This window comes from Podarcis liolepis (genome assembly GCF_965112155.1).
Source record: "Podarcis liolepis genome assembly, chromosome: 11".
NCBI lineage: Eukaryota > Metazoa > Chordata > Lepidosauria > Squamata > Lacertidae > Podarcis > Podarcis liolepis.
The window spans coordinates 6970527-7256701 of record NC_139565.1 but is presented as its reverse complement, the minus strand read 5'-3'; the positions used below and the strand labels follow the sequence as shown (position 1 = coordinate 7256701).

The window sequence follows — 286175 nt, the reverse complement described above, 5'->3', positions numbered from 1 at the left end:
AACATTTCAGGAGAGCATTTTCAAGCTTTTGGCACCATTTTTGAGAGAATTGCCAAAAGTCAGATTTTTGCTGAAATTGTGACCCCGGGGGTTAGGGATTTTTCCAAAAAAATATTTTCTGCCCGTTATGTTGTTGAGTGTTGATTTCTTGTCCGGTGATAAAAAGCCTTCTGTTTTGACTGCCAAACATTTCAGGAGAGCATTTTCAAGCCTTTGGCACCATTTTTGAGAGAATTGCCAAAAGTCAGATTTTTGCTGAAATTGTGACCCCGGGGGTTAGGGTTTTTTTCAAAAAACTATTTTCCGCCGGTTAAGTTGTTGAGGGCTGATTTCTTGTCCTGTGATAAAAATCTTTCTGTTTGGACTCCCAAACCTTTCAGGAGAGCATTTTCAAGATTTTGGCACCCTTTTTGAGACAATTGCCAAAAGTCAGATTTTTGCTGAAATTCTGACATCGGGGATTAGGGATTTTTTTAAAAAAATTATTTTCCGCCAGTTAAGTTGTTGACGGTTGATTTCTTGTCCTGTGATAAAAGCCTCCTGTTTCCACCGCAAAAGCTTTCAGGGGAGCATTTTCAAGCTTTTGGCACCATTTTTGAGAGAATTGCCAAAAGTCAGATTTTTGCTGAAATTGTGACCCCGGGGGTTTGGGAATTTTCCCAAAAAAAATTTTTCGCCGGTTAAGTTGTTGAGGGCTGAATTCTTGGCCGGTGATAAAAAGCCTTCTGATTCGACTGCCAAACCTTTCAGGAGAGCATTTTCAAGCTTTTGGCACCATTTTTGAATGAATTGCCAAAAGTCAGATTTTTGCTGAAATTGTGACCCCGGGGGTTAGGGATTTTTCCAAAAAAATATTTTCTGCCCGTTATGTTGTTGAGTGTTGATTTCTTGTCCGGTGATAAAAAGCCTTCTGTTTTGACTGCCAAACATTTCAGGAGAGCATTTTCAAGCCTTTGGCACCATTTTTGAGAGAATTGCCAAAAGTCAGATTTTTGCTGAAATTGTGACCCCGGGGGTTAGGGTTTTTTTCAAAAAACTATTTTCCGCCGGTTAAGTTGTTGAGGGCTGATTTCTTGTCCTGTGATAAAAATCTTTCTGTTTGGACTCCCAAACCTTTCAGGAGAGCATTTTCAAGATTTTGGCACCCTTTTTGAGACAATTGCCAAAAGTCAGATTTTTGCTGAAATTCTGACATCGGGGATTAGGGATTTTTTTAAAAAAATTATTTTCCGCCAGTTAAGTTGTTGACGGTTGATTTCTTGTCCTGTGATAAAAGCCTCCTGTTTCCACCGCAAAAGCTTTCAGGGGAGCATTTTCAAGCTTTTGGCACCATTTTTGAGAGAATTGCCAAAAGTCAGATTTTTGCTGAAATTGTGACCCCGGGGGTTTGGGAATTTTCCCAAAAAAAATTTTTCGCCGGTTAAGTTGTTGAGGGCTGAATTCTTGGCCGGTGATAAAAAGCCTTCTGATTCGACTGCCAAACCTTTCAGGAGAGCATTTTCAAGCTTTTGGCACCATTTTTGAATGAATTGCCAAAAGTCAGATTTTTGCTGAAATTGTGACCCCAGGGGTTAGGGATTTTTCCAAAAAAATATTTTTCGCCGGTTAAGTTGTTGAGGCCTGATTTCTTGTCCTGTGATAAAAAAGCCTTCTGTTTCGATTGCCAAACTTTTCAGGAGGGCATTTTCAAGCTTTTGGCACCATTTTGGAGTGAATTGCCAAAAGTCAGATTTTTGCTGAAATTGTGACCCCGGTGGTTAGGGATTTTTCCAAAAAAATATTTTCCGCCGGTTATGTTGTTGAGTGCTGATTTCTTGTCCGGTGATAAAAAGCCTTCTGTTTTGACTGCCAAACATTTCAGGAGAGCATTTTCAAGCTTTTGGCACCATTTTTGAGAGAATTGCCAAAAGTCAGATTTAGGTTAGGGATTTTTCCAAGAAAATATTTTTCGCCGGTTAAGTTGTTGAGGGCTGATTTCTTGTCGGGTGATAAAAAACCTTCTGTTTTGACTGCCAAACCTTTCAGGAGAGCATTTTCAAGATTTTGGCACCCTTTTTGAGACAATTACCAAAAGTCAGATTTTTACTGAAATTGTGACCCCGGCGGTTAGGGATTTTTTCAAAAAAATATTTTCCGCCGCTTAAGTTGTTGAGGGCTGATTTCTTGTCCTGTGATAAAAAAGCCTTCTGTTTCGACTGCCAAACTTTTCAGGAGAGCATTTTCAAGCTTTTGGCACCATTTTTGAGTGAATTGTCAAAAGTCAGATTTTTGCTGAAATTGTGACCCCGGGGTTAGGGTTTTTTTCAAAAAAATATTTTCCGCCGGTTAAGTTTTCGAGGGCTGATTTCTTGTCCTGTGATAAAAAAGCCTTCTGTTTCGACTGCCAAACCTTTCAGGGGAGCCTTTGCAACCGGTTGGCACGATTTTTGAGTCAATTGCCAAAAGTCAGATTTTTGCTGAAATTGTGACCTCGGGGATTAGGGATTTTTTAAAAAAAATTATTTTCCGCCAGTTAAGTTGTTGACGGTTGATTTCTTGTCCTGTGATAAAAAGCCTCCTGTTTCCACCGCCAAAGCTTTCAGGGGAGCATTTGCAACTGGTTGGCACCATTTTTGAGTGAATTGCCAAAAGTCAATTTTTTGCTGAAATTGTGACCCCGGGGCTTAGGGATTTTTTCAAAAAAAAAATTTCCGCCGGTTAAGATGTTGAGGGCTGATTTCTTGTCCTGTGATAAAAAGCCTTCTGCTTCGACTGCCAAACCTTTCAGGAGAGCATTTTCAAGATTTTGGCACCCTTTTTGAGAGAATTGCCAAAAGTCAGATTTTTGCTGAAATTGTGACCCCGGGGGTTAGAGATTTTTTCAAAAAAATATTTTCCGCTGGTTAAGTTGTTGAGGGCTGATTTCTTGTCCTCTGATAAAAAGCCTTCTGTTTCGACTGCCAAACCTTTCAGGAGAGCATTTTCAAGCTTTTGGCACCATTTTGGAGTGAATTGCCAAAAGTCAGATTTTTGCTGAAATTGTGACCCCGGGGGTTAGGGATTTTTCCAAAAAAATATTTTCCACAGGTTAAGTTGTTGAGGGCTGATTTCTTGTCCTGTGATAAAAAGCCTTCTGATTCGACTGCCAAACCTTTCAGGAGAGCTTTTTCAACCTTTTGGCACCATTTTTGAATCAATTGCCAAAAGTCAGATTTTTCCTGAAATTGTGACCCCGGGGGTTAGGGTTTTTTTCAAAAAAATATTTTTCGCCGGTTAAGTTGTTGAGGCCTGATTTCTTGTCCTCTGATAAAAAAGCCTTCTGTTTCGATTGCCAAACTTTTCAGGAGAGCATTTTCAAGCTTTTGGCACCATTTTGGAGTGAATTGCCAAAAGTCAGATTTTTGCTGAAATTGTGACCCCGGGGGTTAGGGATTTTTCCAAAAAAATATTTTCCGCCGGTTATGTTTTTGAGGGCTGATTTCTTGTCCGGTGATAAAAAGCCTTCTGTTTTGACTGCCAAACCTTTCAGGAGAGCATTTTCAAGATTTTGGCGCCATTTTTGAGACAATTGCCAAAAGTCAGATTTTTGCTGAAATTCTGACCTCGGGGATTAGGGATTTTTTAAAAAAAATTATTTTCCGCCAGTTAAGTTGTTGACGGTTGATTTCTTGTCCTGTGATAAAAAGCCTCCTGTTTCCACCGCAAAAGCTTTCAGGGGAGCATTTGCAACCGGTTCGCACCATTTTTGAGTGAATTGCCAAAAGTCAATTTTTTGCTGAAATTGTGACCCCGGGGCTCAGGGATTTTTTCAAAAAAATATTTTCCGCCGCTTAAGTTGTTGAGGGCTGATTTCTTGTCCTGTGATAAAAAAGCCTTCTGTTTCGACTGCCAAACCTTTCAGGAGAGCATTTTCAAGCTTTTGGCACCATTTTGGAGTGAATTGCCAAAAGTCAGATTTTTGCTGAAATTGTGACCCCGGGGGTTAGGGATTTTTTCAAAAAAATATTTTCCACCGGTTAAGTTATTGAGGGCTGATTTCTTGTCCGGTGATAAAAAGCCTTCTGTTTTGACTGCCAAACATTTCAGGAGAGCATTTTCAAGCTTTTGGCACCATTTTTGAGAGAATTGCCAAAAGTCAGATTTTTGCTGAAATTGTGACCCCGGGGGTTTGGGATTTTTTCAAAAAAATATTTTCTGCAGGTTAGGTTTTGGAGGGCTGATTTCTTGTCCTGTGATAAAAAGCCTTCTGATTCGACTGCCAAACCTTTCAGGAGAGCTTTTTCAAGCTTTTGGCACCATTTTTGAATGAATTGCCAAAAGTCAGATTTTTGCTGAAATTGTGACCCCGGGGGTTAGGGTTTTTTTCAAAAAAGTATTTTCCGCCGGTTAAGTTGTTGGGGGCTGATTTCTTGTCCTGTGATAAAAATCCTTCTGTTTCGACTGGCAATCATTTCAGGGGAGCATTTGCAACCGGTTGGCACCATTTTTGAGTCAATTGTCAAAAGTCAGATTTTTGCTCAAATTGTGACCTCGGGGATTAGGGATTTTTTCAAAAAAATATTTTCCGCCGGTTAAGTTGTTGAGGGCTGATTTCTTGTCCTCTGACAAAAAGCCTTCTGTTTTGACTGCCTAATATTTCAGGAGAGCATTTTCAAGCTTTTGGCACCATTTTTGAGAGAATTGCCAAAAGTCAGATTTTTGCTGAAATTGTGGCACCGGGGGTTTGGGATTTTTCCCAAAAAAAAATTTTCTCCGGTTAAGTTGTTGAGGGCTGATTTCTTGGCCGGTGATAAAAAGCCTTCTGATTCGACTGCCAAACCTTTCAGGAGAGCATTTTCAAGCTTTTGGCACCATTTTTGAATGAATTGCCAAAAGTCAGATTTTTGCTGAAATTGTGACCCCGGGGGTTAGGGTTTTTTTCAAAAAAGTATTTTCCGCCGGTTAAGTTGTTGAGGGCTGATTTCTTGTCCTGTGATAAAAATCCTTCTGTTTGGACTCCCAACCCTTTCAGGGGAGCCGTTGCAACCGGTTGGCACCATTTTTGAGTCAATTGCCAAAAGTCAGATTTTTGCTGAAATTGTGACCTCGGGGATTAGGGATTTTTTTAAAAAAATTATTTTCCGCCAGTTAAGTTGTTGACGGTTGATTTCTTGTCCTGTGATAAAAAGCCTCCTGTTTCCACCGCCAAAGCTTTCAGGGGAGCATTTTCCAGATTTTGGCACCCTTTTTGAGACAATTACCAAAAGTCAGATTTTTGCTGAAATTGTGACCCCGGGGGTTAGGGATTTTTTCCAAAAAAATATTTTCCGCTGGTTAAGTTGTTGAGGGCTGATTTCTTGTCCTGTAATAAAAAGGCTTCTGTTTCCATCGTCAAAGCTTTCAGGGGAGCATTTTCAAGCTTTTGGCGCCATTTTTGAGTGAATTGCCAAAAGTCAATTTTTTGCTGAAATTGTGACCCCGGGGGTTAGGGATTTTTCCAAAAAAATATTTTTCGCCGGTTAAGTTGTTGAGGCCTGATTTCTTGTCCTGTGATAAAAAAGCCTTCTGTTTCGACTGCCAAACTTTTCAGGAGAGCATTTTCAAGCTTTTGGCACCATTTTTGAGTGAATTGCCAAAAGTCAGATTTTTGCGGAAATTGTGACCCCGGGGCTTAGGGATTTTTTTAAAAAAATATTTTCCGCCGGTTAAGATGTTGAGGGCTGATTTCTTGTCCTGTGATAAAAAGCCTTCAGCTTCGACTGCCAAACCTTTCAGGAGAGCATTTTCAAGATTTTGGCACCCTTTTTGAGAGAATTACCAAAAGTCAGATTTTTGCTGAAATTGTGACCCCGGGGGTTAGAGATTTTTTCAAAAAAATATTTTCCGCTGGTTAAGTTGTTGAGGGCTGATTTCTTGTCCTGTGATAAAAAGCCTTCTGTTTCCATCGCCAAAGCTTTCAGGGGATCATTTGCAACCGGTTGGCACCATTTTTGAGTGAATTGTCAAAAGTCAGATTTTTGCTGAAATTGTGACCCCGGGGGTTAGGGTTTTTTTCAAAAAGATATTTTCCGCCGGTTAAGTTGTTGAGGGCTGATTTCTTGTCCTGTGATAAAAAAGCCTTCTGTTTCGACTGCCAAACCTTTCAGGAGAGCATTTTCAAGCTTTTGGCACCATTTTGGAGTGAATTGCCAAAAGTCAGATTTTTGCTGAAATTGTGACCCCGGGGGTTAGGGATTTTTTCAAAAAAATATTTTCCGCCGGTTAAGTTGTTGAGGGCTGATTTCTTGTCCGGTGATAAAAAGCCTTCTGTTTTGACTGCCAAACATTTCAGGAGAGCATTTTCAAGCTTTTGGCACCATTTTTGAGAGAATTGCCAAAAGTCAGATTTTTCCTGTAATTGTGACCCCGGGGGTTTGGGATTTTTCCCAAAAAAACTTTTTCGCCGGTTAAGTTGTTGAGGGCTTATTTCTTGGCCGGTGATAAAAAGCCTTCTGATTCGACTGCCAAACCTTTCAGGAGAGCTTTTTCAACCTTTTGGCACCATTTTTGAATGAATTGCCAAAAGTCAGATTTTTCCTGAAATTGTGACCCCGGGGGTTAGGGTTTTTTTCAAAAAAATATTTTTCGCCGGTTAAGTTGTTGAGGCCTGATTTCTTGTCCTGTGATAAAAAAGCCTTCTGTTTCGATTGCCAAACTTTTCAGGAGAGCATTTTCAAGCTTTTGGCACCATTTTGGAGTGAATTGCCAAAAGTCAGATTTTTGCTGAAATTGTGACCCCGGGGGTTAGGGATTTTTCCAAAAAAATATTTTCCGCCGGTTATGTTGTTGAGGGCTGATTTCTTGTCCGGTGATAAAAAGCCTTCTGTTTTGACTGCCAAACCTTTCAGGAGAGCATTTTCAAGCTTTTGGCACCATTTTTGAATGAATTGCCAAAAGTCAGATTTTTGCTGAAATTGTGACCCCGGGGGTTAGGGTTTTTTTCAAAAAAGTATTTTTCGCCGGTTAAGTTGTTGAGGCCTGATTTCTTGTCCTGTGATAAAAAACCCTTCTGTTTTGATTGCCAAACTTTTCAGGAGGGCATTTTCAAGCTTTTGGCACCATTTTGGAGTGAATTGCCAAAAGTCAGATTTTTGCTGGAATTGTGACCCCGGGGGTTAGGGATTTTTCCAAAAAAATATTTTCCGCCGGTTATGTTGTTGAGGGCTGATTTCTTGTCCGGTGATAAAAAGCCTTCTGTTTTGACTGCCAAACCTTTCAGGAGAGCATTTTCAAGCTTTTGGCACCATTTTTGAATGAATTGCCAAAAGTCAGATTTTTGCTGAAATTGTGACCCCGGGGGTTAGGGTTTTTTTCAAAAAAGTATTTTTCGCCGGTTAAGTTGTTGAGGCCTGATTTCTTGTCCTGTGATAAAAAAGCCTTCTGTTTCGATTGCCAAACTTTTCAGGAGGGCATTTTCAAGATTTTGGCACCATTTTGGAGTGAATTGCCAAAAGTCAGATTTTTGCTGAAATTGTGACCCCGGGGGTTAGGGATTTTTCCAAAAAAATATTTTCTGCCCGTTATGTTGTTGAGTGTTGATTTCTTGTCCGGTGATAAAAAGCCTTCTGTTTTGACTGCCAAACATTTCAGGAGAGCATTTTCAAGCTTTTGGCACCATTTTTGAGAGAATTGCCAAAAGTCAGATTTTTGCTGAAATTGTTACCCCGGGGGTTAGGGTTTTTTTCAAAAAACTATTTTCCGCCGGTTAAGTTGTTGAGGGCTGATTTCTTGTCCTGTGATAAAAATCTTTCTGTTTGGACTCCCAAACCTTTCAGGAGAGCATTTTCAAGATTTTGGCACCCTTTTTGAGACAATTGCCAAAAGTCAGATTTTTGCTGAAATTCTGACATCGGGGATTAGGGATTTTTTTAAAAAAATTATTTTCCGCCAGTTAAGTTGTTGACGGTTGATTTCTTGTCCTGTGATAAAAGCCTCCTGTTTCCACCGCAAAAGCTTTCAGGGGAGCATTTTCAAGCTTTTGGCACCATTTTTGAGAGAATTGCCAAAAGTCAGATTTTTGCTGAAATTGTGACCCCGGGGGTTTGGGAATTTTCCCAAAAAAAATTTTTCGCCGGTTAAGTTGTTGAGGGCTGATTTCTTGGCCGGTGATAAAAAGCCTTCTGATTCGACTGCCAAACCTTTCAGGAGAGCATTTTCAAGCTTTTGGCACCATTTTTGAATGAATTGCCAAAAGTCAGATTTTTGCTGAAATTGTGACCCCAGGGGTTAGGGATTTTTTCAAAAAAATATTTTTCGCCGGTTAAGTTGTTGAGGCCTGATTTCTTGTCCTCTGATAAAAAAGCCTTCTGTTTCGATTGCCAAACTTTTCAGGAGAGCATTTTCAAGCTTTTGGCACCATTTTGGAGTGAATTGCCAAAAGTCAGATTTTTGCTGAAATTGTGACCCCGGGGGTTAGGGATTTTTCCAAAAAAATATTTTCCGCCGGTTATGTTTTTGAGGGCTGATTTCTTGTCCGGTGATAAAAAGCCTTCTGTTTTGACTGCCAAACCTTTCAGGAGAGCATTTTCAAGATTTTGGCGCCATTTTGGAGTGAATTGCCAAAAGTCAGATTTTTGCTGAAATTGTGACCCCGAGGGTTAGGGATTTTTTCAAAAAAATATTTTCCACCGGTTAAGTTATTGAGGGCTGATTTCTTGTCCGGTGATAAAAAGCCTTCTGTTTTGACTGCCAAACATTTCAGGAGAGCATTTTCAAGCTTTTGGCACCATTTTTGAGAGAATTGCCAAAAGTCAGATTTTTGCTGAAATTGTGACCCCGGGGGTTTGGGATTTTTTCAAAAAAATATTTTCTGCAGGTTAGGTTTTGGAGGGCTGATTTCTTGTCCTGTGATAAAAAGCCTTCTGATTCGACTGCCAAACCTTTCAGGAGAGCTTTTTCAAGCTTTTGGCACCATTTTTGAATGAATTGCCAAAAGTCAGATTTTTGCTGAAATTGTGACCCCGGGGGTTAGGGTTTTTTTCAAAAAAGTATTTTCCGCCGGTTAAGTTGTTGGGGGCTGATTTCTTGTCCTGTGATAAAAATCCTTCTGTTTCGACTGGCAATCATTTCAGGGGAGCATTTGCAACCGGTTGGCACCATTTTTGAGTCAATTGTAAAAAGTCAGATTTTTGCTCAAATTGTGACCTCGGGGATTAGGGATTTTTTCAAAAAAATATTTTCCGCCGGTTAAGTTGTTGAGGGCTGATTTCTTGTCCTCTGACAAAAAGCCTTCTGTTTTGACTGCCTAATATTTCAGGAGAGCATTTTCAAGCTTTTGGCACCATTTTTGAGAGAATTGCCAAAAGTCAGATTTTTGCTGAAATTGTGGCCCCGGGGGTTTGGGATTTTTCCCAAAAAAAAATTTTCTCCGGTTAAGTTGTTGAGGGCTGATTTCTTGGCCGGTGATAAAAAGCCTTCTGATTCGACTGCCAAACTTTTCAGGAGAGCATTTTCAAGCTTTTGGCACCATTTTTGAATGAATTGCCAAAAGTCAGATTTTTGCTGAAATTGTGACCCCGGGGGTTAGGGTTTTTTTCAAAAAAGTATTTTCCGCCGGTTAAGTTGTTGAGGGCTGATTTCTTGTCCTGTGATAAAAATCCTTCTGTTTGGACTCCCAACCCTTTCAGGGGAGCCTTTGCAACCGGTTGGCACCATTTTTGAGTCAATTGCCAAAAGTCAGATTTTTGCTGAAATTGTGACCTCGGGGATTAGGGATTTTTTTAAAAAAATTATTTTCCGCCAGTTAAGTTGTTGACGGTTGATTTCTTGTCCTGTGATAAAAAGCCTCCTGTTTCCACCGCCAAAGCTTTCAGGGGAGCATTTTCCAGATTTTGGCACCCTTTTTGAGACAATTACCAAAAGTCAGATTTTTGCTGAAATTGTGACCCCGGGGGTTAGGGATTTTTTCCAAAAAAATATTTTCCGCTGGTTAAGTTGTTGAGGGCTGATTTCTTGTCCTGTAATAAAAAGGCTTCTGTTTCCATCGTCAAAGCTTTCAGGGGAGCATTTTCAAGCTTTTGGCGCCATTTTTGAGTGAATTGCCAAAAGTCAGATTTTTGCTGAAATTGTGACCTCGGGGATTAGGGATTTTTTCAAAAAAAAAATTTCCGCCGGTTAAGTTGTTGAGGCCTGATTTCTTGTCCTCTGACAAAAAGCCTTCTGTTTCAACTGCCAAACCTTTCAGGAGAGCATTTTCAAGCTTTTGGCACCATTTTTGAGTGAATTGCCAAAAGTCATATTTTTGCGGAAATTGTGACCCCGGGCGTTAGGGATTTTTTAAAAAAAAAATATTTTCTGCCTGTTAAGTTGTTGAGGGCTGATTTCTTGTCCTGTGATAAAAAGCCTTCTGTTTCCATCGCCAAAGCTTTCAGGGGAGCATTTGCAACCGGTTGGCACCATTTTTGAGTGAATTGTCAAAAGTCAGATTTTTGCTGAAATTGTGACCCTGGGGGTTAGGGATTTTTCCAAAAAAATATTTTCCGCCGGTTAAGTTGTTGAGGGCTGATTTCTTGTCCTGTCATAAAAAGCCTTCTGCTTCGACTGCCAAACCTTTCAGGAGAAAATTTTCAAGATTTTGGCACCCTTTTTGAGAGAATTACCAAAAGTCAGATTTTTGCTGAAATTGTGACCCCGGGGGTTAGAGATTTTTTCAAAAAAATATTTTCCACTGGTTAAGTTGTTGAGGGCTGATTTCTTGTCCTGTGATAAAAAGCCTTCTGTTTCCATCGCCAAAGCTTTCAGGGGAGCATTTGCAACCGGTTGGCACCCTTTTTGAGAGAATTACCAAAAGTCAGATTTTTGCTGAAATTGTGACCCTGGGGGTTAGGGATTTTTTAAAAAAAATATTTTCCTCCGGTAAAGTTGTTGAGGTCTGATTTCTTGTCCTGTGATAAAAAGCCTTCTGTTTCGACTCCCAAACCTTTCAGGAGAGCATTTTCAAGATTTTGGGAACATTTTTGAATGAATTGCCAAAAGTCAGATTTTTGCTGAAATTGTGACCCCGGGGGTTAGGGATTTTTTCAAAAAAATATTTTCCGCCGGTAAAGTTGTTGAGGGCTGATTTCTTGTCCTGTGATAAAAAGCCTTCTGTTTCGACTCCCAAACCTTTCAGGAGAGCATTTTCAAGCCTTTGGCACCATTTTTCAATGAATTGCCAAAAGTCAGATTTTTGCTGAAATTGTAACCCTGGGGGTTAGGGATTTTTTCCAAAATATATTTTCCGCCGGTTAAGTTTTTGAGGGCTGATTTCTTGTCCGGTGATAAAAAGCCTTCTGTTTCGACTCCCAAACCTTTCAGGAGAGCATTTTCAAGCTTTTGGCACCATTTTTGAATGAATTGCCAAAAGTCAGATTTTTGCTGAAATTGTGACCCCGGGGGTTAGTGTTTTTTTTCAAAAAAGTTTTTTCCGCCTGTTAAGTTGTTGAGGGCTGATTTCTTGTCCTGTGATGAAAAAACCTTCTGCTTCGACTGCCAAACCTTTCAGGAGAGCATTTTCAATCTTTTGACACCATTTTTGAGAGAATTGCCGAAAGTCAGATTTTTGCTGAAATTGTGACCCCGGGGGTTAGGGTTTTTTTCAAAAAAATATTTTCCGCCGGTAAAGTTTTCGAGGGCTGATTTCTTGTCCTGTGATAAAAAGCCTTCTGTTTCGACTCCCAAACCTTTCAGGAGAGCATTTTCAATCTTTTGACACCATTTTTGAGTGAATTGTCAAAAGTCAGATTTTTGCTGAAATTGTGACCTCGGGGATTAGGGATTTTTTCAAAAAAATATTTTCCGCCGCTTAAGTTGTTGAGGGCTTATTTCTTGTCCTGTGATAAAAAGCCTTCTGTTTCCATCGCCAAAGCTTTCAGGGGAGCATTTACAAGCTTTTGGCACCATTTTTGACTGTATTGCCAAAAGTCAGATTTTTGCGGAAATTGTGACCCCGGGGGTTAGGGATTTTTTTAAAAAAAATATTTTCCGCCAGTTAAGTTGTTGATGGTTGATTTCTTGTCCTGTGATAAAAAGCCTTCTGTTTCGACTGCCAAACCTTTCAGGAGAGCATTTTCAAGCTTTTGGCACCATTTTTGACTGAATTGCCAAAAGTCAGATTTTTGCGGAAATTGTGACCCCGGGGGTTAGGGATTTTTTTAAAAAAAATATTTTCCGCCAGTTAAGTTGTTGATGGTTGATTTCTTGTCCTGTGATAAAAAGCCTTCTGTTTCGACTGCCAAACCTTTCAGGAGAGCATTTTCAAGCTTTTGGCACCATTTTTGACTGAATTGCCAAAAGTCAGATTTTTGCTGAAATTGTGAACCCGGGGGTTAGGGATTTTTTTTAAAAAAATATTTTCCGCCAGTTAAGTTGTTGATGGTTGATTTCTTGTCCTGTGATAAAAAGCCTTCTGTTTCGACTGCCAAACCTTTCAGGAGAGCATTTTCAAGCTTTTGGCACCATTTTTGACTGAATTGCCAAAAGTCAGATTTTTGCTGAAATTGTGACCCCGGGGGTTTGGGATTTTTTCAAAAAAATATTTTCTGCAGGTTAGGTTTTGGAGGGCTGATTTCTTGTCCTGTGATAAAAAGCCTTCTGATTCGACTGCCAAACCTTTCAGGGGAGCTTTTTCAAGCTTTTGGCACCATTTTTGAATGAATTGCCAAAAGTCAGATTTTTGCTGAAATTGTGACCCCGGGGGTTAGGGTTTTTTTCAAAAAATATTTTCCGCCGGTTAAGTTGTTGGGGGCTGATTTCTTGTCCTGTGATAAAAATCCTTCTGTTTCGACTGGCAATCATTTCAGGGGAGCATTTGCAACCGGTTGGCACCATTTTTGAGTCAATTGTAAAAAGTCAGATTTTTGCTCAAATTGTGACCTCGGGGATTAGGGATTTTTTCAAAAAAATATTTTCCGCCGGTTAAGTTGTTGAGGGCTGATTTCTTGTCCTCTGACAAAAAGCCTTCTGTTTTGACTGCCTAATATTTCAGGAGAGCATTTTCAAGCTTTTGGCACCATTTTTGAGAGAATTGCCAAAAGTCAGATTTTTGCTGAAATTGTGGCCCCGGGGGTTTGGGATTTTTCCCAAAAAAAAATTTTCTCCGGTTAAGTTGTTGAGGGCTGATTTCTTGGCCGGTGATAAAAAGCCTTCTGATTCGACTGCCAAACTTTTCAGGAGAGCATTTTCAAGCTTTTGGCACCATTTTTGAATGAATTGCCAAAAGTCAGATTTTTGCTGAAATTGTGACCCCGGGGGTTAGGGTTTTTTTCAAAAAAGTATTTTCCGCCGGTTAAGTTGTTGAGGGCTGATTTCTTGTCCTGTGATAAAAATCCTTCTGTTTGGACTCCCAACCCTTTCAGGGAAGCCTTTGCAACCGGTTGGCACCATTTTTGAGTCAATTGCCAAAAGTCAGATTTTTGCTGAAATTGTGACCTCGGGGATTAGGGATTTTTTTAAAAAAATTATTTTCCGCCAGTTAAGTTGTTGACGGTTGATTTCTTGTCCTGTGATAAAAAGCCTCCTGTTTCCACCGCCAAAGCTTTCAGGGGAGCATTTTCCAGATTTTGGCACCCTTTTTGAGACAATTACCAAAAGTCAGATTTTTGCTGAAATTGTGACCCCGGGGGTTAGGGATTTTTTCCAAAAAAATATTTTCCGCTGGTTAAGTTGTTGAGGGCTGATTTCTTGTCCTGTAATAAAAAGGCTTCTGTTTCCATCGTCAAAGCTTTCAGGGGAGCATTTTCAAGCTTTTGGCGCCATTTTTGAGTGAATTGCCAAAAGTCAGATTTTTGCTGAAATTGTGACCTCGGGGATTAGGGATTTTTTCAAAAAAAAAATTTCCGCCGGTTAAGTTGTTGAGGCCTGATTTCTTGTCCTCTGACAAAAAGCCTTCTGTTTCAACTGCCAAACCTTTCAGGAGAGCATTTTCAAGCTTTTGGCACCATTTTTGAGTGAATTGCCAAAAGTCATATTTTTGCGGAAATTGTGACCCCGGGCGTTAGGGATTTTTTTTAAAAAAAATATTTTCTGCCTGTTAAGTTGTTGAGGGCTGATTTCTTGTCCTGTGATAAAAAGCCTTCTGTTTCCATCGCCAAAGCTTTCAGGGGAGCATTTGCAACCGGTTGGCACCATTTTTGAGTGAATTGTCAAAAGTCAGATTTTTGCTGAAATTGTGACCCTGGGGGTTAGGGATTTTTCCAAAAAAATATTTTCCGCCGGTTAAGTTGTTGAGGGCTGATTTCTTGTCCTGTCATAAAAAGCCTTCTGCTTCGACTGCCAAACCTTTCAGGAGAAAATTTTCAAGATTTTGGCACCCTTTTTGAGAGAATTACCAAAAGTCAGATTTTTGCTGAAATTGTGACCCCGGGGGTTAGAGATTTTTTCAAAAAAATATTTTCCACTGGTTAAGTTGTTGAGGGCTGATTTCTTGTCCTGTGATAAAAAGCCTTCTGTTTCCATCGCCAAAGCTTTCAGGGGAGCATTTGCAACCGGTTGGCACCCTTTTTGAGAGAATTACCAAAAGTCAGATTTTTGCTGAAATTGTGACCCTGGGGGTTAGGGATTTTTTAAAAAAAATATTTTCCTCCGGTAAAGTTGTTGAGGTCTGATTTCTTGTCCTGTGATAAAAAGCCTTCTGTTTCGACTCCCAAACCTTTCAGGAGAGCATTTTCAAGATTTTGGGAACATTTTTGAATGAATTGCCAAAAGTCAGATTTTTGCTGAAATTGTGACCCCGGGGGTTAGGGATTTTTTCAAAAAAATATTTTCCGCCGGTAAAGTTGTTGAGGGCTGATTTCTTGTCCTGTGATAAAAAGCCTTCTGTTTCGACTCCCAAACCTTTCAGGAGAGCATTTTCAAGCCTTTGGCACCATTTTTCAATGAATTGCCAAAAGTCAGATTTTTGCTGAAATTGTAACCCTGGGGGTTAGGGATTTTTTCCAAAATATATTTTCCGCCGGTTAAGTTTTTGAGGGCTGATTTCTTGTCCGGTGATAAAAAGCCTTCTGTTTCGACTCCCAAACCTTTCAGGAGAGCATTTTCAAGCTTTTGGCACCATTTTTGAATGAATTGCCAAAAGTCAGATTTTTGCTGAAATTGTGACCCCGGGGGTTAGTGTTTTTTTTCAAAAAAGTTTTTTCCGCCTGTTAAGTTGTTGAGGGCTGATTTCTTGTCCTGTGATGAAAAAACCTTCTGCTTCGACTGCCAAACCTTTCAGGAGAGCATTTTCAATCTTTTGACACCATTTTTGAGAGAATTGCCGAAAGTCAGATTTTTCCTGAAATTGTGACCCCGGGGGTTAGGGTTTTTTTCAAAAAAATATTTTCCGCCGGTAAAGTTTTCGAGGGCTGATTTCTTGTCCTGTGATAAAAAGCCTTCTGTTTCGAATCCCAAACCTTTCAGGAGAGCATTTTCAATCTTTTGACACCATTTTTGAGTGAATTGTCAAAAGTCAGATTTTTGCTGAAATTGTGACCTCGGGGATTAGGGATTTTTTCAAAAAAATATTTTCCGCCGCTTAAGTTGTTGAGGGCTTATTTCTTGTCCTGTGATAAAAAGCCTTCTGTTTCCATCGCCAAAGCTTTCAGGGGAGCATTTACAAGCTTTTGGCACCATTTTTGACTGTATTGCCAAAAGTCAGATTTTTGCGGAAATTGTGACCCCGGGGGTTAGGGATTTTTTTTAAAAAAATATTTTCCGCCAGTTAAGTTGTTGATGGTTGATTTCTTGTCCTGTGATAAAAAGCCTTCTGTTTCGACTGCCAAACCTTTCAGGAGAGCATTTTCAAGCTTTTGGCACCATTTTTGACTGAATTGCCAAAAGTCAGATTTTTGCGGAAATTGTGACCCCGGGGGTTAGGGATTTTTTTAAAAAAAATATTTTCCGCCAGTTAAGTTGTTGATGGTTGATTTCTTGTCCTGTGATAAAAAGCCTTCTGTTTCGACTGCCAAACCTTTCAGGAGAGCATTTTCAAGCTTTTGGCACCATTTTTGACTGAATTGCCAAAAGTCAGATTTTTGCTGAAATTGTGAACCCGGGGGTTAGGGATTTTTTTTAAAAAAATATTTTCCGCCAGTTAAGTTGTTGATGGTTGATTTCTTGTCCTGTGATAAAAAGCCTTCTGTTTCGACTGCCAAACCTTTCAGGAGAGCATTTTCAAGCTTTTGGCACCATTTTTGACTGAATTGCCAAAAGTCAGATTTTTGCTGAAATTGTGACCCCGGGGGTTAGGGATTTTTTAAAAAAAATATTTTCCGCCAGTTAAGTTGTTGATGGTTGATTTCTTGTCCTGTGATAAAAAAACCTCCTGTTTCCATCGCCAAAGCTTTCAGGGGAGCATTTGCAACCTTTTGGCACCATTTTTGAGTGAATTGCCAAAAGTCAGGTTTTTGCTGAAATTGTGACCCCGGGGGTTAGGGTTTTTTTCAAAAAAATATTTTCCGCATCTTAAGTTGTTGAGGGTTGATTTCTTTTCCTGTGATAAAAAAGCCTTCTGTTTCGACTGCCAAACCTTTCAGGAGAGCATTTTCAAGCTTTTGGCACCATTTTTGAATGAATTGCCAAAAGTCAGATTTTTGCTGAAATTGTGACCCCGGGGGTTAGGGTTTTTTTCAAAAAAATATTTTCCGCCGGTTAAGTTGTTGAGGGCTGATTTCTTCTCCTGTGATAAAAAACCCTTCTGCTTCGACTGCCAAACCTTTCAGGAGAGCATTTTCAATCTTTTGACACCATTTTTGAGAGAATTGCCGAAAGTCAGATTTTTCCTGAAATTGTGACCCCGGGGGTTAGGGTTTTTTTCAAAAAAATATTTTCCGCCGGTAAAGTTTTCGAGGGCTGATTTCTTGTCCTGTGATAAAAAGCCTTCTGTTTCGACTGCCAAACCTTTCAGGAGAGCATTTCCAAGCTTTTGGCACCATTTTTGAGAGAATTGCCAAAAATCAGATTTTTGCTGAAATTGTGACCCCGGGGATTAGGGATTTTTTCAAAAAAATATTTTCCGCCGCTTAAGTTGTTGAGGACTGATTTCTTGTCCTGTGATAAAAAAGCCTTCTGTTTCAACTGCCAAACCTTTCAGGAGAGCATTTTCAAGCTTTTGGAACCATTTTTGAGTGAATTGCCAAAAGTCAGATTTTTGCTGAAATTGTGACCCCGGGGGTTAGGGTTTTTTTCAAAAAAATATTTTCCGCCGGTTAAGTTGTTGAGCGCTGATTGCTTGTCCTGTGATAAAAAGCCTCCTGTTTCGACTGCCAAACATTTCAGGAGTGCATTTAAAAGCTTTTGGCACCATTTTTGAGTGAATTGCCAAAAGTCAGATTTTTGCTGAAATTGTGACCCCGGGGGTTAGGGATTTTTTCAAAAAAATATTTTCCGCCGGTTAAGTTTTCGAGGGCTGATTTCTTGTCCTGTGATAAAAATCCTTCAGTTTGGACTCCCAAAACTTTCAGGGGAGCATTTGCAACCTTTTGGCACCATTTTTGAGTGAATTACCAAGAGTCAGGTTTTTGCTGAAATTGTGACCCCGGGGGTTACGGATTTTTTAAAAAAAATATTTTCCGCCAGTTAAATTGTTGAGGGCTGATTTCTTGTCCTGTGATAAAAAGCCTTCTGATTCGACTGCCAAACCTTTCAGGAGAGCATTTTCAAGATTTTGGCACCCTTTTTGAAAGAATTACCAAAACTCAGATTTTTGCTGAAATTGTGACCCCGGGGGATAGGGATTTTTTCAAAAAAATTTTTTCCGCCGGTTAAGTTGTTGAGGGCTGATTGCTTGTCCTGTGATAAAAAGCCTTCTGTTTCGACTGCCAAACATTTCAGGAGAGCATTTAAAAGCTTTTGGCACCATTTTTGAGTGAATTGCCAAAAGTCAGATTTTTGCTGAAATTGTGACCCCGGGGGTTAGGGATTTTTTCAAAAAAATATTTTCCGCCGGTTAAGTTGTTGAGGGTTGATTTCTTGTCCTGTGATAAAACAGCCTTCTGTTTCGACTGCCAAACCTTTCAGGAGATCATTTTCAAGCTTTTGGCACCATTTTTGAGAGAATTGCCAAAAGTCAGATTTTTGCTGAAATTGTGACCCTAGGGGTTAGGGATATTTTTAAAAAAATATTTTCCGCCAGTTAAGTTGTTGAGGGCTGATTTCTTGTCCTGTGATAAAAAGCCTTCTGATTCGACTGCCAAACCTTTCAGGAGAGCATTTTCAAGCTTTTGGCACCATTTTTGAATGAATTGCCAAAAGTCAGATTTTTGCTGAAATTGTGACCCCGGGGGTTAGGGATTTTTTCAAAAAAATATTTTCCGCCGGTTAAGTTGTTGAGGGCTGATTGCTTGTCCTGTGATAAAAAGCCTTCTGTTTCGACTGCCAAACATTTCAGGAGAGCATTTAAAAGCTTTTGGCACCATTTTTGAGTGAATTGCCAAAAGTCAGATTTTTGCTGAAATTGTGACCCCGGGGGTTAGGGATTCTTTTAAAAAAAAATTTCCGCCGGTTAAGTTGTTGAGGGCTGATTTCTTGTCCTGTGATAAAAAAAGCCTTCTGTTTCGACTGCCAAACCTTTCAGGAGAGCATTTCCAAGCGGTTGGCACCATTTTTGAGTCAATTGTCAAAAGTCAGATTTTTGCTGAAATTGTGACCCCGGGGGTTAGGGTTTTTTTCAAAAAAATATTTTCCGCCGGTTAAGTTGTTGAGCGCTGATTGCTTGTCCTGTGATAAAAAGCCTCCTGTTTCGACTGCCAAACATTTCAGGAGTGCATTTAAAAGCTTTTGGCACCATTTTTGAGTGAATTGCCAAAAGTCAGATTTTTGCTGAAATTGTGACCCCGGGGGTTAGGGATTTTTTCAAAAAAATATTTTCCGCCGGTTAAGTTTTCGAGGGCTGATTTCTTGTCCTGTGATAAAAATCCTTCAGTTTGGACTCCCAAAACTTTCAGGGGAGCATTTGCAACCTTTTGGCACCATTTTTGAGTGAATTACCAAGAGTCAGGTTTTTGCTGAAATTGTGACCCCGGGGGTTACGGATTTTTTAAAAAAAATATTTTCCGCCAGTTAAATTGTTGAGGGCTGATTTCTTGTCCTGTGATAAAAAGCCTTCTGATTCGACTGCCAAACCTTTCAGGAGAGCATTTTCAAGATTTTGGCACCCTTTTTGAAAGAATTACCAAAACTCAGATTTTTGCTGAAATTGTGACCCCGGGGGATAGGGATTTTTTCAAAAAAAAATTTTCCGCCGGTTAAGTTGTTGAGGGCTGATTGCTTGTCCTGTGATAAAAAGCCTTCTGTTTCGACTGCCAAACATTTCAGGAGAGCATTTAAAAGCTTTTGGCACCATTTTTGAGTGAATTGCCAAAAGTCAGATTTTTGCTGAAATTGTGACCCCGGGGGTTAGGGATTTTTTCAAAAAAATATTTTCCGCCGGTTAAGTTGTTGAGGGTTGATTTCTTGTCCTGTGATAAAACAGCCTTCTGTTTCGACTGCCAAACCTTTCAGGAGATCATTTTCAAGCTTTTGGCACCATTTTTGAGAGAATTGCCAAAAGTCAGATTTTTGCTGAAATTGTGACCCTAGGGGTTAGGGATATTTTTAAAAAAATATTTTCCGCCAGTTAAGTTGTTGAGGGCTGATTTCTTGTCCTGTGATAAAAAGCCTTCTGATTCGACTGCCAAACCTTTCAGGAGAGCATTTTCAAGCTTTTGGCACCATTTTTGAATGAATTGCCAAAAGTCAGATTTTTGCTGAAATTGTGACCCCGGGGGTTAGGGATTTTTTCAAAAAAATATTTTCCGCCGGTTAAGTTGTTGAGGGCTGATTGCTTGTCCTGTGATAAAAAGCCTTCTGTTTCGACTGCCAAACATTTCAGGAGAGCATTTAAAAGCTTTTGGCACCATTTTTGAGTGAATTGCCAAAAGTCAGATTTTTGCTGAAATTGTGACCCCGGGGGTTAGGGATTCTTTTAAAAAAAAATTTCCGCCGGTTAAGTTGTTGAGGGCTGATTTCTTGTCCTGTGATAAAAAAAGCCTTCTGTTTCGACTGCCAAACCTTTCAGGAGAGCATTTCCAAGCGGTTGGCACCATTTTTGAGTCAATTGTCAAAAGTCAGATTTTTGCTGAAATTGTGACCTCGGGGGTTAGGGATTTTTTCAAAAAAATATTTTCCGCCGGTTAAGTTGTTGAGGGCTGATTTCTTGTCCTGTGATAAAAAAGCCTTCTGTTTCGACTGCCAAACATTTCAGGAGAGCACTTTCAAGCTTTGTACACCATTTTTGAGTGAATTGCCAAAAGTCAGATTTTTGCTGAAATTGTGACCCCGGGGGTTAGGGATTTTTTCAAAAAAATATTTTCCGCCGGTTAAGTTGTTGAGGGCTGATTTCTTGTCCTGTGATAAAAAAGCCTTCTGTTTCGACTGCCAAACCTTTCAGGAGAGCATTTTCAAGCTTTTGGCACCATTTTTGAGAGAATTGCCAAAAGTCAGATTTTTGCTGAAATTGTGACCCTGGGGGTTAGGGATTTTTTCCAAAAAATATTTTCCGCCGGTTAAGTTGTTGAGGGCTGATTTCTTGTCCGGTGATAAAAAGCCTTCTGTTTCGACTGCCAAACCTTTCAGGAGAGCATTTTCAAGCTTTTGGCACCATTTTTGAGTGAATTGCCAAAAGTCAGATTTTTGCTGAAATTGTGACCCCGGGGGTTAGGGTTTTTTTCAAAAAGATATTTTCCGCCGGTTAAGTTGTTGAGCGCTGATTGCTTGTCCTGTGATAAAAAGCCTTCTGTTTCGACTGCCAAACATTTCAGGAGTGCATTTAAAAGCTTTTGGCACCATTTTTGAGTGAATTGCCAAAAGTCAGATTTTTGCTGAAATTGTGACCCCGGGGGTTAGGGATTTTTTCAAAAAAATATTTTCCGCCGGTTAAGTTTTCGAGGGCTGATTTCTTGTCCTGTGATAAAAATCCTTCAGTTTGGACTCCCAAAACTTTCAGGGGAGCATTTGCAACCGGTTTGCACCATTTTTGAGTCAATTGTCAAAAGTCAATTTTTTGCTGAAATTGTGACCCCGGGGGTTAGGGATTTTTTCAAAAAAATATTTTCCGCCGGTAAAGTTTTCGAGGGTTGATTTCTTGTCCTGTGATAAAAAAACCTCCTGTTTCCATCGCGAAAGCTTTCAGGGGAGCATTTGCAAGCTTTTGGCACCATTTTTGAGTGAATTACCAAGAGTCAGGTTTTTGCTGAAATTGTGACCCCGGGGGTTACGGATTTTTTTAAAAAAATATTTTCCGCCAGTTAAATTGTTGAGGGCTGATTTCTTGTCCTGTGATAAAAAGCCTTCTGATTCGACTGCCAAACCTTTCAGGAGAGCATTTTCAAGATTTTGGCACCCTTTTTGAAAGAATTACCAAAACTCAGATTTTTGCTGAAATTGTGACCCCGGGGGATAGGGATTTTTTCAAAAAAATATTTTCCGCCGGTTAAGTTGTTGAGGGCTGATTGCTTGTCCTGTGATAAAAAGCCTTCTGTTTCGACTGCCAAACATTTCAGGAGAGCATTTAAAAGCTTTTGGCACCATTTTTGAGTGAATTGCCAAAAGTCAGATTTTTGCTGAAATTGTGACCCCGGGGGTTAGGGATTTTTTCAAAAAAATATTTTCCGCCAGTTAAGTTGTTGAGGGTTGATTTCTTGTCCTGTGATAAAACAGCCTTCTGTTTCGACTGCCAAACCTTTCAGGAGATCATTTTCAAGCTTTTGGCACCATTTTTGAGAGAATTGCCAAAAGTCAGATTTTTGCTGAAATTGTGACCCTAGGGGTTAGGGATATTTTTAAAAAAATATTTTCCGCCAGTTAAGTTGTTGAGGGCTGATTTCTTGTCCTGTGATAAAAAGCCTTCTGATTCGACTGCCAAACCTTTCAGGAGAGCATTTTCAAGCTTTTGGCACCATTTTTGAATGAATTGCCAAAAGTCAGATTTTTGCTGAAATTGTGACCCCGGGGGTTAGGGATTTTTTCAAAAAAATATTTTCCGCCGGTTAAGTTGTTGAGGGCTGATTGCTTGTCCTGTGATAAAAAGCCTTCTGTTTCGACTGCCAAACATTTCAGGAGAGCATTTAAAAGCTTTTGGCACCATTTTTGAGTGAATTGCCAAAAGTCAGATTTTTGCTGAAATTGTGACCCCGGGGGTTAGGGATTCTTTTAAAAAAAAATTTCCGCCGGTTAAGTTGTTGAGGGCTGATTTCTTGTCCTGTGATAAAAAAAGCCTTCTGTTTCGACTGCCAAACCTTTCAGGAGAGCATTTCCAAGCGGTTGGCACCATTTTTGAGTCAATTGTCAAAAGTCAGATTTTTGCTGAAATTGTGACCTCGGGGGTTAGGGATTTTTTCAAAAAAATATTTTCCGCCGGTTAAGTTGTTGAGGGCTGATTTCTTGTCCTGTGATAAAAAAGCCTTCTGTTTCGACTGCCAAACATTTCAGGAGAGCACTTTCAAGCTTTGTACACCATTTTTGAGTGAATTGCCAAAAGTCAGATTTTTGCTGAAATTGTGACCCCGGGGGTTAGGGATTTTTTCAAAAAAATATTTTCCGCCGGTTAAGTTGTTGAGGGCTGATTTCTTGTCCTGTGATAAAAAAGCCTTCTGTTTCGACTGCCAAACCTTTCAGGAGAGCATTTTCAAGCTTTTGGCACCATTTTTGAGAGAATTGCCAAAAGTCAGATTTTTGCTGAAATTGTGACCCTGGGGGTTAGGGATTTTTTCCAAAAAATATTTTCCGCCGGTTAAGTTGTTGAGGGCTGATTTCTTGTCCTGTGATAAAAAAGCCTTCTGTTTCGACTGCCAAACCTTTCAGGAGAGCATTTTCAAGCTTTTGGCACCATTTTTGAGTGAATTGCCAAAAGTCAGATTTTTGCGGAAATTGTGACCCCGGGGGTTAGGGATTTTTTTAAAAAAAATATTTTCCGCCAGTTAAGTTGTTGATGGTTCATTTCTTGTCCTGTGATAAAAAAACCTCCTGTTTCCATCGCGAAAGCTTTCAGGGGAGCATTTGCAACCTTTTGGCACCATTTTTGAGTGAATTACCAAAAGTCAGGTTTTTGCTGAAATTGTGACCCCGGGGGTTACGGATTTTTTAAAAAAAATATTTTCCGCCAGTTAAATTGTTGAGGGCTGGTTTCTTGTCCTGTGATAAAAAGCCTTCTGATTCGACTGCCAAACCTTTCAGGAGAGCATTTTCAAGATTTTGGCACCCTGTTTGAGAGAATTACCAAAAGTCAGATTTTTGCTGAAATTGTGACCCTGGGGGTTAGGGATTTTTTAAAAAAAATATTTTCCTCCGGTAAAGTTGTTGAGGTCTGATTTCTTGTCCTGTGATAAAAAGCCTTCTGTTTCGACTCCCAAACCTTTCAGGAGAGCATTTTCAAGATTTTGGGAACATTTTTGAATGAATTGCCAAAAGTCAGATTTTTGCTGAAATTGTGACCCCGGGGGTTAGGGATTTTTTCAAAAAAATATTTTCCGCCGGTAAAGTTGTTGAGGGCTGATTTCTTGTCCTGTGATAAAAAGCCTTCTGTTTCGACTCCCAAACCTTTCAGGAGAGCATTTTCAAGCCTTTGGCACCATTTTTCAATGAATTGCCAAAAGTCAGATTTTTGCTGAAATTGTAACCCTGGGGGTTAGGGATTTTTTCCAAAATATATTTTCCGCCGGTTAAGTTTTTGAGGGCTGATTTCTTGTCCGGTGATAAAAAGCCTTCTGTTTCAACTCCCAAACCTTTCAGGAGAGCATTTTCAAGCTTTTGGCACCATTTTTGAATGAATTGCCAAAAGTCAGATTTTTGCTGAAATTGTGACCCCGGGGGTTAGTGTTTTTTTTCAAAAAAGTTTTTTCCGCCTGTTAAGTTGTTGAGGGCTGATTTCTTGTCCTGTGATGAAAAAACCTTCTGCTTCGACTGCCAAACCTTTCAGGAGAGCATTTTCAATCTTTTGACACCATTTTTGAGAGAATTGCCGAAAGTCAGATTTTTCCTGAAATTGTGACCCCGGGGGTTAGGGTTTTTTTCAAAAAAATATTTTCCGCCGGTAAAGTTTTCGAGGGCTGATTTCTTGTCCTGTGATAAAAAGCCTTCTGTTTCGACTCCCAAACCTTTCAGGAGAGCATTTTCAATCTTTTGACACCATTTTTGAGTGAATTGTCAAAAGTCAGATTTTTGCTGAAATTGTGACCTCGGGGATTAGGGATTTTTTCAAAAAAATATTTTCCGCCGCTTAAGTTGTTGAGGGCTTATTTCTTGTCCTGTGATAAAAAGCCTTCTGTTTCCATCGCCAAAGCTTTCAGGGGAGCATTTACAAGCTTTTGGCACCATTTTTGACTGTATTGCCAAAAGTCAGATTTTTGCGGAAATTGTGACCCCGGGGGTTAGGGATTTTTTTAAAAAAAATATTTTCCGCCAGTTAAGTTGTTGATGGTTGATTTCTTGTCCTGTGATAAAAAGCCTTCTGTTTCGACTGCCAAACCTTTCAGGAGAGCATTTTCAAGCTTTTGGCACCATTTTTGACTGAATTGCCAAAAGTCAGATTTTTGCGGAAATTGTGACCCCGGGGGTTAGGGATTTTTTTAAAAAAAATATTTTCCGCCAGTTAAGTTGTTGATGGTTGATTTCTTGTCCTGTGATAAAAAGCCTTCTGTTTCGACTGCCAAACCTTTCAGGAGAGCATTTTCAAGCTTTTGGCACCATTTTTGACTGAATTGCCAAAAGTCAGATTTTTGCTGAAATTGTGACCCCGGGGGTTAGGGATTTTTTTAAAAAAAATATTTTCCGCCAGTTAAGTTGTTGATGGTTGATTTCTTGTCCTGTGATAAAAAGCCTTCTGTTTCGACTGCCAAACCTTTCAGGAGAGCATTTTCAAGCTTTTGGCACCATTTTTGACTGAATTGCCAAAAGTCAGATTTTTGCTGAAATTGTGACCCCGGGGGTTAGGGATTTTTTTAAAAAAATATTTTCCGCCAGTTAAGTTGTTGATGGTTGATTTCTTGTCCTGTTATAAAAAAACCTCCTGTTTCCATCGCCAAAGCTTTCAGGGGAGCATTTGCAACCTTTTGGCACCATTTTTGAGTGAATTGCCAAAAGTCAGGTTTTTGCTGAAATTGTGACCCCGGGGGTTAGGGTTTTTTTCAAAAAAATATTTTCCGCATCTTAAGTTGTTGAGGGTTGATTTCTTTTCCTGTGATAAAAAAGCCTTCTGTTTCGACTGCCAAACCTTTCAGAAGAGAATTTTCAAGCTTTTGGCACCATTTTTGACTGAATTGCCAAAAGTCAGATTTTTGCTGAAATTATGACCCTGGGGGTTAGGGATTTTTTTAAAAAAATATTTTCCTCCGGTAAAGTTGTTGAGGTCTGATTTCTTGTCCTGTGATAAAAAGCCTTCTGTTTCGACTCCCAAACCTTTCAGGAGAGCATTTTCAAGCTTTTGGCACCATTTTTGAGTGAATTGTAAAAAGTCAGATTTTTGCTGAAATTATGACCCTGGGGGGTTAGGAATTTTTTCAAAAAAATATTTTCCGCATCTAAAGTTGTTGAGGGTTGATTTCTTGTCCTGTGATAAAAAAGCCTTCTGTTTCGACTGCCAAACCTTTCAGAAGAGAATTTTCAAGCTTTTGGCACCATTTTTGAGAGAATTGCCAAAAGTCAGATTTTTGCTGAAATTGTGACCCCGGGTGTTAGGGATTTTTTCCAAAAAATATTTTCCGCCGGTTAAGTTGTTGAGGGCTGATTTCTTGTCCGGTGATAAAAAGCCTTCTGTTTCGACTCCCAAACCTTTCAGGAGAGCATTTTCAAGCTTTTGGCACCATTTTTGAATGAATTGCCAAAAGTCAGATTTTTGTTGAAATTGTGACCCCGGGGGTTAGGGATTTTTTCCAAAAAATATTTTCCGCCGGTTAAGTTTTCGAGGGCTGATTTCTTGTCCTGTGATAAAAAAGCCTTCTGTTTCGACTGCCAAACCTTTCAGGAGAGCATTTACAAGATTTTGGCACCCTTTTTGAGAGAATTGCCAAAAGTCAGATTTTTGTGGAAATTGTGACCCCGGGGGTTAGGGATTTTTTCAAAAAAATATTTTCCGCCGGTTAAGTTGTTGAGGGCTGATTGCTTGTCCTGTGATAAAAAAAGCCTTCTGTTTCGACTGCCAAACCTTTCAGGAGAGCATTTCCAAGCGGTTGGCACCATTTTTGAGTCAATTGTCAAAAGTCAGATTTTTGCTGAAATTGTGACCTCGGGGGTTAGGGATTTTTTCAAAAAAATATTTTCCGCCGGTTAAGTTGTTGAGGGCTGATTTCTTGTCCTGTGATAAAAAAGCCTTCTGTTTCGACTGCCAAACATTTCAGGAGAGCACTTTCAAGCTTTGTACACCATTTTTGAGTGAATTGCCAAAAGTCAGATTTTTTGCTGAAATTGTGACCCCGGGGGTTAGGGATTTTTTCAAAAAAAAATTTTCCGCCGGTTAAGTTGTTGAGGGCTGATTTCTTGTCCTATGATAAAAAAGCCTTCTGTTTCGACTGCCAAACCTTTCAGGAGAGCATTTTCAAGCTTTTGGCACCATTTTTGAGAGAATTGCCAAAAGTCAGATTTTTGCTGAAATTGTGACCCTGGGGGTTAGGGATTTTTTCCAAAAAATATTTTCCGCCGGTTAAGTTTTCGAGGGCTGATTTCTTGTCCTGTGATAAAACAGCCTTCTGTTTCGACTGCCAAACCTTTCAGGAGATCATTTTCAAGCTTTTGGCACCATTTTTGAGAGAATTGCCAAAAGTCAGATTTTTGCTGAAATTGTGACCCTAGGGGTTAGGGATATTTTTAAAAAAATATTTTCCGCCAGTTAAGTTGTTGAGGGCTGATTTCTTGTCCTGTGATAAAAAGCCTTCTGATTCGACTGCCAAACCTTTCAGGAGAGCATTTTCAAGCTTTTGGCACCATTTTTGAATGAATTGCCAAAAGTCAGATTTTTGCTGAAATTGTGACCCCGGGGGTTAGGGATTTTTTCAAAAAAATATTTTCCGCCGGTTAAGTTGTTGAGGGCTGATTGCTTGTCCTGTGATAAAAAGCCTTCTGTTTCGACTGCCAAACATTTCAGGAGAGCATTTAAAAGCTTTTGGCACCATTTTTGAGTGAATTGCCAAAAGTCAGATTTTTGCTGAAATTGTGACCCCGGGGGTTAGGGATTCTTTTAAAAAAAAATTTCCGCCGGTTAAGTTGTTGAGGGCTGATTTCTTGTCCTGTGATAAAAAAAGCCTTCTGTTTCGACTGCCAAACCTTTCAGGAGAGCATTTCCAAGCGGTTGGCACCATTTTTGAGTCAATTGTCAAAAGTCAGATTTTTGCTGAAATTGTGACATCGGGGGTTAGGGATTTTTTCAAAAAAATATTTTCCGCCGGTTAAGTTGTTGAGGGCTGATTTCTTGTCCTGTGATAAAAAAGCCTTCTGTTTCGACTGCCAAACATTTCAGGAGAGCACTTTCAAGCTTTGTACACCATTTTTGAGTGAATTGCCAAAAGTCAGATTTTTGCTGAAATTGTGACCCCGGGGGTTAGGGATTTTTTCAAAAAAATATTTTCCGCCGGTTAAGTTGTTGAGGGCTGATTTCTTGTCCTGTGATAAAAAAGCCTTCTGTTTCGACTGCCAAACCTTTCAGGAGAGCATTTTCAAGCTTTTGGCACCATTTTTGAGAGAATTGCCAAAAGTCAGATTTTTGCTGAAATTGTGACCCTGGGGGTTAGGGATTTTTTCCAAAAAATATTTTCCGCCGGTTAAGTTGTTGAGGGCTGATTTCTTGTCCTGTGATAAAAAAGCCTTCTGTTTCGACTGCCAAACCTTTCAGGAGAGCATTTTCAAGCTTTTGGCACCATTTTTGAGTGAATTGCCAAAAGTCAGATTTTTGCGGAAATTGTGACCCCGGGGGTTAGGGATTTTTTTAAAAAAAATATTTTCCGCCAGTTAAGTTGTTGATGGTTCATTTCTTGTCCTGTGATAAAAAAACCTCCTGTTTCCATCGCGAAAGCTTTCAGGGGAGCATTTGCAACCTTTTGGCACCATTTTTGAGTGAATTACCAAAAGTCAGGTTTTTGCTGAAATTGTGACCCCGGGGGTTACGGATTTTTTTAAAAAAATATTTTCCGCCAGTTAAATTGTTGAGGGCTGGTTTCTTGTCCTGTGATAAAAAGCCTTCTGATTCGACTGCCAAACCTTTCAGGAGAGCATTTTCAAGATTTTGGCACCCTTTTTGAGAGAATTACCAAAAGTCAGATTTTTGCTGAAATTGTGACCCTGGGGGTTAGGGATTTTTTTAAAAAAATATTTTCCTCCGGTAAAGTTGTTGAGGTCTGATTTCTTGTCCTGTGATAAAAAGCCTTCTGTTTCGACTCCCAAACCTTTCAGGAGAGCATTTTCAAGATTTTGGGAACATTTTTGAATGAATTGCCAAAAGTCAGATTTTTGCTGAAATTGTGACCCCGGGGGTTAGGGATTTTTTCAAAAAAATATTTTCCGCCGGTAAAGTTGTTGAGGGCTGATTTCTTGTCCTGTGATAAAAAGCCTTCTGTTTCGACTCCCAAACCTTTCAGGAGAGCATTTTCAAGCCTTTGGCACCATTTATCAATGAATTGCCAAAAGTCAGATTTTTGCTGAAATTGTAACCCTGGGGGTTAGGGATTTTTTCCAAAATATATTTTCCGCCGGTTAAGTTTTTGAGGGCTGATTTCTTGTCCGGTGATAAAAAGCCTTCTGTTTCGACTCCCAAACCTTTCAGGAGAGCATTTTCAAGCTTTTGGCACCATTTTTGAATGAATTGCCAAAAGTCAGATTTTTGCTGAAATTGTGACCCCGGGGGTTAGTGTTTTTTTTCAAAAAAGTTTTTTCCGCCTGTTAAGTTGTTGAGGGCTGATTTCTTGTCCTGTGATGAAAAAACCTTCTGCTTCGACTGCCAAACCTTTCAGGAGAGCATTTTCAATCTTTTGACACCATTTTTGAGAGAATTGCCAAAAGTCAGATTTTTCCTGAAATTGTGACCCCGGGGGTTAGGGTTTTTTTCAAAAAAATATTTTCCGCCGGTAAAGTTTTCGAGGGCTGATTTCTTGTCCTGTGATAAAAAGCCTTCTGTTTCGACTCCCAAACCTTTCAGGAGAGCATTTTCAATCTTTTGACACCATTTTTGAGTGAATTGTCAAAAGTCAGATTTTTGCTGAAATTGTGACCTCGGGGATTAGGGATTTTTTCAAAAAAATATTTTCCGCCGCTTAAGTTGTTGAGGGCTTATTTCTTGTCCTGTGATAAAAAGCCTTCTGTTTCCATCGCCAAAGCTTTCAGGGGAGCATTTACAAGCTTTTGGCACCATTTTTGACTGTATTGCCAAAAGTCAGATTTTTGCGGAAATTGTGACCCCGGGGGTTAGGGATTTTTTAAAAAAAAATATTTTCCGCCAGTTAAGTTGTTGATGGTTGATTTCTTGTCCTGTGATAAAAAGCCTTCTGTTTCGACTGCCAAACCTTTCAGGAGAGCATTTTCAAGCTTTTGGCACCATTTTTGACTGAATTGCCAAAAGTCAGATTTTTGCTGAAATTGTGACCCCGGGGGTTAGGGATTTTTTTAAAAAAAATATTTTCCGCCAGTTAAGTTGTTGATGGTTGATTTCTTGTCCTGTGATAAAAAGCCTTCTGTTTCGACTGCCAAACCTTTCAGGAGAGCATTTTCAAGCTTTTGGCACCATTTTTGACTGAATTGCCAAAAGTCAGATTTTTGCTGAAATTGTGACCCCGGGGGTTAGGGATTTTTTTAAAAAAATATTTTCCGCCAGTTAAGTTGTTGATGGTTGATTTCTTGTCCTGTGATAAAAAAACCTCCTGTTTCCATCGCCAAAGCTTTCAGGGGAGCATTTGCAACCTTTTGGCATCATTTTTGAGTGAATTGCCAAAAGTCAGGTTTTTGCTGAAATTGTGACCCCGGGGGTTAGGGTTTTTTTCAAAAAAATATTTTCCGCATCTTAAGTTGTTGAGGGTTGATTTCTTTTCCTGTGATAAAAAAGCCTTCTGTTTCGACTGCCAAACCTTTCAGGAGAGCATTTTCAAGCTTTTGGCACCATTTTTGAATGAATTGCCAAAAGTCAGATTTTTGCTGAAATTGTGACCCCGGGGGTTAGGGTTTTTTTCAAAAAAATATTTTCCGCCGGTTAAGTTGTTGAGGGCTGATTGCTTGTCCTGTGATAAAAAGCCTTCTGTTTCGACTGCCAAACATTTCAGGAGAGCATTTAAAAGCTTTTGGCACCATTTTTGAGTGAATTGTAAAAAGTCAGATTTTTGCTGAAATTGTGACCCTGGGGGTTAGGGATTTTTTTAAAAAAAAAATTCCGCCGGTTAAGTTGTTGAGGGCTGATTTCTTGTCCTGTGATAAAAAAGCCTTCTGTTTCGACTGCCAAACCTTTCAGGAGAGCATTTTCAAGCTTTTGGCACCATTTTTGAGTGAATTGTAAAAAGTCTGATTTTTGCTGAAATTATGACCCTGGGGGTTAGGGATTTTTTTAAAAAAATATTTTCCTCCGGTAAAGTTGTTGAGGTCTGATTTCTTGTCCTGTGATAAAAAGCCTTCTGTTTCGACTCCCAAACCTTTCAGGAGAGCATTTTCAAGCTTTTGGCACCATTTTTGAGTGAATTGTAAAAAGTCAGATTTTTGCTGAAATTATGACCCTGGGGGTTAGGAATTTTTTCAAAAAAATATTTTCCGCATCTAAAGTTGTTGAGGGTTGATTTCTTGTCCTGTGATAAAAAAGCCTTCTGTTTCGACTGCCAAACCTTTCAGGAGAGCATTTTCAAGCTTTTGGCACCATTTTTGAGAGAATTGCCAAAAGTCAGATTTTTGCTGAAATTGTGACCCCGGGTGTTAGGGATTTTTTCCAAAAAATATTTTCCGCCGGTTAAGTTGTTGAGGGCTGATTTCTTGTCCGGTGATAAAAAGCCTTCTGTTTCGACTCCCAAACCTTTCAGGAGAGCATTTTCAAGCTTTTGGCACCATTTTTGAATGAATTGCCAAAAGTCAGATTTTTGTTGAAATTGTGACCCCGGGGGTTAGGGATTTTTTCCAAAAAATATTTTCCCCCGGTTAAGTTTTCGAGGGCTGATTTCTTGTCCTGTGATAAAAAAAGCCTTCTGTTTCGACTGCCAAACCTTTCAGGAGAGCATTTACAAGATTTTGGCACCCTTTTTGAGAGAATTGCCAAAAGTCAGATTTTTGTGGAAATTGTGACCCCGGGGGTTAGGGATTTTTTAAAAAAAAATATTTTTCGCCACTTAAGTTGTTGAGGGCTGATTTCTTGTCCTGTGATAAAAAAGCCTTCTGTTTCGACTGCCAAACCTTTCAGGAGATCATTTACAATATTTTGGCACCCTTTTTGAGAGAATTGCCAAAAGTCAGATTTTTGCGGAAATTGTGACCCCGGGGGTTAGGGATTTTTTTAAAAAAATATTTTCCGCCAGTTAAGTTGTTGATGGTTAATTTCTTGTCCTGTGATAAAAAAAACCTCCTGTTTCCATCGCCAAAGCTTTCAGGGGAGCATTTGCAACCTTTTGGCACCATTTTTGAGTGAATTGCCAAAAGTCAGGTTTTTGCTGAAATTGTGACCCCGGGGGTTAGGGTTTTTTTCAAAAAAATATTTTCGGCATCTTAAGTTGTTGAGGGTTGATTTCTTTTCCTGTGATAAAAAAGCCTTCTGTTTCGACTGCCAAACCTTTCAGGAGATCATTTTCAAGCTTTTGGCACCATTTTTGAGAGAATTGCAAACAGTCAGATTTTTGCTGAAATTGTGACCCTGGGCGTTAGGGATATTTTTTAAAAAATATTTTCCGCCAGTTAAGTTGTTGAGGGCTGATTTCTTGTCCTGTGATAAAAAGCCTTCTGATTCGACTGCCAAACCTTTCAGGAGAGCATTTTCAAGCTTTTGGCACCATTTTTGAATGAATTGCCAAAAGTCAGATTTTTGCTGAAATTGTGACCCCGGGGGTTAGGGTTTTTTTCAAAAAAATATTTTCCGCCGGTTAAGTTGTTGAGGGCTGATTGCTTGTCCTGTGATAAAAAGCCTTCTGTTTCGACTGCCAAAACTTTCAGGAGAGCATTTTCATGCTTTTGGCACCATTTTTGAGTGAATTGTAAAAAGTCAGATTTTTGCTGAAATTGTGACCCTGGGGGTTAGGGATTTTTTTAAAAAAAAAATTCCGCCGGTTAAGTTGTTGAGGGCTGATTTCTTGTCCTCTGATAAAAAAGCCTTCTGTTTCGACTGCCAAAGCTTTCAGGAGAGCATTTACAAGATTTTGGCACCCTTTTTGAGAGAATTGCCAAAAGTCAGATTTTTGCGGAAATTGTGACCCCGGGGGTTAGGGATTTTTTTAAAAAAATATTTTCCGCCAGTTAAGTTGTTGATGGTTAATTTCTTGTCCTGTGATAAAAAAAACCTCCTGTTTCCATCGCCAAAGCTTTCAGGGGAGCATTTGCAACCTTTTGGCACCATTTTTGAGTGAATTGCCAAAAGTCAGGTTTTTGCTGAAATTGTGACCCCGGGGGTTAGGGTTTTTTTCAAAAAAATATTTTCGGCATCTTAAGTTGTTGAGGGTTGATTTCTTTTCCTGTGATAAAAAAGCCTTCTGTTTCGACTGCCAAACCTTTCAGGAGATCATTTTCAAGCTTTTGGCACCATTTTTGAGAGAATTGCAAACAGTCAGATTTTTGCTGAAATTGTGACCCTGGGGGTTAGGGATATTTTTTAAAAAATATTTTCCGCCAGTTAAGTTGTTGAGGGCTGATTTCTTGTCCTGTGATAAAAAAGCCTTCTGTTTCGACTGCCAAACCTTTCAGGAGATCATTTACAATATTTTGGCACCCTTTTTGAGAGAATTGCCAAAAGTCAGATTTTTGCGGAAATTGTGACCCCGGGGGTTAGGGATTTTTTTAAAAAAATATTTTCCGCCAGTTAAGTTGTTGATGGTTAATTTCTTGTCCTGTGATAAAAAAAACCTCCTGTTTCCATCGCCAAAGCTTTCAGGGGAGCATTTGCAACCTTTTGGCACCATTTTTGAGTGAATTGCCAAAAGTCAGGTTTTTGCTGAAATTGTGACCCCGGGGGTTAGGGTTTTTTTCAAAAAAATATTTTCGGCATCTTAAGTTGTTGAGGGTTGATTTCATTTCCTGTGATAAAAAAGCCTTCTGTTTCGACTGCCAAACCTTTCAGGAGAGCATTTTCAAGCTTTTGGCACCATTTTTGAATGAATTGCCAAAAGTCAGATTTTTGCTGAAATTGTGACCCCGGGGGTTAGGGTTTTTTTCAAAAAAATATTTTCCGCCGGTTAAGTTGTTGAGGGCTGATTGCTTGTCCTGTGATAAAAAGCCTTCTGTTTCGACTGCCAAAACTTTCAGGAGAGCATTTTCATGCTTTTGGCACCATTTTTGAGTGAATTGTAAAAAGTCAGATTTTTGCTGAAATTGTGACCCTGGGGGTTAGGGATTTTTTTAAAAAAAAAATTCCGCCGGTTAAGTTGTTGAGGGCTGATTTCTTGTCCTCTGATAAAAAAGCCTTCTGTTTCGACTGCCAAAGCTTTCAGGAGAGCATTTACAAGATTTTGGCACCCTTTTTGAGAGAATTGCCAAAAGTCAGATTTTTGCGGAAATTGTGACCCCGGGGGTTAGGGATTTTTTTAAAAAAATATTTTCCGCCAGTTAAGTTGTTGATGGTTGATTTCTTGTCCTGTGATAAAAAAAACCTCCTGTTTCCATCGCCAAAGCTTTCAGGGGAGCATTTGCAACCTTTTAGCACCATTTTTGAGTGAATTGCCAAAAGTCAGGTTTTTGCTGAAATTGTGACCCCGGGGGTTAGGGTTTTTTTCAAAAAAATATTTTCGGCATCTTAAGTTGTTGAGGGTTGATTTCTTTTCCTGTGATAAAAAAGCCTTCTGTTTCGACTGCCAAACCTTTCAGGAGATCATTTTCAAGCTTTTGGCACCATTTTTGAGAGAATTGCAAACAGTCAGATTTTTGCTGAAATTGTGACCCTGGGGGTTAGGGATATTTTTTAAAAAATATTTTCCGCCAGTTAAGTTGTTGAGCGCTGATTGCTTGTCCTGTGATAAAAAGACTTCTGTTTCGACTGCCAAACATTTCAGGAGATCATTTACAATATTTTGGCACCATTTTTGAGTGAATTGCCAAAAGTCAGATTTTTGCGGAAATTGTGACCCCGGGGGTTAGGGATTTTTTCAAAAAAATATTTTCCGCCGGTTAAGTTTTCGAGGGTTGATTTCTTGTCCTGTGATAAAAAAACCTCCTGTTTCCATCGCGAAAGCTTTCAGGGGAGCATTTGCAAGCTTTTGGCACCATTTTTGAGTGAATTACCAAGAGTCAGGTTTTTGCTGAAATTGTGACCCCGGGGGTTACGGATTTTTTAAAAAAAATATTTTCCGCCAGTTAAATTGTTGAGGGCTGATTTCTTGTCCTGTGATAAAAAGCCTTCTGATTCGACTGCCAAACCTTTCAGGAGAGCATTTTCAAGATTTTGGCACCCTTTTTGAAAGAATTACCAAAACTCAGATTTTTGCTGAAATTGTGACCCCGGGGGTTAGGGATTTTTTCAAAAAAATATTTTCCGCCGGTTAAGTTGTTGAGGGCTGATTGCTTGTCCTGTGATAAAAAGCCTTCTGTTTCGACTGCCAAACATTTCAGGAGAGCATTTAAAAGCTTTTGGCACCATTTTTGAGTGAATTGCCAAAAGTCAGATTTTTGCTGAAATTGTGACCCCGGGGGTTAGGGATTTTTTCAAAAAAATATTTTCCGCCGGTTAAGTTGTTGAGGGTTGATTTCTTGTCCTGTGATAAAACAGCCTTCTGTTTCGACTGCCAAACCTTTCAGGAGATCATTTTCAAGCTTTTGGCACCATTTTTGAGAGAATTGCCAAAAGTCAGATTTTTGCTGAAATTGTGACCCTAGGGGTTAGGGATATTTTTAAAAAAATATTTTCCGCCAGTTAAGTTGTTGAGGGCTGATTTCTTGTCCTGTGATAAAAAGCCTTCTGATTCGACTGCCAAACCTTTCAGGAGAGCATTTTCAAGCTTTTGGCACCATTTTTGAATGAATTGCCAAAAGTCAGATTTTTGCTGAAATTGTGACCCCGGGGGTTAGGGATTTTTTCAAAAAAATATTTTCCGCCGGTTAAGTTGTTGAGGGCTGATTGCTTGTCCTGTGATAAAAAGCCTTCTGTTTCGACTGCCAAACATTTCAGGAGAGCATTTAAAAGCTTTTGGCACCATTTTTGAGTGAATTGCCAAAAGTCAGATTTTTGCTGAAATTGTGACCCCGGGGGTTAGGGATTCTTTTAAAAAAAAATTTCCGCCGGTTAAGTTGTTGAGGGCTGATTTCTTGTCCTGTGATAAAAAAAGCCTTCTGTTTCGACTGCCAAACCTTTCAGGAGAGCATTTCCAAGCGGTTGGCACCATTTTTGAGTCAATTGTCAAAAGTCAGATTTTTGCTGAAATTGTGACCTCGGGGGTTAGGGATTTTTTCAAAAAAATATTTTCCGCCGGTTAAGTTGTTGAGGGCTGATTTCTTGTCCTGTGATAAAAAAGCCTTCTGTTTCGACTGCCAAACATTTCAGGAGAGCACTTTCAAGCTTTGTACACCATTTTTGAGTGAATTGCCAAAAGTCAGATTTTTGCTGAAATTGTGACCCCGGGGATTAGGGATTTTTTCAAAAAAATATTTTCCGCCGGTTAAGTTGTTGAGGGCTGATTTCTTGTCCTGTGATAAAAAAGCCTTCTGTTTCGACTGCCAAACCTTTCAGGAGAGCATTTTCAAGCTTTTGGCACCATTTTTGAGAGAATTGCCAAAAGTCAGATTTTTGCTGAAATTGTGACCCTGGGGGTTAGGGATTTTTTCCAAAAAATATTTTCCGCCGGTTAAGTTGTTGAGGGCTGATTTCTTGTCCGGTGATAAAAAGCCTTCTGTTTCGACTGCCAAACCTTTCAGGAGAGCATTTTCAAGCTTTTGGCACCATTTTTGAGTGAATTGCCAAAAGTCAGATTTTTGATGAAATTGTGACCCCGGGGGTTAGGGTTTTTTTCAAAAAAATATTTTCCGCCGGTTAAGTTGTTGAGCGCTGATTGCTTGTCCTGTGATAAAAAGCCTTCTGTTTCGACTGCCAAACATTTCAGGAGTGCATTTAAAAGCTTTTGGCACCATTTTTGAGTGAATTGCCAAAAGTCAGATTTTTGCTGAAATTGTGACCCCGGGGGTTAGGGATTTTTTCAAAAAAATATTTTCCGCCGGTTAAGTTTTCGAGGGCTGATTTCTTGTCCTGTGATAAAAATCCTTCAGTTTGGACTCCCAAAACTTTCAGGGGAGCATTTGCAACCGGTTTGCACCATTTTTGAGTCAATTGTCAAAAGTCAATTTTTTGCTGAAATTGTGACCCCGGGGGTTAGGGATTTTTTCAAAAAAATATTTTCCGCCGGTAAAGTTTTCGAGGGTTGATTTCTTGTCCTGTGATAAAAAAACCTCCTGTTTCCATCGCGAAAGCTTTCAGGGGAGCATTTGCAAGCTTTTGGCACCATTTTTGAGTGAATTACCAAGAGTCAGGTTTTTGCTGAAATTGTGACCCCGGGGGTTACGGATTTTTTTAAAAAAATATTTTCCGCCAGTTAAATTGTTGAGGGCTGATTTCTTGTCCTGTGATAAAAAGCCTTCTGATTCGACTGCCAAACCTTTCAGGAGAGCATTTTCAAGATTTTGGCACCCTTTTTGAAAGAATTACCAAAACTCAGATTTTTGCTGAAATTGTGACCCCGGGGGATAGGGATTTTTTCAAAAAAATATTTTCCGCCGGTTAAGTTGTTGAGGGCTGATTGCTTGTCCTGTGATAAAAAGCCTTCTGTTTCGACTGCCAAACATTTCAGGAGAGCATTTAAAAGCTTTTGGCACCATTTTTGAGTGAATTGCCAAAAGTCAGATTTTTGCTGAAATTGTGACCCCGGGGGTTAGGGATTTTTTCAAAAAAATATTTTCCGCCAGTTAAGTTGTTGAGGGTTGATTTCTTGTCCTGTGATAAAACAGCCTTCTGTTTCGACTGCCAAACCTTTCAGGAGATCATTTTCAAGCTTTTGGCACCATTTTTGAGAGAATTGCCAAAAGTCAGATTTTTGCTGAAATTGTGACCCTAGGGGTTAGGGATATTTTTAAAAAAATATTTTCCGCCAGTTAAGTTGTTGAGGGCTGATTTCTTGTCCTGTGATAAAAAGCCTTCTGATTCGACTGCCAAACCTTTCAGGAGAGCATTTTCAAGCTTTTGGCACCATTTTTGAATGAATTGCCAAAAGTCAGATTTTTGCTGAAATTGTGACCCCGGGGGTTAGGGATTTTTTCAAAAAAATATTTTCCGCCGGTTAAGTTGTTGAGGGCTGATTGCTTGTCCTGTGATAAAAAGCCTTCTGTTTCGACTGCCAAACATTTCAGGAGAGCATTTAAAAGCTTTTGGCACCATTTTTGAGTGAATTGCCAAAAGTCAGATTTTTGCTGAAATTGTGACCCCGGGGGTTAGGGATTCTTTTAAAAAAAAATTTCCGCCGGTTAAGTTGTTGAGGGCTGATTTCTTGTCCTGTGATAAAAAAAGCCTTCTGTTTCGACTGCCAAACCTTTCAGGAGAGCATTTCCAAGCGGTTGGCACCATTTTTGAGTCAATTGTCAAAAGTCAGATTTTTGCTGAAATTGTGACCTCGGGGGTTAGGGATTTTTTCAAAAAAATATTTTCCGCCGGTTAAGTTGTTGAGGGCTGATTTCTTGTCCTGTGATAAAAAAGCCTTCTGTTTCGACTGCCAAACATTTCAGGAGAGCACTTTCAAGCTTTGTACACCATTTTTGAGTGAATTGCCAAAAGTCAGATTTTTGCTGAAATTGTGACCCCGGGGGTTAGGGATTTTTTCAAAAAAATATTTTCCGCCGGTTAAGTTGTTGAGGGCTGATTTCTTGTCCTGTGATAAAAAAGCCTTCTGTTTCGACTGCCAAACCTTTCAGGAGAGCATTTTCAAGCTTTTGGCACCATTTTTGAGAGAATTGCCAAAAGTCAGATTTTTGCTGAAATTGTGACCCTGGGGGTTAGGGATTTTTTCCAAAAAATATTTTCCGCCGGTTAAGTTGTTGAGGGCTGATTTCTTGTCCTGTGATAAAAAAGCCTTCTGTTTCGACTGCCAAACCTTTCAGGAGAGCATTTTCAAGCTTTTGGCACCATTTTTGAGTGAATTGCCAAAAGTCAGATTTTTGCGGAAATTGTGACCCCGGGGGTTAGGGATTTTTTTAAAAAAAATATTTTCCGCCAGTTAAGTTGTTGATGGTTCATTTCTTGTCCTGTGATAAAAAAACCTCCTGTTTCCATCGCGAAAGCTTTCAGGGGAGCATTTGCAACCTTTTGGCACCATTTTTGAGTGAATTACCAAAAGTCAGGTTTTTCCTGAAATTGTGACCCCGGGGGTTACGGATTTTTTTAAAAAAATATTTTCCGCCAGTTAAATTGTTGAGGGCTGGTTTCTTGTCCTGTGATAAAAAGCCTTCTGATTCGACTGCCAAACCTTTCAGGAGAGCATTTTCAAGATTTTGGCACCCTTTTTGAGAGAATTACCAAAAGTCAGATTTTTGCTGAAATTGTGACCCTGGGGGTTAGGGATTTTTTTAAAAAAATATTTTCCTCCGGTAAAGTTGTTGAGGTCTGATTTCTTGTCCTGTGATAAAAAGCCTTCTGTTTCGACTCCCAAACCTTTCAGGAGAGCATTTTCAAGATTTTGGGAACATTTTTGAATGAATTGCCAAAAGTCAGATTTTTGCTGAAATTGTGACCCCGGGGGTTAGGGATTTTTTCAAAAAAATATTTTCCGCCGGTAAAGTTGTTGAGGGCTGATTTCTTGTCCTGTGATAAAAAGCCTTCTGTTTCGACTCCCAAACCTTTCAGGAGAGCATTTTCAAGCCTTTGGCACCATTTATCAATGAATTGCCAAAAGTCAGATTTTTGCTGAAATTGTAACCCTGGGGGTTAGGGATTTTTTCCAAAATATATTTTCCGCCGGTTAAGTTTTTGAGGGCTGATTTCTTGTCCGGTGATAAAAAGCCTTCTGTTTCGACTCCCAAACCTTTCAGGAGAGCATTTTCAAGCTTTTGGCACCATTTTTGAATGAATTGCCAAAAGTCAGATTTTTGCTGAAATTGTGACCCCGGGGGTTAGTGTTTTTTTTCAAAAAAGTTTTTTCCGCCTGTTAAGTTGTTGAGGGCTGATTTCTTGTCCTGTGATGAAAAAACCTTCTGCTTCGACTGCCAAACCTTTCAGGAGAGCATTTTCAATCTTTTGACACCATTTTTGAGAGAATTGCCGAAAGTCAGATTTTTCCTGAAATTGTGACCCCGGGGGTTAGGGTTTTTTTCAAAAAAATATTTTCCGCCGGTAAAGTTTTCGAGGGCTGATTTCTTGTCCTGTGATAAAAAGCCTTCTGTTTCGACTCCCAAACCTTTCAGGAGAGCATTTTCAATCTTTTGACACCATTTTTGAGTGAATTGTCAAAAGTCAGATTTTTGCTGAAATTGTGACCTCGGGGATTAGGGATTTTTTCAAAAAAATATTTTCCGCCGCTTAAGTTGTTGAGGGCTTATTTCTTGTCCTGTGATAAAAAGCCTTCTGTTTCCATCGCCAAAGCTTTCAGGGGAGCATTTACAAGCTTTTGGCACCATTTTTGACTGTATTGCCAAAAGTCAGATTTTTGCGGAAATTGTGACCCCGGGGGTTAGGGATTTTTTTAAAAAAAATATTTTCCGCCAGTTAAGTTGTTGATGGTTGATTTCTTGTCCTGTGATAAAAAGCCTTCTGTTTCGACTGCCAAACCTTTCAGGAGAGCATTTTCAAGCTTTTGGCACCATTTTTGACTGAATTGCCAAATGTCAGATTTTTGCGGAAATTGTGACCCCGGGGGTTAGGGATTTTTTTTAAAAAAATATTTTCCGCCAGTTAAGTTGTTGATGGTTGATTTCTTGTCCTGTGATAAAAAGCCTTCTGTTTCGACTGCCAAACCTTTCAGGAGAGCATTTTCAAGCTTTTGGCACCATTTTTGACTGAATTGCCAAAAGTCAGATTTTTGCTGAAATTGTGACCCCGGGGGTTAGGGATTTTTTTAAAAAAAATATTTTCCGCCAGTTAAGTTGTTGATGGTTGATTTCTTGTCCTGTGATAAAAAGCCTTCTGTTTCGACTGCCAAACCTTTCAGGAGAGCATTTTCAAGCTTTTGGCACCATTTTTGACTGAATTGCCAAAAGTCAGATTTTTGCTGAAATTGTGACCCCGGGGGTTAGGGATTTTTTTAAAAAAATATTTTCCGCCAGTTAAGTTGTTGATGGTTGATTTCTTGTCCTGTGATAAAAAAACCTCCTGTTTCCATCGCCAAAGCTTTCAGGGGAGCATTTGCAACCTTTTGGCACCATTTTTGAGTGAATTGCCAAAAGTCAGGTTTTTGCTGAAATTGTGACCCCGGGGGTTAGGGTTTTTTTCAAAAAAATATTTTCCGCATCTTAAGTTGTTGAGGGTTGATTTCTTTTCCTGTGATAAAAAAGCCTTCTGTTTCGACTGCCAAACCTTTCAGGAGAGCATTTTCAAGCTTTTGGCACCATTTTTGAATGAATTGCCAAAAGTCAGATTTTTGCTGAAATTGTGACCCCGGGGGTTAGGGTTTTTTTCAAAAAAATATTTTCCGCCGGTTAAGTTGTTGAGGGCTGATTGCTTGTCCTGTGATAAAAAGCCTTCTGTTTCGACTGCCAAACATTTCAGGAGAGCATTTAAAAGCTTTTGGCACCATTTTTGAGTGAATTGTAAAAAGTCAGATTTTTGCTGAAATTGTGACCCTGGGGGTTAGGGATTTTTTTAAAAAAAAAATTCCGCCGGTTAAGTTGTTGAGGGCTGATTTCTTGTCCTGTGATAAAAAAGCCTTCTGTTTCGACTGCCAAACCTTTCAGGAGAGCATTTTCAAGCTTTTGGCACCATTTTTGAGTGAATTGTAAAAAGTCAGATTTTTGCTGAAATTATGACCCTGGGGGTTAGGGATTTTTTTAAAAAAATATTTTCCTCCGGTAAAGTTGTTGAGGTCTGATTTCTTGTCCTGTGATAAAAAGCCTTCTGTTTCGACTCCCAAACCTTTCAGGAGAGCATTTTCAAGCTTTTGGCACCATTTTTGAGTGAATTGTAAAAAGTCAGATTTTTGCTGAAATTATGACCCTGGGGGTTAGGAATTTTTTCAAAAAAATATTTTCCGCATCTAAAGTTGTTGAGGGTTGATTTCTTGTCCTGTGATAAAAAAGCCTTCTGTTTCGACTGCCAAACCTTTCAGGAGAGCATTTTCAAGCTTTTGGCACCATTTTTGAGAGAATTGCCAAAAGTCAGATTTTTGCTGAAATTGTGACCCCGGGTGTTAGGGATTTTTTCCAAAAAATATTTTCCGCCGGTTAAGTTGTTGAGGGCTGATTTCTTGTCCGGTGATAAAAAGCCTTCTGTTTCGACTCCCAAACCTTTCAGGAGAGCATTTTCAAGCTTTTGGCACCATTTTTGAATGAATTGCCAAAAGTCAGATTTTTGTTGAAATTGTGACCCCGGGGGTTAGGGATTTTTTCCAAAAAATATTTTCCCCCGGTTAAGTTTTCGAGGGCTGATTTCTTGTCCTGTGATAAAAAAAGCCTTCTGTTTCGACTGCCAAACCTTTCAGGAGAGCATTTACAAGATTTTGGCACCCTTTTTGAGAGAATTGCCAAAAGTCAGATTTTTGTGGAAATTGTGACCCCGGGGGTTAGGGATTTTTTTAAAAAAAATATTTTTCGCCACTTAAGTTGTTGAGGGCTGATTTCTTGTCCTGTGATAAAAAAGCCTTCTGTTTCGACTGCCAAACCTTTCAGGAGATCATTTACAATATTTTGGCACCCTTTTTGAGAGAATTGCCAAAAGTCAGATTTTTGCTGAAATTGTGACCCCGGGGGTTAGGGATTTTTTTAAAAAAATATTTTCCGCCAGTTAAGTTGTTGATGGTTAATTTCTTGTCCTGTGATAAAAAAAACCTCCTGTTTCCATCGCCAAAGCTTTCAGGGGAGCATTTGCAACCTTTTGGCACCATTTTTGAGTGAATTGCCAAAAGTCAGGTTTTTGCTGAAATTGTGACCCCGGGGGTTAGGGTTTTTTTCAAAAAAATATTTTCGGCATCTTAAGTTGTTGAGGGTTGATTTCTTTTCCTGTGATAAAAAAGCCTTCTGTTTCGACTGCCAAACCTTTCAGGAGATCATTTTCAAGCTTTTGGCACCATTTTTGAGAGAATTGCAAACAGTCAGATTTTTGCTGAAATTGTGACCCTGGGCGTTAGGGATATTTTTTAAAAAATATTTTCCGCCAGTTAAGTTGTTGAGGGCTGATTTCTTGTCCTGTGATAAAAAGCCTTCTGATTCGACTGCCAAACCTTTCAGGAGAGCATTTTCAAGCTTTTGGCACCATTTTTGAATGAATTGCCAAAAGTCAGATTTTTGCTGAAATTGTGACCCCGGGGGTTAGGGTTTTTTTCAAAAAAATATTTTCCGCCGGTTAAGTTGTTGAGGGCTGATTGCTTGTCCTGTGATAAAAAGCCTTCTGTTTCGACTGCCAAAACTTTCAGGAGAGCATTTTCATGCTTTTGGCACCATTTTTGAGTGAATTGTAAAAAGTCAGATTTTTGCTGAAATTGTGACCCCTGGGGGTTAGGGATTTTTTAAAAAAAAAAATTCCGCCGGTTAAGTTGTTGAGGGCTGATTTCTTGTCCTCTGATAAAAAAGCCTTCTGTTTCGACTGCCAAAGCTTTCAGGAGAGCATTTACAAGATTTTGGCACCCTTTTTGAGAGAATTGCCAAAAGTCAGATTTTTGCGGAAATTGTGACCCCGGGGGTTAGGGATTTTTTTAAAAAAATATTTTCCGCCAGTTAAGTTGTTGATGGTTAATTTCTTGTCCTGTGATAAAAAAAACCTCCTGTTTCCAACGCCAAAGCTTTCAGGGGAGCATTTGCAACCTTTTGGCACCATTTTTGAGTGAATTGCCAAAAGTCAGGTTTTTGCTGAAATTGTGACCCCGGGGGTTAGGGTTTTTTTCAAAAAAATATTTTCGGCATCTTAAGTTGTTGAGGGTTGATTTCTTTTCCTGTGATAAAAAAGCCTTCTGTTTCGACTGCCAAACCTTTCAGGAGATCATTTTCAAGCTTTTGGCACCATTTTTGAGAGAATTGCAAACAGTCAGATTTTTGCTGAAATTGTGACCCTGGGGGTTAGGGATATTTTTTAAAAAATATTTTCCGCCAGTTAAGTTGTTGAGGGCTGATTTCTTGTCCTGTGATAAAAAAGCCTTCTGTTTCGACTGCCAAACCTTTCAGGAGATCATTTACAATATTTTGGCACCCTTTTTGAGAGAATTGCCAAAAGTCAGATTTTTGCGGAAATTGTGACCCCGGGGGTTAGGGATTTTTTTAAAAAAATATTTTCCGCCAGTTAAGTTGTTGATGGTTAATTTCTTGTCCTGTGATAAAAAAAACCTCCTGTTTCCATCGCCAAAGCTTTCAGGGGAGCATTTGCAACCTTTTGGCACCATTTTTGAGTGAATTGCCAAAAGTCAGGTTTTTGCTGAAATTGTGACCCCGGGGGTTAGGGTTTTTTTCAAAAAAATATTTTCGGCATCTTAAGTTGTTGAGGGTTGATTTCTTTTCCTGTGATAAAAAAGCCTTCTGTTTCGACTGCCAAACCTTTCAGGAGAGCATTTTCAAGCTTTTGGCACCATTTTTGAATGAATTGCCAAAAGTCAGATTTTTGCTGAAATTGTGACCCCGGGGGTTAGGGTTTTTTTCAAAAAAATATTTTCCGCCGGTTAAGTTGTTGAGGGCTGATTGCTTGTCCTGTGATAAAAAGCCTTCTGTTTCGACTGCCAAAACTTTCAGGAGAGCATTTTCATGCTTTTGGCACCATTTTTGAGTGAATTGTAAAAAGTCAGATTTTTGCTGAAATTGTGACCCTGGGGGTTAGGGATTTTTTTAAAAAAAAAATTCCGCCGGTTAAGTTGTTGAGGGCTGATTTCTTGTCCTCTGATAAAAAAGCCTTCTGTTTCGACTGCCAAAGCTTTCAGGAGAGCATTTACAAGATTTTGGCACCCTTTTTGAGAGAATTGCCAAAAGTCAGATTTTTGCGGAAATTGTGACCCCGGGGGTTAGGGATTTTTTAAAAAAAATATTTTCCGCCAGTTAAGTTGTTGATGGTTGATTTCTTGTCCTGTGATAAAAAAAACCTCCTGTTTCCATCGCCAAAGCTTTCAGGGGAGCATTTGCAACCTTTTAGCACCATTTTTGAGTGAATTGCCAAAAGTCAGGTTTTTGCTGAAATTGTGACCCCGGGGGTTAGGGTTTTTTTCAAAAAAATATTTTCGGCATCTTAAGTTGTTGAGGGTTGATTTCTTTTCATGTGATAAAAAAGCCTTCTGTTTCGACTGCCAAACCTTTCAGGAGATCATTTTCAAGCTTTTGGCACCATTTTTGAGAGAATTGCAAACAGTCAGATTTTTGCTGAAATTGTGACCCTGGGGGGGGTTAGGGATATTTTTTAAAAAATATTTTCCGCCAGTTAAGTTGTTGAGGGCTGATTTCTTGTCCTGTGATAAAAAAAGCCTTCTGTTTCGACTGCCAAACCTTTCAGGAGATCATTTACAATATTTTGGCACCCTTTTTGAGAGAATTGCCAAAAGTCAGATTTTTGCGGAAATTGTGACCCCGGGGGTTAGGGATTTTTTTAAAAAAATATTTTCCGCCAGTTAAGTTGTTGATGGTTAATTTCTTGTCCTGTGATAAAAAAAACCTCCTGTTTCCATCGCCAAAGCTTTCAGGGGAGCATTTGCAACCTTTTGGCACCATTTTTGAGTGAATTGCCAAAAGTCAGGTTTTTGCTGAAATTGTGACCCCGGGGGTTAGGGTTTTTTTCAAAAAAATATTTTCGGCATCTTAAGTTGTTGAGGGTTGATTTCTTTTCCTGTGATAAAAAAGCCTTCTGTTTCGACTGCCAAACCTTTCAGGAGATCATTTTCAAGCTTTTGGCACCATTTTTGAGAGAATTGCAAACAGTCAGATTTTTGCTGAAATTGTGACCCTGGGGGTTAGGGATATTTTTTAAAAAATATTTTCCGCCAGTTAAGTTGTTGAGGGCTGATTTCTTGTCCTGTGATAAAAAAGCCTTCTGATTCGACTGCCAAACCTTTCAGGAGATCATTTACAATATTTTGGCACCCTTTTTGAGAGAATTGCCAAAAGTCAGATTTTTGCGGAAATTGTGACCCCGGGGGTTAGGGATTTTTTAAAAAAAATATTTTCCGCCAGTTAAGTTGTTGAGGGCTGATTGCTTGTCCTGTGATAAAAAGCCTTCTGTTTCGACTGCCAAAACTTTCAGGAGAGCATTTTCATGCTTTTGGCACCATTTTTGAGTGAATTGTAAAAAGTCAGATTTTTGCTGAAATTGTGACCCTGGGGGTTAGGGATTTTTTTTAAAAAAAAAATCCGCCGGTTAAGTTGTTGAGGGCTGATTTCTTGTCCTCTGATAAAAAAGCCTTCTGTTTCGACTGCCAAACCTTTCAGGAGAGCATTTTCAAGCTTTTGGCACCATTTTTGAGTGAATTGTAAAAAGTCAGATTTTTGCTGAAATTGTGACCCTGGGGGTTAGGGATTTTTTTAAAAAAATATTTTCCTCTGGGAAAGTTGTTGAGGTCTGATTTCTTGTCCTGTGATAAAAAGCCTTCTGTTTCGACTCCCAAACCTTTCAGGAGAGCATTTTCAAGCTTTTGGGACCATTTTTGAATGAATTGCCAAAAGTCAGATTTTTGCTGAAATTGTGACCCCGGGGGTTAGGGATTTTTTCAAAAAAATATTTTCCGCATCTAAAGTTGTTGAGGGTTGATTTCTTGTCCTGTGATAAAAAAGCCTTCTGTTTTGACTGCCAAACCTTTCAGGAGAGCATTTTCAAGCTTTTGGCACCATTTTTGAGAGAATTGCCAAAAGTCAGATTTTTGCTGAAATTGTGACCCCGGGTGTTAGGGATTTTTTCCAAAAAATATTTTCCGCCGGTTAAGTTTTCGAGGGCTGATTTCTTGTCCTGTGATAAAAAGCCTTCTGTTTCGACTGCCAAACCTTTCAGGAGAGCATTTACAAGATTTTGGCACCCTTTTTGAGAGAATTGCCAAAAGTCAGATTTTTGCGGAAATTGTGACCCCGGGGGTTAGGGATTTTTTCAAAAAAAATATTTTCCGCCAGTTAAGTTGTTGATGGTTGATTTCTTGTCCTGTGATAAAAAAACCTCCTGTTTCCATCGCCAAAGCTTTCAGGGGAGCATTTGCAACCTTTTGGCACCATTTTTGAGTGAATTGCCAAAAGTCAGGTTTTTGCGGAAATTGTGACCCCGGGGGTTAGGGTTTTTTTCAAAAAAATATTTTCCGCATCTTAAGTTGTTGAGGGTTGATTTCTTTTCCTGTGATAAAAAAGCCTTCTGTTTCGACTGCCAAACCTTTCAGGAGAGCATTTTCAAGCTTTTGGCACCATTTTTGAATGAATTGCCAAAAGTCAGATTTTTGCTGAAATTGTGACCCCGGGGGTTAGGGTTTTTTGCAAAAAAAATATTTTCCGCCGGTTAAGTTGTTGAGGGCTGATTGCTTGTCCTGTGATAAAAAGCCTTCTGTTTCGACTGCCAAACCTTTCAGGAGAGCATTTTCATGCTTTTGGCACCATTTTTGAGTGAATTGTAAAAAGTCAGATTTTTGCTGAAATTGTGACCCTGGGGGTTAGGGATTTTTTTAAAAAAAAATTTCCGCCGGTTAAGTTGTTGAGGGCTGATTTCTTGTCCTGTGATAAAAAAGCCTTCTGTTTCGACTGCCAAACCTTTCAGGAGAACATTTTCAAGCTTTTGGCACCATTTTTTAAGTGAATTGTAAAAAGTCAGATTTTTGCTGAAATTATGACCCTGGGGGTTAGGGATTTTTTCCAAAAAATATTTTCCGCCGGTTAAGTTGTTGAGGGCTGATTTCTTGTCCGGTGATAAAAAGCCTTCTGTTTCGACTCCCAAACCTTTCAGGAGAGCATTTTCAAGCTTTTGGCACCATTTTTGAATGAATTGCCAAAAGTCAGATTTTTGCTGAAATTGTGACCCCGGGGGTTAGGGATTTTTTCCAAAAAATATTTTCCGCCGGTTAAGTTTTCGAGGGCTGATTTCTTGTCCTGTGATAAAAAAGCCTTCTGTTTCGACTGCCAAACCTTTCAGGAGAGCATTTACAAGATTTTGGCACCCTTTTTGAGAGAATTGCCAAAAGTCAGATTTTTGCGGAAATTGTGACCCCGGGGGTTAGGGATTTTTTTTAAAAAAATATTTTTCGCCACTTAAGTTGTTGAGGGCTGATTTCTTGTCCTGTGATAAAAAAGCCTTCTGTTTCGACTGCCAAACCTTTCAGGAGAGCATTTACAAGATTTTGGCACCCTTTTTGAGAGAATTGCCAAAAGTCAGATTTTTGCGGAAATTGTGACCCCGGGGGTTAGGGATTTTTTAAAAAAAATATTTTCCGCCAGTTAAGTTGTTGATGGTTGATTTCTTGTCCTGTGATAAAAAAAACCTCCTGTTTCCATCGCCAAAGGTTTCAGGGGAGCATTTGCAACCTTTTGGCACCATTTTTGAGTGAATTGCCAAAAGTCAGGTTTTTGCTGAAATTGTGACCCCGGGGGTTAGGGTTTTTTTCAAAAAAATATTTTCCGCATCTTAAGTTGTTGAGGGTTGATTTCTTTTCCTGTGATAAAAAAGCCTTCTGTTTCGACTGCCAAACCTTTCAGGAGAGCATTTTCAAGCTTTTGGCACCATTTTTGAATGAATTGCCAAAAGTCAGATTTTTGCTGAAATTGTGACCCCGGGGGTTAGGGTTTTTTTCAAAAAAATATTTTCCGCCGGTTAAGTTGTTGAGGGCTGATTGCTTGTCCTGTGATAAAAAGCCTTCTGTTTCGACTGCCAAAACTTTCAGGAGAGCATTTTCATGCTTTTGGCACCATTTTTGAGTGAATTGTAAAAAGTCAGATTTTTGCTGAAATTGTGACCCTGGGGGTTAGGGATTTTTTTAAAAAAAAAATTCCGCCGGTTAAGTTGTTGAGGGCTGATTTCTTGTCCTCTGATAAAAAAGCCTTCTGTTTCGACTGCCAAACCTTTCAGGAGAGCATTTTCAAGCTTTTGGCACCATTTTTGAGTGAATTGTAAAAAGTCAGATTTTTGCTGAAATTGTGACCCTGGGGGTTAGGGATTTTTTAAAAAAAATATTTTCCTCTGGGAAAGTTGTTGAGGTCTGATTTCTTGTCCTGTGATAAAAAGCCTTCTGTTTCGACTCCCAAACCTTTCAGGAGAGCATTTTCAAGCTTTTGGGACCATTTTTGAATGAATTGCCAAAAGTCAAATTTTTGCTGAAATTGTGACCCCGGGGGTTAGGGATTTTTTCAAAAAAATATTTTCCGCATCTAAAGTTGTTGAGGGTTGATTTCTTGTCCTGTGATAAAAAAGCCTTCTGTTTCGACTGCCAAACCTTTCAGGAGAGCATTTTCAAGCTTTTGGCACCATTTTTGAGAGAATTGCCAAAAGTCAGATTTTTGCTGAAATTGTGACCCCGGGTGTTAGGGATTTTTTCCAAAAAATATTTTCCGCCGGTTAAGTTTTCGAGGGCTGATTTCTTGTCCTGTGATAAAAATCCTTCTGTTTCGACCCCCAAACCATTCAGGGGAGCATTTCCAAGCGGTTGGCACCATTTTTGAGTCAATTGTCAAAAGTCAGATTTTTGCTGAAATTGTGACCTCGGGGATTAGGGATTTTTTCAAAAAAAATATTTTCCGCCGCTTAAGTTGATGAGGGCTGATTTCTTGTCCTGTGATAAAAAAGCCTTCTGTTTCGACTGCCAAACCTTTCAGGAGAGCATTTACAAGATTTTGGCACCCTTTTTGAGAGAATTGCCAAAAGTCAGATTTTTGCGGAAATTGTGACCCCGGGGGTTAGGGATTTTTTCAAAAAAAATATTTTCCGCCGCTTAAGTTGTTGAGGGCTGATTTCTTTTCCTGTGATAAAAAAGCCTTCTGTTTCGACTGCCAAACCTTTCAGGAGATCATTTTCAAGCTTTTGGCACCATTTTTGAGAGAATTGCCAAAAGTCAGATTTTTGCTGAAATTGTGACCCTGGGGGTTAGGGATATTTTTTAAAAAATATTTTCCGCCAGTTAAGTTGTTGAGGGCTGATTTCTTGTCCTGTGATAAAAAGCCTGCTGATTCGACTGCCAAACCTTTCAGGAGAGCATTTTCAAGCTTTTGGCACCATTTTTGAATGAATTGCCAAAAGTCAGATTTTTCCTGAAATTGTGACCCCGGGGGTTAGGGTTTTTTTCAAAAAAATATTTTCCGCCGGTTAAGTTGTTGAGGGCTGATTGCTTGTCCTGTGATAAAAAAGCCTTCTGTTTCGACTGCCAAACCTTTCAGGAGAGCATTTAAAAGCTTTTGGCACCATTTTTGAGTGATTTGCCAAAAGCCAGATTTTTGCTGAAATTGTGACCCCGGGGGTTAGGGATTTTTTTTAAAAAAAATTTCCGCCGGTTAAGATGTTGAGGGCTGATTTATTGTCCTGTGATAAAAAGCCTTCTGATTCGACTGCCAAACCTTTCAGTAGAGCATTTACAAGCTTTTGGCACCATTTTTGAGTGAATTGCCAAAAGTCAGATTTTTGCGGAAATTGTGACCCCGGGGGTTAGGGATTTTTTTAAAAAAAATATTTTCCGCCAGTTAAGTTGTTGATGGTTGATTTCTTGTCCTGTGATAAAAAAACCTCCTGTTTCCATCGCCAAAGCTTTCAGGGGAGCATTTGCAACCTTTTGGCACCATTTTTGAGTGAATTGCCAAAAGTCAGATTTTTGCTGAAATTGTGACCCCGGGGTTAGGGATTTTTTTAAAAAATATTTTCCGCCGGTTAAGTTGTTGAGGGCTGATTTCTTGTCCGGTGATAAAAAGCCTTCTGTTTCGACTCCCAAACCTTTCAGGAGAGCATTTTCAAGCTTTTGGCACCATTTTTGAATGAATTGCCAAAAGTCATATTTTTGCTGAAATTGTGACCCCGGCGGCTACGGATTTTTTTAAAAAAATATTTTCCGCCAGTTAAGTTGTTGAGGGCTGATTTCTTGTCCTGTGATAAAAAGCCTTCTGATTTGACTGCCAAACCTTTCAGGAGAGCATTTTCAAGATTTTGGCACCCTTTTGAGAGAATTACCAAAAGTCAGATTTTTGCCGAAATTGTGACCCCGGGGGTTAGGGTTTTTTTCAAAAAAATATTTTCCACCGGTTAAATTGTTGAGGGTTGATTTCTTGTCCTGTGATAAAATAGCCTTCTGTTTCGACTGCCAAACATTTCAGGAGAGCATTTAAAAGCTTTTGGCACCATTTTTGAGAGAATTGCCAAAAGTCAGATTTTTGCTGAAATTGTGACCCCGGGGGTTAGGGATTTTTTCAAAAAAATATTTTCCGCCGGTTAAGTTGTTGAGGGCTGATTTCTTGTCCGGTGATAAAAAGCCTTCTGTTTCGACTCCCAAACCTTTCAGGAGAGCATTTTTGAACTTTTGGCACAATTTTTCAATGAATTGCCAAAAGTCAGATTTTTGCTGAAATTGTGACCCCGGGGGTTAGGGTTTTTTTCAAAAAAATATTTTCCGCCAGTTAAGTTGTTGAGGGCTGATTGCTTGTCCTGTGATAAAAAGCCTTCTGTTTCGACTGCCAAACATTTCAGGAGAGCATTTAAAAGCTTTTGGCACCATTTTTGAGTGATTTCTTGTGCTGTGATAAAAAGACATCTGTTTCCATCGCCAAAGTTTTGAGGGGAGCATTTGCAACCGGTTGGCAACATTTTTGAGTGAATTGCCAAATGTCAGATTTTTGCTGAAATTGTGACCCCAGAGGTTAGGGATGTTTCCAAAAAATATTTTCCGCTGGTAAGGTTGTTGAGGGCTGATTTCTTGTCCTGTGATAAAAAAGCCTTCTGTTTCGACTGCCAAACCTTACAGGAAAACATTTCAAGCTTTTGGCACCAATTTTGAGTGAACTGACAAAAGTCAGATTTTTGCTGAAATTATGACCCCGGGGGTTAGGGATTTTTCCAGAAAATATTTTCCACCGCTTAAGTTGTTGAGGGCTGATTTCTTGTCCTGTGATAAAAAACCTCATGTTTGGACTGTCAAACCTTTCAGGGGAGCATTTGCAACCGGTTGGCACCATTTCTGAGTGAATTGGCAAAAGTCTGATTTTTCCTGAAATTGTGACCCCGGGCCTTAGGGATGTTTTCAAAAAAATATTTTCCGCCAGTTAAGTTGTTGAGGGCTGATTTCTTGTCCTTTGATAAAAAGCCTTCTGATTCAACTGCCAAACCTTTCAGGAGAGCATTTCAAGCTTTTGGCACGAATTTTGAGTGAATTGATAAAAGTCAGATTTTTACTGAAATTGTGACCCCGGGGATTAGCGATTTTTTCAAAAAAATATTTTCCGCCGCTTAAGTTGTTGAGGGCTGATTTCTTGTCCTGTGATAAAAAGCCTTCTGTTTCGACTGCCAAACCTTTCAGGAGATCATTTTCAAGCTTTTGGCACCATTTTTGAGTCAATTGACAAAAGTCAGATTTTTGCTGAAATTGTGACCCCGGGGATTAGCGACTTTTTCAAAAAAATATTTTCCGCCGCTTAAGTTGTTGACGGTTGATTTCTTGTCCTGTGATTCAAAAAAAACCTCCTGTTTCCATCGCCAAACCTTTCAGGAGAGCATTTTCAAGCTTTTGGCACCATTCTTGAGTGAATTGCCAAACATCAGATTTTTGCTGAAATTGTGACCCCGGGGATTAGCGATTTTTTCAAAAAAATATTTTCTGCCGGTTAAGTTCTTGAGGGGTGATTTCTTGTGCTGTGATAAAAAGACATCTGTTTCCATCGCCAAAGTTTTGAGGGGAGCATTTGCAACCGGTTGGCACCATTTTTGAGTGAATTGCCAAATGTCAGATTTTTGCTGAAATTGTGACCCCAGAGGTTAGGGATTTTTCCAAAAAATATTTTCCGCTGGTAAGGTTGTTGAGGGCTGATTTCTTGTCCTGTGATAAAAAACCTCATGTTTGGACTGTCAAACCTTTCAGGGGAGCATTTGCAACCGGTTGGCACCATTTCTGAGTGAATTGGCAAAAGTCTGATTTTTCCTGAAATTGTGACCCCGGGCCTTAGGGATGTTTTCAAAAAAATATTTTCCGCCAGTTAAGTTGTTGAGGGCTGATTTCTTGTCCTTTGATAAAAAGCCTTCTGATTCAACTGCCAAACCTTTCAGGAGAGCATTTCAAGCTTTTGGCACGAATTTTGAGTGAATTGATAAAAGTCAGATTTTTACTGAAATTGTGACCCCGGGGGTTAGGGATTCTTTCAAAAAAATATTTTCCGCCGCTTAAGTTGTTGAGGGCTGATTTCTTGTCCTGTGATAAAAAGCCTTCTGTTTCGACTGCCAAACCTTTCAGGAGATCATTTTCAAGCTTTTGGCACCATTTTTGAGTCAATTGCCAAAAGTCAGATTTTTGCTGAAATTGTGACCCCGGGGATTAGCGATTTTTTCAAAAAAATATTTTCCGCCGCTTAAGTTGTTGAGGGCTGATTTCTTGTCCTGTGATAAAAAGCCTTCTGTTTCGACTGCCAAACCTTTCAGGAGATCATTTTCAAGCTTTTGGCACCATTTTTGTGTGAATTGCCAAAAGTCAGATTTTTGCTGAAATTGTGACCCCGGGGGTTAGGGATTTTTTCAAAAAAATATTTTCCACCATTTAAGTTGTTGAGGGCTGATTTCTTGTCCTGTGATAAAAAGCCTTCTGTTTCGACTGCCAAACCTTTCAGGAGATCATTTCAAGCTTTTGGCACCAATTTTGAGTCAATTGACAAAAGTCAGATTTTTGCTGAAATTGTGACCCCGGGGATTAGCGACTTTTTCAAAAAAATATTTTCCGCCGCTTAAGTTGTTGACGGTTGATTTCTTGTCCTGTGATTCAAAAAAAACCTCCTGTTTCCATCGCCAAACCTTTCAGGAGAGCATTTTCAAGCTTTTGGCACCATTCTTGAGTGAATTGCCAAACATCAGATTTTTGCTGAAATTGTGACCCCGGGGATTAGCGATTTTTTCAAAAAAATATTTTCTGCCGGTTAAGTTCTTGAGGGGTGATTTCTTGTGCTGTGATAAAAAGACATCTGTTTCCATCGCCAAAGTTTTGAGGGGAGCATTTGCAACCGGTTGGCACCATTTTTGAGTGAATTGCCAAATGTCAGATTTTTGCTGAAATTGTGACCCCAGAGGTTAGGGATTTTTCCAAAAAATATTTTCCGCTGGTAAGGTTGTTGAGGGCTGATTTCTTGTCCTGTGATAAAAAAGCCTTCTGTTTCGACTGCCAAACCTTTCAGGAGATCATTTTCAAGCTTTTGGCACCATTTTTGAGTCAATTGCCAAAAGTCAGATTTTTGCTGAAATTGTGACCCCGGGGATTAGCGATTTTTTCAAAAAAATATTTTCCGCCGCTTAAGTTGTTGAGGGCTGATTTCTTGTCCTGTGATAAAAAGCCTTCTGTTTCGACTGCCAAACCTTTCAGGAGATCATTTTCAAGCTTTTGGCACCATTTTTGTGTGAATTGCCAAAAGTCAGATTTTTGCTGAAATTGTGACCCCGGGGGTTAGGGTTTTTTTCAAAAAAATATTTTCCGCCGCTTAAGTTGTTGAGGGCTGATTTCTTGTCCTGTGATAAAATAGCCTTCTGTTTTGACTGCCAAACATTTCAGGAGAGCATTTAAAAGCTTTTGGCACCATTTTTGAGAGAATTGCCAAAAGTCAGATTTTTGCTGAAATTGTGACCCCGGGGGTTAGGGATTTTTTCAAAAAAATATTTTCCGCCGGTTAAGTTGTTGAGGGCTGATTTCTTGTCCTGTGATAAAATAGCCTTCTGTTTTGACTGCCAAACATTTCAGGAGAACATTTCAAGCTTTTGGCACCAATTTTGAGTGAACTGACAAAAGTCAGATTTTTGCTGAAATTATGACCCGGGGGTTAGGGATTTTTCCAGAAAATATTTTCCGCCGCTTAAGTTGTTGAGGGCTGATTTCTTGTCCTGTGATAAAAAGCCTTCTGTTTCGACTGCCAAACCTTTCAGGAGATCATTTTCAAGCTTTTGGCACCATTTTTGAGTCAATTGCCAAAAGTCAGATTTTTGCTGAAATTGTGACCCCGGGGATTAGCGATTTTTTCAAAAAAATATTTTCCGCCGCTTAAGTTGTTGAGGGCTGATTTCTTGTCCTGTGATAAAAAGCCTTCTGTTTCGACTGCCAAACCTTTCAGGAGATCATTTTCAAGCTTTTGGCACCATTTTTGTGTGAATTGCCAAAAGTCAGATTTTTGCTGAAATTGTGACCCCGGGGGTTAGGGTTTTTTTCAAAAAAATATTTTCCGCCGCTTAAGTTGTTGAGGGCTGATTTCTTGTCCTGTGATAAAATAGCCTTCTGTTTTGACTGCCAAACATTTCAGGAGAGCATTTTCAAGCTTTTGGCACCATTTTTGAGTCAATTGCCAAAAGTCAGATTTTTGCTGAAATTGTGACCCCGGGGATTAGCGATTTTTTCAAAAAAATATTTTCCGCCGCTTAAGTTGTTGAGGGCTGATTTCTTGTCCGGTGATAAAAAGCCTTCTTTTTCGACTCCCAAACCTTTCAGGAGAGCATTTTCAAGCTTTTGGCACCATTTTTGAATGAATTGCCAAAAGTCAGATTTTTGCTGAAATTGTGACCCCGGGGGTTAGGGGTTTTTTTCAAAAAAATATTTTCCGCCAGTTAAGTTGTTGACGGTTGATTTCTTGTCCTGTGATAAAAAAAACCTCCTGTTTCCATCGCCAAAGCTTTCAGGGGAGCATTTGCAACCTTTTGCACCATTTTTGAGTGAATTGCCAAAAGTCATATTTTTGCTGAAATTGTGACCCCGGGGGCTACGGATTTTTTAAAAAAAATATTTTCCGCCAGTTAAGTTGTTGAGGGCTGATTTCTTGTCCTGTGATAAAAAGCCTTCTGATTTGACTGCCAAACCTTTCAGGAGAGCATTTTCAAGATTTTGGCACCCTTTTGAGAGAATTACCAAAAGTCAGATTTTTGCCGAAATTGTGACCCCGGGGGTTAGGGTTTTTTTCAAAAAAATATTTTCCACCGGTTAAATTGTTGAGGGTTGATTTCTTGTCCTGTGATAAAATAGCCTTCTGTTTCGACTGCCAAACATTTCAGGAGAGCATTTAAAAGCTTTTGGCACCATTTTTGAGAGAATTGCCAAAAGTCAGATTTTTGCTGAAATTGTGACCCCGGGGGTTAGGGATTTTTTCAAAAAAATATTTTCCGCCGGTTAAGTTGTTGAGGGCTGATTTCTTGTCCGGTGATAAAAAGCCTTCTGTTTCGACTCCCAAACCTTTCAGGAGAGCATTTTTGAACTTTTGGCACAATTTTTCAATGAATTGCCAAAAGTCAGATTTTTGCTGAAATTGTGACCCCGGGGGTTAGGGTTTTTTTCAAAAAAATATTTTCCGCCAGTTAAGTTGTTGAGGGCTGATTGCTTGTCCTGTGATAAAAAGCCTTCTGTTTCGACTGCCAAACATTTCAGGAGAGCATTTAAAAGCTTTTGGCACCATTTTTGAGTGATTTCTTGTGCTGTGATAAAAAGACATCTGTTTCCATCGCCAAAGTTTTGAGGGGAGCATTTGCAACCGGTTGGCAACATTTTTGAGTGAATTGCCAAATGTCAGATTTTTGCTGAAATTGTGACCCCAGAGGTTAGGGATGTTTCCAAAAAATATTTTCCGCTGGTAAGGTTGTTGAGGGCTGATTTCTTGTCCTGTGATAAAAAAGCCTTCTGTTTCGACTGCCAAACCTTACAGGAAAACATTTCAAGCTTTTGGCACCAATTTTGAGTGAACTGACAAAAGTCAGATTTTTGCTGAAATTATGACCCCGGGGGTTAGGGATTTTTCCAGAAAATATTTTCCACCGCTTAAGTTGTTGAGGGCTGATTTCTTGTCCTGTGATAAAAAACCTCATGTTTGGACTGTCAAACCTTTCAGGGGAGCATTTGCAACCGGTTGGCACCATTTCTGAGTGAATTGGCAAAAGTCTGATTTTTCCTGAAATTGTGACCCCGGGCCTTAGGGATGTTTTCAAAAAAATATTTTCCGCCAGTTAAGTTGTTGAGGGCTGATTTCTTGTCCTTTGATAAAAAGCCTTCTGATTCAACTGCCAAACCTTTCAGGAGAGCATTTCAAGCTTTTGGCACGAATTTTGAGTGAATTGATAAAAGTCAGATTTTTACTGAAATTGTGACCCCGGGGGTTAGGGATTCTTTCAAAAAAATATTTTCCGCCGCTTAAGTTGTTGAGGGCTGATTTCTTGTCCTGTGATAAAAAGCCTTCTGTTTCGACTGCCAAACCTTTCAGGAGATCATTTTCAAGCTTTTGGCACCATTTTTGAGTCAATTGCCAAAAGTCAGATTTTTGCTGAAATTGTGACCCCGGGGATTAGCGATTTTTTCAAAAAAATATTTTCCGCCGCTTAAGTTGTTGAGGGCTGATTTCTTGTCCTGTGATAAAAAGCCTTCTGTTTCGACTGCCAAACCTTTCAGGAGATCATTTTCAAGCTTTTGGCACCATTTTTGTGTGAATTGCCAAAAGTCAGATTTTTGCTGAAATTGTGACCCCGGGGGTTAGGGATTTTTTCAAAAAAATATTTTCCACCATTTAAGTTGTTGAGGGCTGATTTCTTGTCCTGTGATAAAAAGCCTTCTGTTTCGACTGCCAAACCTTTCAGGAGATCATTTCAAGCTTTTGGCACCAATTTTGAGTCAATTGACAAAAGTCAGATTTTTGCTGAAATTGTGACCCCGGGGATTAGCGACTTTTTCAAAAAAATATTTTCCGCCGCTTAAGTTGTTGACGGTTGATTTCTTGTCCTGTGATTCAAAAAAAACCTCCTGTTTCCATCGCCAAACCTTTCAGGAGAGCATTTTCAAGCTTTTGGCACCATTCTTGAGTGAATTGCCAAACATCAGATTTTTGCTGAAATTGTGACCCCGGGGATTAGCGATTTTTTCAAAAAAATATTTTCTGCCGGTTAAGTTCTTGAGGGGTGATTTCTTGTGCTGTGATAAAAAGACATCTGTTTCCATCGCCAAAGTTTTGAGGGGAGCATTTGCAACCGGTTGGCACCATTTTTGAGTGAATTGCCAAATGTCAGATTTTTGCTGAAATTGTGACCCCAGAGGTTAGGGATTTTTCCAAAAAATATTTTCCGCTGGTAAGGTTGTTGAGGGCTGATTTCTTGTCCTGTGATAAAAAAGCCTTCTGTTTCGACTGCCAAACCTTTCAGGAGATCATTTTCAAGCTTTTGGCACCATTTTTGAGTCAATTGCCAAAAGTCAGATTTTTGCTGAAATTGTGACCCCGGGGATTAGCGATTTTTTCAAAAAAATATTTTCCGCCGCTTAAGTTGTTGAGGGCTGATTTCTTGTCCTGTGATAAAAAGCCTTCTGTTTCGACTGCCAAACCTTTCAGGAGATCATTTTCAAGCTTTTGGCACCATTTTTGTGTGAATTGCCAAAAGTCAGATTTTTGCTGAAATTGTGACCCCGGGGGTTAGGGTTTTTTTCAAAAAAATATTTTCCGCCGCTTAAGTTGTTGAGGGCTGATTTCTTGTCCTGTGATAAAATAGCCTTCTGTTTTGACTGCCAAACATTTCAGGAGAGCATTTAAAAGCTTTTGGCACCATTTTTGAGAGAATTGCCAAAAGTCAGATTTTTGCTGAAATTGTGACCCCGGGGGTTAGGGATTTTTTCAAAAAAATATTTTCCGCCGGTTAAGTTGTTGAGGGCTGATTTCTTGTCCGGTGATAAAAAGCCTTCTGTTTCGACTCCCAAACCTTTCAGGAGAGCATTTTCAAGCTTTTGGCACCATTTTTCAATGAATTGCCAAAAGTCAGATTTTTGCTGAAATTGTGACCCCGGGGGTTAGGGATTTTTTCAAAAAAATATTTTCCGCCGGTTAAATTGTTGAGGGCTGATTTCTTGTCCTGTAATAAAAAGGCTTCTGTTTCCATCGCCAAAGCTTTCAGGGGAGCATTTGCAACCGGTTGGCACCATTTTTGAGTCAATTGTCAAAAGTCAATTTTTTGCTGAAATTGTGACCCCGGGGGTTAGGGATTTTTTCAAAAAAATATTTTCCGCCGCTTAAGTTGTTGAGGGCTGATTTCTTGTCCTGTGATAAAAAGACATCTGTTTCCATCGCCAAAGTTTTGAGGGGAGCATTTGCAACCGGTTGGCAACATTTTTGAGTGAATTGCCAAATGTCAGATTTTTGCTGAAATTGTGACCCCAGAGCTTAGGGATTTTTCCAGAAATTATGTTCCGCTGGTAAGGTTGTTGAGGGCTGATTTCTTGTCCTGTGATAAAAAAGCCTTCTGTTTCGACTGCCAAACCTTACAGGAGAACATTTCAAGCTTTTGGCACCAATTTTGAGTGAATTGATAAAAGTCAGATTTTTGCTGAAATTGTGAACCCGGGGATTAGCGATTAGGGATTCTTTCAAAAAAATATTTTCCGCCGCTTAAGTTGTTGAGGGCTGATTTCTTGTCCTGTGATAAAAAGCCTTCTGTTTCGACTGCCAAACCTTTCAGGAGATCATTTTCAAGCTTTTGGCACCATTTTTGAGTCAATTGCCAAAAGTCAGATTTTTGCTGAAATTGTGAACCCGGGGATTAGCGATTTTTTCAAAAAAATATTTTCCGCCGCTTAAGTTGTTGAGGGCTGATTTCTTGTCCTGTGATAAAAAGCCTTCTGTTTCGACTGCCAAACCTCTCAGGAGATCATTTTCAAGCTTTTGGCACCATTTTTGTGTGAATTGCCAAAAGTCAGATTTTTGCTGAAATTGTGACCCCGGGGGTTAGGGATTTTTTCAAAAAAATATTTTCCGCCGGTTAAGTTGTTGAGGGCTGATTTCTTGTCCTGTGATAAAAAGCCTTCTGTTTCGACTGCCAAACCTTTCAGGAGAGCTTTTTCAAGCTTTTGGCACCATTTTTGAGTCAATTGCCAAAAGGCAGATTTTTGCTGAAATTGTGACCCCGGGGGTTAGGGATTTTTTCAAAAAAATATTTTCCACCATTTAAGTTGTTGAGGGCTGATTTCTTGTCCTGTGATAAAAAGCCTTCTGTTTTGACTGCCAAACCTTTCAGGAGAGCATTTCAAGCTTTTGGCACCAATTTTGAGTCAATTGACAAAAGTCAGATTTTTGCTGAAATTGTGACCCCGGGGATTAGCGACTTTTTCAAAAAAATATTTTCCGCCGCTTAAGTTGTTGACGGTTGATTTCTTGTCCTGTGATTCAAAAAAAACCTCCTGTTTCGACTGCCAAACCTTTCAGGAGAACATTTCAAGCTTTTGGCACCAATTTTGAGTGAACTGACAAAAGTCAGATTTTTGCTGAAATTATGACCCGGGGGTTAGGGATTTTTCCAGAAAATATTTTCCGCCGCTTAAGTTGTTGAGGGCTGATTTCTTGTCCTGTGATAAAAAGCCTTCTGTTTCGACTGCCAAACCTCTCAGGAGATCATTTTCAAGCTTTTGGCACCATTTTTGTGTGAATTGCCAAAAGTCAGATTTTTGCTGAAATTGTGACCCCGGGGGTTAGGGATTTTTTCAAAAAAAATATTTTCCACCGCTTAAGTTGTTGAGGGCTGATTTCTTGTCCTGTGATAAAAAAGCCTTCTGTTTCGACTGCCAAACCTTTCAGGAGAGCATTTACAAGATTTTGGCACCCTTTTTGAGAGAATTGCCAAAAGTCAGATTTTTGCGGAAATTGTGACCCCGGGGGTTAGGGATTTTTTCAAAAAAAATATTTTCCGCCGCTTAAGTTGTTGAGGGCTGATTTCTTGTCCTGTGATAAAAAAGCCTTCTGTTTCGACTGCCAAACCTTTCAGGAGAGCATTTACAAGATTTTGGCACCCTTTTTGAGAGAATTGCCAAAAGTCAGGTTTTTGCGGAAATTGTGACCCCGGGGGTTAGGGATTTTTTAAAAAAAATATTTTCCGCCAGTTAAGTTGTTGATGGTTGATTTCTTGTCCTGTGATAAAAAAACCTCCTGTTTCCATCGCCAAAGCTTTCAGGGGAGCATTTGCAACCTTTTGGCACCATTTTTGAGTGAATTGCCAAAAGTCAGGTTTTTGCTGAAATTGTGACCCCGGGGGTTAGGGTTTTTTTCAAAAAAATATTTTCCGCATCTTAAGTTGTTGAGGGTTGATTTCTTTTCCTGTGATAAAAAAGCCTTCTGTTTCGACTGCCAAACCTTTCAGGAGATCATTTTCAAACTTTTGGCACCATTTTTGAGAGAATTGCCAAAAGTCAGATTTTTGCTGAAATTGTGACCCTGGGGGTTAGGGATTTTTTCAAAAAAATATTTTCCGCCAGTTAAGTTGTTGAGGGCTGATTTCTTGTCCTGTGATAAAAAAGCCTTCTGCTTCGACTGCCAAACCTTTCAGGAGAGCATTTTCAATCTTTTGACACCATTTTTGAGAGAATTGCCGAAAGTCAGATTTTTCCTGAAATTGTGACCCCGGGGGTTAGTGTTTTTTTTCAAAAAAGTATTTTCCGCCTGTTAAGTTCTTGAGGGCTGATTTCTTGTCCTGTGATAAAAAAGCCTTCTGCTTCGACTGCCAAACCTTTCAGGAGAGCATTTTCAATCTTTTGACACCATTTTTGAGAGAATTGCCGAAAGTCAGATTTTTCCTGAAATTGTGACCCCGGGGGTTAGGGTTTTTTTCAAAAAAATATTTTCCGCCGGTTAAGTTGTTGAGGGCTGATTGCTTGTCCTGTGATAAAAAGCCTTCTGGTTCGACTGCCAAACATTTCAGTAGAGCATTTACAAGCTTTTGGCACCATTTTTGAGTGATTTGCCAAAAGCCAGATTTTTGCTGAAATTGTGACCCCGGGGGTTAGGGATTTTTTTAAAAAAAAATTTCCGCCGGTTAAGTTGTTGAGGGCTGATTTCTTGTCCTGTGATAAAAAAGCCTTCTGTTTTGACTCCCAAACCATTCAGGGGAGCATTTCCAAGCGGTTGGCACCATTTTTGAGTCAATTGTCAAAAGTCAGATTTTTGCTGAAATTGTGACCTCGGGGATTAGGGATTTTTTCAAAAAAATATTTTCCGCCGCTTAAGTTGTTGAGGGCTGATTTCTTGTCCTGTGATAAAAAAGCCTTCTGTTTCGACTGCCAAACCTTTCAGTAGAGCATTTACAAGCTTTTGGCACCATTTTTGAGTGAATTGCCAAAAGTCAGATTTTTGCGGAAATTGTGACCCCGGGGGTTAGGGTTTTTTTCAAAAAAATATTTTCCGCCAGTTAAGTTGTTGAGGGCTGATTTCTTGTCCTGTGATAAAAAGCCTTCTGATTCGACTGCCAAACCTTTCAGGAGAGCATTTTCAAGCTTTTGGCACCATTTTTCAATGAATTGCCAAAAGTCAGATTTTTGCTGAAATTGTGACCCCGGGGCTTAGGGATTTTTTCAAAAAAATATTTTCCGCCAGTTAAATTGTTGAGGGCTGATTTCTTGTCCTGTGATAAAAAAGCCTTCTGTTTCGACTGCTAAACCTTTCAGGAGAGCATTTTCAAGCTTTTGGCACCAATTTTGAGTGAACTGACAAAAGTCAGATTTTTGCTGAAATTATGACCCCGGGGGTTAGGGATTTTTCCAGAAAATATTTTCCACCGCTTAAGTTGTTGAGCGCTGATTTCTTGTCCTGTGATAAAAAACCTTATGTTTGGACTGTCAAACCTTTCAGGGGAGCATTTGCAACCGGTTGGCACCATTTCTGAGTGAATTGGCAAAAGTCTGATTTTTGCTGAAATTGTGACCCCGGGGCTTAGGGATGTTTTCAAAAAAATATTTTCCGCCAGTTAAGTTGTTGAGGGCTGATTTCTTGTCCTGTGATAAAAAGCCTTCTGATTCAACTGCCAAACCTTTCAGGAGAGCATATCAAGCTTTTGGCACAAATTTTGAGTGAATTGATAAAAGTCAGATTTTTGCTGAAATTGTGACCCTGGGGGTTAGGGATTCTTTCAAAAAAATATTTTCCGCCGCTTAAGTTGTTGAGGGCTGATTTCTTGTCCTGTGATAAAAAGCCTTCTGTTTCGACTGCCAAACCTTTCAGGAGATCATTTTCAAGCTTTTGGCACCATTTTTGAGTCAATTGCCAAAAGTCAGATTTTTGCTGAAATTGTGACCCCGGGGATTAGCGATTTTTTCAAAAAAATATTTTCCGCCGCTTAAGTTGTTGAGGGCTGATTTCTTGTCCTGTGATAAAAAGCCTTCTGTTTCGACTGCCAAACCTTTCAGGAGATCATTTTCAAGCTTTTGGCACCATTTTTGTGTGAATTGCCAAAAGTCAGATTTTTGCTGAAATTGTGACCCCGGGGGTTTGGGATTTTTTCAAAAAAATATTTTCCGCCGGTTAAGTTGTTGAGGGCTGATTTCTTGTCCTGTGATAAAAAGCCTTCTGTTTCGACTGCCAAACCTTTCAGGAGAGCTTCTTCAAGCTTTTGGCACCATTTTTGAGTCAATTGCCAAAAGTCAGATTTTTGCTGAAATTGTGACCCCGGGGGTTAGGGATTTTTTCAAAAAAATATTTTCCACCATTTAAGTTGTTGAGGGCTGATTTCTTGTCCTGTGATAAAAAGCCTTCTGTTTTGACTGCCAAACCTTTCAGGAGAGCATTTCAAGCTTGTGGCACAAATTTTGAGTGAATTGATAAAAGTCAGATTTTTGCTGAAATTGTGACCCTGGGGGTTAGGGATTCTTTCAAAAAAATATTTTCCGCCGCTTAAGTTGTTGAGGGCTGATTTCTTGTCCTGTGATAAAAAGCCTTCTGTTTCGACTGCCAAACCTTTCAGGAGATCATTTTCAAGCTTTTGGCACCATTTTTGAGTCAATTGCCAAAAGTCAGATTTTTGCTGAAATTGTGACCCCGGGGATTAGCGATTTTTTCAAAAAAATATTTTCCGCCGCTTAAGTTGTTGAGGGCTGATTTCTTGTCCTGTGATAAAAAGCCTTCTGTTTCGACTGCCAAACCTTTCAGGAGATCATTTTCAAGCTTTTGGCACCATTTTTGTGTGAATTGCCAAAAGTCAGATTTTTGCTGAAATTGTGACCCCGGGGGTTTGGGATTTTTTCAAAAAAATATTTTCCGCCGGTTAAGTTGTTGAGGGCTGATTTCTTGTCCTGTGATAAAAAGCCTTCTGTTTCGACTGCCAAACCTTTCAGGAGAGCTTCTTCAAGCTTGTGGCACCAATTTTGAGTCAATGGACAAAAGTCAGATTTTTGCTGAAATTGTGACCCCGGGGATTAGCGACTTTTTCAAAAAAAATTTTTCCGCCGCTTAAGTTGTTGACAGTTGATTTCTTGTCCTGTGATTCAAAAAAAACCTCCTGTTTCCATCGCCAAACCTTTCAGGAGAGCATTTTCAAGCTTTTGGCACCATTCTTGAGTGAATTGCCAAAAGTCAATTTTTTGCTGAAATTGTGACCCCGGGGGTTAGGGATTCTTTCAAAAAAATATTTTCCGCCGGTTAAGTTGTTGAGGGCTGATTTATTGTCCTGTGATAAAAAAGCCTTCTGTTTCGACTGCCAAACCTTTCAGGAGAGCATTTTAAAGCTTTTGGCACCATTTTTGAATGAATTGCCAAAAGTCAGATTTTTGCTGAAATTGTGACCCCGGGGATTAGCGATTTTTTCAAAAAAATATTTTCTGCCGGTTAAGTTCTTGAGGGGTGATTTCTTGTGTTGTGATAAAAAGACATCTGTTTCCATCGCCAAAGTTTTGAGGGGAGCATTTGCAACCGGTTGGCACCATTTTTGAGTGAATTGCCAAATGTCAGATTTTTGCTGAAATTGTGACCCCAGAGGTTAGGGATGTTTCCAAAAAATATTTTCCGCTGGTAAGGTTGTTGAGGGCTGATTTCTTGTCCTGTGATAAAAAAGCCTTCTGTTTCGACTGCCAAACCTTTCAGGAGAACATTTCAAGCTTTTGGCACCAATTTTGAGTGAACTGCCAAATGTCATATTTTTGCTGAAATTGTGACCCCGGGGATTAGGGATTTTTCCAGAAAATATTTTCCGCTGGTAAGGTTGTTGAGGGCTGATTTCTTGTCCTGTGATAAAAAGCCTTCTGATTCGACGGCCAAACCGTTCAGGAGAGCATTTGCAACCGGTTGGCACCATTTCTGAGTGAATTGGCAAAAGTCTGATTTTTCCTGAAATTGTGACCCCGGCGCTTAGGGATTTTTTCAAAAAAATATTTTCCGCCCGTTAAGTTGTTGACGGTTGATTTCCTGTCCTGTGATAAAAAGCCTTCTGTTTCGACTGCCAAACCTTTCAGGAGAACATTTTAAAGCTTTTGGCACGATTTTTGAAGGAATTGCCAAAAGTCAGATTTTTGCTGAGATTGTGACCCCGGGGATTAGGGATGTTTTCAAAAAATCTTTTCCGCCGGTTAAGTTGTCGAGGGCTGATTTCTTGTCCTGTGATAAAAAGCCTTCTGTTTCCAAAGCCAAAGCTTTCAGGGGAGCATTTGCAACCGGTTGGCACCATTTTTGAGTCAATTGTCAAAAGTCAGATTTTTGCTGAAATTGTGACCTCGGGGATTAGGGATTTTTTAAAACAAATATTTTCCGCCGCTTAAGTTGTTGAGGGCTGATTTCTTGTCCTGTGATAAAAAAGCCTTCTGTTTCGACTGCCAAACCCTTCAGGAGATCATTTTCAAGCTTTTGGCACCATTTTTGTGTGAATTGCCAAAAGTCAGATTTTTGCTGAAATTGTGACCCCGGGGGTTAGGGATTCTTTCAAAAAAATATTTTCCGCCGGTTAAGTTGTTGAGTGCTGATTTCTTGTCCTGTGATAAAAAGCCTTCTGTTTCGACTGCCAAAACTTTCAGGAGAGCATTTTAAAGCTTTTGGCACCATTTTTGAGTGAATTGCCAAAAGTCAGATTTTTGATGAAATTGTGACCCCGGGGGTTAGGGATTTTTTCAAAAAAATGTTTTCCGCCCCTTTAAGTTGTTGACGGTTGATTTCTTGTCCTGTGATAAAAAAACCTTCTGTTTCCATACCCAACCTTTCAGGGGAGCATTTCCAACCGGTTGGCACCATTTTTGAGTGAATTGCCAAAAGTCAACTTTTTCCTGAAATTGTGACCCCGGGGCTTAGGGATGTTTTCAAAAAAATATTTTCCGCCGGTTAAGTTGTTGAGGGCTGATTTATTGTCCTGTGATAAAAAGCCTTCCGTTTCGACTGCCAAACCTTTCCGGAGAGCATTTTAAAGCTTTTGGCACCTTTTTTGAATGAATTGCTAAAAGTCAGATTTTTGCTGAAATTGTGACCCCGGGGGTTAGGGATTTTTTCAAAAAAATATTTTCCGCCGGTTAAGTTGTTGAGGATTGATTTCTTGTGCTGTGATAAAAAGACATCTGTTTCCATCGCCAAAGTTTGAAGGGAGCATTTGCAACCGGTTGGCACCATTTTTGAGTGAATTGCCAAATGTCAGATTTTTTCTGAAATTGTGACTCCGGAGCTTAGGGATTTTTCCAGAAAATATTTTCCGCTGGTAAGGTTGTTGAGGGCTGATTTCTTGTCCTGTGATAAAAAGACTTCTGTTTCGACTGTCAAACCTTTCAGGGGAGCACTTGCAACAGGTTGGCACCATTTTTGAGTGAATTGCCAAATGCCAGATTTTTGCTGAAATTGTGACCCCGGAGCTTAGGGATTTTTCCAGAAAATATTTTCCGCTGGTAAGGTTGTTGAGGGCTGATTTCTTGTCCTGTGATAAAAAGACTTCTGTTTCGACTGTCAAACCTTTCAGGGGAGCACTTGCAACAGGTTGGCACCATTTTTGAGTGAATTGCCAAATGCCAGATTTTTGCTGAAATTGTGACCTCGGGGATTAGGGATTTTTTAAAACAAATATTTTCCGCCGCTTAAGTTGTTGAGGGCTGATTTCTTGTCCTGTGATAAAAAAGCCTTCTGTTTCGACTGCCAAACCCTTCAGGAGATCATTTTCAAGCTTTTGGCACCATTTTTGTGTGAATTGCCAAAAGTCAGATTTTTGCTGAAATTGTGACCCCGGGGGTTAGGGATTCTTTCAAAAAAATATTTTCCGCCGGTTAAGTTGTTGAGTGCTGATTTCTTGTCCTGTGATAAAAAGCCTTCTGTTTCGACTGCCAAAACTTTCAGGAGAGCATTTTAAAGCTTTTGGCACCATTTTTGAGTGAATTGCCAAAAGTCAGATTTTTGATGAAATTGTGACCCCGGGGGTTAGGGATTTTTTCAAAAAAATGTTTTCCGCCCCTTTAAGTTGTTGACGGTTGATTTCTTGTCCTGTGATAAAAAAACCTTCTGTTTCCATACCCAACCTTTCAGGGGAGCATTTCCAACCGGTTGGCACCATTTTTGAGTGAATTGCCAAAAGTCAACTTTTTCCTGAAATTGTGACCCCGGGGCTTAGGGATGTTTTCAAAAAAATATTTTCCGCCGGTTAAGTTGTTGAGGGCTGATTTATTGTCCTGTGATAAAAAGCCTTCCGTTTCGACTGCCAAACCTTTCAGGAGAGCATTTTAAAGCTTTTGGCACCTTTTTTGAATGAATTGCTAAAAGTCAGATTTTTGCTGAAATTGTGACCCCGGGGGTTAGGGATTTTTTCAAAAAAATATTTTCCGCCGGTTAAGTTGTTGAGGATTGATTTCTTGTGCTGTGATAAAAAGACATCTGTTTCCATCGCCAAAGTTTGAAGGGAGCATTTGCAACCGGTTGGCACCATTTTTGAGTGAATTGCCAAATGTCAGATTTTTTCTGAAATTGTGACTCCGGAGCTTAGGGATTTTTCCAGAAAATATTTTCCGCTGGTAAGGTTGTTGAGGGCTGATTTCTTGTCCTGTGATAAAAAGACTTCTGTTTCGACTGTCAAACCTTTCAGGGGAGCACTTGCAACAGGTTGGCACCATTTTTGAGTGAATTGCCAAATGCCAGATTTTTGCTGAAATTGTGACCCCGGAGCTTAGGGATTTTTCCAGAAAATATTTTCCGCCGCTTAAGTTGTTGAGGGCTGATTTCTTGTCCTGTGATAAAAAGCCTTCTGTTTCAACTGCCAAACCTTTCAGGAGAACATTTTAAAGCTTTTGGCACCATTTTTGAGGGAATTGCCAAAAGTCAGATTTTTGCTGAGATTGTGACCCCGGGGGTTAGGGATGTTTTCAAAAAAATATTTTCCGCCGCTTAAGTTGTTGAGGGCTGATTTCTTGTCCTCTGACAAAAAGCCTTCTGATTCGACTGCCAAACCTTTCAGGAGAGCATTTGCAACCGGTTGGCACCATTTCTGAGTGAATTGGCAAAAGTCTGATTTTTGCTGAAATTGTGACCCCGGGGGTTTGGGATTTTTTCAAAAAAATATTTTCCACCAGTTAAGTTGTTGAGGGCTGATTTCTTGTCCTGTGATAAAAAGCCTTCTGTTTCGACTGCCAAACCTTTCAGGAGAGGATTTTCAAGCTTTTGGCAGCATTTCTGAGTGAATTGCCAAAAGTCAGATTGTTGCTGAAATAGTGAACCCGGGGATTAGGGATTTTTTCAAAAAAATATTTTCCGCCAGTTAAGTTGTTGACGGTTGATTTCTTGTCCTGTAATACAAAAAAACCTCCTGTTTCCATCGCCAAACCTTTCAGGGGAGCATTTGCAACCGGTTGGCACCATTTTTGAGTGAATTGTCAAAAGTCAGATTTTTGCTGAAATTGTGACCCCGGAGCTTAGGAATTTTTCCAGAAAATATTTTCCGCCTGTTAAGTTGTTGAGGGCTGATTTCTTGTCCTGTGATAAAAAGCCTTCTGTTTCCATCGCCAAAGCTTTCAGGGGAGCATTTGCAACCGGTTGCCACCATTTTTGAGTGAATTGCCAAAAGTCAGATTTTTGCTGAAATTGTGACCCCGGGGGTTTGGGATTTTTTCAAAAAAATATTTTCCGACGGTTAAGTTGTTGATGGTTGATTTCTTGTCCTTTGATTAAAAAAAACCTCCTGTTCCCATCGCCAAACCTTTCAGGGGAGCATTTCCAACCGGTTGGCACCATTTTTGAGTGAATTGCCAAATGTCAATTTTTTCCTGAAAGTGTGACCCCGGGGCTTAGGGATGTTTTCAAAAAAATATTTTCCGCCGGTTAAGTTGTTGAGGGCTGATTTATTGTCCTGTGATAAAAAGCCTTCCGTTTCGACTGCCAAACCGTTCATGAGAGCATTTTAAAGCTTTTGGCACCTTTTTTGAATGAATTGCTAAAAGTCAGATTTTTGTTGAAATTGTGACCCCGGGGGTTAGGGATTTTTTCAAAAAAATATTTTCCACCGGTTAAGTTGTTGTGGGCTGATTTCTTGTCCTGTGATAAAAAGCCTTCTGTTTCGACTGCCAAACCTTTCAGGAGAACATTTTAAAGCTTTTGACACCCTTTTTGAAGGAATTGCCAAAAGTCAGATTTTTGCTGAGATTGTGACCCCGGGGATTAGGGATGTTTTCAAAAAATCTTTTCCGCCGGTTAAGTTGTCGAGGGCTGATTTCTTGTCCTGTGATAAAAAGCCTTCTGTTTCCAAAGCCAAAGCTTTCAGGGGAGCATTTGCAACCGGTTGGCACCATTTTTGAGTCAATTGTCAAAAGTCAGATTTTTGCTGAAATTGTGACCTCGGGGATTAGGGATTTTTTAAAACAAATATTTTCCGCCGCTTAAGTTGTTGAGGGCTGATTTCTTGTCCTGTGATAAAAAAGCCTTCTGTTTCGACTGCCAAACCCTTCAGGAGATCATTTTCAAGCTTTTGGCATCATTTTTGTGTGAATTGCCAAAAGTCAGATTTTTGCTGAAATTGTGACCCCGGGGGTTAGGGATTCTTTCAAAAAAATATTTTCCGCCGGTTAAGTTGTTGAGTGCTGATTTCTTGTCCTGTGATAAAAAGCCTTCTGTTTCGACTGCCAAAACTTTCAGGAGAGCATTTTAAAGCTTTTGGCACCATTTTTGAGTGAATTGCCAAAAGTCAGATTTTTGATGAAATTGTGACCCCGGGGGTTAGGGATTTTTTCAAAAAAATGTTTTCCGCCCCTTTAAGTTGTTGACGGTTGATTTCTTGTCCTGTGATAAAAAAACCTTCTGTTTCCATACCCAACCTTTCAGGGGAGCATTTCCAACCGGTTGGCACCATTTTTGAGTGAATTGCCAAAAGTCAACTTTTTCCTGAAATTGTGACCCCGGGGCTTAGGGATGTTTTCAAAAAAATATTTTCCGCCGGTTAAGTTGTTGAGGGCTGATTTATTGTCCTGTGATAAAAAGCCTTCCGTTTCGACTGCCAAACCTTTCAGGAGAGCATTTTAAAGCTTTTGGCACCTTTTTTGAATGAATTGCTAAAAGTCAGATTTTTGCTGAAATTGTGACCCCGGGGGTTAGGGATTTTTTCAAAAAAATATTTTCCGCCGGTTAAGTTGTTGAGGATTGATTTCTTGTGCTGTGATAAAAAGACATCTGTTTCCATCGCCAAAGTTTGAAGGGAGCATTTGCAACCGGTTGGCACCATTTTTGAGTGAATTGCCAAATGTCAGATTTTTTCTGAAATTGGGACTCCGGAGCTTAGGGATTTTTCCAGAAAATATTTTCCGCTGGTAAGGTTGTTGAGGGCTGATTTCTTGTCCTGTGATAAAAAGACTTCTGTTTCGACTGTCAAACCTTTCAGGGGAGCACTTGCAACAGGTTGGCACCATTTTTGAGTGAATTGCCAAATGCCAGATTTTTGCTGAAATTGTGACCCCGGAGCTTAGGGATTTTTCCAGAAAATATTTTCCGCTGGTAAGGTTGTTGAGGGCTGATTTCTTGTCCTGTGATAAAAAGACTTCTGTTTCGACTGTCAAACCTTTCAGGGGAGCACTTGCAACAGGTTGGCACCATTTTTGAGTGAATTGCCAAATGCCAGATTTTTGCTGAAATTGTGACCTCGGGGATTAGGGATTTTTTAAAACAAATATTTTCCGCCGCTTAAGTTGTTGAGGGCTGATTTCTTGTCCTGTGATAAAAAAGCCTTCTGTTTCGACTGCCAAACCCTTCAGGAGATCATTTTCAAGCTTTTGGCACCATTTTTGTGTGAATTGCCAAAAGTCAGATTTTTGCTGAAATTGTGACCCCGGGGGTTAGGGATTCTTTCAAAAAAATATTTTCCGCCGGTTAAGTTGTTGAGTGCTGATTTCTTGTCCTGTGATAAAAAGCCTTCTGTTTCGACTGCCAAAACTTTCAGGAGAGCATTTTAAAGCTTTTGGCACCATTTTTGAGTGAATTGCCAAAAGTCAGATTTTTGATGAAATTGTGACCCCGGGGGTTAGGGATTTTTTCAAAAAAATGTTTTCCGCCCCTTTAAGTTGTTGACGGTTGATTTCTTGTCCTGTGATAAAAAAACCTTCTGTTTCCATACCCAACCTTTCAGGGGAGCATTTCCAACCGGTTGGCACCATTTTTGAGTGAATTGCCAAAAGTCAACTTTTTCCTGAAATTGTGACCCCGGGGCTTAGGGATGTTTTCAAAAAAATATTTTCCGCCGGTTAAGTTGTTGAGGGCTGATTTATTGTCCTGTGATAAAAAGCCTTCCGTTTCGACTGCCAAACCTTTCAGGAGAGCATTTTAAAGCTTTTGGCACCTTTTTTGAATGAATTGCTAAAAGTCAGATTTTTGCTGAAATTGTGACCCCGGGGGTTAGGGATTTTTTCAAAAAAATATTTTCCGCCGGTTAAGTTGTTGAGGATTGATTTCTTGTGCTGTGATAAAAAGACATCTGTTTCCATCGCCAAAGTTTGAAGGGAGCATTTGCAACCGGTTGGCACCATTTTTGAGTGAATTGCCAAATGTCAGATTTTTTCTGAAATTGTGACTCCGGAGCTTAGGGATTTTTCCAGAAAATATTTTCCGCTGGTAAGGTTGTTGAGGGCTGATTTCTTGTCCTGTGATAAAAAGACTTCTGTTTCGACTGTCAAACCTTTCAGGGGAGCACTTGCAACAGGTTGGCACCATTTTTGAGTGAATTGCCAAATGCCAGATTTTTGCTGAAATTGTGACCCCGGAGCTTAGGGATTTTTCCAGAAAATATTTTCCGCCGCTTAAGTTGTTGAGGGCTGATTTCTTGTCCTGTGATAAAAAGCCTTCTGTTTCAACTGCCAAACCTTTCAGGAGAACATTTTAAAGCTTTTGGCACCATTTTTGAGGGAATTGCCAAAAGTCAGATTTTTGCTGAGATTGTGACCCCGGGGGTTAGGGATGTTTTCAAAAAAATATTTTCCGCCGCTTAAGTTGTTGAGGGCTGATTTCTTGTCCTCTGACAAAAAGCCTTCTGATTCGACTGCCAAACCTTTCAGGAGAGCATTTGCAACCGGTTGGCACCATTTCTGAGTGAATTGGCAAAAGTCTGATTTTTGCTGAAATTGTGACCCCGGGGGTTTGGGATTTTTTCAAAAAAATATTTTCCACCAGTTAAGTTGTTGAGGGCTGATTTCTTGTCCTGTGATAAAAAGCCTTCCGTTTCGACTGCCAAACCTTTCAGGAGAGCATTTTAAAGCTTTTGGCACCTTTTTTGAATGAATTGCTAAAAGTCAGATTTTTGCTGAAATTGTGACCCCGGGGGTTAGGGATTTTTTCAAAAAAATATTTTCCGCCGGTTAAGTTGTTGAGGATTGATTTCTTGTGCTGTGATAAAAAGACATCTGTTTCCATCGCCAAAGTTTGAAGGGAGCATTTGCAACCGGTTGGCACCATTTTTGAGTGAATTGCCAAATGTCAGATTTTTTCTGAAATTGTGACTCCGGAGCTTAGGGATTTTTCCAGAAAATATTTTCCGCTGGTAAGGTTGTTGAGGGCTGATTTCTTGTCCTGTGATAAAAAGACTTCTGTTTCGACTGTCAAACCTTTCAGGGGAGCACTTGCAACAGGTTGGCACCATTTTTGAGTGAATTGCCAAATGCCAGATTTTTGCTGAAATTGTGACCCCGGAGCTTAGGGATTTTTCCAGAAAATATTTTCCGCCGCTTAAGTTGTTGAGGGCTGATTTCTTGTCCTGTGATAAAAAGCCTTCTGTTTCAACTGCCAAACCTTTCAGGAGAACATTTTAAAGCTTTTGGCACCATTTTTGAGGGAATTGCCAAAAGTCAGATTTTTGCTGAGATTGTGACCCCGGGGGTTAGGGATGTTTTCAAAAAAATATTTTCCACCGCTTAAGTTGTTGAGGGCTGATTTCTTGTCCTCTGACAAAAAGCCTTCTGATTCGACTGCCAAACCTTTCAGGAGAGCATTTGCAACCGGTTGGCACCATTTCTGAGTGAATTGGCAAAAGTCTGATTTTTGCTGAAATTGTGACCCCGGGGGTTTGGGATTTTTTCAAAAAAATATTTTCCACCGGTTAAGTTGTTGAGGGCTGATTTCTTGTCCTGTGATAAAAAGCCTTCTGTTTCGACTGCCAAACCTTTCAGGAGAGGATTTTCAAGCTTTTGGCAGCATTTCTGAGTGAATTGCCAAAAGTCAGATTGTTGCTGAAATAGTGAACCCGGGGATTAGGGATTTTTTCAAAAAAATATTTTCCGCCAGTTAAGTTGTTGACGGTTGATTTCTTGTCCTGTAATACAAAAAAACCTCCTGTTTCCATCGCCAAACCTTTCAGGGGAGCATTTGCAACCGGTTGGCACCATTTTTGAGTGAATTGTCAAAAGTCAGATTTTTGCTGAAATTGTGACCCCGGAGCTTAGGGATTTTTCCAGAAAATATTTTCCGCCTGTTAAGTTGTTGAGGGCTGATTTCTTGTCCTGTGATAAAAAGCCTTCTGTTTCCATCGCCAAAGCTTTCAGGGGAGCATTTGCAACCGGTTGCCACCATTTTTGAGTGAATTGCCAAAAGTCAGATTTTTGCTGAAATTGTGACCCCGGGGGTTTGGGATTTTTTCAAAAAAATATTTTCCGACGGTTAAGTTGTTGATGGTTGATTTCTTGTCCTTTGATTAAAAAAAACCTCCTGTTCCCATCGCCAAACCTTTCAGGGGAGCATTTCCAACCGGTTGGCACCATTTTTGAGTGAATTGCCAAATGTCAATTTTTTCCTGAAAGTGTGACCCCGGGGCTTAGGGATGTTTTCAAAAAAATATTTTCCGCCGGTTAAGTTGTTGAGGGCTGATTTATTGTCCTGTGATAAAAAGCCTTCCGTTTCGACTGCCAAACCGTTCATGAGAGCATTTTAAAGCTTTTGGCACCTTTTTTGAATGAATTGCTAAAAGTCAGATTTTTGTTGAAATTGTGACCCCGGGGGTTAGGGATTTTTTCAAAAAAATATTTTCCGCCGGTAAAGTTGTTGAGGGCTGATTTCTTGTCCTGTGATAAAAAGCCTTCTGTTTCGACTGCCAAACCTTTCAGGAGAGCATTTTCAAGCTTTTGGCACCATTTTTGAGTGAATTGACAAAAGTCGATTTTTTGCTGAAATTGTGACCCCGGGGCTTAGGGATTTTTTCAAAAAAATATTTTCTGACGGTTAAGTTGTTGACGGTTGATTTCTTGTCCTTTGATTAAAAAAAAAACCTCCTGTTTCCATCGCCAAACCTTTCAGGGGAGCATTTCCAACCGGTTGGCACCATTTTTGAGTTAATTGTCAAAAGTCAATTTTTTCCTGAAATTGTGACCCCGGGGCTTAGGGATGTTTTCAAAAAAATATTTTCCGCCGGTTAAGTTGTTGAGGGCTGATTTATTGTCCTGTGATAAAAAGCCTTCCGTTTCGACTGCCAAACCGTTCAGGAGAGCATTTTAAAGCTTTGGGCACCTTTTTTGAATGAATTGCTAAAAGTCAGATTTTTGCTGAAATTGTGACCCCGGGGGTTAGGGATTTTTTCAAAAAAATATTTTCCACCGGTTAAGTTGTTGAGGGCTGATTTCTTGTCCTGTGATAAAAAGCCTTCTGTTTCGACTGCCAAACCTTTCAGGAGAGCATTTTCAAGCTTCTGGCAGCATTTTTGAGTGAATTGCCAAAAGTCAGATTGTTGCTGAAATTGTGACCCCGGGGATTAGGGATTTTTTCAAAAAAATATTTTCCGCCAGTTAAGTTGTTGACGGTTGATTTCTTGTCCTGTGATACAAAAAAACCTCCTGTTTCCATCGCCAAACCTTTCAGGGGAGCATTTGCAACCGGTTGCCACCATTTTTGAGTGAATTGCCAAAAGCCAGATTTTTCCTGAAATTGTGACCCCGGGGGTTAGGGATTTTTTCAAAAAAACATTTTCCGCCCGTTAGGTTGTTGAGGGCTGATTTCTTGTCCTGTGATAAAAAGCCTTCTGTTTCGACTGCCAAACCTTTCAGGAGAACATTTTAAAGCTTTTGGCACCATTTTTGAAGGAATTGCCAAAAGTCAGATTTTTGCTGAAATTGTGACCCCGGGGGTTAGGGATTTTTTAAAAAAAATATTTTCCGCCGGTTAAGTTGTTGAGGGCTGATTTCTTGTCCTGTGATAAAAAGCCTTCTGTTTCGACTGCCAAACCTTTCAGGAGAGCATTTTCAAGCTTTTGGCAGCATTTTTGAGTGAATTGCCAAAAGTCAGATTGTTGCAGAAATTGTGACCCCGGGGATTAGGGATTTTTTCAAAAAAATATTTTCCGCCAGTTAAGTTGTTGACGGTTGATTTCTTGTCCTGTGATAAAAAAAAACCTCCTGTTTCCATCGCCAAAACTTTCAGGGGAGCATTTGCAACCGGTTGGCACCATTTTTGAGTCAATTGTCAAAAGTCAGATATTTGCTGAAATTGTGACCTCGGGGATTAGGGATTTTTTCAAAAAAATATTTTCCGCCGATTAAGTTGTTGAGGGCTGATTTCCTGTCCTCTGACAAAAAATCTTCTGTTTCGACTGCCAAACCTTTCAGGAGAGCATTTTCAAGCTTTTGGCACCATTTTTGAGTGAATTGACAAAAGTCAATTTTTTGCTGAAATTGTGACCCCGGGGCTTAGGGATTTTTTAAAACAAATATTTTCCGCCGGTTAAGTTGTTGAGGGCTGATTTCTTGTCCTCTGACAAAAAAATCTTCTGTTTCGACTGCCAAACCTTTCAGGAGAGCATTTTCAAGCTTTTGGCACCATTTTTGAGTGAATTGACAAAAGTCAATTTTTTGCTGAAATTGTGACCCCGGGGCTTAGGGATTTTTTAAAACAAGTATTTTCCGCCGATTAAGTTGTTGAGGGCTGATTTCTTGTCCTCTGACAAAAAATCTTCTGTTTCGACTGCCAAACCTTTCAGGAGATCATTTTCAAACTTTTGGCACCATTTTTGTCTGAATTGCCAAAAGTCAGATTTTTGCTGAAATTGTGACCCCAGGGGTTTGGGATTTTTTCAAAAAAATATTTTCCGATGGTTAAGTTGTTGACGGTTGATTTCTTGTCCTTTGATTAAAAAAAACCCTCCTGTTTCCATCGCCAAACCTTTCAGGGGAGCATTTCCAACCGGTTGGCACCATTTTTGAGTGAATTGCCAAATGTCAATTTTTTCCTGAAATTGTGACCCCGGGGCTTAGGGATGTTTTCAAAAAAATATTTTCCGCCGGTTAAGTTGTTGAGGGCTGATTTCTTGTGCTGTGATAAAAAGACATCTGTTTCCATCGCCAAAGTTTGAAGGGAGCATTTGCAACCGGTTGGCACCATTTTTGAGTGAATTGCCAAATGTCAGATTTTTTCTGAAATTGTGACCCCGGAGCTTAGGGATTTTTCCAGAAAATATTTTCCGCTGGTAAGGTTGTTGAGGGCTGATTTCTTGTCCTGTAATAAAAAGCCTTCTGTTTCGACTGCCAAACCTTTCAGGAGAGCATTTGCAACCGGTTCCCACCATTTTTGAAGGAATTGCCAAAAGTCAGATTTTTGCTGAAATTGTGACCCCGGGGGTTAGGGATATTTTCAAAAAAATATTTTCCGCCCGTTAAGTTGTTGAGGGCTGATTTCTTGTCCTGTGATAAAAAGCCTTCTGTTTCGACTGCCAAACCTTTCAGGAGAGCATTTTCAAGCTTTGGGCACCATTTTTGAAGGAATTGCCAAAAGTCAGATTTTTGCTGAAATTGTGACCCCAGGGGTTAGGGATTTTTTAAAAAAAATATTTTCCGCCAGTTAAGTTGTTGAGGGCTGATTTCTTGTCCTGTGATAAAAAGCCTTCTGTTTCGACTGCCAAACCTTTCAGGAGAACATTTTAAAGCTTTTGGCACCATTTTTGAAGGAATTGCCAAAAGTCAGATTTTTGCTGAAATTGTGACCCCGGGGGTTAGGGATTTTTTCAAAAAAATATTTTCCGCCGCTTAAGTTGTTGAGGGCTGATTTCTTGTCCTGTGATAAAAAGCCTTCTGTTTTGACTGCCAAACCTTTCAGGAGAGCATTTCAAGCTTTTGGCACCAATTTTGAGTGAATTGACAAAAGTCAGATTTTTGCTGAAATTGTGACCCCGGGGATTAGGGATTTTTTCAAAAAAAAATTTTCCGCCAGTTAAGTTGTTGAGGGCTGATTTCTTGTCCTGTGATAAAAAGCCTTCTGTTTCGACTGCCAAACCTTTCAGGAGAGCATTTTCAAGCTTTTGGCAGCATTTTTGAGTGAATTGCCAAAAGTCAGATTGTTGCAGAAATTGTGACCCCGGGGATTAGGGATTTTTTCAAAAAAATATTTTCCACCAGTTAAGTTGTTGACGGTTGATTTCTTGTCCTGTGATAAAAAAAAACCTCCTGTTTCCATCGCCAAAACTTTCAGGGGAGCATTTGCAACCGGTTGGCACCATTTTTGAGTGAATTGCCAAAAGTCAATTTTTTGCTGAAATTGTGACCCCGGGGGTTAGGGATTCTTTCAAAAAAATATTTTCCGCCGGTTAAGTTGTTGAGGGCTGATTTATTGTCCTGTGATAAAAAAGCCTTCTGTTTCGACTGCCAAACCTTTCAGGAGAGCATTTTAAAGCTTTTGGCACCATTTTTGAATGAATTGCCAAAAGTCAGATTTTTGCTGAAATTGTGACCCCGGGGGTTAGGGATTTTTTCAAAAAAATGTTTTCCACCGGTTAAGTTGTGGAGGGCTGATTTCTTGTCCTCTGACAAAAAAACTTCTGTTTCGACTGCCAAACCTTTCAGGAGAACATTTCAAGCTTTTGGCACCAATTTTGAGTGAATTGACAAAAGTCAGATTTTTGCTGAAATTGTGACCCCGGGGGTTAGGGATTTTTCCAGAAAATATTTTCCGCCACTTAAGTTGTTGAGGGCTCATTTCTTGTCCTGTGATAAAAACCTTCTGTTTCGACTGCCAAACCTTTCAGGAGATCATTTTCAAGCTTTTGGCACCATTTTTGTGTGAATTGCCAAAAGTCAGATTTTTGCTGAAATTGTGACCCCGGCGCTTAGGGATTTTTTCAAAAAAATCTTTTCCGCCGGTTAAGTTGTAGAGGGCTGATTTCTTGTCCTGTGATAAAAAGCCTTCTGTTTCCATCGCCAAAGCTTTCAGGGGAGCATTTGCAACCGGTTGCCACCATTTTTGAGTGAATTGCCAAAAGTCAGATTTTTGCTGAAATGGTGACCCCCGGAGCTTAGGGATTTTTTCAAAAAAATATTTTCCGCCCGTTAAGTTGTTGAGGGCTGATTTCTTGTCCTGTGATAAAAAGCCTTCTGTTTCGACTGCCAAACCTTTCAGGAGAACATTTTAAAGCTTTTGGCACCATTTTTGAAGGAATTGCCAAAAGCCAGATTTTTGCTGAGATTGTGACCCCGGGGGTTAGGGATTTTTTCAAAAAAATGTTTTCCACCGGTTAAGTTGTGGAGGGCTGATTTCTTGTCCTGTGATAAAAAGCCTTCTGTTTCCATCGCCAAAGCTTTCAGGGGAGCATTTGCAACCGGTTGCCACCATTTTTGAGTGAATTGCCAAAAGTCAGATTTTTCCTGAAATTGTGACCCCAGAGCTTAGGGTTTTTTTCAGAAAATATTTTCTGCCGGTTAGGTTGTTGAGGGCTGATTTATTGTCCTGTGATAAACAGCCTTCTGTTTCGACTGTCAAACCTTTCATTGGAGCATTTGCAACCGGTTGGCACCATTTTTGAGTGAATTGCCAAATGTCAGATTTTTGCTGAAATTGTGACCCCAGAGCTTAGGGATTTTTTCAAAAAAATATTTTCCGCACCGTTAAGTTGTTGAGGGCTGATTTCTTGTCCTGTGATAAAAAGCCTTCTGTTTAGACTGCCAAACCTTTCAGGGGAGCATTTTCAAGCTTTTGGCACCATTTTTGAGTGAACCGCCAAAAGTCAGATTTTTGCTGAAATTGTCTCATGCTTTTACACTTTTCAGCCCAAAAGGAGGAGGAGTATTTCTATATGGTAAATGCTTCAAAGTAGGGACTTCATCTGTGGTATGTCACAAATGGGACCTGCAACCAAATGTTGCAGTGCGTTCTGCTGCTTCTGTTTAGAGTTCCAGCCAGCTCTTCCCTCCAAGTGCATTACACACACACACACACACACAGAGGGACGCTCCATTCCATAATGATAATTTTATTCTTTATACCCCACACAATGGACTGGGTTGCCCCAGCCACTCTGGGCAGCATCCAACATGTATAAAAACATAATAAAACACTAGACCTTTTAAACAAAACCATTCACTGTACTGGATTGCCTTCAGATGGCTCGGGACTCGGAGAACTCCATACCCCCCAACATTTCTCCATTGAAAATAGGGACACCCTAAGGAAAAGAGATAAACAGTAATCCTTCAAGTGGGTTGATTGGTTTGGCTAGGCGTTAGTTAATGGGTAAAGATGCAGAAGGTACATTCTTTCACCTTTGGTGGACGTGCCCAAATATTAAGGCTTTCTGGGAAATGATATATAATGAACTGAAAAGGGTATTTAAATACACCTTCCCGAAGAAACCAGAGGCCTTTCTCTTGGGCATTAAAGAAGGATAGGACTTTTTTTTCTGTATGCAACAACAGCAGCAAGAATACTCATCGCAAAGTATTGGAAGACGCAAGATTTACCCACTCTGGAAGAATGGCAGACGAAGGTGATTGACTACATGGAATTGGCAGAAATGACTGGCAGAATCCGAGACCAGGGAGAAGAGTCGGTGGATGAAGATTGGAAAAAAATTAAAGACTATCTACAGAAATACTGTAAAATTAATGAATGTTAAAAGGACGTTGGACTGAAAATAAGTGGTGTTAGTAATAAGATTAATAAGAATATGTAAATTTGGATCGATAATGACGGAAATTATATCTTTATTATAGTTTAAGATGTTGAACAAGGTTAAATGACAGAGGGCAAGAACTTGCTGAACTAAATATTTGAAATGGAATACAAAAAGGGAGGTGTGAGGAGGTCAAGAAACTAGTGAACAAAATATAATATTTGGAGGTATAATTTCTCTTTTTTCGGGGTGGGTCTATTGGTGTTTGTTATGATTTATTTTATCTTGTCAACTATCTTTTTGTTGAATATGTGTTTTGTTCTGTATTCTTCCTATTTTTGTAATTCTCTCTGTTTTATGTATTTTATGTTTAAAACTTCTTTAAATTTGTTTATGAAACTTTAATAAATATTATTTAAATATATATAGATAGATAGATGGCCTTTGAAAGGTCTGCACGACTGTTAACACATTAAACCTAACAAACCCCTCCAGCCATGTACAATGGGGCCTGCCAAGGGCTTGGCAACCTTTGTTTTTGCAGAGTGATGCAGGGAAAAAACAAAGGAGATTTGTTCAGCCCCTGGTGGGGCATGCTTGGTTTGGATGGGTAGATCTCAAGCAGTGTAGGCCTGTTCTATGGTATACATCTGGAATGGGGAAACTGTGGCCCTCCAGGGACTACAATTCCCATAATCCATGGGCAGTGACTATGCTGATGGGAGCTGGAGTACAACAAGATCTTGAGAGCCACAGATTCCTCATTGTAGGTATACAGTGGTGCATTGCAATGTGCCTTTCATGTCCAGGAGCTTCGAATGCCCTCCTTCCTTTGCAGAGCAATGGAACACTGTGATCTTCCAATGAAACATTTCCCTCCATGACAGTATTTTTTGGAATAATTCCTGTCAGGGAACTGACATCAGAGCAGAGGGGAGAGGCGAGGCTCCCAGATTCTGCAGGAGAGGGAACGAGTAAGGGAAGAGAGAGAACGTCATCTGGGGAAGGAAGTCCAGGTGACACCAGGAAGAAGGGAGAGGCAGAGAGCAGTTCGGAGGGGAGGCTCCGAGACTCTTCCAGTGAAGTCAGTGAGGAGGGTGGAGGACCACCACTCGGCACGCCCACTCTGCGCAGAAGGCTTCCGCGCAGAGAGGCGAGGCGAAGGTTGTCCGTTAAGGAATTCTTATGCTGGAGGAAATTTAGGAGACGCCCACTCACGGATTCTGCTAGCGACTGAGCAGCAGCGCCACGGGCTGCTCGGTCAGGGAAAGACACAACCCCCACTAAGCAGTTTGGAACAGCTGAAGGTTTACACACAAGCAACCCCAATTCCCTTGACAATTCCTGTGGAAAATATTGTGCATCGAGAAGTCATTCGCACTGATTTTTCCAGGAGGCACCTGTGAAGAGGAGCTAGCCAGCTCCTATGTGGTATTGCATGCTCTAATCCCCAGCCATCACTGCCAAACAACAACCAACATAGGACTGGCTGCTCTGCATTTTCAAGTGTTGTCACTTTTCAGTGACTCTGCAACCAGGTGACTAACAACCATAACAAAAACAGTAATTACTAATTTTCAAAAACCAATACTGAACAAGAAGGAATTTAAGCAAGTGCCTATTTATTTATCACTGTATATAGCAGGCATCCCCAAACTCGGCCCTCCAGATGTTTTGGGACTACAACTCCCATCATCCCTGACCACTGGTCCTGTTAGCTAGGGATGATGGGAGTTGTAGTCCCAAAACAGCTAGAGGGCCGAGTTTGGGGGTGCCTGGTATATAGGAAGCTGCCCAACTGCCTCTTCCTCAAAAACTTTGAAAGGTGTATGTGCATCTGGTTAGCCTCTGCAGATCCAGATAAATTTGGTAATAGAAAGTACCACCATACCTTCCAACATTTCTCCAGTGCAAATAGGGATGTCCCATTTCATAATGATAATTTTACTATTTATATCCTGTTATGTACTGAAGTTCTCACCCTGGGCCAGCAGGCGGATACTGTAGATAGTTCAGGTCCACATATGCAAATAAGGAATCGAAAGTGACGTTCAGTGATTGGATAGTTACAGACAGTTGTTACAGTTACGTTCTACTGGAGCTCTATATAAGCAGGCTGGCTGAACCCTTCAGTTCAGTTCTGTTCTGGCCTGTGAATAAACAAGAGCTGTTTGAAGAATCGTTGTGTCGTCTGATATGTTCACCCACAACTTATCATATCCCACACAACTTACTGGGTTGCCCCAGCCACTCTGAGCAGCTTCCAAGATAAATAAAAACATAAGTAACATTAAACAAACTTCCCTATACAGGATTGCCTTCAGATGGCTTGGAGATTGGATAACTCCAACATTTCTCCAATGAAAATGGGGACATCCTAAGGATAAGCGGGACATTTCAGTATCAATCCAGAAACTGGGATGGCTTCTCTAAATGAGGGACGTCCCTGGAAAATAGGGACACTTGGAGGGTCTGCCCCACTGAAATGAATGCTTTCAAGAAAAATGTGTTCAGAGTTGTAGTCCAACAACAACCAGAGGGCCGCACGTTACCCACCCCAGATTTGCATTTCCCATTGAAAGCAATGGGCCTTGTTAGTCAACTTCTTTCCTTTCATTCCAGTTGGGCTTCATTGGGAGTACTAACTGTAGCAGGATCAGGCCCCAAAGTTCTCCTATCAACTGGTATAACTGTGTACTTTTGTAGTAATTAATCATATACATCCATAATGATGATTCCACCACCAAAGCAAAATTGCAATAAACTATGGGCCAGATTACTGGCCAAATTAAACTAACACAGTCCATTACAGCAGAACCAATTAGCATTGGCTATGTATACATGTTAGAAATAATTATATTTGATTAGCTCTTTTCCTACTCCCATCCCAGTTGTATATACTTTGCAGGGGGGAAATGACTCAGACTGACTCCAATGTATTTTTAACACCTTGTGTTTAACTTGTCATATTTTTGGAGAAATTAGATAACATGGCACTGGGCAAAAAGAGAAACAAAGAAAATGAAAATGTGGTCTGCAAAACTACTGGCAAAATAAAACCGTAATAAAATATTGCATCTATGGAAGACACAAGATCTACCCACCTTGGAAGAATGGCAGATGAAGGTGATAGACTACATGGGACTGGCAGAAATGACCGGCAGAATCCGATACCAGGGAAGAGAGACGGCGGAAAAAGATTGGAAGAAATTTAAGGACAATCTTGGGAAATATTACAAAATTAGTGAATGTTAGATTGATGTTGGACAGAATCTAAGTGGTTATCAGCTGTAATGATTAAGATAATTGGGGGGGGGGGAGAAAGAAAGGTGTAAAATTAAGTGAAAAGGGTGAGGATTTGTGGAATGAATAATTTGAATTGGAATTGGTATGAGGAGGTCCGAGAAATAAGTTAAAAGAAAATAAGTGAATGAAATTATACGTGTTGTTAATTTTTGTATTTTTGTTTTTTGTCTTTTTTTGTATAGTTTTTGAAAAGTTAATAAATATATTTTAAAAAATAAAATAAAATATTGCATCTAGTTTACACATATGTGCTTCAGTTAGATGGCTGGAAGGAGTTATGACTTAAGGTTTTCCACTGCAGCTGCAACTTTCCATGAATACATCCGCTGCTATAAGGAAAGAGAGGCGGGATTTAAAGGGTGAGGATATATCTTGAAAAATCATTGCCACTGTCAGAACTGATGCATTTGGGAATCATTGCATGCATCCAACCCCATCAGCTCAGAAACGTTTGTCACTGTGCCTTTAAAAAAACAAACCCCAAAAACCTCCACCTTTAATCAAGCTCACAAATAGACAGTTTACAACACAACAAATCCCATTGATTTCAGTGGAACAGAAAAATAACAAGAACAGCACAATCTGTCCTTGATGTTATACATACATATATGTAATTTTAATTGACTTTCTACATTTCAAACTCAAGACAGCTGACAAACGAGAAAAATACTTTAACTGCAACATAACAAAATTAATCATAAACAATAAATAAAACATCACGAATACATAAGCAAACAGAACCATTTCCACATGTGTTATGTACTGAGTTGAATAGGATCCAAATTGCAGCAGTCTGATTGGTCCTAGAACAATAGGATTCAGAATGCAGCAGTCTGATTGGTCCAAGAACAATGCAGCAGTATGATTGGTTGGCAGGAACCACCCAATCATGCTCCAGATATAAGTGAATCCACAACCTGATTGGCTTACAGTAGAATTCCAGAATTAACCAATCATGTGCAGCCCATTGTGTAAATAATGTATATAAAGCAGATACTTTGAGGGGACTTTGAGCTGAATAAAGAGCATGAAATCACTTTGCAACTCTGAGTATATTTCAACATGGATCGAAACAAGATCTGGACTAAAGATACAAAAAAGCCAACAGCAACAAGAGCAACAACCCCACCCCACCCCAAACGGCAAACCCCCAACAATACCCCAGCCCAAGAGTTTGTTCAGCAGCCTCAGCTGCGGGGAGCCCACTGGGAGCCCAGGCCAGAGTTAAAGCCACAGTTTATTTCTTACTCAAAAAGCCCCTTCCGTTCATCTACGAAGAAAGTGCTACATGGAACCAGTGCACAGGATTTTTTGTGAATCTTATATCCAGTGCTTTCCCCCCAAAAAATAAAAGGTGGCAATACTCTTCATGAAGATGTTAGCCTCGTCTTCTCGAAATCGCTTCCTGTTTTTTGTTATCAACTGCAGGTTCCCATCATCCCTAGCTAGGTGGACCAGTGGTCAGGGATGATGGGAGTTCATTCATTCAGCCTTTATTGGTACAGTGGTACAAGGGGTTACATACGCTTCAGGTTACAGACTCCGCTAACTCAGAAATATTACCTCGGGTTAAGAACTTTGCTTCAGGATGAGAACAGAAATCGTGCTCTGGTGGCACGGCAGCAGCAGGAGGCCCCATTAGCTAAAGTGGTGCTTCAGGTTAAGAACAGTTTCAGGTTCAGAACAAACCTCCAGAACAAATTAAGTACGTGACCAGAGGTACCACTGTATAATAATAATAATAATAATAATAATAATAATAATAATAATAATAATAATAATAATAAATAATATCTTTATTGTCATTGCCCCCTTCGGGGACAACGAAATTACTTGACTGCTCCATAAAAACACTAATTAAACAATACAGTATAATACAGCAAGGGAGATTAGATGACTTTCAAAGTCTGGGCTTCCCATTCAGGGCCGAGATCGCTCTGGAGAAGAAGCTGTTCTTAAGACGGCTCGTTCTTGTCTTCATCGTCCTGTGTCTCCGTCCCGACGGCAAGAGCTCGAAGAGACAGTGACCAGGATGTGATGGATCTTTTACTATGTCCAGTGCCTTCCTATGGCACCTTGTGGCATAAATCTGCTCTAAGGTGGAGAGTGGGCAGCCAACAATGCTCTCTGCTGCCTTAACAACCCTGCCCAACCCCATCCTGTCCTGGGCAGTACAGCTTCTGTACCACACACATAAGCCATAAGTGAGCACGCTCTCAATGGCACAGTGGATGAATTATGACAAATGAATTATGGGAGTTGTAGACCAGCAGCTGTGGACCTAAGTTTGAGAAACACTGGATGATGATTCTCAGAAGTCCCTTCCAACTCTACAATTCTATGACCCTGTTGCTTGATTCTTAACATCTGGCTCTCGCCTTGAGCAAAGTTTTCAGCAGCTCCGAGACACAGCTTTAGAGCATCCCTCAGCTTAAGGGGTCTTTCTCTCTCCCTGCTGCTTTCTCAGCTCCTCACCGAACCTCGCAAAAACACCACAAGGTGGTGCTGAAGAGGATGCGAGTGTGAAATGCCCAGGCTGTTGCTCCCTAATGTGGAGGAAGGACTCTCTTTAACTCCCTCACACTTTTATCCCCTTAGCCGGGAGGGGCTGGAGAGGAGGGATGGCCATGGCCTGCACCTCTGGGCTCCATGGGGAGGGGAGGCCACATGCAGTGGTGCTAAGGGGAGGGGGACAATGTCAGAAGACTCCTTCCCCGCCCTCAGCACTCCCACCATTCACAATTCCTTGATGAGCACCATCTTCCCCTGGAGAAAGGAGGTTCGCTAGTTCCAGCCCAGTGACACCTCATTCATCCCATCTTCCTGAATTTGACCAAAGAAATGGTCCCAGTATTGCGTTCTGGTGCGTTCCACCAGAAAAAAAGCTCTACTTATATCAGGATTCTAATGAATGATAGTTTTACATGCATGTTTTAATTTTTCTAGGGACGCGGGTGGTGCTGTGGGTTAAACCACAGAGCCTAGGACTTGCCGATCAGAAGGTCGGCGGTTCGAATCCCCGTGACGGGGTGAGCTCCCATTGCTCGGTCCCTGCTCCTGCCAACCTAGCAGTTCGAAAGCAAATCAAAGTGCAAGTAGATAAATAGGTACCACTCTGGCGGGAAGGTAAACAGAGTTTTTGTGCAATGATCTGGTTCACCAGAAGCAGCTTAGTCATGCTGGCCACATGACCCGGATGCTGTCTGCGGACAAACGCCGGCTCCCTCGGCCAATAAAGCGAGATGAGCGCCGCAACCCCAGAGTCGGTCACAACTGGTCCTAATGGTCAGGGGTCCCTTTACCTTTAATTTTTCTATTATTGTTTTGTCACTTGTTGCTTGCCACCCTGAGCTGCTTTGGGATAAAGGGTGGAATATAAATAAAGTAAATAAATTAAATAAAATAAATTTAACAAACTCATCAATATGAAAATTAGTATGTGTATACATGTTGGGAATATCTGGTCAAGAGCAGCTTTCAAGTTTACATACAACTGTTTTCAGCACATATGTTAGCTATTCACACAAAAAGGCTTATATAAAGATTCCTATAGGAAAGTGACTACTGAATAGAAATTATGTTGTGTATAAAATGGGAGGGACCGTTTCACAAGGTCGTGTGAATACACATCAGAAATCTACATTTGGGCTGCAGCTACAATCCTTTCTACACATTATTATGAATCTGCTGCCATCTAGTGAGAAATGTTGATTTTAAAACTCTTGCCATTACAAATCAGATTTGTACCCAGATTGAACTGATATTGTAGGTCAGTTGCATGATTTAGTGGGAAAGCAAGCGAGCTGGCAGACACAGAAGGAAACTGACAACTCTTGAAACTTCTGTATTATCTCACAACAATGTTGTGGTACTATAATAATTACCATTAAAATGAAACTGGGAACACCATCCCCAAACAGTCCCAGCTTTGCTTCTGTCCCTCACCTATACTTTACAGTTTTGCATTATTGTATTCCATGGTCCACCATCATCTTGCAGTTGGGGTGAGGAGTAGGAAACTTCAGGTCCAAATTCCTTCAGAAATCTCCGCAAGACACACTGCTCACTGGTTCTGCTTTGCATCCCAAATATTTTTATCTGGCTAAAATGAGTCTATGAACTCTGGATGGAGAACAGAGAGGGATGTGTGAGCGTGAGCAGAAACTGACCTACTGGACATGTTATTTTAAACTTTTTAATGCTTTTTAATGCTTCTATCATATGGGTTTTGTGAAAGTTGTAAACCACTGTGGTATATTTTTATGTTTTACAATGGTACCTCGGTTTAAGAACAGTCCTGTTTACGAACAATTTGGTTTACAAACGCTGCAAAGCTGGAAGTAAAGTTTGCGAACTTTACCTTGGTCTACGAATGGAAACCGAACGGTGGAAGGGCACTGGGGGCGGGTGGCCTTATTAAGGAAAGTGCACCTCAGTTTAAGAACGGATTTGATTTAAGAACGGACTTCAGGAATGGATTAAGTTCGTAAACCGAGGTACCACTGTAGAGGTTCCGGGTCCTGAATAGCGACGGAGGGGCAGTTTCCTCCACTGCTTTATATCACAAAACATTATGTTTCAAGAGAGCCAGTATCTCTAGCTCCTATTGAAATCTGTCTTCATCCTCATACAGCCTCGTTCCATACATGTGGGGTGGCTAGATACCAAAGAGGACAGCTCTTTTGCTCTTCTACTTTTCCATTTTAAACGCAGGCCTTACTCAAAGTGTAACCTTTGAGGGTAACCTTTGATATAAAGTGTATCCTTTTGATATAAAGAGTAACCTTTGATATAAGCAAAGGAGTGCCTTTAATAGTTCTGTGCCCTTAACAGCTGTGAAGAAGAGGGAATTCGCTTATATACGCCTACTGAAATTCTCTCTCTGACAGGAGATACAGGAGACTTGTCCTCTTTCCTTCCTTCCTGTTTCCACCCAACCTACTCTTAAGCATTCCAATGGAAATCAAACACCAATAAGTGTTGTGCCTCAGGACTTTTCATTGCTCAGGGTAGTGATCTGAACACATCAGCATCAAATGTAAGTTATGTGAGCAAGAGAGCAAATATAGTGTTGGAATCTAACATTCCTTAAATATTTCCAGTATTCTGCTGCTGGTTCAGAAAACTTTCCTAGCAAAAATTGATTGATTATAACCAGGGCTTTTTTTCCAGCTGGAACTCACTGGAACTCAGTTCTGGCAGCTCTGGTGGGTACCATTGTCATTATAAGAGAGCAAGGGAAGCCTTCATGGTGAATTCCGGTACCTCTTTTCTAGGAAAAATAGCACTGATAGCCACTACAGAGGGCGAAGAAGCAGAACTTAGAAGAGTCAAAGTTAATCTAGGTCTGTATTTCTAGTATTGAAGGGAACAGCTAAAGGCAATGGTTTCTCTTTTAGTTCAGCTATAGCCTGGCTAATTTTTTAAAATATTAAGTGCATGATTTAATAAATAATCAACAATCAACTAAATCTGCATATATTTGCAAATGAATGAATGAGTTATAAGCACAGCATAGTAGATATCATTTTAGAAGGGGCATTCCCTACGGTGTGACAGAAAGAAAATCCCCTTTCTAAGTTGTCCACACACCTACAATTTTTATGTTATATTAAACAATACAGTACATTTTTAAAATCTCATGTTGGATGCATTGGAAATCATAATTTTAGTCAGTTATAAATGGCCATACTTCCACTTAGGTGTCTCCTTTCTATGTGTTTGCATGTGGTGGCAAAATCCCACCTTTTGGCATTTCAATCAAAAAGTCTAATTTGTGTACCCGCACCCCCCATGTGTGAGGCTTAAATAGCTTTAAAGTTGTAGTGCTTACAAGCATGAGGCTTAAAGCACCTCTCCCTCTCTTTCATGTTAATACTGTATAATTGTTCAGAAGAGAAGGGGGAGAATGCATATGAGCATTCAACATAGATTTTACCTTCAAGAACCCATCAAAAACTGTTTTAATCTCAGGCAGGACAATATAGCTAGCAGCACTGTGCACAGGTTTGCACCCTTGGATAATAGTGTACTAGTTAGTATCTCAAGCCTTCTCACACATGCTCTGACAGCAGACCTAAAGGAAAAGCCAGCTATAAACACACCTTGAGTAGTGATTATGTTTTGGAAGCAATTTTGACAATTATTTCCAAGGCGACATGGTCACATCTAAGTCCTTTTAATCAGTCCATAGATGAGGTTAAGAGTCATTCATATATGCTAGTCTGGCCTAGTTTCTGCTTGGGTGTGGTGCTATGTCGCAAAGACCTTTATTTTGAAGAGATTACTGTGCTATTACTACTTTAATATGTAGATGAAGAGGCTGTAAATCATTCAAAAATAATAATAATCAGAAGGCGATCAGGCAATCCTATTAAAAAACAGCAACAACTAGTAAAGCTGGAATACTGGACTTCATCTTCTCTATGGCCCTTCTAGACATGCCATGTTTGGTTGTGTTCAACAAATGGCAAAAACTACAAACAACATTACTGAAGCTCATGCCTTCCTTCCACGGGAATTACACTTTCCCCTGAACATAAATCACAACGATGAGTGATGGTTAAATACAATTTCATCCCATCCACAACCACATTATTATGTTAATTTAGAATTCTGCGACTTGCCATCCCACGACTGGCACAGCACCTACTGATTATTCTCCCCTTCCCACCCCTTTAGCCAACTGTGGCCAGTATTCAACAATATTTCAACAATATTTAAAGCACAGATACATTTCCTGCGCAAGTTGACAGTAAATGTGGAGCAAAGAGCAGAGCTATGTGCCCTGCCACCCTCATACCCACCTACCCCTGATGCCCTGGTATTTGAAGTAACAGCTGTAAAGCGAAGATATACATAGCTGTCAACTTTCAGATTTGAAAATAAGGGATCAGCAGCCTCACCTGTCCTGGGGACAGTCTATGGGATAGGAGCGGAAAGCAGCGGGAAACGGAGCTGGAATAAGGGAATTTCCCGCAAAAAAAGGGAAGGTTGACAGCTATGCACACATATTCTGCTGAAAGTATGGATACTAAGGCAGGGAATGGTTTAAATATGTGTCTGTGCCCGATAGCATGAGATGCCATTAAATAAGCAGGGCAGATGAATGTCTTCTACCCATCAAGAGAGTCATCCAGAGAAACCCACCTGGAAAGGCCGGGAAGGAAGAAATCTGTCCGCCCCCCTCGTCCTTCTGTATCTTTTTCTACTACCACCTTATTTGTGCACCAGGCGGCTTTGTGAGGGGTTGTAACCCCCTCAAAAAGCAGAAATCTATTCAATGAATAATAATATGCGATTTTTTAAATTTCCATGTTGTAAGCCACCTTGAGGGACACGGGTGGCCAAGGACTTGCCGATCAGAAGGTCGGCAGTTCGAATCCCCGCAATGACGGGGTGAGCTCAGTCCCTTCTCCTGCCAACCTAGCAGTTCGAAAGCACACCAGTGCAAGTAGATAAATAGGTACCACTCCGGCGGGAAGGTAAACGGCATTTCCGTGCGCTGCTCTGGTTCGCCAGAAGCGGCTTAGTCATGCTGGCCACATGACCCGGAAGCTGTACGCTAATGATCAGGGATCCCTTTACCTTTAAGCCGCCTTGAGCATGCTTTTGGAAAGGTGGCATACAAATAAAATTACGTAGAATAATTCACAATCATTTTTATTAATTATACCCCGCCCAAGTGGCTGGGGCTGTACGTATGTGGTGTGTAGGTGTTTGTGTTTTGTCAGCGCGCCTTCGTGCCTTCTCTGCCGTCCTCCTCTCGACCAGCCGCGAAAGCCGGGAGAGGAGCCTCCCCTACCTATCGTGTCATGGCGCCCGCAGACCGTGAGGTAAACACCGCGCGCCGGATGGCGCGAAGGCGGCGCGACGGGCGCTGCTGAGGGGCGGGGCAGAGGGAGGAGGAGGAGGAGCTGGAGGGCGGAAGGACGAGGAACGAGGAGCGGCGGCGGAGGAGGGGGGGGCAAGGATCTCGGACGGTTTTGTGCGACGGGGGCTGCTGCTGCTGCTGCTGCGGGCGGCTTCCGCCTCGGTACAATGGAGCGGCGATAAGGCGCCGGGGCAGCGAAGGCGAGGAGGCTGCGGCCCGAAGGGCGGTTAGATCGGTTACCGAGTAAGTTCATCCTCATACCCGACCGGCCGCCGCCGCCTCTTTCTCTCTCCCCCCCCCCCACCCGCAGTGAGGCACGGACTGGCTCCCGGGTGGGGACGGCGGAGCGCGTACCCGCCGCCGGTAGTTTCCCGGGGGTGCGAGGGAGACGGGCGGTCTGAGGGGAAGGGGAAGGGGGGGTCTTTGTGGGCCTGAAGGGCTCTTCCCCTCCCCCCCCCAAGTGGCCCCAGTCACCTCAGCCTGGGCAAGGGGGGAGGGGAGCCCACGGCGACACCCACCCCCATCACCCCCGCTCGGTGCCTGAGGGGTTTTTCCTGTGTGTTGTTGTGTCACGGACTTGAAATCTGGCCGCGGAGAAAAAATAAAATAAAATCGATTGGGCTGTGTAGTCAAGGCTTTAATTGGAGAATAATACTCAAATGTGATCACCGCTCGCCTTAAGGAGATGTTGGGGAGGATGAAGCTCCCGAGACCGGCCATCCATCCTTAAAGGGGCTCAGGGAGGTTTGCAGAAATCGGTTTCTTCACTGGAAAGGTAGCTCTTTTTCATAAGAGATTTTACATCTGTTTGCGATAGGGACTGAAATGTTACCTGCACACACAATTTTTATAAAGTAATGTAGGCCTCAATGTACATTTGATTAAGTAATGGGCTTTATCTTCGTTCTGTCCTGCTGTAGCAAGACAAAGCAGGTAAGTTTCAGAGGTGCTCTTTAGTCTTCTGTGTTAAAAAGCTCTGCCTATTGGCTTCTGCCTTAGTAATTACATATTTACTGAGCTACATGTATTTGATGGGTCCAGAGAACAACTCCCTTGTGAGTGGTGACTGCCGGAGTTTATTGTTGGTTGGAGACTTTCAAATATAACGTGCTGTTCTTGCTGCTTGGCAGCTGTAACCACCAGCACTTTTAAAGGAAAAAGTGGATGGACTCAAGGTGAGGATGAAGCAGAAATATGGAAATTACAGTGGTGCCCCGCAAGACGAATGCCTCGCAAGACGAAAAACCCGCTAGACAAAAGGGTTTTCCGTTTTTCGATGCGCTTCGCAAGACGAATTTCCCTATGGGCTTGCTTCGCAAGACGAAAACGTCTTGCGAGTCTTGCAATTTTTCCGCTCCCCCCCCCTTTTTTCTAAGCCGCTAATAGCCTTTTAGCCGCTAAGCCTTTAATAGCCGCTAAACCGCCAATAGCGCTAATCCGCTAAGACGCTAATAGGGTTGCTTCGCAAGACGAAAAAACCGCTAGACGAAGAGACTCGCGGAACGGATTATTTTCGTCTTGCGAGGCACCACTGTATGTTTCCCTGACACTGTGCCTTTTTGTGTGACAATTAAAATAGTGGTCAGCTCCTACCCCTGACATGATTAGAAAATAGAAGGGTTGAGGATATCCTTATGATATTCTCTCATCTTCATGGAGAATCTGTTAATGTACATAAAAAGAAGCTGAATGACCTATGGAAAAAGCTAGTGTCAGCCTTATAATGAAGTCCACAAAAGGACCTAGCCTGTAATTTTTGTTTTTCTGTTGTATTGGCCTCTAAAGATGCTAGTAACTTATATTTCCATACTGGCCGTGGAGGGGAAGCCCCCTCATCTGCAGCCAAAATGGAAACACCGACAAGTAGGGTCTTAGCAGGCTAGTTTTTCCTGTCAAACACACTTGTGGAAGAGGAACAGAGTGATCTGTCACCTCACTGCTAGCCCTCTGTGTTTCCATGCTGGATGTGGAGGGATACATTTTTGTTCCTTTGCAGCTAGCACAGCAATCATCTCAGTTGGTAGATGGGCAACAAGCAACCCAACCCTCCTTCACTAGCTTGCTCACTTGCAAGAGCCAGCAAGAAGCCCTGGCAACAAGGAAGTTTGTCACAAATACTGCTTGCCCAGGGATGAGTCAGACCCACACTGTGTATTTAAAACACTTAGACAGTCATGACTTCTCCCAGATAATCCTGGGGACTGTAGTGCTGAAAATTATTGGGAGTGCCCTCGCAGAGTTACAATTCCCAACACCCTTAACAAACTACCTTTCCCAGGATTCTTTGGTGAAGCCATGACTTATGGTGGAATAGGATTGCTTTAAAGGTATCGTGTGGCTGTGACCTATGGTCCCTTTCCGTGTAAGGTTGTGGTGTGATGGTTTTGCACAAAGATTCACTGTCGTGTTCAAAGCAGCTAACTTGATATACCAGTTTAAGATGAAAGAGAAGTCCTGCTTTTTAAGGAAAAATAACCTTAGCTTTTATGTGCACACTTATTGTAAGTTGCATGCACATTAAATTGCTTAGCAGGTGATGGTTTCCTTAAGAATGCATGAAGATAAAGTGCCCTCACTCTCAAGAATGATAGAACAGGCTGGACTTTAAATAAATCTCTTACAGTTTTGCTGCATGTATCGAGTTAATGCTTATGTCTGGTTGCTGCCTGCTTTTATTTTCACTTAATTCTCTTTCTATGTGCCATTTTATACAGTACACTTTGAATTCATGTTCCAAAGGTGCTATCTGTTGTTCTGTTAATTTTGGCTGCTTTCTGTAATCCTGTCAGACAGAGGGGTGGGGAATTTTGACAGCTATGGATGTATGTAATTCTCACAGCTACAAGCCATGCGCACTCATCATAGGATGAGTTAAGACTGATGCCACTCCTTTTCTGCAACTTCTGCCTCTGTTAATACAAGAGCAAGAGGCAAGTCCTGTAATTTGAAGTTCAAAGTGCTAGCGCTGTGTAGTTGCCTCATCAGCTTCTTATTTGCTGTGCTAGTCTTTGGAGTTCAGTGCTCTTTGTTGGGTGTAGCATATGTTTTCTAGGTCATTAGCAGAATGATAGAGGTTGAGGAATGTTGGTTGTGTACCCACCCACACCTTTCAGAGGAGCTCTTAAAGGCAATAGTCTTGCTGGAGCTGCTAATCCGCTGCAGTTTGTATAAATCTGCATATATTACAGTATTAGTTTGACTACCTTGGATGGTCACAATACTTGGCATAAACTTTATTCTGTGACCCATTTCTCTTCTCTCTCATATTTCATGCTATATTTCAAAATCTGATAATTGGTTTGTGTAGGGGTAATATATTTTTGTTCTACCTCCACAGTCAGAGGCAGTATGACTCTGAATACTGGTTTTCTGGGAATCACAGCTGGGGAGAGTGCTCTTGTGCTCAAGTTCTCCCTTACATGCTTTCTATAGACATTGGGGTGCCTACCGTGAGAACAGAGCGCTGGACTAGGTGGGCCTTTGGCCTGGGCTTCTCTTATGTGGGATAGCTCAGTTGGTAAAGCTTGAGACTCTTAATCTCAGGGTTGTGCCCCCCATTGAATAAAAGATTCCAGCATTGATCAGGGTTGGATTAGATGACTCTTATGGTCCCTTCCAACTCTACAATTCTATGAATCTATGTTTACTAATACAGTGGACACTCGGGTTGCGAATGTGATCTGTGCGGGATGCATGTTCGTAACCTGCAGCTTTCGCAACCCGCGTTTGCGCATGCGCGACCGTCGAAACCCGGAAGTAACCTGTTCCGGTACTAACGGGTTTCGGTGGTCCGCAACCAGAAAAAACGCAAACTGAAGCGGCTGTAACCCAAGGTATGACTGTAAAAGCTTGGCTGGGTGAGAGAGAGTAGTTTGCCTAAGGTACCCTAGTAAGCTCAGTGCAAATTTGACCCTAAGTCTCCCACATAGTCATAGTCACACTCACCCCTGCCCTCTTCATGGCATCCTACCTGTCCCGTTTTGAACATGTATTTCTTTCCCCATCCCACAGGGAAAGAGCGAACAGCTAATATGATGGGAGATGCCGCAAAACCGTGCTTTGCCAGACGTAATAAGGAGCGGGGGATTTTAAATGAGGAGGATTTCCAGAAGTGTGCTTTACGTCACGATTACCAAGCAATGGATGATTATGGAAATGGACACGGCAACAAGATGGACATAGGGATTGAGAAAAGAAAGGGAGCACTGGGTCACTATGGAACAAGTCCCCGAAAGGGAGCACATGGTGTTTCAAATCACCCGAATTCTTCTAAAAACACTGTTCACAATCAAGGGATGAGGATAAATGAAGCCTCAAAAGACCAAATTAAAAAGTGGGTGTCTGACAACCATCATGCTAATTTAGACAGTTGGAGAGAATACAGATCTACACCCCGGGTTCCTGTGGTTAACAGGACAAGGAAGGATTCTTCTCATGAGTGTGAGAGCCAAGGAAACAGAAATGGAAGGAAGCAGCTCCAGAGAGACTTAACAAGTGACGATTTATCAGATAGGAAAGGAAATTCTGGTAATATAAACACCTTTAGATCATTTTCTTGTATTTTAAAATGTGTTCAAATATTTTGGGGTGACTGTAGTCTTAAGAATTGTCTTTAGCTTTCTTCTAACCTTAGAAAATATAAAATCTACAATATTTCAAGATAGTGCTTTATTGCTAACTTATGGCACAGTACCTGCTAGTCTAAAAAACAACCAAAGAATGACTGGGTTGATATCAATCCTATATCTTGCTTTAGCTATTGTGGGGTTTTCTTTGTAGCAACCACAATTGTATCCTGTGTGAGGTAAGTGGCTAAAAACTGTGTAGCTATCTGCCTTCCTAGTAACCATGAAACCCTCAAGAAAAGGTTGGGGGGAAATATTTCAGATTCATAAACAGTCGTCCCAATATTTTAAGAATGGCATCTAAAATTTAAAACAGCAAAACAGTGGGTCCTTAAATTTACAGAGTATTGCACAAATGCCCGTGTGGCAGAATCGGGACTTGGGGACAAAATCTAATGGGGGGCTGTGTTGCACAATCCTTACTGAAATGGTGATGGTCATGCCCAGCTTACACAAGAGTAGTTTGGGGTGTATTCTACCCTACATGGATTGAGTAAAACATGTGTCTGAGATTTTTCCATCTTCAGCCAACTGCTCTAGCCAACTCAAATGTGCACTGGTGCCAGGGGCACTTCCAAAGGGACTTCCAAAGCCCTGAATGGGTGCGCTTAAGGGTTAAAAATGAGCTTTTAAGTAAAAGCTTGATTTTCAGCTTAAGGCATTGGTGGGAACCCTGCTGCCCTTCTGTTGCTGTTGGACCATGTCTTCCATCAACTGTGTCTAGCATGGGCATTGTAGTTCAACATCTGGAGGGCCACAGATTCCCCATCCCTATCTTAAAACTGCTTGATTTCCTCTACTGCCAGCTGCATTCATGGCTGTAAGTTAATGTAGCATGAGAACAGGATGCTTAGGATAATGCTGTTTTCTGTTTGGTGACACAAATATTAAGAGACACAAGCTTAAATTCCAAAAAATCACAGTTGGGTAATACCTTTAGTAGGATCAGCCAGAATGTTACAAAATAATAACAAGGTTTTGAGTTCTGCAGAACTCTTCAACAAGTAAGATATAAAGGAGTTGGTGGGGGAGGACAGACAACACACACACACACACACACACACACATGCAAAAAGTAGGCCAGATGCTGTAGCCGTAAGATGATTTTGTAGACTCCTTTCCAAGACGGAGGCTGAATAAATTTTTGCTAGATGCTACATAGATCAGGTTACACACCTAGGATTTTGGAATAACGAAGCATTGGCCGCCTCCCATTTTTTTAAACAAAAAGCCTAGCTTTTACCAAGATTAGTCCCACACCTTAAGCAAAACATACAGGTGCCTGGTTGGGTGGAGAATTTTAAGGTGATCTCAATTTTTTATTGCAATTCAAATGACCAGGAGCTGTTTGGGAAACTTAGGAAAGAAAAACAAACCACTTTGAGATTGTTTGAGATATAAAGCGGTATGGAAATGATTTAAGCAAAAAATAAAATCATATCAAGTTAACTCTTTTTCACCACTTTTTGACAGTGCTTATCTGCTATTGGGGTTCAGTAGACTGCTTTAAAGTTGTATCTGAAAATAAAGGTTAAGGGTAATTTGACAACTATGTTTTACTTCGAGTAGTCCCACTGAAATTGAAGGATCTAATTTAGTTATGGCCATTAATTTCAGGGGGTCTACTCTGAGTAAAATTTAGTTCAATACTACCCTGAGATTGATTTCAACACTATTCTACTTTAACAAAACAGGATGTGGTATCACATTTCAAAAGCGTAGACTAAAACAAACTGTTGGTTCCTGCCTAAATGTTAATGAAAGGGAAAGCAAAATGATGCCTGTCTGAAATACTGGACTCATAGTAAATAATGGAAGTAATCCAGACTACCTGATAGCCTAATAAGGAGGCCTGTCCTCCCTGCCTCCAAAGAATTTAGATGACAACCATTTTAGGTGCATCCAATTGATGTGCTATCACCGACATTTGGGTCCTTTTGGACCTGGAAAACAGCAGAACGAGGTGGGAGCCAGGTATGGAACCCCCATGCGAAATGATCACCACCTATATTACAAAAAAGAAATCAGTGTTGTGAGTCTGCACTATGTTAAGATAAAAGCCAATTTGGAGCAGAATTAACTTTTGTGTGTGTGTTAAAATTGGCTCCTGGGGTCCAACTTCTGGGGTCCTTTATAAGTTTTGTGTGTGTATAGGAACGTACATACATTTTGTTCTGTTTCTCTCTCTCTCTCTCTCTCTCTCTCTCTCTCTCTCTCTCTCTCTGTGTGTGTGTGTGTGTGTGTATATATAGAGAGAGAGATGATATATATGATATCCACATACAAACATAAAAATCTATTACAGTGCTCTTGAAGTAGTATAAGCACATAAAAATGGAATTTTTGATGTAGGCAAAATGCTAAGGTTTTCCTACCCTATTTTGAGAAGTTGCTTGGGGATGGGGTGGGGTTTCAATGAGCTTAAGCATTGATAGTTTCACTTTCCCATTTGTCCAGAAAGGTAAATTGGACCCATAAGTAACTTAAACTTTTTTTAAAACTGAAAAACGGGTGGAATTAAACAACACAGGGCAACTGCCCCCATAATTGTTGAGGAGTACACAGAGTGTGAAGTGGTTCACATGGCAAAAAAAGGTTTGCAAATACAGTAAGCCCAGCAGCTTGCACACATTTAACTTGTATGCATTCAGCTTTATGTGCTTGGCAAATAATTAAAAAAAAATTAAAAAGGGGTCAGGGGGAGGGGGAAACTGGCAGTCCCACCCATATGCAACTTTGGCTTTAAGTGCAAGTAACCCCTGTGGGAGGGACGCGGGTGGTGCTGTGGATTAAACCACAGATCCTAGGGCTTGCTGATCAGAAGGTCGGCGGTTTGAATCCCCACGACGGGGTGAGCTCCCGTTGCTCAGTCCCTGCTCCTGCCAGCCTAGCAGTTTGAAAGCACGTCAAAGTGCAAGTAGATAAATAGGTACTGCTCCAGCGGGAAGGTAAACGGCATTTCTGTGCGTGCTCTGGTTCGCCAGAAGCGTTTTAGTCATGCTGGCCACATGTCATGCTGTACACCGACTCCCTCGGTGAATAAAGTGAGATGAGCTCCGCAACCCCAAAGTCTGTCACGACTGGACCTAATGGTCAGGGGTCCCTTTACATTTACCTTTAACCCCTGTGGGATGTGGGTGGTGCTGTGGGTTAAACCTCAGAGCCTAGGACTTGCCGATCAGAAGGTCGGTGGTTCGAATCCCCGTGACAGGGTGAGCTCCCGTTGCTCAGTCCCTGCTCCTGCCAACCTAGCAGTTCGAAAGCATGTCAAAGTGCAAGGAGATAAATAGGTAATGGTCAGGGGTCCCTTTACCTTTACCAACCCCTGTGTACGTTGAGGGCTTACTGTATTTCAAACAGTTTCTGGGGTCCGCAGCAACCCTATAGGCATTAGAGTCCAAATAAAAAATCCGCTCCAATATATTTCATCATTTTGTTGGTTCTGTTCACCTGTCAGTTATCTTAACATGGTTTGCCTTCTTATCACGTACTTCCACTTCTTTAATAAGTACATTAAAAAGGTTCCCAAAACAGCATTTGTAGGAAGATAAAATCAGCGATACTTTAAGACTGAAACCCTATGCACAGTAACAGCAAAGTTTTATATATGGCTAGTGAGAGGGCAAAGGGATTTCCTCCCAGGTAAGTGAGCAAAGGATAGAGTTGCAAGTGAAGTCTTCCTGGGTACGATGGGGGCACTAGATTGTACTGCACATCTTTTCATATTCTAGGTGCCTTATGTTATGTTGTGCCTTCCCTTGTTGGGTTGCAAACTCGAGAGTTTTTGCATCGCAACTGTAGATTCCGTCTGAAGCTTGAATGGTTTCTCAACGATGGTTTGTTTAGGTGCGGAAATGCACTAAGGTCACAGTCGTTATTTGTGCCGTGCACTTACAGCAACTTTGTTCTAATAACTGTTCAAAAGAAACAAAGAAACATAGGAAGCCAAGAAGATCAAGACGGATAAGAAAAGAAGAAAATGATCAAGAGGAGGATATGGATGGGCCGGTTATAGATGAGTCTTTGCTGACAGCAAAAGAATTGCTAGGGCTTCAACAGGCTGAAGAACGACTTAAGCGAGACTTCATTTACAGGCTGAGGAAGGTAGCTATTTCTACAATATATATATTCTTGTTTTGGGGTGAAATGTGCAAATATTGGTACTGAAGAATACCAGTTAGGAATATGCTTGGCAAATGAGAAGAGCAACAATGGTGGGAAAGGACTTGGGAAAGCAAAGAACATGTTTAACCACAGATTACTTTATGTATTTGAAAATGCTTACAAGGGGATAGTGCTGCTTGTTCATTATGATGAGCAGCAATAATTTGGATGAACACCTGTAATTTATTACTTGGGTTTAATGAATCTTGCATTGGGCAGAGTAGACGTACTGTATTAATATTTGAAGGTTTTTTTAACATTCAGCAAAATGGTCAATAGGTAGAAAATCTAAAGAGCTGGATTGCTATATAAGTATTCTTATTCTTACCATTTCTGTGATACACTGATGATCTGATGTAATTCATATTAAACATCATGAGCCACAATACTATCCTTAGAATAAAAATATGGGAAGGCTTACCCAGATCCTTCTTAAAAGTCACATTTCTGTATGGTTGCAGACACTTTCAGGAGGGTGTGTGTTGAGAGTTAGTCCATCAAGAGGTCTAATTCTCCCCTCTCTTCTCAAGGAAAGAATTCCTTTGAAGTGGTTAACTCTCATATCCATAGTCTCTTGTAAAAATTCCAATCACACAACAAAATCATTAACATAACTTAAATGTTGAGCTGATCCAGGAATATGAAATGTCTGGGTAATTTTTATTCATAAAATTCTTACTTGTCATCACAGATATTGAAGTAATCAATGTGCAGCTCAGATTTAGGCCCAAGGAATGAATATGTAAAAATCATTGCAAATCTGAATCAAAGGCACGTTATTGGCCCTTAAGCAATTTTTAGAGTCAGGGAGCTGCCTGATTTAATAGGTAGTACATAGATGTTTCAATATGAGTATCATGCCTGTGCAGGCAAGACCATGCTGTTAAGTAAACTGGAAATAAGGTTCGTTCAGCATGAATGGAGATACATATCATAGCTTTCCTATAGGACTGAAATGCTAGTTCTCAGGGCTATTTAAATGATCCTAGATGTTTTCTGACAAATGGTTAGAGTCCAGGTGACTCGTCTTGACAGGAACATTGTGAAATGATATATTTGTAGAAGCTTTGATTTGTTTTAGTCTGTTTTATTGTGGTTTAAACTTTTTGTATACAGTTGTACCTCGGAAGTCGAACAGAATCTGTTTCGGAAGTCTGCTTGACTTCCGAAACATTTGACTTCCAAAGTGTGGCTTCTGATTGGCTGCAGGAAGCACCTGCAGCCAATCGGAAGCTGCAGAAGCCCCGTCGGACGTTTGGCTTCTGAAAGAACGTTCAAAAACTGGAACACTCACTTCCGGTTTTTGATTGTTCGGGAGCCAGAATGTTAGACTCCCAAGGCGTTCGAGGTATGACTGTATTTTAAATTTCTGTTGAAATTTTTCTGTAAACCACTTTGAAGTTGTTGTTTTCTACGATTGAGCGGTAAATAAATTTTAGGAAATAAATAAATTAAAATCAATACATTTTAATACATTGTGTTCTCCTTAGCGCCCTCGAAGTTACCCAACAGCCAAATATACTTGCAAATTATGCGATACTTTGATTGAGTCGGTGGCATTTGCTCATAAGCATATAAAAGAAAAGAGACACAAGAAGAACATAAAGGTGAGTCAACGGCCAGTCAGAGCTATAGAAGCATTACAGGGGTTGTGTGTGTGTGTGTGTGTGTGTGTGTGTGTTGTGCAGATTATTAAGAGAAAGCTCAAAATATCACATGTCAGTATGGTAGCTGATGAGCAGCAGCAGCTAAACATGGGGGCCCCTACATTGCCCCCCCCCCAGCAACCTTATTCCAACCTTTCCTGCTTCAGGGCAGGATGTTCTGTGCTTGGGACCTATAACTAGTGGGGAGGGAGCAATAGAGATGACGCAGGGAGGGGTAATAGGTGCATGTTGTGAGCTGCATGTGTCCAAGAGGAAGTGGCCTGCAGCCAAAGGGCTGAAGCAGGTGAGCCATTCTTGCTCTGAAGGTAAAGGGTAAAGGGACCCCTGACCATTAGGTCCAGTCGTGGCCGACTCTGGGGTTGCAGCGCTCATCTCGCTTTACTGGCCGAGGGAGCCGGCGTACAGCTTCTGGGTCATGTGGCCAGTGTGACTAAGCCGCTTCTGGCGAACCAGAGCAGGGGATGTGAGATATAGGGGGAAGGAAACACCAATAGACCCCAAGTTAGGTAAAGGTAAAGGACCCCTGACAGTTAAGTCCAGTTGCGAACGACTCTGGGGTTGCGACGCTCATCTTGCTTTACTGGCTAAGGGAGCCGGCGTTTGTCTGCAGAAAGTTTTTCCGGGTCATGTGGCCAGCATGACTAGCCGCTCCTGGCGAACCAGAGCAGCGCACAGAAATGCCGTTTACCTTCCCGCCGGAGCGGTACCTATTTATCTACTTGCACTTGGACGTGCTTTTGAACTGCTAGGTTGGCAGGAGCAGGGACCGAGCAACAGGAGCTCACTCCGTTGCTGGGATTTGAACCGCCAACCTTCTGATCGGCAAGTCCTAGGCTCTGTAGCTTTGACATTTGTGGGAGTCAGAGACCTTCAGGCAGCTGAGGGAGGTTGAAACGGAGGAACAAATGTTGCAGCCAGGGATGTACTTGGGTAAGAGAGCCGAGATCAGAAAGTGGCAAGTTTGTGGGAGCCTTTCAAGTTGGGGCAATTGGTTCATGCTTGATCTGGGCATGAGCAGGAAGCCATGGTATGGATTTGAAATCCCCTGCTTAAGATGGCCTGCCTTGCCCGCCTCTTTTTGGCAGTTTTTTTTTACTATCTCATGAATACCTTTCTTTTCTCTAGGCATCTGGCTTGCCAAGTTGATGCCTGTTACCCTTGCTGTCGTTTTTCTAAACAACGTTGAATTTATGTTGTAAGCTCCTTGGGTTAGCTAGGGACCTTTTTTATTCTGCAAACTGCTATGCACATTACTACCACGATACAAATAGGAGTACATAGTATGTCTTCTTACATTTGTTTTCTCTTGCACAAGAAATACCTTTCTGTGAGTAAATATTATCTGTGATGTTTTAGCTAGTAAGAGGACATACTTTTGGAAATGTTCTTTGCGGGGACATTAGAATTGGTTCTCTCCCCCCCCCCAAAAAAAACCCCCAAAATAATATGGAGAAATAAAAGTAGGTAAACTGTGTACTTTTTACATTATTAAAATGATTCTGAGAGGAAAAATTATATATTTCTTGCATATTATCTCTAAAGGAAAAGCAAGAACAACAACTGCTGACTGCCCTACCTCCACCAACGCCTTTGCAGATTGAAGCTATTGGTGTTGCCATTGAGAAAGTAGTGGAAGAGTTTGGTTTAAACAATGAAGACTTGGAACAACGGCTTGGAGTTAAAACTGCCATGGAAAGTGTATTGCATCAGAAATTGCCAGGTAACATTTTATTATAATTGTCTTTAACAAATGGTGATCCTGGTATCTTAGTTACTTGATGCAAAATATAGACCCGGCGCTGTAAAATAGATGAACTGCTGAAGGAGAAGCCAGCATAATGGCTAAAAATAAGCAGCGCTTAAAGATCGCTAAATCAGATTCATGTCCTTTAAACATCGATAGAAGATAGGTTAACCAGGAAGGGATGTGGGGAGTTTAAACCCTTGTTGTTCCTGGATCTGCTCTGGTCAAGACTTCTTTGTGGAGAAGAAAGTATTTTCCCCTGTTCTGCATTTCAAATTGAAATTTTCCGTTTTCTTTCACTATAGATTGTTCTCTAAGACTGTATGGCTCTTCTTGCAGCAGATTTGGTTTCAAAAACTCAGATGTAAATCTAGATATCCAGTTTCCAGCTAATGTAAGTACCGTATTTTTCTCTGTATAACACGCACCCGACCATAACATGCACATAGTTTTTAGAGGAGGAAAATCCGTAGGCATGCCACCCGTAGGCATTTCCTCCATAACACGCACAGACATTTCCCCTTACTTTCTAGGAGGAAAAAAGTGAGTACTATGGTGCAAAAAATTCGGTAATCATTTTCTTCAGGAAATATTGTATAAAGGGGATTCTAGCAGCTTTGCTGCCAAATTAGGTTTACATGGTTCATAGCAGCCATAATGGTACTATAAAAATCAACATGCATGCCTACAGCTCTGGGAAAGTTAGAAATGTAAGCAGTTTATAAAAGCAAAGCATAGCAAAGATGCATATACAAAACTTCAAATAACTATTGATGTGAACTAAAGTTTTAATGAGATTCTCTTTTTTAATATGGTTATTGGTTGGCATCCATCTGTCTCCAGAGACAGTGGAAGAGTCAAACCATTGGAGAGTTACAGCACATGCTGTGGCTGTGAGACTGATATGGGAAAGACATGTTTTGTTGCAGCTGGGGCAAGTGAGGGTGTCTGGTTGTGCTGAAACAGATGTACCATGGTGTTTCTTCTTTCTGCATATTTCCCAGTGGTCATTCCTCCTCTGATTACAGGTCACTGCTGTGGATACATGCCCTGAATTATTGTCTGGTTATCATAATTTATTTTATTTTATTGCATTAAAGCCACCTTTTCTTTTTAAAGTACCACCGGACAGCTAGTTTTCCCAAGTTAAATGTCATGAAGTACTGTCCTAATATTTCAAAATAAATAATAACGTCAGTAAATGTTAAAATTTTATAGTTTTTGTTTTGCTGTTCTTTATAGATGTCCCAACCAGATGTTCTCTTACTTGTACAAGAGAGCCTGAAGAATAGTGGTAAGGCCCATTCATTCATATCTCGACTTAGCCATGTCCTCACCCACATCGGGTGAGAATGTCTCTTCTGTGCAAGTAGCACCAAACCAATATCTCTTGAGGGTAGGCAGTGGACAGGACTGCCTGTATCTAATGATTGGTGCCATTGGCCCTATTTTCATACAGCAACTAAGAGGAGAGAGTATTAGCACAGTGGTGGAAGATGGTACTAGATAGATGTCTGGATTGGAATGGTTGATTTATAATTCATTCAAAGCAGTTCATCCAAAGCCCAACAAACCATAGCTTGAGAAAAAGAATGGAGGAATCATATGGATCATAACGGCTCCCCAGAAATTTTGGCTACAGGAGAAAAGTATTGCCAGATGGTTCTTAGAGCTGATGGGGCCTAGGTGTTAGCATGTATCAGGTAGCAGCAAAAGAGGCAACACCTCTATAGTATGCACTTGGCCATACACAACAGCAACCCATCAACTCTTTGTTGTTAAGGCTTCATTCAGGATATGAGGAAAAGGCTAAAAGAGATGGTTTATAAGGGAAGATTGAAGGAAAACGGAAGTGATCTGATGTTTGGGGTGGCCACTGTGAGAACAGAATTCTGGACCACATGGGCCATATGGGCCTGATACACTGGGCTCTTAGGTTCTTATGTCCTTGTACTCTGTCTTGATTTGTCTGGAATATTGACTGCTGGTTCCACAGGTTAGAATCAGGAATTGCCACTTCACTCCAAAACCTGCATTAAGATGGTGGACAAAACTCCAGTGTAACTACAGTGGTGCCCCACAAGACGAATGCCTCGCAAGACGGAAAACTCACTAGACGAAAAAGTTTTCCATTTTGGAGGTGCTTCGCAAAATGAATTTCCTATGGGCTTGCTTCGCAAGACGACAATGTCTTGCGAGTTCCTGCTGGTTTTTTCCCCTCCCCCCCCTTTTTCTAAGCTGCTAAGCTGCTTATCAGCTGATCCGATCAGCAGATAAGCCGCTAATAGCGCTAATCCGTCAATGGGCTTGCTTCACAAGACGAAAAAACCGCTAGACGAAGAGAATCACAGAACGGATTCTTTTCGTCTTGCGAGGCACCACTGTATTTTTAAGAACCCCAAATAAAGCAGATTGGCTAACGAATACCAATAATTAAAATAAGGTTTGTAACACGGGCAGTCCTGGGCAATTAATGCTAGTTGGTGCATCATTTTCTGAAACAATCGTTCCTGATTTTTTATACACCAACAGAGGTGTCAGTTATACAAACTGATCAGTAAGTACAACCTGCACACTACTAAGCCACACATTTCATTGTGAGTGTAAGCATAGCCTGTAGACTTGTCTCGCCAGCCATTTTGTTGGTTCTGTTTGCCTGTCAGTTATCTTAACATGGTTTGCCTTCTTATCACATACTTCCACATCTTTAATAAGTACATTAAAAAGGTCCTAAAGAACCTTCATTGGCTCCCAGTTTCCAAGCACAATTCAAAGTGTTGAAGCTGACCTTTAAATCCCCAAATGGCCTTGGCCCAGTATACCTGAAGGAGCGTCTCCGTCCCCATCACTCAGCCCAGACATTGAGGTCCTACTCCAAGGGTCTTCTGCTGGTTCCCTCACTGCAAGAAGTGAAGCTACAAAGAACCAGGCAGAGGGCCTTCTCGGTAGTGGTGCCCTCTCTGTGGAACACTCTCCCTTCAAATGTCAAGGAGATGAAGAATTACACAACTTTAAGAAGACACCCCTTTATCGGGAGGTTTTTAACGCTTGAAGTTTTTAGATAATGCTGTAAGCTTCCCAGAGTGCCTGGGGAAATCCAGCCAGATGGGCGGGGTATAATTAATACAATTATTATTATGATTACTGTTAGCAGTTACTCCAGAGCCTTTGCTTTACGGGTGTTTTTTTAAGCTCAGCCACCTAATCAGCATCATGTGGACCAAGCTTCATGTCTGGATAAAGATATTCATTTGCCTGTTTCCATTATGCTTATAAAAACAGGTAGCTGGTGGCCCTTTTTTAATACCTTGGTAATTAATAGAAGCTGAATGAAGACAAAAATATATGTGTGAATTGAAACTTAGATAAGTACCTTAATCTTCAAATGTATGATTTAATATGGCTGAGATACTACTGTGCCCAAAAATGTCTGTTTACTTACTCAAAAGAGAGAAAGAACAGGCAAACCATCGCTCATTTTAAGGGCCTGAACCACTGGTCAAGCTGTGAAGGATCAGGCCCATTGGTTTGTGTGGCTTAAGCGGAACAGTAGTTGTTGTTGTTACTGACTAGTTTTATTTATTAGTATCATTAGAGGGTTTCTTCTGGTCTTTAATTTTTGCAGTCTAAGAATGGATTCAGATGACCATCTGAAGCTCCATTCACGTGGGCAAATGTTTTGCCCACTGACAGCTGAACCCTGTATGTATTGAAGAGGTATTTATCAGGGGAACCAGCACATTATAGCATCAAAGGGATGGCTGTAGTTGTCACATGAAAACTGCATACATGTCAATGTAAAAGACCAGCAAGGGAGTAGATTTTCCTCTGCTGTTCTGTGTGTCAGACAGTTTTTACAACTTATTTTTCTTCAGTACCATGATTAATGTGGCTTTCTTTTTCCCCTTCTTAGAATCTTTTGTTGATGTTGATGCAGATTTCCATGCTAGAGTGCCTGTGGTGGTGTGCAAAGAAAAACAAAGGTCTCTGATAGCAAATTTGTGTGTGTGTATAGTATTGAACAATGTAAATCCACACATCTCTGTTGGCTTCTGTATTAAATCATTCCAAATATATTGATTCCCATAGTAATGTGAGCAAACAAATTAGAATCTAACAGTAAGGACTGCTTCTTCCACTCTCATCAGTGCCCAAAGAATCACTTCAGTTCTGCACCCTTGCCTTCAAAGGGCATAAGAAACAAAACAAAAAGAAGCAATTTCCACATGTGGTGCAAGCATAAAGCCTTGTCCCAGCTGTAGTTTCTTGTAAATAAGTTTAGGGTTAGGGTCTTACTAAGATAATATCAAGCTAAGTCATGCTCATAGTAGGCTCGTGACTTAAGTTACAGTGGTGCCCCGCAAGACGAATGCCTCGCAAGACGGAAAACCCGTTAGACGAAAGGGTTTTCCGTTTTTGAGCTGCTTCGCAAGACGAATTTCCCTATGGGCTTGCTTCACAAGACGAAAACGTCTTTCGAGTGTTGCGATTTTCCCCTGCTCCCCCCTTTTTCTAAGCCGCTAAGCTGCTAATAGCCTTTTAGCTGCTAAGCCTTTAATAGCTGCTAAGCCGCTAAACCACTAATAGCGCTAATCCGCTAAGCCGCTAATAGGGTTGCTTCGCAAGACGAAAAAACCGCTAGACGAAGAGACTTGCGGAACGGATTAATTTCGTCTTGCGAGGCACCACTGTACTTAGGTCTATTGACTTTGATGAGACTACTCTGAATATGACTAATGTTGGATATCTCCCCAAGGCTTCATCCTGTTCCTGCTTACCTGGTAGTAAGCCCCATTGAACTCAGAACTTCACAGTAGACATATTTGTGCTATGAGAAACATCAAGAACAGCTGGCGCAACTTTAATATTAAAAAGGGGAAAGGACTACACTCTGGTATTTTTTCTAACCATTTACATAGCACCACTTACTTAAAGCTGTTACAGTTTATTAATACGTTAATAAGAGCCATAGCATAATTAAATGGTTTACATTTACATAGTGCTTGTTTACCAACTGAAGTAAGTAAATCATCTATTTAAAAGTAGGCTAATGTAGTTTTTAAGAGTCATTAAAGTGCTATTCCAAAGCATAATTGTCTGTTAGAAGGCTAATGCAAGTAATGACTGCAATTAAGCGTAATCCACGTCACATCAAGTGAGTTTTATGCAGTCATAATGTATATATTTATTATAGCTTCAGTACAGACATTTAAGCAGAAATTCTTCTAGCTACTTCCTTGATAGGATGACAATCCATTAGCCTGTCTTTCTTCAAACCCTGCTAATGAGGATTCACCATAGTATACAAATGAGCTTTCATACAACAATAAAGCAACCATAAATTAGGATCCAATAATTCCCAAGTATGTCAACTGTGATTGTTATATATGGCCCCTGTTATTGCATGTTAATCCAACCGCCTGATTCAAGTCTAAATAGAAAAATCTCACTCTACAAGCAGGTATCTCATTTGTGAATTAAAAAACATCATGGCAGCTGTGATTTAAGTCTTTATTACACATCAGATAGAACCACCCATTCAGTGACTGCCACTGAAAATACCAGTTTCACGGCTGTTCCACTTCCTCACCTCCTGAATAACATTTAGTAGAAGAGCATGTGATGCACCAACATTGTAGTCATGATGTCATAACTTGCTTATTTCTGCCACATTTCTGGGAGAAATAAGGAAATAATGTTTTCTGCGGTATCCACTCATTTTCAATTCTACCCTTAGTTTGCTTTTCCTAGGGAGTGAAAATATGGTTTTTACATATCTGTCTTTTATCATTTTAGTGGCCTTGTTTGCAGAGTAAGTGCTGGGAATGAAAACGCTTGGCTGACAACAAATCACTTGGCTAAACTAGGAAAACTAGAACCTCCTCTCGTGTCCCTGGTAATTGCCTTTAGACACTGGGCCAAGGTAAGTCTGGCTTTGTACAAATACTTACATTGTTTGCCATGATCAGTGTTCAAAAATCCCATTGTTCTAGGCGCATTTTGCGACAGGGAATTTTATTAGCTCGGGCAGTTTCTGAGCTCTGGGCGCAATACTGCACCTAAGATTTCAGATTAAAACTGCAGAGTAGAAGGAAAGGAGGGCCTTTTTCTGCCTCCCCATTTCCAGCTACTCTCTGAAGACTGGTGAAGAGACCCTTTTAAGAATATTAGCGGGGGGGGGGGGAGAGAGAGAGCAGGGAAAGGACCTAGACCATGTGAACAATGAACATAATATTTTAGCTGCAGTTTGTTCATTTTCAGCTTTGTGTTCTTGTTATTAAAAAGCACACCTAGACATTCCGTTGTTGTGCCCATAACCTCGGTTTAAAGTGCCATGTAGCTCCTAGCTTTCATATCTCAGTTTCTAACACTGGCCATGATTAAGGTTGTGTGTACAATGTGTACTCTGTCCTTTAATTTTTAAAAAACTTTATTCTGTATATATAATTAATTTAAGCAAATGTACTTAACACTTTGGAGCTAGCTGAGCCTTTCTGCATTCATGATTGAATGTTGCATGCCAGCTACTATAATAATAATAATAATAATAATAATAATAATAATAATAATAATAATAATATCTTATTTATATCCCGCCCATCTGGCTGGGTTTCCCCAGCCACTCTGTCTGAAATAATGTGTTTCTTAAACATGGGGGGAAAGTTAGCTTTAGACAATCACAGCTAAATTTTCCAACACCTGAACTCTGTTTAGTAGCATTTGAATATTGGATTAGGAAACATACTTCTTTCTGAAGAATTTGTGTGGCCTCCAACTTGCTATAACTCTGAAACAGTAGTCATAGCAAGTGATTGGCAAAAGGTATGACATAGTTGGAACAGATAGCTTCTGTTGTAATCCTGGCTATGTGTGATCATAAATATTCATGGGCAGAGTCAAAGTCGGCACACTTATTTTTGTCCACTAAAATCCATTGCCCAAACTTTCAAAGCCATGTTTCCTACCTCCTTTAAAGAAAAATGAAAGCTCAAATCAGGGATCCGAGATCTGTACCCAGTACTGAAGTCCACTGAAGTACAGACATTATGTTTCCTGATATCATAATCACAGTTAGGTGATTGGAAGTGCTCTTTGAGCTCACACACCTTCCTCTGCCCCTCCTCTGATGCGTAAATTCTCCCATTCTGTTCATTTTCAGAGCTGATAATGGTAGCGTGTTAATAGCTACAATGATGCTTGGCTAGCCGTGGATAGAAGTGGGGTTGCTAAATTCCTAACAGCCGTCCTCTCGTATAAGAGACGGAATGGAATGTTAACTGATTATTGATAGCTATAAGAATTTTCGATACTGACATCAGATATTGATTTTAGCGTAGTGCCTAAATTTTTAACCTTAATCTTAAATTTTTCTTTTGAATTGCCAATATTTGTCCTTGTGAGCTGTGAATTGTGTTATATTACTTGTGGCTTGTACGAGACCGCTGTTTTATTTGATTTGTTTTGTGTGTTGTTCTTTATGATGGGCGTAAAGCCGAATAAACATTTTGATTTGAGAAGTGGGTTTGCAAACAGTTTTATCTGAGTGGAAGTTCCTGTTCATATGTAACACTTCTCTATCTTTGCTCTAAACGTGAAAGCCGGGTGGGGGAATTCACATATCGAAAGTGGGGGACGTAGAAGGATGTGAGCCTGCAGGGTGCTTGTGATCTCCATACTATAGCAGCATTACCTTAACAGCAGGCCACATCTAATAGGATTCTGAAGCTTGCTCGCAGTGCTCTTCAATGAATGTTTTCTTTTCCTTTTCCTTTCTTATAGCTCTGTTGTGCAGATCGTCCTGAAGAGGGTGGCTTACCACCTTATGTCTTTGCTTTAATGGTCATTTTCTTTCTGCAACAGAGGAAAGAACCCTTTCTTCCTGTATATTTAGGATCATGGGTAAGCGTGCCTTGCATAAAGGTTTCTTAAACTTCTATATAAAGTATTGAAGAGAGAGAAAGAATGCATTTTAAACAGTAGCAGCATCTAGACAATCCTCTGAGTTCCACAAGCTCAAATGTTTCCTCTTGCTTTCCTCATGTGCACAGCTTTAATACACCCCAATCTGACGAAATCATGGTTTGCCATTCACATCTGATCTGGCAGATATTATATGAGGTTTCGAAAGGTTTTGGAGAAACTTCTTTATCAAAGACTAGCATAACTAGCAGTTATGTTGTAAGATTTTTTTTAAAAAAACCCTCTTCCAAATTGTTAAGTGGAAGAGAGTGAACAGTGAGGTCCCGCAAGGACCTGCATTGATACTTAAATTAATAAATTACCTGGAGTCTGTCTGTCTGAACAGTGAGGTTAGCAGATGACATCACAGTATTCAAGTTGATGAAATCCCAAGTTCATCTGGTTCAGAATATGGTGATGGAGTTATTAACAGGGATTGTGATGATGACCATATCTTCCAAGCACAGTTCAAAGTGCTGATGTTGAACTTTAACACCCTCAGCTATTTGGGTCCAGAGTCTCTGAAGAGTCGACCCGTTCACCTGTGCAAGATTTTACCAGTGTGCAAGATTTTAGCCAGTGTGGTGTAGTGGCTAAGAGCGGTAGATTTGTAATCTGGGGAACCGGGTTCGCTTCCTCGCTCCTCCACCTTCAGCTGCTGGCTGACCTTGGGCTAGTCACGCTTCTCTGAAGTCTCTCAGCCTCACTCACCTCACAGAGTGTTCGTTGTGGGGGAGGAAGGGAAAGGAGAATGTAGGCCTCTTTGAGACTCCTTCGGGTAGCGATAAAGCGGGATATCAAATCCAAACTCTTCTTCTTCTTCTCCTGCTATATCAATAGTTTTGGTTTGGCTCCTGTTTTTATATGTTTAGATTATTTATTGTATTTATATCGATGATCTTGACAAGCTACCTCGAGTGCAATTTTAGGAAGGTGAGGGTGTGTGTGTGTGTGGTGTTTTTTTTAAAAAAACACAAGAAAGGCAGACATAAAGCAAAAAATTAAGGTAGCAGTATTGGCTCATAACAAAAAATCCAAGTCATCTATAAGCCATGTGACTAGCAAAAGTAATGTCAGAGGAGATAACATTGTATGTGCAAAGCGATGAGGAACTGGAAGAAAAAATTATAGTCTTTTTTGAAGCTTGGTGGGGTCTTAGTGGACAGTGACTGTTCAGGGGGGGATAATCCTAGACTCACGGGAAGCTTGCTGAGAGGAATTTGACTTCTAATCATTTTCTCTTCCCCTGTTGCTAGATTGGAGGGTTTTCGTTGAACAAACTAGTGAACTTCAATCTAAAAGAAGTTGAAGATGACATTGTGGTCTGGGAGCACAATCCTGCTGTCGAGGATCCTGGCTCTTCAAAGGAAACTTCTCCTAAGCGGGGAAAGGTATCAATTTTAAGACTGGAATTTAAGTTTTAAACCCTTCACACACTTTTATTTTTAAAAAGTAGCAGCAATCTAGAATTAAACAAGAAACTATTCTGCTGTTTTTTATATTGCCTCAAACGCTTTTTTTATACATATGTCTGTTGAAGGTACTGTCTGATGATTTTGAAGAATTATGTCAAAATATTTGGTAGATCCTGTCTAATGAAGCTTGTGCTCTGATAATCTGATGTTTGAAGTCAAGTGCAGTGGTACCTCTGGTTGCGAATGGGATCCGTTCCGGAGCCCTGTTCGCAACATGAGCAGAACGCAACATGCACGGGTCGCGATTCGCCACTTCTGCACATGCACGCGACGTCATTTTGCGCGTCTGCGCGAGCAGCGAAACCCGGAAGTAACCCTTTCCGGTACTTCCGGGTTGCCACAGGACACAACCTGAAAACGCACAACCTGAAGCAAACATAACAAGAGGTATGACTGTACTTCCAGCTTTAATAATGTCAGATAGAAATTCTGTTGTCTGTCTTTGGGTCCCTAAAATACTTCGGTATTATCTAATCCCATGATTTTTTTGGCACATCTTGCTGATCTGAGTACGGGGTTGCACTATACAGCTGCAGATTTATTAGCCCTTGTCTAGGGGCTGCTGCCTCCGCCCATTTTGCTTTACAGCTCAGGCAAAAGAAGCACCACCTCACAGCTTGCCTATCCCTGTGCTCTCCTGCTACCACTGGTGGTGGGTGAAGGGGAGCAAGTCTCCCCCTCATCTCCCCGTGCTGTTCTGCTGCCTCCCAGAGAAGGAAGTCTGCTGTTTTTAAATGCAAACTTCCTTTCCTTGGTGACAGTGGCGGGGAGGGAGAGACGAAGAGGAGAAAGGCTTTCTTTCCCTTCATTCCCCAGTGTGGGAAGGCCTTCCTAGGCCACCTGCTCGCTCCCCTGGTGGGCTCATTTGGGTGCAGGCTTACTTGGTCCCAGCGTGACAGTGGATGAAGGCAAATACAGTACAGGGGAATATATGGTAAATTCCGGATTACAGCTCTCTTTCTCCTACAGTGGACCCTCTGGATACAAATTTAATTCATTCCAGGGGTCCGTGCACACCCCCGAAAATCCATAACCAAAGGCACCGCTTTTGCGCATGTGCGCAACACGCTAGAGCGCTTCTGTGCATGTGTGTGGCGTGCAGAGTGCTCGCATGCGCAAGCGGCGGAACCCGGAAAAATACTTCCAGGTTTGCCGCTTTCGCAACCCGAAGATTACGTATCCAGAGCGGTACGTAACCCGAGGGTCCACTGCACTTGAACTTAAATCTTCAAATCTAGGCCAAAGTGTGATACTGCCTTTTTTTTAGCTTTGGAGCGCAGATGCCAGGCAAATCAGATAATCCAGCCTTGGTTTTCATTGGCAGGTTCCTTTAGTGTTTGATTCGGATCATCAATGTTTAGTCCCAGTTGGACAGCTCTGGGTTGAACTGCTTCGTTTCTACGCCCTGGAGTTTAATTTGGCTGACTTAGTCATTAGCATACGCCTCAAAGAAAAAGTGTCTCGTGAATCGAAGGACTGGCCTAAAAAGCGGATTGCTGTGGAAGGTATTTGAAAGTAGTTCGTTTGCAGGAAGTTCCAGTTTGTATTACCTGTTGGAGAAATGTGTATTGTTTGGCATTTAAAGCAGACTATCCTTCCCCCCTTTTGACATTCTTCTGAAGCAGGTACCACTCAAATCATTCAATCTTAGAACTGTAGAGTGTGAAGGGACCCTGGGGTCATCTAGTCCAATGCAGGAATCTCAACTAAATCATATATGATAGGTGGCCATCCAACCTCTGCTTAAAAACCTCCAGACAGGTCTTACTGTCAGTATTAGCTACAGCTGAGAAAACTCAGACTAAGTTTTGTTTTGTTGTTTTCTCTATTTGTGTTCATTACGACTATCTAAGGACTCTTGGTTTTGGCCATGGCGCATGGAACAACAGTTCCGCTGAGCATGCCTTTACATTGGTCTCCATTACTACTGGTTCTTTGTGGCAAGCCATCTCTGTGCACCTGCTGGTCACGAGTTGGAAGGGACCTCTGGAGCCATCTAGTGCAATAATAATAATAATAATAATAATAATAATAATAATTTATTTATGCCCCGCCCTCCCCAGCCAAGGCCAGGCTCAGGGCGGCTAACAAGCAATAATAAAAACAAGTTGAATGAATACAACTTAAAAACAAGATTAAAAATACAACATTAAAATAGTGAAACATTAAAATATTAAAATGCAGCCTCATCACAGGAGGAGAAAGGAAAAAGAAAGGGGGGGAGGGAATCAAACTGGCTCCAAGCCAAAGGCCAGGCGGAACAACTCTGTCTTACAGGCCCTGCAGAAAGAAATCAGATCCTGCAGGGCCCTGGTCTCATGAGACAGAGCGTTCCACCAGGCCAGAGCCAGTGTTGAAAAGGCCCTGGCTCTGGTTGAGGCTAATCTGACTTCCTTAGGGCCCGGGACCTCTAGAGTGTTGCTATTTATGGACCTTGAGGCTCTCCGTGGGGCTTACAATGCAAGAATCTCAACACACGCCTTTGTTCCACGCTCCCGGGCTGCTTGGGGGGGGGGGAGCCATGTGATAAGGCTGCGAATATAAGCCACACTTTAACTTTTCATGGCCCGAATATTCGGGTTTTATCACTGCATCACTCGGAGGTAAAGATTAGGTGGTTTATGCACACACCCCACCCCACCTCACCTCACCTCAAGCAGCTGTGTAAAGTAGCTCCTAGAGAGAATCAGTTGCTGCAAAATATTTCAGGGTGGCTTACAGTTTCAAGTATAAAACAATAAAACCAAAGCAGAATAAACTCAAGTAATAACCACATTACATGAACAGTAACAGTAAGGTAAAGGGTAAAGGGACCCCTGACCATTAGGTCCAGTCGTGGCTGACTCTGGGGTTGTGGCGCTCATCTCGCTTTACTGGCCGAGGGAGCCAGCATACAGCTCACTGTCATGTGGCCATCATGACTAAGCCGCTTCTGGCGAACCAGAGCAGCACACGGAAACGCCGGTTACCTTCCCGCCGCAGCGGTACCTTTTTATCTACTTGCACTTTGACGTGCTTTCGAACTGCTAGATTGGCAGGAGCTGGGACCGAACTGCTAGATTGGCAGGAGCTGGGACCGAGCAACGGGAGCTCACCCCGTCGCGGGGATTCAAACCGCCAACCTTCTGATCGGCAAGTCCTAGGCTCTGTGGTTTAACCCACAGCACCACCCGCGTCCCTTTGAACAGAAACAGTAGCACCCCCCAAAACCAGGGCAGTTGGACTCAACAAGCATGCTCACCTAAATGAAAATGTTTTGACCTATTGTCAATGAGGCATTGAGCGGAATTTCACAGTCCGGGCATAATGACCCATATCACCTGGTGGGCAGGTTTTATTATATTGAGACTCTCAACTCCTATCAGCCCCAGTCAGAGTAGCCAGTGGTCAGGACTGGTGGCCGCTGTATTCTCAATGGGATCTTAGAGGGCTAAAGGTTAGCCACTCCTGCTTTCTGTAGCTTGCTGTTGGCTAAAAAGCTTCATTGCTTTCTATTAAGTTCAAAGATTGAAGTAAATCCTGTGGGTTTTTAATAGCCATCTGTTTATGTAGCTTTAAGTGTGTTTTATTCATGCCTCAGATGTGATAGATAAATCTGTGAAGTGGGTGTCTGCTATGGAGAGAGGCTTCCCAGAGATGCCTCCTTTATGATCTTTTGAGTGCCAAGAGGAAATCTTATTATCCACCTAGACTTGGGGGGGGGGGGGATGATAATATTAAGACCTACTTTAACACCTTCAGTAAGATATAGTTGACTTTGACTCTTGTTTCCCCCAGATCCTTACTCTGTGAAGAGGAATGTGGCAAGAACCCTTAATAGTCAACTGGTTTATGAATATATTCTTCACTGCTTACGGGCAACTTACAAGTATTTTGCCTTGCCCCATAAACAAAGTACAAAAAACAACCAAAAGAGACCTGCTGAATCCTTGGCACTCTCAGAGCCGGAGAAGAGTGCTCTTAAACCTGGCATCCCTGACATACAAAATGCACATGACGAGGCAGAGAAATCGCCAATGGACAGCTGTGTAACTGCTAGCATGAAAAGTTCTTATTTTCCTCAGGAACCTGCGCTGGATCCTTCTCAGGTGTTTGGTGCTGAAAGCTTTGTGGAAGAGCAGTTGGCAGACGATATAGAGCATTTAGGTGTTTCCCATGAGGACTCAGACTGCATAATTGAGGAATTTATTTCGGGCGACAATGAGGAATATAAACCGAGCTGTGAGGAGACAGAGAGTGGAAATGAAGAGGAAGAAGAAGATGGGCCCGAACGGGATAGAAAATGGCAGGGACGTTTGGGTATCAATCAAGGTTTGGATGAAGACAGTGAAAGTGGAGATCTTGCCGTTCCAGCTGGTGAGCATGATGTTGAAACTGACAGCATTTCTGATATGGAGAATTTTCAGAATACAGTAGCTGCTCTTGACGGGTTTGGTTCAGAATGCGGCGGTGGGCTAGACGATAAGGTTGACATGGATGCAGAGAGCACAGAAGGAACTGATGAACTGGATGATTCCCTGATCAAACTGGAACCAGCAACTCAGGAGCAAGTATTTGAAATGGATAATTCGGAGGAGGAGGAAGTGGAAGAAGAGGAGGAAGAAGAAGAGGAAGAGGAGGAGGAAGTTCAGAGTATCATAAACCAGAGACAACTTGGGAATGTTATCAATACTGAAGATGAGCTGGATAACACGTACACTGGATCTGGCGTTGAAGAGCCTCTATCGGAAGAGGAAGAATTGTTTATTTCTGTCAAATATGAAGACAGTGAGTTCAGGAAGAATGCAGATGACCCTCCAAGGGCAGATTTGGATAAAGAAGATAATGTTGAAAAAGAAGCGTCTTTGGAAAGCAACATGCTCATAGACCAATGTGGCAAATCTGACTTCTTCTATGAGTTTAATAAATACTCTTTCACAAAAGGCAAGGTAATAACATCTAAATTGTAAAATACTATTTATGCTGCAGTTCCTTCATTCCATTGCATGTTAATCTGTAGAGGCAGGACTAATCCACATTAGAGGCTGTGTGTTTGGTCCCACAAATGTCATTTAATTCCAGAGTCATAAATCGGGACTAGAGGAACAAGTTTTCTATTTGTTTTTTTAATGAAAAAAATTACATTGATGCATTATAATTTCTACAATCCATAATCAAGCTGACTGTTATTTTGAGTTTCTGCCACATGTCAAAATATTCACAGGTTTGAGCAAATAGCATGGCAGGCTTTCAACACGGTCCGTATGACATGACAGTTGGAAGTTGCAGTCAGACATGTATAATATGATAAGCTGTTACTGATGTACAGAGAGTGTCATTGACCATAGTCTGGCCATTCCTGATAACAGATATATTCATTATCTCCCCATTTATACTTTAAGCTAGGTGATGTTTGCTGTCTCCTACCAGGCCTTGTTCCCACTTATCATTTAGCAAGCTTGAGAGTGTACTTTAGCTCAGAGAAGAAAAAAGTTTTAAGGATGTCTTCCTTTCTCTTTGATACAGTCACCTACAGTTGTGTGTAGCCTATGTAAGCGAGAAGGTCATCTAAAGAGGGACTGCCCAGAAGACTTCAAAAAAATTGAGCTAGACCCTTTGCCACCATTAACACCCAAGTTCTTAAATACTTTGGATCAAGTGTGCATCCAGTGTTATAGTAAGTTGACTGAACTTCATTTTGGTTGAAAGTTTTTGGAAATTAATACTTGTACAAAATAAACAGGGTCAAGTAATTTTTCTTAGTATTTCCCAAAATTGGGCTATTTTCCACTCAACAATCTTCTGCCAAGTTAGAGTTTGGGAGTGTGTTTGCAGATCGCTGGAGAAAATGATTTCTGGAGGTAGGGTTGTAAGATGAGAGCAGAAGAAAGTTGGAAGTAGTTGGAAGAATTAAGTGCCTCTGCCTACCTGCAATTTTCTCTGCTGCCAATCATGCCATCCCTCACTGTTTTGCAGCTATTTGGCAATTTCCAAACCAGGTCCACTGCTGAGGCTGTACACTAATGCGTATTGCTTAAAACACTTTAAAAATATACATTCATTGGGAAGTTGTATATTACCTAGCATTTAATATAAAATGTAAAGTATATGTCATTGTTCTTACATCACTGCTTACCACAATATCAGATACAGTCTAATCACAAAGTTTTTGTCCAAAAATGTAGATTTATATGTTGTAATTGGTTCTGTTACTTTAGGCTAACAGCATTGGGTATTGCATTATAGATTTCATATTGATGCCTCAAGTTAACTAGATATACCGTCAGTCAATTAACGTGTAGCATAATATTATTATTATAAAAGAAATTGTCTTTCTAGTGCATCTACTTGCTATCATAATTCTGATTCTAAATGAATATATGCTGTCTCTTCAACAGAGGACTTTGCTCCAAACATTATAGAAGACCAGGCTCGTGAATATATACGGCAAAATCTTGAAAATTTCATCAGACAAGAGTTTCCAGGTGTTCTTTGTGATTATATTTATTTTCAAAGTACTAAAGTAATTTTTATGATGTCCTTAGGTCACTAATCTCAATCCAGTTACTACAGAATGTGTTACCTAGCAGAAAATTTAAGGATATGCTTTATATTTATTACAGCTTGCTTTCTTTATTCTTGGCCTAATTGTCCAATATTTATTACTAACGAATGCTAATGTGCTCAAATAATTCTCTGAAATACATCCTCCTTTACAGGCACTAAATTAAACTTATTTGGCTCTTCAAAGAATGGATTTGGCTTCAAGCAAAGTGATCTCGATATTTGTATGACAGTTGATGGTCTGGAGACAGCTGAGGTAGCCTTTTTAACATGAGCAACACAACAAGTACAAATAAGTGTGTTTATGGGTGATACTCAGTTGCACAGTGGGCTGTTCCCCCTTCCTCTTGTTCCCCTTCCCCTCCTCCTGAGGGTTCTCCAAACCTCCAGTTTGCAGTGCAGGGGGCAGAAGAAGGGGAGATTCCATTGTGCCAGCAAAAGTTCATTCCTCTGGAAGACATAGGCTCATCTACTAAGCATCTTTCTCAGGTTTTTCCCCCCTAAGCTGATAGTGTTCCAAGTGCACACACAGACATGTCTAGTTAATCATAATCTATTCAGTGCAAGAAAACAAGAGAGGCTGGTAAATGAGCAGGTTCACTCTTTTAGATTCCAGATGGATTTCAGATAAAGCCACTTTCTTTTCCTTTACATCAAAGTGAGTATTGAGTAATCACTTACAATGTTCAATTAAAAAAATTGTCCAGGAGCACCTTAGAGACCAACACTTCTTCATGCACACAAAAGCTTATACCAAGAACAACCTTAGTTGGTCTCTAAGGTGCTAAAAGGGATGCGGGTGGCGCTGTGAGTTAAACCACAGAGCCTAGGACTTGCTGATCAGAAGGTTGGCTGAGCTCCCGTTGCTTGGTCTCAGCTCCTGCCAACCTAGCAGTTCGAAAGCACATCAAAGTGCAAGTAGATAAATAGGTACCGCTCCGGCAGGAAGGTAAACGGCGTTTCCGTGCACTGCTCTGGTTCGCCAGAAGCGGCTTAGTCATGCTGGCCACATGACCCGGAAGCTATACGCCGGCTCCCTCGGCCAATAAAGTGAGATGAGTACCGCAACCCCAGAGTCGGTCACGACTGGACCTAATGGTCAGGGGCCCCTTTACTTTTAAGGTGCTATCAGACAATTTTTTTATATGTTATATATTTATATATTTTGACTGTGTCAGACCAACACGGCTACCTACCTGAATCTATCACTTACAATGCTGTTGTTGCATTGATACCAGCATAAAACCACCGACATAGCTCCTAAAATATTAGTGACACCTTGATCATGGTGACTATTTATTTCTGGGTTTTTAAAAATTGCACAGCTTTCACTGGCAACTGCTTCAGATGTGTGAAGTGGGAAGGAGAATAAACAAAGTCACAACAATTTGCACTTGAAAACAGTCTATTCGTTATGTAAATCTGGTGTAGTTGGGTACAGGAACCTATTGCACGGGAAGGCAAAAAAAGAGACACCTGTGTCTTGCGGGCAACCTGTACACATTAGTGCTGTTGCTTGTTCACGATGGCCAGTCTTTTCCCAATAGCAGATTGGCCTTGGTCTGTCTCTTGCAGGAAACAGAAAAAAGTGCCTTTACTTTTCTCCCCCTCCCTCCTAGCCTTAACAAGAAACTGGAATTATGAAAGGTTTCATTGTGAAATTTTACCTGTATAGCCAGACGAAAAGTTGACCAGGGCTGTGAGATATTGAGTGCAACAGCAAGTTTATGTTTGCTATTTTCTAAACTGGAGGTGCTAAAAGCCGTATGGATTGATCTGTTACACAGTCAGGTTCACGATAGAAGAAAAGTGCAATATGAATGAGAGGGCCTTTAAAAAAAACCACACATTGGGTTACCTCCAGTGAAGTTGTCCTGTAAGCAAAGGAGTTCTACTCACCACATTGGGAGTGATCTTTCTCTTGCTCTCCTCTCCTGGTGCATCGCTCCCAAATCCATTATATGGGTTCTACCAGGCCTCTGAAGGGATGGGGAGCATATGTAGTAAGGAAGTCCCATTTTGCAGATGTAAATTTTTATTTTGTTTTTTAAAATTAATTTTAATTAGGTTTTGCCTCTTACAAAAATCTAAAAGAAAAAAACATTCCAACAAATAGAACAAAAACATTTTGCAGATGTAACTTCCTGTTCCAGTGGGGCAACTTCACTAGGTCTGCGGGTTGTAGCCACTGATCTGCCTATTGTAATGCTGGCAATTGTAATATTGGGGAGCAATTTTTTTCCTTAAGCTTTGTCGTATTGCTGTGTTTTTAAAGCTTTAAAAAAGGATTATGATGTATTCTTTTTTATCACAGGGACTTGACTGTATAAGAATTATTGAAGAACTTGCAAGAGTGCTCAAGAAACATTCAGGTAACTGTTGCTGAAAATGTGGTTGGTTTGTATTTTGTTGTTTTTTAAACCATGCACACAGGAACATGAATTGTGTGAGGGTGTTTGTGAATTTCAGATTCTGCCGATGCAAAACACTCATGAAAGGAGTTTAAATTTAGGATCAGGCCTTTGATGCACTTTAGCCACAAGAGCTTTCTAGTATGTCTGAAAACCATAAAGCCACTTGCATTGACTTCTCTTTGCATATCATTCATGTGATAAATGAATGGAGAAATTTAGCTTAGTTATTGGTGGACTGGCCATCTTCCCTGATTTAGCATGCATTCATTTTATTTTTGGTACAGAATCCTAACAATCAAATTTTAATTTTCCCCCCAAACCCTCCTGGATGCACAATACTTGATAGTATTGGTCTGTCTGCAATAATAGCGATACATTCTTAAAGTCTGTTAGCCCACATATCTGCGACTCTGTCTGCCCTTAGCCATTGGCCCACAATCAAAATGAAAATATGCAAGTTAGTTGCCATAAAGTGTGCAAATCTGTTCTTGCAATGACCTAAAATGGTGGTGATGGAATAAGCCTAACAAAAAAAAATTGCACAATTAGCATAGCCTTTGTCTGCATAAAATGATGAAGATATAAAATTTAGGAGGAATAACAATAATGAAGCCAGGTCTTCTTGTAGCCAGGCTGCTAGCACTTCATAGATATTTCATAGATATTTCTAAAGCTAAAACAAATACACTAGTCAGATCTGTGTGGTTTCATGTTGTTCTCTTTTGAAAGAACATTGTCATTGTCAGCTTGGTCATAGTTAATTAGGGCTGCCATACGTCCGGAATCCACCAGACATAGGCGAGATTTATCCGCCGAAAATGGCCTCTGGGTGGAATTGTCAAAACTGGACAAAGTGTATAGGAAAACCCAGTCATGTTGTAGCCCATAGCTTTAAAACTTTTGGGACACGTTATAAGGCATTTGTAGAGTGTGCTAGCCTGGGCTTTGAGGCCTTGCCATCACTTTTCCTGAACTGACTGTGCTCTGTAATATACTCAGCACTCCCCTATGGGTGTAAATTGCAGAAAAAGGATCAATAGTATTGTGCAAGTTGTCTGTCTTCTGTTACTGTTCTTCACATTGAGGAATCCCTGATAAGCTTCCATGGAACCCTAGGCTTCCTAAGTATGTCTTGGAACATGGTTGAAAACCACTGCCAAAAATGAGATGTGTTCAGTTCAGTGAGATGTATTCCTGAATTACTCTGTATAGGGTTGTGGCCTAAGTATCATTGTGTACTTCACAATGCTGAATTTCAGCCAACATCATTCCTTTGGAGTTCAACTGGTATAAATCTTCATTTTTGTACTTCCATAGGTCTAAGAAATATATTACCGATAACAACTGCTAAAGTGCCAATTGTCAAGTTCTTTCACGTACGAAGTGGTCTTGAAGTAGACATCAGCTTGTATAATACATTGGTAAGAACATCTCCTAGTTGAAATTCAAGCACTTCTAATAGCCACTGGAGATATAGCAAATGGGATATGGGGCTACTGTTATGGAGGAAAACAGCTTTCCAAATTACATTGATGAGTTCTTCCATATTCATGTTGAACAGAAATGGGGTTCATGTGGACAACTGATCAACAGAGTTTGGGAAATCAAAAAAATAAATAGGTCAAGGTAGTCACTTCACTTGTAGAAATGGCTGATATTAAAATCTGTCCAAACATGCACTGTGATTTTGAGCATATTTTTGTTGAAATTCTGTGTTTTATTCACTTGGTATTTTTAAAACAAGGTTGTTTAATTTTTAGATAGCAAGTAAAAAAGAATTGTGGTTGTGGTGTACATCCACATTCCAATTGCATGCTTCTGAAATAATGCTGTTTCTGTTGACTGAGCTATTTCAGAGAGCTTTCCAAGTCATACAGTTGCTCTCCTCCTTCACCAATCCATCTCAAAATTCTAATCTCATTTCTTTCTAGGCTCTGCATAACACAAGACTCTTGTCCTCTTATGCAGCTATTGATCCAAGAGTAAAATATCTCTGCTATACAATGAAAGTCTTCACAAAGGTACATCAATGTTCTAGTTAACTGGGGGAGAAAAAGTGACACCCGTTAAGTTTTTCCACTAATTTCTACTCCACCCCTCTTTTCAGATGTGTGATATTGGTGATGCATCTAGAGGCAGCCTGTCTTCTTATGCCTATACTCTAATGGTGCTCTACTTCCTTCAGCAGAGAAACCCTCCTGTCATTCCTGTTCTTCAAGAGGTACACACTTTAAGCCTGTGCGTGTGTGCGCACAACATTATGCATAGGGACTTCGCCTTTCCCTCCTTCTTGTGGCTGGGTAAAGGGACCCCTGACCATTAGGTCCAGTCATGGCCGACTCTGGGGTTGCGGCGCTCATCTTGCTTTATTGGCCGAGGGAGCTGGCGTACAGCTTCCGGGTCATGTGGGCAGCATGACTAAGCCGCTTCTGGTGAACCAGAGCAGTGCACGGAAACGCCGTTTACCTTCCCGCCAGAGTGGTACCTATTTATCTACTTGCACTTTGACGTGCTTTCAAACTGCTAGGTTGGCAGGAGCTGGGACCGAGCAACGGGAGCTCACCCCATTGCGGGGATTCGAACCGCCAACCTTCTGATCGGCAAGTCCTAGGCTCTGTGGTTTAACCCACAGCGCCACCCACGTCCCTTTCTTGTAGCCCCTACAGACACTCAAAAACTGCTCTGCACTGCCGGGAGACCCTCTGGAACAGATTTTGGGAATGCGGTGGGGGCTGGGGAAGAGAGGAAAGCAAAGTCCTGTTGCAGGACTGGAATTTTGCTCACACAGCATTGGATTCTACCCTGTTACGCTTGCACACTCACTTGAAAACATCTCAAAAGCACTAAGCTCCTGCCCTGATAGTCTTAATATTTATTTTCTTAGATATACCAAGAGCCAAAGAAACCCGAAATTCTAGTTGATGGCTGGAATGTCTACTTCTTTGACAAAACAGATGAACTGGTGAGTCTGGCTAATACAAAAACAACTCTGCTATGTAATCTTAAGTAAAGTTACACTGCTAACCTTTTTAATGAGGTCAAACTGACCCTGGGAAATTGGGGGGGAAATAAGTAAGTTTGCTCAGACTTAACGAAGTATGTTACCTTGTGTTTCATGATCCCAGTTGTAACTTTTTATAAACTGCAGAGGACGTTGTGACACTGTTGGTCATTTTTACCTCAATTGTATGGCATGAGAAAAGGGCAGTACAGTGGTACCTCGGGTTACATATGCTTCAGGTTCCGCTAACCCAGAAATAGTGCTTCAGGTTAAGAACTTTGCTTCAGGATGAGAACAGAAATCGTGCTCCAGCGGCACAGCAGCAGCAGGAGGCCCCATTAGCTAAAGTGGTGCTTCAGGTTAAGAACAGTTTCAGGTTAAGAACAGACCTCCAGAACGAATTAAGTACTTAACCCGAGGTACCACTGTACTGTGCTCATAAGATCCTAATGATCTAGTGGCCTCTTAAAATGATGTTTAAGTTATTCACTAATATTTATGTCAGCAGCTACTTAGATCAGAACCAGTTCTGTTCCCATTTCTTCATTCATTGCATTTATCTACTTCCTTTTTGCCAAGATAGAAAGAAAACATTACGAGAGCCTACACAGTGAAATGTAGAATGTGTTGGTGACAAGAAAAAAAAATAGATATAAAAGGAGTTTGAGACAAGTCTTATTTGGTGAGAGAACTCCAGCAGAGAGTTCAAATCAAAAATATTCAACCAAGTGTGGAAATATAGTCCGTTAGACCTTTGAAATATGCCCTTCTAAGTTCCTTCCAAAGATTCCCTCTTTCCCTCGCATAAAAAAAGAGCACATGTTTGGTAAGATAAAAATGGTTCACTTCTAAACTGTCCAGAGGTCAGATTCATGTTGCATAGGCAGTAAAACTTTGTTTAATTCCAAAATGGCGAAAGTTCCTAAATTATTGGTACAGGAACTTAAAAGAGGCTTGTTAGAGCCATGTGGCTGGAGGCAGCAGCTCAGAACACTTTGCACACTGGAGTTCACATGTAGGCTAGAGGGAAACAAAGACTTGATTATTAGTAATTCCTGAGGTGAGCTAAGCCTGGCAAGGACAGCTTACTCTATGGTCTTAACCCCTTCATTAATTAGACTTAAACGTGTTGATTATATGAGGCAGATTATCCCACAGAACGTTGTTGATTTACTTAAGTATTAGTTTATGTGTGTGCAAAAATATCACTTCAAAGGCTTTTGGGGAGTTAATAAAAGTAAGACCCTAAAAAACCCCTTACAAACCTGAATTGTGGTGTATATATTTAGCAGTTGGAACCTTCCTTACATGAACTATCAAAACAGTTTCATTCTTATCACACCTATTTGCAGAATTCATGTTGGGAATGCTTGCCAATCAAGTAGATTTTAACCCATCATTTATTTGGTAGCTCATGATTGGCAAAATATTTGCAGCCAGATCCGAGGATCTCAGCAGACGTAAGATTTGCTAGCAGTTCTCAGTTAGGAACCCTCCAGTTTACTCAAATTAGTAGAAGACTTGTATCCATCCTTTCAATCCAATGATTCTCAATGTGGCTTATGATATATTGTAATAATTTACATACACACAAATTCAATACCTTGACAGCCCAGCAGCCCACTGGATAGAGCTAGGCCATGGGTAGGCAAACTAAGGCCCGGGGGCCAAATCTGGCCCAATCGCATTCTAAATCTGGGCCGTTGGTCGGTCCAGGAATCAGCGTGTTTTTACATGAGTAGAATGTGTCCTTTTATTTAAAATGCATCTCTGGGTTATTTGTGGGGCATAGGAATTTGTTCATTTCCACCCCCATCCCCCCCCCAAAAAAAATAGCCCGGCCCCCCAAAAGGTCTGAGGGACAGTAGACTGGCCCCCTGCTGAAAAAGTTTGCTGACCCCTGGGCTAGCGTGTGCTTCTCTTTAGCCTGGCAGACCCAGGGTAACTGGCAAATTGACCCTTTCTACAAGTGGGAACAATTCACACATCTAGGCAAAGAGATCAGTAAATTGCATGCTATTGTCTACACCTGAAAAAGATATATACATATATATATTTCACTTCCAGCCTACAGTTTGGCCAGACTTTGGTAAAAACAAAGAATCCATTGGTGAATTATGGCTAGGACTTCTCCGTTTCTATACTGAAGAATTTGATTTTAAAGAGCACGTTATCTGCATCCGAAGAAAAAGTTTGCTTACAACATTCAAGAAGCAGTGGACTTCAAAATACATAGTTATTGAAGGTATTCCTCTAAATTATGAGGCCTTTATTCATCATTTAACAAATATATTTGAACAAAAGGGCCAAGTTTGGTGAAATGCTTAATTTCTGTTGGGGGAGTAATACAGTTAAAGGTCTGTCACAGTATAGGCAGCAAACTGCTCGAAGGAATTTGCATTTTAGCAACCTGATTTGAAAAGCATTGTACTGGCAAATTAGTTTTAAAAATACACCGCGAGTTGTTGTATGAACACAGCATCATGAGCTGTGATGCCACAGTTATTGGGTGCTGACTGTAGACTAGCAATGCCTTGGCACAACTGCCACTTTGCTCAACTGAATATGGGAGGGGGGACCTAGGACCTTTACCAGCAGGGGTGGGAAGAGACAGCAGACACCACAGGTCTGTTGCTTCAGCACTGAGCCCCACCTGGCATGAGCACAGATGAGATCACTGACTCGCCCAGAACATTTGCTGTCCACTTGACAGTAATGCACCTGCACAGTATGCTTCCTGATGCCTTCTGAGAAGGGTACCACGTTCGCTTTTCTTCTTTGACACTCATCTGTGGAAGCGTCTAGTCCATGAAAAAGCTGCCCCATACATTGAGATTAAGGAGGCTAGGCATTATAGGGATGCAGGTGGCGCTGTGGTCTAAACCACTGAGCCTCTTGTGCTTGCCGATCAGACGGTTGGTGGTTTGAATCCGCACAACGGGGTGAGCTCCTGTTGCTCTGTCCCAGCTCCTGCCTACCTAGCAGTTCGAAAGCACACCTGTACAAGTAGATAAATGGATACCAGTGGCGGGACAGTAAATGGTGTTTGCGTGCGCTCTGGTGTTCACGGTGTTCCATTGCACCAGAAGCGGTTTAGTCCTGCTGGCCACATGACCCAGAAAGCTGTCTGTGGACAAATGCCAGCTCCCTTGGCCTGAAAGCGAGATGAGTGCTGCACCCCATAGTTGTCTTTGAGTGGACTTAACCATCAAGGGGTCCTTTACCTTTACCTTTAGGCTAGGCATTGTGTTAAACAATGGGATGTGAGATATAGGGGGAAGGAAACACCAATAGACCCCAAGTTAGGTAAAGGTAAAGGACCCCTGAACAGTTAAGTCCAGTTGCAAACGACACTGGGGTTGCGGCGCTCATCTCGCTTTACTGGCTGAGGGAGCCGATGTTTGTCCGCAGACAGCTTCCGGGTCATGTGGCCAACATGACTAACCCACTTCTGGCAAAGCCAGAGCAGCGCACGGAAACACCATTTACTTTCCCATCGGAGTGGTACCTATTTATCTACTTGCACTTTGACGTGCTTTTGAAGTGCTAGGTTGGCAGGACTGAGAATGGGAGCTCACCCTGTCCTGGGGATTCAAACTGCTGACCTTCCGATGGGCAAGCCGAAGAGTCTCAGTGGTTTAGACCACAGCGCCACCCACATCCCTAGACCCCAAGTTAGATCGGTATATAAAGTAGACTGATAGAGGTGTTTTGGTAATCCTCCCTTCTGTGTCTTATGAGGTGTCATGGGCCATGCTAGGCACGTGATATTGGCCATCAAAGGGCAGCCTTTTATCACTCCAGCTTTCTTGCATATCTTGTTGCCTTGATTTGCATTTGCCCTAGCTTTCCCTTGAATAGACATAGAATATTATTGGCTAGCTGTCAGGGAGCTCATGCTGGTAATCCCCAAGTGACTAGTTCTGTTTGGCCGTGCAGCGTTATCTATATAATCCCTGCCTCTCTATTCTTAATAAACTAGTAAATACAAGGATCGGGCACGCTTTACTGGTGGTTCTTTTTCTGCCTACTCCCTCTGACTGTGAATTACTATACAGGTGTCTCCCCACTTGCGTGCGATCAGCATGCACGCTCCCACTGACACATGCGCTGTTTTCGGCGCCGCAAGGTGGTATGATGAGGGTGGAACGGGGGACTCTCCACTCGCTCTGCTTGGTGGCCACAAACAGAACCCCCGAGTGAGTAGGGGTCCCCTGTACTACAGTTTTTTCTCTATATACATTTTTTTGCAATAAAATGATTGGCTTAGTTTTTCAGTTTGAACAACTATTGCTTTATCTTGTTGAAGGTTTTTCATCTTCTTGTCGTCAAAATCTTAGATCACTCTTCAGTGTTTTCCCTTTCTTTGTACATGACGAAGGGGAAGAAATCTGTTTTATAAATGTGGCTCAGCGTTAAAAATGTAACCAGCGTTCCCATTAGTTTTTTTGTTCTTTGGATTCTGTTTGTTCACAAGCTATTTTAATATGGGTTTTGTTAAAACCTGCAACACTCTTCTTGCAGATCCTTTCGACCTGAATCACAATCTTGGAGCTGGTTTGTCAAGAAAAAGTAAGTGATTGCCATAAATTATGTTGTACAGAGATATACTTTTATCTGACTCTGTTTCCATTTAATTGATCATTGTTTTTGTTTTGATTACTCTAGTGACAAACTTTATAATGAAGGCTTTTATAAATGGTAGGAGGGTGTTTGGCACCCCGGTAAGAGGATTTCCTAAAGAATACTCTTCAAAAATGGTGAGTGTGTTAGAAATCTAACAACATTTTATTAAGATGTTCTATGCTGTATTGTACTGCATTACAATTTGAATTATATAGATAAGAAATAAAAGTATCTACAAAAATAAAGTTTAAAATCATTATAAATATTTAATATGGACACCCTTCAAACCACCGGAATTCAGCTTGTGAGCCACACTTTAGGAACCCTGTCTTAGATGTTTCACTAGTCCTTGCTGTAATAGTGTTTGCTTATTTTGCATTAGTCAGAAAAAAATGCCCATTTCATTTCAATGCTAACATTTTGTATTTTTGTTAGGAGTATTTTTTTGACCCAGAGGTGCTGACAGAAGGCGAACTCGCCCCAAATGATCGATGTTGCAGAATTTGTGGTAAAATTGGGCATTTCATGAAAGACTGTCCCATGCGGAGAAAGTAAGTACATTTTGTCTTCCTGAAGGATAATATGCCTCTAATTGTGCATTATTTTTTACTGACAGCAGTGCAGACATGTTCCCCATTTCCTAACCATTGTTAGCAGATTGGAAATATTATGAGTGCACTGGGGAACGCTGGGTGTGAAGCCCCTTGGTGTAGTAATACTTAGCACATATAAATGCTTTAGTGTGACATTTAGCAAGCCTTAAGGGGATTTTAGTACATTTTTTCATATTCAGGCTGCCTTAAGATAAATTTTACTGTGATTCATGCATTCTTAGACCCAGAAGACGGCATGAGAGTGAAGATCTTAAAAACCAAAGATACACAGAAAACAAAGAAAAAAGAAGTAAAGAGGAAAAAGAGACCCCTGTTAAAATTGCAGAAAGAGATGTCCTGCTAAAAGATGGGAGATTGCAGATATGTACACCTAACAAAAACAAATTGGGTAGGGGAGCAATGGAAACTGCAAAAGAGAAGACACCCAAGCAGCCAGCAGAGAAATGGAAGCGACAGGAAGACAGAGAAAAGCGTTGCTTTATTTGTGGAAGGGAAGGACACATTAAAAAAGAGTGCCCTCAGCACAAAGGCGCTGCAGGTAATAATAGTAGTGTTCATGGTACTAAAAATATGTTTTAAGGTCAACTGGGAATTTTAATGACACTTGTAGCCTTCTTTTCTTTTCTTTTCTCTTTGCAGACGAGGGCAACCAATATGATGGTTTTTTTTAAATTTTCAAGAAACAGGATATAAGCTTAAGCGTAACATTATCAAAACAATTAGTTTCCCCTCCTCCCATAACGGATGAATGCAGTAAATTGTCCCATAAAACTTTTCTAAAGTTGTGGTTCTGAAATACTTTTCAGTCGAGAGAGTAAATGTTTTCAGATGTTTTGTTTGATTCCTAGGAGTGGCTGGTTGCTTTTTAACCATTTCCCTTTATGCCATTTCCTTGTTGAAAAGCTCCCCCACCGAAGCTGTTTCTCCCCGCCCCCTTAGGAAGAGAGAGAGTAAAAGCAGCCTAAGATATGTGATATTTTCAATGGGAGCATGGGGCAAGGAAGCCCCTACTTCAAATAGCAGCCTTGGTGGTTGTCAGGGGGTGGGGGAATTTATTTTTATTTAAAAAAAATCAGAACTGCCCTGAAGGGAGAAAAAAATATTTTGAAAGTTGACCTTTGGCATGCTTTTTACTGTTCCAATTAATAGGTGGATTTTTCCAAAGCAGATTTTTCTTGTAAGATAAATTTTAATCTCATTAGATTTTAACTTTCCTAGGTCCCTTGAAGTTGGAAAGTCCATGTGGGTCCCCTTTAGCCAGTGCTGTTAAGCACTCTGGTCGATTGAATCAGGTAAACAGTTACCACGTGTGATTGATTTATTTTTTAAGTGAAAAATTAACTTTTGGCCGCATAGCACAATTCTTATTTTAAATGTTATGCTGCTATTACATCTTGCAATAACTGTCTTCAAATGGTCACTCCTGGCTTTTTTTTTTTTTAAGGGACTGCTTTTACAAGAAGAAAAAAAGAAACAGAAAGGAAGAATATTCTTGAGTCCCCAGTCAGGTTTGTGAACTAGACTTGGCCTATGCATAGCACTCTGCAAGCATGACAGTCAGCTGGTCATTTGGTGTACTGGGGCATTCTTCACAGGACTTCACAAGTCCCTTGCATAGCACTCCACCAGTCACATCTTTACCTGTGGGGCTACTTTTAAACGTGACCCGGAAAGTGTAATTAATGCAGAATGCGGCAGCTAGACTGGTGACTGGGAGTGGCCGCCAGGACCATATAACACTGGTCCTGAGAGATCTGCATTTGCTCCTAGTACGTTTCTGAGCACAATTCAAAGTGTTGGTGCTGACCTTTAAAGCCCTAAACGGCCTTGGTCCTGTATACCTGAAGGAGCGTCTCCACACCCATCATTTAGCCCAGACACTGAGGTCCAGCTCCGAAGGCTTTCTGGCGGTTCCCTCACTGCAAGTGAGGTTACAGGGAACCAGGGAGAGGGCCTTCTCGGTAGTGGCGCCTGCCCTGTGGAACGCCCTCCCATCAGATGTCAAGGAAATAAGCAGCTATCTTATCTTTAAAATACATCTGAATGCAGCCCTATTTAGGGAAGTTTTTAATATTTAATGCTGTATTGTTTTTAACACTCGATTGGGAGCTGCCCAGAGTGGCTGGGGAGACTCAGCCAGATGGGCGGGGTATAAATCATTATTATTATTATATACCTGTCCCACTCTTGGTGTCATGTTGTATCAGCTGTGGGATAGGTGGGTGTGGCTTGGCAAAAATAGCCCTGCAGGCCAAATGGGGAAGTCTGGTGGGCCAGAGGTTTCCCACCCTGGTCTAGAAGAACCAACAGAGTGGTCAAGACAGCACTAGTAAATAACAACACCAGGCCTTAAACCAGTTGAAACAGATCCAGACAAAGTCTTATCCCAGAATGCCTGCATTTGCATGGCCATCACCACTCAAGCACTTCAACAAAGAATGGGATACTTGGAGCTTTCCAATAGCTGCTGCAATATTTGACATCTACAGAGGCTTTGTATGAAGCGCTAGATTGGAAATTTCAAGAGAAACAAATTTAGTGACAGAATGTATGGGCAGAAATAACAGACCAAAGAAAGGAATACAGAAGTGGAGGCATGCTGTTGCCGCTGGATAAATATCCCTTGAGATCATGACAGACACGCTTAGAGAAAACAAAGAAGGTGCTTTAGTGTAGATGTGTAACAGGAGGTTACAGTCAAAGACATGGTTGGTAGCTTGGAATAGACTTGGAAGTGTCCAAGTGCCCCGTTTTTCTTGGCTCTGCTGAGTTTGCATCATTGTAAACTAAAAACATACGTTACTAAAAAGTTAACTAGTTTGGTTTCTACCTATTTACTCATTTTTGTGGTCTTTCTCCCCATATACAGGCAGCCTTTCCAGTAAATATATGACTCAGGGAAAAGCTTCACAGAAGAGGCCTCATCAAGATTCATGAGGGATTGAAGCAATCTTACATTGCAATACAGACCGTCCATTTCCTTAAATGTTTATTTTCTTTATAGCCTCCAGGTTCACAAAACAGCAGCACAAACAGTCTTCAACATAAGTTTAAAGAAAACACATTTTATTTTAATTAAATTGCTAAAGATAAAAAGCAATGGATTTTAATGTTTGTTCATACCATGAATCCCAGCTCTTAATAGATGAGCATTTTAATAGAAAACCATGTTTTTGTATTTACTAGGTAAAACATGTAGATCAGGGAGGTTCCTAACTCAAACCACTTCTAAGAGTTTCTACATTCAATCAGAATGTTTTGAGTGCACTTAAATGATGTGCAAGCCAAATATAGTGTCTCCTTTAAAATATTATATTTGAAGGATTAAAAGGGTATTTATTAATTATGATCATTTACTGATTCCTTGCGTAAAAGTGTTTTGAAATGTTTCTGGATTGCTACTGCTGTATTTGCAAATATTTTAATCTGTGGGGAGCTAACACATGGACGTAAGCAAACTTTTATGTAAAATCTCTGTAGAAAAGCGGTGCCATTGAATGAATTCTTCCCTTTGTTGTTTTATGGTTTGATATGCTGCTGTGCTTCTGTACGGAGAGACTGAGAGGCTGGTTCTGTTTGCTGCTGCTGTAATATTTTCCCATTGTCTGCAACACAAAAAAAACACAAAACTCCTATAAGGAAACAAGAGGTATATTTGGCAGTTAAAATGAATCCACTTCTGCTTTATTGAAAAGTGAAGAAGATCCATGAAGTAGACAAGGGTTTGGTTTTTTATTGTCATCAAGGCTTAATGTCAGGTTTTCTGGATATGGTACAACATACCCTTTCCAGGAAAAATATACAGCAAAAAATTAGGCCACTGTTATTTATGACCTTGAAATAAACCAACCAAGTGAAAACTTTAAAGTTCCTTTTTTGTATTGTATGAATCATAAAGAAGATCTAGTCTTGTTTATTAGTTACTCATCCTTTCAATGTATCCTTCCAAGGCAGGTTGCACAAAACATTAGACTTTACATTTTTTTAAAAAGAGAGAACAATGTCCTTGTATAACAAGTCATCCGGATTGTTCCTACAGAGCAGTTGGTGGTAAGAATGGCCTTGTGGTTGGGAGGGGAAAGTCCAGTAAGAGCAGCTTGCTTCCCTCTTGCACTGTTACAGGTATTCCAGTTGAAGCTAATAATTTTTCAGAGTTGGTTTGGCTTTTCAAAGGATGTAAAACGTTCAGTAATCAGCTTCACTGACAATCTCTGATCTGGAGAAGATTGGTCAATGCAAATCAGGTAGGCAGAAATCAGAAATTACTCACCCTTGGAATATCACTTTCAGTGGGGTGGACATCCCTATCAGCATGCGTCCAAGTGTCTGCTGTTTAAAGTACTACAGCACAGATAGACAATTTCTGCATTTAGTTGTACTTCAGGCTTTTTCTCACAATTCCTGACACTGTACATTTAAGTAAGTATCTGAGCAGTTGACCTGCTATGCGGAGCTTGTTATACAATTTGCATACGTTTAGTAAGTTTAGTCACTGTGCTGTGTGTCAAAATCTCTCTGGTCAACTGGTGGAAGTATAAAAATTACTGTGAAGCATTCCTAATCACATGTCCCCAATATCTTTAGATCATAGTAGAACTTGGTTCTCTTTAATAGGTTTTCACGCCACCTTTGACAGATGCCCTTAAAGTAGTACCTACAAAAGTGAAACCTTGTTCATATAAACTCCTTTATGACCCAGCAAAAACTGGCTTTCTTCTGGAATCTGTGGTTCAAGGATAGCTGTAGAATAAAGGATGTCTGTTAACAGCAGTCTGCCCCAGCCTGGTGTCTTTTAAATATTTTAGATCATGACTCCTGTTAGCCCCAGTCAGCATAGGTGGTGATCAGAAAGAATGGGAGCTTTAGCCCCAAACAAGGCACTAGGTTCAGACAGGCCAAGTTCCAGAACCCAGAAAGGATCCCGCTCCACCTATATCAGGAATAGTTTAGCAGGTATTGCAACCGGGGTCAAATAACTTTTTTGCATATCCTTGCCTTGGATGGATTATGCAAACTAATACAGGGACTGCTTTCCGGAAAGCTGCGGGAACTAAAAACAACAGCGGACCTGAGGAAATGGGAGTCAGTCTGCCAAAACTTTATGATGCTGACTTCATGATACTCTAATTGGCAGTGGGATGCGGGTGGCTCTGTGGTCCAAACCACTGAGCCGCTTGGGTTTGCTGATCGGAAGGTCGACGGTTTGAATCCCCGCGACGGAGTGAAGCTCCCGTTGCTTTGTCTCAGCTTCTGCCAACCTAGCGGTTTGAAAGCACACCAGTGCAAGTAGATAAATAGGTACCGCTGTGGCAGGAAGGTAAATGGCGTTTCTGTGCGCTCTGGCACTCGTCACGGTCCTCCGTGCGCCAGTAGCAGCTTAGTCCTGCTGGTCACATGGCCCAGAAAACTGACTGTGGACAAACACCAGCTCCCTCCGCCTGAAAGCGAGATGAGCGCCGCAACTCCTCAGTCGCCTTTGACTGGACTTGACCGTCCTTTACCATTTACTGCAATTGGTCAAAAAGCCTCTCAGTTAATTTATTCAACAATCCTATTGAACGAGACGCCAAATTACGTCTTTAAGAGTGCAGCTCATTCTACCAAGTTACAGGGAACCAGGCAGAGGGCCTTTTCGGTAGTGGCACCCACCCTGTGGAACGACCTCCCACCAGATGTCAAAGAGAAAAATAACTACCAAACTTTTAGAAGACATCTGAAGGCAGCCCTGTTTAGGGAAGCTTTTAATGTTTAATATTGTTGTTGTTTAGTCGTTTAGTCGTGTCCGACTCTTCGTGACCCCATGGACCACAGCACGCCAGGCACTTCTGTCTTCTACTGCCTCCCGCAGTTTGGTCAAACTCATGCTGGTAGCTTTGAGAACACTGTCCAACCACCTCGTCCTCTGTCGTCCCCTTCTCCTTGTGCCCTCCATCTTTCCCAGCATCAGGGTCTTTTCCAGGGAGTCTTCTCTTCTCATGAGGTGGCCAAAGTATTAGAGCCTCAGCTCCGGGATCTGTCCTTCCAGTGAGCACTCAGGGCTGATTTCCTTCAGAATGGAGAGGTTTGATCTTCTTGCAGTCCATGGGACTCTCCAGAGTCTCCTCCAGCACCATAATTCAAAAATTAATGTTTAATAGGTTATTGTATTTTAGTGTTTTGTTGGAAACCCTGTCAGATTGGTGGGCTATAAATAAATTATTATTATTATTATTATTATTATTATACCTTTGCTCAAAGGCTAGTCTCACTGCATTGATTGGGATTTACTCCCAAATAAAGTGTACCAAAGATTGAAGCACCCCAAAATGAAAGAATGCAACCCGGGTTGCTGACGGACCTCAATGCGCGTGGGGGGAGTTTTAAATAAGACAAAGCAAATATTTTGTTTTTGCTATTGTTATTGCGCCAACTACGTCCCCCTGAGTATTACACCTCCGCGCAGAGAACTAATCCCGGCGCCCCTCGGCCTCGTATCCCTCCGCTGCGGGCGAGCCGCTCTCTCTCTCTCCTCAAGGGCCGGAATCGAATTCTTCCCGCCTCTCCCGCTCCTCCTCTCTCCGCTGATTGGTCAGCCATCCTGAGAAGGACGTGGGGGGAGGAGAGAGAGCGCGCGAGAGAGACCTCCTTCACGGCGGACTTCCCACTGGCCAATAGGAGCGCGCCGTCCTTAAGCTCCCGCCCCCTCCAGTGACGCCACCCGCGCGCCGTGACGTCAAGCTGCGCGTCGCTCCGTGCGCCGTGTCCATGGACAACCTCGGAGGACGGGGCTGACAGGGCGGAGCGGGAGAGATGGCCTCTTCCATGGTCAGAGCCACCGTTCGGGCCGTGAGCAAGAGGAAGATTCAGGCCACTAGAGCCGCCCTCACACTGGTCAGTCCTTGAGGGGGAGGGGGAGGCGGGTGCGCGCGCACTTCACCTTTCGCTGGGGGGCGGGGCTTCTCGACCCTCCGCTGGCCGGTAAACAAGAGGACTGCGCAGGCGCAGTTGCGGCGTGTTCCAGGGGCTGGGGGAGGGGCACATCACGAACTGGGAGTGGCAGGCGGAAGTTCGCAGGGTGAAGCGTTTCCCCTCCTCGCCTGTGTTGGGAGATGCCATTCGCCACAGGAGGGAAGGAGATCTTGCTCTGCTCCTGCAGGTTATCTCTGTGTGTGTAAAATAGAATTTTTATTAGTTTTCAATTACAGTACAGTCCAATAATAGCCTAATAATAACAATGCCAAATTATAATACAGTTACTAATACCAATCATTCAGGTACCAAATTATATAATTTAGGCGCCTCCCCCATGCAGTCTCGTTGGTTCCCAGGCCTTTGCCTTAAAGGAATTTACTTGGGAAAGTCCTGTTTCCGCTAAGGTGGACCACATAATAATAATAATAGCAGTAGTAGTAGTAGTATCAATTTATTTATATAGTGGTACCTCGGGTTACAGACGCTTCAGGTTACAGACTGCTAACCCAGAAATAGTACCTCGGGTTAAGAACTTTGCTTCAGGATGAGAACAGAAATCACATGGAGGCAGCAGGAGGCCCCATTAGCTAAAGTGGTGCTTCAGGAACCGTTTCAGGTTAAGAAGGGACCTCCAGAATGAATTAAGTTCTTAACCTGAGGTATCACTGTACTCTGCCCATCTGGCTGGGTTTCCTCAGCCACTCTGCCAACAGAATGTTCAAAACACAATAAAACATCAAATATTAAAAGCTTCCCTAATCAAAGCACATAGGGCTCTTCAGACAAGTTCCAGCCACTGAATATGTTACATGCAACCATTGAAATTGTAGCATAGTCACCCTCTGTGTCTGATCATTGGAATCTCTCTTTCTTTTTACAAAGTGGGGGAAGAATATGAGAAAGGATTTTTTTTTTCATAGGTCAAATGCAGTATGAGTAGCATAGCATGTTTTTTCTTCCTTCCTTCATAAACCCTCTTTTCGTATTCTGGACAACTTCTTTGAGGAGTGCACGCAGGGGAGCAGGATGGCACCTGCTAGGTTCATTCCTTGGCCGCCTTGTCCCTGACCCTTCTCTCCCCCTGCCAACTTAAACAGATTGGTTGGGTAGTCAGCAACCATAGTCAGTAAGGCAAGAACAAATGTGGCTTGATTTGTCACCTGAATTGGATATAACACTATGCCCAAGATCGTGGTTTGTTCTTCCTGTTTGGTAGCAGGAAGGAGCAAAGTAGTCAAGATCAGTGTGTTCTTCATGGTAAGCTGTTAACTATGATTAGCAGATACAGGTTGAGCGGTTGATGTCATGGACTGGCTGGACATCAAGGAATGGTGAGAGGCACCAGCTAGAGAGCCCCCAAGGAATGATGGCTCAGAGCCTGGGGATTGGTGGTGGGATGACAGTGAGTGGTCAGAGTGAGAAGACTTGAGAGGAGGATGTCAGCCTGGATAAGCTCAGTTGGTTAGAGGTGTCGGAAGAGGGAACAGGGTTTAGTGAGCAGGGAGAGTCTGTGGCAGAGAGAAGCAGAAGTGGAAGCAGGAGAGGATGGAGGCCAAGAGGCAGAGATGAGTCAGGCTGGTGAAGAATCCAGGGTGTCTCCTCCTGCTGCTGTGACAGGCTGCCCTCCTCCCCTGGTCTCCCGGGACCAAAGGAGGTATGAAAAGGGAGGAACAGAGACAGGTGCAATGGCGAAGTTTCAGATTGCTTGGGAAGGACCCACGAGAGGAGGAGATTTAGGTAGTTGTGGGAAGGCTGGGATCGTTAGCCTCTGCAACTGCCTCTCCGGGGCAATACCTACCAAATAATTGCTGTGCTCATTAAGCCTAGCACTTTTGAAGTGACCTTGTTTCTTCTAATGAAGAGTTAGCTTCGCTTACTCAGGGTGATTTATTCCTGACAGTTGATTCCCTTTTTTATACTTTACTGAAGTTTATTCTTTTCTCAGAAATTTGCATTGGTTTCTGTGCTGCAGTGTTTGTGACAATTAGGGGTAATCAGAGTAGAATCTGTCCCAGAAAGTCACCTTATTTATGTACCATATTTTTCGCCCTATAGGACGCACCGTCCCATAAGGCGCACCTAGTTTTTTTGGGGGGAAATAAAGGGGGGGAAATGATTTTTTTTCCCCCAGGCGCGGGGCTGGGGCGGGGGAGGCCCGAGCTTCCCCCGACCCCAGCCCCCAAACAGGCAGCTCTCTGCAAGCTGTGGGAGCCCAGCGCTGGCTCCCGCTGCTTGCGGAGAGGTCCGTGAAGCCTGGATGCGCTGATCTCAGCACGCGCAGGCTTCGGCATGCCGGCAACTCTCCGCAAGCAGCGGGAGCGCTCCCGCTGCTTGCAGAGAGGTCCGCAAAGCCTGGAGAGCGAGAGGGGTCGGTGCGCATCGACCCCTCTCGCTCTCCAGGCTTCAGCGAAAGCCTGCATTTGCCCCATAGGACGCACACACATTTCCCCTTCATTTTTGGAGGGGGAAAAGTGCTTCCTATAGGGCAAAAAATACGGTAATTGAAGATGTTTAGAACTAGTGGCATTACTTAAGTTCATGGTTACTTGGTTTGGATTACAAATTTATCCAACTCTTAATGCTCATTCTAATTTCATACAAAGCAACATCTCTCCAGAAAGTTGTTCTTGTGCTCTGTTTATTATCTGAGCTGATGTGTCTCCCTCTGTGTACTTTGTGTGTTACAGCAGCAACATAGTAGTCTCCAGGACACCTGATATCTATCTTAAGGATTTGGGGAAACTATTTTTCTCAGGTGCCTGGGAAGTTGCCTTGCAGCATCCAGGGATTGAGGTATCCCAGTTGCCATCAAATTAGGGAAATGGAAAGGAAAGGAGACATTGGGCTGGACTCAAAGATGGGGGGTGGATTGAGACCATGTTATGCCGTTGGAAGTGTGGCAACCAAATTTTGGGATTGTGCTTGATAAAACTTAGAGTTGCTGAGGAGTTCTATTGTTTGCTGAGCCCAGTTTTGAAGTAAACCAAGTGAAGTTCACACATCTCTAGTTACAACCTGATCCTAAAATATCAAGAAATCAAATAGTTGCTGTTCGTTGCTAGTAGGGGCTGTTGATCGTGGGGATATGGGAATTTGTACTGAATCTAGGCTCTGAAAGTGGTGGGGAAAAACAGGTTTTGATTTAAGATAACAAGATGCAGCTGAGTATTCATCTAATCCAAAGCTATTCCTAAAAACCTTTCAGACCCCATCTGCTGTGCAGAAGATAAAACAACTTCTTAAAGACAAACCTGACCATGTAAGTAGAGATGGAGAGTATTCCTGACATTACTCATCTGTTTAATATTTGTTTACATGTGCTGCTGTTTGTTATACTTCTAGCAGATACCCTGTGAATTAATACATTGTAAAATAGAGTGAATGGTGGACTTTGTATTTTAAATTTGAAACTATACTAATCTTGCAACTGCATGTTCAACTGTGGAGAAAGACAATGCTGTTCCTGGTGAAAATTGTTTTAGAGTGTTGCATGTTGATAGTGATGAAACTTCACTGTTGTTTTTTACATGTATTAAAAATATAGTGAAACGTGCTGAGCTTCTTGATATCATGTGGGAATGTCTGGAATAACACGTGATTCATTCATTATTAAGTCCATTGTCCCAGTCCTTAAAAAGTTAGTGCTGTTGGGATGTATCCAGTTGTGTCCCACTGCTGCTAGAAGGCTCTTAGATCCAGCAAAAGCTTCCATTTGAAAGCAGCAAATGTGTGGATTGCTTGCTTGCTTGCTTGCTTGCTTGCAGATTCCATTGGAGAAGGGCTGAGGCTCAGTGGAAGAGAATTCATTTTATAAGCAGGTTCCATGTTCAATCCCTGGCATCTTCAGTTAAGGCTGGGAGAGAACTCTGCCTGGAGATCTGCAGTCATTCAGTATAGACAACATTGAGCCAGATGGACCATGGGCTGACTCTGTATGTTCCTATAACCCCCTGCACCATCTCTTATGCTGTTTCAAAGGGTATTTCAAACGTCTGCAGAAGATTTTGGGGTAAAGGAAAGGTAGAATTGGCAAAAAATATCACCACTTCCCTTTTACACTTAGGTTTTTTTATCCAGGAGATGCTTGTCTATCAGCAGGTGGATACAGTTGGGTGCAACTTATGAAATCTACCGGGCTTGAATCATGCACAAATTGTTGACGTCACTGAAACTCAATTACTTTTTCCTGATTGGGAGACCAGAGAATGTCAGGCTTTCGTTTCTATGTAGACATGAAATTTTAGTAGATTAATTGACTGTTGCCTTGTAGGCTTGCTATATTAACATTCTGTACCATTTAAAAAAACATTTTTTTCTATTTTATAATTCTACTTTGTGCAGCAGTGTAAATGTACTAATCATATTAGCTGAGGTCATACATGTTTGAAAACAATTTATTTCTGCTGATGCTATGAAATTCTTAGATTAAAAATGTTTTCTTACTGGTTTTTAAAACTTATGTTTCAGGTAGGCGTTAAAGTTGGTGTCCGTACAAGAGGCTGTAATGGACTTTCTTATACACTAGAATACACAAAATCAAAGGGGGACTCTGATGAGGAAGTAGTACAGGATGGTAAGTGTGTTTGGGTATCCCAGAGATAACTGCAAGTCCTTTTTTACTCCTCCTTTAAAATACTGTTATTGCCATTTAATCTCAGTTGTGCAGGTTTCTCACTAAACTTGGTGTCTGTAAATTAAAAAGTAACCCTAATTCACTTCATTGACAAATTGACTTTCTCTCAAATAAACTTGGTGCTGTCGCCAGTCAGACTTGATTTCTGTAACTAGCCATTAAAGGCCTAATATTTGAATGTGCTTCTTATGTGGTAAGTTTCACATACTGGAGCAGCACTTCTAAGTTTATGCTTTGAATCACAGCTTTGAATGGACAAAAATGGTCCATCAGAATTGAGACCGCCAAGACATTTTAAAGAGATTGAAAATAAATCACTAATAGATGGCATCAGCTCAAGCGGACTAGAATTATGCTGAATTACGAAGAAAGCACTTTTTCTGCAGTTAGAGCAGGGCTACCATGCAATGGTTGCAATCTACAGTGGTGCCCCGCAAGACGAATGCCTCGCAAGACGGAAAACTCGCTAGACGAAAGAGTTTTCCATTTTGGAGGTGCTTCGCAAAACGAATCTCCTATGGGCTTGCTTCGCAAGACGGAAATGTCTTGCGAGTTCCTGCGGGGGTTTTTTCCTCCCCCCCCCTTTTTCTAAGCCGCTTATCAGCTGATCCGATAAGCTGCTAAAAGCCGCTAATAGAGCTAATCCTCTAATCCGTCAATGGGCTTGCTTCGCAAGACGGAAAAAACCTCTAGACGAAGAGAATCACGGAACGGATTCTTTTCGTCTTGCGAGGCACCACTGTAATTTGTGGAGGGGGGTGTTAAACTGTAGTACAACAGGCCTGAGGTGTTTGTAGTTTGTCTCTGGGTGAAATAATGTGTCTTGATGCATGCTAGGACAAGGATTAGCTGTTCACAAATATTTTGCATGGGGGTGGGATCCAGAATTTGCTCTCTTTCAAATCTCATAATTGTTTCTTCTTCTTTTTGTCAAGGTGTTAGAGTGTTTATTGAAAAGAAAGCACAACTCACACTTCTTGGAACTGAAATGGACTATATAGAAGACAAACTGTCCAGTGAATTTGTTTTCAATAACCCAAACATCAAAGGAACGTGTGGTTGTGGAGAAAGCTTTAACATTTGAAACATCAGGACTGTTAACTTTTAAGACCACAAAACTGCTTTCTGAAGTAATCACTCAATGTGTGTGTTTTCACATCTTTAGGCTTTGTAATATACAGCTGCCTTTACAGGAGAATAAAAGTACTGTGTTTTGAAAGTGTAATCTGTGTGTTAAATTCTAGCCCTTGCATATTTTGGGTTTAAGAGTGTGGAGAGGAATTGGTCTGCAGAAGCTCAGAACGCTTAGGTTTACTGTAAGATACCTCTTCAAATTTCAATCTGCAAAAAGCTCCTGTCAGTTCTTTGCAAGACTGAAAAATATTGTATTAAGGCCATATGGCTACTTTTTAAATCTTGGATTGGAAGGAATTCCAGTACTGTAGGCCTAACATTAATGCATGATTTAAGGCAAAAATAATCCTACCATGTACTAGAATTTTACAAAGTATTTTTTAGTACTTTCTCTTCAAACGTTAAGTGTGAATTTTGAGGGGCATATGATCTAATAGAGTTGAGGTGAGTCAAAATGCAATCCTAACAACATCTACTTTGAAGTAAGTCCTCTTGAATTCAATGGGACTTACTCCCAAGTAAGTAGGGTTAGGATTGCAATCTAATCTGCATTTCAGACATCATACACATGCAGATATTCTGCCCCCTCTTCTCTCCCACCATCCTATTGTTATTCTAAGAGGCATTAATAATTTTTGGTTGCCACTAGGAAAGTCACTAATATTTTAAGGAACAATGTAGTCACTGTGATTTTAAAGAAGGTCATGCAGAATATTTGATGTTGCTTGTTTTAATCAGTTTAAAAATATTCTGAGGCTAATTCTAAAACCACTCCCTACATTTCCTAAGTCTAGATATTATATTTTATTTTTATGTTCCTGTCAAGCAGCAGAGGACACTATTTTTCTGGGTGATGTGATTTTGTTACCCTAACAGCTTGTGGCCTGAGTTAATTTTAAGAAGTCTTCAAATTTCAACCTAAATAAGAACAAAACTTCTTACTTGTAAAACCATCTTTGAATGTTGATAACGACTGTTCAAGTAGGGAGGGAGGAGTAATTTCTTTTTTTAAAAAAAACCTACTGTTTTTATTTTAATGAGATTTATTATGTTTCATATTAAGAATGAATTTTTTTAAAAAAAAAACAAGCCTGTTTATATCATCTTCTAGCTAACATACTGCTGCACATAAGAAGGTGGTGGCTGTTTTATTAGTTTGAGAAAACTCAGAGCCATTTTTTCACCCCAGTATTTCATAAGGCTTTGTATAACTAATGTTCTAACGCTGGCAGTTATCTTATATAGACAGGCATTCACGCTATGCTTGATGTGAGAGGGATATGCAGTGTGGGGAGGATGGTACATGTGTTTCAGTGCAAGATTACTAGTGCAATAACCTTATCAACTGCCACAGTTCTGTCCATTCAGGCCTTGCCGTTTAAGTTAAACATTGGGAGTGCGGGAATCTTAACTGTGAGGACAGTTTGGCAGTGGAGCAAACTGGTGAGCTGTGGAATCCGTGCCTTGCAGACTTCCTTGAAAAAGCTCAAGGCAGGCTTTTCCTACATAGTAAATTAAATGTGCAACTAGGTAAACTGTGCGCAAACACCGGCTCCCTTGGCCTGAAAGCAAGATGAGCGCTGCAACCCCATAGTCGCCTTTGACTGGACTTAACCGTCCATGGGTCCTTTACCTTTTTTACCAAATGTGCAACTTTAAAAAATGCTTGAACGAGGGAAAGACGGTTCTGTGCAACTTTGGCATGTTGGCGCACTAGAACTCATGTGCTTCTTATGTAGCAGTATGTTGGAAGATTCAGGACTCAAAAGAAATTTTTCCAAACTGAGGTTTGGGGTTTGTTTCCTCCCAAACAAACTCAGTGATCATGGTTGGTTTTAAGGGAACAAACATGAGGCTGGGTTTGGGTGACAAGAAGTTAGACTCTGGCTTGTTTCATTTGGTGTGTCAGTAACAGGAATGAAGAATAAGCGCTACATAGAGTGTGTACCAGTGTGAAGCTCATTTACATTAAACCATGGCTTAATGTACTGTGCAAAGCAGGCCAGTGACTAAGAGCATATCTGAGACTATTAGAACCTTTGCTTAGGACTGCTGCATTTCTACCCTGTGGAAGTTTTGGGCTAGTGCAATCAAAAATTCCATATGGAGAACAGCCCCAGTATTTGACTGCTTCTTAATGAATGAAGAGGACACTGAATGTAGACAGTACTGTGTAAAAATGGTATTGCTGTATTCTTACATCTTAATATTTTTAGAAATGTTGTATATTCTGTGTTTTATGAAAGTGTGCACTTCAGTACTATGAAAGTACATTGTATTTAAATGCCTAATGCGCAAATTGGAAGTAAATTTTTGTTAGCAGTAGCTTAAGAGATTGTAACTATTAATCATCTATCATGTGTGCAATAATGTAATGTTGACATGTAATAAATATTACCTTTTGCTAAACATGGAAAACACGTTTTGTAGTTTCTACATCAAATCCTAAATGATTTTTTTAGATTTCTGCTTTGTTTTAAGGATCTTTACCCTACACTTCAACCAAAGCAAAGCTCCTCCCAACAGGGCTTACAAATATCTGTAAGACAATCTCTGCCTTCCATTTTATAATCTAAAAGCAACACTCAAGGAAAATGGGTTGGTAGGGAGGAGGAAAAAAGGAAACCCTATCACTAGTTCTTAGTTACAAAGTTCTTGTAACCAGCTCCACCTGGTACGCAGGCTGAGACCCTACCTGCCCGCGGACTGTCTCGCCAGAGTGGTGCATGCTCTAGTTATCTCCCACTTGGACTACTGCAATGCGCTCTACATGGGGCTACCTTTGAAGGTGACTCGGAAACTACAACTAATCCAGAATGCGGCAGCTAGACTGGTGACTGGGGCTGGCCACCAAGACCACGTAACACTGGTCTTGAAAGACCTACATTGGCTCCCAGTATGTTTCCGAGCACAATTCAGAGTGTTGGTGTTGACCTTTAAAGCCCTAAATGGCCTCGGCCCAGTATACCTGAAGAAGCGTCTCCACCCCCATTGTTCTGCTTGGATGCTGAGGTCCAGCGCCGAGGGCCTTCTGGCGGTTCCCTCATTGCAAGAAGCAAAGCTACAGGGAACCAAGCAGAGGGCCTTTTCGGTGGTGGCACCCGCCCTGTGGAATGCCCTCCCATCAGATGTCAAAGAGATAAACAACTACCTGACATTCAAAAGACATCTTAAGGCAGCCCTGTTCAGGGAAGTTTTTAATGTGTGACATCTTAGTGTATTTTTGGTCTTTGTGGAAGCCGCCCAGAGTGGCTGGGGTACAAATAATAAATTACTATTATATTATTAATGAGTCAGAATGGAAGAAGTTAAAAGGAGTGGAAGAGCCAAAAGTTGCTGATCTCTCAGCTGAGCCAACGGTGAGATCCTGCACTCCCATCTCCCACTGCTTTGTTCTCATGGTTGCTGTGTGTATAGAGATTTAGGGGTTTCTAGGGATTTAATAAAGACATTGCACCAATCTCAAGGCACACGTCCCACAAGCCTGGCTTCTAATAAAGGCCCGTTACTTAATTCCAACGCAAAGCACGGAAGGCACCCTCAAAGCTAAATAAACATCAAAACTTTGGGGCCGGGTTGTATCTAAAACTTCTGACTCGGATCAGGGCCCGATTTAGGTTTGATGAGGCCCTAAGCTACTGAAGGTAATGGGACCCTTTATGTGTTCAGGTGTCCTTTGTCAACAACAAATTGTCGCTGTTTTTTGTGTTGACCATATGCTATATGGTAATTTATGGACCTAATAGGTACCGAAAGCCATTTGCACATAACAAAATATGTATTTTATCAAAGTATTTGATACAGAAATGAGCAAACCAGGGATATTTTAGGAAGCAGGCTACCAGGCAGGGCCCAAGACTTACATCATAGGAGCCTACACAACACAAACACTGTTGCTGTGTGTAGGTTTTATTTTATTTGTTTTTTATCTTATATTTTGGAAATGTACATCCAGTGGTTTTTTTCCTTTACATTTTTCGGGGGACCCCATGAGAGTGGGACCCTAAGCTATAGCTTGTTTAGCTTACACGTAAATCCGGCGCTGCTCAGGATCCCGCGCAGCAAGTAGCGAAGGTTGGCCATAATAATAATAATAATAATAATAATAATAATAATAATAATAATAAAATTTATTTATACCCCACCCTTCCCCGTTCAGAAAACCGGTCTCGGTGCAGCTAACAAATTTAAAACGCTTAATTGATGCAACAAAAAACAGCATAAAATACCATATAAAACGTGAATAACAATAAATTCAGAATTCAAAAATCAATTTAGGGGGGAAATCCATCCAATAAACATTAGATGATCACAAGGGCTAGCTGGCTAAATTAGTCCTATTTGGGCCAGCGAGGAGACCAGGGGAGAATTAGCTGTGGGATCCAGAGAGGGTAATCTTCATAAAAAGGGGAGGGGGAGGGAAGGAAGGGGAATAAAAGATCAGGCTACGTTCGAATTAAAGGCCAGGGGGAATAGCTCTGATTTACTGGCCCTTAAGGGAATCCCAAGGTCCCTCGCAGCGCAACGATTTTGCCCGTCCGGCTGCGGCTCCCCGGGTCTGCCTCCTGCCGGGCTCCGCGCCTCTCGCATTCGGCGGACGGGACTCGGCGCGCCGGGAGCACCGTTTGGAGAAGGGCAATGCTCGGATCGGTTCCCTCCAGCCCTGATCTGGGCCCCGAAAAAATGCGACGGCAGATGCCTCCTTGAAATCAGCAGCAGCCCCGGCCCGATTCCCTTCCCCGCGCCCGGGAGTCATTTCCCCGTGCCGCCCGCCCCCCCGGCAGGGAAAGTTGTGGCGTGATAATGGGGGTCACTATGAAAACCTCTCCCCGCGCCGACGGCTGCCGGCCTCGCAGCGCTTGCTGGCCCGCGGCTGCTCTTCTGGGCAGCACGATTTGCTTCCGATCGGGTTCCCTGTAAAACCCCAAGGCAGATCCAGTGGATCGGCGCCTTCTGCAGCGCCGACTCGCCCCGTCGGTTTCTTGCAGCCGCGACTCCGCCCCGTCCCCCAGTCCAAGGATTCAAGGCTTTGTTTTGGCGCTGGAGGCAGCGTCCTTTGCTCCCCCCGCCGTCTCCTAGCAACCCAAAATGCACCTGCCCTGAAATCTTCTCGTCCGAGATCAGGTGTTGCTGGAAGTTGCTTTCTGCATCCATCCCGTGAGTAACGATGCTGGCACGTGTGAAGGATAAAGAAGGCTCCTAGCGCAGGCTTCCAGACTGGGTGGGAGGGTTCACACTGTCGCCTATGTAACCAGGGTGAGGCCCCCCTCAAGTAAATAAAAATAACTGAAATTGTAGAATATTGTGACAGATTTTACTGAGCACTTGTAAAGGTAAAGGTAAAGGTACCCCTGACCATTAGGTCCAGTCGTGACCGACTCTGGGGTTGCGGCGCTCATCTCACTTTATTGGCCAAGGGAGCCGGCGTACAGCTTCTGGGTCATGTGGCCAGCAGGACTAAGCCGCTTCCGGCGAACCAGAGCAGCGCACAGAAACGGCGTTTACCTTCCCGCCAGAACGGTACCTATTTATCTACTTGCACTCTGATGTGCTTTCGTACTGCTAGGTTGGCAGGAGCAGGGACCGAGCAACGGGAGCTCACCCCATCACGGGGATTTGAACTGCTGACCTTCTGATCAGCAAGTCCTAGGCTCTGTGGTTTAACCCACAGCGCCACCCGCGTCCCCTGCTGAGCACTTGAGGTCAACAGAAATTTAAAACAACTGTGATTGAGACATTTCATTCCCAAACTGCTAGACCAGTGGTTTTCAGCCAGTGTGCCTTGAATGATGGTCAGGGGTGCCGCAGGCAACACTGGTCTCTGTCCTTCCTTCCTTCCTTCCTTCCTTCCTTCCTTCCTTCCTTCCTTCCCTCCCTCCTCCTCAGATGCCCTCTCCTGTCTCTGCCTCCCAAAGGCTTGCACAGCTGTTTGTTGCAGCAGCCCTGCTGGCTATAAGCTCCACAAGAGAATGGTGCCTCTGGGAAGCCCCTCTCTTTGGGGCAGGGTTGGGGGGCAGTTCAGAGACCAGGGGCGGCAGCAGTGACTGCCCAGAGGACTCCCAGGGAGAGGGGAGAGGAAAGGAGGCTGAGGGAACAAGCCACAAGGGAGGGGGTTTGTTCTGCAGGCAAGGGGGGACATAACTGGGCTCCTGAGCCCCACAAGCAGTGCTTTTTTTTTCTGTGGGGGACGCAGGGGTACGCATACCCTTAAACATTTTGTGAATCTTTGTACTTTTGTCCATTTACAGTGGTACCTCGGGTTACCGGTAAGTACTTAATTTGTTCCGGAGGTCCGTTCTTAACCTGAAACTGTTCTTAACTGGAGGTACCACTTTAGCTAATGGGGCCTCCCACTGCTGCCACCGAGCAATTTCTGTTCGCATCCTGAAGCAAAGTTCTTAACCCAAGGTACTATTTCTGGGTTAACAGAGTCTGTAACCTGAAGCATCTGTAACCTGAAGCGTCTGTAACCCAAGGTACCACTGTACTGTATTTATTTTCCTCAATTTGAACTATAGAATGGTGATTTTCTTGAGTCAAAATGAAACTACCCCTAAACATTTTTTTTAGGAAAAAAGAGCACTGCCCACAGGTGTGCCACAGAAAGAATGTAGTTGGCTAAGGGAGCTGTGGACTCAAAAAGGTTGAAAACCTCTGTGCTAGACAGAGCCAAACAGAGGATGATGACTGGTGGTGTCACCAATTGGGGGGGGGGGATTCAGTTGCATAGATCCTAATTCAGATTCCACAAATAAGGTTGGTAAAGATGTAAAAAGAGTTCGCTGGATCATGCCAGAGGCCCCTCTAGTCCAACCAGATGCAGAGCATAGCCTTTGTGGCTAGTAGTCATTGATAGCTTAATAATAATAATAATAATAATAATAATAATAATAATAATAATAATAATAATAATTTATTTATACCCCGCCCATCTGGCCGGGTTTCCTCAGCCACTCTGGGCGGCTTCCAACAAAACATTAAAATACAATAGTCCGTTAAACATTAAAAGCTTCCCTAAACAGGGCTGCCTTCAGGTGTCTTCTAAAAGTTTGGTGGTAGTTGTTCTCTTTGACATCTGGTGGGAGGGCGTTCCACAGGGCGGGTGCCACTACTGAGAAGGCCCCCTGCCTGGTTCCCTGTAACGTGGCTTCTCGCAGCGAGGGAACCACCAGAAGGCTCTCCATTAATTTACCTCCTGTGGGACATGTTCCATAGCTCAATTGGGCACTGCATGAAGTACAGGACTTTTTTTAACCTGTCCTGAATCTTCTGGCAGCTTCACTTGATGTCCAGGAGTTCTGGTGTTATGAGAGACGGAGGTGGGGGGGAAATATCCATCCACTTTCCCTGCAAATGCGGCATGCCTTTGTAGACGTCTATCATGCCACCTCTTATCGGTATGTAAACTAAAACATCCAAAATGCTGCAATCTTTCCTTACAGGGGAGTTACTCCACATCCATGATCATTTTTTATTGCACTTAAAAGCAAAATAAAATTGCACATTTATTTGATATTAAAGCAAATCATAACAATACATTTCACAACGCAGAGTACTAACCACTATACGAAACAAAATCAAAAGTTGCACTAAGGCTTTGTCCAATGCCATAATACCACAGAACAAACAGCCACTCCAATTCTCATTCTGCCATCACTGTCATGTTGGCTCCAATCGGCACCCAGCTACCAATGTGGTTTACTAGACATTTTCAATCATGTCCACAGAAAACTCTGTGACGATGATGGCATTAAATTACCTTGTTCTTCTTCAATAAAAGAGAAAAAGGAGACCACGTTGTGTCAAACTATCTTTTTACATGATAGTTTTGATTGCCCTTATTTGTACCTTTTCCAAGTCTGCAAAATCCTGGATTTGAAACTCTTTGCCACAAACTTGCTTACCCAAAGGCAGTAAGGAAAGTGATGGGAAAATTCAGTGGGAAGTGGGAAAACCAGTGGCGTAGCGTGGGGGGTGCAGGGGGGGCCGGCCGCACTGGCCGCAACATCTGGGGGTTAGGGGGCGCAAATCCACAGGTTAGGGGGCGCAAATTACTTGCCTTGCCCCGGGTGCTGACAACCCACGCTACGCCACTGGGGATAACACTTACTGTGAAACGGACACAAGGTCATCTTGCCTCCTCACACACAAATCAGAGGGAATGCTCAGCAAATAAGTCCTCTGGAGGCAACCAAAATTTCCTGTGCATTCATGCTGACATTTTCGCTCAAAATTTCGATAGAGGTTGTCACCTGCTTTATTGAACACCTGTCATCCTGATGTTTTTGCAGAGGTTGTGTGACATTGCCAGCTAATGATCCTAGTGCATTTTCCCCTGACTTTTCCTATCAGTTTTGTAATTTTGATGGGATACATGGTCTACTAGAACAGGTGGGATAGCAACACAATTTTGTGTGAATAAGCAGACCATCTGGAAGTGCCTTTGCGCACATATTGGAAAGAGGATTATGGGTACATTTCACAGAAGGGGCTCCTATGCTAGGACACTTCCAAACAGGTGGGATTCAGTCACATACTGACAGATTCAGGTTGTGCGATTGAAGTTGACCTGGAACTCTTGAGCAACAAATACTCTACCTTCCCCAAAAAGAATCAGACATTTAGCAATGAGGGCAGTTATGAGAAAATGCACGGGAAAGAATGGGATAACACTTGCTTGACACAATATTATATAAGCTCCCCACAAACAAGTCGGGAAGGGTGCTCAAAAAAAAGCCAATGTCTTCCAGCCTTACTGCAAGCTTTGAGCAAATGTATCAGGAGAAATGGAAGCAACTTTCCATCTCTTGCATTAAAAGAGTTTTCTGGCACCTTGAAGACTTGCAAATGTATTCTGGCATGGGTTTTCATGGGTCAACAGATGCATGAAGCATAATCCTGAATTAGTAAGCAGCCAGGGCCAGCCCCAAACCTTTTGCTGCCTGAGACAGCGAATGATGCCCTGCCCAAGTCATTCTACCCTAAGATGTATAGTACCCAAGGCATGCCAAGTTATTTTGGCATCCGCGAACCCTGTCAGTATTTATTTATATATTCAATTATATTTTTTCTATTTGCCCCTCTAGCTGTGGTTTTGTGGGGGGTTTTTTTGGCGATTCACAACATGATAAATCCATTCAAAGTGTCATGTTCAAGAAAACCCAACATTGCGTTTCAAACAATATGAAGAAGCAACAAGAAATTTCCTCTGGCCTTGCAACAACATTAAACTTCAAAAAGTCCAAGCTGCATATCCCTCTTTGTCTTTTTCTCCCCAGAACAGAGTTGTTTTGCATTGTCAGTAAAGTGCAGCCATGATGAGTCAAGCTGAGGATAGTGAGGGAATAGACGATGGGGAGAAGAATGAATTATTTCCCTTCAGCTACGAAGTGAGTGATTCATAATGAAAAAGCCAAAGAGAATTCTGCAGTCGCTTCCACTTTATCCATCTTTTTATTTATCTATAGCTTTCCTTTCTGTTTTTTTAATCTTTTATCAGAGTTGGGGGGGAAATACACAAAACACTTAACTGGGAAACAAATGAAAACCACAGCATGTATATACTAAATTCAAAAAAGAGATTGTAACTTTAATGGCTAAGAGACAGAATTATTTCTGATTTGTTGAAAGAGAGGTTTAATACACACATATGTGATAAAATTGGCAACATCTCCATTGTGGGCTTTCCTTAGGAAATCTGTTATTCATCTGTTCTATTTATCAGTCACCAAGGAAGGGTAGTTCTCTGGGTGACTTAAAATGATAAAGCAAATCTAAAAAATAACAAATTCTAGATCAAACTTAATTCTAAATGGCACCATTTTTAGAGTGAAACCTGTCATATTTCACAATTGGAGAGACTAAAATGAATGGCTTGGGAGCCAGTTACATAACGGAGCACCTGCCCCTGTACTATCCTGATTGTGACCTGCTAAGGAAGCACTTCTGATAATAACATCAACACATGAGGTCAGAGAACCCATTACTCAACAAAGGGCCTTCTTGGTGATGGCCCCTTGGTTGTTCAACACCCTCCTGCCCCCAAGGTTTGGCAGGCACCAATGCTGTCTCTCTGGGGGTGCCAGCTTCTTCCACTCGTTTTGAATATGTGCGCAGATGGCCTGGACAGCAAGATGGTGATCAGTGTGTTGCTCTGGGTTTTATTTTTCCATTATAACTGATTTCACTCTCCCCTCTCCCCTCCCCCCTCCCGGTTTTAACTGCATCTTATATTTTATTGCATTCTATATTATTACTGGAATGAGATCATCTATGGTGAAGAGAGGGATCTAAATCTCAGAAATAATAACGAAATAAATAGCTAAAATTGTAGCAAACACCCATTAATGCAAGAGCCATTCTGAGAATTTCATATTGCCGCATAGAAGCTGTCACGGTTTTAAATCTGGTTTTAGCTTATTTTGCTTTTAATTACATTTTTAATGTTTTAAATAGTTAATTTCAACTGTTGTTGTATTTTTCTGATAGTTTTATTGTTTATTCTTTGTGCAAAACACTTTGAGGTTTTATTACAATCAAGCTGTATATAAACTTTGTCAAAATAAATACTTGGGTGTAATCCAAGTTAGCTAACCTCTCTATGCCATATACTAAATTAAAAAGTGAAAGTGGGAATCCTTATCTTAGGCCTTTTCTAAGGGCGATAGTTTCTGATTTCTGCCTCCCAGAGTTCAATTGTTTTCTTTTTCAGCAAAGTGCAGCTGAAATGAGTCCAGATAATGAGCCAGCCAAGAGCAGCTGCAATGTGAGTGATTCACAATGAAAAAGCCACAGACCGTTCTGCAGTTTCTCTCTCTCATAATTTTCCTTTAAAAATAAGATTTATAAAAGCAGAAAAAGGAATTGCCAGTGGGATCAGTGGTCAGGGATGATGGGAGTTGTAGTTCAACAGCATCCATGGAGAGTTATAATTTCCTCCCCTGATCTGGTTCTGTTCAGATGATCGAACAAGCCGGTTGTCACAAGCTTTCTAACATAAAATGAAATTTCCAGAACAGGTTTCTCTGGAATAATTCCTCTCTAAAAGAGCATGCTTTTTTCCTCTCTAGAATAGTATCTGTGGCAACTGTGCTTGGCACAGGTAAAGGTAAAGGTACCCCTGACCATTAGGTCCAGTCGTGACCAACTCTGGGGTTGTGACACTCATCTCACTTTATTGGCCGAGGGAGCCGGCGTACAGCTTCCGGGTCATGTGGCCAGCATGACTAAGCCGCTTCTGGTGAACCAAAGCAGCGCATGGAAATGCCATTTACCTTCCCGCTTTGGCATGCTTTCGAACTGCTAGGTTGGCAGGAGCTGTGACCGAGCAACGGGAGCTCACCCCGTCGCGGGGATTCGAACCGCCGACCTTCTGATCGGCAAGCCCTAGGCTCAGTGGTTTAGACCACAGCACCACCCGCACAGGTACAACAGTCTTAACACTGCTGTTTCCTCCTTCATGCATTTCCAGTTCAGAGCCAGGATGGTAGGAAAGCAAATATATTAGAAACTACTTTTAAAGTTTGCTACTGATGTATGGGAAGCCAAGTTTAAAAACATAAGCTGCATTGCATGTTGTTGTTTAGTCATTTAGTTGTGTCCGACTCTTCGTGACCCCATGGACCAGAGCACGCCAGGCACTCCTGTTCCACTGCCTCCCGCAGTTTGGTCAAACTCATACTGGTAGCTTCGAGAACACTGTCCAACCATCTCGTCCTCTGTCGTCCCCTTCTCCTTGTGCCCTCCATCTTTCCCAACATCAGGTTCTTTTGCAGGGAGTCTTCTCTTCTCATGAGGTGGCCAAAGTATTGGAGCCTCAGCTTCACGATCTGTCCTTCCAGTGAGCACTCAGGGCTGATTTCCTTAAAAATGGATCGGTTTGATCTTCTTGCAGTCCATGGGACTCTCAAGAGTCTCCTCCAGCACCATAATTCCAAAGCATCAATTCTTCGGCGATCAGCCTTCTTTATGGTCCAGCTCCCACTTCCATACATCACTACTGGGAAAACCAGAGCTTTAACGCTGCATGGCATAGGATTGGGAAATACTAAAAGCCTTTGAACCCTTTCCTGCACCACACACATACACAACAAGGAGGTATCAGCCAACTCAAAACCACCCAAATTTTTACTGGGGGGGGGGGAATCTAGGATGAAGGAGGGGGGAACCCCAAAGCAGCCCAATGAAAACTCATTTCATTGTTTTGGCAGGAGGTTTCATGGTTCACACTGAGGAGGTATTTTAAAATATCTCCAGAAATGGAAGCAAAGGATACCCATAGAAATCAGTGGGGGGCCCCCAATTGTTCATCATGTCAGGAACAGACACCAGTGTACACAAACACAAAACCACACCTCCTCCCCAAAAATGGAGAGGGAAACCCAACAGGCCCATGAGGACCGAGCATGCTCAGTGGGCATGGATTGCTGTTGAGGGGTGGAAAATTGGGAAGGGGGAATAAAGGGAGCTGCTGGGACCTTGAACAAAAACACGCCACACTGTAGCAAGCCCTCGTTTGTTGTTTCCTTTTTTCCTTTCCTTACATTAAAACCATTGAAAGAAGTGATAAGCCGAACCCTAATTGCTCCCCACCTGGAATACCTTAATTCAGGGATGGATTGCTCTTCAGATGAGGCTGAACTACAACTCCCATGAGCCCCATGAGTGGGTGGGAGCCTTGCTCTATATCTCCCCCGGGTCAGATGTATGGTTAGTGACCATAGTGGGCAGAGACTTTTTAACAGTGGCACCAGGAGGGTGGAACTCTCATCCCTTCCTTTAGGTTCCAACCAAAGGTGGAGCATTCTCCCGGAGAGCTTCCGAGGCTCACTGAGAGATTACTGTTGCTGCTGTTTCTCGATTTGTTGCATTGTGTATTGCTGTGCTTTTTCAGTTTTATTGTTTTTTGTCTTCATTCAAGCACTGGCGTTAACTGGCTTGTAGAATCCATAGATCAAAAGGTAGGGTAGAAATGTCTTAATCTATGACTACATGCCTCTGGCCATTGCTTGATATAAGTGCATTGTGTCTTATTTTGTGTGCAGGTGTCGGAACTGATAATGACCTCTGAAAGCGTTAAACAAGGGCATGGAAAGCATGTCGATAGGCTGCCTTTTATGGAGTCCCATGCGTCTCTTTTCCATGCCATCCGTTCAATCACAAAATCTATTAGACAGTTGGGAGAGCATGAAGGTGGCATAACCTTGAAGGTCACGAAATGCCGTCACATGGACCATGGCGCATCTCAGGAAGAGGTTGTTATAAAGGAAGATCTTGATTTGGCTCAAGATTCACAGGATTCTGATAAAGACTCATTGAATCCTGACTTGCTGAGTCCTGTTATGGTTACAGATTCACAGGATCGCGATTTGGCTGAAGACTCAAAAGATCTTGTCTCACGGGAATCTGACTTGGCTAAAGATTCACAAGATCTTGACGTACAGGATTCTAAATCGACTAAGGTCTCACAGGATTCTGAGTCGACTAAGGACTCACAGGATCTTGATGCACGTGATTCTGAGTTGATTAAGGACTCATATGATTCTGATTTGGGTAAAGACTCACAGGGTCGTGATTTGACCAAAGACTCGCGTGGTCCTGAGTTGGCACAGGACTCCTGGGATCCTTTCACATGGGTTCTTGAGTTGGGACAGGACTCCTGGGATCCTGACTCCTGGAATCCTGGTTTGGCTAAAGGCTCATGGGATGTTGACTACTGGGATCCAGATTTGGTTAAAGCTTTTCTGGACTCTGATTCAAGTTCAGCTAAAGACTCACAGGATTCTGATTTGGCTAAAGACTCACAAGATCCAGATTCATGGGATCCTGATTCAACTAAAGACTCGCAGGATCTTGATTCGGCAAAAGATTCACAGGATCCGGATTTGGCAAAAGACTCACAGGATCCTGATTTGACTAAAGACTCACAAGATCCAGATTCATGGGATCCTGATTCAACTAAAGACTCGCAGGATCTTGATTCGGCAAAAGATTCACAGGATCCGGATTTGGCAAAAGACTCACGGGATCCTGATTTGGCTAAGGACTCCCGAGAAGTGAAAGATACTTCTGCACCTGTGCCTTCCAGTCAGTCTAAATTAAAAAGCAAAAGCGTTATTTCTAGAACGCAACAGAAACGTTACCTCATAGAACTGCCACCAGCACACCTGCTACCTTACCTGGTTTTAATCAAGAGGGTCATGTCCTTGCCAATTTCCGCCATTCAAAAGCAGTGTCTTTCAGGAGAGATATTGTGCAGAATACAGTATTTTACACTGAAGCTGCAAAAGAAGAAACTACTGTCTCGGGCTGCGTTAGCAGAACAACCCACTCATAGGCTACCAATAGTTCGAGGTTAGCAAATTTTATTCAGTTATGTACAAGTAGGAATGAAGGCTCCAGTACAATTTACAGCCTAGTCAAATGAGTGGGATTAAGTGAAAGTATAGAAAATTAAATAGTTTATGGTTTGCAATGGAAAAAAACATGACATGAAGACTCCAGGCAAGCAGAGACTGGATGTTAAAGCTTTAGTTCAGGTCATAAACATGACTATGAGGTGGACTTTCAAAACTATTTGGGCCTGATCGCTACCATGATGAAAGCACCCCTGTAGCGGATCCCACCACTAACACCAGTTAATATGTAGCAGATTCGCCCCACTAACTGCCCCCAATTAAGCATAGCAGCCCCACCTCATGGTACTTCAGTTAAAATGAATGTCTACAATTTACAATTTCATGAGCGAGGAGCACTTTTTCCCCAGTTACCCACTCTCTTAGCAATCCCATTCCTGAGGTATTCCAATTAGTATTACAGACCCAGGGGATCACCTCACCCCTTGTTACTGGCTTGGGAGTCTTCTTTTCCTAGAATAACTCTCCCCTCCTGACTGGAGTGAGACCCAAGTAGACAGTATCCTCACAGCTTCTACCTCTCCTGACTCAAATTTAGCCCTCCAGTTAACTCCTGTCCGTATACTTTCCCCACACTTAACCCAGTCTAAGCTGTGAGGCTCTTCCCTCTTGCTATAGTCTTCTCATTGTGGATGTTCCTCTCAAATCAGAACCAGTTCTCCCTCAGACAAAAACTATTTCCCATCTCCATCCCTCTCTCTCAAACAGAACCTTGTCTCCCAGGATCTCCATACACATTGCCCAAGCTTGTGCCCCAGGAAGGTCACTTCACTACTGCTAACTTAGCAGTTTGACTTCACTCCCAGAGGAGTGTTGTCTCTCTCAAGCAGACAGATGCCAACAAGATGGGGTACCTTCACAGGTTGGCAAGCCCCACTCTGCTCCTCATTTCCCTCTACAAACATTCAGTAGCTGCCTTCTTGACTGTTGGACCCACTCTTGGTCTTGTCTGCTCAATCCGCCGGAGCCTGTCTTCGCATGTAGGGGAAGTCTCCAACCCACTGAGACCCATCAGCTACCCTCATCTGGTTTAGCCGGCCAGCCGAGGCTGTTCCCAGGGTGTGGCCACTGTTGCGTGCCGACAGCTTCTAGGAGCCACAGGTGGGGACAACTACCCTAGGAAGAGCACAACGTGTCCTCCACCAGAGGTACTGCCCCATCCCCAACGTGTCATACAATCCCACTAAACATATACTGATCAATTAATCAGCTATAAAAGTGTCCCTTCTTAACTTGGCAGCAGGGAAAATTACAATATATAATTAGTAGCAGTAATTGTTGTAGAGGTAGTAGTACAAGCGGGAGCTGCAACAAATTTGTTGCAGTGTATCATCTCTCCTCAACGGGAGTGGTCCTACTCCAGAGGTTCAGCTAACTAGACATGACCTCCTCCAGGATAATGTAAGCGGTAAACGGCAGAACCAGGCCACTTCCTTCCCTTCCCTTTCTCCCATTTTCTGTTTCTGTTTTCCAACAGGTACTCAACATTCCATGCCTACTGGGCATGTTCTGTCCTCCTCACTGGGCTATGTTTGGTACTCTTGGGGTTGGCTTGGCTTGGTTTGTTCGTGGTTGCTTTTTAATCTATTTCTGCCATACCTCCCACCACCATACCTTCTCTTTTTTTCTTTTAAGAAACAGGCTATGTAACTTTTGATTGCCTGAGGGATCTACAGTGGAAGTTATACAAAGGCATCGCAAAACGGAAACCCAAAACAATTGGCGTGGAGAGGAAATCGTCTTACAGCTACGGAGTCACAGGAACCACCTTTGCCAAGTTTACAGAGTACGTCCTCCCCTTGATCCCTAAGGGCTGGATAGTTGATGACTCTCTCAAGTTTTCTGAGAATATGGTTGTCCTGTTTGCACAAAACACAGACTTACTGGAGGGCAGGGTCTGACAGTGGAGAAAATCTGTCTGAAATGGCATTAAACACCTTTCGGTCTTGGGTGAGTTGTGTGGTGCTACTTAGCCATTTGCGTCTGTGGGCATTTTGGCATCTGCCATGACCAGGAACAGGGGATCAGATGTTGTGGGACTCCAACTCTCATCATTGCCAATGGTCAATGGTCCTAGACCAAGCATAATCCTTTGCTGCTGCCTCTACCTCTATCATGCGACAACCTTGTATTTGGGTTATTAACACTTCTCTGTAGGGCCACCTGATCACTGAAAGATCTCACCTTTTTACATTCAGAAATATTTTGGATCTTGCTGCAGCTGCCTTCAGTGCAGTTGCGCATCCAAGAGGAGAGTTTGCTGTCCTCATTTCCCTTCCGGAGAATCAAATTGCCAAAAATCTGCCTAGCTGACCCCAGACAGAATCACTTGTTTCTCCCATGACTTGCCCTTTTTATCCCCAGCTAGCTTCAGCTCCACATGTGTATATATGGCATCGTGTATATGAGGAGGGCACTGAAAGGGCAAAGTGAAGAGACCCTGTGATATATCAGCATACAGTGGTACCTCGGGTTACATACGCTTCAGGTTACAAACTCCGCTAACCCAGAAAGATTACCTCGGGTTAAGAACTTTGCTTCAGGATGAGAACAGAAATTTTGCAGCAGCGGCAGCAGGAGGCCCCATTAGCTAAAGTGGTGCTTCAGGTTAAGAACAGTTTCAGGTTAAGAACAGACCTCCGGAACAAATTAAGTACGTGACCAGAGCTACCACTGTATTGCATATTTAGCTGCTGATATATCGCAATGTTGAAAACCAGATGTTGCCCAGCCTTACTCCCTACATATAGGTATTTGTTTTAAGAACTTAAGACTGCCATGTAGCGGCCACGTCACTTACAAACAGGTTGTCTAGTTTGTTATTGGGAGAAGTTCCAATGCTAGACTGTTCATGGAGTTGCAACTGCTGCAGATTAATAGTTCTACCTCCTAGGCAAGTTTCCTTTGCAATGAGTAGGGGGTTGGGCTCAATGACCTCTAAGGACCTCCTAAATATATTATTCAAAGTCCCTGAGTAATGAACATGGCAGAGGCAGTGCATAGTGAGAGGCGTCATAACTTTGTCATGTTCCTGATGGTCTGGAAAACTAGAAACATAGCAATTAATATTGCAACTTGACCATCAAGTTCCAGAGTTATCATTAATAATCTGTTAATGATCAAAAGTTATTTAATGGATGTTTCACTATGTATTTTTTTACACTTGAAGAACCAGGGAGAATCTTCCTTTAAGGTGTTGCTGCCCAATCTGACAATCTGCTTTGTGATGCAAATATATAAAGGAGCCAGTGCAAAGAGCAAAGACAATAAAAAGGGTAAATAAATCAACACCTGAATCCCAGACTAGCACAGAATAGTTAAATAAAGCCATCTGTCGTGCTGCAATGGCTAATGAGTCAAATCTCAGAACCAGTAGTATCTTGACTTGGCCACAAGATGGCAGCAGCCTCATGTCATTCCTATGCAGAACCACCTTGGCTCTCTTAAGTCAATGTTGCAATGTTGCGCTTTGTGATTGCACCCATGCTCAGCCGAATCCTATGTGGTTTGGTGTATTTATGGCCCTTAAAGTCAGTGGCCTTTGAGACACCCCAAACCACGTAAGACTGCTCTGATATCAAAACATCTGGACTGTCGTCGCAGTGGCTGATACAGCAACTCAGGTTACAACAGCTGCACCCTGTAGAGGCTTCTGCCACTCAGATGGGAGAAATGGGGGGGGGGGGTCATGGCCAAGCTAGAAGAGAAGGGTCAGTCAATTGCATTGGGTGCACCAGTGCCACCATAAAACATTAACTTGAAACTGTGAGCTCCAAATCTTTAAAAGTGCCTCTGATTAAGCTGTGTCTAGTCTTGTTTGCTTTAAGTCAGGGGTCGGCAACCTAAGGCCCATGGGCCAAAAGCAGCCAATGGGAGTCGTTTAACCGGCCCATGGAGCCCGCCACCTGCTCGGTCAGGTAGGGAAAAGGTTGCAGAAATGCAAAAGGAAAAAATAAATGGGGGGGGGGAGGAACAGCCCAATGAGAGCTTAGCATACCCAATGTGCGCAGGATGCTGACTGTCAGGTGGGGAGGGTGAGGTAGAAAACTGGAAGTGTGGGAATGGAACAAAGTTTCTAGGAAAGAGCAATTTGACTGTGCCCTCCTCTTTCACTGTATTGTTTTAATACAGTGGTGCCCCGCAAGACGAATGCCTCGCAAGATGGAAAACTCGCTAGACGAAAGAGTTTTCCGTTTTGGAGGTGCTTCGCAAAACGAATCTCCTATGGGCTTGCTTCGCAAGACGAAAATGTCTTGCGAGTTCCTGCGGGTTTTTTCCCCCTTCCCCCCCTTTTTCTAAGCTGCTAAGCCGCTTATCAGCTGATCTGATAAGCCGCTAAAAGCCTCTAATAGCGCTAATAGCGCTAATCCGCCAAAGGGATTGCTTCGCAAGACGAAAAAACCGCTAGATGAAGAGAATCAAAGAACGGATTCTTTTCATCTTGCGAGGCACCACTGTATTCGGTTGGAAGCTGCCCAGAGTGACTGGGGAAACCCAGGCAGATGGGTGGGGTATTATTAATAATAATGATGATGATGATGTGGCTGGCACTTTTCTCTTCCATCAAGCTTTCAGTGACATGGGAGTTTTGTATGTCTACACCAAATGTATCTATAGAAAAAAGAGGGAGATATAATATTTACGAAATTTATATAGTGTCAATGTTTCATTGATGATGCATTGTTCTCTTGTTTTACTTTTTTGGTAGCTTGCCCTCTGATAACTTGTTTGATGAAGGGTAGATAGGAATGAACACGCCTTTCCTTCTCATCTGGTTCCCAATACCAGTTCTCCCCCACCCAATACTACTTTGAGAGGAGCACCACTCCTTAGGCATCTATTATGTTGCCTCCAACTCCCATCAGCCCCAGCCAGCATGCCCAATGGTCAGGGATGATGAGAACTGTCCATACATACATAAAACAATGTTATTTTTATGCTGCCTCCAGCAATCACCTGCTATGCGTTTGCCCCTTGCCAGAGGGAGTTTTGCTATAGTAAATTTACCCCTCCAAAGGGAACAGTGGAGCAATACCCTTGCTTTAGGTCATGGGTAGGCAACCTAAGGCCCGGGGGCCGGATGTGGCCCAATCGCCTTCTAAATCTGGCCCGCGGACAGTCCGGGAATCAGCATGTTTTAACTTGAGTAGAATGTGTGCTTTTATTTAAAAAGCATCTCTGGGTGATTTGTGGGGCATAGGAATTCGTTCATTCCCCCCCCCCCTTCAAAATATAGTCTGGCCCCCCACGAGGTCTGAGGGACAGTGGACTGCTGAAAAAGTTTGCTGATCCCTGCTTTAGGTCATGGGTAGGCAACCTAAGGCCCGGGGGCTGAATCCAGCCCAACCACCTTCTAAATCTGGCCGGCAATCCGGGAATCAGTGTGTTTTTACATGAGTAGAATGTGTGCTTTTATTTAAAATGCATTTCTGGGTTATTTGTGGGGCATAGGAATTCGTTCATCCCCCCCCCCCAAAAAAATAGTGCGGTCCACTGTCCCTCAGTCCGGCCCCCCACAAGGTCTGAGGGACAGTGGACCAGCCCCCTGCTGAAAAAGTTTGCTGACCCCTGCTTTAGGTGCGCCCTTGAAACAACTATTCTAAAGGTGCCATGTTTAATGTTACTAAAGTTAAGTGAGCATCTGGGGGGCAGAATCATGATTTTGGGGAGAAATCACCACTGGAAGGATACTTTCTGGCACCCACTCTAGCAGTTGGTGTTGTGCATTTCTAAGGGGCAGTGCAGTTTTGCCAAGTTGGTGAAGAAACTGCAGTGCCTCTGGGACAAAGGCAACCAGCGAAGGATTGTATGTGCATGCTTGCTGGGTGCGGATGTTTAAAGTTCACCTCCCAACCTTCTGTTTGTTCTGGCTGCCTTCTGTTCCTTCGCCCTCTGCAGCTCATGGAATGAAAATGTTATTATTTCTGAGGGTGCTTCCAGGTTGTCACAATATTGTGGGAAGGATTCAAGTTAATACCAGATATTTACGTTTGTGCAATTTAAATGGATTGAAGTGCTCTGTCACCCTAGCACACCAAATCTATTAAAAAAACAACAACATTGACTTTTGTGGTTAGGAAAGGGATGGGATGAACAAATCATTGTTGGGAAGATATGCAAACAGCCTACAAGCAAATCAGGGTGAATGCTCATTGTCCTATAATTCCCCTCTAGACAAATAAGAATAAACACTGAGTAAGCTTTGCAAGGGGGATGCGGGTGGCACTGTGGGTAAAACCTCAGCGCCTAGGACTTGCCGATCGTATGGTCGGCGGTTCGAATCCCCGCGGCAGGGTGAGCTCCCGTCGTTCGGTCCCAGCTCCTGCCCACCTAGCAGTTCGAAAGCACCCTTAAGTGCAAGTAGATAAATAGGTACCGCTTTATATCAGGAAGGAAAACGGCGTTCCCGTGTGCTGCGCTGGTGCCGGCTCGCCAGAGCAGCTTCGTCACGCTGGCCACGTGACCCAGAAGTGTCTCCAGACAGCGCTGGCCCCCGGCCTCTTAAGCGAGATGGGCGCACAACCCTAGAGTCGGACACGATTGGCCTGTACGGGCAGGGGTACCTTTACCTTTAAGCTTTGCAAGGTCCGTATAGTTAAAGCCATGGTTTTCCCAGTAGTGATGTATGGAAGTGAGAGCTGGACCATAAAGAAGGCTATCGCTGAAGAATTGATGCTTTTGAATTATGGTACTGGAGGAGACTCTTGAGAGTCCCATGGACTGCAAGAAGATCAAACCTCTCCATTCTGATGGTTGGACAGTGTTCTTGAAGCTACAAACATGAGTCTGACCAAACTGCGGGAGGCAGTGGAAGACAGGAGTGCCTGGCGTGCTCTGGTCCATGGGGTCACGAAGAGTCGGACACGACTAAACAACAACAACAAGCTTTGCAAACCAGGATGAATGAACAGGCTGTGGAGGAGCCCTAAAAATTCAGATGCAAGGCCTGCTATACACCTGTTTGGTGCCCACAGATGTGCTTGAAGCAGCACATCTGTAAGCACTTAAGTTCCAGCCCTGTAATGGTTCCTTGCAGAAACATGTGTCCTTGTACAAGGCATTTGTATTATCACGTTGGCAGATTTTTAACCCCATGGTCTGATCCTCTGTCATAGGCCTTTGCACCTTAAGCAGATCTGTCTTCTGTGGAAAGTTTTCATCTAAGCCTTTAGGTGAAAATGTTTAATGCAATCTTGCTAAAAGGCATCTGACCATGTGAAGAGCCAGATACTTTTTCTGTCAGCCTTGAGATGTCATTCCTGTTTTGGTACTGACGTACCAAAGGAGCATGTATCATCTGAGTAATTGTAGAATATAATTTCAGACTCACTTGGGATACAGAGATCCAGGCTAGGTATCTCTAGAGATAAGAATCAAAATTGAAAAGTACAATACCTCAGGGATCATCTAATCCCTGACATAGTGATGCTGATGTCAAGACTTCTACTCTGCAGCTAACAAGATGAAGGGAATATTAAATGTTTCTTCTCCCTTCAGCATAAAAACTATCAAATAAAATAAATTTATAAAATAAGATCAGTGTATTCCTAGCCAATACAGTGGTACCTCAGGTTAAGAACTTAATTCGTTCTGGAGGTCCGTTCTTAACCTGAAACTGTTCTTAACCTGAGGTACCACTTTAGCTAATGGGGCCTCCCACTGCTGCCATGCCGCTGGAGTACGATTTCTGTTCTCATCCTGAAGCAAAATTTTTAACCCGAGGTACTATTTCTGGGTTAGCGGAGTCTGTAACCTGAAGTGTCTGTAACCCAAGGTACCACTGTAATTGTATACCCAGATATATTACTTTTTTTACTATATTCAATCCTGTTTTTTCTTCTAGCTCGTTTTTCTTTAGCTCCCATATTTTCATTTTTTCTTTGTTTAATGTAAACCCCAAGACTTTGACAAATTCTCCCATTTTCTCTAATACCTTTTGGATGCTTTCTTCTGGGTTTTCTACCATCAATACTAAATCATCTGCAAATGTCCGTAACTTATAAAAATTGTTTCCTAGGGTTATCCCTTTCATCTCTTGGTCTAGTCTTATTTCTTCATTTAATATTTCTAAAACTAGGATGAAGAATAAAGGTGAAAGTGGGCATCCTGCCTGGCCCCTTTTTCTATTTTAAAGTATTCTGCCATGTCATTATTAATTATCAGGTTTGCATTTTGTCCTTCATATATTGCTTTTAAGCCCCTTGTGAATTGTTTTCCCATATCCATTTGTTCATTTGTTTTCTCGAGGAATTTCCAAGATACATTATCAAATGCTCTCTCCACATCTACGAATATAAAAGCTGCTTATTTGTTTGGGTTCAAATCCAGGTATTCTATTGAATTAATTACTGCCCTTATATTATTGCTCATTTTCCTGCCTGGTAGGAAACCAGCCTGATCTTGATTAATATATTTGTTCAATACTTTTAAAAATCTTGTAGCTAAGATATCCGCTTATATTTTATAATCATTATTAAGTAGGGAGATCGGTCTATAGTAGTTTATAAGTTCTTTATTTCTGCCCTGTTTTAATATCTTTACTATGTGTGCTCGCTGCCATGTTTTAGGTATTTTTCCTTCTTCCAAAATTTTATTTATCAATAATTTCATAGGTAACACTAGGGAATCCTCTATTTTTTTTGTAATGCATTGTGGTAAGACCGTCTGGTCCTGGGGACTTTCCTGTTTTAGGTTTTACTATCGCTTGATGTACAGTGGTACCTCGGGTTACATACACTTCAGGTTACATATGCTTCAGGTTATAGACTCTGCTAACCTAGAAATATTACCTCGGGTTAAGAACTTTGCTTCAGGATGAGAACAGAAATTGTGTTCTGGCGGTGCAGCAGCAGCAGGAGGCCCCATTAGCTAAAGTGGTGCTTCAGGTTAAGAACAGTTTCAGGTTAAGTACAGACCTCCGGAACGAATTAAGTACTTAACCCGAGGTACCACTGTACTTCCATTGTAGATACAGGGGAGTTTATGTATTCAGTCTTATCCCTAACTACCGTATCTTCTGTATGTTTTTCCATTGCAGGTATTTTGTTATTTCTTCATCTGTTTCACTGCCAGCTTTATAGATGCTTTTGAAACGTCTAACAAAGCTTTCATTTATTTCTTCCTGTTTATCTAATACCTCTGGTTACGAACTTACCGTAATTCGTTCTGAAGGTCCGTTCTTAACCTGAAACTGTTCTTAACCTGAGGTACCACTTTAGCTAATGGGGCCTCCCGCTGCCTCGCGATTTCTGTTCTCATCCTGAGGTAAAGTTCTTAACTCGAGGTACTATTTCTGGGTTAGCGGAGTCTGTAACCTAAGGTCTTTGTAACCCGAGGTACCACTGTATAGGCAAATAACAGAAAAAGAAAACAAAGTTCCTTTCACTGGCTGAACAAATCTGGTATGCTAAGGTTATGTTAAACAGGTCTGCAATCCTAAACATCTAGCTTAGATTTGATCAGACTTTGTTCTTGCAAAAAAAAGACCATTAGGAGCCTTTGTGTCATTTTGGAAAAAATAGGCTTCCCATGGAAGGCATAGTTTGGAATTGTGCCAGCCATCCCATTTCATGTTTATTTTATGAATATGTGCATCACTGAGGGCTGATGTTCTCTGCTGCATCATGCAACTTTTAGTCGGCAGCAGTGTGCTAATAACGGTTGGGATCACTTATCATGCGTTTTAAACCTATATATTTCGTTTTTTTGCAAACCACTAGCGGCCCTTCCTTCTTTCCTGCTACTATTGCATTTGTGCATTTTCTCGAGGAAGCGTTTCTCCTTTTCCCCCATTTCCTTTAATAAAAATGCTCCCTCTGTGCGCCCCAATGTGTACCTTGACCCCCCCCCCCACATGCTATTAAGCGCAGCAGGGCCTCCCCCCCCCCCGAAAGGCTCGCGTTGTTTGGCTCCACCGGCTGCCGTCTCGCCCTTCTCCGGAGGAGCCTTTGTTCGCGGGCCCGTCTTCCCCTGACAGGAAGCGGGCGGCGGGCGAGAGGGAGCAGGTGCTGCGGAACGGAGCCGCTTCTTCCTCCTCCTCCTCCTCGCCGCGCGCGGCGCGGGGGGCGCAACCTGCCCGGCCATCCTCGCCAGCTCTTCCCGTCGCTTCCTCGCCGCCTGCTGCACTTCCTGCTCTGCCCGCAGTGCCTCCTTGCAGCAGCAGCGCCAGCTCCTCCGGCTCGCCTCTGGGCTTCCCCACCGCCGCCGACGCCTCCTCCTCTCCCTCAGCCAGACGCTCCGGCCGGCCGGCGGCTGCTGCTACTGAAGGAAGGCGGGCAGGTTTGCCCAGGCGCCGGGAAGGAGAACCCTTCCCCGGGGCAGCTTCCTCGCCTTCTCGCCTGCAGGGCAGGGAGCGGCGCTCGCCCTGCTGCTCCTCGGGCAGCCGGCGGGAGGAGCGGGCCTCGCCGGTGAGGACAGGCGGCGCGGAGCGCGGAAGGTGAGCCCCCGAACGCGGCGCTTGCATCCGCGCCGCGCCTCCTCCAGCGGCCCTCTCCGCCTTGCCTCTCCTCAGACGCTGCCTTCTTCTGCGCCGAGAAAAAGGCCCTCTTCTTCTTCCCCTGAGGAAGGGAAGCGGGGCAGGAGGCGTCTCCGTGCAGGCCGGCGCTTCTGGGCGCATCGCGCACGGTCGGCTCTTTCTCTCTCTCTCTCTTGCGCGCGCGGTTCCGCCAGCCAAGGGGCGCGGAGGAGCGCCGCGGGTCTTCCTCGGGGCGCACCGAGGTCCCCGCGCGAGGAGGGCGCGCTTGCTTGCCCTGCCGGCGGGGTCCCCTGGGCGCGCGGCCGCCTCTCCCTGCGCCCCCCTCGACCTTTCCATTTGGAGAGAGGGGGTGTGGGGGCGCTCCGAAGTCTCCCCGCCTTCTTCTGGTCTGCCTTTATCAGGGGCTCCGATGGCGCTTTTAAGCGAGGTCAGCCCCCACCCCCCCCGCCTCCCAAATCGAGGCGTCCCCAGCAGACCCCCCCCCCTTTTCTCCCACCAGACGAGAGAACGGTGGGGATGGGGCGCAGTAGGAATGCGCGCCCTTCCTTTCCTCGGGGAGCCTCGCTTGCGCTTTGGCAATGTCTCCAAAAGGCTTTCCTGCCCATCTAAAAGAAGCGCAGTCCAGCAGGATTGTGGCTCCTCATCCCTTAAAAAAGACTTTTGGTTTGAGAGGGTTGCAATCTGACGTTGCTAGGGAGTGAAGTAGCTCATGGTGGTTGGAAAATTAAACTTGCTCCGTCATGGTTGCTTTTAAGAAGAGACCACTGTTGACGTTGGCACCTCTGAAAGGGGCATGGAAAGAAGAAGGATGTAGGTTGTGGGATCGCATTACTTGCACTGGTTGAAAAAGTCATTCCATAAATGCAGAATAATTCCCAGTTCTGGTTTATGTTTCAGATACTTCAAGTTGCCACGAATCCAGTTACGCGGAAGTCATTAGTTGATTTTTAAGAGGGCCTACGGAATGTCTTGAGATTAAGACCCTGTGGTTTAATAATTTACTCTGTGATTCAGATAGTTTATACTGAGTGTTTCAGGTTGCGACATTTATTAATATGTCTTTGTGCTTTTGCGGGGGAGTCGAAAATGTTGTTGAATTGCTGCAAGGTATCGTTGAAGTACTTCCTCTTTGATTTCAGATTCTCATATCTACTGTAGTATCTAATTTCTGTTAAACCACTGAGCCTCTTGGGCTTGCCGATCAGAAGGTCGGCAGTTCAAATCCCCCGACGGGGTGAGCTCTCGTTGCTCGGTCCCAGCTCCTGCCAACCTAGCAGTTCCAAAGCACGTCGAAGTGCAAGTAGATAAATAGGTACCACTCCGGCGGGAAGGTAAACGGCATTTCCGTGCGCTGCTCTGGTTGGGAGCTGTACACCGGCTCCCTCGGCCAATAAAGTGAGATGAGCTCCGCAACCCCAGAGTCGTCCGCGACTGGACCTAATGGTCAGGGGTCCCTTTACCAAATCTTGTAACAAAAACGCAAACTTTGCTTTGCTCAGTTGGACTATATGTACAGCAGTTATGCAGATAGAAAAAAATCTAACTAGTTTACTCAAAATTTCCCCCATTTTTAGCTTCTAAAAGTTTGACATCACTTTGACAATACAGGTAGACTAGTTTTAACTTGATTTGCTGCTAAGTTAGCTATTCTTTGGGTATAAAATGTTTGTGTTGCAAACACTGAAAGTGTTGGTGGTTATTTTGTATGCATTGCTTAATCCCTCTCTTTTTTGTCCTGATAATGCATAGATTAGTCTTAGTACTTTTAAGGAATTGAAATGCAGTACACTAAAGATGACACTAATGTTAGCTTTAAAAATGCCACTTGAGAAGACATGCAATTTCTTAAGAATTCAGCATTATTTTGTACATGGAAAAGATAACAATTCAGAAACAAACATTTCTCATGATGAAGACGAGTTACCCTCATCATGTGGGCTGAAGTCAACCAACTTTATACGGCCCTTTAGGTGTATTCAAAAAACAATGCCAAATAAATGCATTCTCTAAGCAATTATCAGTAGTAAGTGACACCTGAGGGGGAGTTATTTATTGGGGAGTTGCATTATTCTGTAGGTGGATTACACTGCACGTGATTATGATAATGAGTGATGCTTTATTTTATTTCTGCTGTTAGATGGTGTGCAAATTATGACACAACAATCCAAAAATCACATCACTGTGCATCAGGTTTAAATTATTTACAGAGTAATTTCACTGCATATTTATGGAGGGGGGCGGGGAACCTACAAGGCAGGGCAATAACCACTTCTATTGCCCTGCCATTTTGCTGCAGGCAGTATGGGAAGGGTGCGTGAGAAGCTTTTACTTCTTCCCTTCTGTTGATGATGCACGCAAGGGAATAAGATTGCCCAACCAATGTACATAGCTCTTTCTCTGACGGTGTAAAAGCACTAACGTGGCGCCCTGAAATCACTCAGCCAACTTTATACTGAGCATAGGATTGTCCCCTTAGAATCAAACTTCATGCAGACTGCGACTTCAGTTCTTTACATGTTGACTGTGAAAAAAATAGAACCATTGTAGTGTAATTTATTATGCTTTGATGGGAAAATATAGTTCATTACAGTGAGCATTTTTTAATCAGTTGGAATACATATGAAGGCTTGGATATTAACTTCTTCTTTGGTGTCACTCGCAGCCGAGTAAGATTGTCTTCCATGAACACCGTTTTAATAGAGCCGTAAGTGACTGTGGAGGCCAGTTCTGGATCCACATGTCCTTCCACAGTGGGGACATAGGTTTCCGGGTGGGAATTGATCACTGCAATGGTTTGCCAAGCGTGCCTTCCTCTTAGCACGTTTCTCCCTTTCGTCCTGAGTTCGAGCGTCTTCAAAGCCCACGACACCTTTGGTAAAGGCTGTTCTCCAACTGGAGCGCTCGCAGGCCAGTATTTCCCAGTTGTTGGTGTTTATACTAAACTTTTTTAGATATTAACATAATGTTGGATATTAACATAATGTTACAGGCCACCCCAATGTCTGCCAAGCAAGAGTTTCCAGGGGTCTTGGTATTTAACTAGGGTTTGTGTTCCTTTGGAAGGAGGCACAACAGAGACTAGCATCTTTTTCAGAAATGTGGTTTATTTTACACATATTTACATCTAAAGCGTTCTGTGGAGAATGTGCATGCAGACCATTATGGCCAAAGAGTGTCTCTTGTTGCTCCCCTAATAGCTTCACAAGCTTGGATCCAAAGCAGCAGCCATCCACCCCTGCCCCCCATCTCTCAGTGCAGCCTCCAGCCAGTGCCTTCCAGTATCCCCCCTCAGTTTCAAAAGCCTACGGCAAGAACCCCACTTTTCCCCATGATGACATCACGCCTCCTGTTACCATGGCAACATTTCCCTGTGTGCCTTCTGCCTGGCCATCATCAGCACAATGGTGAAATATACTCGGAGTTGAGAGTGGATTTCATGCTCTTTATTCAGCTCATAGTAGTGAGGAATGGAAGTTCCCCCAAAATGTCAGCTTTATATACATTATTTACACAATGGGTCCCACGTGATTGGCTAATTCTGGTATTCTCCTGTAGGCCAATCAGGTTGCGGATTCACTTCCACCTGGCGTTGGATTGGGTGGCTCCTGCGGACCAATCAGACTGCTGCATTCTGGATCCTATTGTTCTAGGACCAATCAGACTGCTGCATTCTGAATCCTATTCTAGGACCAATCAGACTGCTGCATTCTGAATCCTATTCAACTCAATACATAACACCTGGTTTCTTCAAGGACCCACCATCACCAGGTGGCCTCATAATGAAGTTATTCCCAGCCCTTGGGGGGAAAAAAAAAACCTTTTTGGAGTTTGCTCAATTTCTGACCCTTCCCTGAATGTAGAGTTTATGGGGCTCTGAAAAGACTTCAGGGGATATTGGTGGCTGCATACTTCTGTGTGTGTGTGTGTGTGTGTGCTTGTTTTGCATTGTGCATAGATCGGCATTGGATATGTAAAATACGTGCCTCTAAAATGTACTGTACCCCAAGTTATGGGAACAAAGTAGTAAAGGTTTGACTGGGGTCTGTGGGAAAAGGGGGGACGACATCGGGGGAGAGTTTGTAGAACAGCATGCATGCTCTCTCTCGCAGGCACACTCAACCATATGCAGAGTTTGGTGAGGGTGTTTAAACTCCTCAACTACTTTTCTAAGTTCTCAAGATTAGACTCTTTTCTGATGTTTTGCTTATAAAAGCGACAAGCGAACATAATGGAATGTTATTGATAAAGCAACCATCCATTCCAAACAGGGTCTTTGATTATACAGCAAAAGACAAATGCTTTTTTAAAAAAAGTTATTTGGTAAAGAATAACCAATTTCAGTATGAATTACCACCAGATTCTTGGTTTGGTCAGAGAACTATGTAATTGTGGTTGTAAAGCAGTACTATAGTACTATAAGTGTTACTCATTAACATTCCATTTACATTTCAAAAAGGAAGCTTGACTGTTAAAGCAAATAGTGTGTAAATGCTCCTTTTAGCAACCCTTGACACACACCTGGTTTAAGGTTTTTGTATCTTTGGATCACAAATAGAAGGCTTTTGGGTTAAACAAGCAAGCAAAAAGCAGCAAAGCTTCAAAGTAGTTACTGAAAATAGGAAAGGCACACTGTATTTTTCACTCTATAAGACGCACCAGACCACAAGACGCATCTAGTTTTTGGAGGAGGAAAACAAGAAAAGAAAAAATCTGAATCTCAGAAGGCAGAACAGCTGTGCTGGCTTCTGGGATAGCTGCGCAGTCTGCATTCGCACCATAAGACGTACAAACATTTCCCCGTACTTTTTAGGAGGGAAAAAATGAGTCTTATAGAGCAAAAAATACGGTAATTAAATGGTACAGTGGCCAACACATTTTGGTAAAGACCTTCAGGTTGCACTGAAGAACAACTGTATACCGGTAAATAAACAAACCATAATACAGATTATATATATGCATTATATACATCATTCACTAATTATAATTTAACAATTTATGTTAAAAAGTATACTCCCTCCTTAGGCATCACTTTGTGGAGGCATGTCCCCAGACAGTTGCTTATAAATACCTTGAAGAAATAATTAACTGTTTTTATATTGTTTTGTTAGGTCCTTTTAACATATTTAACAAATTTGACGTAGACATATCCTGCCACCTCCTATTTGAATACAGTCAGTACTGCACCGTGTTTTGGATGAGTCCCAAACCAGAAAATATGTGTGCAAACCTTAAATTTCCCAGTGCAGTAAGGTTTTTCTTTACTGTTCCTCTAGTTGTCCTCTCCTGTCATTTGAACCCCTTTCCCTGCCTGTTGATTTGAGCAGGACTCGAGGCTAGAAATAGTAGCTTTCAAAATAGTTGGAAGACTATGCAGCAGACAGAAGTGAGCCAGACCAATGTGACCAGGGCAGAGATAGGGAGTAGAAGCCATCATTTTTGCCTCTTGCCTTGAGCAATATACTCCTGTTTTCAGGGTTGTGAACTGGCAACAACATTGCATCCTGTTCCTTACAAAACATTTCTTGTTTTGATTTGTTTTGGTTTATATACCTCCCTTCATCATAAGGTCTCAGGGTGGTTCACAGAATTGTTGGACACCATTGTCTGGGCTGTACATTTTTGTAATGCCCTTTCTGTTGTTAAGGAAGTTTCCTCTGTTTTTATTTGCTTTAATTTGTGTATATTTTAGAAATGTTTTGGTGTAAGGCTGTCCAGAGAATATTTATTGATAGGTGGCTGTATACATTCATTCATTCATTCATTCATTCAATAAATAAAACATTAGCCTGCTGTATTTGGGTTAAAACAGAAATCCCAGTGATTTCTGCCATGTGTTCCACAGATCCCACAGAGATTTATCCATTTTTGGCTTGAGTCTCTCCGTTTAGTGATTCAGCATGTACTTACCGGTCCTGCCTCTTTTCCTCCCATATGGAAACTGTGCCTCTAGACTTTCTCTTTTCCTGATAACTGAAGCAAGTCATCTGCAAGCAATGTCTACCAGCCGTATGCTGTCAGAATTATACTTTCAGATAATTCATCAGATAAATAGCATTTATTTGTGGCATCACTTCTTTCAAGTATGATTTGCAGCATGCAGTAGACTAAGATTTGCAGCGTTTTTATTGTTGTTGGGCTTAACTTCAAGTCAGACATGGTGATGTGGAATATTTGCTTTCTGCCCTACACTGTTGGTTCAGTACAAATCATAAGGGGAGAAAAGGATGTGTTCCTTATTATAAGACACTTTGTTTGGAAGACTTCCAGAACTGGCTTTGATGAAGCTCAGAAGCATTCAGTATCTCTTCATTCTTTTACCTTTTATATTTGACATAGTATTACCAAGATCCTCCTTGAGGATCTTGTTGATCCTAAAGGTAAACGTTAGGTCCAGTCGTGGAAGACTCTGGGGTTGCGCACTCATCTCACTCTATAGGCTGAGGGAGTTGGCGTTTGTCCGCAGACAGCTTCTGGGTCATGTGGCCAGCATGACTAAGCCGCTTCTGGCGAACCAGAGCAGTTCACAGAAACGCCGTTTACCTTCCCGCCGGAGCGGTACCTATTTATCTACTTGCACTTTGACGTGCTTTCAAACTGCTAGGTTGGCAGGAGCTGGGACCGAGCAATGGAAGCTCACCCCATCGTGGGGATTCGAACCGCCGACCTTCTGATCAGCAAGCCCTACGCTCTGTGGTTTAGACCACAGTGCCACCCGTGTCCCTAGTTGAACATAAAGATTGCCTTGGAACATTGGAGAGGATAGTGATGATTAGCATCCACCCTGGCATGTTGCTCAAGGACCAGCCTATCCTCAGTCACACAATATCATCACCAGGAAGGGGAGGAACATGTCATTTTGAAATTGTCTCTTCATTGTATTCCATGGCATCCCTTATTTGGCTTTGCAGTGATTGATGTCACTGCTGAAACGAGCTGTATGAGAAAGCAAAAGCAATAGGTCTCTCCTGTATGTCTTAAGTGGCTCTCTCCTGTATTTCTTAAGTGGCACCAGTAATAGGATATGATGCTAAGCAAATAATAATGCTGTGAGCCATCCTGCCATTTCCTCTGTGCAGCTACTTGTTCATTATTGCTAGGTTGCTCTGCTATTCAAGGTATGTAGGGCCTGTGGTGCTGGAGGAGACACTTGAGGGTCCCATGGACTGCAAGAAGATCAAACCTACCCATTCTTAAGGAAATCAGCCCTGAATGCTCACTGGAAGGACAGATCGTGAAGCTGAGGCTCCAATACTTTGGCCACCTCATGAGAAGAGAAGACTCCCTGGAAAAAAGACCCTGATGTTGGGAAAGATGGAGGGCACAAGGAGAAGGGGACAACAGAGGACGAGATGGTTGGACGGTGTTCTTGAAGCTACCAGCATGAGTTTGACCAAACTGCGGGAGGCAGCGGAAGACAGGAGTGCCTAGCGTGCTCAGGTCCATGGGGTCACGAAGAGTTGGACACGACTATACAACTAAACAACAACAACAAGGGCCTTGGGCAGTTTAGGGCTGGCCGACCTGTGGCCCTCCAGATGTTGTGGGACTCCCAACTCCCATCAGCCCCAGTCAGCATGGCCAGCGGTCAGTGATGATGGGAGCCTTCACCTTCAGGGCCACAAATTAGCTGTCCTTGGCTTTAGAGATTACATTTATCATCCTGGGTCTGTTCTTGGAAGGCTGACTTTGGAACCCTGGTGTAATTTGCATTCCCTAATCTTCCTGCCTTCCAGAAGCTGATCAGCTGCATTCTGTACCACTGAACAGTTTTCAAGGGCAGCCTTAATAACTGCTGATGCAAGATGTAGTCTGATTTAAAAACCAAGAGATATGTGATCTGAACCAGGGGGGAAATCTTTGCCACAGCAGTGATAGAAGGGGCACTTTACTCTTGCCTCAAAGGCACTTCTCTGTGAAGACCCACCCAATGTGGAATGGATAAAAATGGGTCTGGCTGACTGGTAAAGACAGCATATTGAATATTAATACTGCTTATTTAGTTCAAGCTTCGTTAATTTCATTGAGGCTTGTACTAATTCAGCTCTCTATATTTGCTAACTCCCATTATACATCATGTTTTAATGGTGTGTTTAACACAAAGCAATCAACTGAACACGTTATTAAATTGTTATTCTTTAGTATAATCTATTGGTTGCATTGTGCTTTAGGATATCTTATTTTAGAGAGAAGCCAGGCAATAAATGAACACAATTGTTCCTACGTTTTCTATAATGTTTGTGCTGAGGATTATAGTAATGGGTGACAGTAAGAACTTTTGTTAAACCTAAACTTTCATTCGCCACCGCTTCTTCCAGGGCATAGCAGGTTTAGTTGAAATAGAGGTTTGCTCATGTTGCCAGACGGTTGTTGAGAATGAGGCCTAATTGGCAAGGAAATATTTCTCTAAAATAGATGCAAACGCAAGCATAACACAGGCAGAAAGAGACAATTGCATTTTTAATCAATTTTAATCAATGTTGAAACAATGTGTTGTGTGAATGAAGGAGCAGAATAGTTAGTTTCCCCTTTCCTCGCCTCCAGATAATAAGTGTACAGTCAAACTTCGGTTTTTGAACATCTCGGCTGACAAACGTTTTGGAAGCTGAACGCTGAAAACCCAGAATTGAATGCTTCCATTTTCGAACGCGCCTCGGAAGTCAAACGGCTTCCAAGGCACATTTCTCTCTTTTTTTTAAAAAAAAAATAATTTTTATTAAACTTTCCATTTTAACAATCCAATCAAATCACATTAAATGTTCCAAATTATACAAATACATATCATATAGTCCAAATATTCTGCCAAATTATAATTTTTTATTGGGACTTCTCATGCTTCAAGTTCGGGGTGGGTCTGATCATCTTATATCTCTACTGCCTTGAGTTTCCAATAGTTCCTTTAAATCTTCCTGTTGTTAACTTTCCTTCTTTCATGGCCTCTGAGTTGTTTCCACAGGCGAGTTGAAGTAAGCAATGATGTGTTTCTGTGTGAATGTTGTGTGCTTGACTCTCCTATTGTTGCAGTATCGCCTCACACGCTGGTGTTTATGCCGAATCAATCCAAAAGTCATTTTGGTGCTGGCAGATGCCATCTTCTCTCAGTTCCGATGAAATCAAATCTAGGCATTTGCTCATTAATTTTCCCACACCCGTTGCATCAAACATTAGCCTTTCCAGGGGAGATATGCCAAATCGGACTTAAAGTGCAGATATAATAACAAATTAAGAGCTCACCTTCCAAGGCACATTTCTCAATTTCCCCATTGAACTTGCTGACAGCCCTTTGATCCTCAGTTTTTGAATGTTTCGGAAGTCGAAAGGACTTCTGTAACGGATTACAGTGGAACCTCGGGTTGCGAACCTGATCTGTGCGGGAGGCACGTTTGTGACCCGCAGCATTTGCAACCCACAGCACTGCGTCTGCGCACACGCGTGACACGATTCGGCGCTTCTGTGCATGCGCAAAGCGTGATTTAGTGCTTCTGCGCATGTGCGATTGCCGAAACCCGGAAGTAAGCTGTTCCGGTACTTTCAGGTTTGGCGCGTCTGTAGCCCGAAAACGCACAACCCGCAGCGATCGCAACCCGAGGTATGACTGTACGTTCAAAAACTGAAGTTCCACTGTATAAGTTAGATAATTCCTGTGTAAAATTCAGAACTGATACGACATGACTTACCCAACTTTGCTCTCTGAGTGTTCCAGCTGAGGCGGCTCTCCCCTTCCCTAGCAGCTGCCATAGGACTACTCAAGGAGATGCAACTGAAGATGATCAAATATAAGTATATCAGTTTCAGTAACTAATACCTTTTCTGCCTCATTCATTCATTCAACTACCTTTATCTTAAAATGATCTCAAGGTTTCATGTACAGTTAAAAAAATAATCATTGAGTGATGTTAATAGGAGATACTACATAAAACAAATGGTAGAAACTTTTTAAAGACTATTTCGTTTGTTTGCAGATTATATTTGTGCTTTGTTCATCCATCTTTGTAGAACAAGAGAACTGGAATTTATAAGATTTAAGTGTTGAAATCAACAGGATTTACTTCTGAGCTTGTAACTGGGCTGTTAGTGTCTCTGGTGTGACGTGGATGCCATTGCAAGTTCAGCGAAGGGAAATGTAAATATGCCTTTTCCCCCTTTCAATCAACAGGTATTAGTATCTTCACTCTGAGATGGTGGGACTAGGAAATAGCCGTCGCGGGATGAAGTCTCCACCCCTCCTAGTGGCGGCGCTTGTGGCTTGTATAATAGTTCTGGGATTCAATTACTGGATTGCAAGTTCCCGCAGTATTGATTTGCAGGTATTACTCTTCTATTGGTTTTCCACAGTGATGGAATCAGCAAAGATGTTTTCCTTTGTTCAGAATTGCAGTGAATTATTGAAGTTTAAAAAGCACTTCAGGGTTTCCAAATCGTCATACCTGACAGGAATTTGGATGCTGGCCAGGAGAGCAAATAGTGAGAGAAAAGAGAAGTGCCTGGGAAAAGGTTGTGATGATGGTAGTTAAATACTGAATCCTGCTCAACCAGGAAATTGTGGAGCTTTATGCAACCCTTGCTGCCTGCTATATCCGTGTAAAAAACTCTTTCTGTTTCTCTCATGCCTATGGATACACATATATGAACACAGACCCAGAGACAAAGTTGGGACTGGCTGTTTTGAATTAGTGTGGGGAACAATCATCCAGCTCCCCAACGCCTCTGCCCCTCAGTCCATTTTCTGCCTTACTCTCTACTTAAGAGAAAATAGCTCCTTCTGTGTCCCTTCTCTCTCTACTCAAACAGTGTTTTTGCCTCACTTCCTGTTAACTACACACAATCTTGTCTGTCCCCAACCCAAGGAACAAGAATTTTCCCTCACATCAGCACTGATTATCAATATTCCTAGTGATTTTCCCCCCTTACCATCCATCCTATCCCATGTTCTAGAAGCATTTAGCATGGGCTCACAGGTGACTGGTAATTGTGCGGTGTCCAATTTTGTTTTCTGCAAGCATAGATCGGGAAGTTAAAATTTTGATTACACACATTTACAGCAAAGATTGCCAACATTCTCTTCTGAATTTTTCTATCTGCTGCCTCTTAGAACCGCATAATGGAGCTAGAAGGAAGAGTCCGCCGGGTGGCTGTAGAACGAGGTGCTGTAGAAATAAAAAAAAATGAATTCCAAGGAGAGCTGCAGAAACAGAGGGAACAGATTGACAGAATTCAGAGCCTGCATAACTTCCAGATGGAAAACACTAACAAAATACACATGGATGAGAAGGTAAGATCTATTTATTTATCCTGTGTATCTGAAGAAGTGTGCATGCACACGAAAGCTCATACCAAGAACTAACTTAGTTGGTCTTTAAGGTGCTACTGGAAGGAATTTTTTTATTTTATTTATCCTTGTCGCTCTGATCTGGGCTTCTCTATGCAGCTCCTCCTTTGTCCTACTGCTGCTAAGTCTTTCTTTGCAAAAGAGACTGTGGATTTATCCAGTATTATTTTAGGGTCAAAAATATCCCAGTACTGCGTCTCTTCTACCATAATGGAAAGGGCCTCGCCATTGTTGGTGTCTGTGAAAGGGAAGGTGCCTCAAAACTGTATAGATACTATTTAATATAAAATGATTATTTATTGAATAAAGAATACTCTTCCAAGGGAGCCCAGGGTGGCAAACACAACATTCAAAACAATGAGGTTAAAAATAAAAAGGCATTTTAAAGAGAGTTTATTATTACTTACACACCTTGTGCTGTAAGCAGCTTCTTGAGGGGGAAAAAATGTAAGAGGAAAACTGAGGTGGGGTGTTGTGAAGATGGTATGACAACCTGTGAGACTAACAAACAGCTCCTTCCACATTGCGAGGGATGTGAAATGTCATGCTTACTGGGATCATTTCCATCTACTGGCAGATTGGATTAACAGTCTGAACGCTGATTACTAGCCATTTCTCCACGGTGGAAGAATTGTAGCACACTGTCCTTTGAGTGGTTGAGTCATGGCTGTGACTTCATCCTAGAAAAACCTCAGCATCTAGAAAGATCCTAAAAAGGTACATGCAAATGTACATATTTTAGCAGAGAGTCTGCTGTGGAAGTGCCCTTGTGAGGTGTTTGGTAGGTTTCTTGGGCTGCATACAAATGTACCTGCAAACGCAACCTGGTGTGCTTTTTCTCCACTGCAGAGGGAAGGGGGATTTGCCCAAAATTGGATGGAAGGATTGGCCAATTCCTTTGTACTGCAACTGCGTACACTCAGGAGGACCCCAAACCCTCTAGAGCAGTGGCTACCAATTAGCTAAGTACTGAAGGCCTCCCCTTTTTCAAAAGCCATGCTTTTGTTGTGTGAAAGGTTCCACTGTGCCACGGATCCCCTGGGTGGGTTACGTGGGAGCCCTGGGGTCCACAGACCACCAATTGGGAACCACTGCTCCAGAGAGGGTCCTTGGTGTCTACATTGGGGAGAAGAGGAAGGGAAAGATTGGACTGCAAGCTGCCTTCTGCCCATGCGACCAATGGGTACAACTCAATGGCCTTGATTCACAGGCAGCACTAAGCCAAACCATGCCAGGGTGTGAAGCCACAAGGCTCTCATAGTAAAAACTGCAGCCATTTTGTTCCTTGCTTGGTCATCCTGCTACTGCTGCACTGCCTGGAGCTAAACCAATCTGTATTGCTGCAGGCAAAACATGAGCTGTAGGCCAAGGTTTGTACTGCTTGTAGTTTGGGGGCGTCTAAACATGAGCCAGGGTTGGGCAAACCATGGCTTATCCATCTGATACCTATAATTCTATATTTGCACAGTAGTCCAGCACAGCCTTGATCATAATAAACTGACACATGTATACTACAGATATACAATGAAGTAGTTTGTATGCTCTGAATTGATTATTTATATGTAGCTGTTCTTTCTCCAGGAAATTACTTCCAGCAGGATTATACCATCTGCCCTCCAGCTGGAGCAAGGCATTTTTGCAAAACTAGCTACAGTTCAACTTTGTGATCAGATATCTAAGCTCTAGCTGTAATAAGTGAATCGGCTCTCTTTTTTACACAAACAAGGGCTTGCTGTATTATTTTAAGAACGAGATTTAAAGGAGAGCTAATACAAAAGGCCTTCTGTATTTGCCGATCTCTCCCTCTCCTGTTGCCTGCATTAACTTCGTGCAGAGTTAGCTACAAGGCGTTTGCCAGATCTTATGCCCACATAATTAAGCGGAGTTTCCTAGCTAGTTTGAATTTGAGCTCCATACGGCTTCACAGGATTTTGTAAAACCAGCAGCAAATGGTACCAACCACCTCAGTGGTCTCTCTCTTTGTGAGGAGAGTTTACACACACAGTTTTAACTTGTAGGCTAAATTGAGGTAGCTTGATAAGGAAAGAGCTTCAGGCTTGGGTGTGAATTAAAAGTGCGGTATACCGATTTGCGTATTGTTGCTGGATGCTTTGATGATCCTGAAAATCACAGCTGAAACAGTTATAATTATTTATGTATATCATGGGTAGGCAAACTAAGGACCGCAGGCCGGATCAAGCCCAATTGGCTTCTGGATCTGGCCCGTGGACGGTCCGGGAATCGCTGCGTGGATCGCCAGCACACACGTTCTTTCGCTCTCCCTCCCTCCCTCTCCCTCACACAGCAGCGACACCTCCTCCCTCCCTCCTCCTGGCTTCTCCCTGCCCTGCCTAGAGGAGGAAGGGGGCTGGGCTTTATTGGTGCAAGCAGCAGCAGCAGTGCTCGAGCGGCCGCCATTTTAAGCAGCCCCTCTCTGGAGCCCTTTTGTGCGCCGCTCATCGTCCCTCTGCCACCGCCAGCCCCTGCGGCTCACACAGGTAAGCATCCACCAGGGCTCATGGTGCTCTTGCATCATTTCCCCCCCAAAATTATAGTCCAGCCCCACAAGGTCTGAGGGACAGTGGACCGGCCCCCTGCTGAAAACGTTTGCTGACCCCTGATGTATATTCTACCTATCCTTGTGTTAATAATCCCCAAAAAAGATGATTCTTTATGCCACTTGGGGATAATTTTTTTGTTTTCTTAAAAGTATACCCAGCATTTAGGTAGCATTCCAGTGGAGTCTTCTTGTTGGCCCCATGGCCAATCTGCGATCTTTGCTCTTTTGATTTTCCTGCGTGCTGAACATAGGCAACAAATATATAGGGCTGGGATAATGTAGAAATGGAAACCATTGTTTTTCAAGCACTCAAACAATTCATTTTCTTTCCTTCCTTCCTTCCTTCCTTCCTTCCTTCCTTCCTTCCTTCCTTCCTTCCTTCCTTTTTTCAGGCAATGCTGATGAATAACATTACAACAAATGAAAGACTCATCCAGAATTTGAAAGGTAAATCTCAGCAAAGCACCATCTGCACAGCAATTAAGTTTGCTTTTTTTTATAACTTCGTCCATTGTATGTCTACTTATACATTTTCCCCCCAGGCTGGAATAGTAGGAAAGTATGGGGGCAGCTGTAGCTGTTTCAAAATGTAACCCCCCACCCACTTTAAACAGAGACAGTATAAAACTGTGGGACCTAGAAAATTACTACTTGAAGACAGAGCCTTGGGTCAACCTAGGAAATCCTTTTTTTCTTTTCTTAAAAGCAGCCACAAAGGGTCTCTTTTATTAGATCAAGATTGTCATTCTTGGGGAGAGTTTTGGTTTTTTAAAACCTTTCTCAATGCTGTTTTTCTTATTAATATTGCCATGGTGCCCCTGCCAGCTGCTGCTTGCTCAATTGGGGATAGTTTTGGGAAAAGGGAATAATCATCAATTAAATGCCATGGTAGAAATGTTAGCTCCCTCTCTCCTCCCCCTATCCCCAGTGTGATAGCCTCATTTCAGATTTGGCTACTTATGGCTGTGTTTTCAAAAATTTAAAGAGAGCTAGACATGGCTGACCAACATCTCATCTAGTTATGCACTTAAAGGTAAAGGGACCCCTGACCATTAGGTCCAGTCGTGACTGACTCTGGGCTTGCGGCGTTCATCTCGCTTTACTGGCCAATGGAGCCGGCGTACAGCTTCTGGGTCATGTGGCCAGCATGACTAAGCCGCTTCTGGCGAACCAGAGCAGCGCACGGAAACGCCGTTTACCTTCCCGCTGGAGCAGTACCTATTTATGTACTTGCACTTTGACGTGCTTTCAAACTGCTAGGTTGGCAGGAGCAGGGACCGAGCAACGGGAGCTCACCCCGTCACAGGGATTCGAACCGCTGACCTTCTGATCGGCAAGTCCTAGGCTCTGTGGTTTAGACCCCAGCACCACCTGTGTCCAGTTATGCACTTAATATAGTTCTAATGTAGTAGTTAATGATATGAACTGTGATGAGAGAGCTAAATAAATAAATCTTATTTAACCAGACATCAAGGGATAAATAACTGTATCCAGGGAGAACCTTCATCTTAAAAAAAACACACCAATTTGTGAGGGACTTAAAGGTTGTTGCAGGAGGTAAGGTCCACAAATCTCAAGGGAAAAGAGCCAGGTGGAATAGGAATGGAAGTCGTAGGCTACTGGATTTCAGGCTAGAATCATGCAAGACTGTAACGATTAACTCAAAGAGTTATATGGAGGAAAATACGGTTAATACTCTTCTTTTAAAAATGTGCATTCTCAATATTCAGTATTTTTTGGTGCAAAAGCAAACAAAATAACCCAAAGTGCTATTTCTTTTTTTTTTGGAGGGAGGGGGAGCTTTGAAAAAGTATGGGAGGGAAAAGTGGATCTGCACTCAGGTGAACAGAAAATTCTTCTTGCAGATGGAAGTTGGGATGATAGCTTCATGGTTTATTGATTCATGTATAAGGTGATATTCAGTTGTGCCCGTTCACCAGCAGAATACGCTGTTACACCCCCCCCCTGCTACTGCCCCCAAACCTGCTCCAGATTTTGGGGGGCAGAAAGGAAGGAGAAGTCGCTGGAAGCAAATGGAAGTCTGTTTGTGCAGTATGGATTTCACAGACACTAGGCAGTAAACTCCGCTGAATGTAGTGGAATTTACTAAACATGCATATGTTTGAGCTACACAGGTCACATAAACCGAAAAGACTGAAGCAGTGTTTTAATCTAACTACTATGAATAATTGGTGAAAGAAATAATAATGTTCTTTCCTACTCATCATTCATTATTTTCTCCTTCTGCTTGTTTTTAATAAAATTTAATTTTTACTCAGAAAACTTGAGAGGTCTGCAGAAGGAATGTGGAAGGCTCCAACTTGACATTTACAGGTTTAAGAAAAACCAGACAAACCTTCAGAAAAAAATAACATATGACATGTAAGTATGTGATGATTGGCCAACTTCTGTATAAGCAAAATGGCCACAAGCCAAGTTATTCAAGCACTAGCTTTGGTTACATATTTAGATTTTAAACAATGTGTTTCCTACATTGAAGTCAATGGGATTAAAAAAATATAAAAATCAGGTTTGCTGTTTTAAATATTTTGCTGCACTGGCTCACAGATCTAAGAATTTAATTATAATACTGTACCTGTGAACAAACCAAAACAACAAAGGTTGGGTATAATTTTGCATTTAAATATAGGATATTTCTAACTTAAAAAGAAATATTTAAGTTAGAAATATTTCTAACTTTAAAAGTATAGACATCACCTTGCCAACAAAGCTCCGTATAGTAAAAGCTATAGTTTTCCCAGTAGTGATGTATGGAAGTGAGAGCTGGACCATAAAGAAGGCTGATCGCTGAAGAATTGATGCTTTTGAATTATGGTGCTGGAGGAGACTCTTGAGAGTCCCATGGACTGCAAGAAGATCAAACCTATCCATTCTGAAGGAAATCAGCCCTGAGTGCTCACTGGAAGGACAGATCCTGAAGCTGAAGCTCCAGTACTTTGGCCACCTCATGAGAAGAGAAGACTCCCTGGGAAAGACCCTGATGTTGGGAAAGATGGAGGGCACAAGGAGAAGGGGATGACAGAGGACGAGATGGTTGGATGGTGTTCTCGAAGCTACCAGCATGAGTTTGACCAAACTGCGGGAGGTAGTGGAGGGCAGAAGTGCCTGGCGTGCTCTGGTCCATGGGGTCACGAAGAGTCGGACACGACTAAATGACTAAACAACAACATTTCTAACTTGCCTTACCTACATCCCTCTGCAGTTCTGCTGGCTCCTGGGTCTACCAGAAAAGTATATCTGCTAATGTAGCTGGACTGTCATCATGGCAACAACAATTGGCCTGCAATTGGCTGAGTGGTGCAGAGAGCTGGTTGTCTCAGGAGATTGGCAGAAATGTCAGCCAGGTTCGGACAGGAACAAGTGCGGCTTTGAGATTTTTGGGACCTTTTTCTTAATTGCTTGAACACTTTCTAATTGCTTGAACTAAGCCCTAGTTGCCTGATGGACCAGCCTGTACTAACTTTAATCAGGGAGTTGGAGAAGCAGAAGCGATTCAACCAGCTAAAATACTCAAATTCAGCAATTGGCAATACATTCTTGGTTGTCATGTTTCAAAGATATCCTCTCAGTTCACAAAATACACTAGTAGATGGGAGGTTTCTCAGAAGCATGAGGCCCTAATTCTGTACTTACTGTGCAAAGCTATAAATCTGCCACTGGGCCTGCACAATTTGTGACTGTACAAGCCTCACGAGGGGCTCAATAAACCTCCAATTCATGATCTCTCTAGGACTACAAAACAAGGAGGTTGTCAATCAGACAGAAGGCAGGAGTGTGTGTCTGACAGGCTGTGTTTGACTTTGTGGGTTTCAAGTTGTGCAGCTTTTTCGTGTTTTAAAGAACACATTTTACAAACGACATTCTTTTGCTTGGTTCTAGGTCTCAGTGTATCAGTCAGATGAAGGAACTGAAAGAACAATGTGAAGAAAGGGTAGAAGCAGCCTGCAAAAAAGGCAGTCAGATACCAGAAGACATGAAGAATAGTTCAAAAATATTAGAGAGAAATGATCAAGTAAGTTTTTAAAATTTGTTTTAGAGGGGTATTTATACACAAATTGTAGGTGAACCAGGCTGGCTGAACTGATTCAGGCCATTATCCAGACCTCTATGTGGGGCTGAACAACTACAATTGTTGATGGGCCAAAGTAGGAAGAAGGTGAACCACAATACGTCTCTTCCCATCTCCATTTTTTGAATGCATATTCCTTCCATTTGTTGCTGCCTTGACCTTTTGGAATCCCAGTGTGCTCATTTAACTTTAGAAGTGCCAAACTTTGGCATGCTTATCTAACTCCCCAGTCCGGTGACTGCAATTATGTTACAGCAGCAACTTAAAAGAATCAACATTGTTTCAGTTAAATTATTTATGTTCTTGAACTTAAACAAGGAACTTTCAGTTCAACACCTGTTGTTTGAAGATTTCTGACACCTTCTTCCTTCAAAACCTTTGACCCTCTTTTTTTTTTGTAAATAGTATAGCTCCATTCTATGCCAACAGGTAAACTTCCTCTTGCTTAACTGAGATTTATTTGTGGACATAAAATCATTTGTCCCCTTAGATGACAGGGAGTGGCACATAAAAGTTGTACTTAGTACATTTTTACAAAGTTGTGAAGGATTGAGGAAATGATTAACCGTAAAAAGTGAGTTTTTATAATGCATTTAAAATTGCTCAGAAGTATCCAAACAGCTTTCAAAGTTTGGTCACATTGCATGAAAGCCAAAATTACCTTCCCTCCATCTCTCTCTCTCATTACGCCAACTATATGAGAGAACTCTGACTGGATCCCCTGAAGTAATAATCTTTTGAAAGCTGGCGTGGGGAGGAAGAAGGCTTTATTCTCCCCCTCCCCACTGCCACAGACCTGATCCAAACATACAGGATGCTTGTTTGCTTTTCCCTCTGTGGCTAATAGCAGCTCTATGGGTCCCCCCCCCATAGGGTTATGGGGAGGTTGACTCTCCTCATACAGTGGCTTTGATTAAAATTGCCATCCCCCTGCATGAGCCTTTCTTAAGAGCAGACAATTATGTGGAGAGATCCAATCACAAATCTGGCTAGATCCTGTCACAATGTGGTAAAGCTGAAAGCTACCTAAGTCTCTTCTGATTTCAGTAGGAGAGAAAAGTGTTTAACTTGCCCCTAGAAATTAATGGGACCTGCTCCCTGGTCATAGGCATGCGGTGAAATATATGCATGTAGCTATTGTCAAATGTAACTTCTTCCATACATAGCAGGCTGCATTATCTTGTGGCTTGTGAAGCAGCCACAAGAAGGGAAAACAGCTGTCTGTTTTACTGTCGTTCAGTTTCTACCAAGGACTTTGTTTTAATTTTGCTGTGTAACCACTTAAAGTAAAAATTCTAATAGTAGATTATTCATTTGCGTTGAAAAATTGTATGAATCAAGTAGGGCTGTTTTTTTGTTTTTGTTTTAGATAAATATTCAAGAGCCAACAGAGTTTGGGCAGCGTGACCTGACGAAACAGGGAAATGAACTTCAAGGAAAACATTACATCTCTGATGATTCTTTGAAACTAGAAATCTCTAAGCCAACGCCACCCAGCATTAAAAATGTGGCAGAACTGGATTATCAAAGAGGAAAAGGTAAGAGTGTTGTATCAAAGATTACTATAAATTTCCAATCTCGTCATCAGGTGTTAGCATCTAAAACACTGAACGACTTTGCATGAATAAGATTTGTTCCCCAATACAAAGTTGTGACTTTGGCCAGAGTTGAAACAGTGATTCTATCACTTTCTGCCTCTCAGGCTTACTATCTTCACAGTAGTCATGTTGTGAGCTTAGCAGTGCTAGAAATATAGGTATGGGAGTGTTCAGTTCTTGAAGTGATGCTTTCATTGCCTGTGCAAGGGAATGTGCTTTTGGTTTTCGTTGGGCTCCTGCCCACCCCACCAATGAATGAAATATGGTCACAGCTAATGATGGGGATCCTGGGAAGGGCAATCTGGTGCTGGGTTAAAACCATTTTCCAGGCGTTTGATTAGTGGCCTCATTTTACTTCTGCTGTTTGCTGCTAGGTTTTAAAAGGGATTTCCCCGTCTGCGATCCAAACCAAAGACCCTATTGTTTGCAAGGCATTGCTGTGCTGGTATTTTTTCACAAACTCAGTCGCTGCTCACATGACATTTGGAAACACAGCAGTGTTTCTCCCTTATTTATAAAGCCATTCCATGCTATGTGTCATTGCAAAGCAGGAAAGGTCTTAAGTCACATTTGCTGTACTGTATCTTTATCATGTAGGGACGCGGGTGGCACTGTGGGTTAAACCACAGAGCCTAGGACTTGCCGATCAGAAGGTCGGCGGTTCGAATCCCTGCGAAGGGGTGAGCTCCCGTTGCTTGGTCCCAGCTCCTGCCAACCTAGCAGTTTGAAAGCACATCAAAAGTGCAAGTAGATAAATAGGTACCACTCCAGCGGGAAGGTAAATGGCGTTTCCGTGCACTGCTCTGGTTCGCCAGAAGTGGCTTAGTCATGCTGGCCACATGACCCAGAAGCTGTCTGCAGACAAACGCCGGCTCGCTCAGCCAGTAAAGCGAGATGAGCGCTGCAACCCCAGAGACGTTCACGACTGGACTTAACTGTCAGGGGTCCCTTTTACCTTTATCACGTAGTGTGGAAGTAACTATTGCTTGATAGGTCACTGTGTGGAACAAGGGTCTCCCAACATTTTTGGACCCCTGTGCACATTTTGAATTCGAAGAGACTACTGTGAGCACCAGCCACAAAATGGCTGCCGTGAGGAATGTGGCATAACATAAACCATCCCGACAACATGATTATATATCCCCCCCCCCCAGTGAGTTTCTGGCTAATCAACAGGGATCATTCCTCAATATTAGGGAAAATATACAACACTTACTGTACAGAAGTAGTTTCAGAAGATACCTGCACACCTTGCCTCTTAACTTCCTTTCTTGGAGGACAAGAGATGATTATTTAAATGAAAGCTCAGACTTTAGGACACCTGCCCTGCTGCACCAATGAAAGAAAGCCTTTGCAGTGCTAGCTTGGTCCCCCCTGGTTCAGATGGTTAATGCATAATAATTGTCTTTCTGGTAGCGTGCATAGAGGGAAAGGTGACTGTACCCCCAAAATGGCTGCATAGGAGCCAGTACCACAATCACAAACATTCTCTCCCTCATACAAAGTTAAGGCTTGGGGGAAAGGGCTTTCAAGTTAAGTGCAGCGGCACACTGAGAATTAGCATCCAGTTGAGGGCAAAATGGCAGATAAAGCTTCTTCATTCCTAAATGTACATAGTTGCATGTGTGTGTGCAGGTGTACATACAATACAATTGACCATACCTACCGCTGATATGTGGCCCTCAGTTCGAAAAAGGTTAACCACCTCTGTTGTAAACCAACTGGCCCAAGCAAGTTGCTTGTTGACTGTTGTTATGGTGAAAAATTTACTAGATCCTAAGCTGTTTTCCTGACACTGCATGGAACATTCCACTCCTCTCTCGTTGCTCAATCTGTTGCTCATGGATCTCTGCATACCGTTTGGACATTGACACATCCTGTCCCAAGTTGTCCTCTGAAGATGGAACTTTGTCCCAAACCCAAATGAGATTCTGGATCCTGGGGATTCCCCCCCCCCCCTTTTGATGCACCTCCTTGATCAATACCCCCCACCCAACTTTCTCTTGCCTTGAGGATGGTAGTAAAATCTGGTTACAGCAGGTAAATAGACTCAAGTGAGTCATACCTGTACTGCGTCATTGTGTATTTTGTGCTGCTATTTGTGGGATGAATGTTGAACATCTAGCTCGTGAGAGAAGCGTATAAAAATCTGCACTCATTTTGCTGATCTTAAGGGGAAATATCCAGCTTGCCCAGAAAACTCTGCTATATGTTCACTTGCTGCTTTGTATTTACTGATTTTCCATCTTTATTCAAAGTCCTTTTTAAGGGATTGCAGGTGTGGACAATGGGAGTGAAAAAGTCCCATCTCATTCGCCATCATGCTGATTCCTAGACCCCTGCCCAGTAAACACGAAGTAATACAAAATACACCTGGTGAAAGTTTCTCTTTCTTTATTGACTATTACTATCTAAACTCTGAAAGTGGAACAGCCCACTGGAAGCAGTAAAACCGTACACATTACCAGTTTCATATTAATCCCTCAGTATAATGTACCTTGGGACGTGGGTGGCGCTGTGGGTTAAACCAGAGCCTAGGACTTGGCGATCAGAAGGTCGGCGGTTCGAATCCCCGCGACGGAGTGAGCTCCCGTTGCTCGGTCCCGGCTCCTGCCAACCTAGCAGTTCCAAAGCACGTCGAAGTGCAAGTAGATAAATAGGTACCGCTCCGGCGGGAAGGTAAACGGTGTTTCCGTGTGCTGCTCTGGTTCGCCAGAAGCGGCTTAGTCATGCTGGCCACATGACCCAGAAGCTGTATGCCAGCTCCCTTGGCCAGCAAAGCGAGATGAGCGCCGCAACCCCAGAGTCGGCCACGACTGGACCTAAAGGTCAGGAGTCCCTTTACCTTTATCATGTGCCTTGCCAACACCTCTTCCTCCATTTTATACTTGATTTGACTGTGCTGGATAACAGGGCCCAGTGAATGAAGAATGTTTGGCATGGAGGATCTCAAGTCAGTGTAAAGGTTAGATCAGGTTGCATGCCTAGCCTTATACTTTCTCAGTCCATGAATATGTATTAAAAGAGAAGCTCCGGATGGTCTCCAGAAGTGGAACAATGTGTTCAAGTAAGTGTCTTGTATGACAAGCGCCTTTACCCAACCAAAAGACTGCATGGACTTCTGGTTTCAATAGGTGGTGTGCCCATTCTGTGAAACAAGTTAGGCAAGGAAAAGCAGCTTTAAATACTTAAATTTTGATACCAATCCCATTCTTGCACTGTGTTCTTATTGTGCTTTTACAATTGTTTACAAAAGGAACTGCTTTTGCTGTCAACGAAAAGGAACCCAAGGAAGAGGAACACTCTGTTGAACAGGACAACCTACGAATAGTTGCTAAGCTTAACGCAGATAATAATGGTCTGCCCCCAGAACCGGGAATGGAACAGAAGTCGTATGAAGAAGTTAAAAATGTACTTGAAACAGCAGCAGAAAAGCAGGCAGGCAAATTGGCAGAAGCTATGCGCCAGCAAAATGCCAATCAAGCAAAAGCAGACGATGAAGAAGTTGAACGAGAGCACCTTTTAAATGATGAGCTGCAGCAGGATGAACAGGAGACCAGAAAGACTGGTTAGTATGAAGGCTTGGCTGCTGTCCAGGAAGGACATATTTGAGGGTATAAACAAACAGCAAAGGAAAAATATAACCAGCTGTAGTTTGACATCTATCACTCCTGAAAAACTGTGTTTTGGGTGTAGCACTTGGGTGTCAAACTTCCATTCCTGTTTATAATAGTTATCGCTGAGGAAGCAGAATGCCAAATGTTTACTTGTTTTCCTCCCCACAATATTTGAAGTATTTTATTTGTCTATCTACCGCTGGAAACAAAATGGTGGAGCATCTTTAGTTCCAAAACCATGTTTAGAAGTGATCTTGTTTCACTTTGAACATACTACTTCCCCTCTTTGTGTTAGAGGTTATCATAGGGCAGGAGTGACTAACCTCCTTTGGGCTGCTGGGCTAGGGGTCAGAGGCCAAAAGTGTGTGTGTGTGTGGCCAGTTTACTAAAGACAGATTTTGGGGGGTGGAGGTCTCAAACATCTTGGACCTGTAGGAATGGTATTTTCCCCCCAGTGGAGGAAGCCTTGAGGGCCTCACAACATAGGAAGTCAAAATTATTTTTTAAATATAACATTTTGTGAGGAGGATGTCCATTTTCTTGGGAGTGCTGGATGCAGACCATTCCTGCAGTCGGGCATTATGCCACACATCCAAAACTCATTCTACTGCATTGACAAGGCATAGCAGGTTTCTAAAATAGATTATCCTAATTCCAAACCCTAAGGGAGGACATGCCACCCAGCCTCTTGCTAATTGTTAAAAGATCCTTACTTACTGGTAAGAAGAGATCATACAGCAGACCACTTGAAGGAATAAAGAGGTGTCTATGAGAATATGTTTGATCTAGCATGCCACCAATGCAAATATTGCCTGTATCTCAAAGAAATGATCAGGTTGCAAGAGTTTACCAGGGTATAAAAGTGTTGAGACAAATGAGCACTATCAGGTATTACAATATTTAAATAAAACCATTAGTAATCTCGCCTAACTACTGAAAATGTAACGTGCCTATGCTGGTTGGTTGACTGATTGATTGTAATGAGCCGAGAAAGCCCAGTGTTAATATTTGAAATATTGAATGCTCTACAGTAAAAGACAACTTTTATATTCAATAAGATTCATAAAAAGAATTATTCTGACTTGTCTTTGCAGGTGAATTTGGAATCAAAACAGTAAACCAGGATAACGTAGTGGACTACAATTTAGAAATGAACGAGGCGGAATCTGAAACAGATAAGCAAGCTGCTCTTGTTGACAAGCAAAGTAACTTTAATGGTAAGTGGTGCATTTTCCGTTCTGAAGGTCATAGTTCTCAAAGATATTCTAGAATACCTTAAAACTATTTTGCACAGTGATCAGTCAGATTTTTCATTAGTTGAGTGACATTTAAAACATTTTCAAACTGGGTATTTAGCGAACTTTGTCCTGATTTAGCAACATGGGACGTCATGCTGACAGCTGCCATTATGTTGTGAAAAACTGTCAGTTGAAAATATGTAAATTTTGCACAATGATCAATAGACAGGCATAATGTTTATGTGTAACTATTCTGTGATTAAATATTTAATTAACCGAACTCTATGTATTTAGAATTTCATAAAATTTCTTCTTTTCAGTCCAGAAACTTGAAGATCCCAACATGCAAAACCACTTATTTAAGCTTGGCGAAGAACATCAACAGAGGCTGTGAATAATGAGTTGTTGCAGGAAACAACTACAGACACTGAGACAAGGCGTGAAACCTTCAAGGCTTGAAATGTTAGACTGAAGTGGATCAATTAGGGTTTATTTAAATAATTTCTGACCTTATTAACTTGTCTCCTGATGTAATGTTCTTACTATTCCTATGAAGTGTGCCATGAAAACATTTCAGGAGGAAGTCTTTTTTTTAAAAAAAATGAATCTATACCTGTTCTTCTGGTTCTCCTTGAACTGTGACAAAAAAGCCCCCAAATACAAGTTGTCTAGCTACCAAAACTGGAATTTCTTAAACTTTAGAAATGCCATTGTTTTCTCTAGCTATCAAAGAAAGACAGTCCTTCCTAATTATTACTGGATTTTGTACTTGTTTTCCATAGCAATTTCCTCTAGAAAGAAGATATCCTAGGGTTATACTCTATAAACCAGTTTTTAAACACTGAAATATTTGCCCATAGTAGTAGCCAAGAGCATGATTTATGATCTTATTGCAACTTGAAAACATGGAGATGATGAATCTACAAGCCTCAGATAATATCGACTATTTCTTATGAAGTATCTTAATGTAAAACAAAGCTCAGTACTCTAACCTTATCACACGAATAGGAAAAAGCATGGTACTGAAGTGGAATCAGTATAGGGTCATAGAACTTTATACCTGTTGAAATTCATCCTTGAGCGTAGTGGTGACCCTTAAAAATAACAGGCACATAGTAAATGTGGTACAAGTTTGTTGCTCCATAATCTTTTTTCATGTTTACCAACTAACGGTTCTATCCAGTTGGTGCTCTTGCACAAGCACTTTTGAGGCAGGGAGTAGATACCCCCACCCAAATCCCATCCCCTCTTCCAGCTACTGAAAATCTCTGGAGAATTCCCTAACCTTCCAAAACTGTCTTGGGGATGCTTGGTGGTAATAACAAAAATGGCCTCCCTTCTTTTGCAATTGCCTTCCACTTGTGGCATAAGCACAAGGCTAACCAATTAGATATGCCATTACGTAGCTGATTTTGATTACGTCAATAAAACAGCCTAGTCTTTGTGAAATGAAAACCTATTTCGATCAATGGTGAATTAAATTAAAGAGTAAAAAAACCCAAATAGCCTGGTTGATGGTGTCTTATTCCAAGTAAAACATACTTCAAGGGGAAACAAAATGTACTATACAGTGTGTCTAGATTTTAGGTCTCCTATTTAAGCTATGAAGAAGGAAACATGTATTCTACAGAACATTCCATGAAACTAGCTGGCTCTTTATTTGCATAGACATATCCTTACCTTTAATGGTGCTGTTTACAGCTGTTTAGCTGATACTTCAAATGTGTAAACAAAAAAAAAATCCCAAACCCTCAACTGTATTATGCTTCAAAAACTAAAATATGAAAACAGTGCACAGAACATTTAGCTAACCAAATAAAAGTGGTCCAAATCATTTTAAGGCTTACAATTTACGGAAATAACTTGGTATAGGGCAGCCTTCAAAACAAGTGGAGAGGAAGGTGCAACCATGTATATATAGAGGCTTGCCAAATAATGTCAAGTCCTGAATGCAAACTCTCAGCAATTAAATCCAAAGACATCTGTCTAGAATACTCAACCAGTGGCCAGAAATTTCACCCCCTTCTTTTGAAGATTTTGCACTCTAAAAGGATATGCCTTCCAAATTATTTCTTAGCAAAACTCCAATACCCTTTTGTGTGTGTGTGCAAGTTAAGAACATTTCATATGTGGTCTAATAAAAACATGCAGCAGCACATCTGCAGAGCCTACTAGTGTTCCTTCAGAGGAGAGTTCTGCTTTTTAGTCATCAAAATATAGCCGCTCCCTTACTGCAGTGTACTTTTTGAAGTGGGCAAGTGTGTTCTGAAATGCTTACAAATATTCAAAAGCCATTCATAAAAACGATTTATGGGTAAAACGGAAGTAAAACCGAAACATACAATGCTTTAACAATGAAGTTGTTAAAATCAGGTCCAATGGTAAAACGTTACACAATCCACTTTAAAACAGCAGTTGTCAGGCTGTGTGGAAGCCAAAATAAAGCTACTCCCAATACAACGGTACTTTTGTCCAAGTGAATCATGTCCCTTTTGAGCACAGGATCAAAGACCCTACCAAAGCAGCTCTGTTGTACATATTATAGATTGATTGTTCTCCTAGTCCTTTGCCTCAAATAAGCTTCACTACTGGGAAGTATCTGTGAGGGGAGAAGTCAAATTCTGGCGGAACCTAGAAGAAAAACCATTGAAAGATACTTTAAAGCGTGTCCAAATGACTCCTTAATTAAGCATTTTGGATTCCAAGAGTGAGAAAACCCTGAAGGTGAACAGCAAAAAGGTGAGACAAAGCACTCTTTGCCATCTCTTCCAGACACAAACCATACAGAACTTATGCAAAAATTAGATACACTGCCAAGTGCACTATATTGGACCAGGTATGGATGGGCCAGTCTTTATCCATTTCATGTGCCTTTTGAATACATCCTGAGTGTGTGCAGACTTTTTCTGATTATTATTTTGGGGGGGGGTTAGGGTTTGCTTTGGGGGTCTTCCAAGTACTTGCTATACAAGGGATGACTTTATTTTTCCCCATTTCATAGGCGCAAATTGCCTGGAGTGACTAAAGCGCAGCTCCTGCCACACATTTTGAAAATGGGGTCAAAACTGGCTCTGGGAATAGCAGCTTATGATAAACCCACTGAGCTGTCCATAGCTGCCAACTTTTCCCTTTTCTTGTGAAGAATCCTATTCAGAATAAGGGAATTTCCCTTTTAAAAAAAAAGGAAACGTTGACAGCTATGGAGCCGGCGTACAGCTTCCGGGTCATGTGGCCAGCATGACTAAGCCGCTTCTGGCGAACCAGAGCAGCGCACGGAAACGGCGTTTACTTTCCCGCCGGAGCGGTACCTATTTATCTACTTGCACTTTGACATGCTTTTGAACTGCTAGGTTGGCAGGAGCTGGGACTCAGCAATGGGAGCTCACCCCGTCACGGGGATTCGAACCGCCAACCTTCTGATTGGCAAGTCCTAGGCTCTGTGGTTTAACCCACAGTGTCACCCCCAAAACTGGTGGGTTGGTGTTATGTACGAATCAGGACATGGAGTTCAATGGGGCTTATTCTCAAGTATGTTGGTAAAGGGCTGCAGCCCAACCAAGACTTTTAAGGTACAGTGGTACCTCGGGTTAAGTACTTAATTCGTTCCAGAGGTCCGTACTTAACCTGAAACTGTTCTTAACCTGAAGCACCACTTTAGCTAATGGGGCCTCCTGCTGCTGCCGCGCCGCCGGAGCAAGATTTCTCTTCTCATCCTGAAGCAAAGTTCTTAACCTGAAGCACTATTACTGGTGCGGAGTCTGTAACCTGAAGCGTATGTAACCCGAGGTACCACTTTATTACAGCATAGCACAATGTCCTTTAGAATAAATGTATTAAATATTATACTATTAAGTAGTTACAGCAACATGCCCCACCAATATAGTTTGTTATCTGCCATTTTAACTGAAACTATGCACCGATTATCGAGTATGCCATTAAAAATATACTATTTAATCATGGCCCCTCGCATGTGACATATTTGCAATACATCTACCCCTTCTGATAGTCCGATGCTATGTTTCAAAAGCAGTGATATTAATTTAGCAACAATCTGCTTACTTTAGAATCCTTTTTGTGACCTCCTGCCAGCAGCTTCATGACCACAATATTGGGCTTAGCAACTTTAAGAATTCTGTTGACCTAAACAGAAATATTCCAAGTTTGATATAGTTCACAGGCAGAAAAAAAAGAACTGAATTCACAATAAAATGGTAATTGCAGTGTTTACTGTATTCGTTTTTTGTATTTAAAAAGGAGCAAAACTTTACGCAAGCGCCAACACTCTGCTTTCAAGGTACCGTATTTTTTACTCTATAAGACGCACCAGACCATAAAGACCATAGGTTTTTGGAGGAGGAAACAAGGAAAACAAGAAAAAAAATATTCTGAACCCCAGGAGCCACTGGGATCACAGCACAGCCAAGCCAGAAGCCAGGACTGTAACTGAAGCAATGTTAAATGCTCACCGTTTAAAAAACGCCCGAATCAAGTGCCAACAATTTATACATGCAATTCTTAGTAATATGTTAGAAAGGATCTCACCTCATGGTCTGGGTTAGGGATATTTTCCAGGATCATTTTAGCTTGCTGAAAGTGTTTGCTAGCAGCCATGTAGAGATCAGAGGACTGAGGTGGAGGACTGTATTTGTTTAGGTCAGACATTTCCTAAATATCAGAAAAAGAAGCATCCTTTAAGAACAGCCAAAATCTCCCAGAAAGATCCTTCTTTTGAATGAGGCTACACTTTAGAGGCACAGAGGTGACAGCAGAATGAAGCAAAATAGTTTCTACACATTTACTCCCTAGTTCTTCCTGGTATAATTTTGTAATTGGATAAAAAGCGATCTATTAAATAATTTTATGCTTTGCAACTAATGAACACTTGGGAAATGGCTTTTTATTTCGTGTGCTTTGGTTTTAACTATGGCATTCTCCCCAACGTAGGCAGGCAAATAAAGAAGGAACCTTGGGATGTGCCCCGCTTACTGAACAGAGTGTTGCCTGCCTTGATTACAATGGAGGGAAACCCATCAAACTGGTAAAGATCCAAGAGGAAGGGAAAAGAAACCATATAATATACACACGTCCTGAAATGTTCTTGTGGCTCACCTTGAACTGCAAATAGTGTACGGGTGGTGGCGTGATGACACTGTTGAAAGGGGCAAACCGGTGCTCGTACCGAACTTGCTCGCTATCGAGCTCAAACTTCGGCTTTCTCACTTTGCCATCCATATCAAAAGCAATCATAGTCTTCAGGAGAAACAGGGAAGAGAAACACACAGAATGAGAAATCTGCTTATTGCAATGTACAGTGGTACCTCGGGTTAAGAACTTAATTTGTTCTGGAGGTCAGTTCTTGACCTGAAACTGTTCTTAACCTGAAGCACCACTTTAGCTAATGGGGCCTCCTGCTGCCGCCACGCCGCTGCTGCATGATTTCTGTTCTTATCCTGAAGCAAAGTTCTTAACCCGAGGGTAATATTTCTGGATAAGTGGAGTCTGTAACCTGAAGCATATGTAACCCGAGGTACCACTGTATCAGCAACAGAAGCACTGGTGCACATACAGAGACAAGTGACTCCAGAAAGATGCCAAAGGAAAAATAAATGTAGCTGCAACACAATGAAACATGACACATATGGTTTCCACTCATTGGTCTCTTGAAAGGGGTGTTACAACGGAAAAGTATTTACTAATCTGCCAAACTGATTCCAGTAGCCTCACACCTTAGAGACAAATTTGGCAGTATTAAGGAGAGGAACTTCTGATACAACTTGTACGGAACAAATCTGCGGGTGCTAGTTCTGCTTTGTCATAACAAAACAAAAAGAATGCCAACATTTCCTTAGGTACTATCTGGCATATAAAATACATCCCATCTTAATTGAGGACAAGCACAGTTTCTTTGGATCACAATCTTTGTTTTTAACACCACAATATGCTGACTATAGTTCTATCCACACACTAACTCATTTGGAAAAGTGTCACGGAATGTAGACATAACACTGCTCATTCTTAAACTATAGGATCACATGCTCTCTCCCTCCCAGCACCAGAAATTTCCCTGCCAAGCCCAACTCATAACTAGCTTTTGAGCTGAAAGAATGATATTAACTAGTCTGGGATCCAATTCAGCCAACAACTGAAATTGTTTCATAGTTAAGCTATGTTTCCACTGTTCCTACACACAGCATTACTTAGGAAAACATGCAGTCATTTAGGAGTGTTCAAGTACAGTTTTCTTGTCTTAATTCTGAAAAGTATCCAAATTTCATTTTTTAAAAAAAGTGTTATCTTTACAATCACAATCCACAATACATTACTCACCTTATACATTCCAGCACACATGTTTTGATAGGCTTGGCTCATGGTGATCTCTCTGCTCAGAGGACGAGCTGCAAATTTCATATACAGAAATATTTTACCATGTAATGTTGAATTCACCAGAATTAAAAAATGCAGGATGTAAACAACTACGGCAGTTTTTGCAAGTGACAGACCTACTACCCTGCAAAACCCAAAATTAACTACAAGATTCATGTAGCCGTAACAAAAATCATGCTTTGACTGCTCAGGGGCAGAAGAACTTGGGGAGGGGGGAATCACTGTTGCTGTATAAAGAACTAAAATAGGATGATAAATAGATGAATTAGGAGTTTTATTACCCAACAACAAAGTGAAGTGCCAATGTTCAGCCAATTAGTAAGGTTTCAATCACTGGGGATGTCAGGTGATTAACAGATGGACTCCCCCACGCACTTGCCAAATCTGACCTGGGGATTGGATAGTAGGGGATATAGGATCTGGCCTACTGGCGAGATCTAGTTCCGTAATCCCTAGACTACAGAGAATAAAACACTTTATTCGGTGGTTAACAATTTTGGAAAGTAACTATAAATAGTTATATTCAATTTCATCATTCAGCTTCATCATTCAGTCACATGTAACAAGTCTTATGAATCTACATTTTAAAATGGCCAACAACAAACATTAGACTCATTCTATATGAAGATAAGTGAAATACCTATTGAACAACCATCACCTTATTTAGATGGCTGAACACAGGAAAAACATCAATTTCAAGTGTTCTAACAGAAACATAAGATGTGATAAAAACCAGCTTGCAAGGTATTTGAAAAGGAGCTATACCTTTTTTCTTTTTCTTGGTTTTTTTATTACTCCGGCCTTTCTGCTGCTCTTCCATTATTCTTTCTTCTGCCATTTGAGAGCTATCAGCACGGCTGAGAGTTGACATTAGCCATGCATAGAGAAACTCAGAGAGATACCTACAGCAGAAAACAGTACTAAATTTAGGCGAATCTTGGTTACGTTTCTGGGATGGCCAAGACCTCATTCTTGAGTAGCTGAAGAGCACCACTATAAATGCTTTAAATACAAAAACAGGTTTTCAGTATAAGCAACACACCAGGCCTTGGCAATATGGTGACAGATTGTTGAAAACTAGTTTTGAGTCCACGTTGTGTTAAACCAGTTCAAAATATTTGCCCTGACAATACAGTGGTGCCTTGCAAGACGAAAATAATCCATTCCGCGATTCTCTTTGTCTAGCGGTTTTTCGTCTTGCGAAGCAACCCTATTAGCGGCTTAGCGCTATTAGCGGTTTAGCGGCTATTAAAGGATTAGCGGATTAGCGGCTAAAAGGCTATTAGCGGCTTAGAAAAAGGGGGGGAAATCACAAGACTCGCAAGATGTTTTCGTCTTGCAAAGCAAGCCCATAGGGAAATTCGTCTTGCGAAGCACATTGAAAAACGGAAAACCCTTTCGTCTAGCGGGTTTTTCGTCTTGCGAGGCATTCATCTTGCGGGGCACCACTGTAAACTGCTTGAAGCCAGAGAATGCGCTTGTCTGTTAACCGGTCCAGCTCTCCTCTGCCTCCTGCAGGGGGCAGCAAACCACAAAGCAGGCACGGAGCAGGATCTTTCCTCTAGCTATCACACTACTAGTGCAACTGAGGCACAGAAAGGCTTCCATGCCTCAGCTGAGCAGTTCAAAAATGTCCCTCTGGCTCACACACAAGTCGGAGAGGTAATGGGACTCGGCTGGGCGATGTATCTTGGCTGCTTCTTCCTACCATAAGGTGGGGAGGAAGAAGCTGATGAGATGGCATTTCAAACATCGTGATACATCAGCCTATTGTTGTATTTACCTCGCAAGACGAATGCCTCGCAAGACTGAAAACCCGCAAGACGAAAGGGTTTTCTGTTTTGGAGGCGCTTCGCAAGACGACTTTCCCTATGGGCTTGCTTCGCAAGAAGAAAGCCCATAGGGAAATCTCCGGGGACCTCTTTTAAATGCTGGTGGTGGGGAGCAAAGCCTTTCCCCCCCCCTCCGGCCTTCAGAAGAGGTCCAGGAAGGCCGGCGGGGGCCGAAAGGCTTCGCTCCCCACCGCCAGCATTTTAAAAGCAGTCCGGGATAGCAGGGAAGTGCTTCCCGCTATCGCGGACGGCTTTTGAAGGCAGGCGGGGGGGGGGCAAAGACTTTCGCCCCCTGTCCGCCTTCAGAAGAGGTCCTGGACCTCTTCTGAAGGCGGCGGGGGGGGGGGGCGAAAGTCTTTGCTCCCCCCTGCCTGCCTTCCCGGGAGAGCAGAGAAAGGCAGCGTGTTTCTCCGCTGTCCCGGACGGCTTTGGAAGGCAGGCGGTGGGGAGCAAAGACTTTCGCCCCCCCGCCCGCCTTCAGAAGAGGTCCAGGACCTCTTCTGAAGGCGGGCGGGGGGCAAAAGTCTTTGTCCCCCCTGCCTGCCTTCCCAGGGGCTTTTACATCGCCCCGGACAGCGGAGAAGTCCTCCGCTGTCCCGGGCGATTTTAAAATGCCGCCCGCCAGCATTTTAAGATCGCCCCGGACAGCGGAGAAGTCCTCCGCTGTCCCTGGGTTTTTTAAAATGCTGGGGGTGGGAAGAAAAGCCCTTGTCCCCCCCCCCCCAGCCTTCAGAAGAGGTCGGGGGACACACTGTCCCCGGACCTGGTCTGAAGGCGGTTTCCATAGTAACGCATTGATTGATTTTCAATGCATTCCTATGGGAAACCGTGCATCGCAAGACGAAAAACTCGCAAGAAGAAAAAACTTGCGGAACGAATTAATTTCGTCTTGCGAGGCACCACTGTATATCACAATGTTGAAAACCAGATACTGCCCAGCCCTACGACAAACATCCTTGCAATCTATAGTAAATGCTTGCAAATCTTGTGCAGTATAAATAGCAGTTCAAAGAATGCACTTATGCTGCACTGCCTATTCTGCTACAGAATGCACTGTATTTTATTGACAATATCTCCTCCCTGCTCCCAAGTACCGTATTTTTCGCTCTATAGGACGCACTTTCCCCCCTCCAAAAATTAAGGGGAAATGTGTGTGCGTCCTATGGAGTGAATGCAGGCTGCTTGGCTTCAGCGATAGCAACGCGAAGCCTCCGAAGCACAGAGGGAGCGCTCCGTCCGCACTCCGGAGGCTTCACGTTGCTTTCACTGCAGCCTGGAGAGCGAGAGGCGTTGGAGTGCACCAACCCCTCTCACTCTCCAGGCTTCATGGATAGCCGCCTGAAGCCTTCGGAGCACAGCGCTGCATTCTGAAGGGATGGATCCCGCTCGCTGTCTTGGCTTGTGCCATAGCCATGCGCAACCCCTCCAGCAGGGAGAGGTTGTGCGCAGCCTGTACGCTGCTCTTTGGGGCTGGGGGGGGGGGAATAAAAGTTTTTTTCTTGATTTCCCCCCTCTAAAAACTAGGTGCGCCCTATGGTCCGGTGCGCCTTATGGAGCGAAAAATATGGTAATTTGTTCCTCTTACCAATATATGTAGTAGTATTCGTGCATACTGTAGAGTTCCAGTTCAAACCCACTCAGAAGATACTGTATCATGATGCGAAGGTTATGGTAAAGGACCCAGGTGCCCAAGCAGGCCAAGTGTTGCCTTTGGGGTTCTTGTTTCAGCAGCATACTGTGAAGTGCTGCGTCCACTTTTTCTGCCTAACAAGTTGAAAGAAGTGGCGTTATGCTCAAGTATCACGTTTGTAAATTGCCAAACAATATTGACAAGAGTCATGATTTATGCCCGCAGTCCCATTCCAGATCCAGAGCTGGAAGCTAGATGACAAGAATGTCATATACTTGAAACAGCAAAATTGAAGAAGTGTTCAAAGGAGTAGTAGGTCATGCTCAAAATATTCTAATTTGTATTAAATTAAGCACTCTGTTTCCCAGAGGATGTCACATCCCAGAAATTTGCTTCTTAGGCACATTAATTTTTGTGTGTAACCTAGACATTTCTTAACCACTATAATCAGCATTTCCCCACTGTGGAATGCTTTTCCTTTCACTAATCTCAGTGCATATTCTCTACTTTAATACACCTGTGTACTTTGTTTTGCCACATCATATTAAGGAGATAAAGCACTCATCAATAAAACATAGTATGGCCATGTGTAAAGAAAAAAATATTTCCCCCAAAGTTAAAGGTAAATATTCCTGGACAATGAAATTTGGATTAAATTTAAGTGCTTTTTGAAACAGCAAGGAAAGTACAACAAAGCAAGCCTGCAAATGGGGTCTTGGAGGCAGGAGGAAGGAACAGCAGCAGCAGATATCTTGGCCAATAGAAACTCTGTCCAAGGTTCTAATGCTGACTGCACAGCTCACACATTTGACTGTTACAAGAGCTGTTGTGGGGGAAGGATAGAAAACACAAAGCACTGTTCATGATCTTATGCTCTGTACAGTATTGTCTCTCCCTTTGAATTACCTCATCTTGCAAAGTAGCAAATTCCTCAAGAATGTGGCCAAGTTTATCTCTCTGACGAGCCCTATTGTGCCCATGAATCTGAATCAAACTACAGAATGGCTGGAAAAAAAGAAAGTCTGGTGAATTTTTAGACTTGTACTTCATTTTCACACCCTAGACTTTATTTGCATTACACATCATAAGGCTGTTCCTTAAGTTAACTAGAGGTAGCCTGACACTTGGTTGTGCCCATCAGTGCCCAACTTGGCCCTTTGGGAACGCCACCAAAGGAAACCTGGCTGAGTTCTTGGCTCAATTGCAGTGCTGACTTAAGACAGTCAGGGTGCTATTTATCTGAGTCTATGTGCTGGTTGGACAACAGAGAGCCAAACACATCCTGCATATTGCTAAAACAAACAGGTGTAGAAAGATGCCACTCATTTCAAAGACAATGCTTTAGATGCAACTGGACACACTTGATACAACTTCTGCACGTGTCTAGCAAAGAAATCACAGGGATAAAAAGTAGGATTTCGCAGAAACTTTTTCTTTTTCTCTGATAGGTCCATGATTAGCTGTTGGGACAAAGACAGTATGAGATGAGGGGATCAGTGATTCACAGTCTGAGCAAGTTGTGACCTTTGTGAACATGGCTTGGGCAGAAAGGTCTGCTAGGCTGGAGAGAGGTACCTGCAATAGATATTGCTACTAGTGACATCTTGATTAAGGTGGGTGCCAGTTTCTTATCCCCCGCTGCCTGATATTTAACTTCACTGATTCAGCAGAATGATGCAGTAACAAAATAAAAGCTTGCTACCAGTGCCTTATTATGGTAAAAGCTGGAGGCTCAACATTTGTTGCTCTTGAGCATGCAGACTATGGAAACCTCTGCTTAGATCTCCCCAAGCCTTTTAAAACATTAATATTCTATCCATCATCGAACAAGGACAAAGCTTGCTTCTAAAGGTTGATCTCACCCCAATAGCTCTTTCTTCTAATCCTCCGTGGGGCAGGAATAGCAAGGGTCCCAGTGCCCTTAGCAGGCATTAAGGGACAGTCTGTAAAGAGGGAGAAGGAGCCTTCAGAAGGATGAGGAGTCAGTCCTCTTTCTTTTCTATTTATTGGGGGTGGAGGAAGAGTAGGCGATACAGAATGCTCTGAACATTTCCTAAGTATTTTAGGGTCTCCATCACAGAGATCTCTGCACCCTTAAGAGTTCTGCTTCATAGACACTATCTTTTCCCGTAGAACCTTACAATTTTTTTTTGGGGGGGGGGAGTGCTAAAGCCTGAGCAGGTGCCTGAGGACCCAATGAGATGCTGCTTGCAGGGGAAGCATCCGACTGAGATAGGTCTGTTTTACACAAGTCAAGGTGACTTAGAATGCCCATCCAAACTATCTCTGTACTTTCTCTTTTGCTGCCTCAACTGCTTCATCCAAGCTTGCAAAGTGTAAGTAACTTCAATCTCTACAGGCAGATAAACTGAAGGAACTCGAGGAAGAGGAGAGTGATCTGTGCTGGGGGCAGGCGACACTTGCTACTCAATCACAGCTACAGTAAAATCCAGAATTTCTCCATTTACTTCTGCCATGGGGACAAAAAACAAACTTACTGAAACCAAAACTTCAGGCTGGGCTTCCTCCTTTCCCAAGGAGTCATATTATAAATCATGGTCCTCACGTAGACGTTTTTCTCCCTCTGTCACTATATCAACCCCCAGTGTCACAGAAGGGATTCAGGAATGACCAGGGAAGTACAGTAGCATCTTGGCTTATGTTACCCTCGGATAATGTAAACTTTGGGTTGCAAAAGCGGCAAACCTGGAAGTGTTTCGCCGCGCGCGCATGCGCAGAAGCGGTCCCTCCGGTTGCGGAAACCGTGGGATCTGACCGGAGCTCCAGAATGGATCCCATCTGCAACAGGAGGGACCACTGTACTTCTTTACACAGCACATAGGTTATGGGATTCCCTATGGCAAGATGTAGCAACGGCTACCAACTTGGAAAGTTTAAGCCCAACAGGACAGTGACAATAATCCACCAACAGCATACAAATCAATATGGCTAACCTGATCCAAAACACCCACCCACCTCACCCACACACGAAAACAAAGATCACCACAGCCAATCACAAGCAAACAATCACACCCTAGGCCAACCCCAACCTCTCTCACCACCAAAGGAACACAAGTGAACAACACAAGCAACGCTGACACCAAACTCTACATACATTAAACATAATAGAAACACCACCACCCGACCCCAACCCTATCCATCTTCCCTCTCTCCACCCCCCCTTTCTTTTTTCTTTTCTTCTCCCCCTAATGCCTCAACAAATGAAACGGATTTGTAAAAATGTTACATGAGAAAAAAAAAAATACGAGGCACTACAAGAACTCCCTCTTGGAGTGAGGGGGAGAGGAAAACATTGGACTTAAGGATTAAGAAAAAGTGAGGGGGGGAAAAAGACCACTTCCTAATCCCTGATACGGGTAAATCCCGAATAAAATATATATATTAAATAAAATATATATTAAAAAAGGGGAGGACTAGACAATGCATGGCACTTAAGGCCATCAAAGGCTACTGGTCATGGTAGTCATGCACTACTTCTCGGAGCAGAAGCAGCCTGCACCCAAATGCCAATGGCTGGGGAATGCAAGCGAGAGAGTAGTACTGCCCTCCTGTTTGTGGCCATTGTAGGAACAGAATGATGGACTAGATGAACATTTGGTCCAACTGTCCTCTTTTTACATGAAAATATACCATCTTTTATACTTAATGTGCATAAGTGTTTAAATATTCTGTAATGCCATCAATACTCACTCGAACACAGTGCGTGACAAAGGAGTCAATGTAGTCCTTAGCCTGGTGGTTATTATATAGACAACATCTAAGAGAGAAGGGACAAAATTGTTCTAAGTGAAAATCCTGCAGTGTTGTAAAATCAAGGGGTTGGCTTACCATCCTGAAAATGGCTGTGCCATATTGATCGCAGAACTGTTTCTAAGGGGATGTGTAAACCAAAAACATTGAAAACTAGCGAGAGATCGTGTTCATTAGGGACTCAGTTCTTATTCTGAAGTAGCTGATAGTATAAAAAGCTGCATGATCCTGAATGGGGAAAATAGTCAAACTTATTTTAGGTTCTAAGTATTCCTTGCAGATTTACATCTAACATTTTTGTGTTCCCCTTTAAAGGTTTGGCATCACATGGGAACAACTGCAGTCATGCTGGACTGCCTGATGAGGAAGATAAATATCACCTCCTTTTGGCCTACTTACAGACATTCAAGGAGAGGCAAATGATTGGCCATTATTCACATACAAAGTTACAATGCAGTAGAAGGTAGCATCTAAGTCCCACTCTGGTATCACAGCTGCAAATAATTGCCTTTTATAGGCCCCAAAGCATGAACAATTTTCATTTAACTGAATCTAGTCAGATGCAGTATGATTTTGTTAAATAATGAGACATGAGGTAAACATGCATATAATATGAAAACTAGATTTTGTTACTCACTTAGGTGAAAGTACTGGAGGACTGACAAAAGATCGCAGGGCATCTTTCACCATATCTTGCATGAGATGAGTACCAAATACCTTTTTGTTATCCACAAGAAAAGTAGTCTGCAACAAACAATACATTTGTTACTTCACACAGTGACTTGACACACCTAAAATGTATTTTCTGTATACGTCATTTTCTACTTGCCTGTAACAATGATCTTGAAAGAACGCAAGGTGATTGTTCACTAAATTCACAGAAAAAATCCTAATTTATAAACAGAATGAGGAAAATTATGATTAGCATAACACAATGATTTACACCACGAAGAAATAAAATTCAGCTTTGCAGTGAACATGAGTCCATTAGAAAGGACTCTCCACAATAACCTCCTAAATGCCAATAATTCGATTTGTTTGTCTACTCCTTGACCACTTTGCTGATGCAGATACCATTAAAATGTTGAAAGGGAGAGGGCATTGGTTCTCTAAGACATAGAGAGAGTTGGGTGAGTTTTACTATCTCCATTTGGTATGGAGAAATTTTTGGCAGATAGAATGAGAAGAAAAATAAAAACTTCCCTGAGTTCTGCATTAACTGTAGGGTTGTAGCCAGCAGTGGCGTGAAGTGAAAGCACTTCTGCCTGTGCAAGACTGGACACCCAGTTTGTTGGAGGAACTGGACATGGAGGAAGGGCTTAATTTCCTTTATGAGCACAAATCACCCCACATATAAGATAAGCCAACAGGTCCAAGGTCCGCCAAGCCAGTTGCTGTGACAATGGCCCAGTGCCGGCCTCAGCTCATTGGATCTGGGGTCTTGTGCTGTCTGCGTTGGAGTCTATCCTAGTGTGTCAGGGTCAACCATGAGAAGTGAGGTGAAGTCTGTGTTACATCTTGAATTGCTGGAGCAACATAAATACTTTGAACTTGTATATATCTGTATCTGCAAATACCTGAAGGAGCATCTCCACCCCCATTTTTCAGCCCGGACACCGAGATCCAGCGCCAAGGGCCTTCTGGTGGTTCCCTTATTGCGAGAAGTGAGGTTACAGGGAACCAGACAGAGGGCCTTCTCAGTAGTGGCGCCCGCCCTGTGGAACGCCCTCCCACCAGATGTCAAGGAAATAAGCAGCTATCCTATTTTTAAAAGACATCTGAAGGCAGCCCTGTTTAAGGAAGTTTTTAATATTTAATGCTGTATTGTTTTTAACACTTGATTGGGAGCTGCCCAGGGTGGCTGGGGAGACTCAGCCACATGGGCGGGGTATAAATAATAAAATTATTATTATTATTATTATTATTACTACTACTACTACTACTAGCTGTATGAATATACAGTGGACGCTTGGGTTGCACGTTCACAACCCGCAGCGTTCGCAACCCGCAACGGCGCGTCTGCGCACGCATTGGTTGCAATTCGGCGCTTCTGTGCAAAGCGCAATTTAATACTTCTGTGCATGCGCGGCCGCCAAAACCTGGAAGTAACCCGTTCTGGTACTTCTGGGTTTCGGCGGTCCGTAACCTGAAAAAACGTAACCTGAAGCGTCTGTAACCCGAGGTATGACTGTATCAGTGTTCAAAACTATATTACTGAAGCCTTATCTTCTGCAGCTGTAAACTATTTTGGACCTTAAGCAACTTCTGTATGATTACTGGCACTGAGGGCAACTTCCATTGTATGGGCATCTCACCTCAGATTCCCAACATCGTTCGTCACAGATCCTTTCTACATACTGCAGCCACACTCCCTGCACCCCTTGAAAAGCTCCTGCTGAGGGTTGTGGGGGGATTTGTATAACAAATATAACGAGGTGGACTGCCATGGGTGGTGGTGGGGAAATCAGCAAAAACTTGTCTTCTGTGAGAAGAAATGCTTATGTCTGCCTCCACCCCCGTTTTCACACCCTAGTTTTCATCAAAGTTTTATAATCTAAGTTTCTTCTACATTTATTCCGCATGTGAAACGACAAGAAGTAAAATCAAAGAAAAAGTATGCAGATATTTGTGCACAAGTGCCGGGAGCTATTCAAGTAACATTCTCTTATGTCCCTATGAACAAAAAGCTAACAGTGTTGATACTTACCAGTATGCAGTGCAAATTAGTTAAATTGACAACTTCACAGACAGTTTTTATTCGGTCTATAAGTTTTGAAAAATAGTTGACCATTTCTTCCCTTTTAATAATTTTTGCATATCGAGGAAAAGTTGGAGGAAGCAATCTCTGATTAACAAGGGGTTCAAAACCCATCATAATAGGATGATCTATTAAAAAAAAGAAAGACAAATGTCCAATTACTATTCTTAATCCCAACTAAGTGCTGTATCATACACTAGCTACTTCAGCCAGGGGAAAAAATTAGGGGGGAGGGGGGGAAACAAGGCATTCAAAATATTAAGCAATTTCTTCTTGTCAATTAAGCAATTTAAAATGACTATTAGAAAAACAATATGCTCAAGGTAATTTAGTTTTGTTAGTGGCATTGCAATTGCTATTATGTATTATGATTATTTGTACTTTTGTATTTAGACAGATTCTTTCTTTTTTTTGCAAACTGCTTTGGGCAGTAGTGTACCTGCAAAAAACCCAATATATCAATAAGTGACTATGATTTATGACTGTGCATTTTTCTTCTCAAGAGGGAAACCATTTTATGTGTATTAATGTATACTTTACTTTGTGCTGATGACGCTGTCTCAGAGCTACATGCAACGTGACTGGATTTTGACCCTGAGTTTTTAAGAGGGCCATAGCCCACTATGACTCATCAGTCGGGTGTTCTGAGAAACAACCTTGTACTGATTCACACGTATCAAATCACAGCTAGTGAACTGTTATCAATGAGAGCCAGCTGATTGCTTTTTCACAGCACCTATGCAAATCTCTGACTGTATCATGGGAAGTCTATGCCATCAAGCATGGTATAGCATCATTCAATAACATCCAGAGGGCAAATGAGGTAAAAGATTGCTGCCAACGTGGCCTATACCCACAAAAGCTCTGCCACACCCCACCTGTGCGCAGAGGGCAAGCATCTGGGGGTGGGGCAGTTTAAAACCTGGTTCAGCAGACGGGGTGTTTGTACTGCAAATCAGTGGTGCCTGAAAAGCCCTTTTCAAATTGCTGAGCAAAATAGTGCTTTGAAAGGAGCTTCTGAAGAAAAGCAATATAGATCACCTGTCATCCTAGCGCCAACAGGTGATTGATTGGGGGGCAGCTCTGTCACACTTGGCCCACAAGAGGTGGGAGAGATAACAATCTGACCCACTGGGCTAAAAAGCTTCCACAATCTTGAACTAGAATAACCTCCCTAAGGACATGTGAACCTTCTCCTTCTTGAAATAGCTCCAATGCCCATTTATTTAGAGCGGCTTTTGGAGTTTTACAAGATGGGAAGCTGTCTGAATGATTCTTAATCCACAGAATTTTGCAACCTTTTACATTCTGTGGACAAGAGTTCTGCATCTGTGAACAAGACTGCATTAGCTGAACAACCACATATTATGAAGGATGTTCAGTAAAAAAATCTCTGATTGAATAACTAGAAGGTAAAGTAATAGATCACGACAAAAGATCAAGCTAGATGAGAGTAGCAACAGGTCACTGAGTGGTTTTATACCTCAACAGAGAACAAAGGCAGAAAACACTTCTGAAGATAATTGCTTACCTCCTTTGGTTGTGTCATTCTGAGCCTGAATGCCATGGTGTAATGAATTGTGGATAGCAGAAAGCAAGTCAGCTGCCTGAGTCATCAACTTCTGAGCTTCTGCAACTGCACTAGTCTTAAAAAAGCAATTTAAAAATCTCTGTGAATGACACTAGGCAATAAAATAACACCAGTATTTCAAGAGCAACAGATAAATGTCTACCATATGGTCTAGTAACAAAGCAATAAAATTATGCAACAAAAATGTTATATATGTTAGATAATTGTAAAAGTTTATATCTAAAGCTATGCTTCTGTTTTATACATGCTGCAATTGATAGTAATCCTAAAGGCTTCATTAGTGTGGCATAAAACAGTTACTGGTACAGATGAAGGGCACATCTTGTCCATCATCCTGCCCCTTGGATGCTCATAAGCAGGACATGAAGACAGCAGCCTCCTGTCCAGCACGACCATTCTTTGGCCTCAGCATCTTTATTCAGCCATAGGGGGCCACTGAAAAGCGAGGCTTCACATACCCATCTGCCTTTAACACTTGAAGCAGCAATACTCTGTAGCAATCATACCTCTTTTTTGGTAAAAGCTATTAATACAGTCAGTAATACTCGGGTGAACTTCACTCTGCTGAATACTGCAAAGCACTGTTGATGCTATAGGGGAGAAAAATAAATCCCCAAATTAATGATTTCCAAATTTCCAGAAAAATAACGTTTAGACGAAATGCTACAAGCACATTTACTCCTCATATATACAAAAGTTGTTTTCCAATAACCATTGTTTTGCTGGGACTTTACTACTGATAAGATTAAATTATTGCATTTTATGTGATTAATGTATATTTAGATACTAGATAATCTGGTGCGCAATTCAAGCCCAGTAAAAAAACAAAACAAAAATAAGCACCCACGTGATTGGTCTTTTTGCATAATTCCTTGTAGTTTCTTGAGAAATATTTTATTTTAGAGCATATCCTAGGTCACTAGAAGTTGCTCAAGTAACCTTTTTACAATCTGTAATAGTATGCAACCATCCTTACTTCAAGTTCTACTTCTGGATCTCTCTCTTCCCCTTGTCGACTTCGAGTGCTCTACAATAACACACATTAGAAACAATTTAATTAGATATTAAGTGAAGTACAAATTTCACTTTTCAGATTCTGCTGATTCTATCTATACACACTGCTTAGAAATTTTTGGATTAAGTAGTTTATAAAGTCTTCCATTATATATCCCTCCCTAGTAATCTGTTTAGATGAGAGCACTCTATGTCCTCATTCACTAAGACAAGTCATAAGATAAAGATTGATTCAGACAACACAATAAGCAAAACAATGGCTTAGATCAGCAAAACAACCATGAAGGAGCGAAGCCACCATGATCTCCTTCTCAGGTGCTCAAACTTGGCCTATATTTATAAATACTGCCTGGTGACAGAACCTAAGACACATTTTGTTATGACAGAATTTATGAAGAGCCACCAGATTGTTACATCATATTGCAGATCTACTAAGAGTCAGCAACTACAGCTTGAAGTTTGTGATTCTGTGTTTTATATTATATTGTACTCTTTACCACTTTGGGGCTATATTTAGCTTGCATTAACTGTGCTACAAATTTCTATATAAAATAAAAAATGGGGGGGGGGGGATAAAAGAAATATACCTTAACTCGCCGTTGCATGTCATCCTCAACATCCTTCAACATACCTGGAAAAATGTAATTCAGTTTAGAAGCATAAATGCCACTTGGCAGACTCCTTTGTGTATCTAAGTGAATATTTCCATGCTACATGCAACAGTCATTCTAACGAAATCAGGGAGGGGGTACCTGTGTCCCTCCAGATGTTGAAGCACAACTTTGATCAGCCCCCACTATTAAGAATGATGGCCAGAGTTGCAACCTAACAACATCTGGAAGGCCACAGGTTCCTTAGCCCTTAAAATCTTAAAATTCAGAACCCTAAATCTATTATTTTGATTTGCCTTCACTAATTTACTGACAGCATTCTAATTCTGAAGGCATTGTATTTCAAATAATCCAAACCAAGATCGGACATAATGGCAAGCTTGGCTTTGATAAGACATTTGGAGGACCATCTCAATACAGCTAATTTCTTGACCGTACAATCTGTGCATAATGACTGAGCATTAGTACTTGTGTCAAAGTTGGAGCTCAATGGAACTGGATCCTAGGTAACTGTGCATAGGACTAGAATCTTATCCTTTAAAACCTACGAAGCACAACTTTCTTCCCAGAAAAAGGAACGAATTGTTTCAGCTCTCACCTGTAACGCGAAGATCTGTCACACTATTCGCCATTTTAAATCCATACGTCATAGACTGAAAATCTTCCTAAACACACAAAAGAAAAATTAAGTGCTACAATCAAGGTGTATCTACCAACAACAGCTTCCTTCATAACTTTATGCACAAAGCACTGAAAATCTGGCTCTAGCTTTAGGTGGAAGCTATGCCTACAGATAATTTCAGTAGACTGCTCTTAAAAAATGCAAGATGTGTAAAATGCAATATAAAATTTTTAATCATTATTCCATCAAAGTACTGGGGAACAAAGATAACTATTCTAGGCTGTATATAATTTCCTGGAATAATAATATAGCTGATGTATAGGCAGTCTAGTGTCCTTCCAGATGTTCTGGACTACAGACTCCAGCATGGCTAATGGTCAGGGATGCTGGGGCTTGTAGTCCATAACATCTGGAAGGTATCATGTTGCCTATCCTTGACATAGTGTTACACTGCTGCCCATGAAGCTGTTTAACAAATCAGTTTCCCATGCAATTTTTAATGATATTTTCATTGTTTATTCTTTTTGTAAGCCACGATGAGATTTAAAAAAAACAATCGAAAGGTATGTAATTTTTTATGAAATAAACAATTATTAAATAAAGAACTAGTTATGAGTTTAAAACCAGAAACTACAATTGGAAGACAGCAGCAAACTAAAAAAAGTTATACAAGGCAAGTTGTACTTACTAATAATGGGTAGGAGAAATCATCAGCTGAACAATGACTTACCTCTTCAAATACTGCAGCTTTGTTTACTTTTTCTCTAGCAATATCACAGATTTTGAGGATCCCCAGAGCAAATGCCTTCATGGCAGGATCTTCTATAAAGTCTGGATTATGAATATAAAGGCAAGTGAATACTGTCTGTGCCAAAGAATGGCCTTCCAACCATGTAATCTGAAAAAGAAATCAAGATTACAGAATGAAAAGGGCAGGAGACCAATTTTATTACTCAATTCATATTTTTTTCACTAAAGAGTAACTGAATATTTAACTTCAATTCCACGATCCAAAAGAGGTGGGAAAATGTTGCTTTGAATATTGCCTACTCCATTCTACAGACCGCATGAAAAAACAAAGATGCTCTGATTTACGTCATTAATGTGTTTTACATCCATTATACTTCAGTGAATATTGGGCACCAAATAGGTTCTATAAAGTAGTAAGGCTCATGGACACAATCTGGAATCCTAGGCAAAGTCATAGAAGGTAGGGAGTAGAAACTTCATGCACAAATGAACTTTGAGTGGCAACATAAGAGGTGCCACCAGCAAATGGCATTAATTCTTAAGGACTTCAGGCCCACTGACCTTCCAACCTGCTCTACCACATTTTCACCAGGTATAAAACTCCACAATAAGCTGGGCCTTAAAGCAGAAACTCCGTCAGAGCCGCTATCAGAAAACCGCAATCCAAAGGAAGTCAGGTACAGTGACCTTCCACTTGCTCTTTCACATATGCTCGAGGTATAAAACAGCACACTAAGCTTGGCCCAACAACGGACACACTACCATGTCCTACAGGAAAGCATCTAGACATCAGTCAGGATCTGTGCAGGGGATGTTTATTCAGGACTAGTGTAGCTGCAAGATTGTCACTACTCTTATCAGGGCACTTGAATGTAGGAGGCTGTGGCATGGCAGACAGATCAGGGCCAAATAGGTCACATCTCCAAACACAGCCTTATTCACTACAAGAGCACCAGTAAGGGCTGCAATCTACCTGGCCTTGGAATTCACCTTCCCTCCATAGGATGCACTAGCATAGTGGGTAATGCATGACTGGTTTTCCTAGATTTTACCCAATGTTAGTTTACATTTATAAATTTATTTCTGCAAAGGAAACAAAATCTGGGAGGATGAAATGTAATACTGTACATTTTTCATTTTGTCAGAAGTTTGATTATCCAAACTGAGCCTGTTTTAAAAATTATTTGTCTGGAGGAAATATACCATAGCTCTAATCTGGACCCTAATTCAAAGTGCACTCCTATACATGTTTACTCAGAAGTAATCCCACCCACATTAATAGAAATCTAGTAGTTGTGTTTAGAACTGCATCTCCAGAAACTCCATAGAGTTAAAATTGATAAGCTGTTCTAACTAGTAACTTGACTGGGAACTTCTATCAAAACACTCCTGGAGTACTGTTACTCATACTAATCAAACATAAAAACATAATATTCTTACCAAGCAGCAAAAGCAAGTGTCCATGATCCCTATCAACTCAGGTAATGATAAATCTTTAATTTTAATGGTACCATCCTAAAAAAGAGAGAGTATGCGCATGAATTTCCATCATTGGCAAATTAAATTTCATCAGCCTACCAAAAAAAGCACCTGTATGGGGGGCAGGGAGGCGAAAGTGATGTGCATAAATGGAAGTGAGACTCTAGAAGCAGTGTGCAGCTTTCTGTTGAGTTTGTAGTGCTGTGCGATGGAACAAGAGTCATGTATCGAACACCATACAGTCCTCTCTGCCTTCTCCCTTAGAACCTCTCCTCCATGCATAGTTTTATTGTAATGGCTGTATGTTTTAATACATCATCAACACACACACACACAGAGTGAGTTGATGTTTAATTGTTTTTTAATTATTGCTTCCCATCCCCTATGTTTTACACTGTATCTATTTTAGTACTAAGCTGCCTTTAGACCCTGTTGAAGAAAAAGGCGGATATAATAATAGTGGAACAGAGCTGTTCTACACTCATGTAGATCTGAAATTACACACTGCTTTAAATTTGAAGTTTAGCATGTTAGAGTTCATTAAATGATGATAATCATTTTCATGAATCACCAAGCAGCTGACAAAAACACAAAGTGTGCCAACCTTGATAGCTTGTTCAAAGTTAAGAACTTTTCGATTAACTTGGTTTCCAATCATACCAGCATCCATCTTGGGATCCATCATTTCAATAGCAGACATTGCTTCAAAAAGACCAAAACTAAGGAGAGCAACACAAACAGAAAAGAAAACCTAAGCTGGAACTAATGAATTCATATATAAGGCAAAAGTTGTTTCAAAGCATAACTGCCAAATACTGTGAAATAAAATCAAAGAGTTTATGCAATGTATTCATATCATGCAACTGGTGAGTAGTCACCTTAAATTAAGTGAATAGTAAGATGCCCTGGTAAGATGCAGAACGTATATATGAAGTCTTCAAAAACATTTTAAAGGAAGGAATTGGGAGATTCAGCACACTGAGAAGCAAACTACCAGCTAAATGCAGAATTAATGAAGCAATAAGATTATTCATTACTATGGATATACCTTAGCAGTTCAATCCTATGCATGACTACACAGAAGTAAGTCTCACCGTGACACTGGCAAGTGTGCTTCCCTGATACAGGGATTAGGAATTTGTTGCCCAACAGATGTTGTTGGACTCCAGCTCCCAACAACCCCAAGAGTACAGCAAATTGTCAGAGATGATGGAAACTGTAGCCCAGCAATATCTGGAGGGCCACAGAGGTTTCTTATCACTGATGTAAAGGAATTAGCATTCTCAGGGAGGAGACTTCATCTGTGTCCACAGATGTCAGAGTTTACATTGAAATCAAATCTGCTAATGGACTTAGGCATTCCATGCATGCATAAAATACATATATGATGGACTGAAATTACTGTGAATGTCATATCCACAGTGAAAAAAATAGAGTGAACAAATGTAACAAATATAGAGCATGAGTTTAATTGTTTTCCATAATCTGAATGATTACAATCTTCATCTACTTTTACAAAGCTTTTACAAATATATGTTATGTGTGCCCAAGGTTTCAAAGCTTTAAGAAATTGAGGACTTAACTAAGCAGCAGAATTAACGATTATGAAAGAGGCCAGTTAAAACAGTTCCAGAGATTAATATTCTACCTATAGTTATTTTTGACTATGCATGTTTGTGGCTGAGGCATAAGAATCTGGTTTATCTAGGAACTGTATACCCCAGTCCTAAACAGCTTTTTTTCCTGAGCACGTTATTAACTGCAAGTATGACTATACAGTATTTACATATAATTAAGTCCTCCTGAGCTCAACAAGTAAGTGTGCATAATGCTGAAGCTCTGGGTTGCTTTAAACAGTTTTCAGATTGATAGCACAAAAAAATGTTAATTAATGTTCTTTAAATAGCTAACAGATTTGTCAAGAGCACATGCTTAAGCATAAGCACCACAAAAATCAGTAGATGACACTTCTATGTGTTTGTTTCAGATTAAGATGCGAGAAAAAACATGAGAACTTGTTTTTAATGGTTCACTCACAGTTTGTCGTGAAGCAACTCGCCCAACTTCAATTCTACAAGGAAATTAAAAAAGAACAACTCAAAAACTTTACATAACTACTCACAAAAACTATTATATATAATAAAAGAGAAAGAAAAACTGGATTGGTTTTGACATAATGCTCACCTACAGTTTAGTATTAAAACATCAAGCTTAACTTTCCCCAACCTTGGCTCATACATTCTCCATACTTTGTGAGCATCATGAGGCTTACATTTATATACTGCCCTTTACCAAAGCTTGTTGCATAATCTGAACTTACATGGTTGATCTTCATATGGTTAGTGGAAACAAACGAAGTTCAAAGCATGAGTTTCAATACTGGCTTATTTTCACTAACTATAGTTTAGGATTTGGAAGACATACTATACTGCAGTTAATCTAAAAGAAAAGTAGAATCTTCTGATTGTCTCCTTAAACTGAGCTGCAGAACTTAGAGAAATAAGTAGAAAGATGAAGAGAAATAAGCAGAAATCAGTATTTCGAAAATAACTTTAAAATCCAGGGTTTTAGAGAATCATAACAAAATACACTGAGCAATTCATTGAAATTAGGGCTCAGGTCCAGCACATACACATCTAATGTCAACATTGCCCTTCCCAGAAAAAGAGGAAGGTAAGCCATTCATGCCTCTATCATAAGAATAACCAAGAAGAAAGTACAGTATAGTATTTTTGAAAGAGGGTTGCATGAAACAGAATCTGGCATGGCTGATTTTTTAAAAATCTCTGGGCCAGTGGACCCCATTTTAACCTCTGGACCTGTGCTGCACAAGAAAAAAGGGAAATCCTAATTTCTCCACTATCCATTAGTGTGTGTGTGTGTGTGTGTGTGTGTGTGTGTGTACACACACACAAACAAATCTTGGCAGCCCCCAAGAGGGCTTCAACCCCCTAATCTCAGCAAGCGGCAAAAAGCAGCTGCTGCCACTAATTAAAGTGGACTGTTGGCACATAAGGTGGGAGAGTGATGGAGGAAATGGGAAGGACTTTTCAAACTGGTCCAAGTCAAGTCCACAACTCTCCACTAAGTTTCTGCCTGGCATGTCCCCCCATCAAAGGAGAGGGAGGCAGCAGGAGTAGCAGCAGAGTTCATGTGACACAGACTCCACCTTTTTTTATATTACAACGACAATATCTTTCAGTTACAGAGACTGTATCATATCTGCCCTCTAGACGTTTTGAGGGCATAGCATCGCCTTGTGCAGAGAAAAACCTTTCGTGTGTGTGTGTGTGTGTGTGTGTGTGTTAGTTTACCTTTGCAGCAGTCCTCAAAGTCTTGGGTGATATCTATCCAGCTCGTGTTACTCTTTTCCATCTTCTCAGGTATATTGAGCTCCCATCCCGAATCATCATCATCTACTGAAGCCTTCATAACCATGATCTTAACCTGCAAGGATTTTTTTCGGGGGTGGGAGGGGGGAAAGAGAGCATTCAAAGCTGGTCCTTCGGAACCGCGGAGAGGAGTGGAAGGGCTTTACTTAAAAAGGGGCCTAACTTGTGCTCATTTGAAGGAGCGTCTCCACCCCCATCGTTCTACCCAGACACTGAGGTCCAGCACCGAGGGCCTTCTGGCAGTTCCCTCACTGCGAGAAGCCAAGTTACAGGGAACCAGGCAGAGGGCCTTCTCAGTAGTGGCGCCTTCCCTGTGGAACACCCTCCCACCAGATGTCAAAGAGAACAACAACTACCAGGCTTTTAGAAGACATCTGAAGGCAGCCCTGTTTCGGGAAGCTTTTAATGTTTGATGTATTATAGTATTTTAATATTCTTTTGGAAGCCGCCCAGAGTGGTTGGGGAAGCCCAGCCAGATGGGCGGGGTATAAATAATAAATTATTATTATTATTATTATTATTATTATTATTATTATTTGTCCTGTCACTGCGGTTTTCAAGGAGGTTTTAAGACTATCATGGGAGGGGGGAGAGAGAGAGAGAGCCAGTTTTAAAACCTGGCCGTGACGTGTTAATTGCTGACATTCCCCCCCCCCCCACCAAGGAGGCTAGAGGAGAGACGCCTCAGCAGCCTCAGTCCTGAGGCGGGGCCTCCTCCCACCTGCTCCGCCGGGAATGAGGCTCCCCGGCCCCGAAACGGCCCCTTCCCTGTCCCTCCTCGGAGCGTAACGGCTGAAAAGGGAAAGCGGGGGGGGGGGAAGGGAAGGGGTCGACCTTCTCCCCTCCCCCCTCCCCTCCGTGGCTGCCTCACCTGAGTCGCTCGCCTCGCGCAGCGCAGCCGAAGGAACCCGCTTTCTCCTCCTACTCTCAGGCGCGGACCGGAGAGAGAACGCCGAAGCGCCGGCCCGCCTGCTGCGCGTGCGCAGGACCGCTTCGTTCCCCCCCTCTTCATCATGCGCGCGCACCTGCCTCCCCCCTCCCCCCTCCCTTCCCCGCAACGGATGCAGAGGTCGCGCCCGTACTTCCTTTCGCCATAGAGATAAGAAAGCAGAAACTCTTCCCAGAGACTGGGAGCGGACTTCCGGGTCGCTTCCTTCGGGGGGCAGCCGCTCCTGGAAAAGCGGTTGGAGGAAAGCGGGGCTGCGCGAAGGGGGCTCGGGGGTCCCGACTGAGGGCAATGCAGGGCGGGTTCCCCTCAGGGATCGCCCCGGGCTTGTTCCTGGCGCTCTGGCAGGTGAGTGCCGTGCGCGAGAATGGCGTCTGGCTCCTGAGGCGGGGAGTCTCGAGGGCCGCATTCGCTCAGGGGGGACCTTAATGGAGGGCGGAGCAGGGCGATGGATCAAGTGCGGTCCTGTGGCTGCGGTGCAGGAAGCTGAGAAATAATAATAATAATAATAATAATAATAATAATAAAATAAAAATAAAAATAATAAATTTATTATTATTTATACCCCTCCCATCTGGCTGGGCTTCCCCAGCCACTCTGGGCGGCTTCCAAAAGAATATTAAAATACTATGATACATCAAACATTAAAAGCTTCCCTAAACAGGGCTGCCTTCAGATGTCTTCTAAAAGCCTAGTAGTTGTTGTTCTCTTTGACATCTGGTGGGAGGGTGTTCCACAGGGCGGGAGTCACCACTGAGAAGGCCCTCTGCCTGGTTCCCTGTAACTTGGCTTCTCGCAGTGAGGGAACCGCCAGAAGGCCCTCGGCGCTGGACCTCAGTGTCCGGGTAGAATGATGAGGGTGGAGACGCTCCTTCAGGTATACTGGACCGAGGCCGTAAAGGTCAGCACCAACACTTTGAATTGTGCTCGGAAACGTACTGGGAGCCAATGTAGGTCTTTCAAGACCGGTGTTATGTGGTCTCTGCAGTCACCAATTCAGCTGCCGCGTTCTGGATTAGTTGTAGTTTCCGGGTCACCTTCAAAGGTAGCCCCAAGGTTGGGAGTGAGGTAAAACCTGATGGCAGAGATACCCCTCTCCTCCTGACGGTGCAGCCAAAGCTCTAGCTCTTGTCTTTTTAAAAAAAGTAATATATTTATTAAGTTTTCCATTTTATAATATTAAATACATCCTTATGAAACCCTTTTGCTATTTGCTCATACGAGCTAAGACTTATTCTATTCTGCCTCATAATTCCAGATTCAGGTAGGTAGTCGTGCTGGTCTGACGCAGTAGAAATATATATGTGTGTGTGTGTGTGTGTGTGTGTGTGTCCCGTAGCACCTTAGACACCAACTGAGTTTGTTCTTGGTATGAGCTTTTGTGTGCATGCACATTTCTTCAGTGTGCATGAAGTGTGCATGCACACGAAAGCTCATACCAAGAACAAACTTACTGTAGTTGGTCTCTAAGGTGCTACTGGACATTTTTTATTTTTTAAAAAAATATATTCATAATTCCAATTTTACGTCATAGCATTTGTACCTTTTCCAGTTTACGTTTCCCTCCTTCGTTTTATCACATATTTTAAATAAATGTAAAACGGTAATAAACATTATTACAAGTCTTCTTACAACAACCCTGCTAGTGTTGTTAATTGTTTACAATTGTCCTTCCTTCAAATGTTGTACAAATTCACTCCAATCTGTTTGGAAAGCTTGATCACACTGGTTTCAGATTTTCCCAGTCAGCCTCGCCAGTTTTGCATACTCCCATCATCTTCACCTGCCATTCTTCGATTGTTGGTATTTCTTGTTGCTTCCATTTTTGGGCTAATAGAGTTCTTGCAGCCCAGCTCTGTTGGTTTTGATATCGCTTCAGAAACTCTGATATCCTTAAGAGCATAGAAATACACTTTATTGTCGTTTATCAGGCCATCCAGCACAGTATTGTCAGCACCACCATGGGCCCCACTCCCATTCTCTCTGACCATTTGTTTGAATGAATTAATCTTTTATTTGCATCAGGCATCGGCCATAGCAATAAAACAATACGATATACAAAGAATAGAAATAAAAGGTCACTTATATAAAATACATTTTAGGATTTTGAATCAATAGTCAAATAGTGGATCTTATTCTGATTGCCCCAGCTAAAAACCTTGCAACCTTTGTTGTCACCTGCTCATCTTGGTCTGCCAAGAGAAAGGACACTGGCAGTAGCTGGGCGACCCGGAATTGACAATAAAACAGGGGTGAAAACCTCATTCCTCAAGTCTTTATAAAGAGTGCAAGTCAGAAGGGCATGCACCACCAATTCGGTACTGCCATCTCCGCAGGGACATAAGCGTTTTTCGTGTGGAATCTGTTGGAATCGCCCCTCAAGTACAGCTGAGGCCAATACATTCAATCTTGCAAGAGTAAAAGCATGTCTATATTTTAGAATTCCTAGGTTATGCAGATAGGGTGATCCTCTCTGACTATTGGCTACGCTGGCTGGGGATGATGAGAGTTGTAGCCCCAGAGGTTCCATGGGCTCTCTAGGGTTTGGGGCAGGGGACATTTCCAGCCCTATTTGGAGGTGCTGGGAATTGAACCTGGAACCTTCTGCATGCAAAACTAATGCTCTAACGTTGTGGTATGGTTGTTCTCAGATGTGTTAGTTTATTGTTGTTCTTTTCAACCATTGTGGCCATATCAACTACTGGTTAAAAAAAATTCACGCTAATAGAATTTTAAAAACCATCCATCAACCAAAATATATGTATACATTGACATATACCCATAATAATAATATACAAAAGGTTAAAAAATAAAATAATTGAAATATTAAAAAATAAAGGAACTTCGACAGTATGATTGTTCTCATCCTTAGTTAAATCTACCTCTGCATTTTCAAAGGCTTGCTAGTCTTCAGTGGTGTCTCTAACTCAGGCATAGGCAAACTCGGCCCTCCAAATGTTTTGGGACTACAACTCCCATCGTCCCTGACCACTGGGCTTTAAAAAGTATATTTATCTGGTATTGTTCCCTCTAATTCAGATGTCCAGGTATGAGTTCCATTGCCTGGTACTACACATATGCTAGAGGGAAGTATTGGCAGTCCTGGGGGAACCCCAAGGTATGTGGCGCATCCAAAATACATAAAATATTAAGAACCCTCAAGGGGAAAGTTGCCAAATCATCCCACTGATAACTGAGCATGCTCAGTGACTACATCGGGAGCAATACCTGGAACACTGCATTGGAGAGGAAATCGAACAAAGTAGCCTGTATGGTGAAGAAGAAACACTTCACACTGCAACATATTTATTTTCATAATTTATACCCCACGCCTGAGACATAAATTTATGTTTCCAGGGCAGCTAATGGCATAGTAAGAAATGAAAATGTAATAATCATAAGTCCCAAACAGGGTGAAGTGGCCACCTCAGACGGCATCCTCAAGGGGTGCCACCCCCGTTCTGCCACCCAGATGGACTGGCAGCAAAGCTCTGCAGAACGCCTCCCCTCCTGCCAAGTAGGCGAAAAGGGAGGTGTTCAGCCACCTAGCAGTGTGGCGGAGTTTTGCAATGGTAGAATATCACAAGGTAACCACCTTGTGATAGTGCTGCTGAATGCGAGCATATGACAATCACTTCTGAAAGATCTGCGCTGGTTGTATTTAAGATTTTGCTGATGCTGTTTAAAGTCCTAAACAACTTGGGGCCAGTCTACCTGAGAGAGCACCTTCTCCCGTATGAACCTGCCTGACCACTGAGGTCTGTAAGTGAAGCCCTCCTGGTTATACCGCAGTCTGTACATGTTCATCTTCTGGTAAATAGCAGGAGGGCTTTCTCGGCCATGCCAGCCACTCCATGGAATCACTTCCCCTGAGATTAGGCAAGCTCTGATGGTAATGTGCTTCTGACACTTGTTGAAGACCTATTCATTTACTCAGCCTTTCAGCCCCATTAAGTGGTTTACTGCATTTTAGTTACTTGTGAATTCTGATGTACATTTTATCGTATTGGTTTTCATGTACTTTTATTTTAGTTGGCCATGTCTATATTTTTTTGATTGTGGGCGGCATATAAATGGTATTAATAAATTGCAATGTGAAATGTAATTTTTAATGTACCATGGTAACAAGAAATAAGTTTCCAAAAAATGAGTGATGAATAACAATACAGTTAATTATGTGTAGAACTCTTAACTGTAGAAAGTATGAAGAACAACTATGCATACTCTGTGGATTAGGAAATTATGAGGAATGTGTATAAAGGCTCCAAGAAAAATGTACAAGCGTGGGAAAGACGATAACCTGCTACGGTCTATAATTAGTATGTTCATTTTAATTCCCAAAGGCTAGATTATTTCTATTTGTTATTTAAAGATTGCCATTTTTCCTATTCAGGAAGCATTCAGAATCAAAGTCAAACCATTCCAGAGTTTCCTTTTGGTTGGGATACTCTCTGGAATTCTTCTTAACCTAAAATAAATCTAGAGCCTGTCTTTCTGCTATACAGACATTCAAGTCAAATTTGTAAGCCACCATAACACAATATGAGAAGCCCCTAACAGAAATGAGCAGTTTGTAAATGCACATATAGTAAAGATGACACGAATAGCAATTAAAACCAGTAATCACATTAATATCACTGGGCATAGATGGCAGGGGATTGTGTCTGGGCAGGGAATCCCACAACTGGGGTCAGGGCCAGACAGACCATGCAAGCAGGGGGAAGCCTGCTTCAGGTAGCCAGGCCCTCAGATAGATTCAGAGGCGCCTGAGCTACTTCCAGCTTTTGACGCCCTTAGCCATAATAAAAATAAAAAATGATGATGCATTTAAACATAGTAAGGTACCTCCTTTCAGAAAAAAGAGGAGTTGTTTGTTTATAGGAACAGCTGGTCTAAGAGAGTTCATTGATCACTTCCTGATTATGTGCCAACAGATCAGATAGGGCTTTTTTGTTATTTGATATCAATTTAACTAATAAAGAGTTTAATATGTTCAAATCTAACTTACCAAATCCTATCTCTATCTTGAATCTGCAGCTCTAAGCTGAGAGTGTTTGTCACCTTTGGGTTCAATGCACATAAAAACAAGCTGTGAAGCTTATCAAATGTCAAAAACTAATAAGCATCTAAATTTAAAGCCTTCTTTGAGCTTGAAGCCCACCCTGGTCCTGCCCCTGATTGACTCTTCCGGCAACACCATGAGGCAGGGAGAATAAATGAAGGCAGAAATCGGTATATGGATGGTGCAACAAAACTAAACCTTGGCCCTAACAGGAGGGATGATAGATAGCTTGGGGAACAAGACGACGGTGCAGAACCATGTAGCATAAATGCCACAGTTGAGCATTTGTCCCTGAGCAACTTCTGAAATATACCAATAAGATATGAACAGAACCACTGAGCATGGTGCTTCCAACTCCCGTTCCAGACAGAAAAGCCAGAAGCATAAGAAAGGATGCACTCGGAACATGCCATCCACTAAAGTTGCCAAAGTCATTTCAAAACTAGTTTGGAAGCCAGATGGAAATGAGACCAGATAATCTGTATCCTCCAGACAGAAGTTGCACCGAAAGGGTTTACTGAAGGCAAGAATCAAAGAACTAGCCCCAATAAGGAAGACAATTAAAACTCAGTATGTGAATGTGCAAATCACTTCATCTTTGCCTTACCTGAATAGCCATTACCTTACTTGCTAATGCTATGTGCCAGTAAATAACACCTGACAGTGTGGTCCTGTACAAGACTACTTAAGAGTTCAAGGGGGCTTACATTCTGGCAAGCAGGTATGGAATTGTACAGGACTTCCAACAAAGGAAACTGAGTCACCTAGTGACAAGCAGTTGTTAAGATGGATGGAGAAAGGACTGGACTTTAGAAAACAAAAATTGTTTTGTTAAGCTATCAACTGTGAAATCTAGAGCCACTATAGACCCCAATACTAAATACATTTATTTGGAAGAAAAGCCTATAGATGGAGTATGTGTGTTTAGGAATGGGTGGTATGATTGTGTAAATATAGAGGATAAATAAAGCCAACTGCAGGATTGTGGTTCACAAACATTTCTTCTGTTACATGCTGTACTATGTGTTTTGATCCGCTTTCATTATTTGAATACTAGATTTGGAACGTGTACTGCCACAATTACCGCTATATAGGAGGTTCAACATTTCGAGTTGTCATCATCAAAATGAAGGCCACAATCCAATAGAGTCAAGTACACTTAAAACCATTAATTTCAACAGGCTTAAGTGCTCTTAATGCTCTCTTGGATAGTCACCAAACTTTTGCTCATTCTGTTTACGTGCACAGAAAGAGACCAATTTAGTTTGACGTATGTGAATAGTGATTCATTTTATTAATGTCTCCTGAAACAATATAAAACAGATGACCTCTTGAATTATGACATTTATCCAAGAGTACATCTACAAGTGAAACTACACTGATACTTTTCATATTTGCCTGCAATCATTTATAAAGAAATAGCATAAAGTTGTCCTTGTAATTACCCTCTTTTCCTTAAATGTTGTTATTACTTTTGCAGTAAAATTCTCAGTCATGTTACATACCCAATGAACATTTTGATACGAGTATGATTATGATGCTTTATACATTTTAATGGTGTTTGGTTTGACTAGGAATGGACAACCTTGACAGAGTATGCACTCATATAGTTGTGCTTTTCCCTTTTTTCAATGTTCTGAAAGGAGATATGTCATATATGAATATTATTCCTTTCCCATACATGTATTGCCTTGTACCTTTTGCTGTGGGCTGCTACCAGGTTGAATATACAGTAGACAATACCACATTTAGAGGGTTTTTATTGACCTTGAAGAAATGCAAGAGTGTAGAGAGTAATTTGTAGCATTGCATATTTAGCATTATTGGACAGCTGGAGCAGATCCACTCTCCAAGTGGTATACATTTTAAATTACATTTTTCTGCAGCCCTGAGAACCTGAACACCATATTTTTTAAATATACTGTATATAATCTTGAACTAACATTTTTGGGTTCCTTGCTACAAAGACAGAAGACTGCAGTTCTAAATACAATTATTAGTGATTTGGCATTTATGTATAGGATTGTACAAGTTCTAACTGGAAAATGTTCTAATCTCCCCTTAAAGCTATCTGTTATTAAAATGCACTTTGCAACCTGTGCACTGAGATCTAATCTCCATCTTTATTAACATTTTCATTCTCAACAGCTAAATTATTGCATTAGTAATTTTCCTTGGAGTACTGTGGTTTCTAAGGGGCTATTATATATAACTGATTCTCCAGCAGAAGTCCCTTGAAAAAGGGAAATCTTGCATATTTTCTTCTTCTAATGGACTATATTAGCTGCTAAACCAAGGATATATGCCTATCAAAGATGTTCCATTCCTTGAAATCCAACTTAAGCTGGGAAACTGAAAAACATTGTCTTAAATGCCCTAGAAATGGAGTAGCGAAACTTTTTTTTAAAGTGTTTAATGAGTCGATGGCATTATATACTTTACATCAGGATGGCTAATATTGGGTTCTCTAGCTGCTGTTGGGCCCTCAGTTCCCATCACTTCTGGCCATTGGCCATGCTGGCGAGGGCTGATGTGAGCTGGAATCCAACATCATCTGTGGTGGGGTAGCTAGCACTGGACTAGGGCCTGGGAGACCCTCATTTTGCAGTGTAGTTCAATGGTGACCTTGGGCCGTTTGTGAGAATAAAATGGAGGAGCAAAGAGAACCATGTAACCATTGAGCTCCTTGGAGGAAAGGTGGGGTATAAATGTAAAAGCAAAAGTAAATAACAGTATTAGAAGGGCCACTCCTGCTTTGCATAAAGGAGACTACCGAGGGCTCTCTGTTAGCAGTGCACTTAGTGCCCTTTAAAATGTTCCTGCCAACACACTGCTTATTAATGGTGCACCATGTTTTGTCTGCAGAACAGAACCAAAACAGGTCGGGGCACCGGCCATTTCCCTGGGTAACTTTATAGAGCTCCAAAACACCTTTAGGCAGGCAGCCTGACACTTGCGCTTCTCTCTGCCGTTGTGCTGGAGGCTTCAAGTCACACGCAATACTGTTCCAGGGCTCCTTGCCCTGATGAAAATTCCTGGGTGACAAACATGAAAACTGCCTTCCAAAGAGAAGCGGGTTTGTCAAAGTAATAAGAATAAATAAATAAGAATAAAAATGTGCACCCTACCATTGAGACCATTCCATTGGAACTATCCAACTTCCCAAAATTTCAACACCTCTTGCGATGGTTTGACCCCTTTCCGTATTTAACAGTACAAATTCTACAAACACCTTCTATATCTCCTCAAAATAATTTCTCCTGCATATTCCGTCTTACCTTAATGGCACATGCTAATTTATCGTTAAATAAATTTAATAAATAAATAAATAAATAAAATCCCAGTATGTTTCCGAGCACGATTCAAAGTGTTGGTGCTGACCTTTAAAGCCCTAAACGGCCTCGGGCCTGTATACCTGAAGGAGCGTCTCCACCCCCATCGTTCAGCCCGGACACTGAGATCCAGCGCCGAGGGCCTTCTGGCGGTTCCCTCATTGCGAGAAGTGAGACTACAGGGAACCAGACAGAGGGCCTTCTCGGTAGTGGCGCCCGCCCTGTGGAACGCGCTCCCAACAGATGTCAAAGAGATAAATAATTACCTGACATTCAGAAGACATCTTAAGGCAGCCCTGTTCAGGGAAGTTTTTAATATGTAATGCTGTTTTTAACACTGATTGGGAGCCGCCCAGAGTGGCTGGGGAAACTCAGCCAGATGGGCGGGGTATAAATAATAAATTATTAAATTATTATTATTATTATATCGTTAATAGCTATATCCCACACCGCTTTATACCATTCTTCCATTTTATATTACCCTTGCCCCTTCCACTTCCTAGTTATAATAATTCACGCAGCTGTCAATAAATTGGTGAGCAAATCCTTCATAGCCTGCAAATCTTCCATAAGTTGATAATAATTCAACCTCTGGATTTTGGGTCAGCTTTAACCCAGTGATTTCTGTTATCTCCTTAAACACCCTTTGCCATTTTTAAAAAAAATCTTCTGCATATCCAAATAAACTTAATTTGCTCATTTATTCATCCACTTTAAATATATACGCTTATAAAACAGCAGATTATTACAATAATCCTGCCAATGTTCTCATCTGTTTACAATTTATCTGTAAATATTCAATAAACCATTTTCATTCTTTTATAAAAAGTTTGTTATCTTGATTTCACTATTTCTGCATATTCCATTAGTTTTTGTATCCATTATTCCTTTGCTGGGTCTTCTGCTTCTTTCCATTTTGGGGCGAGTAACATTCTTGCCGCGGTAGTAGCATACATGAATAAGTTTCTATATAATTTAGGTAGTTCTGTCCCTATAATTCCCAAAAGAAAAGCCTGGTTTTTTTTACAAACATTATTTTAAACATCCTTTTCAATTCATTATATATCATTTCCCAGTAAGCTTTAACCTTACTGCAAGACCACCACATATGATAAAAAGGAACTTCTTTATGTTTCCCACACTTATTTGATTTAGATTTATACATTTTTGCCAATTTACTTGGTGTTAGATACCACTGATATATCATTTTCATATACCTTTCTCTTAGACCATAGCATGCTGTAAATTTTATATCCATATTCAGGGTGGGTTTTATTTAAATCAAATCGATTTAAATCGCTAGTCAGTAATACTTGATTTAAATCATTTTAATTTTTTTACAGAAAGACTCATTCTTGCTGGTATAATCTTAATATTAACCAGATGAATAATAAATTTTCAGAGTAGTTTTTACACTTATATAAAAAATTACTGATTTGGTTATACTATTAGAAATACATAGACAGATAATTATGAAATTACTGTGAGGTTTATAAGTTAACTGTTTATATTTGGACAACTTTTCTGCTGTACTTTATTGGAAGGAGAAAAATAACCATTTCCTTAATAACAATTTATTTAACTAAAACAATAACATTCTAGCATATGCATCCATGTTTGTTAACTGATGTGGTTAAGCATTTAAAAAAACAACCTTTGAGTTTTAGCACACATGAAAAACTTAAAACATATCCTTATTTCCTGATGAATAGCCTTTGGGCTATAATGTAACTTCAGTAGAAAACTATCTTTAGAAAGATTTTTCCTCCAAAAGCATTTTATTTTAAAAATCCAATTTAATTCAAAAAATAATTTTTTAAATCATTGATTTATATCCACCCAGTCCATATTTCACAATCATTCCCATGCTTCCTTGTCTATATTTGTCCCAAAAAATGTAGGTATTTACACCCCCACCACATGTGAACATAAATCCTTATTTTTTTATTTACTTCTTCACAAAGAACATTATTTATAACTAAAGGACAACCTGGGTGCTCACTCAGCTTTTGGCTCCCAGGGAGTTGCGACCAGGCCCTGATTTAGGTTTGATGAGGCCCTAAGATGCTGAAGGTAATGGGGCCCTTTATATGTCCAGCTGTCCTTTGTCAACAACAAATTGTGCTGTTTTTGTGTGTTAAATATATGCTATATGGTAATTTATGGACCTAATAGGTATCTAAAGCCATTTGCACATGTTGCCATGCAACCAGTCCATGCAGAATGTAGGCACCCTATATATAAAATTGGGCAAACCAGTGATATTTTAGGGAGCAGGTTAGCAGGCAGGGCCCATTACTTACATCTTAGGAGCCTACACAACACAAAACACTGTTGCTGTATGTAGGTTTTATTTTGTTTTTTATCTTACATTTTGGAAATGTACATATTTTTTTCCTTTTAACTTTGGGGGACCCCAAGAGGGTGGGGCCCTAAGCTATAGCTTGTCTAGAATAATAGAATCATAGAATCATAGAGTTGGAAGAGACCCCAAGGGCCATCGAGTCCAACCCCCTGCCAAGCAGGAAACACCATCAGAGCACTCCTGACATATGGTTGTCAAGCCTCTGCTTAAAGACCTCCAAAGTAGGAGACTCCACCACACTCCTTGGCAGCAAATTCCACTGTTGAACAGCTCTTACTGTCAGAAAGTTCTTCCTAATGTTTAGGTGGAATCTTCTTTCTTGTAGTTTGGATCCAATGCTCCGTGTCCGCTTCTCTGGAGCTGCAGAAAACAACCTTTCTCCCTCCTCTATGTGACATCCTTTTATATATTTGAACATGGCTATCATCTCACCCCTTAACCTCCTCTTCTCCAGGCTAAACATGCCCAGCTCCCTTAGCCGTTCCTCATAAGGCATCGTTTCCAGGCCTTTGACCATTTTGGTTGCCCTCCTCTGGACACGTTCCCGTTTGTCAGTGTCCTTCTTGAACTGTGGTGCCCAGAACTGGACACAGTACTCCAGGTGAGGTCTGACCAGAGCAGAATACAGTGGCACTATTACTTCCCTTGATCTAGATCCTATACTCCTATTGATGCAGCCCAGAATTGCATTGGTTTTTTTAGCTGCCGCGTCACACTGTTGGCTCATGTCAAGTTTGTGGTCTAGCTTATACGTAAATCTGGCACTGCCATATTTCACAATCAATCCCATGCTTCCTTGTCTATATTTGCCCAAAAAACTGTAGCTATTTACACCCCCGCGACATGTGAACCCAAATCCTTATTTTTTATTTACATTAGTCATTCACAAATAACGCCCTCCCACCAGATGTCAAAAGAGCAAAACTACCAGACTTTTAGAAGACATCTCAAGGCAGCCCTGTTTAGTGAAGCTTTTAATGTTTAACAGATTTTAATTTTAATTATTGTAAGTATTTTGTTGGAAGCTGCCCAGGGTGGCTGGGGAAACCCAGCCAGATGGGCGGGGTATAAATAATAATAAATATTATTATTGTTATTCTTATTTATAACTGAAGGGCAACCTGGGTGCCCCCTCAGCTTTTGGTTCCCAGGGAGTGGCGGCCACAGCTGCCCGCCCTGAGGGCGACGCGGTCGCGAGCGCGCAGGAGAACTAAGGAGGCGGCCGTGCACGCGCGCGCGGACGGGGTGGGGTCGGAGAGCGCGGTGACGTCTCCAGGATGCGGACAGGTTCCTTCGCCGCCGCCTGAGCTGTGGGCGGGGCCCGAGGTTCCCCTCCTCCGAGCGGCGTTCGGCGGCTGCGCTGTCCGGAGCCGGCCCGCCGCGGCTCACCTGCCTCGCTCCGCGGCCCGCCTGAGAAGACCCTCCGCCGACCTGCGCGGACGCGGCTGAGGGCGGGGTGGCGCCGAAGGGGCCCGGGCGCTGAGGAGGAGCGGAAAGGAGGTGAGGGGAGGGACGGGAGCCTGCCTGGCGGGCGGAGGTCGCGGCGACCCCTCTGAGGAGAAGGAGGCGAGGGACGCCCAGCGCGGGGATGGGGGGGGCGGCTGCCTTGTTTGGCCCCGCAGCTGCTTCTCCTTAAAACCTCCTTTTGACGAAAGGCTTCACGGTCATCCAAGTTGGTCCTCCTTCCTCCTTTCCCACGGCTCCAGCTTTGAAATCGGCCCCGTTGCGTTTCAATGCGGCGCTCCTGTTTAGTAAACAAACTTTGATTTATTGTTAGTGGCCTCATCAGCTGTTGTTGGTGGTGGCTGTTGTTTTTAATGGTTTTTTTAAAAAAATATTTTAAATATTTAATGCTGTATTGTTTTTAACACTTAAGCCGCCCAGAGTGGCTGGGGAAACTCAGCCAGATGGGCGGGGTATAAATAATAAATGATGATGATGATGCTCGGCCCCTATGCTTTTCCATTCCACGAGAAGCTCTGGAGGTGGTTTGCGCTGGCAATAAGAAGATCATAATGCAAATGGCATTTAAAAAAGGGATCCGGGTCAGTAAGGCACAGGTGGGTCGGGCCACTTGCAGCATGGACACCCGTGTAGTGGGAATTCCCAGAGAACAAAATAGAACCCTCTTCTTGTCCCTACTTCTTGTATACCCCTGTTAAGCAGGCCTGTGTGGTTCTCCCATATCCCCAGCCACTTCTCGCGCTCCACCTGATGCAGGTTGTGTGTATTCTGGAGAATGAGAAGCTTGGGCCGAGGATGTGGGAAGTGTGTACAAGCTTTTCATTCCCCTACTGCAGGGGTGTCAAACTCAAATTCATTGAGCAGTTTGGTCACCCTCAAAGGGCCGTGGTTTGGTCACCCTCAACGTGGAGGTTTCCTGAATGCATGTAAAGTGGAGGTTTCCTGTGTAGAACGGCCGGCGCCGCTAGAGGGCAGACGTTCTCTGGCTTGTAGGCTGCCGCGCATGTGCTGAAGAGGCGGCTTTCTTGTGTAAAAAAAAAAAGAAAGTGAGAATAAAAGGTGAAGGCCGGCGGCGACTACACGGGCCACATGACGAGGTCTGGCGGGCCGGATTCGGTCCGCGGGCCTTGTGTTTGACACCTGTGTCCTAGTGTAAGTAGGTAAAGGGACCCCTGACCATTAGGTCCAGTCGTGACCGACTCTGGGGTTGCAGTGCTCATCTCACTTTATTGGCCGAGGGAGCCGGTGTACAGCTTCCAGGTCATGTGCCCAGCATGACTAAGCCGCTTCTGGCAAACCAGAGCAGCGCACGGAAACGCCGTTTACCTTCCCGCCGGAGCGGTACCTATTTATCTACTTGCAGTTTGACGTGCTTTCGAACTGCTAGGTTGGCAGGAGTCCCCTAGTGTAGCTGGCCATTATCTCTCTCTGTGTGCCTAGGCAAGGGAGGAGACAAAAGTGGCTCTAGTGAGCCATAGGAGAAACCTCTGGTTGCAGATTGTGCCTTCACTATGAATCAATCAAGCCCCAATATACAGTGAGAGCAGAAGCCAGGACTCATCATGATATTTTCCAAAGGCCTCCTGAAACAGGATGGTTTAGAAGGCCTTCGTGATCTAGCCCAGTAGGTTTCGCAGTTGAGAATTTCTACAAATGAGGTGCCACTGTTGGAAAAGCTTCACTTTGAATTAGTGCTTGCCCTTCTGGGCTTCAGCTGGAGAACTTAGTCAGGCACCCCCAAACTCGGCTCTCCAGATATTTTGGGACTACAACTACCATCATCCCTAGATAATAGGACCAGTGGTCAGGGATGATGGGCGTTGTAGTCCCAAAACATCTGGAGGGCCGAGTTTGGGGGTTCCTGATCTTCGTGCTCATATGGGAGAAGGCACCTCTGAGGTACTCTGGACCAGACTGTTTAAGACAGAATAATAAGATTGGTTGTCGTAATCATTTTACCCATAATAGTGTTGAGTTCAAGATTTGAGCTTCTTGGTAAAATGACTAATCAAATGATATGGGGTGGAGTGACTCAAAGATCCAGGAAGCCCATGGTTTGCACAGAGATTCAGTGTGGCTGAAGGTCTGCATTTTGAGCAGTTACAAACCTGAGTGACTTTGGAAGATTGATTTAGAAGACTGATGCTGTCTTTGAGCAAGTATAAGCCATATTTGTGTGACCTTCAAAACTTTCTCATAACAAGTTTGGATTTTAGCACACACTTTCAAAATGAATTTATGTAGTAAAACTGCAATGTAAAATGTTTAGAGTGGAATTGATTAATGTTCTCTAAAGTATTTATAAACAATAACTCACTGCTTGCTTGTATTTTATTTTGCCAGTCTTGAAATTACAGTACATTGCAAGTGCAACTAAAATTAGGTCAGATACTATTAAAATGGTTAAACTCATAAAGTTGCTGTTCACATAAGCCACTTCTATCCATTGGAGATTTCCCTGAACTGAAGGGAGAGGAACGAGATTTCTAATAATTTCCCCTTTCTACTGCAGTCTGATGTAGCACCATCTATACTTTTCTCAAAGGGCCCGTCAACAACTATCTGGAACAGAGTTTGGTGTTCATGGAAGCCTCTGCTGGACCCAAGAGCCTTCTATGAATGGAAGAACATTGTTAGATACAGCTCATAGTAAAGTCAAAGCAGTGCAGTCCATCTGTCAGATCACATGGGCCTCCTGTGCAGCTCATTGTGTAGGAGAGGAACAGCATCAAGACAAAACTACCGTAGGTCCAAGGTACACCAAAAATGTGGTTTCTGGGCCCACTGTGTTTTGAATGGGGGAAACATGGGAAAATGGCCTTCCACGTTTTTTACCACAAAGTAATTTTGAGGAGCAGGAAGAAAAAAAATAAAGCTTCCTCTTACCTCCTTCATTATTTCTTACTGCGAGTGTTTGGGATTTGGAAGCACTGCAAAAGGACACCAGCAAACTAGGCCGATGCCCTTTAGCATCACTTGTTGGCAACCACCCAAGACGGTTTGCATTGCTAACAAAGCTCTTAAGCTCTTGGCTAAGCCCATCCCCTTGTCCCAACAGAGGGAAAGCGTCAAGTCTGCAGTTTGCAATAGGCAGTTTTGTTCATCTGTAGTTACGGGTTTAATTTTACAAGCGTTGAAATGAACTGATTATGGAATTCTGATTATTTTAGTTTCCATAAACTCGCCGTAGCCAAAATGTATTTGTTCAGCATTTTAAAAATTATTCTATCAAAATCAACTAGAGAGATGGTTACCTTTTCAAATGGACTGTGTTCTCTTGAGATATTACGCCACCTTGTTTGTCTTCATTATTCTGAATTTCCCTAATAGTGTTTTTTACATGTCAGCTGCAGATCTTTCAAAAAGTTACAGGGCAACCACAACTGAGAGTCTTACCGTGCTTCATTTGGTTATCACTTAGACAGCTTGCTCACTCCACCTTAGTATATGGATGTGTCTGTCTGAGATTACGATTCTTGATCTATGTAAAGGTCTTCAGAAAGGTATCTACTGTCTGCATAGATATCCTTGCCTCACTCGGTTTGCAGAAAGAAGCAAGCTGTCATTTTGCATCTGTGAGCACACTAGGAAGTCAAAAGCTGCTTTTTTATTTCTCCGTGTTGCTGTGAGACTGATGCACTGAGTGGCTGTAAGAAGATAATTCATGTTACATTTGGCCAGAGATTTAGCTGATTTATCCCTTTATATTGTCATATGAACGATGAGCCATTTGCTCTTTATTTCTTACAGCAGCTATGTAGAAATGATTTTTTGTGGCTCCATCTCATTATTCTGCTGAAATGTTTGATCCTGACTGTATGGTTAAAGCCCTTTAATTTCAAGGGTTCTTCTCATGCGGTAGCTACCCAGTGAGAATGAATGCTTGATTCTCTATGTTTGCTGTTGAACAGCAGCAGCATGGAATAATGTCATATAAAAATGACTCCCATGCTACGGATACAACATATAAAAGGTCTCCCGAGAATTGGTGAGTGTTGATATTTGTATATAGCAAATGTTGTAGGACCTGTTTAGGCAGAAAACAGACATTCTGGACTCAGTGGCGTAGCATGGGTTGTCAGCACCCGGGGCAAGGCAAGTAATTTGCGCCCCCTAACCTGCCGCCACTGCCAGCTTCTTCTTGCTGGTCTGGTGTGGTTCTCTCCCGCACTCAGCGCTGCGCTGGGCGGCCGCTGCACTGTCCCTCCCCCAGATAGTCCCTCGCTCTCTCTCCGCACCGCACGCCTGGCACCCACCCCCTTCACAGTGGGCGGCGACCTGGCGGCTCGGATCGGATTCGCACAGCCAGCACTGCAGTGAGAAAGAGTGAGTGAGCCAGGTAGGGGCAGAGAGCTGAGAGTGCGAGCGCCCCCCCATATGTTTCCCCCGGTGCGGCTGTCCCCCCCTTCACCCCCCACGCTATGCCACTGCCTGGACTAAGCAAAATTGAGAAGGAAGGAAGGAACGGGAATGATGTAAGAGCTGTAAGCAGCGTCACAAGACACCGTATAACAGTATAACATCAATCCTCATGAAAGACACTGGCTATCAATTTGCTGCTAGGCCCAATTCATGGTGTTGACTTTAACATTGAAAGCCCTAAATGACTTAAGGCCCAAATAGTTGATGGCACTCCTCCTCAAATCAGCTAGGTCAGGCCCTATGGGTCTGTCTTGTGGGCCCTTTGATTGATTATTTAATTTCTATACTGCTTAATATGTTAAAAATTGTAGAAGAAATTGACACAACAGAAACTTAAAATATTACAGAAGCACACAGTTACATAGACATTAATTCTATCTATTTATCTTCCTAAATCAATAGCAATTATTTTACCTTCTGACACACCCTCTCAGCCTCCAGGTTCTTACCCAGGGTCCCAAGAAACACTCATCTCACCCACAAAAGTCTCACAAGAAGAGTTTCTGGAAACAGCAGACATCACCCCAGTGCCTCACTTGAGACTTGCTTTTTCTGGGCAGGCCCAAGGTGGATGGTGCTTTCTCAGACTGGCCACTTCTGTGCCCCATTTAGTACAGCAAGTTTGTTGAGTTTTCTAAGGCAAAGGAAGTTGGTTTATATCTAATCAAACTATTGGTTCATATACAGTGGTGCCACGCAAGACGAATGCCTCGCAAGACGGAAAACTCGCTAGACGAAAGAGTTTTCCGTTTTGGAGGTGCTTCGCAAAACGAATCTCCTATGGGCTTGCTTCGCAAGATGAAAATGTCTTGCGAGTTCCTGCGGTGTTTTTTTCCTTTCCCCCCTTTTTCTAAGCCGCTAAGCCGCTTATCAGCTGATCCGATAAGCCGCTAAAAGCCGCTAATAGCGCTAATCCGTCAATGGGCTTGCTTCGCAAGACGAAAAAACCGCTAGACGAAGAGAATCACAGAACGGATTCTTTTCGTCTTGCGAGGCACCACTGTATAGCTAAGTATTGTCTACACTGACTGATAGTGACTGTCCAGGATTTCAGACAAGGTTATTTCCCAGATCTACTCTGAGATGCTGGGGATTGAATGTGGGAACTGCTTAATTGTTTTGTAGTATTTTTCTGTATATTAGCTATACTGCAGAATTTTGATTACCGGTATATCTGTTGAGTGGGTGTTTTTGTATTTTAAAGTTTTACTGTGTAGTAAATTCAGGTGAGTGTTGTATCTCCAGTTTTCACCTTCAGTTTTAAATTTTATTCGTCCTATGTGGAAGTGTCAATACAATACATTCAAAAAACAGTTGGTTTGCTTTGGGAAGGGTCTTAATGAAGTTTATGATTTAGAAAAGTGAAATGCTCATGAAAACAAAGTTCCCCACAGCCAACCACAAATGAACAACCACACCCTAGGCCAACCCCACCTCTCTCACCACCAAAGGAACACAAGTGAACAGCAGAGAACCTGCACAAGCAACGCTGACACCAAACCCTACATACCTATATTAAGTAAAATAGAAACATCGCCACCCGACCCCACCCCCACCCATCTTCCCCCCTCCACTTCTTTCCCCTTTTTCTTCCTAATGTCTCAACAAATGAAACTGATTTGTAAAAATGTTGCATGGGGGGGAAAATACGAGAGAGAGACATTGCACACGTTTTAGTAAATCAAGAAAATATTTAATAAAAGAAAGAAAGAAAAGTGAAATGCACTTTTAGGTTTTTGATACTATGAAAAGCAAAACAGTGGTTGATATATATGGAGCATGAATTGGTTTTATAATACAGTGGTGCCTCGCAAGACGAAAAGAATCCGTTCTGTGATTCTCTTCGTCTAGCGGTTTTTTCGTCTTGCGAAGCAAGCCCATTGACGGATTAGTGCTATTAGCAGCTTTTAGCGTCTTATCGGATCAGCTGATAAGCGGCTTAGCAGCTTAGAAAAAAGGGGGGAGGGGGAAAAACCCCGCAGGAACTCGCAAGACATTGTCGTCTTGCGAAGCAAGCCCATAGGAGATTCGTCTTGCGAAGCACCTCCAAAACGGAAAACTCTTTCGTCTAGCGAGTTTTCCGTCTTGCGAGGCATTCGTCTTGCGGGGCGCCACTGTACAACAGCCAAAATCAAAATATAGCTGGAAAGGGCGGCTAGCCAAAGATGTTACCAAACAGTGCCATGTATGGATCTAGCATTTCTTAGCCAGCAACATTTGGAGCTTAAGCACTTTCCCCCGGCATATCTGACTGCAAAGGAAACTTCCTGGTTGGTTAAACCACATTTTCTGTGCTTGGTTGTCATGGCAAACATGTGGTTTAATAAACCAGGAAGTTTCCTCTGAAGCCAAGTGTGAGGAAAGAGGAAACATTTGAGTTCACAGCTCATTTATTTTTCAAGAAACAATACATCTGAGTAAGGCAATGTCTGATATCAACTGACTTCCCCATCTTTCATATGGGGCAGTTATTTACAGGGCATAGGAACACACAGAGTGTTTGTTTTTGGCCAGGATATGATCCTCAGAGGGCACTGGGTTGCTTTTCAGAGTGATTTGTCTGACTGTGAGGATCAAGAATCAGAGTAAATAAGGGACATTCTCTGCAGGACCTGGGAGAGTTCCTCCTGCAAAAGAATGGGGTTTTTAGCCAGTAGATGCAGAGCATGCAGATTGCACAATATCTGGCTCCCATGCATTTCTGAAACTCCCCAGGCCTTGGTTGCCTTGAGGAAGGATTGTGCTATGTCAGTATGACATAATATTTTTGTGGATTTTGTCTTTAGTTTATAAACTCCAGTTTTGCTGATTTAAGTAAGCTAAGAACTTTTTGGAGTAGAACTGAGGACTAAATGAGATGAGTAACTGATAACTCCCTGATACACAACCGTTGAAATAATGTTTCTCCAGTAAAAAGGGGGGCTTATCCATTAAAAGGGTTATCTGGAACACATGGATGTCACCTTCTTAGTTCCAATTTGCTATGAAAATCTTGATTCCAGTAATGGTAAATGCAAGCAAATGACAACTTGGTGTCTGTTATGAAATCATTTAAAGAATAATGACAGTTTAGAGATCCCCATTATAAGTAAATCTTTGGTGAATAGAAATTACAGGAGTGATTATGAAGCAAAGCATATTATTCCAGCAAAGTAAATTATTTTGATTTTACTTAGTAATATAGTTGAGAACATACTAGCATCTATTAACAAAAAAAAAAAAAAGCTGCTCACAAAGATGGAAAATTCATTATTCTGCGAAACATTTTCCTTTTAAAGCAGGTATGCATTCAGTAATAAAAAAAATGGATTTGTTTAGCTGAAAACAACGACTAGAATTTGAAAAAGCTTCTGGTACGAATAGCTTCTTATATATAATTGCTGATACCTTGTTTTGATTGGGTAATGTTAATATCAAGTAGCTTCTATGAGGGCTGGTCAGAAAATATTACATGTGGCATTTCCCGAATGGAAAGTACTAATTTTCTTCAGGATTTTGTATGGAGCTGCAGTTTTTTTAATTTACCATTTTGGGCCAGAAATGAGTGAAAAACGTCATCATGGCAAAACCTCCCTATTACCAAGAGGTACAATAGTCTCCTATTACTCTCTCCAGCAATATTTTCCACTGATTGCTTATCCATGTCTTTTTCCGCAGTCTCTGCCATCTTTGTCACTGCTACACCCTCTTTAGCAGGCACCTTTGCTTTTTGCTTAACCAATGGCTACAGCTACATTTTTCCCCTGACATTTTTTGTTCCCAGGCCCTTATAAGGTTGTATTTGCTGGCTATCTTGGTTTCTGCAGATGGTGTTATTTCTGCTGCGTTTTCTCAAACATTATCCTGTTTCTCACACTAGAATTTGAGTATACTTACACACTCTTCTTCTTTTTTCATTTTTGCCGATCATTAGAGATGTTGCTGTGGAAGAACTAAGCTTTCCAGATTGATATGAAGAACTTTACATGATGAATAAAATAAAAATGGCATCAGAAAAAAGGTAAGGGGATTGGGGAGAGGTGCAGATGGGATTTTTTTTTCAACAGCTGGGTTTGTATTTCTTGAAGATAGCTTATAAATGAACCCAAAGTTATCAGGCTTATTCAGATGATTAAGAAAAAGATTTTCCGTAATAGTTGGTGACCTGTAATTATAAAATTTATTTAGTTTTTATTGTGTACATATAATTGTCGCTTTGATAGTTTAATGAACTATTATACAAGTACTTATATGCTATCCATGTAATTTTACAATAACCCATTGTTTTTTGTTTGAGCAAAACAAACCATGATCCCTGGTTTGGAGTAGATACTAAGATAGAGATTATGATGCAATCCATCAGTGGCTACAGACTCAAAGGGATCACAGTGGAAACTACGTCAGCGTTTGCAATAAACCTGTAACTAGCGTTCACCACGATATGTGAACTGGGAGATTGGATTGGATCCCAGGGTTGCATGAGCAGACGGCTGCTCTTTTCATGTCCTTCCTTTTCCTACTGCTTTACATACTGCACTTCTGGTTAGAAATTAGTGATGGCATCCCGTAAACTGACAGTTACTATGATCTTGCATGTGGGCTTATCACTGTTGAGCTTATCACTGGTTTGTGTTAGTAGTGAACATATGCTTAGGGTTAGGGTTAGTCGTGATTTCACTTGTATATAATAAACGCAATGGAAATTGAGGCACCTCTGCTGGCATAATAGACTTCTGTGTGTGCAATGGAACTTCCTCTTCGGTCTGCTCAAGCTCCCTGCACACCCTCAAAATCAGCTCCAGATGGTTCAGATGTGCAGTGGGATGAGAGGAAATGAAAGCTACTAGCCAGCTGTTAGAAGGAGATGCTCTGGTACTCAGGTCCTACTTGTGTCTGATTGGCCGTTATGAGAACAGGGTGCTGGACCAAATGTTGGCCTGATCAAGCCATATGTAAGAATGTAAGCGGGGCTTACATTATGCCAGTGGGACTGAGCACATGGAGCATTCGATACATGTGCTTAAAATAATCTGAACTGCTCTACATAGAACTTATATAATACGTCATCCATTGACGTGCCAGTTATTTGGGAATTGGTACTTTGTGGGGCCGTTCTTCACCCCATATATTTTGAAAGGAAACTTGTTTGCAAATAAATTTAAACATTTCTTACGCTTATTCCAGAATCATTTGATTGAATCCAATAAAACTCTCTGAGAGTGTGTAAACTTAGAGGAATTGTAGCCTTATGACACAAAATGGTTTCCGTGGTAACTTCCTACGATGCAATTGTGTCTGGGTTGGGCTCTAGAATAAGGTCACTATGTAAGAAATGGTTAAGCTGTAGGTTGCCCTTAGTTTGTAGCTTGGTCAAAGGCATTATTAGAGGAAATAATGCAAACATGAGGCGCAGCACTCGGATCCATATCAGAGTCAGGATGTTTAGACCAGTTGGGAAGTGGGTAGGATCTGACAACTCCTCTCATCCTTGGCCTGTAGGAACTAATCCCCGGTGAGTGGAAAAGCCTGTGGAATGATGATAATACTAAGGGAAACATTCTTACTATTTATTTAATGTTTATTTATACTTACTATTTACTTAACATCTATTTTTGCTTCCAGCTGCTCAGTTTATTTTCATATCAGCCTTGAGAGCAATTGGGATCTCCATAACAATTTATTTTAAGACTAGTCCTAACAGGGTATCTGTTTCCAGTTACTTAAGTTTTGCTGATGCTCTAAGTATCCTAAAAGTAAATCTCTAGAAAGTTCCTATTTCTTATACTATTAGCTGTTGGTCCTAAAACAAACTTCCATATATCACATGGAAGAGATTAATCTTTCTGAAAGATGTAATAAGTGAGAATGTTACTTCCTCTAAACTTTTAAAATATTTTCAGAATAGTTTGCCTGTTTAAACCACCTCAACTCTACTTTTAGATTAGTGATAATAATAATAATAATAATAATAATAATAATAATAAGAAGAAGAAGAAGAAGAAGAAGAAGAAGAAGTGTTTATATATAGTTTGGAGGGTTTTTTCCCCAAAACACATCTACATTTATATGGATGTCATCCTACCAAATTGGTGGGCAGCTTTAATTGTGCAAGTGGCACATACAGTTTCGTAATCAGGATTATGCCAGTTGTGCAAAGTTGCCAGCTTTGGCGTGACGTAATAGAGCTTGGAACCTTGAGATAGCTTTTTCCTGCTACACTGACCCTTGGTTATTTGAATGTGTGCCTGTGTATCAGTTTCTATGTTGCTGCATGCTTTACTGTGGTATCTATGCAGGAGTACAGTGGTACCTCATGTTGCGTAACCTCCAGGTTATGCAGCAAACCCAGAAGTGGGTTTGCCACTCGTGTGTGTGTGCAGAAGCAGTCCTTCGGTTACGGAATTTTCGGGATATGGCTGGGCCTCCAGAATGGATCCCATTCCTAACCAGAGGTCCCACTGTTTGAGGTTGCCTCCTACTAGAATAGTTTTGTGAATTTTAGATGAGGCTTGTTTATACCCCAACCTCCATCAAGTTCCTGGGGCATCTTACAAGTATTTGATTGAAATACAGCCATATGTCAGCAGGAATAGCACAGTACCCTCCAGATGTTGGTGGGCTCTGACTCTCTCTATCCCTGGCCATTGGCCACTCTTGCTGGGTCTGGCGAGAGTTGGAGTCCAACAACATCTGGAAGGCACGGCACTGACGATCTCTGTCTTAGAGCAACTTGGTGGTAAATACAGAATCATTTTCTAACTGCAGTTGAACTGTTTTCAAGCTGCTGAGCGAAGAATAGTGATTTATCATATCTTTGGTAAACCAGCAGTGGCAGTATTTATTAAACTAGTGCCATATACTTTTAGTTTTATTGCAGCTAACCATATTTCATTGTAACGTGTATAACAAATTGTCACTTGCTGTATAAGCTAGCTGCATGGTAAGCTGACAAGCAGAATGGCTTATGGTGCCAGTTAAATGCAACAGGAGCATTTTGTCACTCTAGAAAGGCAATGGCAAAGGAAAGTTACATAATGATATCACTCCAAAAATAACGTGTGTACTTTTACCAGTGGAGTCACATTTTGGACGTCATTAATGGCTTGAAGATTGTGTTACACTGTAGATGCTTAGAGGTAAGTTGAGGTGTGTGTGTAAAAGTGTGTAAGAGATCCATGACCATTCTGAGCCCCGATGATGACTCAGTGGACTTGTTAGGAGTATTGCCATTTGAGCATTCCAGTAAATAAAATACTCTGTTTTCAGATGATAGTTCTAGAATTCATGACAACCTCATACTAACTCAATTGCTTAAAAATACCACCCTGATCTGTGAACATTTCAATGATTATCTCAATCTATGCAAAATCAACAGTTCTTTCAAAACAACCAACCAACCTAAAGTGCTATTTGTAACTAGTCCAGTGCAGCCCTGTCTCCATGGATGATTTTGTGTATCTTCTTGCTTTAAAGCAAGGATGGGAAGCCTGTGGTCCTCTATATTCACTCATTCCCAAGGAGTGAATATTGGCTAGGGCTGGTGAGAGTTGGGAGTCAGCAAGAAGTGGGAGGGGGAACCATGTGAGGCACCCCTGCCTTAAAGGCTGCTTAAAGACACAGAGACATATGCCTAGCCTGACAAGGCAAAATGAATTTTGTCCTGAACTGGGGTGAGAGGAAGAGGTGAACACAGAGGTATCCTCACCTCCTGGATTTCAGGCCAGGTAAAGCAAGATGTTAAGTGATATCGTTAGCATCGGATACAGTGGTGCCTCGCAAGACGAAAAGAATCCGTTCTGTGATTCTCTTCGTCTAGCGGTTTTTTCGTCTTGCGAAGCAAGCCCATTGACGGATTAGAGGATTAGCTTTTAGCGGCTTAGCGGCTTATCAGCTTATCGGATCAGCTGATAAGCGGCTTAGCAGCTTAGAAAAAGGGGGGGAGGAAAAAAACCTGCAGGAACTCGCAAGACATTTTTGTCTTGCGAAGCAAGCCCATAGGAGATTCGTTTTGCGAAGCACCTCCAAAACGGAAAACTCTTTCGTCTAGCGAGTTTTACGCCTTGCTAGGCATTCATCTTGCGGGGCACCACTGTACTTGAGTCTGCTCCTGATGTGAAATCCAGTTGGCCTATTTTAGTTTGAGAGTTTCAAAAGACAGCTGCCTCTGGATCCATGTCTGAGAGTAGAATTACTTTATAAATATTCTTAATTTAAATGTATTATAAAATGAAAAACATTGCTTAATCACATTCCTTCAGCTCAATGTGGAAGCCAATGTAAATCACTGGGCTGCCTGATAAAGCTAAAATTTATTTGAATAAACTTCCACATCTTTGCAGTTTATATGTCTTCTCTTGGGGTATGTTAAGGCTACATAATGGATTAATTAATGGACCTTTTGATACTAATCAGAACTGAAATTCTGCCAGGATGGGAAATTCTTGTTGTCTCAACTAGTGATGGTGTGAAAGTCTGTCTGAGGCTGGCTTGGAATAGAAACCAAGGACCTGAATCCAAACCGGAAACAAGTCTTCAAATGTCTACCCTTCCTCTCCAGAGCTTTCAGGAATTCTTAGAAGATGAAGTTTCATGCCATCACTAGCACTCACTCCCCTGCTTTTCGAAAGCAGCAGCAATGTCAAAAGGCAAAAGGGAGGATTTTTCTCTCCTGTTTTCCCACCAGAAATTCTGGGTGTAATGGATTCTAGGATGGTAGCCCTGGCTAAGAGTGTGACGTCACAATGGATAACTGGAACCTTTAAAGCATGGGTTACCCAGCTTTTTTGGACCAATAGGTGCTGCACAAATTTTGAGAGGGTGTTGTGGGTGCCAGTCAAAAATTGGCTGCCAAGTGGGTTTAGCATAACACCAAATGGCTGTGATAGGGTGGCGTGGCATAACAGAAAATTAGAGAGTACAGTAATTGCTACTCCCCTGTCCCAACAACATCATGGTTATCAGTAGAAGTCGGCTTCAGGCCCTGATTGTGAACGGGATTAACTTGTTCAATTTCTGCTTCTCATACAGCCCTTAAAGGCACAAGGACCCTGTTTTTCCACAGTGTCAACCTTAAACGAAGACCAAGGCTACATTCCTACCTGAGAGTAATTAACTAATTATTGATTTTTGGATCATCACCCTAATGTTAAGTATTCCTAAAATGCCACTCTGAAAAATGCCTGTCATATTAAAAGCGACAATATCAAATAATAATAATAATAATAATAATAATAATAATAATAATAATAATAATAATAATAATAATTTTATTTGCTCCAGTCTAACAAACAATTCTCGGATTCTGAGTTTGCTGTCACAACTGGAAAAGATCAACACAGAATGTTTAGTGGAAGCAGACACTACCAGATATGTTACATCAAAAATTCTCCACCTGGCTCAGAGTCAAGGTAAATATTTGTACATTGAAATCAGCCTTTAAATTTGTATGCACTTTACTCTTGAAAATATTCTGTATATAATATACGTATGTCATCCCATATGTCATGGTACAGAGTTATGTTCTGATTGTAAATTGTAGTCAGTATGCTTGCATACATAGAACGAAACACTTTTTTTCTTGATTAGAAGATGTACCGTATTTTTCGCCCCATAAGACGCACTTTTCCCCCTCCAAAAATGAAGGGGAAATCGGGGTGCGTCTTATGGGGCGAATGCCTGCAAGCCTCGCGCGCCCGGCAGGAGGTGCCACCGGGTGCGCGAGGCTTGGGGCGGCAGCCTGTCGCCCGAAGCACGGGGAGCCCTCCGGAGGGCTTCCCCTGCTTTGGGCGAGTGTCAGCAAGCCTCGCGCACCCGGCAGGAGGTCCCACCGGGTGCGCGAGGCTTGGGGCGGCAGCCTGTCGCCCGAAGCACGGGGAGCCCTCGGGAGGGCTCCCCCTGCTTCGGGCGAGAGTCTGCAAGCCTCGCGCACCCGGCAGGAGGTCCCACCGGGTGCGCGAGGCTTGGGGCGGCAGCCTGTGCTTCGGGCTCCCCGTGCTTCGGGCTCCCCGTGCTTCGGACTGCTTGCGCGCACGCAGAAGCTTGGGGCGCGCTGAGCTCGGCACGCCCCAAGCTTCTGGTGTAGCGCAGCGATCCGCTAGCCCTGGGAGAGCCCCGCGGCTCTCCCAAGGCTAGCGGACTGCTTGCGCGCACCTAGAAGCTTGGGGCGCGCTGAGCTCAGCACGCCCCAAGCTCCTGGTGTAGCGCAGCGATCCGCTAGCCCTGGGAGAGCCCAGCGGCTCTCCCAGGGCTAGCGGACTGCTTCCCGGCACGCAGAAGCTTGGGGCGCGCTGACCTCAGCTCGCCCCAAGCTTCTGGATTAGCGCAGGGGTCCGCTAGCCCTGGGAGAGGCGCCCGGCTCTCCCACGCTAGCGGAGACCTTGCCGGCACGCAGAAGCTTGGGGCGCGCTGAGCTCCGCACGCCCCAAGCTCCTGGTGTAGCGCAGCGCACCTGGGGGGGAAATAATTTTTTCCCCTTTATTTCCCCCCCAAAAAACTAGGTGCGTCTTATGGGCCGGTGCGTCTTATGGGGCGAAAAATACGGTAGTCACTTAGCTCAGGCTAGATGTAGACACATCAAAGAAGCGTTTCAGTTTAAAACGTTGTAAATTTAAACTGGGAAAACGAGTAGAGAAAAACGGGACTCCACATCGCCATCTGGTGGTACAATGTTATATCACATATATAACACTTGCTTTTTCTTTACCAGTCTTACTGAGTTCTCAGTATTTAAAAAGTTCCCTTCTTATAATGAGGTTCATTCCTAATATTAGTCTTCTTTTACTTTAATTTCTGTTGATGCAGATAGGTAGGAATTATTACATTGTTAAAAGGAATAATTTCAAGCATCTAGTATTTTTGCAATGTAGATTGTTATTTATTAATTAAAGTAATCACCATTGGGGATTAAAAACATTTTTTACTATTGAACTTTATGCTTTTCAGCAGCTACTATCTGGTTGCCCACATTTGAAATTTCCTGGTTTATCAAGTGCTCACATGTATTTAACTTTCAGAAAAAATCAGGAAGGAAATGACTGCAAAAGGTTCAACTGGAATAGAAGTTATTCTATCAACTTTAGAGGTACTATTTTTGTTTTAAAAACTAATTTATGGTAAAATAGTGGGTCGGTATGACATAAGTTTCTTGCACAGTTTCAATTTCTAAAGTTTGCTTCTCAGTCAGTCTGTTCACTGGATTTTCATGTTTGGGATAAAGTAGATGTTAGAGATTTTAGCTATAGCAACTTCTTTTTAAATGAAGGATTCAAAACTTAACACAAAGTTAATGGTGTCCCAAAGTAATGGCGTTTAAAAGAATTGATAGTTTTGGTTAATTGTCCAGTGCCACTGTTAAGATGTGATTTGAAACCTAGCGTAGAGCATTGATGTCAGAGATAGAGCTGTCATTTTTTATATCTAAAACAGGCATAGGCAAACTTCGGCCCTCCAGATGTTTGGGACTACAATTCCCATCATCCATAGCTAACAGGACCAGTGGTAAAGGATGATGGGAATTGTAGTCCCAAACATCTGGAGGGCCAGAGTTTGCCTATGCCTGATCTAAAATATTACTGTATTTATATTCATGGTCCTGATTCTGGAATTTTAGTACTTTTTAAAGCTTTAAGTCAAGGCAAGGGAATGTGTGGCCCTCCAGATGTTGTTAGACTTTAGCTGCCATAATGCCTGACCATTGACCACAGTGGTGGGACAGATGGGAGTTGTGAATCCCAACAACATTGTGAGGGCACCAGGATCCCCATCCCAGTGCTTTAAGAATACGTGTTTGCATATTTGTTGTTGTTTAGTCGTTAAGTCGTGTCCGACTCTTCGTGACCCCCTGGACCAGAGTACGCCAGGCACTCCTGTCTTCTGCTGCCTCCCGCAGTTTGCTCAAACTCATGTTGGTAGCTGTGAGAACACTGTCCAACCTTCTCATCCTCTGTCGTCCCCTTCTCCTTGTGCCCTCAATCTTTCCCAACATCAGGGTCTTTTCCAGGGAGTCTTCTCTTCTCATGAGGTGACCAAAGTATTGGAGCCTCAGCTTCACAATCTGTCCTTCCAGTGAGCACTCAGGGCTGATTTCCTTCAGAATGGATAGGTTTGATCTTCTTGCAGTCCATGGGACTCTCAAGAGTCTCCTCCAGCACCATAATTCAAAAGCATCAATTCTTCAGCGATCAGCCTTCTTTATGGTCCAGCTCTCACTTCCATACATCACTACTGAGAAAATCATAGCTTTAACTATACGTACCTTTCTCAGCAAGGTGATGTCTGCTTTTTAAGATGCTGTCTAGGTTTGTCATCGCTTTTCTCCCAAGAAGCAGGTGTCTTTTAATTTTGTGGCTGCTGTCACCATCTGCAGTGATCATGGAGCCCAAGAAAGTAAAATCTCTTACTGCCTCCATTTCTTCCCCTTCTATTTGCAAGGAGGTGATGGGACCAGTGGCCATGATCTTAGTTTTTTTGACGTTGAGCTTCAGACCATATTTTGCGCTCTCTTTCACCCTCATTAAGAGGTTCTTTAATTCCTCCTCAAATTTCTGCCATCAGAAAGTGTTTGTAGATTTGTATTATGACAGGTATAATATGATAACTATGAAATATTCTGTTCATTTCAGAATACCCGAGATCTTCAGACTACACTAAATATCTTGAACATCCTAAATGAACTGGTGGCAGCAGGTGTGTTTTTATATTAAATTGCAAATTTGTAAGATCTGTCTAGGATTGTAGTGTCTTTTATCTAATAAATGTGAATTTTTATAGTCTTAGATAGTTTAGAAACACTTACATAGCTAAGGTTTTCTGCCATAAAGAGAATAAATACTTCATCTGGCCTTTTATATATGACCGGCCTTATACATGTGACCTTATACTTGTGACTATATTATTAAAAAGTAAGAAGGGATGCAGGTGGTGCTGTGGGTTAAACCACAGAGCCTAGGACTTGCTGATCAGAAGGTCGGCAGTTCGAATTCCCGCAACAGGGTGAGGTCCCGTTGCTCGGTCCCAGCTCCTGCCAACCTAGCCGTTCGAAGCACGTCAAAGTGCAAATAGATAAATAGGTACTGCTCTGGTGGGAAGGTAAACGGCATTTCCGTGCGCTGCTCTGGTTCGCCGGAAGGGGCTTAGTCATGCTGGCCACATGACCCGGAAGCTGTACGCCAGCTCCCTCGGCCAATAAAGCGAGATGAGTGGTACAACCCCAGAGTCGGTTACGACTGGACCTAATGGTCAGGGGTCCCTTTACCTTTAAGAGTTGGTAGTAAAATCTGAATACCTTAGCATTGCTGCTAATGGCTCATGTTCTATTTCTAGGCAGTAGCAGAAGAACAAGTGTTCTTGTTTCTAGAGGAGGGACACAGATTTTACTGCAATTGCTTGTGAATGTCAGCAAAGAATCCCCTCCAAATGAAGAATTAATGGTGCTGCTTCATTCTCTTCTTGCAAAAATTGGCCCAAAAGGTAAGTCAAACCTAACTAAAATCCTCTTGCATATGTTGTCTTTGTGGAACTGCCATCGTGTGGCTTTCCCAGGCTCAGAACCCCTGCAAAAAAAGAACTCATTCTGCTACTGGCACGGTTCAATAAAGGCCGTGACTGCTTCTTATGCAGGTCTGTTCTACTAAGGATTAGCAGATAGTGACATTCCCACAAGCCACTTGTTTTTCACTTTGATTGTGTTCAGGATTGAACACACAATGCAAACGGGGCCTAGTTCCCTCCCCACAAAACTTCTACAATGGTAGAACTGAATGGGGAGGCACCAACATCTCACTCTCCTTCCAGTGGCTATTGCAGGTGTGATACTGTTTGTATGCAGCGAGGTTGTGTAATGGAAGTGGGGAAATAAACGGAAGGTACTCTAATTTAACCACATGACTATGAAGAAGGCTTTCAAATTCATATGGGGAACAGTTTTAGCAAGCTAAAGCTAAACTCGGGGCCACTTGAGGCACCTGAATTAGTAAATTGGTTCTTGCATCATTTGCACAGATTGGCTATAGGTTGTGCAGGTCTCCTTTCCCAAAAAGTCCATGTCAGTAATTGAATTTCGGGCCTCTGCTTAGCTTGGGCTGTTCTACTGAGCGATAGCCCCGTGTAGGGCCTTCTTGGTACCAAACTATGTTACTGAGATCAACCCATGCAAGGGGCTGGAAGGGAAACAAGTCAAGTGAATATTGTTCAGAGACTAACATGAACTTCTATTCCACCTTCTGTGGTTAATTCATTGTCCTGTGCTGTGTGATTTGTGTTACAGATAGGTAGCCGTGTTGGTCTGCCATAGTCAAAATAAAAAAAAATCCTTCCAGTAGCACCTTAAAGACCAACTAAGTTAGTTCTTGGTATGAGCTTTCGTGTGCATGCACACTTCTTCAGATACCTGTGTGATTTGTGGGTTTTGTCACTGCAGTCTCCCTGTTTTGGTTGCCAGTTTGTTTCTCAGTTCAGTTCAGTCGTTCACATCAATGTTTAAAACCCTGTATAACTTAGACCCCCAAATATCTGAAAGATGAGCCCCTAATGGGGCTCCTGTAGTAGTTCCACTACCCCAAAAATTGCAGGGAATGGTGGCCTAGGAGAGGTATATCTCTATGGTAGACCCTAAATTGTGGACCCTCCCTCTCCACTGAGGTGTGTCTGCCACCACCATTGTTCAGCTTCTGCTATGTGCTGAAGATACATGTCTTTACTAAGGTCATTGTAACCCACCCTGGATCTTATGGTGGAAAGGCAGGAAATTTTATAAATAAGTAAATAAATACAGCAGTTTTTTTAATCTAAAAAGCTGTGGCCAGCTAACCCCCCACCCCAAATTATAGTTTGCATAGGTTCTAATATTGCTGCTGTTCCTTTTGAATTTCCAGATAAAAAATTTGGAGTAAAAGCCAGAGTTAATGGTGCTTTAAATATAACTCTTAACCTAGTGAAACAGAACTTGCAGAATCAAAGGTTAATATTACCTTGTCTCCAAGTTTTACGAGTCTACTCAACTAATTGTAAGTACTGTGACATTCTTCTCTCAGTGTATCTCAGTTTACAAAGATGTTTAATATGAAAAATCAAAGGACCTTCCTCTCCCATTTACATTAGCGCTGAAAGCTAGTAGGCATTCTCTTCTCTTATAAAAATCTGTATGTTGGCTTTCTAACTCCTGAGCATGGAATGTTGCTGAGTAGGTATGTAGATCTAGCAGTTTTAGTGGTAGAGGGAGAAAGATTTTGCCAGCCTTAAAGTTCAGTTCTGCACATGTGTACTTTTGCCTCATTGAATTCAATTTTATATACAGCCTCCATCTTGGTTAAATGTTGTGTTGCTAACATTAACCATACTTAATGATAGCCAGGATTCCCTTGAAGATTTGCCTGCAAACTTGCACTAGTGTTAACCATTATTAATTTACTGCCAACATAACCCTCAAGAATGGTTAAGGACAAGGGGAATTCAGTAACAGGAGGAGAGGGGCTTAGAATTAGGAGTCTTTTGGCCCAGTGCCTTAATCACAATTAAGCAAGAATTGTGTCTTAGCATAGTAAAATTTCCAGAAATGCTGAAGCTGTGAAAAAAAGTTTCAAAATGTTCAAAAACCAAGGCACAGGTTCTGATAGGTGCAGGTGCTCTGGAAACAATGGCCAACAGGCGCATATCTGCAAAACATAGTTAACATTCCAGTGTAATAGCAGATGTTCTGCATTAGAGTTTACACATATAAGTAGCATTTAGGTATCTTGAAACTTCACTAGACATGCAAATACAGAATTTCAAGTTGAATGCTTAGTTTTGGGATTTTTATGCTAAGTTAGTGAAATATAAATAGGTAAGATGGTGTTTTGATTATATTTGCCTTGCTTCAAGTGTAAGCATTTATATCTATAACTTTGCAATTTGGTGTAACTTTTTTTTATAAAATTTCAGCTGTAAATGCTGTATCCTTGGGCAGGAATGGACTCGTGGAATTGATATTTAAGATAATTGGTCCTTTTAGCAAAAAGAATACCAGTCTTATGAAGTGAGTAGAAAATCTGAATATATATATTTTTTAATATTGTGGACCGTATTTATTTTAATACAAGATTGCTGTTTTGTGCTGCTGTTTTCTTAACTTTGACTTTTGTTCGTTTTGTAGTTTTGTTTTACAACTTGAATGTAAATTGCATCTGATTTAATTGTGATACTTTTTGTAACCCACTCTGGGGTCATTTGGTGACGAGTGGGATGTAACTACAAACAGTAGATAAATAAAACCCAGCAGTTGTGATGCGGAGGAGAATGTGATTTGTGTGGGTCAGTTGAAGTCATTTTGCTAAATGAGTCTTTGAAAACAATTGAATCGATTCATCTCTGTTTTCAAGTATTTGTCCTTGAGACTTAATATACTGAAATACCCTATCTACTGCTTTCATAGGCCACAATCCAGAGAACCATGTGGCTTGTTCTGTGTGCCCTACAGGGCTTTGGGTCCCGTCCCCCCGTCCCCAAGTTCCTTCTAGCAAAAACCAGCACCTGATACATTCACAGAACTAAAGAAGAATGAATTGATGATAACATAAATGCACCAGACAATTTATTTTTAACATCTGAATTCTTAATTACGTACCCAAAAGACATTCAGCCTGATTATTTGCACATGTATTTTGAATTAAGGCCCACTGATGTCCATGAGATTACCTAAGTTATTTCTCTCCCCCCCCCTTTTTCCATTACTTCTGAATTTTATTAACCAATGAAGATTGGGTGGTATTTGATACTCAATTGTTTATGCATTTTTGTTGGTTGTTTTTTAATTTTTTTATTCAAAGTTATAACAAGACATATTATCCAAAAACATATCATTATCCCCCCCCCATTTTTCTTCCCTACCCCCAACCCCCCCCCCCACCTCTCGACTTCCCTCAGTTCCAGTCTTTGGTTTCTCTAATATTGATATTTTCTGCATGTTACAAAGTTGTATAGATCCTCAAACTGTTTAGCTGATTATTATCAGTAAAAAAAAATTGTGGATGTGGAGGCGTGGCAGCTGGGAAAACATGGTGAGTATAAATGTGCTCTGTGCCCGGTTCTTGTGCATATTAGCCATTCAACTCACATTACCCCAAATATACTTGCTGTTGCAGGTAGACCAAACTTATGGAATGTAAAACAAATTAAAATTCATTTTCAACACTTTATCATGTTTAGGATTGCAGTCACATGCAGAGTTAGGATGCTTATCAATGATCAGGAATGTTACCTAAATCTAATAGTTTGTCTGTTTTTTGTTTGTTTATATTTATATTCACAGAGTTGCTTTAGACACCCTTGCTGCATTGCTTAAATCAAGTAAGTGTGTGCCTTAATATTTCAGAAGATATGGAATGTGAGCAGATTAAAATAAGTTTTGCTGGCAATCACCCTGTGTTTACACAGGTAAAACTGAAAATAAACATTTTAAAGATTGCAGCTTAGTAGCCAGTATTGTGTACTGAAAGACTCAGCAATTCCGTGATTATTATATCAGTGAGCTGTTCTGATGAGGGAATAGAACAAAATATGCAGAAAATGCATACATCTGTTAGCCACACTTTGGATTAATCTCTGTTTGCAATACTCATCATGCTGTTTGGAATTGCTTCCAATATCTATTTTTATTGATTGAGGGTTATTAAAAATTACAGTTTGTTTCCTAAACTTTCTCCAGTTTGTGCAGGAATGTATACATTCATCCTGGCCTTCCATTTTAATTTTTCAACACTGTGAGTTAGTTTGGGATGAAAGAATGTTAGATGGTCCTAGGGCACAGCGAGTTTAATAGCCTAAATGGGGATTTGATTCAAGTGTCCCCAGTCTAAGTCTAGTACTCTGATAGCTTCCCCACACTGACTTCTGTATGTAATAACTGTTCATGGCTATAGCTTGATATGGGCAGATAAGTCTATTTTTTGTCTGTGCCAATTCTGCATATGTTCATATGTCCATACCATCCTGTAATCACAGCAATCAGCAAAGATTTTTTCAAAAGCATATAGGGGAGGAAATATTTAAGTGCATATTTTATTACAATGTAATCTCAGTGTATGCATTCCTAAAGGTATTTTATCCTAAAAGACATTTTAAAAAAAAAAAAAAAAAGATTTACATATTTTGGTACATTTTGGCATGTTGTAACTGCTTATAGTTTCTTGAGATCTCTTGATTTTCCCCCCCTCCAAGAAACAAATGCAAGGAAAGCCGTAGACAGAGGCTATGTCCAAATGCTCTTGACGATTTACGTCGACTGGCATCGCCACGATAGTCGGCATAGACATATGTTGATCCGCAAGGGCATCTTGCAGTCTATAAAGAGCATTACGAACATCAAGTTGGGAAGAAAAGCATTCATTGATGTCAATGGGATGAAAATTCTGTACAACACTTCACAAGTAAGTGTTTAAAAAGCTTATATTGCTATGAATGCACAGTGAAGCGTATTTATATGTACCATTAAGATGATAATACAAAGTTGCCTGTGTGCATGTCCCAATACATGGGTAAAATCTTAAAAGTTGTATTATTGCTATTCTTCATCAACTGAAAAATCATCATACATCACAGGAAATGCATTCAATCTCATCTGCTACTTTTGACATTATAAATTTAAATTAATCTGTACTTGACAGTTCATTACCCAATCACCTCACCTCTTAACAATTGATATCCCTGTTCTGTATTAATCTGTTTAGTCCTCTATTAATCTTTATTATCACTATCAAGGAATCACACTCAAAAAAAGGGTGGTGTTGGATTTTAAAAAAGGGAAGAAGTATGCATAGAGAAGGTACACTAAAAAAAATCTTGAAAAGCTATTTTTAAAGACTTGTATCTTAGAAAGGGTTAGTGTGGAACTTCAGATAGTTTTTGAGGGAGACTCAGATGGAGATTTAAATCAATTGGAGACAAAAAACTGATCTCAATGTATCGTACCTTGGAAGTCAAACAGAATCCGTTCTGGAAGTCCATTCGACTTCCAAAACATTCAGAAACCAAAGCGTGGCTTCTGATTGGCTGCAGAAAGGTCCTGCAGCCAAATGGAAGCCACAGAAGCCCCATTGGACGTTTGGCTTCCAAAATAATGTTTGAAAACCGGAACACTCACTTCCAGGTTTCGATCTTTTGGGAGCCGATTTGTTCAGGAGCCAAGGCATTTGAGATCCAAGGTACGACTGTACTTAAAAGCAGTAATAGCATCAATGTCTGCAGTGTTCTTGGTGCTAAGGCTGAACTAGGCCACCTCTATCTACTGCAAATGCAGCAGCAAAATGAAATGCAGAAATCTGCTGAATGTTATGCCAGTTCTTCCCTCAATCTTCATGGGAGCACATTCTACACCTGTGCTGCTATTGATTTGTTCCAAACTGAATTATGACGTTCTAGTTTTTACAGTTATGCAAGGCCATTTGTCTTGAAATTGGATTGTATACATTACTGGGTACTTGACCTACTTGAAGTTGGTTAATGTATGTAATCAGGAATTTGGTCATAGACTTTTTGCAGAAGCATTTGAACCAAGACTGAACATACGTCCTTTGCAACATTTTGCAGTATGTTGGTAAACTGCAGTCATTCTTGAACATCCCACTTGCTGCTTGAACTTTGATTTTAATTCCATTAACAGTTGTGCTTCAGTGATTCCAGCATCTCTACCTTGTACCAGGAGGACATGGGATTTACCTTGTTCTTTCCCAACTTCCTTGGGCTATGGCGCCTTTGAACTTGAGCAATAGTTCATGAATGTTGTTCATTTCACTAGAGTTATGCTACATTTTTTACTGATAACTCCAAGCCCCACGGTTATGTGGCAGTTAGTAGTTTCCAGTTAGCAGTTATGTGTCACTGAAATTTGGGTTGGTAGTTCCTATTCTTTGGAGCTCTGTCCCTGTATGTGTTGCACAGGCACCAAATTTATATATTTTTCCAACACTTACTGAAAACTTTCTTTTTTTCTCAGGCCTTGATTAGACTGCATTTTATCTCCATTCTAAGTTTACTCTATTATATACTGAAGTTTGTGATTTGTATCTGTAACTGTCTTTTATTGTATTCTGTATATTGTCTATGCGAACTGCTTAGATCAGGCATGGCTAAACTTGGCCCTCCAGATGTTTTGGGATTACAACTCCCATCATCCCTAGCTAACAGGACCAGTGGTCATGGATGATGGGAATTGTAGTCCCAAAACATCTGGAGGGCCACGTTTGGCCATGCCTGGCTTAGATCATTTGAAGGTGTGTGTATATTAATAATGACAATACATAATCAAGGTAAATATTCCATCATAAAATGAAGTTCCTTCAAGAGTTCCTATTCCTAGTAGTTTACCACAGTAGAATGATAGTGCACAAAGAATGAAATTATTTGACATGCAGTGCTTTGTTTTATAATGCTTATTTATTGTACTAGGAATGCCTTGCAGTAAGGACGCTTGATCCACTGGTCAACACATCCAGTCTAATCATGAGAAAATGTTATCCTAAAAACCGTCTTCCACTGCCAACCATTAAAAGTGCTTTCCATTTCCAACTACCTGTCATCCCTGTTAATGGTCCAGTGTATCAGCTGTATAGTTTGCCTCCTGAAGGTATGCTTAATTTTGAAACATCATGGTCTTGTGTATATCTGCTTTCCTATGAGGATTAGGAAAAAACATAGACACAGAAGCTTACAATTATCTGGTTGTTCTAGCAGCCTACTTTTGAAGTCTTAATACTGTACAGTTAAATGCAGAATGTTGTTGTGTTTTTTAAAGAAAAGATTATATATTTAGATTATTGAAATTTATGCCTCATAAATAGGAGACCAAAATGTGACACCTCAGTTTTCATTTTGATTAAGTAAAATAATAAAGTGATCTATTACACAAAGATAAATTCTGCAAAAAATTTCATTGCCTTTTGAAGTCTTTAGAATATATAATAAGCCTGACAGATCCAAAAGAATGAGTCTGAAAATGTGTGCTGTATATCCTAAATTCATTTTATTAATCCAGCATTCAAAACATTATAATTTGCTTGTGTATCTCAGGAGTGAAAGTACTTTCACACTTCATCCACTTAGTTTGAAGTTGACAATGGATGGGTTCATTGGGGAGTATGGTCTAGTGTACAGCCTTCTTGAAGTGTATGTAAAATAAAAAGTTGTGCTGCCCTTCATGAATTGAAGACATACGCTTTGGTAGAAATGGTGGGCATGGAATGGGTTAAGCACTGCTCCAGCCCACAGGCTATTTTTCTCACAAATACAACTTTTCCTGCATTTGCATTGCATGCATGCATGCATGCACACATACATAATTTTCTTTGTATGCCACCTTTCCCTAGTTAAAACTATGTTCAAGGTGGCTTATAACCTGAAAAACATTTACATAGTTACAAATATAACAAATGCAGTCCTAAACAATAAATAAAACACATCAAAATGTACACAACCAAATTGAACAATTTTCACTAAACATAAAGATACCCAAAAAATAAATAAGTAACAACAGCAACCACCGCCCGCAACACACTCCCCGAAGCATTACCCAGCCCAAGAGTCTGGTTAGCAGCCTCAGCTTTTGTAGCTGGAGTCAGTCAGGGCCCCTCCCTCCCAGGCCAGGTGGGAAAAGGCCTGCAAGGCAGGGAGCAGGTCTTCCAGGACTCACAACCAATGCAGGCTTTGGAGCATGCTTTTGTCAAGATAAATGTAATTCCACCCTTAAAAGGCCTTGCTCTAAAACTGCCGAATTTGTTCATATTTAAATAATCCTGTATAGGAACAGTTACATAAGCCACCATTCTATTCTGTACTCCCCTGGGCTTCTACTTAAGGTGCCTTATTCAAGGATGCCGGAGTGCCTCAGAAGGGCAAAAACTACCAGATTTCTTTCTACTCTCTGGATGATACAGAGAACAACTTTCGATAGCTTGCATAGCCTTAGCTGTTCTGTTCTACCTTACATTGTTCATGTCCTCTTATGTTTAACGGATTTGTTTCTGTAACATTGAGAATCTGTGTAATTACATATTCAGCATGTGGTCTCATTTAACTTCATAAGTAGTATTAGGTTTCAGTTGGAGAGTGAAAAGTTTCACATGCATCATTTCTTTTCTGGGATGTACATGTTGTAGAAAACGTACATCTGCCCTACTTATAGAGCATTTTATATCACAGTGGATGACGTAGTAGATGAAAGTGATGACAATGATGACGCCGAAACAGAGTCTGAGATTGAAAATGATAATGAAGATGACATAGATTTTAAGGTTAGTGGAACTGAGGGCATACTACTCAGATATTGTGCAGTTATTTTCATTAGCTTTCAGAAAAATTGTTCGTGCATCGTGTTTTCCAAATCATAAATATGCTTGCGAATTAATTGTAAAAACAGTCGGGGAAGGGACAGGTGTTGTGTTGTCTTGTTTCAAGCAAAACATTTTGAAAATGCGCATTTAGCCTTTTGTATGAACTCTTAATGTGTGGATGGGGGTTAGTGATATATACATGGAAGCCACAGCCCAACATCGTTGTGCATATTAGCCCCCCGGTTCCAACATTCCCCATATTGTGTGACAAAGGAAGCTTCTCTTCTCTTCATTTGATCATTATCTGTGTATATTTTTCCTCACAGTACATCACAACACTTCCAACAAATCAGAGCATTAACCAGTATGTTAGCATCTTGTTGTAAAATCCTTTCAATGGGTTGAACGGAGGAAGATTCCTTCTTTTGGGATCCATTCCATTATCAGCTTGCCAATCAATAAGAGGTTTTGTGTATTTTCTCTTGAGGTGCAAAAGAACCTTATTTGCAGTATGAAGAAAATACTAGACATTCTCTTAAGCTGGAAATTGTATCGTGTATCCCACAAATCTCTTAATAATGCAAGTTCACTTCCTCCCCAACAGAATGATGACATAGAGACTGATATCAACAAACTGAAACCAAAGCAGGAATTGGGGCGATCAGTGGAAGATCTGAAAATGTATGAACAGTTCTTCCCAGAACTTATAGAGGACTTTCAGGTACAGACATTGATATCTTTAAAATAATAATAATAATAAAAGCATAGTTTAGGAGTCTTGCTAAGATGTGTTTTATTTGGCTGCTACTTCTACTGAAATACAAATCAGCATTCAGAGCTTGCAGAGTTGCTATTCAAACAACTGAACTGGAGAAAGAAAATGAATTGGCACAGTAAGTACAAGCAGAAACCATTTTAGGTGTGTCCAGTTGACGCAAGATTGCTGACATGCAGGTCCTTAGGCACCCAGAAGAAGGCAGGACGGAGCGTGCTTATTCACACGCTTATTCACTCCACATGAAGTGGTTGCCACCTGTAAATAAACCTGCACATTTCTGTAAGTTAAAGTGGAGATCTTAAGGCAGAGATAGTCAGTGTGATGCCCTCCAGATCTTGATTGACTCCAACTCCCCATCAGCCCCACATAGCAGGGCCAATGGTCAGGGATGGTGGGAGCTGGAGTCAGAAACATCTGGCGGGAACAGCATCTGCCTTTGCCACAAGCTGTTAGAATGCCTCTTTTGACACTTCCTTAGCATACCCCTCCTTCATAACATTGCTCACTTTCTACTCATCTGATTTCAGGCTTGTTGAAAGAAAAACACCTAATTAGACCTCCCTTTTTCTTTTACTGCTACCCTTTCATCTTCCCTACGTGACTCCTTGAATGAATGGCCTTCACTTAATGGAATGCACTGTAACCAAGATTTCTAATAACCCTTTTCCAGCTAATTGTTTCTTCTCAGCACTTCTTCTTCAGCTATCTGCTGCTTTTGTTAATTTGTTAATTGTGTCTTTGGTTGCTGGGACACTTTTTCTTCCTGGTTCTCTCGCTGTCTTTCTGAGTGCTGTCCCTTTCTGATGATTTCCCCTACTTTGACGGTCTTTTGACCTTATTTTTCCATTTTGTTTCTATGGCTTCACCCAGCACCTTTATATTGCTGACTCTTTCTTTTTCTCTCCACTTCTTTTTCATCCCCTGTCCTATTACATCTTACTGGAAGTGGCTCCTGAGTGAATTTTTAAATCTAAAGATAACAAACTGATCTTGCCAATGGTGGGGCTCTTCATGTCCTGCCAAAGTCCAGCATACCCTTTGCTGTCAGACTCGGAGATATTCTCTTTCCCTGAATGTAGCCTGTTGTCAGAAATGAGCCCGGCCTTGGCTGGGGAGGGCGGGGTATAAATAAAAATTATTATTATTATTATTATTAGTAGTAGTAGTAGTAGTAGTAAGGTAAGATATTTGCTATTTGTACCTATTGCTAAATTGTTCCCTATGCTTGTAAAGTGATTCCTTTTCCATTTCTGCATTAGTGTGCAAGCTCTTTAGAAATACATCTCTATTCTCATTTTTTTTTCACATTCTGCTTGTTCCTGCAAACAAGTTCACCTGCATTTGGCGCTTCCTTTTTTATTCCGCTTCTAGGTATTCTGCTGCTGTTGCCTGGAAGTTTCTCCCTTCTGATTCATTCTTCCACTTTTGAAAACTTAAGACTGTAAGGTCTCTGGGCAGGAGTTTTGGTGTTATTTATGCATTGTTAAATCAAGTGTCTAAATAATGATTTCCCCTTCTCTTTTTTCCTTTCTCTCCTTAATGTTAAGGAGTGTGACTTAGTTTCCAAGGAACCAAAGCCTTTTTCACCCAATGTAACCCTAGCAGGGCCTATTGTTGTCCCTACCGCTGGAGAGGAGCCATGTCCAGCAAACCCTGCAACAGAAATTCCCGCGAAGGAGGGTCCTCCTCTACAAACAGAGGACTGTAGCAAAAGACCCATCTTTTTGGGTCTGGTAAGCCGTGATAGCAGCACGGACAATAGCTTACAGAATCAAAGCGATCGCAAGAAATTGTTCTCATCATGCCAGTGCCTAAACCATGAAATAGTTAGAGACTTTGACAGAATTTCGTTGCAAAATGCTTCCAAAAATGAGCACTCCTATAGTACAAGGGCCATGACCAAAAAAGAGTGTAAAACTAGCCTCAGTGAAGTTGCCTGTAATAAACCTTTTCAACACGCTTCATCCTGCGGGAGTGTGTTGTGTGAAGGACGGTCTGTCCAGCTGGGAAAGCTGTGCTGTTCTGGAGCAGAGCCTGAAGAGGAGGAAATTTCCTGTTCCATTTCTCTGGGAGAGCAAGTGATGCTTGAAGCGCCTGATAAGCTACAACTCCACGACCCGGAACTTTATATTGAGGTAGTGAAAAATACAAAGTCTGTTCCTGAATATTCAGAAGTGGCTTATCCTGATTATTTCGGACACTTTCCACCTCCATTTAAAGAGCCTATTCTTGAAAGGCCTTACGGTGTGCAGAGGTGAGTTTCCAATTTCTCTTAACATGTTTCATGTTATCTAAAGCTACGATTTACAGTGGTACCTCTGGATGCGAACGGGAACCGTTCCGGAGCCCCATTCGCATCCTGAGCAGAATGCAACCCGTGTCTTTGTGTGTTGCGATTCGCTGCTTCTGCACATGCGCGTGACGTCGTTTTGAGCGTCTGCGCATGCGTGAGCGGTGAAACCCGGAAGTAACCCATTCCGTTACTTCCGGGTCGCCGTGGAACGCAACCTGAAAACGTTCAGCCTGAAGCAAATTTAACGCAAGGTATGACTGTACTGTGAACAGTAAAATTAAATAAAATATTGTTGGGTTTAATGAAGAGGATTTTTTGTGTGAATGGAAGAGACTTTGAGCCAGTGCAGAGGAGGCCATTTCCCCCTATATCCCCCACAATTCAGACTATATCCCCCACAATGCGAACCTCCCTGAAACTGTCTTTGGGGATTTAGAAGGGCTACAGAGGAAGTAAAGAACTGATAATACCCTGTTCCGTGAGTGGGAACTCCCTTTGTGACTATTGCTCTTAGCTAATACGGGAGAATGTTTTTTGAACACAGAATTTTGTTTTCTCATATGCTCCCTCCCCGCTTAACAATAATGAAACCCACTGAGAACTTGAAATATATATTCTGAAGTATATATATAAAGCAGGAGATAGATGTGGTGCAGTAGCAAACTGAGCTGAGCTGGGAAGCCCCCTGTCTAGCTCTCATTCTGCCATGAACCTAAGTAATCTGTTAGCTTCAGTTTCCTTATTTGCAGTGTTTGATTATAACAACAACCTGTTTCACAGGGAGGTGGTATAGCTTACTGGGTTAATGTATATAAATTGCCTTGAACATGCTAAAGTACGATGTTAATGCTAAGATCTGTTGTTGTAAAAAAGAAAAAAAAAGGAGTTGGACTTCACAGGTGTTTCATAATCTCAAACTTTATTCCCTTTCTTCCACAAGGAAGAAGAGAATGGCTGGCAGTCACATGCGAACTCTGATGTATGTGAAAGAAATATTGGATATTTCTCCTTCATAACATCGGGGTCTCTTGAACTCCTTTTTGGCAATAGTTGGCAGTGAATGGGTGTGTGCAGTTTCCTTGAACCTTATTCCAAATTGATAGGGCAGAAAATCAATTTTTTTAAAAAAATGATCTTGGTTTCTCTCTTCTCTTTCAAAATCTTCCTTTTCTTTTCCATAATGTCAAAAACACATGGGGTTGCTCTAATACACAGTGTGAAATGCTACTAAAGCTTGTGGTGTGGTGCTACGTAGAATCTACAGTCATTCCAGAGTCCCAGCATGGTGTGCAGATAAGTAGAGCGACTGATGCTGGTCATTTGTTCAGAACAGATAGGTAGCCGTGTTGGTCTGCCATAGTCAAAATAAAAAAATTCCTTCCAGTAGCACCTTAAAGACCAACTAAGTTAGTTCTTGGTATGAGCTTTCGTGTGCATGCACACTTCTTCAGATACATTGTATCTGAAGAAGAGATGTGTATGCACACGAAAGCTCATACCAAGAACTAACTTAGTTGGTCTTTAAGGTGCTACTGGAAGGAATTTTTTTATTTGTTCAGAAAACACTCAGAAAGACTTGGGGGAACCTTAAGACCCTGCTTTCATTTGTTCATAGGGCACCAGATGCAAATGTTCTGATGTCCTCATCTTTAAACATTTTTGTTCTGTCATTCTTGGTCCTGTGTTTAAGGTTAGAATCTGACTACAACAAGGATTACATTATTGTGAAGGTGGACTGTACCTCAGATCTTTACCTGAAAGGAAGTGTTTTCCTTACAAATTAGATCAGGTTTCATTTGCTACTGGAAGGGCCAGAGCTAGAAAATGCGATGGAGATGCCCTCTGCACCTCAGTTTTGGTTCAACATTATTCCTTCTTGTTGCATATGTCTTGTGCAGTTATAAATGCAGTGACAACACTTTCGTAACGGTGCCAGAGGATTTCATGTTAACATTGTGCGAGTTACAGATAAATGTAGCAACGTTCATAGTTAAAGATTTGGTTTGCCTTGCACTGTACATTCAGTGAGTGAAAGATTCAAAGGTGTACTAGAAGTGTTGACGCTTCTGTTTGTTAGTTAGTCGTGGCTCTAAAGAATCAAAGTTCCAAAATAATAAATAAGTGTAATTACAACTTGACCACTGAGAGATATTCAGTGTCTAGCTTAATACTATTTTTCAGGTCTTGGCAATACCCCCAAATCAGATAATGTTGGTCTCTGGTATTGAGAAAAAATAGGTAAGATAATTTCAAAAAAAATTGAATTGACTAGCGTCACAAGTAGACTTTGAAAGCATGTGCAAAACTATTCCTTTAAAAGATGTGTTTTTTCCTACTTTCCTTCTGAAACGATTTTAATATAATGACTGTGTTTACAGAATGCTGAACTATGGTTTGTTCAACAAGCCAAGGGCCATCTTGCAGAGAAGCAAACAAATTAAGGTTTTTTAAAACACACACACACACACTTCTTGCCATCTACCTTTGTAATCTGGAATGTACCTGAGGTGGAGTTGCCAAACAGACCATAGCTATTGTGTTCAGACATAGTGCCAAGCCATAGTTAAAGCAAACTGTACTTCATAAGCCAATCACCACCCATGGTTTCACATTGTGGTTTGTTGCCGGAAAATAAACCATGGTTAGTCTGCTAAGCTGGGTTCAGACATTCAAATAACACTTTGGCTAAACAAACCTTGAATTAGTGTTATGTGCGAGCTCAGCCACCTACCAATATGCAGAAAATATTAAGGCATAATAAAATAAACAGGGAAGCAAACTTAGAATATGTATGTCAGTGATTTTGTTTCGTTGTAAAGGAAGAAATCTAAGATAATTTTAATATATAAGAGCTGAATCAAACAAAACATTATTTCCAGAATAATTCCAAACATATTATATTATACATTACATTACATTATATTATACATTATTATTACATTATATTATTCCTGTAATCCATAAATATCAGGCTATTCTTAAGAAACAAGTTTGTATGAGCCTAGTTAGGCTTGATGGAGAAAATAAGACTAATTTCCGTAGCAATGGATCTTTAAAAAATGTCAGTAGTCAGATGGGTCCTTAACGGTGACATAAAAAAACTAAATTGTGGCAAGTGTGTCTAGGTTTTACTTGCTAACAATTCTAAACTTACTTTCTTGACATTGTATAAACATTACTTTTGACAAAGAGTAGAAGAGGGAAGCTGTGAATTAGATGTTAGTTATTAGTTTAGCTACTCATTTCTATATTTTGGTGCCTGTGCTTAATATGTCTTCTGAATGATAGTTTACAGTAGGTTTTCATTTTGTTCACACTGTCAGCGTACCACACAACAACTCCATTCTTTTTTGGCACAATTTCTGTGGGAATGTTCAGGGGTGCAGGAGAGGATATATTGTGAGATTATATCGTAATCCAACTTGTGCTAACAATTTCCAAAAATATCAGCAGAGTTTATAACATTCCCCTTTTTAAGTTTGCAACGGTAACGTCTGCACAGGTGCGCTAGAACCTCTATAATAATTACTCTGGTAATTTCCCCTTTTGTTCCCTCTTAAAATACAAGACACGACACAGTCCTTATAAAAGTATAAAAGAGTTGACTCACGTTCTGTTCACAATATGATCCCAGAAGGCAGACAGGCTTGAAAAGGTAAAATACATATAGAATCTATCTTATAGGAAGATAGTCCTTTCCTCCTCTCTTGGCTGAGAGCCAAGAGGGCATGTTGCTTCTTCGAAGGAAGATGGAAGAGAGAGATGGCTGCCTGCCCTGTGCTTTTATCATTTACCTGCACAGGTGAGGCCACACCCACCTCTGGTCACATGCGGAGGAAGTCCGTCCCGAGGAAGTTTACCTGCTTGCTGGACAGACATCCCTCCCCATGTTCTAACATGTACACTCTAGGAATGTTGTCATTGACTGCTCCTGCGTTTTACATCCCACAATTTCTACATCCCATATCAAGACCAGTTGGGATATGTTTTCAGACACAGAATGGCAATTGAGAAATATTTTTCAATGTCAAAATCTGCCTCTTTGTTTTTATTATTGTACGTGCTTTTCACTCTTTACTATTTAGCTATTGAATAAAGCTAATTTCCAGGTGTTCAACTTTTCTGAGCAGGTATTTCCAACTGCATAGGCTTTCTGTGCCATGAGGCATAAGAAGATTTCTTTCTGACACAGACAACACATTTGTGTAGGGAATTTTGTGTCTCCTGTGCACATGGTTACGGACATGCTTGTACATCTGGTTCAAGAGTTCTTACAGCATCTATACATGGCAGAATAAAAGCACCAGATATAATGCTCCACAGAGTGGGAGCACAGAATTATTTTCACAGAAATGATAGTCGTGTCACATGGTTAATTTTGCATTAAGTGTACTTTTTATTTATAACCTCATGTTTAAGTAGAGGTTTTCGTAGGTGAGAAGCTCGCACACTAACCCAATCACTGCACAGTACTCTTTGAAACTTTATTTACTGCAGCTGTAATTGCATGAATTGCTAATATAACTTAATTGTTCTCAAAGCTTAATTAGTTTTAAACTAATAATACTAATTGATATAATAATTGATATCTGATATTATGCACTTTGGAAGGAAAAGGAATCCAACATTTGATCTTGAATCTTTGATGTCTTCTGTACAGGTTGATTCTCTCCATAAGGAAAATAATTGGGATGTGTCTCCCAGATAGATAATCACATTCTATGCAAAATTAAATACCTCATCTGATGGTCTTTCCTTACCTGATGATGTATTTTTAATAACTGGCGTTGTACCTTTTTCATTATGAAACATAAGCTAAGGGCTCTCTCTATTTTATAGGACAAAAATTGCCCAAGATATTGAAAGGCTGATTCATCCTAATGATATCATAGACAGAGTTGTGTATGACCTTGATAATCCCAGGTAGGTTTCACAGGTAAAGTTCCTGTTTTAACTTTCTCTTTTGGTCTGGTTTTCCTTTCGTTTTAAATTAATTTATACATACAGAAAATAAGTAAGAAAATGCAGCTGATGAGAAAATGAGGTTAATGGTAGCCAGTTGCTTTCCTAAACTATTCATATAGTTGTAAAAGTTCTGGGAGTTACCGTATTTTTCGCTCTATAAGACGCACCAGACCACAAGACGCACCTAGTTTTGGGAGGAGGAAAACAAGAAAAAAAATATTCTGAATCTCAGAAGCCAGAACAGCAAGAGGGATTGCTGTGCTGTGAAAGCAGCAATCCCTCTTGCTGTTCTGGCTTCTGGGATAGCTGTGCAGCCTGCATTCGCTCCATAAGACGCACACACATTTCCCCTTACTTTTTAGGAGGGAAAAAGTGAGTCTTATAGAGCAAAAAATACGGTAATTCCTGCTCAGATGAGATGCAGTTATAGCTTAAAATATCAGTTGTAATTGTTTGTATTTAAACAACAATTAAAAGAACCTAAAACTCACTTTATTAATTGGTAAAATAGGTTGATTTGATTTACTATTATATTTACTTCAAGTGGTTTCGAATTTTGTAGCTTCATGTAACCCATTACAGTGGTACCTCGGGATGTGAATGGGATCCATTCCAGAGTCCCGTTTGCATCCCGAACAGAATGTAAGATGTGACGGCACATGCGCGGGTCGCATTTTGCCACTTCCGCGCATGCACGTGATGTCATTTTGACCTTCTGCGCATGTGGCGAAACCCGGAAGTAACGCACTCCGTTAGTTCCGGGTCGCTGCAGAGTGCAATCTGAAAGCACTCAACCTGAAGCGTATTTATCCTGAGGTATGACTGTATGTGCTTCCTTATCTTCTGAGGAACGTCTCTATGCCTGCAATGAAACACTTGTGTGTTGCAGAGTATTCTGGGAAAGTAACTCACCATTGGTCCATGAAATATGAATTGAAAATACTTCCCTAACACCGGCCTATGAATGCACACTGCAGGTCAAGATTGGCATTAGTGAGCAAACTTCTAAAAGTGTGCTTTCTCTACCTCTTACTAGTCTTCTCTTTGACAAACTCCATAAAAGCTTCCAAGTTATTCCACCTTGGAAACTTGAAAAACACCACTTTTAGCCAGTAGAGTAGCAAACTGAAGCAATTAAATAACTTAACGTGTGCCGATTTAACTGCAGGTTTAGATACACATTATACCAAATATTCCCATATTCTTGTTTATATGGAATGTGTTACTCCATTATTTTTTGTCAAGTTAAGAAACTTTTTAAAGAAATCTTATGGGTGATTCCAGCATCACATGAATGGATGTGATGGGATGGGATTTCCCTTTGCGCTCCCTCCCCTCCATAGCTATGCACGTCCCCTCCTGCAGTCTGCTGCAGAGGTCCCCAACATCTGTGTGAGCAGAGGTACATTGCATCAGCAGGTTGACTCCACTGGAAGTCACTCCAAGAGAAACAAAGATTACTCTTAATATTTAAACATCTTCTTAAACATTTTCGTTGGGTTTAAGTAAATCCCTGAGTTAATTGGATATTTTATTTCTGCAAATAGCAGGTACCGTATTTTTCGCTCTATAGGACACACCTTTCCCCCTCCAAAAATGAAGGGGAAATGTGTCTGTGTCCTATGGAGCGAATGCAGGCTTTCGCAGAAGCCTGGAGAGCGAGAGGGGTCGGTGCGCACTGACCCCTCTCGCTCTCCAGGCTTCAGGAAGCAATCTGCAAGCCTTCAGAGCGCGGCAGGAGTGCCTGCCGGGCTCCGAAGGCTTGTGGATAGCAGCCTGCAGCCCGAAGCCCGGGAAGTGCAGCGCTGCGCACCCCAGGCTTCGGGCAACTATCCACAAGCCTTGGGAGCCCGGCGGGGCTTGCGGATAGCAGCAAGCTCCGGGAGCGAAGACGAGGTTGCGCGCAACCTCGCCCCCACTCCCGGACCCGTTCTGGGGGCTGGGGTCGGGGGAAGCTCGGGCTGCCCCCGCCCCAGCCTCGCGGCTAAAAAGGAAGCCAAGACAGCGAGCGGGATCCATCCAGCCTCTCCCGGCTGGAGAGGTTGTGCGTGGCTAAAGAGGAATCCCGCTGGCTGTCTTGGCTTCTTTGATCTTTGGGGCTTGGGGGGGGGGAATAATTTTTTTCTTTATCCCCCCCCCCAAAAAAAAACCCTAGGTGCGCCCTATGGTCCGGTGCGCCCTATAGAGCAAAAAATACGGTATCTGTTTGAGGTTTTTGCAAAACTCTTTGTAAATTCAGTGAGAATAAGATTGGAGAGATGTTATTCCCTGGTGAACACACATCATGGTGGGTTGTGCTACCCTATTGTGTAAGAAGACCAGAAATGTTGGGGGAAAGTAAAATGTATGGCAGTCATGCCCAGCCTCAGATGTTTTGGACTACAACTTCAGTGTGGCCATGTCAACCACATATACTGCCTGGAACTGATGGGAGTTGTAGTCCAAAACATCTGGAAGGCTGGGAAAGACTGCTCTATGACAACTGAGCATTACATAGATACTTCAGTTGATGTTCTTTACCCTAGAATAATCCGACTGATGAGCAACATCAAAACCCCTTTAGGCTCTGCCTTATTGGTTGAATCAGATTCAAAAGAAACCAGGAATATGAAGCCCTGAGTAATTAAAGTCATATAACTAAAAGTGATATTTTTAGCCATCGTAAGGAGGAACTGTTATTATTTATTTTCCATCGCCCTCTTCATTATATGCACCCAGCCATATTTATAGTATAGTATAAAATTGGAATGATAAAAATATATATAACTTTCCTTTCCCTGTAATTTTATTTCTTTAAGCTGTCCAGTGCCAGATGAAGGAGACGTCCTGAAATTTAACTCCAAATTTGAATCGGGAAATTTACGCAAAGTTATTCAGATCAGAAAGTAAGATGTTGTCTTTTGTTTTACTTCGTTTTTAATTTTGAAGCTGTTCTTCATTTTAAGACTTGTTTCTGTTCATCTTTAGAAATGAGTATGATCTCATTCTGAACTCTGACATAAACAGCAATCATTATCACCAGTGGTTTTACTTCGAAGCCAGCGGAATGCGAGCAGGTGTTGCCTACCGATTTAATATAATCAACTGTGAAAAGACAAATAGTCAGTTTAATTATGGTAAGACCTGTTTTTCTTCTCTTATTCAGAAGAAGTGCCTAGGAAGAATGTGGATTTATTCAGTTTTACAAAACCTTCACAGTCCTTTCCCCCCCTAGTGATAAATAAATATATATTTTGAAGGGTTAGATTGTTACGTAGTTTTATCAACTCTCAGCAATCAAAATGAAACTCAAGCTTAGTTGATTATTTATCTTGGCATATTCAGAATGCAGAATGATAACTTTTTAATATATTAGATGGTATTTTCCTTGATTAAAAAGTTAAGTTTTCCTTTAACTCTATGCTCTCTAAACCATGGGTAGGCAAACTAAGGCCCAGGGGCCAGATCCGGCCCAATCGCCTTCTAAATCCAGCCTGTGGACGGTCCGGGAATCAGTGTGTTTTTACATGAGTAGAATGTGTCCTTTTATTTAAAGTGCATCTCTGCATGATTTGTGGGGCCTGCCTGGTGTTTTTACATGAGTGGAATGTGTGCTTTTATTTAAAATGCATCTCTGGGTTATTTGTGGGACATAGGAATTTGTTCATTTCCCCACCCAAAATATAGTCCGGCCCCCCACAAGGGCTGAGGGACAGTGGACCGGCCCCATACTGAAAATGTTTGCTGACCCTTGCTCTAGACAAGTATATTTCTTCACTGAATACATGCAACCATGTTGAATCACGTAATATATTTTGCTTGAAGGTATGCAACCCCTTATGTACTCTGTTCAAGATGCACTAAATGGCAGACCCTGGTGGACTCGTGTAGGAACTGATATTTGTTACTACAAGTGAGTATAACTGTAAATGGAGGAAATAAAACATTGAATTAAATGGGCTGAAAAACTAACTTAACTATATTAGTAATTAACACTGTTTTTAAAGCTAATAATGTTAGAGTATATTGAACTGGTTAGATTAACAGAGGCAATTAGATCACACTAGACAAGAGTTTCAGAAAGCATGGGAAAATGCAGAGAATACTACACAAAACAGCACCCTAAAATACATACCTGGACTTGTTTTGATTATTGTCTGCAGGAGACTTTGTGGATATTTAAGTTATAATTAGAAAAATCTTAATAATTATTCATAAAGGAAGCAGTTTATAAGAAGTAAATAAGGAGGCCAGATACAGGATAAAGGAAGTCTTTTATTTGGTTGTTTGTATTGTTGTATGTTATGCTCACTGTATGTTATGTTCATGTTTAATGTGGGTGGATTTGTGTATTGGGGATGGGAGGTTTGTGTTATGTTGTAAATAAAATTATAATTAAAAATAAAAACTAATAAAAGGAGAATTCAAATTTCAACCTTTGTTAATTTGTACTCAAGGTACTGTAATAGTTGAGTGAGTGATGCGTCTCTGCAGATTATTTACCATAAATTGTAGCATGCACTGCATCTTTAATCTAATTCTAAAATGTTGTTTCTAGGAATCACTTTTCAAGAAGTTCCATTGCAGCCGGTGGCCAAAAGGGAAAATCCTACTACACAATTACCTTCACTGTCAGTTTCCAGCATAAGGATGATGTTTGTTACTTTGCTTACCATTACCCATATACTTACTCAGCTTTAATGGTGAGTTAATTTGAGCTTATGGGAGTTAATTTGAGCTTATGGGACGCTTATGGGACGCAGGTGGCACTGTGGGTTAAACCACAGAGCCTAGGACTTGCTGATTGGAAGGTCGGCGGTTCGAATCCCCACAACGGGGTGAGCTCCCGTTGCTCGGTCCTTGCTCCTGCCAACCTAGCAGTTCGAAAGCACGTCAAAGTGCAAGTAGATAAATAGGTACTGCTCCAGCGGGAAGGTAAACGGCGTTTCTGTGCGCTGCTCTGGTTCGCCAGAAGCGGCTTAGTCATGCTGGCCACATGACCCGGAAGCTGTACGCCGGCTCCCTCGGCCAATAAAGTGAGATGAGCACTGCAACCCCAGAGTCGGTCACGACTGGACCTAATGGTCAGGGGTCCCTTTACGTTTACCTTTAATTTGAGCTTAGGTAGAGGCATAATTTGTTTATGCACATTTTTACTTTAACGATTTCAAGTATTTTAACTACATGGCTCGATAGTGGTCACAAAAATAGCTAGATGCAAAAGCACTTTCTGTTTGAAAACAGCTGAAATGTTCATACATAAAGTTTAGGAAAGTAAAAATTTATTTTTTACAAGTAAAGCTCCTGTAAACTAATGCAGTAAAAAGTTTAGCATTAATTCTGAATAACCAGGACTTTGCAGATGTAGAGCACAACATTGGCTCTAGTTGATTTGTTTCAGCTGTAGGCCATAGCAATGCAGATTAGAGACGGGGTTTGACAAAATGATGTTGGTACAAAAATAATAAATGTAAACTTTAATGCATTCAGTTTGCAAGAGGTTACGGTCCATAAATGTAGGAATACATATAACACTTTACAGATGCCAAAAAAAGGTATGGTGGCCTCTGATAACAGAGGAAGCAGTTTTCTGCCGGGCGGGGGGGCGGTCTTCAGAAAAACTCTGTTTTGAAATAAAACTGCATTGTTTTACAAGTATACTGGTGGAGAACAGTTCTAGAACTGCTGCTGGCTCCTGCTGTCTTTTAAGCACAGGAAAAGCTAAACCTGTAGTTATGGTAAAATATGAAAGAAACCCTGCCTGTAGGCTTACAGTCTTAATTCTTTTTGTCATGAAGATGCATCTCAAAAAACTGGACTCCACACACAATCCTCAGCAGATATATTTTCGACAAGACGTTTTGTGTGAGACACTCTCTGGAAACAGCTGTCCCATAGTAACTATAACCGCCATGCCGGAGTCAGATTACTATGAACATATCTGTCAGTTCAGTAAGTACAACGTTTTTCTCCTTTTTCACTGAGAATTTATATCTATATTTGTTTTTCTGAATGCAGGCTGCTTTGTAAAAGATACGTGAATTGCATATAGATGTTCTGGAAAGCGTAATTTGTGGGCCTAATTAAACATGCCAGGCAGCCACATCTACCTGTTCAACACTTTATGCCATATGTATATTCTACTTTAATGAATTCAAGTTCTTTAATTACATTCATTTCATGTTCTAGTTCATATGTGTCAATTCGTAATAAGCAAGCTGCTGTGACTTGTGATTGTATCATGCTATTTTGCTTGTGCTGTGTTTATTTTTTAGGAAACCGTCCTTATATTTTCTTATGTGCTCGTGTTCATCCCGGAGAGACTAACGCAAGCTGGGTTATGAAGGGAACTTTGGAATATCTCATGAGTAATACTCCTGCTGCCCAAAGTTTACGAGAATCCTATATTTTTAAAATTGTACCAATGCTTAATCCTGATGGGGTCATTAATGGAAAGTAAGTTTTTAAGTGTATTCAGCAGCAAAGATAATGCTTCTTAGGCACTTCCAAACCAAGTTTAGGCCGTGGACTTTCTGTCCTTTTGCCGCAATATTCAATGAACAGCGCAATGAAAACGTCAGCCCAGTATGCAGCAGCTGTGAACTCCATGTTAGGGATCAGTAAAAAGCGATAAAAATTAATATCAGAATAACTTTATACAAATCCATGGTGTGGCCACACTTGGAATATAGTGCACAGTTCTGGCTGTCCCGCCTCAAAAAGGATATTGTAGAGCTAGAAAAAGTCAGAAAAGGGCAACCAAAATTATCAGAGGCTGGAGCAACTGGCTTATAAGGAAAGATTACAGCATTTGGGGTTACTTGCCTTTTTTCTAAACTAAATGAGAACATGATTGATGTGTGTAAAATTATCCATTGTGTGGGAAAAGTATACAGTGGTACCTCTGGATGCGAACGGGATCCGTTCCAGAGCCCCGTTCACATCCTGAAGAGAACACAACCAGCGCATGCGCGGGTCGCAATTTGCCGCTTCTGCGCATTCGTGTGACGTCATTTTGAGCGTCTGCACATGCGCGAGCGGCAAAACCCAGAAGGTAACGCATTATTGGAACGCGTTACTTCCGGGTCGCCGCAGAGCGCAACCCAAAAACGCTCAACCTGAAGCAACTTTAACCCGAGGTATGACTGTATAGGCTTTTTCCTGTCATAACACTAGAACTCGGCGTCTTCCAGTGAAGCTGAAATGTGGGTGACAGGGGTGCCCACTTGAATAAAATATTGGGGGGGCCCAAGGTAAGCCCTGCCCCACATAATAATTCACATGAAGTGGTGCATAAACACCGTTTGAATGGTTATGCCCATCAGCTTGGGGGGCAGTGCCCTCAAAAAAATTGGGGGGGGGGGAGGAAAGGCACCTTGGCCTCTAAGAGTTTGCTCTTATGGGGGGAAATTCAGGACAGACAAAAGTAAGCACTTTTTCATGCAGCACATAGCTAAACTGTGGAATTTACTATCACAAAATGTAATAATTCCCACCAGTTTAGACAAATGCTGGATACAAGCAGGCTAGCTTTCTAATACCATGATTGATTTTCACTGAACTGGTTTTTAAAAAAATCAAACGGTTAAAACAAGACTTTAAAGACTTCTTTGTCTTAATAAAATTGCACAAAATAGCCACATAAGTTGTCTCACAGACTTACTTGGAGGGGGAAACATTTTTGCTTGGGACAGTAAGAACTTACTGAGATTGTCTTTCTCCTGTAGTCATCGCTGTTCTTTAAGCGGAGAGGACTTGAACAGACAATGGCAAAACCCCAACCTAGATCTGCACCCCACCATTTATCATGCCAAAGGCCTGCTGCAGTATTTGGCTACCATAAAACGTTTGCCCCTGGTAAGTGTTCGTATCCGTGTGCTCACCCAGTTCACTCTCCTGAAGTAAAAGCATCGGAAGTCATTCTGGCATTGCATGAAAATGCCCCTTCCTCTCCCAAAATATATGAAATCTGCGAGGGAACTCTTTTCACAGATGTTTCTCCTCAGCAACTTCCACAGTTCTACCTCCACAGATCCCATGCTCTGCTTTTAAATGTGGTCAGTATTATTAGCAGCCATAGACAGATGAGACTCTTCATGTGGTTTTCTGTAGGTGTGGCTTTCTGTAGATCAGGAGTGACTAACTGTTGTTGGTCCAACAGCCATATTGACGCTTTGCCACCACCCCCGCAGGCCTCATGTCAGTTGTGTGTGTGGCCAGTGTGTGTGCATGCATGCATGTGCATACGTAGACATGCAGCTGCACAGTACTGTTTGCTATGCATAGGTCATTCGTAAAGGTAAAGGTTAAGTCTAGTCATGAATGACTCTGGGGTTGCGGCGCTCATCTCGCTTTACTGGCCGAGGGAGCCGACCTTTGTCCGCAAACAGTTTTTCCGGGTCATGTGGCCAGCATAACTAAGCCGCTTCTGGCGAAACCAGAGCAGCGCACGGAAAGTCCATTTACCTTCCCGCCGGAGTGGTACCTATTTATCTACTTGCACTTTGACGTGCTTTCAAACTGCTAGGTGGGCAGGAGCTGGAACCGAGCAACGGGAGCTCACTCCATTGTGGGGATTTGAACCACTGACCTTCTGATTAGCAAGCCCAAGAGGCTCAGTGGTTTAGACCACAGCGCCACCCGTGTCCCAACAGAGGTCAATCTAGGCAACATAAAAAGCAGCATTTATCCCTACTCCAGCATTGGATATGTGTGGAAATATTGCATTTCCCTCTCAAAAAGCAAGCAGGTTTTACCCCAAATCTTAGTGCTGTGGTGTTTCATGCTAAGATCAAAGGTCTCTCTTTAGAGAAAATATTTGAAGAGCAGGCAGAGGAAATTAGACTTCAGGATACCAGGATGTTTGTATGTGAATGGAGGCAGAATGTTGGTGAAAAGGGAAAGACATGAATGCTTCTGTTACATTTAGTTGGGCTAATTTTTGTTCTTCCTTTTTTACATAGTTGAACCATCTGAGAGAATGTAAAGAGGTTTTGGGCTACTTCTCAGGATTTGTTACTTGATTTCATTGTTATGTAAAGTGACTTTTAACAATACTTAATTCCATTTCATTCATTTCTTTTTTATGTTATGTTTCCTTCTCTCTTTTTTAAATCAAAAGTTCTAAGCCAAACTTCACACTTTTGTCCTTGTTCATATGTAATAGTCCTGATCTGATAAAACATTGTGTGTTCCATCTTAGCCCTTCCCTGTTGCACAACCAAACTGGGAATCTGTGACTAAGAGTTCCTGATTAAAAGCAGGATCTGATTCTGGTTTCATATCCTCATTTGGAGGGAACATTTTAATAACGATTTCCCAGTTCAAGCATCACAAGAAACTGGTTTAAGAAACAGATAGATTCACTGAAGCTGCTTATGTGAGGGAAGGCAGGAGCATACAGTTAGCTCCTGAGCCAATAAACCATAATTTATTAGCCTGGGATCATTACATCAGAACGTGGCCTTTGACTCCTTGAAGAAATGGGATTCATTACAGAGTAATAAAAGACAGCACAGAAATTGAACAAACGGTATATAATTGATGAGCTGGAATATTTGTGAAAAATCTCTGCCCCCAGTTAATTTATAATTGTTATAATTTGGCTATTATTGGGGGAATATTTGAAAACTAATAAAAAATTACTTACAAAAAAAGACAATATCTCTGCCCTACTACAGATACAAGAAAGTTGCATCTTTTATAACTTTTGAAAACTTTATTTCTCCTAGGTTTTTTGTGATTACCATGGTCATTCTCGCAAGAAAAACGTATTTATGTATGGCTGCAGCATCAAGGAAACCATGTGGCACACTAATCTTAGTGCTGCTTCTTGCGATGTGGTTGAAGACCTTGGCTATAGGGTGAGTTGTTGCTTTAAAAATCCAAACAAGGCCACAACAGATTCATAATTTCTATTTCTATTTATATTGTCTAATCCTCAAGTGATAACACTGCCAGTAGTATGCCAGTAGTATTTTGCCCAGAGGAGATCCATTGAAATTGAAAGACCTGAGTTAGTCATATCCACAAATTCCAGTGGGTCTACTCAATGAGCTTTGACTAACATGAATACAACCCACTGTTCTGGAAAATTTAACTATCTGGTTTTTAATTAGTGAAGTGAACATAAAACAGCTTCCTTAAAAAATCCAGTAAAATTTCATGTAAGAAACTATTAAAACATTGGGGATAGATAGATAAATATTCTATATATTGTTGATATGCATCATATGTAAATATATTTTAATTAATTTTCCCTGTCTGTTCATTCTACGGCTATAGCCTAAAACCCCAATAATATATTATTACTGTACTAAGGAGAATGCTTTAATAAAGTTTTGTGATGACAGCAGAATTATAAAGGATAAAGAATAGAAGTATATTTTTATTAATATTTTTTATTGCTTTTCCAATAAAAACAGCCAATCAACATATCTAAATCATAATCCAATTAAAAATAATAAACTAAAATTAAAAAAATAATTGTAATCCAAATTGTAATTATTAATTTTTCCGGGCTCCCCATAGTCTGGATCTCTGAAGCATATCTCCAAATCTTCGTTCCTGCCTCTTCTCATTGTTTTCATATTTTCCGCCTTAAGAATAGAAGTATATTTCTAATACAATTGTAGAAGAATTGGCAAGCCAGATCCTCAACAGTTTGGACAAGTCTCATGAGGCTAGAAGCTCCTTCCCCTCCATTCTACATCTGGTATCACTGCAGTGGGATATAAAATCACAGCCACAACCCACACGCTGGATTGTATCTCATACTGCTGTTCCTCACATAGTGGACTTCCATTTGGTTGTACAAACTGTATAAATAGGGAATGCCCTGCTTTTTCTTTCTTTTTAATAGCTGGGTGGTATTCTCATGAGTGTCCACTACATCACAAAAGTTCCTCTCATTTTTTGTGTAGTTTTCCCTGACTCTGGCTACTTTTAGGCATACGGTGAGAACTTTTTTTTATTCTGCCAAGTCTTCGTGGTGTAATATTTTTTCTGCTAACCATCCTGCTGTTTTATTACGGTCGTTTTCTGTGTTTGTATTGGTACTTTAAGTGGCACTTTTTGCTGCTGTTATATTTCGTGTTGTTATACTTATATATTTGGTAACTTCCCTGGGCTTGCTTTTGGGGGGGGAAAGGTGGGGTATAAATTGGTTGAAATAAATTATTGGAATGCATCCTTCTTCTAGCCTTAATTTTTTATTTATTTGTATCTAAATAATATGTAGCCTGAAATCCACAGGAATTCAGTTCCGGTTATATACTTTTTCACATATTGAAAGTGGACCAAGTAACGCACCTTTTAATATTCAGTGGTTTCTTGACATTGTACCTGCTAAACTTTTTAACGGTTTCAGACTGCTGTTAAATACTTCCTTCCTCTAGACCCTTCCAAAGATTCTGAGTCAGACAGCGCCAGCATTCTGCATGAGCAGCTGCAGTTTTGTGGTAGAGAAGTCCAAGGAATCTACAGCACGTGTTGTTGTTTGGAGAGAAATAGGCGTTCAGAGGAGTTACACCATGGAAAGCACATTATGTGGATGTGACCAGGGGAAGTACAAGGTAAAAAATAAAACTGAATTGTAAAAATGGCATCTGTATATTTAATGAGTCTGAAAAAGTAATCTTGTGCATTGCCTGGATTCTCTTTAGAGGAACGCTTTGAAATATGTACAGTGGTGCCTCGCAAGATGAAATTAATCCGTTCCGCGAGTCTCTTCGTCTAGCGGTTTTTTCGTCTTGCAAAGCAACCCTATTAGCGGCTTAGCGGATTAGCGCTATTAGCGGTTTAGCGGCTATTAAAGGCTTAGCGGCTTAGCGGCTAAAAGGCTATTAGCGGCTTAGCGGCTTAGAAAAAGGGGGGGAGCGAAAAAAATCGCAAGACTCGCAAGATGTTTTTGTCTTGCGAAGCAAGCCCATAGGGAAATTCGTCTTGCGAAGCACATCGAAAAATGGAAAACCCTTTCGTCTAGTGGGTTTTTCGTCTTGTGGGGCACCACTGTATTATCCAAGGGCCAAACCACATATTAGGGTAAACAAACATTTTTTAAAAATGGTTCAGCCTGGCCACTTTCTTTAAAAAGGGGGGTGGAAAGGAAAAATCTGTCAGGTCTCAATCTGGGACATGCCACTGATCTGGATTGTGTCCCTGCAAAGGTTTTCTGCCAAAAACTGCCCCTAACCATGCCTGTAATTTGTCCCTGAATGCGCTTTGCAGTAAGCAATACCTTTGGGGGTTAATAGCAGAGGAGATTTTAAAGCAAATAATAGACCAGAAGCATGTTCAGAATAAAAGGGACGTGGGTGGCGCTGCGGGTTAAACCACAGAGCCTAGGACTTGCTGATCAGAAGGTCAGCGGTTCAAATCCCCGCGACGGGGTGAGCTCCAGTTCCTCGGTCCCTGCTCCTGCCAACCTAGCAATTCAAAAGCACGTCAAAGTGCAAGCAGATAAATAGGTACCGCTCCGGCGGGAAGGTAAATGGCATTTCCGTGTGCTGCTCTGGTTCACCAGAAGCGGCTTAGTCATGCTGGCCACATGAACTGGAAGCTGTACACCAGCTCCCTTGGCCAATAAAGCGAGATGAGCACCGCAACCCCAGAGTCGGCCACGACTGGATCTAATGGTCAGGGGTCCCTTTACCTTTCTGTTCAGAATGGTGTCCCGCAAATGCTTTTTTTTCAAAATAAAGTGGCCAGTTTAGCCTACTTTTTGAATGGCATGTTTATCATAGCTTGTACTCTGGACCCCAAACACATCTCATAAAGATATAAACTTTGGGGATCATCCGGTTTTGCATTTATTGCTTTAATACTTTAATTAGCTGGTCTTGCATCTCTTCATAAGACAAACTGTGCCAGGAGTTATTTTTAGCAATAGCATCAGACATAATTAAACTAACCACTCAGTGAATATGTTGTTCTCTAATTAGGGCTTACAAATTGGGACCCGTGAACTCGAAGAGATGGGAGCCAAGTTCTGTTCTGGTTTATTGCGTTTGAAAAGGTTGACATCGCCACTAGAATACAACCTGCCATCTACGCTCTTTGACATTGAAAATGAATTGATTGAATCCAATTGTAAAGTGACAAGGTAGTACGAGCTTAAAATGTTGTTGTACTAAATGTTTATTTGTTTCAGAATACTTAAATTCCACTTGTGAAGTTGTTTTCAAGAGATTCTTACAATAAAACAATACATTCAAATCTGGTAACAGGAAGAGGAATACCGTGGTGACCCTGTGGTGCCAGGTTTATGCAGCTAACATTTCCTTCTTTCATTCTTGCCCTTCCTGGTGTTGCCCCTCTGCCTCCGCCTATGAGACTGCAGACATCACTGATGATCTGAGAGACAAGGGATAGTGGATGGAGCAGCTGGGTCTCATCCAGTCCATGATGGAGGCAAGTCTTCTCTTGCCAGGCAACAGTTCTCAGTGATGTCCTCTAGATAAAATAATAATATGAAACAGTTGGAGGCGGGGAATTTAAAATGTAGTAACTACAGCAGAAGGTAGATTTCAGTGCAAATTTGGGGTGTGTGTGTCTGTAAAACAGATGGAGAAAGAAAAGCAATGCCCAACACATGTCCAAATCAATTTTTCTACGTGTGCATGTAAAGAACAGTCTGCATCCGTAACCTGGGTTGCTGAATCTGGATCAGGATTTCTGTGTAAAGAACACAATTTCAGACAGACATTTTGTAGTATGTACCTTTCTCAGCTCTTTAATCATTTTAACACCTAAAATGAAAGGGCCAGCTTCCTTTCAGAGGTACGTTTCAAATTATCTTTGTTGGATAGCTTTTGAGATTGATTTTTGGTAGAGTCTAGTGGCTCATTTCACTGCTAGAATTGATAGTGGGCAAAGATTCTCATGGCCTGGGAAATGGTGAGATTTCCCTTTTGTCGTCAGACATGTGAAGACGCTTCCCTTTCCCCACTGTCTGTGGTTTCACTCACCTACTGTGCTGTCACAGTGAAGTGATGCACTGCTTTCATTTCTGTTGTCTTTGTGTGATGCACTTTAATCGGTTTTATATGAAAGTTGACCTGACTTGCTCTGCAAAAATGTTTCAGGGGGGGGGGAGGGTAAAGCTTCAGTGAAGAAACTTGTCTTGTAGAAAATGTCCTCCTGATTGAATCTCCCCAACCTGTTTCCTTAGGAGACCACATTGACACCCATTGCTTATTTTTCTTTACTTGACTTCATTTTAATAAAAACACATTGAAATCTCAGTAATCTTGGAATAACTTTTGTTATAAACATTAGCCTCAGTTATGTTACTGTAGAAATTACTTTTCTATTTTTAGTTTGTTTTTTCATTCTGTGGCTCTGACAAACTAGTTGGTGCAGTTCGGCATGCTGTGAAAGGGACAGTTATCCAGTGTATAAAAATGCCCTATTCTGGTGTCTGCCTAAAAATGTGTTGATGGAGGAGCGGGGAGGCATGACTGGCCCCCACATTCCCATCACTGCTGGCTGCAGCCTTGGATTCTTTGCATCTCCAGCTGAATGCGCTTGGGATCCTTCCTGCAATTGGGAGCCCTGATCACGCAGATCTCTGTTCCCAGGAGGCTTCAAGAGAACATGCAAGAATCCTCCTTCAGACCTTCCTTTCAGTGCGCATTGTCATAGGGGGAGCCACCAGGGCTGATCCATGCAGAGAGGATAGAGAGAATGCATATGGCCTTTTGCCACACAGGCTTTCATGTTTCTGGGTCTATGTGTTGCGTGTTTTGAAAATTCAGAGTTCAGAATGTTTTGTTAATATAAGATTCATATTTATTGATGAAGGGCTTAGTAAGATGTTGTTGCTGCTGCCAATTTTGGGGAAGAATGCATCTCCTATATAACATTTGGCACTCAATGATACATAGCTGTCAACCGTCCCTTATTTGGTGGGAAACTCCCTTATCCCAGCGCCGTGTCCCGCTGCTGTCCTGGATTGATGATGTCCCTTAAATTTCCCGGGTTTCATGCTTGCCCGGCTCGGGAGGGAAGCAGCAGCTCGGGGTCCTCCGCTTCGAGAGAGCGAGAGAGAGTGTGCGCACGAGCTGCCGCGTCTCCGTCTCACCCTTTTCCCCCTCGGGGGTGCGTCGTGAGGAGACGGGTGGCGGCGGGCAGGCAGGCAGCCCCTCTCTTGCGAGGCTTCCGCCGCGCTGCCAGGGGAAGCCAGAGGTGGCAGCGGCGGCAGCGGCCTGAGGGAGGAGGAAGGGGAGGGGATGGGGAGGGACGTAGAAGGGCGGTGCTTCAGCGGCCGCTGCAGCGCCGCAACCACCTCATGCCGGGCTTGCGGGCGGCGTGGGCGAGAGTCTCCCTCCCTCCCTCTCGGGCGGGGAAGGGCCGATGGAACTCATAAGATAAGCAAAATCCCTTATTTTGGCTGCTGAACCCTTATTTTCGAGGCTGCTGGTCCCTTATTTTCAAATCTGTAAGTTGACAGCTATGCAATGATAGAATGAATGGGTATAGTTATCATAATAAAAAAATTCCTTCCAGTAGCACCTTAAAAACCAACTAAGTTAGTTCTTGGTATGAGCTTTCGTGTGCATGCACACTTCTTCAGATACCATGATATAGTTATCATGTTATTGGTCCAGAGCCTCTTGGCCACATTTTAGAAAAACTAGTTAGTTTTTTCATTGCGTTAAATATGTTTATGCTGGGAAGCTGCTTCACTTGAGCATAATAGACGATAAGCCTCCTCTCCTGGTGTTCTTGCTGCAGCCCCACTACGTACGTTCTGGAAGAAGACGAACCTCGCTTTCTTGAAGAAGTGGATTATAGTGCAGAGAGCAATGATGAGCCGGATGTTGAGTTGGCCAATAATGCTGGTGACTATGAGCCCATTCTCCAAGAAGAAGGACATTCTGACTCTGAAATTACAAGGACGCATTTGCCTTGAGACATCCTTGGAGCACAAAGAAGAAATTAAATACTCTGGATTGATTATGGAAGATGGACACGGAGGGGTATTTAATCCTGAGATTTTGCTCGAGCAGATTAACCGCAGTCAGTCCAGTTCAAAAACAATAAATGTCTCTGGCTTTTAAATGAGTTGACACTTGTTTTATTTAAAGAATTTAGTTCTTATCCTGAGCACTGAGCTTTATCACTTGATTGCCTGTTAAATATTGTTGCATGGCTATTTGTGTTCATCCCTATAATTACCAAAAAAATTAAGTAAGAAGTTATTGGTGTTTCAGAAGGCAGCAGCTACACTTTATTCCTTGCGATGTTGACTTCTGAGCTGGTTTCTGAAACTCACATAAACAGAGCTTTGTTGGTTTTGTGTGTGTTTGTGCGGACATTTCCCCCTCCATATTTTGCTGTTTGTGTTTAACACAGCGCAGGGCTCGCTCTGCAGTAGTTTGTTTTGCACTTAACTGAGAAAAAAAACCGGATGTACTGAGTGATGTATATCTTGAGCCTTAAATAAAATGTGATTACATGATTTTATGATCTGAATATCTAATTCAGAAAATATTTGTGTTTTGCACAGTAATTCCTTTTGCCAGGCAAAGGCTTTGATAGTCTTTGTAAAAACACATCCATCTATGTCTGTACTATACCACTTCATACAACAAGTAGGAGCTCACACGGTTGCAAGCTTCTCCATATAAAAACAGTTACTGAGCATAGGAAATCACCATGGAAAACAGGCAGGAGTCTAGTTACAGATAGGTAGCCGTGTTGGTCTGCCATAGTCAAAATAAAAAAATTCCTTCCAGTAGCACCTTAAAGACCAACTAAGTTAGTTCTTGGTATGAGCTTTCGTGTGCATGCACACTTCTTCAGATACTGCACACGAAAGCTCATACCAAGAACTAACTTAGTTGGTTTTTAAGGTGCTACTGGAAGGAATTTTTTTTATTTTGAGGCAGGAGTCTGTTCTTCATGGCATAGCATTCTATGTGCAGCAATTTGGTGTGTGTTTTTTTAATGGAGGAGCTTTCTGTCGTGTGCCTCTCCCCCACTTGTAGATTGAAGTGGTATAGTCCAGACATACAGTTGCCATCTCACCTGCTTTTTATGAGAACTAAGCCTTCCAGGAGTTATATATTTTATATATGCATTCATAACCTTCCTCCTGAAGTAAATATGAAACTTGGGGGAAACCTGTTTTATTAGTAAGTATAAACTTTAATTGTATGTATATTTAGTGACAGATACCAATAACATGGTTGTATTCAATTAAATCATCCCATTCATGAAAAGACTTCCCCTCCCTCTCTTCTCCCTGTGCCCCCCCCAATATGTGGGTTTGGAAGAACCCACAGAACAGATTTAGAGAGCACACGGGGAAGGGGGGAAGGTATGCTGTGAAAGAGGAGGTCCTTGTACAAATGGGGCAATGTTGCTGGACACATGCCTTAGTCCTGCCCCCCATTTAACATGCCCATAGCTAAAATAAATTGTGTGTGCCCTGGATGCATCACTTGTACTTCTCAGTTCTGCACATGTACTCCTAGAGGGATAGCGGTGTCCATTTGGAATGGAGTTTCCAGATGCATACAGTGGTGCCTCGCAAGACGAAAAGAATCCGTTCCGTGATTCTCTTCGTCTAGCGGTTTTTTCGTCTTGCGAAGCAAGCCCATTGACGGATTAGAGGATTAGCGCTATTAGCGGCTTTTAGCAGCTTATCAGCTTATCGGATCAGCTGATAAGCGGCTTAGCGGCTTAGAAAAAGGGGGGGAGGAAAAACCCCCCGCAGGAACTCGCAGGACATTTTCGTCTTGCGAAGCAAGCCCATAGGAGATTCGTTTTGCGAAGCACCTCCAAAACGGAAAACTCTTTCATCTAGCGAGTTTTCCGTCTTGCGAGGCATTTGTCTTGCGGGGCACCACTGTATTTGTTTTACCACTAGAATTCAGCGTGATTCAGAGAAAATTAAAATGAGAATTGAGAAAGTTTAAATGTGGTACCTAAGTATGCAGATGCCCTAGATCACGGGTCAGCAACCTTTTTCAGCTGTGGGCTGGTCCACCGTTCCTCAGACCATGTGGTGGGCCGGACTATATGGGGGGGGGATGAACGAATTCCTATGCTCCACAAATCACCCAGAGATGCATTTTAAATAAAAGGACACATTCTACTCATGTAAAAACACGCTGATTCCAAGACGGTCTGTGGGCTGGATTGAGAAGGCGATTGGGCCACATCCAGCAACCGGGCCTTAGGTTGCCTACCCCTGCCCTAGATCTCAAATTTTCATTTTGTCTTGGGTATACCCAATTATAGCTGCTGTTTCTGTCCCATCCCACCCCACATCTTACTTTCTTGAGATTGTATATCAAATCAGATGCAAAATTGGCACCTAGACATGAATACTGAGAGGGCAGAACTTCATGTGTTACTTCCCCGTTGCATCTTCCTAGACAAAACACACCTGTTTACCCTCACAAACACCTGTCTCTGGTTTGGGGGCCATTAGAAATGGAGCTGGTTTGCATTTTTGTTTTGTTTTTTTGCAAATTAAACCAGCTGCTTGTTGGTCAAGAGGAACTGGTTTAATTTTGTAACTGGTCCTTCACTTACCAAGGAAACTTCCGGAAAGAAATAACACAATCAAAGCATTCTTTCGCGCGTGTTTGTCAAATGATCTTTTTTTAAAAAACGCTCTGAAGTGTTTCACATTGTAAGGTAAAATGAATAAATTTATGAAATGCTTTGAACCGAAATATCGAGAACCAAGAATTAGTATTATAGTTCCAAACCAGTATAAAAATTATTAAGGGCCCACTTTTGCCACTTTTGCTACACTTTGCAGGATTTCAGGATGCTGTGCCAATACTGTTCCCTGGGACCCAGGTATATAGAAATACTCTCCTAGTGGTGATGTCACATTTCTGGCTGGGAGGTATGCAATGACTCCTCCTGGCGGCAGTAACATCCTCGCAACCAGGCTCCAGGATTCCCTTCTCCTCAACAGATGTTTGAGGAGCTAACACTCAACCAGTATCTTGCTCTGTGGTTCAGTAACACTGTGGATCAGAACCTTGATCCATCCCTTTTGTGATTTACAGAAGTTCTGGTGGGGGATATAGTGCCATAAACATAAATGAGAATTACAGTGGTGCCTCGCAAGACGAAAAGAATCCGTTCTGTGATTCTCTTCGTCTAGCGGTTTTTTCGTCTTGCAAAGCAAGCCCATTGACAGATTAGCTGATTAGCGCTATTAGCGGCTTTTAGCGGCTTATCTGCTGATCGGATCAGCTGATAAGCAGCTTAGCGGCTTAGAAAAGGGGGGGGGGAGGAAACAAACCTGCAGGAACTCGCAAGACATTGTCGTCTTGCGAAGCAAGCCCATAGGAAAGTCATCTAGCGAAGCACCTCCAAAACGGAAAACTCTTTCGTCTAGCGAGTTTTCCGTCTTGTGAGGCATTCGTCTTGCGGGGCACCACTGTAAATGAGAATTAATTGATTCTGTACCTATTTGCTGTTTGCATTGTCCTAACAAACTTCTTGTGAACATGGGGCTTTATAAATTACGTTGGCATAACAAGCAGTACTTCATTTCTTTCCCCCATCTCCTTAATCTATAAGGATTTAACAATCTTGCAGGCAATCTGTGAATGTTATGGAATAAATCCCTGTGTTTTTAAAAGCCTTTTAACCTAATTTTGATTTTACAAAGTGATTTCTGATGCAAGCTTGAAATGGTGCAAGTATATAGATTTGGGCTGTACTTCCCTATTAACTTTTGAGGACTTTCTGAATTTAAGAGAGAAGATTGTGTATCTTTCCAGTAATACATTTTAATGAATGCTGGAATCTTCCTTTTAAAGTATTGTACCTCTCAGGCAAAGGTTGCCATTTGTGCCAATTTTCAGATGTTAGTATCATGTGAAATACTACACTTCTCTTAGCTGACGAAAGGCAGCAAATACTCAAATTAGGCTGTCAAAACAAAAACGTTTGTAGCAAAGTCAGGAAGCCCAGGTTTTAAAATAATTATTCAATGTAATGCTGTAATGATAAATTGTGGCAATATTATTGTGCATGCCCCTGCAGATATATTATTTATCAAGTAAGTGTATAATAAAAAAAAATACTATCATCTGGTTTCAGTACTTTTTTTTTGCTGGGGAGTGTAAAGAATCTTTAAGGTGCGAAAGTCTTGGCATGTTTTAAAAGACATTCTACAGATTACTAGTGTTGCTACTAAGACATTTTTGTGATTCTGTTAAACTCGAAGAGCAATGAATCTGATACGTTTCAAATTCTGCTTCATGTCAACATGAATATACAGTAGATTTCTTGTCAATGCATGTGTTTAAAATTGATATCCTATAAGCAGACACAACTCTACATAAGTGGTCTACTGCTATATAGATGTGGTAACTGTTCCCTCTTCTGTGCATCTCTGCATATACCATGCAGAGAGAAAATAATCCCAAATACCCATGCATTTCCAAAATTTAAAGGTAGCTTCATTTCCATTGCCTGTTAGGTTTTTCCCCCCATTGTTTGTAGCATTTTAGACATTATTCCATTAATATATAAAATACTGATCTCTTCAGCTTGATAAATCTATTTCAAAATTAATAGATGGGTAGAACCTTTGGACTATGCTCACTGAATTGGATACAAATATAAATAACCAGTGAAAAATGAACAAATAATCAAAAATGCCTTTGGTGGGCAACGAAAAAGAAACAAAAGCTTTTTTGTACAAATACATGAAATAGATGTGCTCCATTGTACTTTGTGTTGAAACAATACAGACATTTCTACTCCTTAATGAGTTAGTTATGCTCATCTTTAATGCAAAAAAAAAAAATTAAAATCTTCTCCTTTCCTCTCTATTTTCATTTGTCCTGCATTTTGTATATTGTTTTGGTTTCACTTGAAAATGGGCCTTTGCTTGATATTTTAAAGAGATATATATTTGAAGTTAACCATCAGTACTTAAAGTTTTACTTTACTGACTATTCAATAACAGTAAAAATTTGGGGAAGGGCATTGTGAATTAAACACCCAAAGATGAATTTTCTTTGTTTTCACAATCCTTTTGTCATGAGAGCTCTGAAAC

The 286175-nt window shown here is 41.5% G+C and overlaps 6 protein-coding genes and 2 long non-coding RNA genes across 16 annotated transcripts; 6 read left to right on the top strand and 2 right to left on the bottom strand.

The window, feature by feature from the left end:
* The first annotated feature begins 90562 nt into the window (after positions 1 to 90562).
* On the top strand, positions 90563 to 133247 carry TUT7 (terminal uridylyl transferase 7). The gene is made up of 29 exons (XM_083464753.1): positions 90563 to 90791; positions 94560 to 95075; positions 99099 to 99277; positions 100828 to 100944; positions 102547 to 102724; positions 103054 to 103142; positions 103991 to 104042; positions 106662 to 106731; positions 108545 to 108671; positions 110528 to 110647; positions 111964 to 112098; positions 113507 to 113687; positions 115960 to 117110; positions 117688 to 117838; positions 118560 to 118646; positions 118881 to 118981; positions 121040 to 121097; positions 122457 to 122560; positions 123071 to 123160; positions 123247 to 123360; positions 124024 to 124101; positions 126208 to 126385; positions 128665 to 128712; positions 128809 to 128900; positions 129202 to 129317; positions 129602 to 129918; positions 130599 to 130672; positions 130825 to 130888; positions 132250 to 133247. The coding sequence occupies exons 2-29, from the start codon at positions 94580 to 94582 to the stop codon at positions 132315 to 132317; spliced, it is 4635 nt and encodes a 1544-aa protein (XP_083320879.1). The 5' UTR covers positions 90563 to 90791; positions 94560 to 94579; the 3' UTR covers positions 132318 to 133247.
* On the bottom strand, positions 132426 to 135957 carry LOC310688498. 3 transcript variants are annotated; one of them, XR_014516960.1, is made up of 3 exons: positions 135813 to 135957; positions 134039 to 134120; positions 132426 to 132985 (listed from the first exon to the last, which is right to left on the bottom strand). It is a non-coding gene; the product is annotated as an uncharacterized lncRNA (long non-coding RNA). The 3 variants fall into 3 exon arrangements; XR_014516961.1 differs by having other exon boundaries at positions 135718 to 135868; XR_014516962.1 differs by having other exon boundaries at positions 135606 to 135847.
* A 152-nt stretch (positions 135958 to 136109) lies between these two features.
* On the top strand, positions 136110 to 144516 carry ISCA1 (iron-sulfur cluster assembly 1). The gene is made up of 4 exons (XM_083465065.1): positions 136110 to 136250; positions 139537 to 139590; positions 140799 to 140904; positions 141900 to 144516. Exons 1-4 carry the CDS (start codon positions 136170 to 136172, stop codon positions 142046 to 142048), a joined length of 390 nt encoding a protein of 129 aa, XP_083321191.1. The 5' UTR covers positions 136110 to 136169; the 3' UTR covers positions 142049 to 144516.
* Positions 144517 to 146356: 1840 nt separating this feature from the next.
* LOC310688435 (uncharacterized protein) lies at positions 146357 to 158463 on the top strand. The gene is made up of 5 exons (XM_083464921.1): positions 146357 to 147255; positions 151377 to 151487; positions 152810 to 152863; positions 155142 to 156450; positions 158148 to 158463. The coding sequence occupies exons 2-5, from the start codon at positions 151413 to 151415 to the stop codon at positions 158411 to 158413; spliced, it is 1704 nt and encodes a 567-aa protein (XP_083321047.1). The 5' UTR covers positions 146357 to 147255; positions 151377 to 151412; the 3' UTR covers positions 158414 to 158463.
* An 8028-nt stretch (positions 158464 to 166491) lies between these two features.
* GOLM1 (golgi membrane protein 1) lies at positions 166492 to 192918 on the top strand. The gene is made up of 10 exons (XM_083464999.1): positions 166492 to 166947; positions 177140 to 177290; positions 178076 to 178255; positions 181265 to 181319; positions 183152 to 183254; positions 184773 to 184905; positions 186332 to 186500; positions 189817 to 190128; positions 191272 to 191394; positions 191736 to 192918. The coding sequence occupies exons 2-10, from the start codon at positions 177162 to 177164 to the stop codon at positions 191807 to 191809; spliced, it is 1278 nt and encodes a 425-aa protein (XP_083321125.1). The 5' UTR covers positions 166492 to 166947; positions 177140 to 177161; the 3' UTR covers positions 191810 to 192918.
* Positions 192919 to 193709: 791 nt separating this feature from the next.
* NAA35 (N-alpha-acetyltransferase 35, NatC auxiliary subunit) lies at positions 193710 to 218238 on the bottom strand. Its single transcript, XM_083464893.1, has 23 exons — positions 218121 to 218238; positions 217172 to 217304; positions 215895 to 215928; positions 214462 to 214576; positions 213819 to 213893; positions 212359 to 212526; positions 211605 to 211671; positions 210983 to 211026; positions 210358 to 210408; positions 209888 to 209971; positions 209322 to 209436; positions 207740 to 207918; positions 205862 to 205921; positions 205670 to 205776; positions 204973 to 205039; positions 202168 to 202266; positions 201217 to 201395; positions 198565 to 198701; positions 197743 to 197810; positions 196525 to 196665; positions 195958 to 196080; positions 195475 to 195555; positions 193710 to 194046 (listed from the first exon to the last, which is right to left on the bottom strand). Exons 2-23 carry the CDS (start codon positions 217293 to 217295, stop codon positions 193987 to 193989), a joined length of 2178 nt encoding a protein of 725 aa, XP_083321019.1. The 5' UTR covers positions 217296 to 217304; positions 218121 to 218238; the 3' UTR covers positions 193710 to 193986.
* Positions 218239 to 218287: 49 nt separating this feature from the next.
* On the top strand, positions 218288 to 281194 carry AGTPBP1 (ATP/GTP binding carboxypeptidase 1). Of its 7 annotated transcripts, none has more exons than XM_083464779.1 (27): positions 218323 to 218543; positions 238754 to 238840; positions 244099 to 244226; positions 245832 to 245899; positions 247440 to 247503; positions 248140 to 248286; positions 249690 to 249821; positions 250738 to 250831; positions 252104 to 252141; positions 253012 to 253220; positions 255238 to 255415; positions 256987 to 257078; positions 257722 to 257838; positions 259443 to 260149; positions 261129 to 261167; positions 265028 to 265111; positions 267952 to 268038; positions 268121 to 268269; positions 268958 to 269045; positions 269691 to 269835; positions 270931 to 271084; positions 271408 to 271588; positions 272860 to 272989; positions 274864 to 274995; positions 276529 to 276705; positions 278074 to 278234; positions 280868 to 281194. In XM_083464779.1, exons 2-27 carry the CDS (start codon positions 238806 to 238808, stop codon positions 281043 to 281045), a joined length of 3714 nt encoding a protein of 1237 aa, XP_083320905.1. In that variant the 5' UTR covers positions 218323 to 218543; positions 238754 to 238805; the 3' UTR covers positions 281046 to 281194. The 7 variants fall into 7 exon arrangements, with proteins under 7 accessions (XP_083320908.1, XP_083320905.1, XP_083320906.1 ...); XM_083464780.1 differs by lacking the exon at positions 218323 to 218543 and adding an exon at positions 230172 to 230454; XM_083464782.1 differs by lacking the exon at positions 261129 to 261167 and having other exon boundaries at positions 218288 to 218543.
* Positions 261205 to 262641, top strand: LOC310688545. Its single transcript, XR_014517026.1, has 2 exons — positions 261205 to 261525; positions 261763 to 262641. It is a non-coding gene; the product is annotated as an uncharacterized lncRNA (long non-coding RNA).
* Positions 281195 to 286175: the final 4981 nt, after the last annotated feature.

Bases quoted from the DNA above. Each gene is read 5' to 3' on its own strand.
- ISCA1 (XM_083465065.1), top strand. From the start codon at position 136,170: ATGGCCTCTTCCATGGTCAGAGCCACCGTTCGGGCCGTGAGCAAGAGG. The intron at 139,591-140,798 runs GTAAGTAGAGAT...CTTATGTTTCAG, and splicing joins TTAAAGACAAACCTGACCAT to GTAGGCGTTAAAGTTGGTGT. The intron at 140,905-141,899 runs GTAAGTGTGTTT...CTTTTTGTCAAG, and splicing joins TGAGGAAGTAGTACAGGATG to GTGTTAGAGTGTTTATTGAA.
- GOLM1 (XM_083464999.1), top strand. From the start codon at position 177,162: ATGGTGGGACTAGGAAATAGCCGTCGCGGGATGAAGTCTCCACCCCTC. The intron at 181,320-183,151 runs GTAAATCTCAGC...ATTTTTACTCAG, and splicing joins ACTCATCCAGAATTTGAAAG to AAAACTTGAGAGGTCTGCAG. The intron at 183,255-184,772 runs GTAAGTATGTGA...GCTTGGTTCTAG, and splicing joins AAAAAAATAACATATGACAT to GTCTCAGTGTATCAGTCAGA.
- LOC310688435 (XM_083464921.1), top strand. From the start codon at position 151,413: ATGATGAGTCAAGCTGAGGATAGTGAGGGAATAGACGATGGGGAGAAG. The intron at 151,488-152,809 runs GTGAGTGATTCA...TTTCTTTTTCAG, and splicing joins TATTTCCCTTCAGCTACGAA to CAAAGTGCAGCTGAAATGAG. The intron at 152,864-155,141 runs GTGAGTGATTCA...TTTTGTGTGCAG, and splicing joins CAGCCAAGAGCAGCTGCAAT to GTGTCGGAACTGATAATGAC.
- NAA35 (XM_083464893.1), bottom strand. From the start codon at position 217,295: ATGGTTATGAAGGCTTCAGTAGATGATGATGATTCGGGATGGGAGCTC. The intron at 213,894-214,461 runs GTTGGCACACTT...TCTCTTTTTTAG, and splicing joins ACTTTGAACAAGCTATCAAG to GATGGTACCATTAAAATTAA. The intron at 205,777-205,861 runs GCAAGTAGAAAA...TGTTTGTTGCAG, and splicing joins TTTCAAGATCATTGTTACAG to ACTACTTTTCTTGTGGATAA.
- TUT7 (XM_083464753.1), top strand. From the start codon at position 94,580: ATGATGGGAGATGCCGCAAAACCGTGCTTTGCCAGACGTAATAAGGAG. The intron at 121,098-122,456 runs GTAACTGTTGCT...GTACTTCCATAG, and splicing joins AGTGCTCAAGAAACATTCAG to GTCTAAGAAATATATTACCG. The intron at 128,901-129,201 runs GTGAGTGTGTTA...TATTTTTGTTAG, and splicing joins AAGAATACTCTTCAAAAATG to GAGTATTTTTTTGACCCAGA.
- AGTPBP1 (XM_083464777.1), top strand. From the start codon at position 240,222: ATGAGGCGCAGCACTCGGATCCATATCAGAGTCAGGATGTTTAGACCA. The intron at 249,822-250,737 runs GTAAGTACTGTG...ATAAAATTTCAG, and splicing joins ACGAGTCTACTCAACTAATT to CTGTAAATGCTGTATCCTTG. The intron at 260,150-261,128 runs GTGAGTTTCCAA...TTCTTCCACAAG, and splicing joins AGGCCTTACGGTGTGCAGAG to GAAGAAGAGAATGGCTGGCA.